Raw genomic sequence first — 265,476 nt, 5'->3', positions numbered from 1 at the left:
ATGAAATAAACCTCACACAACTTGAGATCCAGCATCCTGTGGAATGCTCATTTATTATTTATACTTATTTAAATTGCAACAGGAAGCACCCGCCCTCAGAACGATGGGACCAATCAAAGATTTTTTGATGATGCTGACTGGGAGATGTTCCGGTCCGCCTCTGAGGATGACATTAAGGTCTACGCTTATACCGAAATGTGTTTCATCAGTAAGTGCATAGATGATGTAGTGCCGACCAAAACATTACAGAACTACCCTAAACAGAAACAATTGATTAATAGCAATGTTTGTGCGGCACTTAATGTGCGGACCTCCGCTTTTAATTCCAGGAACAAGGAGGAGCATAAACAAACCAGTCAGAACTATCAGAGCAGCCAAATGCCAGTACAGGGACAAGATTGAAGGACAGTTCAACACCACCAACTCTAGAAGCATGTGGCAAGAAATGAACAGTGGAGTGAACACCGCTGCCTCTCTCCCGGATGAGCTAAATAATTTTTATGTTCGTTTTGAGGAAAAAAAACACGCCCTCACGGAGAGAGCTCTCATGGCCGAAGGTACAGAGATTAGTTCACTCTCCACCTCTGTAGAGGATTTCTGGGTGAATGTCTGTTAAGCCGTGGGAACAGATGGCATTCCGAACCAACTGGCTGGTGCTTTTATGGACATTTTCAACCTTTAGCTCTCATTGTCTGTGGTCCCCACATGATTAAAACATCCACCATTGTGCCTGTACCAAAACAATCCAAAATCACTTGCTTACATGACTGGCTTCCTGTTGCTCTGACCCCCATCATCAGCAAATGCTTTGAGAGACTAATCAGAGATTACATCTGCTCTGTGCTGCCTGCCGCACTGGTCTCACTTCAGTTTGCATTCCGCAACAACTGCTCCACTGATGATGCCATTGCATCTACACTACACACTGCTCTCTCCCACCTGGTTAAAAAGAACACATATGTGAGAATGCTTTTTGTAGACTACAGCTCAGCATTCAAAACCATAGTGCACTCCAAGCTTGATGAGAAACTCTGGGCTCTGGGCTTAAACAGCTCAATGTGCAGCTGGATCCCGGACTTCCTATCAAGCAGATGCCAGGTGGTCATCACTGACCCTCAACACTGGAGCTCCGCAGGGCTGTGTTCTCAGCCCACTCCTGTATTCCTGTTCACACATGACTGCGTGGCAACACATAGCTCCAATGCCGTCATTAAGTTCGCTGATGATACGATGCTGGTATATCTGATAACTGGCAATGATGAAACGGCCTACAGAGAGGAGGTGCACACTCTGATAAGCTGGTGTCAAAAGCACAATCTCTCCCTCAATGACATGAATATAATAATTTCTAATTTTTCGGTATGTCCCCTGTTGCTTTAATGGCAGCAGGCTGTCATGGACTCCACAAGTTTGTGCAAATACTGATGATTTATGTTATTCAGCATGATTTTCCAGCAATCACTGTACTACTTCAATGGAAATCTTTTGTTAAAAAACTTAACAAGATCAATGTCACATATTTGCTCATTAGATTAGTGACCTAGAAAAAGTGCATAAAATTTAATAAATCTTTTTCATTTTAACAAAATAATGCTTTTGTCTTTTAAACTTTTTAAATTTCTTAAACTTTCTGTTAATTTGTATAATGGTCAGTCATGTCAATTTCAAATAAATTTTCATTAATATGTTAATGAAATTTAACAGGGTGTAGGGCGGGGCCGGGTGGTGATTCTGCACACCTGGTCCCTTATCAGGCTAATTAAGCCTCCGAGAGGGATAAAAGCCAACTGCGGATGGTGGTGCAACAGAGAGAGATCGTTTACAGGCAGATGACCGTCATGTGTATGTTTGTGTCTTTTGTTTAAGTTTATCATTAAAACTATTATTTATATTGTCATGCCGGTTCTCGCTTCCTCCTTTCCATTGATCTGCGTTACACTAGACATAAACACATGCATGACGGTCAGCTGCCCATAAACGATCTCTCTCTGTCGCACCACCATCCGCAGTCGGCCTTTATCCCTCTCAGAGGCTTAATTAGCCTGATAAGGGACCGGGTGTGCAGAATCTCCATTTGGCCCCGCCCTCTGCCCTGTCACATTAAGCTTAATTGCTAACCCACATGCTGCTATGCTTGCTTTATGAATATTACTAGTCACAGGGTTTCATATGATGAATGATGACTCCGATGTGGACCAGTCATACCTTGACCACAGCTTCTTATGTTGTCGTAAACCAGCCTAGGCTGGCAGATGGAAACAAACAAGCTGCCATGATGTTCTTGACATGTACTGTCTCCGATGCAAGGAACTGAAAAATAAGGACCTTGACAATGAATAAACAGAAATGGTTATTCTAAGAGGACACTTCTAACCTAAAAACTATGGAACCACAGTATCTTCTTCAGGAGTATTTTTAGGTTCTAAAATTATAGTTCAAATATGGTCAAATTTAGAAATGGAAAAGAAAATAAGAGAAAACCATTGGAAATAAAATGTGGCAAATAATCCGATATACAGCTGAAGTCAGAAGTTCACATACACCTTAGCCAAATACATTTAAATTAAATTGTTTTTCACAATTCCAGACATTTATCATAGAAAACATTCCCTGTCTTAGGTCAGTTATGATCACTACTTTATTTTAAGCATGTGAAATTTCAGAATAATAGAAGAGAGAATTTATTTATTTAAGATTTTATTTATTTCATCACATTCCCAGTGGGTCAAAAGTTTACATACACTTTGTTAGTATTTGGAAGCATTGCCTTTAAATTGTTTAACTTGGGTCAAACGTTTTCGGTAGCCTTTCACAAGCTTCTCACATTAAGCGGTTGAATTTTGGCCCATTCCTCTAGACAGAACTGGTGTAACTGAGTCAGGTTTTAGTCATACTTGCTCGCACACGCTTTTTCAGTTCTGCCCACAAATTGGATTGAGGTCAGGGCTTTGTGATGGCCACTCCAATACCTTGACTTTGTTGTTTTAAGCCATATTGCCACAACTTTGGAGGTATGCTTGGGGTCATTGTCCATTTGGAAAACCCATTTAAGACTGAGCTTTAACTTCCTGGCTGATGTCTTGAGATGTTGCTTCAATATATCCACATAATATTTCTTCCTTGTGATGCCATCTAATTTGAGAAGTTCACCAGTCCCTCCTTTGGCATGCAAGCCTTTAAAAGGTGCTTAAGTGGGAAGTTCATAATCATATTTTCAAATAGAATTTCGATTCATTTTAAAAGCATCAATACAATACGTCTGATAAAAAAAGATGAGGCTGTAAATAAAAAATAAAAAAAGATCTCCAGGTGAGTTGTGGCTTTGCCCTCTATGGAGTTATCAGAGGCTGTTTTAGGTAGTTTAAACATGGTGTGGTAACAATTATTGATGCAGGTTTGTCAAGCTGGCAAAGAAATGCCTCCAAGGGTGAAGCAGGTGAGCTACAGTAAAATTTTGAAGGAATATTTCCTTATTGCCCTCAGTCTAGATTCTAAAAAGAGATATGCAAGACGTAACGAAGTGAGCAAGCGTAACATCGATTACACATTTATGTCTAGAGGTTAACCCTTAAATTCATACATTGGGTCTTTAGAGACCTGGGACCTTATTTAACACCCTATACCTCATCCATTTTTTGGAGTTGTGCCCACACCTCTTTAGTATTCCTCGATTAATCTCTTATAAATAAAAAAATCAAAAAAGAAAGAAAAGTACAGTGGTGCAATGCTGCCTCATACTTATTTTTTTCACTCAGTTATGTCATAAAAACGTCTCTTCTTGTAATAATGAGATATTACGTTGTAAAAGTGACATCTTTTCTTGTAACAATGAGATATAATATTATAAAAACTCATATTTTATTGTAATTACGACACAGTTATTGCATAAAAACAACATCTTCTCTCATAATAATAGGTCCTACAGTAATTTTCCACTTTGTCCAATTGTCAACAGTATATTTGTCACAATTCCCTTGTTGTCTGCCCTGGGTTTCACTTGTCATTGTTAAATATACTACACTTCCCAGAATCCACCTGCCATCACCACTGCCATTTTGTTCATTGTTCTCACCTGTGTCTAATTCAGTCATCACTCCCTGGTTATTTAAGCCCTGCTTTTTGTTCACTCCTTGTCGTTTGTTGAATGTTGTCAAGCCTGATCTGTGTTTCCCTGCCTGAGTTCTTAGTTTGTTTGTTTCCCCATTGAGGGTTTTTCCTTTGTGTTTGTTTTGATTTTGCTAAATAAAGAAACCTGCATTTAGATCCTCTCTCCTCGCTGCCTCATTCGTAACAGAACGAATGACCAACTATGGATCTAGCAGGGTTCCTCATGGAGCTGACACAGGCGGACTTGACTGTCCGGGAGTTCTCCTACTTTTTCACCAACGTGGCCAGTTGCACCGGCTGGGATGACCACACTCTGAAGGTGGCGTACCGGTTCGGTGTTCCCAAACACCGGTGGTGGGAACTCCCGGAGACTGCACCTGGCGGGAGTACGTGGGACTCATCTTGGAGGAGTTCGCTGCCGGGGAACCACCTCTCCAGATCCCAGCTCCCGCCTCAGGGCTTTCCTCTCCAGCCACGGTGAGTGAGCCAACCCCCACGCCTGCCGTGGTCAACGAACCAGCGCTGCTAACTTCATCTGCCCGGAGGAGGAGAAGAAAGGCCTCTGCTCTCCAGCCTCCGCTAACCACGGCCAACCAGCCAATGCCTGCAACCCCGAAGGTCAGTGAGCTAGCGCCTGTAGCCTCCGATGTCAGTGAGCCAGCGCCTGTAGCCTCCGATGTCAGTGAGCCAGCGCCTGTAGCCTCCGATGTCAGTGAGCCAGCGCCTGTAGCCTCCGATGTCAGTGAGCCAGCGCCTGTAGCCTCCGATGTCAGTGAGCCAGCGCCTGTAGCCTCGACCGTCCAAGAACCAGTACCTCCCGAGCTTTCTAGAGCTCCGCCTCCCGAGCTTTCTAGAGCTCCGCCTCCCGAGCTTTCCAGAGCTCCGCCTCCCGAGCTTTCCAGAGCTCCGCCTCCCGAGCTTTCTACGGCTCCTCTCCCAGAGCCTCCCGACCCTCCTGCGGCTCCGCCTCCTGTGGCTCCGCCTCTCGAGCCTTCCAGGGCTTCGCTTCTGGAGCGTCCTACGGTGCCACCTCCGTTGGCTCCGCTTCCAGAGCCTTCCTGGTCTCTGCCTCTAGAGCCTCCTATGGCGCCTACTTCCACGCCTCCGCCTGCAACGGCTCCACCTCCCACGGTTCGGCCTCCTGAACCTGTCCTTGCCCGGTGGCCAGCTCCCAGACCACCTGAACCTGTCCTTACCCCCTGTGCCCCCTTGGACTGCCTGTCTGCTCCCTGTGCCCCCTTGGACTGCCTGTCTGCTCCCTGTGCCCCCTTGGACTGCCTGTCTGCTCCCTGTGCCCCCTTGGACTGCCTGTCTGCTCCCTGTGCCTCCTTGGACTGCCTGTTTTCCCCTTGTACTCCCTTGGTCTGTCTGTTTGCCCCTTGTGCTCTGGTCTGTCTGTTTGCCCCCCCTCACTCCTTGGACGATTTTTTTTTTTTTTTTCTCTGAGGAGCGTCTGGAAGCCGCTCCTTTGAGGGGGGGGGGCTATGTCACGATTCCCTTGTTGTCTGCCCTGGGTTTCACTTGTCATTGTTAAATGTACTACACTTCCCAGAATCCACCTGCCATCACCACTGCCATTTTGTTCATTGTTCTCACCTGTGTCTAATTCAGTCATCACTCCCTGGTTATTTAAGCCCTGCTTTTTGTTCACTCCTTGTCGTTCGTTGAATGTTGTCAAGCCTGATCTGTGTTTCCCTGCCCGAGTTCTTAGTTTATGTTTGTTTCCCTATTGAGGGTTTTTCCTTTTGTGTTTGTTTTGATTTTGCTAAATAAGGAAACCTGCATTTAGATCCTCTCCTTGCTGCCTCATTCGTAACAATATTGATACAGCTTTGCTCTGTAAATAACAGTAAATCAATTCAACATATGGTAGGCCTAACCATGGTAGAGTTATTTGAAATGATTTATCTTTATTTTCTTATTAAGCCATAAAGACATTTTACAAGCTTTAAGCCATCTTGACAGGATCGTCATTAGTATACAGACACTACGTTGGCATCTTTAACATCCGAGATTGTATAGACGAAAGAATCAAACAAATCTATTGGTAGTGGAACTTTTCCTTGTGGATGAACCAAACTGTTATGGGAATCTTCATGGATACAAACGGCAACATCTAAAGTGTATAGAAGCGGGGTTTGCTGTGAGTCCAAGTGTAGTTTGAGATCTCTGTGGACCCACCGGGTGTGCTATATCGTAAAAAACGTTTACATTTAAATGTTAAAGTCTATGTATACATAAGTCAGGCAAATGAGATCATTTGAAAGCTTAGAATCTGACCTTTTCTTGACTTCAACCATCACTTCACTGCATTTATGTTACTTAAAATAACAAGATAAGGCATCAAATCAATAGTGAGCGTAAATGGAGTAGAAATATATATATATATATATATATATATATATATATATAAAAATAAAAGTTCTTCACATGGCCCATAAATGGACACATCATATATCACATGAAAGCTCTCATTTTTAGGAAAGTGACTGTACAGTTAATTGTGTTGCCCTAATACCATAGTTTGAAAGATTTTCAAAAGAATCACAAAGTGAAATATGATTTCATGAAGTCAAACGTCTCATTTATTCTCAGACAACTGCTGCTGTAAGCCCCAAACAGCCAACAAATTAATATCTGCTTTAACCTTAAGTAGGGTGACCATACGTCCTCTTTGTTGGACCTTAAAAAAGCATCCGGCCGGGATTTCTAAATTTGCCAAAATGTCCAGCTTTAGTTGCATTATGTCTAATACTTCATTGTGTGTGTGTGCATATTTGCATTGTTTTAACACCTTTTTTGTAAGTCCTGCATTCTCGCACACCAATTGGTTATTATAAGAGGCTTGCAGCAACTATTGGCCAAATTCCTGCCTGTCAATCTCTCCGCAAAGCGCTGTTGTGTTTGGCATCAAACAGTTGCTTGACAGTAGCAGCAAATTACAGCTGAGTGGAAACAAAGTGCTAATTTACAGAAGATTTGCACAAAAAATTCCCATGATTTCGTCCAGGTCGAGATCCGTGGGAAGCAGAATGTATGACATGTAAAGATGGCACTTATGTGTCAGTTGCTAATAAAGGTGCAAGTGATTTAGAAGCACACATTAGCTCTGCGATGCATAAAAGGCTAAAAAATTTGAAAGTTCATCAGGTAAATGAATGGACTACTTTTTGCAACCAAGTAAAATTGGAGCTTATCTGTATTTGCTTGATTCCATGCTCATGAGAGTGCTGTAACTCTAGTCCTGCCCTGATAGAGAAATGAAGCGTGATTTGTTGAAGATAGAACGTGCCGCTATCTGACTGGCTTGAGCAGACAATGGGAGGAGTCCATCTATTTGTGGACTTCCTACAGCTCTTATGCAAGAAATGTTTCAGAATTCACACATGAGCTGCCATCCACAAATGCACAGCAAGCGATCCACAAATAAATGCATGCAATTCACAAATGAATGCTGAATGAGTTGTGTTTGTGAGTTTTTTTTTATTTTCTAATCTCATTTTATTTATTTGTGAATTCACTTTATTTTTGTGAAAGTCCTAACATATATTTGTGGATCTTATCCAATGTATTTATGAACCACCTTTCTATTTGTGAATCTCTTTCCATTTGTCTCTGAATAAGGAACAATTCTATCTCCATACAATATGCTTGTCTCTGTGTATGTACTCGATTGCTGTCTGTTCCCTCAGCATGCATATACATGCCTACAAAATGAAAGGAGTAAGACCATTAAAATCATGTTTACACCACAAGTAGCGACAGAGCAGAAACTATAAATGGCATTACTGAAAAATTAAGACTCGCTTATACTCATTTTAAAACTGTAGAAGTAATATGTCAGATCCAACAACACTTCTCAGCACTAGATCTGTGCGTGCCGACACTGAGTGGACTTGATAGAGAAAATAAAAATCACTCCAAGGCAGGAAAAGTAACAGAAGCTCTTTGTTTTTACATAAAAATGGCTAAAATAGATACAGTATCTGTTTACTAAAGTATATGATTACATTATCACTTACCTAATAAATTAGACTTTGAATAAAAACACTTAGAACAACTTTTAATGATGTCTTGATGATCAACTAGTGTCCTGTATTTTATGTTAATGATAGTGAAGTTCTTGAAAATATTAAATATTTTAACCTCAAATCATCCCACTGTACTCAGGGTTGGGGAATAATGGAACACATGTAACGGGATTACATATTTAAAATACAAAATACAACTAAATGTATTCCACTAGAGTTACAATTTAAATAATTGGTCATTAGAATTGAGTTACATTCTAAAAGTATTTTGATTACTGAAGAGATTACTTTGCATTTTATTGTCATTTGTTTCATTTAATATTTAGTCCTTTCAGATGGAAAACATTTATACCTATAAATGATGTGATCTAAAGTGCATTTGAACAGCAGTGAAACACTTTCTTATGATATGTTACATTCATACGAGCGGACAGAGAAGTACGTTTGAAGTAAGTTTGGAGCAGAAGAAATAGAAATAAACCCTGTGTAAATTGTCAGCTTTATGCTAAGCTAAAATATTATTTCTAACCATTTTACATGCACATTTTACCAGACACGATCATATTTTTTTATCAAGAAAATACATATTAGATCATAATTTATTTTCTTTCTAGTAAGTTCTTTGATCTTAGGATGGATTCTTGATAATAATTTTTGTATTGTTTTCCAATAAAAATATCTAAAAATCTGGTTTTAGAAACAACACTGCATAAGATATTAAGGTTTTTCAGAGAATGTATTTTTAACATGTGTAATTTGTCTTACTGCACTGGCAGTTTTGATTGTTTTTATCAAGTGTGCTGCACAAGCCCTCAAAAGTGAAGCCAAAACGTCTCGATCGCCCCCCGGTGACTGGTCCTAGTATAGGTCATAAACCCCGCCTCCCCATGTTATTCAACGGGAGGTGAGACCAACTAAACAATTAAATTACACTTCACATATATTTTTTACTAAGATAGTTTCTGTCATTTATTGTAGTTTCTATCACGTTAATGTAATTTCAAGTGTTTGTTTTCAAAAATTTTAGTTAGTTATTTGATGCTATACAAACGGTGCTGTGACATCATGATTGACAGCTGTGATTGACAGGTTCTCTGAGCGAAGTAGTCACTGAAGCACCAACAGACTTTTTTTCGGGATCTTCGGAGGACTGAGGAGATTGGAGCTTTAAATTTAATATCTACATTTCTATAATTAATTATTTCACACCGTCACAAGTCAAAAGTCAAAAGTGCAGGGGCGTGTTGCGATTGATTCAGCGAGAGTGAGGGCGGGGCCTTGATTTCACGGCTTCACTTCCTGCTGGAAAAGAGCGAAGGGGCGTCGTACATCTTTTTTTACAGTCTATGGTTTTTATAGTCAAAAGTGAAAAAAATCTACCATTGCTGAAGAAGTAATCCAAAGTATTTAGAATACGTTACTGACCTTGAGTAATCTAATGGAATACATTACAAATGACATTTTACAGCTTGTATTCTGTAATCTGTAGTGGAATACATTTCAAAAGTAACACTCCCAACCCCACTGTAATGTACTGGAAAATTACAACATTACTAAAAATAGGTATCGGTGAGTACCAAACAGAAAGCATTGTTACTCATACTCAGTCTCAAAAAATACTTTATTGGTGCATTTCTAGTATGACTTATATTTGAATGAAATGTTTGAATGAAATATTGAATATTTTTCTTTATCCATTTTATATTCAACCAAAGGTGAATGTCTGTTTAGGTGTTTGACATTGACAGATATTTTCATGAGGGATCTGGTAGGGAGACTGGCTCGATAATGTAATTTAAAACAGCAGCCATTTTCACTTCCATGTAGGGCTGGGAGATATGGCCAAAATTGTTATCAAGATAATCTTTTTTATATTGTTCGATATCGATATTTATCGTGATATACATATTGCACTTTCTTATTTTTTATTTCAAAGTTGACTGAAGAGAAGAAGAAAAAAATAATTCTAAACAGTCAAAATAGTCTCTACACAACTGCACAGGGGGTCCAGAGGCGGCCAAAGCAGTGGGGTCTGCAGGATCTTTTACCAATTTTACAGTCTTTTACCATTTATCAATTGAAAATGAATGTTAAAAGATCATCTGTTTGTCCTGAAGCATAGTGACAGCAGTCCAGTATTTGTTGGAATATTTTTACATTAGAATGAAATATTTTTTATATTTCTTTAGATTCAGATACCAAAGTATGGGGCATAGAGATACCAAAGTATGGGGCATAGAAGCCCTTGTGACTGTGGAATGATGTTGAATGTGGGTTCAGGGGTGTTTCCGATATCGGACATTTCAGTATTGGCCGATACCGATCCCGATCCGATACCAGTGTTGTTTTTTGCATAATCAGTTTAGAATATCTTTACATTATTGTGTGGATTGGTGTACTCTTTAATATGTAAAGAAATACAAACCTCTATACACATTATTTCAATATAAATGTATATCTTAATAAGAAAAACTTTGTTAACAGTACAGCGGATTTAACAGTAATTCTACAAGTCATCAGTAGAATTTTTATTTGTATCTGGACTTTAAAGGATTCAGATCTCTTTTTTTGTTCAATTTAGTTGTAAGATATCAGCTCACTTTTCATTCACACTTTTCATTCACTTGTTGGAACCCATTCAACTTAAATATTATTGTAATTTGTAAACAAACGATAATAATAATAGTAATATATTATAATAGTAATATATCTCAATCGTGCACTGCAGTCACAGCACTCCCTGAGTTCTGATTACACGCACCTGCATATCATTAGTGGCTAATCAAAGACTGCATATATACCTGCTTTCACACACACACACACACTCTTTGCCTGTTCTTATTGCTAGTATTTCTGAGACGTCAGAGCTTTCTACTAAGTCAAACATACATGTGTCTTCATTATTGCCTGCATGAGATCTCTTTCATCGTGTCTATACGCTGTCTGGATATTACTCACTTGCTGTTGGCACTCTGCTCAACTGGATTTACTAACAATGTTTACATCACTGTTTCAATCATCTGTTCAATAAACCCTGCTACAGAGTTCACATCTCCGCCTCCGTGAGTCTCTCCGTGACAGCTTTAACATTTTAAACCCTCACGCTTTTTATTCACTATTTCAATTCTGGTAAAAACGCACCTCCGGTGCCATTCTAAGTCCATATAAGTGAACCGAACTGCTGAGCATCTACATCTGAGATGTTGTTCGTTTGTAGCACTCCAATATTGTGCACGCGTTTTAGCTTGACAGTAACGAACATGAATAACACTGTATCGGATTTGGGTCGGGCTCGTCAGTAACGAAGCCGATACAGATCCAGGTATCAGATCGGGACATCCCTACTTTATTTCCAAAGGTTTCATACACTGAACCCGTGATCTGCATGTCTGTTTACTATACAATGCTAAGAAAGAGAGAATGCTCTGATAAAAACAGAAAAATACATTTATTAATTTGCCAAGATGAAACAAGATGGAGTTTTGGTGCAAAGAAAGCTGTAGCAGCATTTGCCCAGCAGCGCTTTATCCTCTCTGCTGGTTGTGTAAAGTTTGTGGAGCCGTGTCAGAAGGTGCAGAGAACTGTCCATGTATTCTGCTTGAGAAACAGTGTGATAAAACGATGTCAAAATGCTATAAATGGAAAAATTACAACTATATGCATCATTAAGTACATTCAGGCAGATAGTTAATATTATTGCTGCATAACGTTGCTGAGTCTAGACCTGACCAACTGAACCCCAGATCATAACACTACCTCCAGAGGCTTGTACAGTGGGCACTATGCATGACGGATGCATTGCTTCATGCACTTCACTTCTTACCCTGACGTGCCAATCACATTGGAATGGGGTAAATCTGAACTCTTCAGATCACATGATCTTTTTCCATTGCTCCACAGTCCAATTTTTATGCTCCCTAGCAAATTGAAGTATTTTTTTCCCCAGTTAGCCTCACTAACAAGTTGTTTTCTTGTGACCACACAGCTGTTTAGTCCCAAACCTGTAAGATCCTATTGCATTGTACATGTGAAAATTATTACTTTCTCTATTAAACAGCCGTGAGTTCTACTGTCGATTTTGTATTATGTGACTTCATCAATCATTTTAGTGATCTCCGATCACGATCATTCAAGATTTTTTTCTGGCTACATTTTTTCCAAGAAGCTGATGGTTTACTACTGTCCTTCCAGGTTTTAATAATGTGTTGGAAAGTTCTTCACCCAATTCCAGTGATTTCAGCAATCTCCTTTTGTTTTCTTTGCTTGATGCAGGCCAGTAACTACTTCTTCTTCTTCTTTTGTTTTTTTATGGCGGTTGGCAAACCAACTTAACGGTGCATTACCGCCACCGACTGGGCTGGAGTGTGAATCAAGAGATATTGGAACTTAGCTAAAAAAAAAAAAAAAAAAAAAAAAATTTAAATCCTTTTGTCTAAGTCTATGTCTCTCAGATACTTAATAACAAAGTGATAAATGTTACTAGATGTTTTCCCTAATAAACCTTGCATTGTGAAATTATTCTGATTGATCATTCTGAGAGACTGAAAAAGCTGGTTTCTTTCTTGACTGTATTTTGTGCACTGAAATAAAATATGCTCCACAGTTTCTGAATGAGTACAATGTTGGCATTTCCCTGTTGGATGTTTCCCTATTAATTTCAATGAAGAATTGAGCCCTGTGTGTCCTATTCTTAACTGTGTAATTATACTTTCCTCTCTTCTACTCCTACACTCTATCCTTCCTATACCCACTTCTGGTTGTATATTATATAAATGTCTCCCTTTATCCTGATCCACCCAATACTCCTGCCATTTTGATCTTGCATATGCTTTAATTAATATTTTAGCTTCAGTTTTGCTATATGGAACTTGTAATATTCTATTATGTTTTAGTGTTTGTTTTGCAAGTTTATCAACCTCCTCATTCCCTTACACTCCAACATGTGCAGGTACCCAAAGAAACCTAATTTTTAAATCCTTTACATTTAACTTATGTAAAACCATACATATTTTATGAATTATATCATTTCTTATAGATTTCCCAGATTTCATGCTTTCTAAAGCTGAATAACTATCAGATATAATCACGGAGTTATTTAAATCATTTCCCTCTACCCATTCCAGGGCCAACAAAATTGCAACCAGCTCTGTTGTGTATACTGATAAATCATCTGTTATTCTTTCCTGACATATTACCCCATTCTTTGGAATATATACTGCTGACCCAGCATGTCCTGTCTTTGGATCCTTGGAACCATCTGTAAATATAAATGTATATTCAGAAAAATGCATATCCAGATAACATTTAACAATATCCTTCACTGCTACTTCCTTTGATTTATTTTTGATTTCCTTATGAATGCCTAAATCTACATCTGGTATAGGGAAAAACCATGGAGGAATAGGAGGGACTGAAACCGTTGAACAGTACTGTAATGCAGGCCAGTAACATCTCACGTGTTTGTTTAAAAATGAAAAACTACACTGTAGTTAAACTATCAGTTAGGGTTAAAAGAATTGTTGCCAGCTGAAACATATTAATCACTGCAATAATTATCCAATCATAGGCTCTTAAGTATCTACTTATTTCAATCCAAATTAAATCCAATCTTATATATATATATATATATATATATATATATATATATATATATATATATATATATATATATTTTTTATTATTATTATTATTATTTTTTTTATAATTTTTTTTTTTACCATGCAATTAGTAGCCTAGCTGTTTCTATGGACCGCGATACGTCAGCACGTCCACTATATTGGTTAGGCCTACGTCAAGAGTCGTCCATCAATACATGCATATTGCCAGATTGGTCTGCAAAAGTATTTTGTCTTTTCTAGCCAACTTTCAGATTTTCCATAAACACTGGCAAATATGTTAGATTATATTAAAAATGGGTTGGGTTTTATGTTAGGCAATGGAGTGACTGACTTGTCGTGTAGGTCAGAATTAATAACCTTAGAATGCACTTTGCCCCTTGTCATAGCAAACTGCAAAAAAAAAAAAAAAAAAAAAAAAAGTCCTCTACAAATGAATATATCATGGCAAACATGCTGAAAATTAGCACCCAGTCAGTCAATGAATTACATGATGAGCGTAGCCGTTTACACACAAAAGCAGTTTATGCAAGGGTCTGAGGCTGAAGATGGCGACTGCCGAATGAGGCATCTATGTATGTATATCTTCTATTCAAATTTGAATGGCCAATGAATCACCTTCAAGATCACAAACCGATTGGAATTCGCCCTTACACCTGCAGAGGTTCAGCTACTGTGCATGCGTGTGATAAATGATGACTTAAGTCCAGTGACCAATATCCTCAAACAAAACTGTTAATTATTAGCCTTTTTGTTTTTGCTTTTTCTTTATTTACTTCCTTATCATTAATAATTTAACTTTAACTCTGCGTGCTGTTTTCTTTAAAGTGAATCCCCGTAATAACCATAAATAAGCCAATAAGTAAATACTATTATAATTAATTGTAAATTATATATATATATATATATATATATATATATATATATATATATATATATATATATATATATATATATATAATTATTTATAATTTACAATTAATTATAATTATATATAATTATATTTCACTAATGAATAACGTTGATAACTGTAAGAACCTTTAGCTCCCCATCCTGGCCACCTGAGGGAGCCCTCACCTGAGTGCTGAGAGCTACTGTAGCATGTCACATCCTGTGTTAACCTTATAAAGAGAGCCTTATTGTGTGATTACACTTGTGAAGTCTTGCCAGCTTTCTAGTTTGCAATTCTAAACCCTTCTATTAATACATATTTTTTAATGGTTTTGTACAGGTGACTCCTATGCAGAGGGGATTCTACCCCAAAGAGAGAGCAGAGAAAATAAGCAAAAAGGGTAAATTATACACACAACCCTAATTACATCAATTAAACAAATGACTCCCCCAGCCATCCATCAACTGTTCCCTCTGGGACAGAGAAAATGACCAGGGTTGTAATACTGTTTAACTCAAGTTTTATATTCAACCTCACATTATGGATTTGTTTGTATGTTTCAGACTGCCCTTGTGATCGTGGAATCTAGCCTGACCTTACTCTGCCTTTGCCTCATACTTTAAATTTGGATATTAATCAGATGTGCCCTGTGTTTTTTTTTATTTATTTTTTTTATCTCTGTCTGTTTTTAATTCCTGCCTTTTGTATTACGCCTTTTTTGACTGCCTATTTTTTTGCCAATAAACCTCCAGTAAATGGATCCTGCTTCTGTGAGTGCCTCTGATTCATTATAGAAGACTTTGCCTGACTCTGATCCAGAGGAGGTGCAGTATTACATGCTACAGTAACATTCCAGGCTGAGGTCCTTCGAGAACACGAACAGCAGATGCACATGCCACTTGAGTCCAACTAAAATATGCTAAACTAAGTTTATCCAGTTGCTGCTGTCCCACCAAAAGCCACCATCTTCTTCCTCTTTGGTAATCCCCGTCCTCTCTCATCAGACATGGCTGGCTTTACCGGAAAAGTTTGATAGCTCTCCCTACAAATGTAAGGGTTTTTTGAGACAGTGGTCCATTTAACTTTCCCAGCAACAAAGTGTATATTCTGATGAGGAATCTAAGGTTTCATTTCTTGTGTCGCTCCTCACCGGTGATGCAATATACTGGGGCACGGTGGTGTGGAATAATGACTTGAAGATTTGACAATCGCATTCAAAAGTTTCCAGCAGCTCAAAGTAGTTTTTGAATATCCAGTGAGAGGCCACGATGTGGGTGTGCAGCTATTACATCTACTACAAGCGATCAGTAGCTGATCATGCTTTAAAGTTTTGCACAATGGCTGCACAGAGTGACTAGGATGAGACTACTCTCAAGACCGTATATAGAGAGGGACTAACCCTCCAACTTCAGGCAGAGCTTGCCTGCAGAGATCAGTCATTGTGGCTAAGAAAATTTATTCAGTTGTCCATCCGTATGGACAATCTGTAATAGCCCACAAAATCAGTTGTACTTCAAAGGTGTTGAGGAAACTAAAACCTCTGCCTCAGTAGCTTGCTCAGAAGAGCTCATGCAATTTGGAGCAACAAAACACACATCGGTGGAGAGATCTCAAAGGCTTCATGAGGAGTTAAGTTTTTATTGTGGTGAGTCAGGACACTGTTGTGCTGGGTCCCCAAGGAGACCATCTTCCTCATCTGAAAGTTTAAGATGGTGAGTAAACATTTATTCTTTCACTATTCAACTGAAACCTGATTGTAAATGTTACTGTCACTTATGAGCATATGGAGCAGCTGCTAATTTTATCGACTTTTACACTTCTGTAACATCTGAGCATGCAGCTCTCCCTCACCTGAGTACTGCGATCTAGCACGTCACATCCTGTTTTCACCATATAAATAGAGCCTCATTGTGTGATTGCATTTGCTAAGTTTTGCCAGCATTTTTTTTTTTTTCAATTCTGAGCATTTCTATTTATGTTTTATGGTTTTGGCCCTTGCCTGTTTAACTCAAGTTTTGTATTCAGCCTAAAATTTTTGGATTTGTTTTTTTAATGTTTCGGACTACCCTTGTGATCTTGGAATCTATCTGTGGCAGGGCGGAGGGCGGGGCCGGGTCGTGATCCTACACACCCGGTCCCGTATTAGGCTAATTATGCCTCCTTGAGGGCTAAAGTTCGACTGCAGGAGATCGTGCGGGAGAGAGAGATCGTTTACGGACATGTCCGTCGTGTGTGTTTGTGTCTTCTTTTAAGTTTATCTTTAAACCATTATTTATATCGTCAAGCCAGTTCTCGCCTCCTCCTTTCCATTGATCACTTTACACTATCTTAACATTACTCTGCTTTTGCCTCGCACTTTGCACTTAGATAATTAAAGAATTTGCCCTGCGTTTTTATCTCTGCCTGTTTTTGATTCCTGCCTTTCATATTATTTCTTTTTTGACTGCTTATTTTTATCAATAAATCTCCAGCAAGTGGATCCCTCTATTGTGAGTGCCTCTGAATCGTTCCTCCCAGGGGGCCACCATGAGGTCTGCGCTAATTTCATTGAACAAAAATGTTAACTTAATATTTATAATTTATTGTGGCTTTAGTAAAATTGTTAATGAATTAATGAGTTAATGAATTAACCTTGTCTTTATAATAGCATGGTTGCTATTTTTTACTTACACAGTGTAAATGGGTCTTTGTACATGAAAATATACTGTTTAAGTGCCTTTATACTTGAAGAGGGGGGTTGCCAAATTGAGCCAATATTCTATTTGGATAGAGGACACTGACACTGAATGCACACAAAGTAAATAAAAGTGTAAAAGACCTTCTCATTTCCTGTAAAGACACATGGTTATGTTGTTCTCAAATAAAGCCAGATGACAGTGGAAGGGCAGATTGAATCATAAAAAAATTGTATTTGCACTAAGTAGTTTATTCATCTAGTGCGTCTTCGAAGAGGGGCAAAGTGCATTCTAAGGTTATTAATTCTGACCTACATGACAAGTCACTCACTCCGTTGCCTAACGTAAAACCCAACCCATTTCCTTACAAATAAGGAATAAGAAAGTTGCACCTGGTCTGTTTTGATTCAGATCCACAGACAACCTTGATATTTAATAAGTTAAAGCCTTAAGTCTAATATTTAGTTTCACTGAATAAATGTTCACAGAAATACATAATAAAAATAATTGATTTGGATAAATTATGTCCAATCAGGAAACTTCAAAGTATCATTCTTTGTTTCATGGCAACATAAAAAAATAAAATAAAAAAAAACATATTGGCGCATTAAACAAAACAAAACCCATTGCACTGTAATTTATGTTAGATGTACAATGTTGCTATGCTACTATGTCTACACTGGGAACTACAGAAAATGTGTCATCATGGAAATATGAACAGGTCACAATAATTAGTCACAGATTAGGTAGTATGTTCATAACACCAGCTGAGAGCATGAGCTGCTGTAAATTTCATGTCAATAATGCCAGATCAGATTAATATACAATTCAGGTTAGAATCTCAGGACATCTTAAATTAAATAATCTGACCCAAACTCTGATATAAATGCCAAGTCAAATAAAATGTATTCAATAATTACGGTCATTTTAAAACCTTGCGAAGAGGCATGTTTAGCCATTTAATATATTCATCATTGCTTGACATTACTGCCTATAAAGAATGCAGAACGTGGTTGTCCTTGTTAGATAAGTGAATGGTGCTTCATTTGTATAGGCTTGATGTTGTCTAATATCATGTCCATTTTTTATGTTAAAACAAAGATTTTGAGCTTTTACATAACCCTGATGGTATTTTTCGCCAACTAGTGGTAACGAACAGTTAAAGGTTTTCTAGCAGTTCACAAATAAAATGCAAATGAAAAACAAACAAACAAACAAATGGAATGTTATTATGTATGTGAAGTACATTTTAATAACTTACATAAAGGCAATTATTGATTTGAATTTGTCGTGACCCTGTTATTATCCCAATTTCTTATTTTTGAGATCTCATTATTGGAAGTCATCTCTGATTCTGAGGAAAAAGTCTGGTTAATATTTATAATAGCATATGTACTCTTAATGCCCTTTCCACTCAATAACACGTATTGTTAATTTCCCCTGCTGTGGCTTTCCTATCTTAATACTCAACTCAAAAACACTAAATGTTTCAAAATATCATTAATTTTAATGTTGTCAGATTCTTTCTTTGATTGGTCACTGAGTTCCCTTTCAAAGGCACTTTTATGTTGTGTAATGACGCAATGGGGAAGGCATCCGTGGTCACGTGGTCTGAAGCCATATACAATCACACCAATTCATTGGCTGATGGCGCTGAACCAACATCTATAAGGAGTGTCCTTATAGGTGCCTACTTCCGCGTCATTTCCTCAGATTTTCTTAACTTCAGTGCATAAATGTTGTTTCCGTGTTGTTTCTGGTGACTCATCAAAGCGAGAATGAACTTTTCTCCCTTTTTGAGTAGCAACACATAAGGACGTCATTAAAAACAGCATCAATTTCAGAGCAATTTTCCTATGCGGCTTAAGAAAACTCACATTGCAAAGGACCAACTAGGATGCTTCATCGAGACCTGCATTTTCTCACCTTGAGGCACTATCCTCAGTTGTTCTAGTTCTACGGCCTCAGAATATGGAGCTCCATGAGCTTGGAGTTGTTTAGGATTTCGGCTCTGAAAGCGTCACTCTCGCCCATCGGACATGCTCTTGATGGCTGCCGTTCAGCCAGGTCGGCAGCCATTTTCTGGTGAATCTGCATACAAAAGCCATGCACTTCGCGAGCCACCTGCACTAAGCAGTGTTGAAAATAAAACAAAATAAGCCACATTGCTCCTTTTTGTTTTTTTATTTATAAAGTCATCTGGCATGTACAGCCCTGTCACAGAAATGAAACTGAATTCTGGGAGACATATGCTACAAACATTTGGTGCAATGTTGATGATAAGAGGAAAGCCATAACAAAAGTCATGCATATCAGAAACAAAAAAAAAAACACTTTTTTTTTTTTTTGTAAACATACAATTATTGTAAAAAAAAAAAGTCTTTCTAGAAATCATATGAAAACACATGGCAAGTGGATAAAGGGAGACAAAATCATAACATTCTAGGGATTATTCTTCATTGAAATGCGCATCATACATTGCATTGTAAAGGAAACACCTTGTCTAATTTTTTTTTAGTAATCAGCATCATTCTTAATATAATGCTCAATCAAACACAAAAGACACACACACACACATAGATTCTATCCCATAAACCTAACCCTCACAAAAAACTTTCTGAATTTTTACATTTTCAGTAAAACACATTTTATATGTTTTTTAAGCTATTTAAATTATGGGGACACTAGAAATGTCGTCATAAACCAAATTTATAGCATAATACCCTTGTAATTACCAGTTTGTAACCTAAAAAATGGTCCTCGAAAACATGCCCCCCACTAGAAATATCCTCATAAACCCCATTTATAGCATAATACACAATTGTAAACCCAAAGCCGCCCACACACACAGGAACTACTTGTATAAGACATTGGGACCAGAGAGCCAGTTCAATGAATGTTTAGCTAGCATTAGTATTAATAGACTGTTGGTACTTGCTAAAAAAATACTATTTTGCTTTTGCAAATACAGGTATTTGTTTAAATTAAGTAATTGAAACTCCCTATAAAATGCAGTTTATATATTCTTAACTGAACTAAACACTTTTTGAGTCCTGGCTTTGTGAGTGCCGCAGCATTGTTCTCTATTGTGATCAGCTAACGTTAATAGAAAGCTGCTTAATCTTGTTGATATGACTTCATATTTTCATACCTGTAGCTCTGCGATTTTAAGCAAACCTATGTAGCTACATACAAAAATCTCGTTCTACTAACACAAGATAGCAACTAAAAACAACTAATACACACAAGCAAAGCAAAGTGTTTTATTGAACTGAGAGATTAATGGGGCTAACCTTAACATTTAACAACATTAAAACCATTTTATGTCATGAATATACATTAAAATATTTGACTTTACAACAACTGCTGAATTATAAGCATGAATATGTTATGATTGTTGCTGGAAAAACAAAACAAATAATCAATAAATGTGAAGGACATAACTTACATTCAAGCTTATTTTATCCAAATACTTTAAAACAAAAAGCATATATACAATTAAAAAAAAAAAACATTTATGTAATACCACAAAATGTAAAAATAGAGAAATTCTGTTTTTAAGATTAAGGCATGTATATAATACTCAAATGTCTGTTTGTTATAGCTGTATTTAATTATTCTCTGACTTGAAACTGATTTTGATCTTTGAATTTTTGGCCATAAAGAATAAATAAATGCAGTCCAAGTGAAGAAGAGACAAAATCAAATCAATTGCAGGGATTTGTCCTAATCATGCGATGCTAATATCTGCGCATTCTGTCATCATCTTGCCGAGAGGATGAGTTTTGCAATCCCCTTGAGCCATTTTCCACTCCCTTCACACCATAGCCAGAGTATGCTGGAGGAACTTGACTCTTGTAGCTCACCTCGTCATAGTCATCATAATCAGTGTAACGCTAAAAAACACAGAGTTAATTAACTAGCAGATACTTTTATCAATCAATTAGATTACATTTACAATGTATTTGAAATATTTGATAGTTTGCAAAAATTATTAACACTAATACACTTAAAAGATTCAGAATTTTGAGAAAGCAACCACTCAAACTCCTCAAACTATTACTAAAAAAGTAATAAAGGCATACTCCAACATTCAGCGGCAAATTCACCAAACAGTTCCATCATTGCACAATTTACACCTGCAATTGATCTGTTACTTTCTAACCCTTAAAATGACTTTTGTTGGTGTAACCTAATGTATTCAGGTTGATTCAGGGATGTTCAATTATAGATTTGACTTGAATAAAACCAGTTAATTTAGATGATAACACATGAAGCACATTTTTGACATTGTACATTTTTCCTTATTCACAAAAGTCGGCACTATTTGCCTGTTGCAATGAATAGTGCGCTGTGACTGCCCAAAGAATGCTACGGAACCCCAGAGAGGACAGTATGGGAATTGTTTGTCTGAAATAGTATTGCTTGACCTTGCAAAAAGCTTTACGTCCCCTTGCAATAAGTTTTGCATGCCTTCGCAATAGTGCTTGCCACATGCTTGCCCTGAATCAATGGCAAAAGCCTTTTTAGTTAGTTAAACTATGGTTAACCATAGTTAAACTATGGTTTTACTATAGTAATATTGTGGTAACACATAAAAATGAGGTTCCTTTTGTTAACATTAGTGAACAACATTAGTTAACATGAACTAACAATGAATAATACTTTTAATTTCAACAAATGATTTTTAAAATTAAAAGTTGTATATGTTAACAATAGTTATTGTACCGTGAACTAACATTAACAATGACATTGTTTTATTACCTAACATGAACAAAGATTAATAAATACAATAAAAAATACATCTTTAGTTAATGATACCTAATGCGTTTGCCAATGTTAACAAATGTAACCGTATAATAAAGTGCTACCAGTACTGTAGACTGTAGTAACCATAGTTTTTTGTGGAAAACATGTTTATTCTATAGTAATATTGTAGTAACCATGATTGTTTTATTTATTTTTATTTATATATTGTATTTTTTGATGACAACCATGATTTTACTTTTGTAATAACTATGAAAAGTAAGTTAAGTAACCATGTTTTCTTTTGGCAGAAACCATGCTTTTAATACAGTATACAGTATCCACATTACTATATATTACCCAAGGTTAATCTTGTGGTTACTATAGATTTACTACAAATAACTACAAATACCATGGTATCTGTAGTCAAATCAAAATAACCACAACATTATGATTTGTATAACTATTGCAAGGGCATGAAAAACGTTTTGCGAGGGAATGCATAACTATTTTAGAGAAAAAAAAATCCTGCCCTGTCCTCTTAGGGGCTTCGAGACTGTTAACTAAATGTTGTTTAAAATATACATTTGTGCTTACTGCTTTGTTCTCTGAGCGATTTTTGGTCACCAGTGCCTGAGTGCTCCCACTTTTGGTTATCTCCAGATTGGCAGGCTGCCAGCCGGCATTAGGGTTTGCCCGGGGGATCCTGGGAACTCCCGCAGGTTTTTCCATTTCTATATCCTTGTATGGACTTAATTCTTCTTTGGATGAGGATTTTACCTTTGGATTTCTGCAGTGGTAAATGCAAACACATACAAAAACGTATGTTTCATGTATCCCACAGTGTGTTTGTGTAGATGGGTCTCAATTGACCTGAATAAGCTGTCATTGAAACATTACCTGCAGCTTACAACTATCAGGGACACCATAAAGATGATCAGCAATCCACCCAACACACAGGACACCACGACCACAGCCAGAAGATATGCTGTAATGACAGTGAATATGAATTACTGTATACACATACCGTACTGTAAATGTTCCCGGCCACTCTCACCTCAAAGAAAATTATGATGGAAACTATACGCATGTTATCAGCATTGACTTACAATCATTGCAGTTCAATCCAGAGAAGCCAAATGGACACCTTAAATAAACAAATCCCCTGTTAGTGATGCTGTGCTAAAACCATCAAAGTACAATGAAAAAATCCTGAAATATTTAATGTAAGACATTTATTTCACATATTGATGCAAGTGCCTACGTTTCACAGCGTTCTGAATCAATCGCCTGTTTCCCACTGGGACAAGCTGTACAGAGACAGGAGCAAAATAATACAATTATGACAACCTGAATGATTTGAACTAATGCTTACAAAACAGTGAGATGCAACCAAAGGAAACAAAGATACATGCTTAAAGACACTCACAAATGCAGGCCTGAGAAGTGGATTGGGATCTGATGTACCCTTCTTTACAACTGCACGTCGCAATACCATCACCCATACAGTCTGTGGTGGTAGTGTCACAGTATCCAATAGAACACACAGTTTTAACTGTAAAATTAACATGATCAAATTTACAATAGTGAGTTATAATGCTTCTTTCTTAAGCTTGAAATGGTTCAATTGTTTAATATTCTTGCAGTAAAACAGGTTAAAAAAAAAGCTTTGGGTACATACCATCAAATGAAATGCCATTTGTAATGATATGATTGTCAATTGCTTCACTAATCTTGCCTGTTACTGAAATTGTTGTGGCACTGGATGAAAGTTCATAGAAATTTTGCACTTCTGCAATTATACTACCAGAACTGTATTGGTGGGTACAAGGAAATTATCATGAAAAACACATACATTGTACAATTTATATGAAATAATAACTGTGAGAAGACACTGTTAACTGTAGCAAGTCATAGGTTAACAGTAAATAGAAAAATATTACTTGCAACAATATTCAAAGGCATAAAAGACACATGAATCATGCCTCTACTGCTTAATGTTACTTACAGAAAAAAAAGTCTTGTATTTATAAAAAGTGGTACTCACTTTAGACTCAAAACTGTGGAATTAATGTAGCCATCACCATTAAGAGCTTGTGCCAGCTGTATTTGGGTTAAGAATATAGAAAGAAAAACTATTTGAGATCAACTTATTCCTATTTTCAAAAAAATACTTAAATCACCTTTTTTTTTTTTGCAAAGCATGAAAATGTGATTATCTCTACATTGACCCATACATTGACTACATTGAATCCTTCAACAGATAAAAAATTAATTCAGTCTCTGACCTCTTTTTGAATTCGTTCAGCTGTCACTCTAAACATTTCTGACATTTTGTTATTCATATCCTCTTTAAATTCTTCATCCAAAGTTAAAATAGCAGGGAATACTTTTGCTGCAATTGAAAAACAAACAAAAATGAATTTTATATATATATATATATATATATATATATATATATATATATATATATATTGATATATATATATATATATATAATTGCAAGGTATAGTGGGATCCAAAAGTCTGAGACCAATAGTAAAATGCTTCTAGTATGAATTTTCTAATTTAATTCAATTGTCTTAGTTACATAGTATAATATCAGAATAAAAATTTGAGTGAGATGTTTAATTAAAAAATGTAAATGAATATCAGAATTTATTAGTATTCAATATGTCCCCTTTTGCTTTAATGGCAGCAGGCACTGGATCTGTCATGGACTCCACACATTTGTGCAAATATTGATGATTCATGTTATTCAGCATGATTTGAAAATGTTACAAAGAGCAATTTCTGTACAGCTTCAATGGAAATCTTTTGTTCAAAGGACTTAACATGGTCAAAGTCATATTCTCATTTGATTAGTTACATAGAAATTATATGTCATAATTTTTTAATTTAAAATTTTTGTCACTTTTCAATGTTTTAAAACTTTCTGTTTAATATGTTTAATAAACTGTTAATATGTATAATAGTCAATCATGTCCCTGGAAGTTACATTTTCTATTATATTTTCAGGTCACATTATAGCAGATGAAGTCTGATTAATTTATTCAAATAGGGCCTCATTTCTAAAATGTAATAATGATCAGGTTTGATCCTACATCAAAAGTGAAGAACCAATCAGGACGTATAAAAGCAGAAACGGAAGTGAAATGTTCTTATACATACATAAACTGACAAGCATGAGCATGAAAGTTTTTTTGTGCTTATGTTCTGGTGGCCAGTGCACACTGACTTGATTTATGCTTTTATTTGTAGTGATGCATGAATGTAGTGAAATGAGTGAACACGTGTACGTGTACAAGAATATTCCAATATCAGTTAGGATATGGTCTTATTTAGATCATGCTTAATTTAAATGTTTTATTTTGGATATCCGCGGTCACAGAAAATGTATTTATCCCCATCTGTAGGATTTCAGAATAAATCAATTTTGAGACCTACGAGATAACAGGCAAGTGTAAAATATAGAACAACTGTATGTAATATGTCAAGCCCATTTTTGGAGCGAGGAGGATAGATGTATTTAAACATAGCTAAATCAATATACAGATGGTTATAAAGCACCACAACCATCTCATATTTAAAACTCTCCTACCTTTTTTTATCAATTCATCCTTCAGACTCTTAGACGAGAGTTGTTGTTGAGGACATAAAAACGAATGATTTGATTAAAAGCGTAATCAATAGCAAAAGCGAGAAGAGTACAGCGGGGAAAGAAAGCTCATGCAGTTTATACAAAACACGATTGCCATGTAGACCAACATTTACCAACCTTTTTTCAGTCACTGCACCCTACGAGAAGTTACAAAATCTTGTGGCACCCAGCTCCTCCCTTAGATGACGGATTCTGTCATGATTACTCAACCATATGTTGTTCCAAGCACATTTAAATTTCTCTCATCTTTGGAACACAAAAGGACATGTTAGGCTGAAAGTTAGTCTCAGTCACCATTCACTTTCAATCATTTTCTTTCCATACAATATAAGTGAATGGTGACTGAGACTAACACTTTGCTTAACATATCATTTTGAGTTCCACAGATGACAAAGTCATATGGGTTTGTAAAAACATGAAGGTGAGTTCATGACAGAATTTTTTATTTTTTATCTGAGGTCAACTATTTACCGTATTTAAGCCCGCCTTAACACGTTGGGTAAATTAATTGAGAAGATGGCCAGAGCTTTAGTGCAGAGATATTTTAATGTCTGTGTTGTATCTTGGATTTTCATGAGCACCACGATGTGATGAGGCAAAACTAGACCGCTCCAATGTCGCGCGTTTGCGGTGTAGACAGTTTCATTGATTATAAACATTAGTTGTTTTATCGCATCACATCGGTATAGCAACTCACTTCTTTGGCTTACTATGTGCTCGTCGAGAGTCCACTGAGCTGCGGAATGCTGTGCATGTGAGAGATAAACATTTTTAGAATGTTTTTATGCATTTTTAAATTTTAGAAAGGATTTTTACACAGCACCCCTGATCTTGCAAGATGACACTCCGGTTATGAAATGCTGATGTAGACTATGCATATTTAATTATAGGCTGCGTAAAAGAGCACGTAAGCCTCTTTTTGGAACTAGTTTAGCAAGAATATGGACATTGGTTGAAGAATTGTGTACATATACAGTAAACATGATTAATAAATGTATTTATTTTTGATAATGAAAATGAATTGCTGATGATGAGTTGTTGAATATGCTGCATTATATGAGCAGACACCAGTAGCTGCAGAAGAACATTATTTATGAATTAATTAATTAATTAATTAATTATTAATGAAGAAATGAATACTTGCTCATATGTATTCTTTGTCATCAAATTAGGATATTTGTGGGCGTACTGTAGATTATGCACTCCTTCATGTGTGCATGTTTTTTTAATTAATTGCAATTTATAAAGTGGGATGCATTTAGAAGTTTAGAAATCGTTCATTGGAACATTTATGAAATTGTTGTATGTTCACATTTAAGATAATTTTACAAACGTCTTAAATGAGGCCCCAATTTCTTGAATAACTAAGCTTAATTGCTATCCCACCACACTGTTTTATGCTTTCTTTAGGCATATTACTGTAGTCACAGGGTTTCATACATCTGCACTGATGAATGATGACTCAGATGTTGACCAGTCATACCTTGAGAACAGCCTCTTACGTTGTCGTAAAACAGCCCAGGCCGGCAGATGCAAACAAAGCCTTCATGACGTTCTTGACAGAAACTGTCTCCGATACAAGGATTTGGGACACATTGACCTTGTTAATAAATAAATAAATAAATATGGTTATTATATGAGGATTACTTCTAATCTGATTACTGAGAGGCCAAGTACAGGATCTTTGTCAAAGGTTAAAAAATAAAAATAATATTTTTAGATTATAATTCAATTAGAGTCAAATTCAGAAATGAACAAATAAGTAAAACAGAGAAAGTTTCAAAGTTTAAACAATATTACAAAATAAAAAGTGGGAAAAGCTAGGGAAAAGCTTTTCTTTTCTACAGTGTTTGTGCAGGCCTGCATCTAGATGCTATAATCCTGATCTTAACTCCTTAAGTGTAAAATAGTTCTTCACTACTTTTTCTGTCAATTATTATTACAAATTACTATGTAGCCTTTGGCCTGCTGCAGAGGTTTTTGACCATGGAGGTGGGATTACCTTGTGTGGCAGTGATTGTGGTGGCCACAGTTGTGGTGGAGACTGTGCCAGGTGTAGTACCAGATGGAGCGACAGTCGTGGTAGAACCAGGTGGAGCGACAGTCGTGGTAGAACCAGGTGGAGCGGCAGTCGTGGTAGAACCAGGTGGAGCGGCAGTCGTGGTAGAACCAGGTGGAGCGGCAGTCGTGGTAGAAGCAGGTGGAGCGGCAGTCGTGGTAGAAGCAGGTGGAGCGACAGTCGTGGTGGGAGCAGGTGGAGCGGCAGTCGTGGTAGAAGCAGGTGGAGCGGCAGTCGTGGTAGAAGCAGGTGGAGCGACAGTCGTGGTGGGAGCAGGTGGAGCGGCAGTCGTGGTAGAAGCAGGTGGAGCGACAGTCGTGGTGGGAGCAGGTGGAGCGCCAGTCGTGGTAGAAGCAGGTGGAGCGACAGTCGTGGTAGAAGCAGGTGGAGCGGCAGTCGTGGTAGAAGCAGGTGGAGCGACAGTCGTGGTGGGAGCAGGTGGAGCGGCAGTCGTGGTAGAAGCAGGTGGAGCGACAGTCGTGGTGGGAGCAGGTGGAGCGGCAGTCATGGTAGAAGCAGGTGGAGCGACAGTCGTGGTGGGAGCAGGTGGAGCGGCAGTCGTGGTAGAAGCAGGTGGAGCGACAGTCGTGGTAGATGCAGGTGGAGCGGCAGTCGTGGTAGAAGCAGGTGGAGCGACAGTCGTGGTGGGAGCAGGTGGAGCGGCAGTCGTGGTAGAAGCAGGTGGAGCGACAGTCGTGGTGGGAGCAGGTGGAGCGGCAGTCGTGGTAGAAGCAGGTGGAGCGACAGTCGTGGTGGGAGCAGGTGGAGCGGCAGTCGTGGTAGAAGCAGGTGGAGCGACAGTCGTGGTGGGAGCAGGTGGAGCGGCAGTCGTGGTAGAAGCAGGTGGAGCGACAGTCGTGGTGGGAGCAGGTGGAGCGGCAGTCATGGTGGGAGCAGGTGGAGCGGCAGTCGTGGTAGAAGCAGGTGGAGCGACAGTCGTGGTGGGAGCAGGTGGAGCGGCAGTCGTGGTGGGAGCAGGTGGAGCGGCAGTCGTGGTAGAAGCAGGTGGAGCGACAGTCGTGGTGGGAGCAGGTGGAGCGGCAGTCGTGGTAGAAGCAGGTGGAGCGACAGTCGTGGTGGGAGCAGGTGGAGCGGCAGTCGTGGTGGGAGCAGGTGGAGCGGCAGTCGTGGTAGAAGCAGGTGGAGCGACAGTCGTGGTGGGAGCAGGTGGAGCGGCAGTCGTGGTAGAAGCAGGTGGAGCGACAGTCGTGGTGGGAGCAGGTGGAGCGGCAGTCGTGGTAGAAGCAGGTGGAGCGACAGTCGTGGTGGGAGCAGGTGGAGCGGCAGTCGTGGTAGAAGCAGGTGGAGCGACAGTCGTGGTGGGAGCAGTCATACCAAGTGCTGTCCAAACAATAGATCAAACAATACATAAGTACCTTAATTCAGTCCAAAACTATTGTCAAAAAGAAAACTATTGCAATTAGAAGAATATGTGGCACAAGACATTTGAAGGTGAGCTGCAAGTATGTCACCTGGGTTGCAACACATATGTCTCAAATAAGCATTCAACTGCTGGTAAAATTCCCACTGTACCCACTGCCAAATCCAGACAAAATGATCAAACAACACATCTTTGTTTTTATTTTTCTCCACAGTACACATTTTGTATTTTGTTTAGGCACATTCTAAATTTCTCACCATCTTAATCTTTCCATTGAAAAACAGAGATTACCGAAAAGTAGTGCAACCCTCAAGAACAAGATCAGCTATTGACAGAAACAATAGGGATGCTGTAGCTGATTTAACAACTATATAAGGCAGCCAGCCCAAGATTGCTTTAGGAGTCTTGCCGCGAATTACGCTATTACTGTCAGTTGCTTGGGATACAAATGGGTGATTCTCACGAAATTAGACATGAGGTGTCATGAAACATTTTGATGATAAAAGTAAATGCTATCAAAATAAGAAGGATACAGTTATAAACATCTCTTCATGTACTATTTTGCACATGAATTCAAATGACATCATAAATACCAATTTAGTTGTTTTTTCCACATTTAAGGGGAAATGTTTCATTACTGCAACGTGTCCATGACTGGATTTGTGTTCTTTGAGATGGAAATATTTATAATTAAAAAATATACAAAATAAAAAGCTTCAGAGCATGTTATGTTATAAACATTTACAGTAAAGAAACATGTGGTATTTGGTGATCATTGGTAAATGTAGTGACAATAATAAGGAATATAAATGTGTCCAAGACCAATTTTCTCATCCTCCGCAACACCATTATCATTCGCCGCAACAATTGAAGGCCTGTTGCGGTGGAGATACTCAATGTTTCGGTGATGAGAAACAGACTTATGAAGGAGGGACGTGCACTATAACTCTTGCTCATTTCAATATAACTTGATATTTGCCTTAAACACTTCTTGAACAGATTGCGTATAATAAAATAGCTATTACAACCCCCCCAGCAGGGGTCACTAATTTTTCATTTTTATGAAGTGCTTCCACAAAAAGCAGTATGAATGCAGTATAGGCCACCTACTATAAATTTAATATTATTTAATATTTTTACTGTGAAACAGTAACTCAAGTGGATGTTTGTTATTAGACTTCTGTGCTAGTCATGGATTATCTATAACAAACACCATGTTCGAACATAAGGATGCTCATAAGTGTACATGGTACCAGAGCGCCGAAGGTCGATGATCTATTTTGTAATCGTGTCATCGGATCTGAGGCCATATGTTTTGGACACTCGGGTGAAGAGAGGGGCAGAGCTGTCAACCGATCACCATCTGGTGGCGAGTTGGGTCAGGGGGTGGGGAAAGACTCTGGACAGACCTGGGAAGCCCAAGCGAGTAGTGCGGGTGAACTGGGAACGTTTGGAGGAGGTCCCTGTCCGTGAAATCTTCAACTCACACCTCCGGCGGAGCTTTTCAGGCATCCCTGCGGAGGTTGGGGACATTGAACCGGAGTGGGCAATGTTCAAAGCTTCCATTGCCGAAGCCGCGGTGGAGAGCTGTGGCCTCAATGTTTTAGGTGCTGCAAGGGGTGGTAACCCTCGAACACCGTGGTGGACACTGGTGGTCAGGGAAGCCGTCCAACTGAAGAAAGAGGCCTTCCGGGATTTGTTGTCCCGGAGGTCTCCGGAGGCAGTTGCAAGGTACCGACAGGCCCGAAGGGCTGCGGCCTCGGCCGTGAGGGAGGCAAAGCAGTGGGTGTGGGAAAAGTTCGGAGAAGCCATGGAGAAGGACTTTCGGTCCGCACCAAAGTGCTTCTGGAAAACCGTCCGCCACCTTAGGAGGGGGAAACTGGGAACCATCCAAGCTGTATACAGCAAAGATTGGACGCTGTTGACCTCAACCGAGGAGGTTATTGGGCGGTGGAAGGAACACTTTGAAGAACTTCTAAATCCCAACACGCACTCTATGCTAGAGGCAGAGATGGAGGCTGATGGGGGATCCGATTCTATTTCCCTGGGCGAGGTCACTGAGGTAGTCAAACAACTCCGCAGTTGCAAAGCCCCGGGGATTGATGAGATCCGACCAGAAATGCTGAAAGCTTTGGATGTGGAGGGGGTGTCATGGATGACACGCCTCTTCAACATTGCGTGGAAATCTGGGACAGTGCCTAAGGAGTGGCAGAACGGGGTGGTGGTTCCCCTCTTCAAAAAGGGGGATCAGAGAGTGAATGCCAACTACAGGGGTATCACACTTCTCAGCCTCCCTGGTAAAGTTTACTCCAAGGTGCTGGAGAGGAGGGTTCGGCCAATTGTCGAACCTCGGATTGAAGAGGAACAATGCGGTTTTCGTCCTGGCCGTGGAACGACGGACCAGATCTTTACTCTCGCAAGGATCCTGGAGGGATGTGTTTTGTGGATCTGGAGAAGGCGTATGACCGGGTCCCCCGGGAGAGACTGTGGGAGGTGCTGCGGGAGTACGGGGTGGGGAGGTCCCTTCTTAGGGCGATCCAATCCCTGTATGTCCAAAGCGAGAGCTGTGTCCGGGTCCTCGGCACGAAGTCAAGTTCATTCCATGTGGGGGTTGGTCTCTACCAAGGCTGTGCTTTGTCACCAATCCTGTTTGTGATATTCATGGACAGGATATTGAGGCGTAGTCGGGGTGGGGAAGGTGTGCGGTTTAGTGGGTTGGGGATCTCATCGCTGCTTTTTGCAGATGATGTTGTCTTCATGTCATCATCGGTCCGTGACCTTCAGCTCTCACTGGATCGCTTGGCAGTCGAGTGTGAAGTGGCTGGGATGAGGATTAGCACCTCTAAATCTGAGGCCATGGTTCTCAGCAGGAAACCGATTGAGTGCGTACTCCAGGTAGGGAAGGCGGTATTTCCCCAAATGAAGGAGTTCAAGTACCTCGGGGTCTTGCTCACGAGTGAGGGGACAATGGCGCGGGAGGTTGGCCGGAGAATCGGGGCAGCGGGGCGGTATTGCACTCGCTCTATCGCACTGTTGTCACGAAAAGAGAGCTGAGCCGGAAGGCAAAGCTCTCGATCTACCGGTCAATTTTTGTTCCTACCCTCACCTATGGTCATGAAGGCTGTGTCATGACCGAAAGAACTAGGTCGCAAGTACAAGCGGCCGAAATGGGCTTCCTCAGAAGGGTGGTGGGCTTCTCCCTTAGAGATAGGGTGAGGAGCTCAGTCATCCGTGAGGAGCTCGGAGTAGAGCCGCTGCTCCTTTGCATCGAAAGGAGTGGCCGCCTCCCTAGGGAGGTGTTTCAGGCACGTCCAGTTGTGTTTAATTTTGGAGGGAAGGGGACTGTTCCCATAAGGTATAATACATTTACAGTATTTACTGTAACCAATTTGCTCGAGTGTATATTTTTCTCGCGTGTCTATGGTCATAATTATTAACATCCTAATGTTATGATACATTCACATAAACCTGCACAATGCCATTAAATATATATATATATATATATATATATATATATATATATATATATATATATATATACACACACGCACACATAGGCCTATATATATATATATATACACACACACACGCACACACACACACACACACACACACACACATAGAATATATATATATATATATATAAAATAATATATATATATATATAATATATATAAAATATATATACACACACACATGCACTACACACACACACACATAGATATATATATATATATATATATATATATATATATATATATATATATATATATATATATATATATATATATATATTCTATGTTATGGGAGCAGCCAATTTCCTCCAAAATTAAACACAAAAACGTATTAATGCAGTGTTTCTGCTACTCCCCAGAAAAAAAATGCTATTATATGCAAGTCATTTTAGTGTCAACATAATAAGCAATGTACATTATGCGTCAATATTTACCAATAATTGCTGCAATAATAGCTGCTGCTCTCTGCCCCGCTTAAAATCATTGGCAACGCAATTTACTTGGAACTATTGAGAGCTACACGAATCACGTGACCGCGCGGCGGCGAGATCACTGTCGCAACCGTCTATGTTCGCAACTCTCATATTTAACGGCTCTGGGGTGCGTTTCCCGTACAACGACGTAACTTGCTGCTCCACTACCGTAGTACGATGCACTGTTGAAGAAATCAACTTGCTAGTCACGACTGTTTCCCGAAACCGTATTGTCGCAAATTGGTTGTTCAACCACGTTGGTTAATGATGTCACACATGTGGTGGAGTAAAAAGTACTTTTAATGAATCTGTTTGCGATCGAATTAATGCTAGATGTTTTGCTATAAATTACGGACATGTCATCTGAGGACTATCTCAGATTTTTCTCAGTTATTTGCTTTATTTCCAGATTCAATTATAGGCTCGTTCTTACGCACTAGAGCACGTTCACACATGCGCACTCTTCAAAAACGGTGCTTTAAATCTATTGACAAACTAAAAGACATAAAGGACATTTGTATGTCTTCTAAATAAAAGATACTGATTGTACTGAATGTCATCTTGCTTATTTGGCGCAAGATAATAATTTATTAAGCCCACATGTTATAATAACAAGAAACTCTGCTTCTAACCACAGGTCGAGAGCTGTCGTTCCAACCACACAACTCTGCGATGCTGTTTGCGAATGTTCGTTGGAACGATGCTTTCGGGAAACACCGACTCGTTGAACTATGATGATAATGACGGAACTTGCGACCATAGTTGGCTAATGATGCTTTTGGGAAACGCACCCCTGGTTCGCGCTTAGTAGATGCCGCCAAGGCAAGTTCAAAACAAAGCGTGCGCGCGCTGTACTGTGATTGGTGGCTCGTTTGACCAGTTACGTTTTTATCCACTCATAAATAAAAAGGAACGACTGATTTTGAAAATGTAGTAGAGTAAAAAGTAAGATATTTGACTTTGAAATGTAGTGGAGTTAAAGTAAAAGTCTCCCCAAATTTAAATACTTCAGTAAAGTACGGATACGCAAAAAAGCTACTTAAGTACAGTAACGAATTACATTTACTTCGTTACTGTCCACCACTGGTATGCAATAATAATTGAAAAGTCCATAAAGCAAAAGAAGAAAAATGTTAAAATGTTAAGGACTTTGAAAGCAATAAAAATTACTCAAGCACTGCGTGATGAAGATAACAGTTCAAGGTTAACTACCGCACTCAGTTATTCAAGAATAGAATATAACTTGCCAAAATAACACAATCCAAAAATATATCTGCAACACTAATAAATGTTTTTACACACCTTTAAATTTATAAATAGCTACAACACAATAAACAATTTTTTTTTTTTTTTTTTAATAAATGCAAAGTATCATCATCATTTACTGTATTCAAAATATACAAATAAAAAGCACTTAATGCAGACTCTTGATGGCTTCCTGCAAGCTGTATTGGCTTAAAAACTTATTTTAATGAATTGAAAAATTTCACTAGCGAAGATGTGTATATGAAAGTTTACCACCATACAAATAGGATGTTTAATATATTACTTTGTTTTTTATATGTTAAGAAAAAGTGGTGGTAGCACAAACAAATGATTCTCAAAGTGTCAGCACACTGAGAACTTAATGGTTGAGGTTAATGTTTAATCAATTAAAGCTTATCACTGAAGTGTTCTTCTAAATCCCTTGACTGATATTCATTGTTAACATAGAAAATACATCTGCAGCAGATTGTTTTTTTTAAGCAAAACTCCATCCCTTTTTATCACCATAGACACTACTGCAAAGTTGGCTTTAAGTAAATAGTGTGTTTCCTGGTGGCTTTCTTCACCGTTTTCTTAATTGTTACACCCCTTACTATTATCTCCCTCTCACCAAATATGATTTAGAGGTATGAAATGGCATGCCATGATTTTTCTCGTATAGCCTTAAAAGATGTCAAAGCAGCATTATAAAAAAAATAGAGGGCAAATTCAAGGTTCTATACCTTGCCTGGCTTTGAATTTTTTTTCAAAATGAAATCACATTTGATAATCCATCAGAAGCACAGGCATTCTATGAACGACAAATTATGAATGTGCCAGGACCCTCTGAATCTACCGAGTGAGCAGATTAAGTGTCTCCTATATCAGCAGAATTCCGAGTGAATATAAGAACAAACATGCAATTTTCCTTACTCGTATTAATATCTATTTTTTTCTCTCTCATTATATACTTTTTTTCTTATGAAATATAATTGCATCGGACAGTATGAGGGAGATGAATACTCGCCGTCTTGACAGCCACATGGACATTATAGGTCTGAGTATATGAAAATAAGCTATTATAAACTGAGTTTGCAACTTAAGAGTGAGACAGTACAAGAACTACTGGTTTGAGTTAAACATTCAAATTTCTCCATGTATTAATGATAGGATGTACAAACGGGAGATATGTGTCAGAATTAATATTCTGCTGCATGTCCTGGTTGAGGAGGCAAATAAATAAGAAACTGTAAATCAAAATATGGCATTCTTTATTGGGAAATTGGAAATGTAAAGAGTTTAATAGTACTTGATATGGTTCATGCTACTTTTTATGTGTTTTTGTTATTTGTTACTTTCTATATAACAATGCTTAATGGGAAGCTGTCATTTTATATGTTAAAGAGCAGTATTTATATTGATTAACAGTGTACTTATGCATTAAATAAAACTTCAATTGAATATGTATAGTATACAAGATAATATAACAAACAGTATTGAATATACCATATGATTAATCTCCTGGAATTTAAAAGAAGTTAACGGACCAGTGAAAATGGCTAAAATATTTTCACACCTTAAATGTCTCAACACAGATATTGCTCTTTTGCAAGAGACACACTTAACTATTACAGATCATTTCGGACATAAGAAACCCTGTGTAAGACACTCAAATTCAGTGCAAAAACTAAAAGAACTGCAATTTTAATTCACAAAGCATACAATTTACTGCTGCTGATATTATTCCAGATCCATTTTCTCATTTTCTCATCGTTTCTGGCACTCATTATCATACGCATGTTGTAATCACAAGTATATAGACTCCAAACAAATAAGATCCACATTTTGAACAAAAGCTTAATGTATCTATACCTATTATAAACTAATATTATCTAATACTTTCAGGGGATTTTAACTGTGCTATTAATCCAAACCTTGATCGTTCTAATAATCCATCTAAAATGGCTACAGCTCTAGCTGTTTTTATTATCATGTGGGCTTTGTAGACCATTGGCACTTTCTCTGTCCTACCTCTAAACAATACAACAAACAAAACGATTTCTCATCATACATATTCCAGAACAGATTATTTTTATAGACAAATCCCTTATCCCTTCGGTCAGAGAACTTGAATATTCTACAATAGTAGAATCTGACCATGCACCTGTATTACTGTTCCTCTATTTTGCCACTACATATAATGGACTTTGCTGCTTGTAGATTATTATATTTTTGTTTTCAAATTTAGAAAAGGCAATTGACACTTTTTTTAAATAAATACAACTTCCTTGGTATCCCAATATTTGGTATGGGAAGCATTAAAATCTGTTATAAGAGGGATATTTATATCCTACTCATCGCAGTTAGAAAACTTAAGAAAAGAAGAAAGAGTGAACATTTATAGCAGCTATAAAACAAGTTAGATCAGAAGAACTCTATTCATACACGTGCCATGGTTTATGAACATTGGAAAAAGGAGATGTAGATCTTCATCATGGCTAATGTAGATCTTCATCATGGCTAATATCTAAATTTTAAAATGTAAAATAGTTTTCAGGAGTTTATCAATGATTTTTTGCAAATTAATGACATTTGTTTTTCATTTTTATTCAGAATTAGATACATCAGAGTCACCCAATGACTTAACCCCTATGTTTGAATTGTTTCAAAAATCCAAATTTTCTAAAATCTTGATTACTGAACACAATCGAGTCCAGGCTGATAACACCCTTCAGTTAGTAGAGATTATTTACTCAATTATGTCAATGGAACAGTAAAACCGCCGTACCAGATGGTTACCTAATTTTTATACTTTTTATAAAAACATTCTCATCTAACTTAGCTCTACCTGAAATGTAAAAGGAATCACGAGACCTTGGAACCCTAACAAGGACCCTAACTGAGGCCACCCCTAACTGAGGCCACCATTAGTTTAAAACCTAAACCAGTGAAGGATATAAAAGAATTTGGCTCTAACCACCCAATATCTCTTTTAAATGCTGATGCGAAAATACTAGCTAAAGTACTTTCATCTCAGCTGGAGAGTATTATAATGGATTTAATATCCCCTGACCAAACAGGATTCATGCAGGGTCGCCACTCTTTCTCTAATATCCATCTCCTTCTTGGAGTGATCTAATGATGTTCCTGAGGTTGTTATTTCCTTGGACGCTGAGAAGACTTTGACAATATTGAGTGGTACTTTTTGTTTTAAACAATGAATATATAATTGTGGACCTACTTCAAAGATTTGGTGCATTCTCTGGTTATAGGTTAAACTTGGTTAAAATGTATTGTTTTGGATTAAACATATCAGCTTTCCCACTTCCTCTAAAATTATTTCCATTTAGGATAAACAATTCTGGTTAAATACCTGAGAACAGTGGCAGACAGGGACGATCTCTCTTCCCAGTCCGCCCCTGCCTGGGAATTTTATTAACTGGCAAAAACTGAAACTCACTAAATGTAAACACTTTTATTTAGAGTGTTTGTATCATTTTCTGATCTCTCCAGAAAAATGTAATTTACCTAGCTCTACTTTATTTAGTTATTTTCAAGTTCACCAATTCACTTGTAATAGGTGTTCAAACTTCCCCAATATGCCACCATGCTCAGGAGTAGATATTATTTTATGAATAGCTCCTGTATTGTAGTGGCTTATATCGTGGATTATGTAAACCATAAAAATTGGGAAAAGCAGTTGAGGGAGAGTATAACAGACCATGTATGGGAAGATGCTGTGAACCGGGTAAATGCTAGCTCATCTTGTGCTTGTTTGGGAGTGGTGCAACTTAAGTACTGAACCGTGTTCATCCATCTAAAGTCAGACTTTCCCAAATGTATTCTGATGTAAACGAGACCTGCAGTAGATGTCACAGAGCTGCTGCTTACCTTACTCATATGTTTTGGGCATGTCCTGTACTCAAATATTATTGGACCACAATATTTACCACACTTTAAGAAATAGTTCACCCGACCTTACTCAGAAATCAAACAGAAACATAGAGGAGGAAACAGGCAGCCATAGTCACACCTTGTCCTAACCTGATGGCAAATGACATGCAATAAAATTTATCTTTTCTATGTTAATCAGAGTTTTTGTCCTAACCAGCACTGACAAGAGACAGAACATTCTATTGATCGCTTCATTTCTATTTTCAGCACTGTCCACTGTGAACTGGTACCGTTTACAAAGAAATAAGGCTGGACATAGAAATTAAGCAATTTTTCAGACATGTTTAGTAAGTTTTGTGTGCAGCTGTGTTGTGTTCTGTTGTCACTATCACTGTGGCAGAGCTGTTTTTAGATAAACAATACAAGTTTTCGCTTGAATTGCCCAATGTCATGAGGAGCCTGAATGAACTGTTGTTTTCGTGCCCTATCATGAATGCGCACAGGATCAAAGTTCAGACAACGGTTTCACTAAATAATACATTCGATTTCGGATTGTTCCTCACAAAATTTTTATTGTATGCTCTCATATCAGTCATGAGTCTCTTGGAATAATTTATTAGACTTCTGAATTATACTTTTGTGTTATTTTGAAGCTTGAAGAGGTGGTCACCATAAACTGCCATTTTAGGACATTACTGAGCACAACATTATTTCACAATTTCTCCCTTTATGATAAGAAAAAGATAGAAAGTCATATAGGGCTATAACAACACAGGAGTGAGTAAACAAAGACTACATTTAAATTTTTAGGTGAACTATTCCTTTAAGCATTTAGTATTGTTTTAACATCCCATGCATTAACAGCTATTTTTGGAGTTGTTGAATGCACTGCAGCAAATAAGTAAATATAAAGATTAAATTGTCTTTGCTTCCCTATTAGCTAGACGAAGAAATTTATTGGACTGAAAATCTTCTTAATACCCACCTAAAACATCCTTATGGCTCAATGAACTTATGGTGTTTTTGAGATTGAAGAAAGTAAAATACACAATTAGAAGCTTCTGATTTGGATCAAATGGAGCCGTGCTATCTCATATGTAGATGGTCTTAAAAGTCTTCCTAATTATATATTAAGCAGTGGCCATTTCTGTCTGTTATCTCAAGGAATGAAAGTGCATAGCATTTGAGCATGTTTTGTTATGATTACTATTATTGTTAACTTATTTATTTATTTATTGTTATCTTATTATAGAAAGCTTTATTTTATTCGAAGTTGTATTTATTTATTTTAGTAATTTGTTATGATCAATTTATGATCAATTTGTGCATAGGGATGGATAGTGGGCTGGGATGTAGTGGGAATACAGTGTCTGAGAATTTTTGGATATGCACTGGTACTTGATTATTGAATACAAATAAAATATAAAAAGATTATACAATTGCTGTAGTAAAGGAAAATACAAATGTAATCAACGCTCAAATATTTCTCTCCAGAGGAAACATCAAAATGCTTTTATGGACTATCTCTGTTCAAGCAAGCTTCAATTAAAACCAAGAGAATGAAACCTCCATTTACACATTTAGTCAGACTATTTAGAAAGAATGAGGGAAAGCTCACCCTGCTTAGTTTTGTAAGAGTAAATTTAAGCTTTAGATTTTAAGGCCCACCCTCATGGAAAACTCAAATAAATGGTTTACCAAGGTGTGATGCCTATATGCAGATAAATAACAGAAACCCCCAGTGTTCTTCTTTATACATAATACAAAGGAAAATGCCAAGAAAGGAAAGTCCTAAATTGATTCAGAAATATAAAGCTAATATATTTCTGAGTATTCTTTAAAAATACATAAATTAAGATTTTTTTTTTTTTTTTTTCCAAAGATATCAAAAAAGAAACTCAGTGGTGGAAACACACACAACAGATTTTCTAAGTGTCAGCACACTGAGAACTGTTTAGAGGTTAATGTTTCATAAACTAAAGCTTATCACTGAAATGTCCTTCTAAATCCTTTAACAGGTATTCAATGTGAACAGAAAATAATTAATAATTCTAATAATAACGTTTTAATAATCTTGACAAATTATGTCCATAGAAAAGAGTCTAAACGAGTTATTGAATGGCTATTGGGTATAATACAACATTCCTTCCAATATTCTATTCTAGCATTGATAATAGAAGAAAGAAACACTCACGTTGTTCAGCAGAAAATGCTGCCACTAAACAAAAAATCAAAAGCCTCATGAGTAGTAAATTCATCTTCAGATGTTCAAATAGTTCTTCAATTATTTTGAAAGTCAATACAGTACGTATGAAAAAACGATGATCTAGATCTCCAAGTGAGAGGTGGCTTTGCTCTGCCCTCTTAAATCAAGTGTTTTAGGTTGTTTAAATGGGGCGATAACAATTTTTAATGACGTAGGTTAAAAATTAACCTACCCCCCTTGACTTATAGGGAATAGTTCCTTATTTCCTTTTATCTATAGATTCCAAAAAAGAGATATGGAAGAGGTATGTCCAGAGGTTGATTCTTGCGCTGATCTGTCCTTTGTCATGCACTTCGGAGGCGCATAAGTTTCCTTTATCTGTTAGAACTGAGTTCCATTTATTCTATTTATAAACTGTTGGGGGGTGACCAGGTACTAGAAACATCACGAGAAGGCTTGAATGTATAGCAGCCATAAATTATTTAAATATCTAACTAACAAAATTAATGGCGAATAGATTCAAACGTATTATATTTGTTAAGTACAATAATTTTTTTATCAGACGGACGGTGATAAATTGGCAGGAGTATATCTGCAGGGCGCTAGCAAAAGAACGGGGTGTCCGTTTGCTCCTCAGTGGACTGTTTCATTGATTATAATGGGATCTATTTTGCTTTTGACATGCTGCGATGTGACGGACTGATAAATTGAGGGCGCCTACACGCTAGAGTTAAAGCAGCGAATGCACTGATTGTGCGTTGTATGGACGAGAGGAAAACGCAAGGGTTTCCAAAAGTGAAGCTCTGTTATGTGACCAACGCACTCCGCTGTAGTCATCCGTTGACCAATGAGAATCTCGGAGAGGGACTAGTTGCGTGGTGAAATCGAAAAACATGGCGGACAAATTCAAACATACAGCGTATTCATTCCCTGTCTTCTATAAGCTTTCTCTGGCAGGCTAAAAATATAGTAATTGAGAGACTGGTATGAAATGCTTAATAATAACAATAAGATTAAAAGTCAAAATGTTGAGATAAAAAAAAATCATAATTATGAGATAAAAAGTCAAAATTAGGAAATAAACAAATTTGAATAAGGAGATGAAAAGTCAATTATGAGATTAAATGTAATAATTATTCAAAAAGTAGGAATTGTGAGATAAAAAAGCCATATTTATGAGATAAGTAATAATAATGAGATAAAAAAATAAACATTTTAAGATAAATTCAAAATGACGAGATTAAATGTCATAATTGCGATAAAAAAGTATCTTATAATTATGATTTATTATCTCATAATTATGACCCTCTCATAATTATAACTTTTTTCTCACATTATTATGACTTATTATCTCAAAGTGATGACTTTGTATCGCATAATTTTGATTTATCAAAGCCCAGTTTTCTTTTCTATGCCTGAAATTATTTACACTAATTAGTGGGCCCAAAAGGTGACGACACTCATAATTGAGCTATTGCTATCACAAAGAAGTGCAAGAAGTAATCGTTGGTGAACAACAACAGTGGATGTGCACGTCAAGGGCGCGTTTGTTATGAGGTCAGGAGATATCTGCATAACTCGAGTCTGAAGGAATATTAAGACATTATTGAGTTGGACTTTACAGTGCTTAGGCAAAAACCAACTCTTAACTGGTGCTTTTTAATTTGATAACAAAAAAAGATTATTTACTCTACACTACTTTAAAACATATGGTGAAAACATAGTATAGATTGGATGGTTCGCGAGTAGAATACAACACATATTGTTTCAGTCACACGCCAAATATAGCCTATATCCAGTAAAAGTGCATGTCAGGCTACACCATGACCACCGTAGGATACACGTAGAATATATCAGCCTTAAGCTTACAGATGGAGCCTTAGAGCCAGAACAATCAGTGGTTTTAACTACATTTTTAAGATTGTAACACTCTTCTTAATCTTCATAATGTGAATTTTGCTTTTAATGTTTGCATTCTAATGTTAAAACTTTATTTAGTCAACAAGATCTTTTTTCACACCCACAGAGTCAGACATTTGATACAAAACTCTTCCTGTTAAGAGTTTGAAATGATCAAATATTGTACATGATATATCATTAATTCATTAATTTAATGTTTAATGAATCATTGTCAAGACCACATATACAACACACCTGATGACGTAACTTAACTTTGGTCAAACATCTTTTGCACCATATGGGGAACAATGGCACCATTAATATGAAATGTGGAGTCTCAGTAAGCACCGAAAAATGTCATTTAATTTTTGACCATTGATAATATTACAATCCAAATTGAGCCAGTAATCTATATGGATAGAAGACACTGACAATGAATGCACACAAAGCAGATAAACAAACCCGTTAATGTCCATCTCATTTCCTGTAAAGACACATGGTTATGTTGTACTTAAATAGAACCAGATGACATTGGGAGCCTCTGACACAAATTGAAGGGCAATCATAAAAAAAATTGTGTTTGTCAAGTAGTTGTTTATTCAAGGGCATCTTAATGCACTTTGACACTCCTCTGAGGGGTAAAAGTGCATTCTGAGCTCATTTATTCTGACGTACATGTCATCAACAGTATTTTAATGACCTTATTATCTTGCTTTTAAAGATCAGACCCTTCCACAGTCTGTACACGTAGTATGCAAGTCAAGTATTTGAATAGCGTTTTCACAACACACATCGTTTCAAAGCTGCTTTACAGAAAATTTTGCTATAACAGAAAATGAAGCTGTTATGTCTGTATATCTTAGAGTGATCATAGTTTGGGCATTTAAAAAAAAAAGTAAATAATATTTGTATTTAGACCCCCAGTGAGCAAGCTAAAGGCGACTGTGGCAAGGAACACAAAATTCCATAAGATGTCAGTTAATGTAGAAAAATAAACTTGAGAGAAACCAGGCTCACTGTGGGGGCCAGTTACCATCTGGCTAAACAGCATGACAATACTAGTTATTTATGTGTAGTAAAAGTCATGGTTTAAATTAGTAAACTAAGTAAATGTTAGAGGCCAATGTTTAAACAAAATTATTTTGCATGAACTGTAAGATTAATCACTAAGGGTCCTATTTTAAGAGAGCTAAGCGCAGCACCATGCCTTAATTCATAAGCGCAAAGTCACAGGGCATGGCTATGAAGTTTTGGTATTTTCATGCAAGAATTCTCTAAGTCTTGGCACAAGTGGTATTAGCAAAATCACACATGCAAGGCACTAATAAGTTCAAAAGCAATTTTATTTGGGGGTTCTCCTCTGGCACCGTCGGCATCATTTTATATAGTCCATTCCCTGTCAAGCACCAGTAATATAAACAAAGACAGCACATTCATAAGAAGTCGGTAGTGTAAATGGACTCTCTGTATGCAACTAATTATTATGCAATGATATGGACTTAATTATTTTGTGCATTAACTGTATGGGACACGCTCCTTTTATATGCTTGGGAAATGTGGTTCAGGATATGGATGTAGGCCCCAATAAATTATAGATAATGTAAGGATTATTAATAATTTTCATCTGCTAAAACACAAAGTATGGCTAGTATTAACAGTGTTTGTATTGGACCACACTTCACTTCTACAGGTTGATTTTGAAATTGTATTAATTTATTTGAATATGAACAAATTGAACCAAAAATATTTCTAAATTCAAATTACACTTCAAACTAAACAAAAATAATAATTAAAAAATCATACAAAATTCAAACATTTACTCAACTTCTTCCACTGGCCCTGTGGCAGTGACTTAAAAATCACTCTGCAACAACAGGGGGAAAATACCAATACAAATTAGACTATAAATTTAATTGTCACAAAAGTAATAATAATAATAACTGAAAAACAAACCATGACCTATAGATAGTTTAACACAAATCGAATACATTTTTGTTTCATAAAAGGCTTTGTCAAGGACATCATTTGATGTTCCACCATATTTTCAGAGTTTGGGAATCTCCAGACTGCAAATGCAGGAATGGAATTTGGACATTGCACTGAAAACAGATTTGTATTTGGTATTAAAACATCTTAGAGCAACTACCTTTTTCTCAGGAAAATAGCAAATTGCGCTTTGCACCACTTAATTACTAGGGATGTAATAAAATATCGATTATTGATCTGTATGTTATTTTATCGATAATTTTTTGAGACATCAATATTTTAAAATTAGCTGAGATTTAATTTAGAAGCCCAGTTAGCGTGCTTTCCAATTGTCTCAGTTGGCCTCTGATTAATAGTCTGGCATAATAGCATTAGGAGTCCACAAGAGGGTGATATAACATGTATCTCACACACACACACAGGATGAGCTGAAGTTTCGCAGGAGATGGTAGTCCTAAGTTATGAAGGTTTTTGTACTTCAAGAATGAACAGTGACGATGATGAGTTTATTGCAGGTTAGTGAAACTGGTGAAACTGCACAAACTGAACTATTAGAAATGGTGACGTTTATTATTTCATTTCTCTGTATGTACAGTAGCCTTTAATAGGTCTTTCATTCAAGCTGTCAAACCACAAAACAACATATTTGCAACTGAAAATAGGCTCTATGAAAGATACATGTCCACAATAGATTATCCAGAGATTGCATAAGTAAATAATATATGTCCTTTGATAATGATTTGGGTAAAATTTAATGGAAAACTATGCGAGTTATGCTCCATGGCACTTCAGAAAGTTGACGCTGAGCGATGGCGGTGTGTTTGTAACTTTATAGTAAATAAATAATTATTTACAATTTTAGAAAGTGCCATGTTGTCCGCCAGACTTGTCCGGTATGTGACCCACTTTAATTTATCTTGCCCCTCACACTTTAATAAAATTGTGTTGAGAAATATGTCTGAAGAGACAAATAATATTGTGCATTGAGCAGCCCTGTTTATATAAAAAAAAAATCACTATATATTTCGATATTATCAGGAAAATCTTTCGATTATCGATGCGTGAAAAAGGCATTGATACTAAGCCTATACACACATTCAATACACACCCAGTTTGCATGCATACACACACAGAAAGCTCAAACACTTCAACCCACAGTCACTTGCGCTTTGCGCTGGCACGATAATTGCACTTAGAATTAGTGCTCTCAAAAAATTTGGATTGGAAGCTCTGCGTTTTGAGCGCTTACGAAAATAGTGCCCTAAAAGTCTTTGAAGTTCATCCTGAATTAACTGCGGAAGTGGACACAGATGAATTGTCCTTTATTATTTAGCTGATGAAGGCTTTAGTTGGCAATTAATTTATTATCTATGTATTCCATTTTAAGAGTGTTGTCCATCCTTTGACCAAGGTGATGCAGGAAGTGGTCAGTGAGGTGAATCGCAGTTCGATTTTAAGCTTGTGGCAGTTCATTTAGGTTAGGTCCATACTAAGTCCAAGGTTCGGGCAGTGGCAAGTTAAGTATTCCATGTCTTAAGGTTGGAGTTATCACCAGTTTATCCTCTGTGAAGTACATCATAGTAGACCGAAGTAATGTCTGGCTGGCACAGGCTGCAGTTAGTAGTCATCACTCAGGGATACTGTACATAGCGATTGTAGTGGGACATTGGGCAGGACAGGAGTTGGGTCTGGCAGGCTCTGGTACCCTCAGGATGTGTATCCAGAGGTTAAACAGGGGAACAAATAGAAAAATATTAGCATAGATGCCATTCACTTTAAAGCAGAGTTATAAAATATGAGAAGTGTTTCTGGTTCAGGCAGACCTGACTAATGCATCACTATGAGTTGATGGATAAATTAGGTGTATGCCTGGCTGAATAGATGATAGTCTTTTGTCTAGACTTAAACTGAGAGTGTGTGTCTGAGTCCTGAACAATGTTAGGAAGACTATTCCATAAATTAGGAGCCAAATTGGAAAAAGATTTCCCTCCATTTGTGGATTTTAAAATTCTAGGTATCGTTAACAGGCCAGAATTTTGCGATCATAATGAAAGTAATGGATTATAGCTTGATAGAAGGTAGCTTAAGTACTATGGAGCTAAACCATTCAAAGCTTTGTAAGTAATTAACAGAATTTTTAAATAAATACAAAATTGAACAGGTAACCCGATGTAGTGACGATAAAATGGGGCTGATATGATCATTTTTCTTTAAGTCAGCAATCTAGCTGCTGCATTTTGAACAAACTTATGTTTATTTATTGAAACTGCTGGACATCCTCCCAGTAATTAATTACAGTAATCTAGTTTTGAGGTCATGCATTGTCCTCTTATTTATAGTTTTTTCTTTATAAGGTTATAACCATACAATTTTAATCTGAAAGAGCTGAGAACATTATATATTATTATATTAAATAGCTTTAAAGTGCACTGTAACTAAAAACTAGTTATTTAACATAACATTATTCTTGTGTGGTTATGTGTGCTGGATCAGAGAGGCATTATGAATGAATTTTGTGTTTTCTAAGAGGCAGTTTTTATATTTTGAATTAAAAATACAGTCAGAAAGATTAAGTTTAATATTAAATGTTTTGTGGCAGAGGTCTTCCTGGTTTACTGGAAATTAACAGTGTCCTGTTAAGTAACAAAAGTACTCACTTCATTTACATGACATAAAACCCAACCCAGATGACTGATAAGTAAAAAGTTGAACCATGCACCTGGTCTGTTTTGATCCAAATACATGGATAACCGTAATACTCCAATAAGCCTTTAATATTTACAAAAATCAAGACAATTAACTAAAACAATTGATTTGGATAAATTATTCTAAGTTCAATCAGGATGCTTCAAAGTATCATTCTCCATTTCCAGGCAAGATAAAACCTAGCCCACTTGCTCATAAATCAAAACAAAGCTCTTTGTACTGTAATTCATGGTAGATGTTGAAACTTTTTTTACTCTGAATACAGTAAATGATGTGTCATAGTGTTTTTTTGAACAGGTCACAATAAACAGTCACAGAGTATGTTCATAACAGCAGTTAAGAGTAAAATATAGTTTAGTCAGTATTTATGGAATCTTTAAAACCTTGTCCAGAGGCTTGTTTAATCATTAAAGATATGTATCAATACTTGACATTACTGCCTATAAAGAATGTGGAACACGGATGTCCTTGTATGAATGGTGCTTCATTTGTTTAGACATGTTCTTGTTTCATAACTTGTCGATTTTGTTTATATTGAAACAAAGAATTTGAGCTTTTAAATCAAACCTGACAGTATTTTTCGCCACCTAGTGGTACAGAACAGACAAAGGTTTTCTAGAGTTAATCCTCATCATCTAGGATAAACCACATATACAGGTGAAACTCGAAAAATTAGAATATCGTGCAAGAGTTCATTAATTTCAGTAATTCAACTTAAAAGGTGAAACTAATATATTATATAGACTCATTACAAGCAAAGTAAGATATTTCAAGCCTTTATTTGATATAATTTTGATGATTATGGCTTACAGCTTATGAAAACCCCAAATTCAGAATCTCAGAAAATTAGAATATTGTGAAAAGGTTCAGTATTGTAGTCTCAAAGTGTCACACTCTAATCAGCTAAACACCTGCAAAGGGTTCCTGAGCCTTTAAATGGTCTCTCAGTCTGGTTCAGTTGAATTCACAATCATGGGGAAGACTGCTGACCTGACAGTTGTGCAGAAAACCATCATTGACACCCTCCACAAGGAGGGAAAGCCTCAAAAGGTAATTGCAAAAGAAGTTGGATGTTCTCAAAGTGCTGTATCAAAGCACATTAATAGAAAGTTAAGTGGAAGGGAAAAGTGTGGAAGAAAAAGGTGCACAAGCAGCAGGGATGACCGTAGCCTGGAGAGGATTGTCAGGAAAAGGCCATTCAAATGTGTGGGGAGCTTCACAAGGAGTGGACTGAGGCTGGAGTTACTGCATCAAGAGCCACCACACACAGACGGGTCCTGGACATGGGCTTCAAATGTCAAACATCTTACCTGGGCTAAAGAAAAAAGAACTGGTCTGTTGCTCAGTGGTCCAAAGTCCTCTTTTCTGATGAGAGCAAATTTTGCATCTCATTTGGAAACCAAGGTCCCAGAGTCTGGAGGAAGAATGGAGAGGCACACAATCCAAGATGCTTGAAGTCCAGTGTGAAGTTTCCACAGTCTGTGTTGGTTTGGGGAGCCATGTCATCGGCTGGTGCTGGTCCACTGTGCTTTATTAAGTCCAGAGTCAATGCAGCCGTCTACCGGGACATTTTAGAGCACTTCATGCTTCCTTCAGCAGACAAGCTTTATGGAGATGCTGACTTCATTTTCCAGCAGGACTTGGCACCTGCCCACACTGCCAAAAGTACCAAAACCTGGTTCAATGACCATGGTATTACTGTGCTTGATTGGCCAGCAAACTCGCCTGACCTGAACCCCAAAGAGAATCTATGGGGCATTGCCAAGAGAAAGATGAGAGACATGAGACCAAACAATGCAGAAGAGCTGAAGGCCGCTATTGAAGCATCTTGGTCTTCCATAACACCTCAGCAGTGCCACAGGCTGATAGCATCCATGCCACGCCGCATTGAGGCAGTAATTAATGCAAAAGGGGCCCAAACCAAGTACTGAGTACATATGCATGATTATACTTTTCAGAGGGCCGACATTTCTGTATTTAAAATCCTTTTTTTATTGATTTCATGTAATATTCTAATTTTCTGAGATTCTGAATTTGGGGTTTTCATAAGCTGTAAGCCATAATCATCAAAATTATATCAAATAAAGGCTTGAAATATCTTACTTTGCTTGTAATGAGTCTATATAATATATTAGTTTCACCTTTTAAGTTGAATTACTGAAATTAATGAACTTTTGCACGATATTCTAATTTTTCGAGTTTCACCTGTAAATGTTCTCTGCTGATAGCGTCAGTATGAAAAATATACATAGATCTACATCCCTCATTTCGATTACCTTTCAGCATCCTTTAATGCTAAGATATTACTGGGACACTAAATACAACTTATTATTTATAGGGTACAACGTGGCAAAAGGCACACCTTTAGTAAAATCCGCTTTTTTTCTGGTCACAAAATGTATCAAGATTGAAAAATAATATATTTATTTTTATTCAATATTGATGGAGAAACATAATTTGTGTAAAAAGAAATAATAACGGAAGTTAGTTTAAAAAAAAAGTGTGTAGTGAGCTTTTAACCCCACACTTGGGATAAAAGTCCACTAGAGGGGTTTGTAATGATATCATGTAAATATAGGTACAATAGTTATAGGACAAAATGTGTCAACTAATGCAAATAATTTTGAGTAAAAATGTAAGCTTATTCAAAATAACTACTTCAGAAAAGGTTTAACCAAGATGATTTCGAGCGCATTTGGCTTTTCATATCATCTCAGTTATTCTATAAACAAGTCAATATGAGCCCACTTTGAAAAAGTATCATTATTATCTTTCATATAAAAAAAGTATTTTATGGGGGCCTTCAGCCACTTCAACTTACCCTAAATACTGTCCTTTCACTTATTGGGCAGCTATTAAAAAACTTTTGATTCAATGATTTCTTAATTTAATGATTTTAATTCTGTCTCAAAATAAATGTTAAATTCAGGGATTCTCATTAGCTACATAAATTTGCAACATTTAAATTTTTTTTTAACAATTTGATAAAATTGGCTCAAAATCAACCTTTAGACTTGCACCACACGCAAAGATCTCATGGACAAGGAAAATTTTGCAGTGTATAATGACAAACAGGTATTTAGGAAAGTAGTGGTAGTTTTTGTTGCTATTTAGTGTTTTAAGGGAGAAAATAAAATCAAATGTGCCTTTTACACCAAGGAGCATTTAGCCCCGTTGTTCTCTATACCTTATTTTAGTTTTCAAGAATTAAGGGAAAGCCTTTTTAATCATCTTTCAATGTACTTATGGAGAAAAAAAAAACAAAACGTGTGAGCAGAGGTGGAGAGCTTGAGTGGTTCCCCTCAAAAGTTTCTTTCTCATCTATTTGTAACATCTTTGGGAATTTTGCATTGCTGATGATTGTCTTACTCAGTGGGGTTTTAGGGTACTATTTTTCTATTTTCTGTAAAGTTTCTTTGGAAAAAAATGCATTATAGAAAGCAGTACACAAATAAAATGCAACTGAAAAAATACGTTATTATGCATGTGGAGTACATTTTAGTAACTTCCATAGAACTTCTGACAAGGCCATTATTGTTTTTGACTTGTCATCCCCTTTCTTATTCTCCCATTGTTGGAGGCTATCTCTGATTCAGTGGAAAACGTCTTATTAAAATACATAATGGTATATAACTCTTAATGCCCTTCACTATCAATTCCCAATAATTACTTGTATAATTAATTTCTCCTGCTGTGGCATTCCTATCTCAACTCAAAAACACTAAATATTAAAAATATGTAATTAATTTTGATGTCATATTCTATCTTTGATTGGTCACTATGAGTTCAATGAATTAAATAATTCTAAGTGCTGCTATTCTTTCCATTTAAAAGCTCAAATTGACAGCTTCCCCTAAAAACTTGCAACTGAGCACATTGCAATTGAACATTTTTAACAAAATGTCTTTATTGGCTTACCTAATCATTTATAAAGTCATCTGACATGTACAGCCCTGTCACAGAAATGAGACTGAATTCGGGGACGCATATGCTACAAACATTTGGTGCAATGGTGATGACCACAGGAAAGCCATCCAAAAAAAAAAAAAAAAACCTTCATATCATGCACATCAGAAACAAAAACATTCTTAGTGTTTTTGTATCTTATTGTAAACAGTCATATCAAAACACATGGCAAGTAATTAAAACAAGGGGATAAAGGGAGACAAAATCATAAAATTCTAGGTATTATTCTTCAATGAAACACTGCTTAGCAACACTGTTTAAAACAACAACAAAAATGTACATTTGTATTCCAAAAAAAAAAATCAGCTTGAACTTAAAACACAGGCGGCATTATATGATATACAATAAGCTGATGCATACTACAATATTTCCACTACATGAAACACATGTCCCTGGTTTTCTCATTTTTACAATGATATGAGGTATATTAAGGTCAATCCTATTCTCCTATTTTTGTCTTTCTATAAAAGCATGGAACAAGTTTGGAGTGCAGTATTCAGACTTTGTTAATCACAGCTATGGCATTTCTTCATGACAGGACACTGTAAAGGCAGGAAAGAAACAGGGCAGGACCACTGAGGGGCCTCAAACAGGACAGAGCAAAGTCTTGCTGCATGGGCCAAAAACCATAAATAGTGGAAGACAAAGTAGCCCACCAATCTTTCCAAGGGCATCACATATTGCATTTGGAAGGAAACACTTTGTCTCCAAAGTTTTTTCTCTCTCCCAGTAATCAGTTTCATTCCTAATGTAGTGCTCAATCAAAAACAAACAAACAAATATATATATATATATATATATATATATATATATATATATATATATATATATATATATATATATATACACATACACACACACACCACAAGTTTAGGTCCTTTCCATTGATTCGTACAACTCAAATAGTAATTTAGTTCTTCCTGCAACAATTAAAAGGGACAATTGCAATTTTGTCAGGCAATCAATTTATTACACGTTAAGAGGTAGAACTCCAATTGCTGCTACTCATCCAAATTCAAATAGTTGTGATAGTGGAACACTTGCAAAACCTGTTTTTAGCCAGATGACTCACAACAATAAAAAGTGGCATTTATGTTCAATAACAGCATTTTGAATTAGAGGAACAAAATAATATTACCAATACAGGAAATTACTCTCTTAAAAACTTTAATGCCCTTTGTTATGGTAAAGCTGCCATTCCCTCCCCCACTTTTAAAATCACAGCTTTCTTCATCAAAAAATAATTGGTTTATGAGTTCTGAATCTGAATTCTTGCTTTCAATGGTTTCTAAAAGTGCTTATTTGATTCCTTGAGAGATAAAAGTGTTGTCAGCTGACAAAAAGTAACATTTAAAGAAGGGATAAGAATTACTGCTCACCCTGAGACAATAGTACTGAAGTTCCATGTAGCTACAAATAAATATCTACATATGCTTGAATCTTTCTCTGTCTACTTACATACATGTATGTTTTGTGTGTATGTGTAACTTCATGTGTTTAACATGGCCCTTAGTGATGAAAGTATGCAAGGTTTTCACATTGAGATTAGAAGTACCATAAAGTAGTGAAAAGAGTCACCAGTGTTATAAGCCGATCAATCAGATTCCAAATAAGCTCGTCTTTCTCAAGGAATTTAGAAATAAAAGCTTCACTGTCATTTCAAAGTACACCTGTAAAAAAGGGTGCCAGTGCACCTCATTAAAAAAAGTTCATGCATTTTCCTGAGTAATACTTTAGATTATTGTAACAGACAATACATTTTTTGCCGTTGAATACTGGGCCACTCCCTGACATCTGTTATTATTGTAAATCATCTTCCATTATTAACTTAATCTTACACTTGGACTATGATTGCTAAGACATCCACGGTTTTTGAAAAATCAAACAAGTCTACCCTCTAATTTAGATGAAAATTCATTTAAATCTATTCTTACATCCACTACACCAGTGTTTCCCAATCCTGGTCCTGTAGTACCCCCAACACTGCACATTTTAGGTCTCACACTTATTTGACAACCAATTCTGCTCATGGAGCCTCTACTAATGAGCTAATGAGTTAATCAAGTGTGTTAAATAAGAGAGACAAGCTAAATGAGCAGTGTTGAGGGTACTCCAGGACCAGGATTGGGAAACACTGCACTACACTAATTAAACAAATGACTATAACACATTAAAAAGAAGAACAAGAAAAATTGCATCTGAGGTCTTGTAGACCTTCCCTGGTAAAGTCTTCAGTTGACATTTAATGGCAGTGTAATAATTAAAGTTTTACTCGGTGAGAAGAGGGAAGCATTGGAGAAAGTCCTCATCTCACACAACAGGGTTAGGTGAGCAACCTCAACCCTTACCTGTAGCTTTGGCTTGTGGAGGTTTTGGATCCTGAGCTAGCTGGCTCATTGACATCTGCTAACAGACTAGTAAACCCTGAGAATTCTGACACGGGAGTCCGCTGTATTCTGTGGTCGACTTCCCCTACCCGCGGGTCACTGCCATAACCTAGCGGGGTCCGGCAACCAGACTTGAACTGAGATCCGAAGGCTTGGGCAAAGTTCTCTATCTGGTAGGTGGAACGCATGTCCACCCCTTCCTTGGAGGATTCCAGTGTAGCAAGGTCAGGAGGTGGGGCCAAAGGGTAGACGGAGCCATTAGATGAGCTGCCATTGGTGCCTCTGTTGTTGCCATTGGCCGAAGAACTGCCATTCTTTGTCTGCTGGTCTTTCTGGCTGCTACTGTTGGTCAGCTCCCGGTTTGTAAGACGGTACGATGGAGAGTGCTGCTTGTCCAGCTGATCGGTGAGCTCTTGAGATGGGGTAAGCTGCTGGTGTGTGGCTGGCTCCAGGCCACCAAGATGAAAGCCCAGTTGGGAGGATGGTGAGGCATTGGAGGGTGATGGAGACCCAACCAGCATTCCAAAATGGGACTTGGTTAGAGAAGATGAGGAGGGAGCAAGAGGGGAGGAAACAGACTGTCCGAATCCACACTCCATAGGGGAGGTGGCGTAGATGTTCTTGTCTGAGAAGAGTGTGCTAGCAGGGCTGCTACTAGATGACAGGAGGCCTGCGAAAGGACCACATGGGCCCAAAGCGAAGCTGCTGCTGTGGCTGGTTCTCTCCAGGGTCTGGAGCAAGAACTTGGAGTACTCGTTCATCACCCCACTCTTGTCTCCAGAGCCACTAGGGGATCCCTCATCATGGCCAAGATCAGAGGTGGCTGAGGCCTGCTGCAATTCCACATGGTACAGATCAAATGTCACATCATGATGAGAGCCATCAGATTTGTGGCTGTAGTGATCCAGCAGGCTCTGTAGCACCTCATCTGGGATCCCTGACTTGTCATGCTTGTCAACGCTAACCAGAGGTGAGGTGTCGAGCAAGGCCAGTGTGGGTTCTCCTATGCCACCCTGGATGACTGTTGGCTGAGGAAGGTGAACTGAGCTGAAGTCATTGCTGTTTGCAGCATGCAGGTATCGTCTCTTTTTCAAAAATTGCATTGCATCATCATAGTTGCTGCTGGTACCTCCCTGTTTGGGGCCACTGGAGGTTTGGAGGAGACCAAGACTGTCCATACTTGAGGCTCCAGACATGTCCAGAGTGCCTTGCTTCTGTGTCAGCAGCTTTTGTTCATGAAGACCCTCGTTGGCACCCTCCATAGAAACTGGACCCTTATCCATTCCCTTGCGACCGCCTTTCTTAAAGACAAGCTTGGGTGTGTGCCCATGCTGGTTGTCCATGCTTGTCTCAGCAAGACCCCCTGAGGAAGACGTCCCTGATCCACTGGGGATGTTCATGGTATAATCCTGTGGGCGGAGTCCTCTTCCCACAGCTGCTCCTTTCTTTCTCCGTCGCTCTCCACCCTCGTTGCCACTTTTGGACTTGCCCTTCTTGCGAGGTGGGGCGCTGGTGTTTCCCTGAGTCAGTTGGTAGCTACCTTGTCCCATGTCCTTGTCTCCAAGGTCCAGCATTTCTGGGTCCAGACCTTTCTTCATAGCTTCTCCACACGTTCTCTTGTGCTTCAGTAATCGATCTGTCCGTGAGAAATACTGCCGGGCAAGAAAGAAAGGTTTCAATTCAGATTCCGGAGTAAAACAAAATCTGTTTAAAGCATTTCTTTCACTTCCGGCTTCACTTTAATTTAACGATCATGTAACGGCAATTGTTATTTGTCATTGTGACTTCATGCATGCAGTGTTAATGACATGCAGTGACACATGCCCGATTACTAACTTTCTAAGGAGATGATAGAATAAAGGAACACAGAATCTCAAAGATCTTTCTTCATGCGAAATGAAGGCTCGTGGGTTTAAACAGAGCCTTAATGTAACGTGTGAAAGGGAATAATTATGGATAAAGATATTTAACTATTACATTATTATATATGATATTATTAGGGATGCTCAAATCAAGATTTTTACAGCCGATACCGATCACCAATCTTCTTGTTACCTGAACGGCCGATACTGATCCCAATACCGATCATTTCACCTTGTATCAGGATCTCTGTCATAAATGGCTACATGCAAGCTTTCTGCACACTATCAATTTTAATTGAATTTTCCTTTTCCCAGTAATATCAAAAACCATTTAAAATGTTTAAGAGGCTTATTAAAAAAAGCATGTAAGTATTGGTTAATAAAATATACTCTATATTAAAACGAAGCTTAGTGTCAAACTGAAGACAAACTGACAACCCATAGGTGCAATTAAACTTAATGTGACATTTTTTGTTATTGATTCCATGTCATTATTTCATGTAATACTTATTATTCCATATTTTATTTAGATTTAAATTGTGCACTATATTTAATACATTATCATATGGTATCTTAATATTGTATAAAGAATTCAACAATTTATATATTCCTTCCTTGCATTTTCATTTTGTTGGACGAGTATTAATAGTTAATTTTTCATTTGTTGTTTCTTGAACTTTAAAGGAGGGAACACGTGCACTCTCATTAGGGCATGAGATGAAAGGAAAGCGGAGAAAGAGCACGTTTCTGGACTCTACAGGTGCTACTATTGTTAATGCCGTTTTATCTGGGGATATTTAATAAAGATGTTTGAATTATACCATATCTTGTAACTCACGTTATTACTGAGATGCCTATGCCTGGTGGAGACTGAGAAGCTGCTGCCATGAATGATAATAAGGACAATAATCACAGCTTGTACTGTTTTCTCTTTGCCTTGTCACATGTGAAACGCCACATTAACACTACACAAGCTTTTCATATTCACCATACCTCTCCCACTGCTTCATTCTTAACTTCTGAATCAAGTTTGTAGTCTTACAACACCATACCAGTATTCCCCACACTCCGTGACGTCATGACAGTACTGCTCAAATATTAAAAGGAGTCATGCATCTTTTGTGGCACGAGTGATTGGTTTATGCGATCGGCCATAGGACGTGAATATCGGCCGATACCGATCGGTGGCCGATTGATCGGAGCATCCCTAAATATAATACAATATAATGTAATTTAATATAATAGTTATTCAGGTTGGCTGGGTTCCAACAACAGTAAATGCAAAATGGATCAAGACTAAAGTTGACCAAAAAGTATTTTGAAATTTATAAAATATAATTTTTTTGTCAGTCATACATTTTTAAAGCCTTAAAGGAAATAATGTAGAAGTTAAATATGAATAAATTACTTCTTAATTTTTATGAAGCACACCAATGACAAAAGCATGACAATTTGTATGACAATTAATCGTCCTAATCATGAAAGCCCTTAGACATTGAATCATCATAATAGTAATGATTGTGAAAGCCAAAAACAGACAATTAATCATCATCATCTCAATTATTCATTTAGTCAGCCAAATGTCATAATCGTGACAACCCAAAGTGTCTTGAGATGCATTTTTAAGTCTGAACTCAACATTTTTAAAAAGGGAGAGCTCCTGCGCAAAAACCAGCAAGACGCAGTGTAACAAAGACATCTGTCCGCAAAAAAACAGGTTCAGTGTGACCGGCTCAAGTGTAGACAAAATAATCTGATCGGACTTACCTGTAGACAGGTGTCACATTTATATGGCTTTTCTCCACTGTGTGTCCTTTTGTGTCTCTCCATATGGTACTTCTGAATAAAACGCATGTTGCACTGGTCACAGCTGAATGGTTTCTCCCCTGTTAAGCAAACAATCTCAGCACCATCTTTATATTTGAAGCCTATGATAAGAACAGCTTTGCCTCTGCTACAAGAGGTGTATGTTTACGACAAAAGCAAACTCCGACTCACCACTGTGGATTTTCTCATGCCGCTGCAGCAGATACTTCTGTATGAAGCTCATATTACACTGACTGCACCTGAAAGGCCTCTCACCTATGATCAAAAATAAATACCCATGTAACTATTTGTCCCAGAAACATCCCATGTATACGGAGTCTGAATTTGACCTCTGTAGAGTAGTTGGTTAGAGAAAGCTTTTCACCTGTGTGAATAAGCACATGTCTGCGTAGGTGATAGGAACTGCGAAAGGCTGCATTGCAGTGCTCACATATGTGCGGTTTAGAGTTGGGAGAGAGGGGCCCAGCATCCCCATCTAGCATGAGTGACTAAAACAACAAAGCACAGAGACACATTAAAACATCTATACGGATTAACTTTTGTCGAATTAACTGTTTAAATAATGTGTAAAAATCTTGATTCCATTTATAGAGGGCAATAAGTTGCCTCAATATTTTAAGCTTTTTGACAATATTCAAATGTTTTATGCATTTGCTCTGAAACGGACAATGGAAAGAACTGCTTTTGAGAAATCAACACAACATCTCAAATCTATGTCCATTTTAATGAAGTTTACCACTGCTAATGTATTTAGGAAACTTAATGGCCAAATTAAAAAAACTATTAAAATCACTGATATTTGCAATTTTATATCAGCAAACAAATAATACATAAAAATGTTGTCAATATTTAATATATTACCTAGTAATATCCAATTTTGAAAGGTCACAATATTGCTGTGTGTTTGAGATATGCCCGGTGGAAAGAAAATTAATGCATCAATATTCATATACAAAAGAATTTGATGATAAATAAACCTTTTTTTTTTTCACTGTCCATTTAATTTGTGCTTCAGGCAGACACCGTCATACTAAAGAGCCAAAGCGGAAATTATGAGAATGATGCAAATGATAGTGACTTAAAATATGCATGAACCTTTGCAGAGTCCCCTTGTTTCCTTCTAGCTTTGCCCTCTGGTCCTTCTCCATTTGCCCTCCTCCCTCTTCTAGGGCCAGATTCTTTTGGGTCTTTCCCCAGTCTGTCAGAGAACTGCTAACGAAGCATACAAATGGCTTCACAATAAATATAGGAAGACAGACTGCAGGCTGAATAATCTAAAACCATTTAATAATGTAATGATATCTCAAGAGCCATTATATGCTGTAGGAATTAATTTTACATTGACATTATAGCCATGTTAAAACATTGTAATCTGGGAACTAACAAATGAAACGAATAGCATAGTATAATATAATATATATTACATATAACCCATAAGACAAAACATCCCTCAATCCACTAGACTTACGTTGCTATGGCTTAGGTCATGCAGAAGCATATTCTGGTGGTTGTTGAGAGACATGTCCAACATATCAGTGCTTTTTCCTCCTATGGATCCTGTTTCATACATTGGGAGGCGGTAATCCAACTCATTGAGCTTCTCCTGTTTGATACCCATACTATGGAGAAAGCAACCACCATGGTCAGGAGAGTCACGCTCTTTCTTTAGGATCATCTCCTGAGGCATATCCACCATGCTGGTTTGCGAAGTCAGCCGCGTGAAACTGGTGACTGGAGGTAAATGGCTAAACATGATCATGCTGGGGGAGAAGTTGGGGTCCGTGCCTCCGTTCCGTAAAAACTCATTGCCAAGCTTGTCCTGGATAATACTCATGTTTGGGTCTTCAACTGGCCAAAGTTCATTCAGCTCAGATGATGAAATATGCTATGAAGACACAAGAAAATTGATCCTGAATATTCTGGATGATTAAAGCCAAGTAAATAATAAAACACCAAGTAAATAATTAGCAATTAATAGAAAAAAAAATCTATTTTACTAGATAGTAGGGATGTGCTACTGTGGTCGACTAATCGTTCAACAATTGACTAGTCGATTAGTGGGGTCGACTACTAACAATAACATTTTGTAGTCGTTTTGGTTTTAATGGGAGACGTTATTCTCTCCAAAGCACATCCAACAGGGGACGCGGTGCATGCTGGCATGTTCAAGTGAAGGCAAAACCAATATAGTTTGTGAACAGCGTTATCTTTTAAACAAATCGTGCAGCATTTCCAGTTGCATCACGTCAGTTCTCGCGTGAAAATGCCAATGCGCTCACATCATGCGAGAGGTCCCTCGTGGACACGCATCGGTGAATGCCTGGAAGAATGCTATTATAATAAAAAGAGCTTAAATATTGATCACGTGTCTCACCCAAAGCGATTGTTTAACTTTAGAAGGCATTAATTTAACCACTGGAGTCCATATGGATTATGTTTATAATATTGTCTGTTCTTTTTGGAGCATTGAAGTGCTAATCACCATCCACTTGCATTGTATGGACCTACAGAGCTGACATATTCTTCTAATAATCTTTGTGTTCTGCTGAAGAAAGTCATACACATCAGGGATGACACGAGGGTGAGTAAATGAGGGAATTTTTATTTTAAATCTGATTCTGTCTGACGCTGCTTAAAAAAAATAGTTGCAGTTAAAAAGGTTAAACTGCTCGATGTTGTGAATTGGATGTGTTCATGCAATATTATCTTGCAGTTCTGCACTTTTGAATGCGCAGTGAGGATCACCCTGACGCACTCTGGTTATATTGAAGCGTGTCATTCTGCATTCAGGATGCACATAAGCAGTTTTGTGCGTTTCTTTATTGGAGCCTTTCTTAATTATTACTTTGATAGTTTTGTGCAAAGAGATGTTAGTTATTTAGCCTTTTTATTTGTTGAATATCTGTTAGTTACCATGTTGAAGTGCTATGCTCAGAGGCCATATATCTCTCTTAAACGCATCTGATCGGGGTCACGTGACCATAACGGAGCCTAATTATATATATATTATTATCCTAAACACTGACTAGTCATTCAAACCGATTAGCTAGTTTATTATGAAAAGTGTTAGTTTTGCACATCCCTAATAAATAGTGCGCAATGCTTAATTATCTTAATTAGGCCCAAGTGATTCATTATTATAACTGATTTCTGTAACAAGATTACTATACTGGCTAACCAGAAATGGCTGATGATTTAGGGAATTTTGCACATTGTTTAGGCTCTATGACATACCGTCATATGATAAGGCTTAAACTAAACTATGCACATTTTAATTACAATGCTGCTTTCATTGACAAGGCAAAAAAATAAGAGACCTCTAAGGATTTTACTTTTTTGTAACCGGACCACAACCAGTTCTAATGCATTGGTTTTCCACCCAAGATGTAAGGTGTTCATACCACCAGAGGTTATCAGATATCTTTAAAAATCAAGGCAATATATGCTGTGCAGGTCATTAGAGATTCAAGAGACCAAAGCTTAACCTTATGACTGTCAGCACCTGATAATATAACAGAAATCCTGACAAAAGCACCAATTATATCTATAACTTCAAATAACAATCATTGAGCCAGCCATTTTAAAATCACAAGCAATTGCAGAAATCTAAAAATGTGATCATGACAATTAAGGTACCATGAATAACACAACTACATTATGGCATGAACTACAAAGGAATAAAGGTTTAATAATCAGTCATAATAAATGTTTTTTCATATAATCAGTCTCTTGAAGGTTGTGTAAAATAAAGCAGAATTAAAAATCAATCGATGGTGACTCCTCAGTCTGAAATTCCTTGGAGATGGAGAACAATTCAACCTAATTCTGATCAAAGAGAGAAAAAAAGATCACAACTAGTAGTTTTATTATGAAACAAAGTTAGCATAATTAAAAGGAACTACATATATAAAACATTAGGACCAGAAAGCAGACCATTTCAATGAATGGTTAGCTAACCTTAGCATCAATTGATTGTTGACACTTTCTAAAAACAAAAAGAGACAAATTTGCTTTTGCAAATACATTTAATTGTTTACATCAAGTAGTTTAAACTCCCTTTAAAATGTACTTTATATTCTCTTCGTTGAAAAAACGAGTCCTGGCTTTGTGAGTGCCGCAGCATTGTTCTCTATTGTGATCAGCTAACGTTAATGGAAAGCTGCTTAATCTTGTTGATATGACTTCATCTTTTCATACCTGTTTTTGTTTATTAAAATCAAGTTTGGGCACACTGGTCCTTCGGCTTCACGTGGGTTGGTACGTTTGCCCCTTTTTCGGAGCTAAACTCGGTAAAATGTAACCCGTTTTATCAAATCGGGCTAATCTATCACAATTACCAAACACATCTCAGTCTAAATGACTCCATTAGCAGCTAACGGCTAACTAACATGAATGAGTGGGGCAGGGAAACTTTAGTGCGATTTTAAGCAAACCTATGTAGGTAAATACGAAAATCTCGTTCTGCTAACGCATAAACAAGATAGAACTAAAACGCACAAGCAAAGTATATTGTTTAATTGAACTTGGTGATGAAGGGGGCTAACCCGCAGAAGCATGCAGCTGAAAGAGCTACAGCTAACAACAGCTCGTCTACACCGCACGCGACAAGCCTGGACCAAACGCGCGTGCAGTGAACACTTTCTTTGATTTGGAAGCCAGTGTTCTGGTTTTGTCGCGTCTATGCTTGGGCACTGTACATGGGGCTGAAATATTGTGATCGTTCTCAGCGCACACCATCACTAATAATAGCCCGCACAGAGTAATGCAATCCGCCGAGATTGTGATATATATCTCTCTCTATATATCAATCTATCTATCTATCTATCTATCTATATATATACGACGATAAACGCGATGTAAAGAGCACGCGGAGGCTGCTTTAACTGTAAGGGCACAGCAAGAAAGATGCATTGTTTTAATAAAAGCGACTCTTGTGGCCTCAGTGTAATGCAATGGTACGTACGGCAGAAACAATGATGCTCGCCGCTGAATCTTTCGCTTTAGCGGCTGTGATTTTATTTGGATCTTTCATTCGTGCGCAATCCCTCTTCTTCGCATCCGCAGGCAAATACAAGGTAAAAATGCAGACGCACTTACTTATACATGACCACGGCCGACTCGTAGCGTTCAAATGAATCCCAGCGCTCGATCCTTTGAGTTATTTCACAGCCAAAACATTGTTCTCTTGCAGCTGTTGGCCTCTTCCATGTTGTGTCGTCGCTGGGAATTATGGGTTAAGCGGACGGGACGGGTCGTGTGAGGAGACAGACGGATACAGGCAGGACTAGTCAAGCAGGGGGCCACTATGCACATTGTACCTGAGCATCTGTGATTTTGTCCTGCGTGCAAATTGGGTCTTGAATTAATTGCTGGTATATATATATATATGTGTGTGTGTGTGTGTTTATAAATATGATAAAAGGTATAGTTCACACAAAAAATGTAATTATTTCCTCACCCTCATGACATCTCAGATGTGTATAACTTTCTTTTCTCTGCTGAATACAAAAAGAATAAAAAGAATAATTCAGCTCTGTAGATCAATACAATGCAATTGAATGTTGGCCAGAACTTTGAAGCTCCAAAAATCACATAAAGGACACATAAAATTAATCCATATGACTCCAGTGGTTAAATCAATTTCTTTCTATCTATCTATCTATCTATCTATCTATCTATCTATCTATCTATCTATCTATCTATCTATCTATCTATCTGTCTGTCTGTCTGTCTGTCTGTCTGTCTGTCTGTCTTATCCATGGGTGTCACTTATTATAAAAAGTGGAGGGGAAATTTGGGGAGGGTGACTTCACAAATAGTGGCAAAACTCATGAATATTAATACGTTATGTGCAGATAATGTCAAATAATCTTTAACTGTTTTGATAAATAGTCGATCGCAATGACCGATTTAAGAGCTCGAATCATTTTTTCACACAATTAATTTGATAACTTGATCTGTACAGCTAGCACTGTAATAAAACGTTGTATTTTAATAAACGAAGAGTGCATCTGTACGTTAGTGGATGTACGTCAGCACAACTGTTCGCATTATGCTTTGCAATTTAACTGGAAAAGAGCGCGAGCCGCTGCGCGAGTTGTGCGCGCGTCTGGATGCACAAGAGAACATCGCCGCCCACTGTCACTCAACGCCACTGATAACAGCCGCAATGAGCATTTATTATAACATTAAATTTGACAAAGTCCAGCGCTGTTATAACATGCACGAACGAAATAGAAACTCCTGCTCAAGGACTGGAGATCTTCTGCATTAGACACTGATTTCAAAAAGTGGGGGAGACACTATCTATCTGTCTGTCTGTCTGTCTATAATGTAACATGATTAGGCTATCCCTTAATGGCCTTTCAATAATTTGGGAAACAACAACATTTTAGGTCAATTTATTTATACATTTACGTTACACATTTTTTCTTGTTTAGTTTGCATGCATATTTACTCGCTTATATTCCAGCAGCTATGTTGTTCAGTGTATAAGACAATATAAGAGACAATATATCATATTTGATCATGCAGCCATGTATATGGACTTATTTGCCTGAAACCTACAAAATGTTAAGGAATAAAAAATATTTATTCACACTCATGATCCCTTTGTTTGTAAATGTATTCACTTATAGGCTAACTTTCATTGGTGTGCTCGATTTGTCAGTCTAGGCAATGCACCTATCTTTCTTAGGATTTTGCGTATCACCTAATATAAGGTAGGCTATGGCCACCATTACAACGAGTAGTCTTTTGACCCGGAACTTTTTCAATCTAATAATGTGATGCAAGCACCGTTGAGTGCAGTAAGTGTATGAGTGAGTGAGTGAGTGAGTGTGTGTGTGTGTGTGTGTGTGTGTGTGTGTGTGTGTGTGTGTGTGTGTGTGTGTGTGTGTGTGTGTGTGTGTGTGTGTGTGTGTGTGTCTTTTTTGTCTTTGTCTTTGTGCCGGATTTAGGCATGATCGAATCACCCCCACACAATGTGTCCCCTGACTTGATTTACTTGCTTGATTTGTCTCCACTGCGCTTGAGACTTGACTCGAGACTTGAGCATAGGTGAATTGCTCCCACCTCTGATAGTTCGTACTGTTTAATCATTATGTCTATGGAGAGTCCTCATAATGATAGCTGCACCAACATGCACAACAACGTGTGTGTGTGTGTGTGTGTGTGTGTGTGTGTGTGTGTGTGTGTGTGTGTGTGTGTGTGTGTGTGTGTGTGTGTGTGTGTGGAGAGCGTGTATTTATCACTTTGTGGGGACCAAATGTCCCCATAAGGAAAGTAAAACCCGACATTTTTGACCTTGTGGGGACATTTTGTCGGTCCCCATGAGAAAAATAACTAAATTATATTTTTTGAAAATGTAAAAATGCAGAAAGTTTTCTGTGAGTGTTAGGTTTAGGGTGTGTGTGTGTGTGTGTGTGTGTGTGTGTTATAATTTTTTTTTTTTTTTTTTTTTACAGAGATTCTCTCTAAACGCGCACGGAGCAGTGGGAGCTCAACTGATGGCACAGACAGACAATCCGACAAATCTAATCCACCAATATGAACGGTCCTTCACTACACAACTGGTCAAGATCATTAAGTGTGTCCTGTTCTCAGCCAATATTAGATCACCTCGAGCTGAAGTTATGATCAATAAACCTTCAGCAGATGGCACTCTAATGCTATAGTATTTCACACCAGACAAAAGCGCTCGAGAGATACGAGCCCTTTTCCCACACTGCTGCTGCTGGATTTGGACACACACCACGCACACACATGAACATTTGCCCAACCTCTGTCTCTCACAGCGTACAGGCAGCACAAGTAGCCTACAGAGGCATAACAGTGCCGCAGTTATCTAAACTAGAGTCTACAGTGCTCAATAGAGATCTTACCACATACATGGAGAGGCGGACGCACAGCACAAAGAAGTTGCGGAAAAGGCATCGAAGCACTTAATACAATACGATTTATGTTTGTTTGATTTTGTACGTAAACTACATATTGTGCACGTATAAATAAATTGGGAAAGGCAACTACAGAAACAATATTCACACAAAGGCTGCAAATTAAGTTACTGATCAAGGAGGTACCCTTCATTTTACCCGGAGAAGATCTATGGACCAACACTTTAAATGTGTGGATCCTTCAGTGCCGCGCGTAAATAGACTCGCGTGAAACTTGGCGTGACCCAAATTGTTACTCTACCGATTGTGGCTCTCGCAGCCATCATGTCTGCAATCCGAAGAAAATTCGGGGAAGACTATCAGGTGGTGAACACCAACCGGGGCATGTCCTTTTCTGCCCCGGCCAAAAGAAAGCGCCAGCGGTTCGTGGATAAAAACGGCCGCTGCAACGTCCAGCACGGTAACCTTGGCGGAGAGACGGGCAGGTACATCTCCGACCTCTTCACCACGCTCGTGGACTTAAAGTGGCGCTGGAACCTGCTAATTTTTCTCCTGACGTACACTGTCGCGTGGCTCATAATGGCATTTATGTGGTGGATCATCGCCTACATCCGCGGAGATCTTGGGAACGGCCACGACGAGTCGTACACCCCGTGCGTCGCCAACGTTTACAACTTTCCCTCCGCTTTCCTGTTCTTCATTGAGACCGAGGCGACTATAGGTTACGGGTTCCGATACATCACGGAGAAGTGCCCAGAGGGCATCATACTTTTCCTCTTCCAGTCCCTCTTGGGCTCGATTGTGGACGCGTTTCTCATCGGCTGTATGTTCATTAAGATGTCTCAGCCAAAGAAACGCGCAGAGACGCTCATGTTCAGCCAGGACGCGGTCATCTCACAACGGGACGGGAAGCTTTGCCTTATGTTTAGGGTCGGGAATCTCAGGAATAGCCATATGGTTTCTGCGCAGATCAGGTGCAAGCTTATCAAGGTAGAAAATAACACAATAACATATAATTCCAATAGAGAGCCAATATGGATGCTATTGTGTGTGTATTTGCGCACGTTTAAACGGTTTGTGTGTGTGAGAGAGCACATGAGAACACAAATGTACATTTACACCTCATAACAAGGAAGGAAATTGGGAGGCTGTTGGAAAAATATCCTGCATACATTGTGTTGGCTGTGTTTAAAATCTGAATAACTGATCCTCTTCTCTGGGAACAAATCTTGAAATAGTTTAAAACAGACAATTGGCCAATGCATGTTTTCACTCCTAATGTAATACAGTGTCTCCTCAGCAGTCTCTGATTTGCATATAGATATTGTCTGCTCTTAGATCAAAGGAATTGCATAAATAAATTAAACACATTCCCATTATGATTAAGTAAATGCTTCTTGTTTTTGGTTTTTAAAAGTAGTGGAATGTTATACTTTTGTAATGTAGCTTGGAGAGAATAGAATTCGAGTGTATGAGAGTTATGTAGCACTTTCCAAGGTCCAAGGTCACCATTCAAAAGGCAAAGATTTCCATATGTAACATTCATATGTGAATATGTCATGCAAAATCTCATAGTAGCTGAAAGAATCACGTACAAGCTGCATTTATTTGTATTTTAATCTGAAATAGGCCTTATTACAGTGATAGTTCACCCAAAAATGAAAATTCTTTCATTCACCTTAATGCCATCCCAGATGTGTATGACTTTCTTCTGCTGAACACAAATTAAGATTTGTTTTAGAAAAATGTTGAATGGTGGCCAGAACTGCATCCAAAAAAGCACATTAAGGCAGCATATAAGTAATCCATATGACTTCAGTGGTTTAATCCATGTCTTCTGAAGCTATATGATGGGTGTGTGTGTGAGAAACAGATCAATATTAAGTCCTTTTTACAATAAATCTCCAATTTCACTTTCACTTTCTGCTTCTTTTGTTTTTGGGGATTCGCATTCTTCGTGCATATCGACATTTACAGGGCAAGGATAATTTATAGTAAAAAAAGGGATTTAAATATTGATCCATTTCTCACCCAAACCTATCATATCGCTTCTAAAGACAGGGATTTAACAACTGGAGTCTTATGGATTTTAAGCTTCCTTTATGTGTGTAAAGAAGTCAATGGAAAGGAGGAGGCAAGAACCGGCTTGTCAATATAAACAATAGTTTAAATGAAAAACTCAAAAAGACACAAACACACACATGACAGACATGTCCATAAACTATCTCTCTCTCTCTCTCGCACAATCCTCCGCAGTCAGCCTTTATCCCTCTCGGAGGCTTGATTAGCCTGATAAGGGGAGACCTTGCATAGCACCTGTGCAAGAAGGCTCACTGGGGGAAATGCGTACTTGCGCAGCCCCGTGGGCCAGCTGTGTGCCAGTTTGTCTGCCCTGAGGGGAGCCTCTGTTCGGGCATACCAGAGCGGGCAGTGGGAGATCTCTCGCGAGGCAAACAGGTCTACCTGAGCCTTGCCGATGCACTCCCAAATCAGCTGGACCGACTGGGGGTGAAGCCTCCACTCTCCACTGGGCAAGCGTTGTCGTGACAGCGTGTCCGCTACCCCGTTGAGGTTGCCGGGGATGTTAGTGGCATGCGGCGACTTGAGTCGCTGCTGGCTCCAAAGGAGAAGACGACGGGAGAGTTGTGACATGTGGCGGGAGCGTACGAAACTTTGGCGATTTATGTACGCTACCGCGGTGGTGCTGTCTGATTTGATCAAGACGTGTTTGCCCTGAACTAGTGGGAGAAACTTCCGCAGGGTAAAGAAAACAGTCAGCAACTCCAGGAAGTTGATGTGCCAGCACAGCTGCGTGCCCGTTGCACACGGTGCCCCAACCCAATCTGGAGGCGTCGGTCGTGACCAGGACGTGTCAGGACATCTGCTGCAAGGGGACTCCTGCCCGCAGAAAGCAGAGGTCTGTCCAGGTTTGAATGTTTGGCGGCAGGCAGGGGTGACCATCACACGGTGCGTGCCGCGGTGCCATGCTCGACTCTGGACACGAGTCTGTAGCCAGTGCTGAAGCGGTCTCATATGCATCATCCCCAGTGGAGCTTCTGGAAAAGTTTTAAAGGGACCGTTGTGCCTGGCCTGAAGGTGGTGAGGCATTTCAGCACTGACTGCGCACGTTTGTTGGTGAGGCGCGCTGACATTGAGACTGAGTCTAAGTCCATGCTCTTTTCCCAGTTGACCTGAAGCCCTAAATGGATGAAGTGCCTGAGCACCTGGTCCCTGTGGGCACATAGTAACTCTCGGGAGTGGGTCAGGATGAGCCAGTCGTCGAGGTAGTTGAGTATGCAAATTCTCGGAGCGGGGCAAGGGCTGCCTCTGCGACCTTCGTAAAGACACGAGGGGACAGGGACATGCCGAAGAGAAGGACCTTGTACTGATACGTCAGGCCATCGTACGCGAACCGTAGAAAGGGTCGATGTCGAGGCAGTATTGAGACGTGGAATATGCGTCCTTCAGGTCTACCGCTGCGAACCAATCTAGATGCCGGACGGAAGTTAAAATCTGTTTTTGTGTGAGCATTTTGAATGGGAGTTTGTGTAAGGCCCGGTTGAAAACTCACAAGTCCAAGATTGGTCGTAAGCCACCGCCTTTCTTGGGTACGATGAAGTAAGGTCTGTAGAGACCCTTCTTCATCTCGGTTGGAGGGACAGGCTCTATCGGTTGCAATAGTGAAAGTGAAAGCCACGCATCCAACCTCTGTGCTAGGGGCAATAAAGGGCCGATTATTTTTGTCGTACCCGGCGGGGCTTCACGTTTTCTAGCTGCAGGAGGACGCCTTTGGCGAGCAGATGGGTCTTGGCCTGTGGCGACAGGGTTGTGGCGGGGCAGGATGAGTGAGATGGTTTCCGTCTGCTTTTTCACCGCGGAGAATAGCTGGGTAAAATCCGAAGAGGCCGAACTGGGTACAGGGGCATCGAGGAAGCGTGTCTTGTCCGTCTTGCACATCTCGACCAAGTTCAGCCACAGATGACATTCCTGAACCACAAGTGTGGCCATAGCCTGCCGAGTGACTGCGCTGTGCCCTTCGTGGCAATGAGGGCAAGGTCGGTCGCTGAGTGCAGTTCCTGCAGCACGTCGGGATCAGAACTACCCTCGTGCAGCTCTTGGTGCCTTGGCCTGGTTGAAGGAAAGCCGCGACCGCAACAGTGCCATGGTCATGTTCTCGCAATGAGAACATGAACCATCCACAAACGCTGCCTCGGTGTGATCGCAGCCCAGACACACGAGACAGCGCCTGTGGCCGTCTGAAGCGGAGAGTACTCTACCACATCCAGGAAATATACAGGGGTGGAAAGGCATCTTTACAAAGACGCGTCCTGAAAAGGATGTTCAACGCCGCTGTGTATTGCTCTTTTAAGAAGAAAATACTCTTTTAGAGAAAATCACTCTTTTATAAACTCTTTTAAGTTTGCGCTGTCGAAGCGCCCAGGGGCAAACTGCACTGCCGTGGAGAGAAGGAGAAAGCCGCTGAAGTGCGCTGTTGATCCAACAGCAGTAATCGCTCAGAGGTAAGAGGAACAGGTGTGTGACTCACAGCTCACTGCATACAAGACCATCAGCTCCAAAAAAAAAAATTCTGAATGAAACAGACTTATTTCCCCGCATTTATTCCTGTATGTCCGGGGGTGAGACATGCAAATTCTGTCTGCCAACTTCTCATTGGCCTTTTTTCATAGATCAGATGTATATTTGGCTCTCAAGAGAGACCCCTAGTGTCGCTTCTTCGACACAACGTTGAAGTGAGTGACAGACGGGTAAACTTAGTTACATATTACAAAAACAGATAAATCTGTACTGGGACAATCTTTATATGATAGAATTTGCCAGCACTTGAGAGTAGGAGCTCAGATTAAACTGTAGGGAAATAACATGGAATTGTTACAAGAAATGCTGGTAGATATTGGGCTAATCTGACTGTAAAAGGGGGTCACAAGCATAGAAGAGGGCCTTTGGGGTTGGCGTGATTCACACATTTTTCTCACCGCACACTGCTGTCAGCAGTAAATCTCAGCAAGCGCAATGCAGCGAGCGCAGGATGATGGATGGTTAACTTCAGAAGCGCCTTCCTCCCCTCTGCTCTGCCCTTCATCTGTTACTGTACACAGAGCGATAGAGATAAAGCATTGAAGAAACAGCAGCCAATCTATCGCTTTCAGAGAGGTCTGCAGAGTAGGCACTCTGTCCCGCCTCTGAAATTTACAGTCTCTGTTCCTATCTTTTGTTGTTAATGTGTGAGAAAAGCAGTTAAAGATGAACCGGACAGTGTTTAGATTAGCCCAGACTGTCTCAAAAGCATCTGCTCACATCAAGATTATTATGGAAACTAATGTAAATTGGTGTCAAATGTTGAAAGCTCTCCCTTAGGTTGTACAGTATGCTAAAAAAAAGATTTGAAAGACATGCAAAGGACAAGCCTTAGGATAAACACAAAAACATCACTCATCCAGATGCCTCATCAGCATGTCTTAAATGGTAGCAGCATGCTGTGCACTGTGAGTTTGATATGTTTATTTCTACACAGATATTTGAGGTAAAATCCTGTAATTTTTTGCATGTGTAGAAGACCTAAAGAACTAAATTTGCATCCCTGGAATTTTGTGAATAGAACGGCTGGGCTTTCTACAGCATCTCGCTCAGACTCCTTTTGGGAACAGCCATGTTAAAAGTGTCATGCTTTAACCTTTGAGCTATTTTTTTCTTTTTTTTCCTGCTAGATTTGACAGGCTTTTTTTCAGTAGCTCTAGTGTAGCCCATGGACAGAGTTGCATTTGATTGCATTGTAGGATCTTTGAGCCAGGTGCATTTTGAATGAAACTTTCAGTTGCCTTTTTTCATGGTTTATTTAAAAAAAAAAATCACATATTTGGGGTGCACCTACCCATTTTTGGCAGTGCATGTCACATTAACATTTGCGCACCCCCACGAATGTGGTGCCGGTTGGGCCCTCGGACGTTACGCCATCCGAAGGGCTGATGAGGGTTGGGTGGGTGTGGTGGTCCCCCTTGGTTTTTCCATCCGGCCACTACCCTTTGGGGTTGATGCACAGCATATGTTGCTTACCCCATTTTTGGGCCACTGTTTGGATAGGATTTTATCCCTGGTCCCCTTGCATGCTAAACAAGAACTATAATAATAATAATAATAATAATAATACATTTTATTTAACAGCGCCTTTCTAAACACTCAAGGTCGCTTTACAGATAATAAAACAGGAACAAGGAACATAAAAGTATAAACAAACAATGATTAAATTATAAAAAAAAAAAAAAAAAGGACAAGAACAGTGCATTTACAAATAAGCAAGCTGGAACAGGTGGGTTTTGAGTCTGGTTTTAAACAGGGGGAGAGAGTCGATACTCTATTACTACCGTTGCATTTATGATGTGTGCATGATATTCTTCCAAACCTAAAGCCTTAAACTAAAACTAAAGCAAACCTTTTCTCCTTTACTAGGACAGGATGTCTCTCTCAATAATTCGATTTTATTTTCTCATATACAGTATGTAGTTGTATTTGTTAATGGGATAGTTTAATCAAAACTAAAATAAATTACTCACTTTAATGTTGTTCTAAACCTGTATTATTTTTTTCTTTCTATATTTTCTTTCAATATGACTCAGACTAACATACTGCCTAACATTATTATTTTTTATTAAAATCATTTAATAAATGAGCCTTTTAAAATCACCTATTAAAGAATAAATTAAGAGAAAATGTACATTAAAAACTTGATGACATTCTGATTTGTTTTGTGCTTTGTGATTCACACTTAGTTACAGCAACAGTAGCTTTCAGCAGAGGATTTGCACTTTTGTATTTTACAATTCCTTTAACATAAGAACATTTGTGTGTATGTGTGTGATGGTGTTACTGTGTGAGTCCCTCTTTTACTGGGAACACTACTGTGACATGAGCTCTCAGTCTGTTCACCATCTGTGGCCTTCGGGACAAGCAGCCAAACCCACTGACTTACCTTACAATACTCTAATGTAAATATAGAAACAGGCTGCTAGATTAACAAAATTGTGGTTAGTAATTAAAGACATTCTCTTATAGATTTTGGCAAAGATTCTACCAGTTGAGCATTTTGTGTAATTTTGCACATGTGACTCTGCCTCTGTGTGTGGGTGGGTAGTTGGCATGACATATAACATGTCAAGGAGTCACAGCAGTGTTCTTGCAGTGCGACATATGCTACTCTATCCAAATGTATTTTTAAATAGATTTAGTCTCATTCTAATTTTCTTAAACATTGTACATGGATTTTTAATGACCTATTTTTTTTTTAAAACTAAAAAAAATAACATGGAATATTGTGAAATATTTTAAATTAATTTCAAAAACCACATGACTTTTTAAAAGGATAGTTAATCCAAAAATGAATATTCTCTCCTAATTTCTTCACCCTCATGCCATCCCAGATGTGTATGACTTTCTTTCTTCTGCTGAACACAAACAAATATATTTAGAAGAATATCTCAGTTCTGTAGGTCCATACAATGCAAATGAATAGTAACCAAAACTTTGAAGCTCCAAAAGCAAATAAAGGGAGCATACAAATAATACATACAACTCCAGAGGTTAAATCCATGTCTTCTGAAGCTATATGATAGGTGATGGTGAGAAACAGATCAATATTAAGTACATTTATAAATCTCCACTTTCACTTTTACATTCTGCTTCTTTTGTTTTTGGCAATTCGCATTCTTCATGTATATTGCAACCTTCTGGGCAGGGAGGAGAATTTATAATACAAAATTACTTACATATTGATCTGTTTCTCACCCACACCTATCATATTGCTTCTGTAGATATGGATTTAACCATTGGAGTTATATAGACAGGGTTGGGAGGGTTACTTTTGAAATGTACTCCACCACAGATTACAGAATACATGCTGGAAAAAAGATTACTCAAGGTCAGTAACATATTCTAAATACTTTGGATTATTTCTTCTGCACTGGTAGACTTTTTTCACTTGTTTTGACTAAAAAATCTCTGCCTTTACAGTAAGACAAAATACACATGTTAAAAATACATTCTCTGAAAACCCTAAATATCTAATGCAGTGTTGTTTATTAAACAAGATCAATTTTGATCTTGTTTTAAGGAATTTTTTATATTTTTACAGGAAAGCAATACAAAAATTCTATCAAGAATATGATATAAAAAAGAAATTATGATCCAACGTGAATTTTCTTGATAAAAAAATATGATCGGGACTGGTAACATGTGCATGTAAAATGGCAAGAAATACAATTTTAGCTTAGCATAAAGCTGATAATTTACACAAGCTTTATTTCTCTTTCTTCTGCTCCAAACTTACTTCAAACTTACTTCTCTGTCTGCTCGTATGAATGTAACACATCATAAGAAAGTGTTTCAGTGCTGTTCAAATGCACTTTGGATCGCTTCATTTATATATATAAATATTTTCCATCTGAAAGGACTAAATATTAAATGAAACAAATGGCAATAAAATGAAAAGTAATCTCTTAAGTAATCAAAATATTTTTTGAATGTAACTGTATTCTAAATACCAATGATTTAAATTGTATCTGTAGTGGAACACAGTTACTTATATTTTGTATTTTAAATACGTATTCCAGCTACATGTATGCATATGCATATGGATTACATTTATGCTGCCTTTATGTGCTTTTTGGATCTTAAAAGTTCTAGTCACCATTCACTTGCATTGAAAGGACCTACAGAGCTGAAATATTCTTCTAAAAATCTTTGTTTGTGTTCAGCAGAAAAAGTCATACACATCTGAGATGGCATGAGGGTGAATAAATGATGAGAGAATTTTCATTTTTGTGTGAACCTATATGTTAACTGCAAAACATGGTTTAAAATGGTGTAAAACTGGTCAGTAATTTTCTTCATGTCTCATTTCTCAACCTAATATGCATAGACAACTATAATTAAGCAATTTGTAAGTTGCTTTCTACGAAAAAGTGTAAACACTGTGACGCTATCAAAACATTGCTTTGTTTGTTTAAGCATCCCATCCAGCTCGACACAGTAATAATGGCTTAACTAATGGCATGAGTTTGAAGTGGGACTTTTTGTTCCCCTTCTGTCACTCACTCGACGTTGTGTCGAATTAAGTGACACAAGGGGTCTTCCTTGGGAGCCTCACGTACCTCTGAACTTGAGAAAAGGCAGACAGAATTTGCATGTCCCGCCCCCGGACATACGGGTATAAAGGGAAGCGGGCGTGTGTCTGTCAGTCCGATTTTTTCTTCGGAGCTGAGCGGTTTTGCAGCAGCAAGCAGAAGTTTCACCACTTTTCCACTCACCTCTGTTGGCAAGAAGCACTGCTGTTGGATCCTACGGCGCGTTTCCAGCGGCGTTCTCTCTCTGCACGCTGTGCAGTTCACGCGCCTGGGCGCTTCAACAGCACTTTCTCTCTCTAAAAGAGTTTTTTCCCCTCCTAAAAGAGTTTGATTTCTCTAAAAGAGTTTATTTTCACTCATAAAAGAGCAATACACGAGCAGGCATTGAACATCCTTTTCAGGACGCATCTTTTATAGATGCCTTTACGCCTCTGTGTAGTTCCTAGATGCGGTCGATATCTCTCCATGACCGACGGTCACAGACGCTGCCTCGTGTGTCACACTGAGGCAGCGTTTGTGGATGGCTCATGTACTCATTGCGAGGACATGACCATGGCAGCGTTGCGGTCACGGCTCTCCTTTCTTAAGGTGACGGCACTTCAGCCGCATTGCTCCTCCTTTCCATGGGATTAAGGACGACCCGGCTGGCGATGAAGGCGACTTGGGGATGACAAAGGGCTCGGTTTTGCCGGGTAAATCCCCACGAACTACCTGCCCCCCCGGCACTCTCGCTTGCTTCCGTCCGGGCTCGGGCTACCGGCCAGCCGGCATTCTCCCTTGAGCCCTGACGCAGAGCCCGCCCAGTCTGAGGCTGACGCACAGATGGCCGACAAGCTTACCCAGGCTGCGTGAGCATGGGCTTGGACTGGAACCCTCCATCCTCCCCAAAGCCCTCATTGCTTGACGATTGGTACATCGGATCAGGGCGCCACTCCCAGGTAATATAATAAACTGCCCCCCGGTACCTTTCTTCCTGGAGGTGCACGAAGAGTTCGTGGAGGGCACCTTTTACTGCCCGGAACCGAACGCCTCACACATCCGCTCTCACTACCCTTGACGTTGGGGCGGCCCAAGGGTATACGGATGTCCCCCAGATGGATAAGAGCGGTTGCGATCCATATGTGTCCCGAAAAACGCCGCTACCTGGCGGGATCGCCCAGTACTCCCCTCCAAGGCCTGTAGAATGACGTCCTCGCTGACTTCAAAAGCCCACAGCGCCACCGGACCGTGGTTCAGGAACGCCAAATCTGGCTGAACGTGGTCAAGATGCGCGACGTTGACAAAGCACGCTTTCTCGACCCCCCATCTTCCAGCTTGGCCTCTTCGGTGACATCGTCGTCAATTTTGGCCAGCAATTTTTGCCTAAACAACAGGCAGCTCTGCCTCAATCCGGGCCCAGCTCTCAGCCCCAGCGTTGAGCGCCTCACAGGCAGCGTTTCCTTATTTTTTTTCGTCGTACTCTCTTCAGGCTGCGGTACCCACATTTTTAATAAAAGAGCAATTTCCTCACTCCGCGCCATTCTCACAGTGCCCCGTTAGTGCCCCTCGCGCGGAGTCTGGATGCATGGCTTTCACTGTGCAACCCATCGAGGTGGTTGGACAGGACCATCCGACTCTGCGACGAAAAAGCCAGCGCATTACGGGCAGTGATCATACCGTGTTAATCACCCCCTCCTGCCATCAGACTTTCAACCCTTGGACAGACCTCTGTTTTCTGCGGACCAGAGTCCCCCTACAGCAGGTGTCCATACGTGTCGTGGTCACCACAGACGCTTCTCAACTGGGTTGGGGCACCATGTGCAACGGGCACGCTGCCGCTGGGTCCTGGACAGGGTTGCTGGCTGTATTCCGTGGCCTGCGGAGGTTTCTCCCGCTGATTCGGGGCAAGCATGTCTTGATCCGTTCAGACAGCACCACGACATTAGCGTACATATATCGCCAAGGCGGCGTGCGCTCTCGTCATATGTCACAACTCGCCTGCAATCTCCACCTTTGGAGTCAGCAGCGACTCATATCACAGGCAACCGCAACACGATGGCGGATGCGCTGTCATGACAGGTTTCGCCCAGTGGAGAGTGGAGGCTCCAGATTTGGGTCTGATTCGGCATGGCACAGGTAGATCACTTTGCCTCCCAGGACAACACTCACTGCACGCTCTGGTACTCCCTGACAGAAGCCCCTCTCGGGACAGACGCATTGGCACACAGCTGGCCCCGGGGGCTGCGCAAGTTCCCCCAGTGAGCCTTCTTGCACTGGTGCTGTGCAAGATCAGGGAGGAAGAGGAACAAGTCATCTTAGTGGCTCCTTATTGGCCCACTCAATCTTTGTTCTCGGATCTCATGCTCCTCGTGACAGCACCTCCCTGGCAAATTCCCCTGAGGAAGGACCTCCTTTCTCAAGGACGGGAAACCCTCTGGCACCCACGCCCGGACCTCTGGAACCTCCACATCTGACCCCTGGATGGGATGCAGAAGATCTGTGTGACCTACCACTTGCGGTCGTAAAAACGATCAACCAAGCCATAGCTCCCTCCACCAGACAACTTTACGCCTTGAAGTGGCGCTTGTTCGTGAATTGGTGTTCTTCCCGATCCAAAGACCCGCAGAGATGTGCAGTTCGGTCAGTGCTCTTTTTCCTGCAAGAGTGGCTGGAGGGGAAGCTGTCCCTCTCCACCTTGAAGGTGTATGTAGCCACTATCGTGGCCCACCACGACGCAGTGGACGGCAAGTCCGGTACGTGCTTTGAGTATCTATGTGGACCGCACGCAGAGCTTTAGATGTTCTGAGAAGCTCATTGTCGTCTTTGGTGGATGGTGGAAAGGGACTTCCATCTCCAAACAGAGGTTAGCCATCTCTCTGGCCTAACAGACCCAGGCCGTGCGCGGGCACCCCTTGCGGTTTCGAGTACACTCGACGAGAAGTGTGGTATTCTCCTGGGCACTGGCCAATGGCAACTTCCTAGCAGTCATCTGCAGAGCAGCAGGCTGAGCAACACCCAACACATTTGTGAGATTCTACAATCTCAGGGTTGAGTCGGTTTCATCCCATGTTTTGTCAGGTCTGAACTGGTAGAACTCGGTAATATGGGACAGCCGACCGGGTGTTACACTTGCACCTTGCGCCCTTCACCAAAGTGATCCAAGCTTTCGCTTCCTGGATGATTCTTCTTCCCTAGCCTTCTTGCCTGCGAATTCAGTGGAGGAATTTGCAACCAGACCCACTACGAGTCAAAAGTGGTCTGTACTGGGGTAGGGCTCCACAGGCTTAATTCCCTCTTCAGGAAACACCCTGTGATGTATTTTCCTCGGTACGGTCCCCCTGCCTTGCGGACCTGCGACTCCCTTGGGCAGTCCCACTGCTCCTGGTCGTTGTGTTTGTAGATCTCCTCCCTCTTCAGGTAGGACCTGCCGCCGCTCCCACGTGTGGCCTGACAAACCACGTGGTGTACTGGCCACATATCTCCTCGCCCTAGTCTGGGCAGGATATGGCCTCCGCAGGGTCTTTTCCCCCTGAAAGAATAGGATCGGGAAAGACCGTCTTCCCGGCGCATTTCATAGCGTTAAGATTGCCCCAGCCGCTTTACACTATATGCAAGAGACATATAGAGAGAAAAGGCAACGGCTGCCGGGCTTGCTCCCATGCTGGTCATGTAGCACCTGTTCCCGCCTCAGGGATGCTGGGAACCTAAGGTCTGTATACCACTGCAAATGGCAGTACCTTATTCTTGGCTCCTCAGTGCAAAAACCTGACTGACAGACACACGCCTGCTTCCCTTTATACACATATGTCCGGGGGCGGGATTTGTCATTGGCCTTTTCTCAAGTTCAGAGGTGTGCGAGGCTCCCAAGGAAGACCCCTTGTGTCACTTCATTCGACACAACGTCTCATTCCCTCCCTCTGGGAACAGAGGTTACAACAGCAATGGTGATGTTTATTCTGACCAATGGCTGATGGGGGGAGTGTTTGAGGAACCTGTTTAAAGGCAGTCATTATTTTTGGAATTCCATTTTGTGACACTTGTGGCACAGAAATTACAGACTTTATCACTCCACCTTTTACACACTCGCACATCTAATTTATACATTAATTTTAACCTTAATTCTTGATGTCTAAAAAGTTAATGTGTATGTTATTTGTCAAATACCTGAGTGTTGTAAATGACAAGATACTAATATCACTGACTGATTTGTTATTTGTAATTGCTAAACTGAAACAGTATAAATTTTATTAGATTCCAGAAACAGAAATTCTGACAGTGACATTGTCTTAAAAGCCTCTCTCACCCTGTTTGCTTTAGTCTCGTCAAACCCCTGAGGGCGAGTTTCTCCCACTGGATCAGCGAGAATTGGATGTGGGATTCGGAACGGGTGCTGACCAGCTCTTCCTTGTCTCACCCCTCACGATATGCCATGAGATCAATTCCAAGAGCCCCTTTTTTGACCTGTCCCAGCGCTCCCTCATGAATGAGCAGTTTGAGATTGTTGTTATCTTGGAAGGCATTGTGGAAACCACAGGTCAGTAACATAGAGTTTACGGCATGTTTGTTCCCATCAAGGATGGGAAATCAGTAGAATCCTCACCCTTTCCTTTCAATGCCCTCTCTTTAATATCTTTAATATCTTTCCCTCTGTTTATATCTAACCTGCACTGAATAAAAAGTTTTGTCAGTTCAACAAGTTCATGTGGTAACATTTAAATTAACTGGTTTTGTTGAAATGAAAAAAAGGGTTTAAGATATTAAATATATCTGTATTTCACCAACCTGAAATACTATTGGTAACTTTTTCATATCACATTTTAACTTTGATGTATAACCTGATATGTCTTCTAAGCTTGAATCACATTTTCACTTGTGTTCATTGCTTTATTCAGGTCTAATCACATTCTCACTTGAATGTAAGTTCATTGCTTTTATTCAGGTCAAATCACATTTTCATTTTAATGTAAGTTCATTACTTTATTCAGGTCAAATATCATTTTCACTGTGATGTAAGTTAATTGCTTTATTCAGGTCTAATCACGTTCTCACTTTAATGTAAGTTCATTACTTTATTCAGGTCAAATCACATTTTCACTTTAATTTAAGTTAATTACTTAATTCAGGTTGAATCAAATTTTCACTGTGATGTAAGTTCATTACTTTATTCAGGTCAAATATCATTTTCACTGTGATGTAATTTCATTGCTTTATTCAGGTCTAATCACATTCTCACTTTAATGTAAGTTCAATACTTTATTCAGGTCAAATCACATTTTCACTTTAATTTAAGTTCATTACTTAATTCAGGTTGAATCAAATTTTCACTGTGATGTAAGTTCATTGCTATATTCAGGTCAAATCACATTTTCAGTTTTATGTGAGTTAATGCACCCATTGGATACTTTTCTTCTATAGGGGCAAAAGGAAGTTTGAAAACAAGCTCTCCCCATTCATTTTTATTATATCTGCAAATGGGACAAAAGCACCTACACACTAGAGTTAACGCTGCAGCAGAGAAAGCTGAGAATGCATTGATTTCACAGAGGGTAGAAACAGACCCCTTCCAAACAGACCTTTCGCAATCCCATGCGTCCAACGCTCCATCAGATCTTTCATTAGTGTGTGAGTGCCCTTACTGCCATGTAGTAATGGCTGCTTTTAAAACATGCTTCATGAAGCTTTGAAACCTTTACAGATCATTTGTTTCAAATCAATGCTTTGGAATGCGTATCAAACTGGTGGAGTGATTTCAGCAAACGTGGCATTGTTACTTCATATTGTTTCGAAACGTTTCACGGTTATGCTAGGGGGCATTGATCCTACTGTGTAAGCCTGAATTAGAGTTAAATGCTGGCTGTAACTGATCTCGAGCCATAAAATCAAGACTAGTTGTTCCTGGAGAAAAAAAATAATATTTTCTCATCTCCTCAAATGCCGCCACCCTCCCCATCTCCGCACACCACTCCGGAAATGGTGGGCGCTCCGTCTGACTTCCAACTCCTTAAAATAATTTGTTTGCCAATCATCATGCTAGTCAGAACCAAATTTTTTATATAATCTTAACACATTCCCAAAAGACATGGGTTGTGTCTCCAACTACTGATTGGCATCGCCAGCAGGTGGGTGTGTCTTTAAGACCAGCCTTATTTAATCTAGAGTGGGTCCAATAAAATCTATGTAAACCCTGCCGAGTGCCCCTATTCAGAGTACAATAATCTGAAATTAATCAATTTGTTTGTACCACTGCTACAGGGTCTCTATAAAGTAACTTAATCCAACCAATAAATGTACTCCAAAACCCATACATTTCCAAAGTCTTAAAAAGATAATCCCATTCTATCCCATTCTAAGAGAGATGGCAGTGACCGGAGTCTGATCATTTGCTACTGAACACATGATATTGATGAAAAAAAACCCACCTGATCTGTATGTATAAAAGATGTCATAACTTTACTTGACAGGTTAGCAAAAATGTTTGCATTTTTTTTTTACATCTAGCTGGATCAGGGTAATTGGATGGTAACATTCACACTCGCTTGGATCTCTGTCCTTTTTAAGAATCAGACTGATCTGGGCTTAGTCATGGTTGGGGGAAGCTTTCCATTCTTTAATGATTCCATATAAACTTCTAGCAAAAGTGGAGCCAGTTCTGTAGCATAAGATCTAAAAACATTCAGCGGCAAAACCATCTGGCCCCGGAGCCTTGACTGTAGGCCTTAATTACCTCGTTAAGCTCCCCCAAGGTTAGCTCAGAATCCAGAGAATTATTTTGCTCAGTCGTCAGTTTAGGGAGTTCTAATGGTTCCACAGATTTTTGGATATCTTCATCAGTAGACGAAGACATGGAACTATAAAGATCAAGATAGAATTCTTTAAAGGCATTATTAATATCAGTGGCCGAGCTAAACATTTCAGCACCAGAAGATTTCACTAAGGGAATGATTGAAAAAAAAACTCTCTGCTTTATATATCTAGCCAAAAGCTTCCCTGCTTTGTCCCCCGCCTCAAAATATGACTTTCTTGCCCTGAATAACCAAAACTCCACTTTCTGTGACAAAATAGTATTATATCTGTATTTCAATCGGGTCAATTCTCTGAGATCATCAGACGACATTTGGCGCTTCAGCTCTGCCTCAGCTTTTTTAATATTCCCTTCCAACTCGACAAGTTCTTGTGCTTTGTATTTTTTGGTAAATGAGGCATATTGCATGATCCAACCCCTAAGAACCACCTTAAGTGCCTCCCAAGCTATGCCAACAGAAGATACTGATGATCAGTTGGTCTCCATATAAACACTGATTTCAGTCTTTAACATTTGTTGGAAATAAAGATTTTGCAACAGGGATATATCAAAGCACCAACTATATGATTTATTTTTCTCCATATGTGGCAACATCTCTAATCTCACTAGGGTGTGATCTGAGACTAAGATGTTTCCAACTGATCAACCACAGATGAAATGAGTGACTTAGATATATATAAAAAAATCTATTCTAGAATAAATGTTATGGACTGATGAAAAAAATGTATAGTCCCTACCAGATGGGTTCAAAAGTCACCAAAGATCTACAAGACCCAGATTTTTACACATCCTGTGAAGTGTCAATGTTTCTCTAGGGGGCTTACATACTTCATATTAAAGTGTCCTCCCAATATTATATCATGCAATTTGCAACATTCCTTCAAGATAAATAAAAAAAGCCCTAATCATCAACGTTATGCTATGTTAGCTAAAACCAAACTTTGCACCTGAATTTCTGCTAATACAATAGTGATTCTCCCTAATTTATCTTTAATCTGTTTGAGAGATTTTAATTTTTAGATGTTTACTAATCAATGTAATGACTCCCCTGCTTATACTTGAGCCAGCACTAAAGAAAACATGCCCACACCGTAACCTCCCAGTTTTTTCCCATGTGCTTCTTGAAGAAAAATTATATCACATTTCTTACTCTAAAGAAAATAAATAACCCTCCTTTGTTTTATTGGGTGCCCCAACCCATTCACATTCCACATGGAGAAAGATAATCCACTCATATTAACATTTGACCTGTTGATATAATAGAAAAAATAAATTGTGTGTCAAAAACTAAATTATACAAACCACATTCCCTATTAGTGCAACAATCAAACCCCAAACTCCCCCGAACCAACCAAACAGAAAAAAGAAAAATGTGCGCATTAACCCCACGCATGACATCGCCAACCATCGTCAATCCCTCTAAACTCAAAAGGTTCATGTATGCCTACGAGAGTCCCCACAACAACTTTGCCACTGGATTGCTCACAAATTCCAACCGATATAAAGCCGTTCAGTTTCCTTGGACAGACAAACAAGTGTTCAGTGAGCCAGCTGTTTATGAGTGCAGCAGATGAAATAATCATTCCAATGTCCTGCAAAAATACTCCACAAAACAAACTCCAGCCAACAGGAGGGATATGTGCAAAGAATGAACAGATTCATCCACAACTGTCCCGAAGCAGTGTTATTCAACAAAACAAGCTCCGGCCTCTAGGCGGAACCAACACAAGAAACAAAACAGGCGTCCCTGTTCCTTGGATGGTCAAGAGTCAAATTCACTAGTGGTTTACTCACCCATTGTTTCTATGAAGGACATTGCTTGTTTTGGGCATAAAAATACTTTACGGCCATTCTTGGTGTCTATTCTCAGTTGGCCGGAAATATTAGTGCAAAAGCGATTTTCTTTTGATTTAAGAGTTTCTTACATTCATTAAACCAATCACGTTTATTTCTTGTCGCATACGCAAAGTCCGGGAACAAGAAAATATTGTGATTCTTCCAAGAAAGCTTTCCTTTGCTCCTTGCCTGGCGCAACACAAGATCTTTATCAGTTGATCTCAGAAATTTGTCCAGAATTGATCAGGGCCTGTCTCTCTCAGTGGATCTGTAAGCCGGGACTCTGTGAGTTCGTTCGATTTACAGCTTATGGCCTGTTATGTCAAGCAGACTCGGGAAGAACTCATCCAGGAATTTCAACATATCTCTGCCTTCTTCATGCTCAGGAATTCCAACAATCCGTATGTTGTTCCTTCGGCTCCTATTTTCGAAATCTTCTAGTTTTTCAAAATGCCTTCCAGGTCTATTTTGGTTGTGAGTGGATTAGAGGATAATTCCCTTTCTGATGACTCCAGATAATTGATCCATTTCTCAACATCTGCCACTCTTTTTACCAACTCAGAGAATTTTGTTTCCATCACCGTAATCAACGTATTACAGCGAGATCCTCCGAGTCAGCATCACCAACATGTTGGACAGTTGATGCTAAATTTCCTTGGCTGCGCCATCCAAATTGAGTCCCCAGTCCCCAGGCCCATCAGAGGTTTCGGCTTGACACGTAAGTGTCTTTTAATGTCTAATCTCACTGGATTATAACATGAAAATAATAAAAAAAACTCGCAAAGTGCGCAGAGCTCGTCATTTACTCGTCTGCTCCTCACGTGTCGTCACGTGACCCTCCATACTTTGTGATATTTGAAGAGATTTATTTGTTTTACAAAAGGTGAATCTGGAATTTTGACTATTGTACATAATAATGCGCCTTCATTTTCTTATTTTTTATTTAGTACACCTAAAATTAGCAAGTATAAAATTGCTACATATAGTAATAGTGTTGATGCATGCAGTATTTTTAGCGCTTCGAAACAACAAATCATTTTCCTATTCAGCTGACTCAAAGTTTCTGAAAGCTTTGTTTCTGCCATCACTGTTGTGACACGCTAGTTGACGTTATGCTCTCTCCTATGTTTAAAATGTGAAGTTGTTATCCCAGCATGACTTCCATCACAAAATGTTTTCTTCATATGTACATAAGCTCTATTGAGCTGTATTGGAAATTGTATTTTGGTTCAAAGTAACTCTATAAAGTTATGCAAAATTCCTTGTTTTAGATTACATAAACCTGACTACATTAGGTTACAACAACGAAATTTGTTTTTATAGTGGCACACCTGGCTCAAAGATGCGACATTAAAGGGAGACGACATGGCAATTTCAACCCAAAATAATTTATTACAACAAAAATAAGATAAACCAAAACAAAGGTTCCCCAAGCCGGAGCGCGGCTCTGGCAAACTGCCTAAGCAACAGCTTAGAAGCCACCAATTCACGTCTGCACATTGTTTAAATGAGGTGCCATGAAGAGTCTCAGGTGCACGTAAGTCACGCCCCAGTCACCAATCAGACCTACAGTGAGGAAAATAAGTATTTGAACACCCTGCTATTTTGCAAGTTCTCCCACTTGGAAATCATGGAGGGGTCTGAAATTGTCATTGTAGGTGCATGTCCACTGTGAGAGACATAATCTAAAAAAAAAAATCCAGAAATCACAATATATGATTTTTTAACTATTTTTTTGTATGATACAGGTGCAAATAAGTATTTGAACACCTGTCTATCAGCTAGAATTCTGACCCTCAAAGAACTGTTAGTCTGCCTTTAAAATGTCCACCTCCACTCCATTTATTATCCTAAATTAGATGCACCTGTTTGAGGTTGTTAGCTGCATAAAGACACCTGTCCACCCCATACAATCAGTAAGAATCCAACTACTAACATGGCCAGGACCAAAGAGCTGTCCAAAGACACTAGAGACAAAATTGTACACCTCCACAAGGCTGGAAAGGGCTACGGGGAAATTGCCAAGCAGCTTGGTGAAAAAAGGTCCACTGTTGGAGCAATCATTAGAAAATGGAAGAAGCTAAACATGACTGTCAATCTCCCTCGGACTGGGGCTCCATGCAAGATCTCACCTCGTGGGGTCTCAATGATCCTAAGAAAGGTGAGAAATCAGCCCAGAACTACACGGGAGGAGCTGGTCAATGACCTGAAAAGAGCTGGGACCACCGTTTCCAAGGTTACTGTTGGTAATACACTAAGACGTCATGGTTTGAAATCATGTATGGCACGGAAGGTTCCCCTGCTTAAACCAGCACATGTCAAGGCCCGTCTTAAGTTTGCCAATGACCATTTGGATGATCCAGAGGAGTCATGGGAGAAAGTCATGTGGTCAGATGAGACCAAAATAGAACTTTTTGGTCATAATTCCACTAACCGTGTTTGGAGGAAGAAGAATGTTGAGTACCATCCCAAGAACACCATCCCTACTGTGACGCATGGGGGCGGTAGCATCATGCTTTGGGGGTGTTTTTCTGCACATGGGACAGGGCGACTGCACTGCATTAAGGAGAGGATGACCGGGGCCATGTATTGCGAGATTTTGGGGAACAACCTCCTTCCCTCAGTTAGAGCATTGAAGATGGGTCGAGGCTGGGTCTTCCAACATGACAATGACCCGAAGCACACAGCCAGGATAACCAAGGAGTGGCTCTGTAAGAAGCATATGAAGGTTCTGGCGTGGCCTAGCCAGTCTCCAGACCTTTGGAATCTTTGGAGGGTGCTCAAACTCCGTGTTTCTCAGTGACAGCCCAGAAACCTGACTGATCTAGAGAAGATCTGTGTGGAGGAGTGGGCCAAAATCCCTCCTGCAGTGTGTGCAAACCTGGTGAAAAACTACAGGAAACGTTTGACCTCTGTAATTGCAAACAAAGGCTACTGTACCAAATATTAACATTGATTTTCTCAGGTGTTCAAATACTTATTTGCAGCTGTATCATACAAATAATAGTTAAAAAATCATACATTGTGATTTCTGGATTTTTTTTTTTAGATTATGTCTCTCACAGTGGACATGCACCTACGATGACAGTTTCAGACCCCTCCATGATTTCTAAGTGGGAGAACTTGTAAAATAGCAGGGTGTTCAAATACTTATTTTCCTCACTGTACAAAAAACAAAGAAACAACCAAACCACAACACCTGGGTCATAACAATAGTTTACATCAGGTAGAAATAGCTCCTTCAAGCAACAATTCATATGTTCATTGCACTGTATGTATAGTATAATTGTAGTGCTCAATAAATGTAAAATCAATAATAACTTGCAATGATGCACAATCTATTCACAGAGTGGGGTGACATGAGCCCTCTCTTGGTTGATTAAAGACCAGATGCACTGCTGTGATCCCGACAATCTGATATGGCTTGCTGGGAGGCTAACAGAACATTGCTGTAGTCCAGTCTTGATATGACAATAGCTTGGACCAGGACCTGCACAGCATATTCAGGGAAGAAATGTCTGATTTTCTTGATGTTTTAAAGTGCGAACCTGCAAGACTGGGTGGTTAATGAGATGTGAGCTTTGAAGTTAAATTGGTCATCTACCACCACTCCCAGATTCAGGGCTGTCCTGATTGGCTTTAGTGTAGTTGAACCAAGATGAATAGTGAGGTTGTGGTCAGAAGATGGGTTGGCAGTGATTACCAGAAGTTCTGCCTTGGCAAGGTTGAGCTGAAGGTGGCATTCCTTCATCCAGGCCGAGATCTCCGAGAGGCAGGCTTAGACTGTGGGGTCATCAGGATGAAATGACAGGTAAAGCTGTGTGCGTATCATCTGCGTAGCAGTGATAGGAAAAGCCATGTGCTTTAATGATCGTCTGAGTGGTGAAGTGTAGATCGAGAAGAGGAGGGGTCCAAGCACTGATTCTTGAGGAATACCAGTGGTTAGCTAAATGCAACCAAGCATACATTTTCTGGAACTGTTGGTAAAAACGTTGGTAACACTTTACAGTAAGATTTCTATCTTGTACAAAATGGTTTGTTAGTGTTAACTAATACAACCTACAACCTGTTAACAAAAAGTAAAAATTATCCCTGGTCTTCCCTGCTCTGAATCTGAATCTTCCCTTTCAGGCATGACATGTCAGGCACGAACATCTTACACAGAGGATGAGGTGCTGTGGGGTCACCGCTTCCTACCTGTCATGTCGCTGGAGGAGGGATTCTTCAGGGTCGACTACTCACAGTTTCACAATACGTTTGAGGTGCCCACTCCTCCATACAGTGTGAAGGAACAGGATGAGAAGTCCTCCCTGCCCTCCCCTAGTCCTCTTCTCTCCCCTACGGTGCTTGATGGACGCAGTCGCAGAGAACGGATCTTCTCCTTAGATGGGGTTCCCCAAGCTATCGAACCAATGTCCAAATTACCCAGCAAGCTCCAGCGTATAAGCTCCAAGAATGGTAAAGAGGTCCTCAAAACTGGAAGCTCTCAGGTAACAGAAAAGGCCTCCAGCACGGGTGACCTGCCATTCAGAGTGCAGAGGCTGGGATCGCTGTTGGGTCAGGGGGAGGCCGAAAATCAGCTTCAGCTCAAAGCTATAAAGATGGGTCCAGAAGCCCATACCCGGTCAGCCGGGGAACTGGAACATCACAGACTGCTTCCAGTGCCTGTTCCAGTTCCAGGGCACAACCTCAACCCATTGCCTGAGTCCATTGGACGGCCAGAGGACAACCTTCCCCCTAAATTACGTAGAATGAATGCAGACCACTAAAATACTGTCCAGTTTATTGAGTATTATTTAAACTCTTTCTTACATAGATATGAACAATGAGGAATAGGAGGTAGATATGGCTCTAAAAATAATTTAATTATTTGAATAATATTTATTTAAAGGCACTTTACTGTGATTCTTTCTCTCAAAGTGTATGAAAAAAAAGTGTATGTCTCTTTGTTCAGTCAAACTCATTGCCTTTTGCAGACTTTGCCCTCAGTTGCACTACCAGTCAAGTTTGGACACATTTTACATAATTTATTTAAGTCATTATCTTAAAAATCTTTTGATTTAAAGGCTTATGCTCAATTAATTGAAATTGTTTTGTAGACAAACAAAATTTGTGCAAATTTCTTTACTTTTTTAAAAAACATTTATTTTGGGGGAACTCCTTCAATACTGTTTAAAAAGCATCCTAGGTGGATACCTCATAAAGATGGTTAAGGAAATGCCATAATCTAGTGTGCATAGTTGAAATAAGGTAAAAAGTGACTACAATTAAGAAGCCAAAATTTTAGATCATTTTTATTTGTTTAACATTTCTTGGTCAATGCATAAGCATAATTCAGTTTGTGTTATACTATAGTTTAATAATGATAGAGTGAGTGACCACAATTTGACTGGTAGTGTACATGAGAATTGTTGATGTTCTGAATTCAATTTGAATTCCAATAAATATATAATGTAGATATTTAAATATTTTATATAAATTAAGCACCTTTATGGAATTATAAACACAAAATATTCACATATATATTTGCTTATTTATACTTAATTAAGATAATTAAGTTATTTATTAAGAATTTATGTAGAGGAATGTTTACTGGTATGTACAGGCTTTTAATGTTCAATGTTTTTTTTTTTTTATATATAATTTCTCTGGTATTGTTACAGAACCTTACAATGTGGGCACAAGATAACAATTACTGCAGTTCATCAACACAAGACAATTTTGATAATCTTAATAATTTCATTATTAATTTCTAAACTACAATACAATAAAATAATTTAGAAAACATTACTTTGGTGTTCCTGGTTGGCATCTAAGGAAAGTTAAATGAATAGTTCACCCAAAAATTAAGATTTCCTCTCATGGAACACAAAATTGGACGTTAGGGACTGACCGTCACAGTCACCATTTACTTTCATTGTAAGGAAAAACAATGGAATTAAAAAGAATGGTGATTGAGGCTGTTAGTCCCTGACAGCTCCTTTTGAGTTCCGTGCACATTAGTCATACTTGTTAAGGAATAAACGGTTCCATAACCAAGGCATATTACATTTAGCATGTAAGTGATCTCGCAGTCAGGTTATTTGCATTAGGTCCCATCTGCATTTAGGGCCCAGAGACCTGTGCATGCACAACAGCTACCACTAATCATCATCTCCATGGAAACCTCCTGGCCTGTACCTCAGGCTGTGTGCGGAAGTGAAAATAATTCAAATTGCCTACACGAAGAAATAACTAACACTCAGTGCACGGACATGCCGTAAAAACGTCATTACTCTTAATTGTGAATGCACAGAAGTTCTGTCACATTGTTCATTAGCAATGCAATTCATATTTGAGGAAAACAAAAGCAGTGACCAGAGGGAATGTGAAATATTAGAACAGCTTATACTGGGGGGCACGCAGCGAGGTGTGCATTTAATTCCCATTAATACACACAATAAGCATTTACACAGAGAAAAATAAAACAAGATGACCAATGCAAAGATCTAATAATTAAGTGTCCCCATAAATAAGTATATATGCTACAAGAAATATATCTACATTGAACAGAAAAATGATAGTTCAAGGCACTTCTTCTGATACAAACATTTTAAAAAGTGTTATTTTAATTTGGCTCATCTCACACATGGACATTAAGAAAAGTGGAATAAAAAAAAAAGCTGCTGAGTTCAGAATGACATAGTTCTCTTACTATTTCAATTATATAAATATATGGCAGAACTAGTATTAGTATTATGAGCAGCCATTTTTAAACTGCATGGTTCTTTATTTTTTTATTCTACTTTTTTAATGTCCTTGTGTAAAGTCTTCAGAGTGTGTCAGGGCATGTGATGTGAATTCTGAAAATGTATTTTTTTGTTTGTTTGTTTGTTTTTTTATGCCTGGTAGCAGATTACTGAATGTTGGCAGTATAATTAATTAAACTGGGAAAGAAAATAAAAAGTTGTCTCAACTTAATGATTAAGTTGACACAATGCAAAAAAAAAGTGAAATCTTAATTTCAAATCGAAAGGAAGCAGGGTAATTTATGTTAATGTTACCCTGTTACACAACTCATCCCAAGTTAAAACAAAAAATTTTTTTGTCAAGTTTTGCTTGTCACAGCAAAACATTTGTTGACTAGACTAGGAAATATTAGTTAAGTCAACTAATAAGTAAATCCACCATTAAACATTTTTTAAACGTTGACTCCAATGTATGATAAAGTTATTTAATCAAGAATTTTACTGTTAAGTTAAAATAAATAAAACATTATTTTTTTTATTCAAGTTGATTCAACAAATGTGTAGGGATGAAGATGAAATTTTAAAGGGGACATATTAATTTAAGTAAAAAATTACAACACGCAAAAGAAAAAAACAACAATTGTAAGAAAACTACAATGTAAAAATGTTTCGTCTGGTAACCTACAAATGTGCTTTAATTAACTGGTTTATAAAATTCGAACATTTTATTTAATCAAAATTAACTTCCCTGAAAAAATAGATTACTACAACAAAAGTAATTTATTAATTTATGGATTAGATCAAGTAGAAATATATCCTTGAGGTAACAAGCGCAGGTTAAATGTATAAAATAATTTTCTGTGTATATACTTCATATGAGTGTAGACTTATATTTCAGTGTTACAGATAAAGTATGGTTATAATTGAAAAGAAATACACAATTTTACAAAAAAAAAAAAAAAAAAAACCCTTCTCAACTCTTCATTTAAACCAGTAAAGGTTGTGGCCTTTAAATGAAAAAGTGCATCTCTATCAGGTTTACCTTGGAGTCAAATTGTGATAAAATAAATATTTTATAATCACAAAATCACTGTAATATCCATTATTTGATTTTCTGCTTGTCCTGTTTTGTAAATTTATTTCATAATAAAAATGCTTTTCTTATTGCATTTTTATTCAACAAATCTAATTCATAAATTGAACAAAACAGAGGTTGGTTGTAAACCCTTAAATCGCTTGAACAGGGTCGTGGAGCAGGAGTCGAGGCAGAGAAAGTGTTTTTCCATCATGGATTGCAGCTGACACTCTCTTACAGGTAAAGCTTATTTTCCTCCTTTTGACCGGGTGCCAAGAGACACTGCAGCCCTGACTAAGACGGCACATCGATCTTCAGCCTGGACAAATGTTACATCTGAATAATCTCTTCTCCAGAGATCAAGCAACACAGAATCATGGAAATGTGCTCAGAAAATAATGATTCGGAGGCAGAGAGGGATCAAGATCGCAGAAGTTTGATTACCTGAGTCTGGACAGTAGTTGGTATTGATGGAAACCTTTCAATCAATTTCTTTGTCTTTAGTACATGCCTTTCAGTGTACAATCAAGATGTTCATTCAATTGAACCTATTTTGCGTTGACTTTACACAAAATCTGTGCAGCTGTTGCCTTAAAGGAATAGTACACCCAAAAATGAATATTATGTAATCAATTACTCATACTATGTTGTTCCAAACCCGTTTGACTTTCTTTTGTGAAATGCGAAATGAGATGTTAAGCAGTATGCTAGTCTCAGTCACCATGCACTATAATTGCATCTGTTTTCATACAGTGAAAAAGTGATGGTGACTGAGGCTTTTGTGTTCGATGAAAGAAAGAAAGTGCTATGTGATTAACATTAGGGTGAGTGAATATTGACAGTAGGTTCATATCTGGGTGAGCTTTATCTTTAAGGAGCTACTTCTAGCATTTTTTTCTTTTTTTTGCTTTACCAGTTTTTTTTTATCTGACCATTATAAATTACTTTTTTATTTAACCTTATATTGTCATGACAGTCACATTCAGTCACATTTCAGCTATTTTACATGAGTGCTGCTGTACTGAATATCAGCATGGCTTTGATTCAGTCATTTATCAGCTATGCTTATACTGAGTACAACATGTGTCTCAGTATTATATGAGTGTAAAAACATACTGGAATCATCTTTTCATTGACGTTGGTATGCCAAGAACAGTAGTATTGGTCACAGCCAACCTTGTTCTCATTTCTAATGCAAGAACAGTGTTTTTTTTATTGAGGCATAATGTACACAGTCACGCTTACCATGCTTTCTAGCACAAAATTCAAGATGCTCATTAATACCAAATGAGCACAGAAAATTCTGTGTCAAATCCTACCACAATAACAGGGCATTAGTGACTCAGCTTGTGAATTAGCAATGGCAAGAGGCAGAGGAAGGAATGGAGAGGGAGAGGAGTTTTCATATTTACCTGCACACTCTTTGCCACTCCTCAAGGCGTGACAGATGTTCAGTGGAAGGATTAATGAAAGGCAATTTTTTTTTCTTATTAATTTCATTTCAATGTCAATAGCCTCTGAGCACCAACATCTGTTCTTATCCTTCTATATATATATATATATATAGAAGGATAAGAACTGTATATATATATATATAAAAACTCAGTTAAAAAAACTTCTCTTTTTCAGGATAAATTGGTAAAAATCAAAATAACTTTACGTATATTTATTGTAAAGGGTTTAAACAATGTTTTTCATGCTTGTTCAATGAACCATAAACAATTAATGAACATGCACCTGTGGAACGGTGATTAAGACACTTACAGCTTACAGATGGTATACAATTAAGGTCACAGTTATAAAAACTTGTGGGCTTTTCCACTGCACGGTACAGCTCGACTGGACTCCGCTTGATTTTTGGGGGTTTTCCACTGTGGATAGTACCTGGTACTTTTTTTAGTACCACCTCGGTCAAGGTTCCAAGCGAGCCGAGCTGATACTAAATGTGATGTCAAAACCCTGCAGATAACTGATTGGTCAGAGAGTATCGTCGTTACTGCCGTCACTGAATTTACGACATGTGACATCAACCTGCTAGTTTAGCTACAGCGATAGCAGTATCATTCGAATTGTAAAAAGAAATGACTGTGCGCAAAACCACACCGTGTTCAATAAACGAGGTGCAGACAGTCCACTCGTTAGTGACGAACGAAACAACGCAAAACAAAAAAGTCTATCAGGAAGTATCTCAGCTGTTTGCCGCACACGGATACCAAGGACCTACCAACAGAGTAGGGAAAAGTAAAAATATACTTAAAAGTGACTACAGAATATGACAGGGCGGAGGGCGCGGCTGGGTCGTGATACTGCACACAAGGTCCCTTATCGGGCTAATTAAGCCTCCGAGAGGGATAAAGGCCGACTACGGACAGTGGGGCGAGAGAGAGAATTTTTACAGGCAGCTGTCCATCCTATGTGTGTCTTTGTGTCTTTCGATTTAGTTCTTTATTAAACTATTAATTATATTGTCAAGCCGGTTCTCGCCTCCTCCTTTCCATTGTCACTTTACACAGAACCATCAAAGAAATGTGGAAGTGGTTCATCCAAATGGACGCTATCTTGACTGGCGAGCAATGGGAGTGAGAGTGCCCTGGACTGAGGATGGTACATTTTGTTACGTTAACTCTATTCTCTGCTTGAAAGCTTCACTTTATTTAGTTGACCAGCTACTGGAAAGCTTGCTTCTAAAAAAAACAGGCCAATTTAACTGTTACACTTGTGTAAAATCAACATACAACAACTGCTTAATGCAGCACAATGAGCTGGTAGCTAACAGCTAGTGGTCGTGTTATTGTTTATTGTTTTGTGTCGTATTTAAGATGATGTCACAGCAGTAAAGGTGGTGCAACTATGATGATCATCCTATAATCCCAACCATGATGAGGTGGCATTAAACAGCAGTGGAAAAGCAAGCTCAGAAAAATAAAGTGAGTAGAGTTGAGTCAAACCGTAATGTGCAGTGGAATAGTTCTATTAGAACACTAAAGATACCTTTCTATTGACTGTAAAAAACACCAAAAGATAAATGCCCAGGGTCCCTGCTCATCTGCGTGAATGTGCTTTAGGCATGCTGCATGGAGGCATGAGTAATGCAGATGTGGCCAGGGCAATAAATTGCAATGTTTGTACTGTGAGACGCCTAAGACAGCGCTACAGGGAGACAGGAAGGACAGCTGATCGTTCTTGCAGTGGCAGACCATGTGTAACATGTGTAACATCTGAATATCATACCTGCAGGAAAGGTACAGGATGGCAACAACAAATGCCTGAGTTACACAGGAACACACAATCCCTCCATCAGTGCTCAGACTGTCTGCAATAGGCTGAGAGAGGCTGGACTGGGGGATTGTAGGCCTATTGTAAGGCAGGTCCTTTCCAGACATCACTGGCAACATCGTCGCATATGGGCACAAACTACCTTTGCAGGACCAGAAAGGACTGGCAAAAAGTGCTCTTCACTGACGAGTCACGATTTTGTCACACCAGGGGTGATGGGTCGGAGGAATGAGCATTACACCTAGGCCTGTAATCTGGAGCAGGATCAATTTGGAGGTGGAAGGTCCATCATGGTCTGGGGGCTCAACTTTGTCTTTGTTTGTTTTTGAGTTGCCACAGTATGCAATAAGCAGTGTTGGGAGGGTTACTTTTGAAATGTATTCCACCACATATTACAGAATACATGCTGTAAAATGTCATTTGTAACGTTTTCTGTTAGATTACTCAAGGTCAGTAACTTATTCTAAACACTTTGGATTACTTCTTCAGCAATGGTAGATTTTTTTCACTTGTTTTGGCTATAAAACTTTGCCAGAACAGTTAGACAAAATAACATCCATCCATCCATCCATCCATCTTCAACTGTTTATCCGAAGTTGGGTCAAGGGGGCAGCAGCTCTACTCCGAGTTCCTCACGGATGACTGAGCTCCTCACCCTATCACTAAGGGAGAAGCCTGCCACCCTTCTGACGAAACCCATTTTGACCGCTTGTACTTGTGACCTAGTTCTTTCGGTCATAACCCAGCCTTCATGACCATAAGTGAGGTTAGGAACGAAAATTGACTGGTAGATCGAGAGCTTTGCCTTCCGGCTCAACTCTCTTTTCGTGACAACAGTGTGATAGAGCGAGTGCAATACCGCCCCCGCTGCCCTGATTCTCCAGCCAACCTCCCGCTCCATTGTCCCCTCACTTGTGAATAAGACCCCAAGGTACTTGAACTCCTTCACATGGGGCAATACCTCCTTCCCTACCCAGATTGCGCACTCCATCGGTTTCCCGCTGAAAACCATGGCCTCAGATTTAGAGGTGCTAATCCTCATCCCAGCCGATTCACACTCGATTGCCAAGCGATTTAGTGAGAGTTAAAGGTCAAGGACCGATGATGACATGAAGACCACATCATCTGCAAAATGCAGCGAGGAGATCTCCAGCCCACCGATCTGCACCCCTTCCCCACCCCGACTACACCTCAATATTCTGTCCATGAATATAACAAACGGGATTGGTGACAAAGCGCAGCCCTGGTGGAGACCAACCCCCACATGGAACGAACTCGACTTCATGCCGAGGACCTGGACACAGCTCTCGCTTTGGACATACAGGGATTGGATCGTCCTAAGAATTGACCCCCCCCACACACCCCGTACTCCCACAGCACCTCCCACAGCATCACCCGTGGGACCTGGTCATAAGCCTTCTCCAGATCCACAAAACACATGTAGACTAGATGGGCATACTCCCAGGCCCCCTCCAGGATCCTTGCAAGAGTAAAGATCTGGTCCGTCATTCCACAGCAAGGACGGAACCTGCATTGTTCCTCTTCAATCCGAGGTTCGACAATCAGCCAAACCCTCCTCTACAGCACCTTGGTGTAAGCTTTGCCAGGGAGGCTGAGAAGTGTGATACCCCTGTAGTTGGCACACACTCTCTGGTCCCCCTTTTTGAAGAGGGGAACCACCACCCCGTTCTGCCACTTCTTGGACACCCCCTCCACATCCAGAGCTTTCAGCATTTCTTGTCGGATCTCATCAATCAAGTTTGACTACCTCAGTGACCTCCCCCAGGGAAATTTAATCTGATCCCCCATTAGCCTCCGGCTCTGCCTCTAGCATAGTGGGCCTGTTGGGATTTAGGAGTTCTTCAAAGTGTTCCTTCCACCGCCCAATAACCTCCTTGGTTGAGGTCAACAGCGTCCCATCATTGCTGTATACAGCTTGGATGGTTCCCCATTTCTCCCTCCTCAGGTGGCAGACGGTTTTCCAGAAGCACTTTGGTGTGGACCGAAAGTCCTTCTCCATAGCTTCTCCAAACCTTTCACACACCCACTGCTTTGCCTCCCTCACGGCAGAGGTCGCAGCCCTTCAGGCCTGTCGGTACCTTGAAACTGCCTCTGGAGACCTCCGGGACAACATATCCCGGAAGGCTTTTGTCTTCAGTCGGACGGCTTCCCTGACCACCAGTGTCCACCATGGTGTTTGAGGGTTACTGCCCCTTGGGGCACCTAAGACCTTGAGGCCGCAGCTCTCCACCGTGACTTCAGCAATGGCAGCTTTGGACATTTCCCACTCCGGTTAAAATTTCCCAAACCTCCGCAGGGATACATGAAAAACTCTGCCGGAGGTGTGAGTTGAAGATCTCGCAAACAGGGACCTCCTCCAAACGAAAATTATTTATTTAAGTACCACATTGTCCTCCTTTTGAGATACAATGTTCCACATTGATTTAATTATTGTATATTTTAAGACCAGCAATAGTTGTGTTCTCATTCTAATGCATGTTCTGCTGAAGTATTGCTTTTGTTTAATTGATTACTAGAACTAGCTGTGTTACTAGCAATAGTGTACCCAAACATTTATTCTATATTATCTTTTAACAATATGTCTAATTTGTCAAATCTAACACAACAGTTTGCCAGCTTTCTGCCACAATTTACTGTGCATGCTCAGGCATCTGGCATCCAGTCATACCCCACACTAAATCATCTAGAAAAAAATGTGATTAAGCTCAAATTTGAAAAAAATATATAAAATAAAATTAAGATAAACATCATATAACAGTATTAAACATTAGGGTTCTTTCAACCAAAGCACTAATTGTAAATGAAATGATTACAGATCATAAATTGGATGCACTCTTTTTGACTGAAAACTGTCTTAAACAGGATGATTATATTAGTTTAAATTAATCTACTCATCTACTAAATCTACTAAAAAACATGAGCCTTGTCTGAAGAGTCAAGGAAGAGGTGTTGATACAATTTACAGTGAAGTTTTTGGTGTTACTCAGAGGACAGGATATAAGTTTAAGTCTTTTGAACTAATAATGCTTAATGTGACACCATCAGATATAAATAAAAAAAAACTCTGTCGTCTTTTACCCTTGCTACAGTGTATAGATCACCCGGGCCTAACTTTGATTTCCTTGGTTAATTTGTAAATTTAATATCAGATCTTGTAGTTACTGTAAATAGAGCTTTAATTGTTGGTGACTTCAACATTCACATATATAATCGAAATGACACATTGGGATTAGCATTCATCAATATTCTCAACTCTCTTGGAGTCAAAATGTGACAGGACCAACTCAATGCCATAATCATATGCTAGATTTAATTCTGTCAAATGGTGTTGATGTTGATACTTCTCAGATAATTACCTTGTCTCTTGTATGCTGTGATCAGCTACTGTTGCTCAATCTACACCATGTTATCGTTCAGGTAGAACAATTTTTCGACCACTAAAGATATTGATACTGTAAAATTGAAATTATGCAATCATCTGTCACAGTACCTCAGAAAACAGTATCTCATAATTTTCCTCACGTGCAACTTCAATCCTTCGCTGTCATAGGTCATGAAAAGCTAACAAAACTTATTGAAACATCAAAAGCCACAACATGTATGTTAGATCCAATACCAACCAAGCTCTTAAAAGAGGTATTCCCTCTAGGTAGTGGGTAGTGTCCTCCCAAATGTGTTCATTTCTACAGAGAAATATTATATATGAACAATTTCAGTCAGGATTTAGGCCCCATTACAGTACAGAGACTTCACTTATCAGAGTTACAAATGACTAGCTCCTATCATCTGATCGCAGCTGCATTTTTCTTCTACCCCATAGGGGAAAACAGTAATCCAGGCTGGGGCAGAGGGAAAACAGACCGACCGGACCAGGAACCAGTTTGGGGATCACGATCAACAGGAACATGAGAGAACACACTGGACAGCACACACACAAGGAGAGAAATCAAGAGGGTCAATACAGGGAGGGTGTTAACAATTAAACAATAAAGAGCAAACAAGGAGGCGTAAGACCGAGAAGCATGCTGTGCTACAGAAACAATAACAAAGTCGCATGCTCTCACGAGCAGGCAAAACATCTAATCGGCATGAGTGCACATTGCCCAAACAATGAGATGATATCTTCTCATGCCAATTGACAAAAATGATGAGAGAAGACACTTGTGTGGAGTTCGGCAACATGCACACAAACACCTTACTGAAGTGACAAACTTCAGCACAAACATTGAGACAGCTTGCAACCTGTATGCGTGGCGCAGAGCTAGTGCAACACACGTCTGGGGACTCGAGAGACAGACACAAAGAGCTACAAATATTTTTGTTGCGAGAGCATGCAGCCACCCACGTCAATAACAGACAGACAAGGAGTATTAATATCCGGATCCCGACACAGACCGGAACCGAACTAGACAGGAAGTCAGGACCCAGACATCAAACTCCAGACAAGAAATACAACAGACAGAAGAGTGTGCGGTAGGGAATATAACAAAAGCTGCACACTCACACAAGGACAGACATGAGCAGATAATACCACAGCCCATCAGACCAAAACCCAGACTGATAGAGAGACGGGACCGTGACAGACTTGCATATTCACACGGTAACTTGCAATGTTTAATGCTAAAAACAACTCACGGTCATCAAAATTTTCACTGATAAATGGCTTCCATGTTGTTTCTCACCAAAACCAATCAGATGCATTCAGTAGACTTGGAAAACGAAGCAGAAGTCACATGGAATACTTTTATGATACTTTTGGATCCTTGTATTTAATTTTTTTTCCAAGTGATTTTTGCCATTGTATTGCGAAGATGCGGGGGTTCTCCATTAAAACATCTCCTTTTGTGTTCTGTATAAGAAAGTCATATGAGTTTGGAACATCATGAGGGTGAGTAAATGATGATAGAATTCTTATTTTATGTGAACTAGTCCTTTGAGCTCTCTCAAAGTACCCCTCCGAAAAGGAAAGAAATAGCCCTGAGCTGTCTATGGAATATATATGCTCAGAGACGGACTGTTACTTAAACGTGGCTCTGGGCTTTCTGGCGGCCAGAGCGGCCCATCAATCCCCACACGCAACACACCACACCATAACACACCGGCTCAATTTCAAAATTTTGTGTTGAAAAAAAATTACATTTCTATTGACTGCTAGTCATGACAACAGGCCCAACCAGTGCAAAAATTGTCATAATTTTAAAACACATAAAAGCACTGTAAATATGATGAGTGGATTTTTTTTTTTTAGAGAAAGCATAATAAATAAGTACTTTATAGATCAGACAAATAACATGTAACTTTTTCCCAACATATAGATGCTAGTTTAAACTGTACATCAATGTACAAGGGAAAGTGTGCATTTTAGGTGCTGTGAGAAGTCAGCATTTCTTCAAAGATTTTAAAGATCTTAATCACTTTTCAACTTTTTTCTAGAAGAATGAAAATTCTGTCATAATTTACTCATCACAGTGTTGTTCAAAACTTTCAATGTATTGGTAAAATATAAAAAAATATTCTGCCTAGCATCTCGTGTGTTTCATGGAAGGAAAAAAGTCAGAGTGAGTAAATGATTGACTCTCTTTAATGCTTAGTAACGGCAAACAGCCTGTTAGGTTAATTAACTATATTAATTGTCATGTTAATTCACAGTCACAGTGCTGTTGTCACCATTTTATAAAGCAATATGCCACTCGAGTGGTTACAATTATTGTACCATGGGTAAGGGGGTAAATAAAAAACTCTCCTAAAATTTCTATAATGGCCTATTAAAGAGAAAATTGTTATTAAAACAAAATACTTGTTGTGCTTTATAAAATCATCTTTAAGATTTACAACAACATTGTTGTTTTATGGATGAAAATACATCTGCATTGAGTACATTGTCAGACAAATTAATTTTAGCTGATCATATTTCATTGAATTAATGAACCATACAGAAAAAGTGTCAGGCAACTATAAAGGAACATTGGTTAAGAATTATGGGTGTGAAAAATACCTCTTAGTTACTTCACATGACTGGTTTGTTGGAGGAGCCCAGTGGAGAAGCATTACAGTGAAGGGTTCTTGTGCCAAAGTCATTAAAACCCACTTTATCAGCCTTGTTATTATTCTTCAGTCATAATTAGTTTTCCTAGTCTGCCAATATTTTTCTAGAACACACTTTACAACCAGCTATTTTCCGCATGCTGGGTCAGGAACTGACATATGAAGTGATATCCAGAGAGCTTATGCTGTAAGATGTTTCATGTCTGATTGACCAACGTGAATTCAGTGCCTCTAGTGTTGCGTTCAGAAAGGACAAGTGTACGTAAACTAGACATTCAATACAGGTTGTCATTTATGTGTACAGCCATTACATAACAGATCAAAATTAATTTTATTGCCTGTACATTATATTAAGAGCCTCTCCTGGATATAGCAATATATTTGGCAGCTTTCTACCATTTTCATTGCACATTTGCTGGTATCTAATAATATGTTGATGTATAATTAAAAGGCAATGCATTGTTCAAGGGAAGAGCACCTGAAATGCTTCAATACTTGTTTGTTTATTTATGTATTATTTTTCATTATTTATGGTGTGCTAAAGAATACACTTGACACATAATATTGTGATGCTTTCTCTAAGTCCTTTTTCCTATCTATGGATGCTCCTGTAAATTGTGTCCATTCAACGCAGCACACACTTAATAAAGGTAATAACGAGGCTTTTGATATGCAAAACAAACTGGCATGCCAGTACCTTGACCCACTAATGTGCAGAATACACACAAAGCTGTCATCTTCAGCATTTAAGTGCATAAAGTGCCTCTCAAAAGCAGCTCTTTCAGTGGAAGAGTCTATTATAAATCTTCAATATTATTACAATTATTGAAATCTCCATCTCCAGCAAACAGAAAAACTAAGGACGGATGTTTCATCATATTTTAGAAAGACAACAGCTGTTCAGGAACTCTGCTTGAAAGACATATTGACCTTATATTGTCCTATTCCAGAATGGCCAATGTGACAGGGGAAAAGGTATAAATAGCCATTAGGATTTTAACCAAGCTGTATCAACACAACCACACTTGGCTGTCTGTGCCAACTCTTGGCTAGTAGAACAGCTTGGCCCAGGGCATCCCGCCGGCCTGAGGAATGACAGGAGAGCAGGCTGGTCCTCTGGAAAGTTTTCAGCAATCTTCACAATCTTTCTAATGTCCAGCCAGCCACCACACTGGATATGAAAGACAATCTGGCCAGAGACAACGAAAACAGCCATGTCACGAAGAAGCCTGGCACAAATTCCGCTTTTAGATGGTCTACATTATGGAGGTGTGTAATTATCAGGCATAAACTCAACAACTGTAGGTCGAAAGTTTTGCCACAGAAATCAGTCTGTGCTTACCGAAATTCTAATAATTGCCCCCCGTTGCCGAAGCTTGAAGTGTTGTTGAACGTTTGGGCATGCGTGCGCTCCAATTTACGTGTGAAATTCCCACAGAGTGGCTCCAAAAGTGTTTTATACACCTTACTCCCTGATATTTAATGTAACAGCACTGGGATACTTTTACTTTTACCATGCTACTGATGGTAAATCAGTAGCATGGTAAATCTAATTGCCTGTGGCCACATATCTATAGCTATGATGATATTCAGTACAACAGCACTCTTGCTTGTGTGATATTGCTTAAATATCACTCAGTCCCACAAGAAACCTGGCTACATCCTTCCTTCTTTGTCTAGAATTCTGATAATTGTAATAAACTACACAAGAAATGGTGTAAATTAAAGCAATTATCTGAATTGCCATTTAATCTCCAACCTGAGCCAGAAGCTCTGTGCATAATCACAAACTATTACCTGCCTTTAATTCAAAGTCTATCAGACCACCATCAAAGCCAATCAAGTCTCTGAGAGACACTGGCTGTGATGTAAATAGTACCAGTGCTTCAGTATCAAGTTGATACTAAAATATTAATTCAGCGCTTGCGATCACAGTCTTTTATTATTACTGGGAGAGGAGTTTTAAAAATGGTTTTATAGATAATGCTGAGGCAGGTTTCCATTCACAGGGATGGATCCTTGAAATTATCAGTTTTTATTAAAGATAACTATCCATGGTAAAAATGTCTGCAATAAGATAAAATGTTCTGAGATTTAAATGCGGATGCATGGAGGATTCGGTTTTAAGAGTGTCAAGAACCACCTAAAGAAATAAAACTTTGTGTCTCATAAAACACAGTCAGTGGCTGACAACATGTGCAATTTTAGTCTGTAGGCCTGTTACCCACACAAAACTTTTGTATAAATGAGAAAACATGAAATATATCACATGAGTCATATGTGGAGTCAGTGAAGATGTTAAAGGAGTCCATAGAAATGATCAGTTGTTTTTTTCAGGGTGAAGAAAGTAGACTTTTCAGATGAGCTGGTAAGAATTGTGATTTTCAGAAAGGGTTCATGTTTTTCTTAAACATTAATCCTAATGGTTTTTCTAAATGTTTGAATATGCAATAAATATAATTTATTTATCTGTGCATTAATTTGAACTGTTATTATGCACTGTGTAATGTGTTGTAATGATTTCCAAACCAAATATATGCCATTAAACTATGGAAAGCTGAAAGGAACTAAAAAAAAAATTTTTTTTAAAATCATGTTTTAAAGTTCATAGTGTTAAAAGCATGCAGCTTCTGAGGCTAAGACAGTTAGTTAGTGAGACATTTTAGTTTTAGCCATATTTTAAGATTTACTACATAAATGAAACCCCACAGGTGTAACATTTAAACTTGTATTATAAACTGTATTATATCCTGTGCATTTTATCAGTGGATGGCCCCACATGTATCCACAGAGAACTGGAATAAGACCCATATATCCACTGACCTATAACCGCCCCTGACTGGCTCCATGCATTGTGATAGAGCACGATGATCTCAATGCCAAGATCATGGGTTTAATTTCCTTATATAAACATACTAATAAAATTAAACTAAGTTGCTCTGAATAAAAGCATCTGCCAAATGTATAAATGTAAAAGTAAAAGTCACATTTTCCCTCCAAACTTATTCTGTTTCCACATTACTTACACAAGCTTACTGCCATATTAACTGATTATTCAAAAAACTTGAGATGCAGGAACAATTGCAACATACAGCAGGCCCACTGAAGAAATTGCATGTAAGGGCAGCGACATCAGCATCTGTTCTGGACTCAGAATCCAATCAGTGAGCGAAAGGCTAAAGTTAGTTCTGAACTATGTGCTTGTCACAGGAGAGAAAGATAGCAGAAGAGAGTATGGGAGGAATGAGGACAAATGCCAGTTCCTCCTTTCGCTCTTCTGTATTCATAGAGGACAGCATAGAGCTTTGTGTTGCTTATGGATGAGAAGAGCACTGCAATCATTCCCATCAAGCTACAGCTGGGATATTTGTGTCACATGTTGCATTTTAATAAATGTGAATATTCAAATTCAGCATAATGCCTTAATCAAGAAGCAGATAACATTCCTTGCTGAAAGAAAATAGCTTAATCTAGCGTAAACCAGCTAAGACCAGCAGACCATCTTAGGCTGGTTTCAACAGGGTTTTCAGTGAATGTTTCAAAATTATCCCTTGGATCCTGAATCCCAAAGATCGGATGTTACTGACAATTATGCAAAGACAAAGGAAAGAACAAATTAGAAAAGCTTAGTGTTAGATAAAAGAAAAAGTGCCAAAAGCCCTAACTCTACAGACGTCCCAATTATAAAATCTGTCTACCCCAGTTCATATGAAATCCTAATTAGGTCTTGAATTATCTTTTAACTATTGCTCATAGTCCTGTCCCTTTTTTTGTTTTTAATAAAAGTTTCTATCAAGGACATGCCTTTTCTGATATGATGTAAGTTTAAAGAATGTTCTAACAGCTGATTAGAAAGCCCTTATTACAGACAGAGAGAATTAAGTCAAGAATGTACTATATACATCTATTAGCAAAAAAATATTCGTACATCCATTTCCTATCTCCACAGAAGCCGAATTCATGCCCTCATTCAAATGACATAGGCCATTTTGAGAAAATGAAATTATGATTTGCCCAATCTCAGTAATCAACATAATAGCAATGCATGTTCCAAAAGCCAGGCATATCACACAGACACAGTTTGATAAGAGGATTACATATAACATATTGTGTTAACATGTTGCTGGCTTGCGGCGTCAGTGTGGCTGTAAGATATTTGCACATTGTAAGATACAGCATAGTTGAAGGGATAGTTCCCCAAAAATGAGAATTATGATGATTTTCTTGTGTTTTTCCAAACCCTTTTGACATTCTTTCTTCCAAGGAACACAAAATTAGATACCAGGCAGAATGTTAAGGTCAGACAGCCTCAGTCACCATTCACTTTCATTGTTTGGAAAAAAGTGAAAGTGGTGCCTGAGGCTAACATAACATGTTCCAAGGAAGAAAGTCCCTTTGATCTTGTTGATCTAAAACAGGGCACGCTCTATAAATCTATAAAGTTGTAAGGAACTCACTGTGTCTTTTAAGAAATCTAAAACAGATTATAGGTGTATACACAATAAACATTGGGGTAACCTGTGAATGAAATGTTTGCTATCCTGCAATGAAATGTAAACATATTTCGCATATAGGGGTGTAATGTAAGTCATCTTTTTAAGCAATAATAGTGTGCAGGCTTTTTATTTTATACATTTTATATAAATCTCTAAACATAAATCTATGAATCTTACATACATTTTGTATTTCTCTTAAATAATTCTTACTGTCTCTCTCTTTCTCTTTGTATGCATGTGTTGGGTGATTTAGGGCATTGTTGTGAACTGAACCGCAGGAGAAAAGGTTGCAGATGGATAAGACTGGGCAATATTTCATCCTCACTGATCTACCTGGCCCAATAATACGCCACTTTTCCTTTCTTTCTGACAAAGCAAGAAATCACAGCTGAGACAGCTGATGTCCTGCCTGTGGCAACTGTTGTGTGACAGCTTACAGACTACTAAAAAAGGTCAAACTTGCTCAGGTCACCCTGTGCCCTTGTGAATGGTCAGAGGGTCTGTGTGATTCTTATTGACATTCCTCAAACATGCTAGTTAGCTTGTTCTAAACCCTTTACCTAATCTAACCTAATTTTACTTAACCGAAACCAAACCTATAAATGTAAGCGCAGCATAGTTCTAGTAGGAAGACCAGCAGGTGTATATCATTACACCATTAGTTAGGTAACCCCTAGCCAATCACATGTAAGCCATTGCTTTATAAGTCTGCTCACAATCTATCACATTGCTGTTTCAGTGTGCTAACGCGGCAACCTCCTCCACCCCACCACCACAGGTTGTGTCCCATCCTGTATGGGGGTAGGCTCCTCGCCCCTTCCTCCTATCTCCGGCAGGATATGACAGAACTTCAGACCACCAGTTAATTATGCCAAAGAGAGACATTAAATTCCTGTTTTATATTCATCAATTAAATGTCATCTAGTTTCACTCAGTCTGCGGGTCTTCCTGCTAGAAATGAAACCTGCAGTTCATTCAGAATTGATTAACATACAGACTCCATTCAAGCTTTGTTTAGCAGAACGTTTCAGCCTCATGTGTGCTACATGTTTTTGTAAACATTATACTTAATTTTTTTTTTTTTTTGTGGCACTGGTGGCTATCAAGCATTTTTGTGGTGGCTCCTTCAATGTATGGCAGTTTCAAAGTGGAACGTCCCCTGTGATGAGTGTCATGACAAAGGCAAATCTGGTTTGATGCATGTTTTCATTTACATTGAACCAAAGCATAAAAGCTATGCTCACCAAATAGTTTAAAACTGTTCCTTTGCCGCCCTACAATTACTGCTATTTCCTTCAGGAAATGCTAATCTAATTCAAATTGCATTGACATTTAGGAACAAAACCAAACTGTCTTGGTTATTCAACTGACATTGCTGATTAGTAGCCTGGCATTAACAATGTTTTCAATGTAAATAACAGAAGGAGTCTGTTTATTGACAAATCAATAAACATAACTGTGACTTAACAATAAATTAACTGATTTTAATATCAAATTGTTCACTGATGAGCATTCTGACATTATCCTTTTAGCCAATAGTGTATCAAATCTTAAAAACTCTCAGTTATATTAGTAACCTTGTGAGACCTCATCGAGCCACATGCTGGTGGCCCATCTTGATCAACCAATAATGCATTTTTATTTTTTCAGTACATTTACTCTAATACAGATGGGAGAATGTTAATTAAAGTGACCAGGTTTCCATGCCTGTTTTGAATCAGCTAAAGAGGACAAGATCATTAATCATGTAGTCCCATGGGGGAAGGTTCATGCATCTAAACATAAGGCTTGTAAATGAAGTGCAGACAGAAAGGTTTCAACTGAAATTTTTTTTTTTTTTTTGAAGAGGCACTTTTCCATTTAAGAATTTTTTTTTTAATATATATTTTTCTGCAGTTTTATCGCATATACTGTGTATAATATGCTGACAATGCCTTTACATCCCATTTTATAAAGTTATTTCCCAAATTTGGAACTGAGTCAAGATGTTTAAATGGCTCTGAAAGATACACAAATCTGTAAACACTCATCTATGTCCCAGTCCTAATTAAGACTTAATTGATCTCGAGTTGAGTTTCACCCAGTCCACATTTTGGGTCTCAAGTTAAGGATCACTGACCTCTTGTTCTATAATGAATAGCAAGCACAGCAACCACAGTCAAACACCATCTGCTCAGGATCAGCCTGAATGAATAAAAATCCACACAGTATGCAAGACCTGAAAGGTCAGCATAGAACAACTCACACAAGGCAGGATGTCTATTCAATTTTGTTTTTACTTTATGTTTCCTATAGTATTCAATGCACAATATGAAAATATATATTCTTATAGTGCAAAACTGGAACACTATAAGCAATATCTTGGGCAAATACATTTAAGTATACATATAAAAAGAGAGAAATCTGCCTGGATAAAATCACATTTTAAACTTTCATCACAAAAGTGACAAGTTGAAGGTTGCAGTGGAGTGACCTTAGGATAAAGTGGAGCACAATAGTGAAAGTGGGCATTCAATTCATACCAAGTGCATCAAATCTGAGTTATTTGTACTAGTCCAAAAAACCCTTACCATCCAGAAAACAAGCAGGAAAAAGACTAAAATAACACTAATTGCTTATTTATAGCCAAAGCTATCATTTATTTTAAGGAAATGTGTAATGTTATGTGGTTTTAAAGTAAATTTCACTTAACCCACTTTTTCTCATACACAGTGAAGTACATTTTGCTGTTTTCCATGATTTTTCAGAGTGATAGGGTATTTACAGTGCATAGTACATGGTGTTACAGCATCCAATTGTGCATTGAGAATTGATAAAGTGGCCCCAAAAAGTATTTAGTCTCTGAAGCAACACTTAAAAATGTCTGAATGCCATTGCATTAGATAACAAAAAATGAAACCAAGTGCCATCTGCAAACAAAAGACGTTAAACCCTTTTCTTAGAAACAAACTTCTTAGCTTTGTTGCAATTACTTTTCAGCACCTGGTCTCAAGGTGATATTTAGTGGATGTATGAAGTCAGTTCTCCTCAAGTTATTATAGTTCGGCACATTAACTATGGACATGTTCTAAGTTTGACAACCAGAACTTGCTCTAATATGTTTTATCTTTTTATTTTCAAATCTATATCTATTGTTTTATCATTTAGAACTTTTCAAACTTCTTCAAAATCTTTCTCTAAAATAAACATCACTTTGTTTTATATTTTGTTCACTAATGCAAAGTAATCCATTTCATTTTTAGTAGCATAGATGTCCAAAAACATTTTGGGGCCATTGTACATTATGTAACTAAGATGTTTGAACGCTCATGAACACAAATTAGGCTTCTCCAGGTATCATCAAAAGATGACTTACAAATTACAAATACAAACTGAAGATAATTAAATGCATATTATTTGTGATTGTCTTCATCAACATGCATGACAAAGATTATGTTTTGGAATGATACAAGATAAGACCAACTGTTCTCAATTGCGAAAATAGACAGTGAGAACCAAACATCTCAATAGTGAATCAGTATTCCAAAACCGTTCTCTCGATTGCTCCCCTTCTCCTCCTGTTAGCCTTTGGACAAAATAGCACTCTAGTGCATGAATGATCAAATCAATGATAATGACACTTTTTGCTCAAGTGTTATTAGACAGGCTAGAGCAGAGAGACTGCTCATAGGAGACACAAATGTCATGCAGGAAATTGAATGGGACATGGAGGACAAATGCATAAAGTAATTCAATTTGCCATGCAAACTTGACCTTTGCTATAACTGATGTAAAACTATTGAATGTGAAACAGAGACCGGAAAATGACCCTCCACTATGTCCTGCAATTTTGCATAACTGCATGATTGATTGGTTTGCCGTAGTGACTCTGAATTTCACCTTAGTCTAAAACATGTGGTGAACATTAAGATTGAAGTTTATAACCTATACAACCTGACTTTAAATTAAGATTAGAATAAGGACTGATGTCTGGCTCATTCTCAGTCTCTCTCTGATCTCTATCATGCTCCTAAATTTTGCAATTGCCATGATTGTTTTACACATAATATTTCTAAAGCATCAAGATAAATAATAAGTACACTGACAAAAAAACTGTCATAGTAACAAAGCAAAATACAAATAAATAAATAAACAAAAAACAAAAATAAAGGGAAACACACACACACACACACACACACACACACACACACACACACACACACACACACACACACACACAACAAAGCTAAGAAAAACAAAAATATTCAGCAAATAATAAAATAAAATATTCAGGCATTCTATGAATTATCCAGGGTGAGAATGATTATCGTTTTCTAATTCAAACAGACATTTTGCTGTAACAGATGCACTGTATAAAAAAGAATCCTGTTGTTTCCCAAAAAAAATTAATAATAATGGCAGCTGTAGTTACCAGAATAATTATTAAAATTAAAAATACAGTAAAAATTTAAACAACATTACAGAACAACATCTACATTTTACAGTTTAAAACTGTTGTTTTTACGGTATATTTTACGGTGCAGTACCGTCGTTTATATTATTAAATGACAAACTTAATTTATTCACCTTCTGAAACTGTACAAATCTGCTTTTCACTTTAGAATGTATTATTAATCACCATAGTAATTACAGAAGGGCACATTATGACATAACACTCATCATTAGTGGACCTTCCAGGAACAATGACCAATAAACAGTCAGAGATAGTGCTCGGTGTCACTCACACAAACACTATCAGGGTAACACATGTGAAATTCAAATAATGCATTAAACATTAACTAAACTACATCAGTATAACACAGATCACCCAGAACTATATAACTGATATTAACAATAAGAAGAAACAACTATTCCCATAAAATATAATGGGATAAATGGAATTCCTGAGTCACGCAAGGAATTCTGGGAACGCCCGATTTTTTACGTTTTTTACTGTAATTTTAACAATAATTTACTGTAAAAAGTACATGTACTGTCTTGTTAAACATAATATACATTTTTACAATTAATTATATGGGAAAATCATACTTTACATATAAAAAAATACAATTTTACAACAATTTACTGTAAAACTACAGTATTGTCTTTTTAAATAAAATTGTTTAACATTTATTTTAAGGTAACTACTCATTAACCAATTTATGCTTTTTTTACTGTAGCATTTTTACAGTATTTTACAGTTATAATTACAGACATTTTTGACAGAGTGCCAAACTGGCATCCCCCAGTGTGCATAACTGCCGGTTACATTCATTGAAATCTGGGCATATGTTGTTAAATTTGTGGTGGTTTTTGTTTCAAATCGATTGGTATTTTGGGCATTCTGTGAGGAAGTGCAGCTCTGTCTCAATCACTCCCAGGTTTGGACTGTGCTCACTGAGTCTGTACATCGTCAGTGCTTTTCTTAATTTTCTGTCAGTCACAGTAGTCAGATAGTTTGCCTTGGTGAACTCTCGATTTAGTCCCAAATAACATTCCATATAATCACTTTCTCTCCCAGTTCTTGCATTTAGTCCACCACATATGAGGACATTTCCTCTGGACTGAAAGTGTAAGATGTCAGTCTGCAGCATCATTCTTCTTGGTAACATAGAGAGTCCTGTTGGAACATGTACAATACAGAGAACTTCAGGGATTAACACAATGTCTTTGCCAAAATCCACAGAACACTCAATAACCAATGCTTGCACCATCATTAAAAACTGTAACATATTGCAAGCATATGTATACAGTATTTCAATAATTTCTTGACTGATAGTGCATGTCTTCAAGGTGAAACAAAATGCAAAGAGTATTTAGAGTTCACTACAGAAGCCATGATGGTTGGATTGCATGCTGAAATAAACTCTGAGACAAAGAGAAAATATTAAGCGATGTAACTTTGGCAGAAACAATTATCCTTGCAACAAAGTCAAGGATTTTAGCCTTTTCAGCCACAGTTAGATAAACTCAAGATGCCATAGATCAGTGACACAAAAATGTTTTCAACAATATATAAAGTAAAGATCCAAAAAAGATCTGTTGCTCCCACTGGGAATAATGCCAAATCAATTATACCAGCTGAGTACCAATGCTAAACCTCTGGGAACCTGGAGGTGACCCTGACTGGTGGCTCATGCTGTGACCTTAGAGGAATTCATAAACATTATATACACACTCAATCAGGCACACACTTGAGAGATCTAAAGTAATCCGAGTCTTTCTTGAGAAAGTGTTCGCACTGAGAAATGCCTTTAAAAATACCTCGGATCAATGTGTAAGATGATAACCTCAGAGCAGAAAGAGCTATGCTCACATCCAATAACATATCAAGGGCTCAGGAACAAAGACATAACATTAATGGGATAGCTCACCCACAAATAACAATTCTGTCATCATTTACTTACCCTCATGTATTTCGGATCCCACATTCCTTTTTCTGTGAAACATGAAAGGACATGGCATCAGACACTATTCACTTTCATTGTATAAAAAAGATGACTGAGACTATTTTGCTTAACATCTTTTGTGTTCATAGACGAATGAAAGACATCAGAATCAGAATCAGAATCAGAAAAAGCTTTATTGCCAAGTACGTTTTTTACGCATACAAGGAATTTGTTGTGGTGTTGTAGGCGCGTTCACACAGTCTCTAAATATATGAACAAGAATAAAAATAAAGCAATATAAATATAAATATAAATATGTCCATGCTGTATCAATTAAAAGTAAGTATAAAATAAAAGAGAGCAGAGTAGTGCAGTTAAATGTAGAGCTAGAGGTGGACAGTGGAGAGTGTCAGGGTGGGTACCGGGCATTGTTGATAAGGCAAGTGGCGGATGGGAAGAAACTGTTCTTGTGGCGTGAGGTTTTTGTCCTGATGGACCTCAGCCTTCTGCCAGAGGGGAGTGATTCAAAGAGATTGTGGCCAGGGTGGGAGAGATCAGCCACAATCTTTCCAGCACGCTTCAGGGTCCTGGAGTCGTACAGGTCCTGGAGCGGCGGCAGATTGCAGCCAATCACCTTCTCTGCAGACCGGATGACACGCTGCAGTCTTCCCTTGTCCTTGGCAGTAGTAGCAGCGTACCAGATAGTGATGGAGGATGTGAGGATGGACTCGATGATGGCTGTGTAGGAGTGCACCATCATTGACTTTGGCAGGTTGAATTTCTTCAGCTGCCGCAGGAAGTACATTCTCTGTTGTGCTTTCTTGATGAGGGCGCTGATGTTCAGCTCCCACATGAGGTCCTGGGAGATGATAGTTCCCAGGAAGCGGAAAGAATCCACAGTGTCAAGTGTGGAGTCGCAGAGGGTGATGGGGGCAGGTGCAGGTGAGGCTGAGTTCTTCCTGAAGTCCACAACCATCTCCACTGTTTTTAGAGCGTTGAGCTCTAGGTTGTTTTGGTTGCACCAGGTCACCAGGTGGTCGACCTCCCACCTGTAAGCGGACTCATCACCATCAGAGATGAGTCCGATGAGGGAGGGGGTCGTCCGCAAACTTCAGAAGCTTGACGGACTGGTGACTGGAGGTGCAACTGTTAGTGTACAGGGAGAAGAGCAGAGGAGAAAGAACGCAGCCCTGGGGGGATCCAGTGCTAATGGACAGTGAGTCAGAGACGTGTTTCCCCAGCCTCACATGCTGCTTCCTGTCAGACAGGAAGTCAGTGATCCACCTGCAGGTGGAGTCAGGCACACTTAGCTGGGAGGGCTTCTCCTGGAGCAGAGCCGGGATGATGGTGTTAAAGGCAGAGCTGAAATCAACAAACAGAATCCTGGCGTAGGTTCCTGCGGAGTCCAGGTGCTGGAGGATGTAGTGGAGGGCCAAGTTGACTGCATACTGTATGTGTTTGGAATTAAATGAGGGTGAGTAAACTATGACAGAATTTACATTTTTGGCTGAAATATCTCATTAAAAGTGACAATTGTAGCATTTATCACCCTGTTTCAGTCTCTCCCAATGCTGTAAATAGTGAGAGGAATACAACGCTGCATCATTGATTCTTGCCCAAATAAACTCTTGTAGGCCCAGATCGAATTATTTCAACTAACTGGAGGTTTTTATATTTTTAATGCAGTTATCTTGGGATGCACAGCACGAGTAAGTGTTTTTTTCTTTAGATTTAATGTAATGTGATTCAAAACATTAAAATATGGTTATCATTTACTCACTCATTTTTCAACAGCTACAGCTGCTTCGTAAGCAAAGATCATGATGTGCTTGTGCGTTTATGTTGTTAATCTGATAATAATTGCATTGAGACTGCTGCTCAATTTCACCACCAATTTTCTCTTCTCTTTTATATTAATCATTTGTATTCTTAATTTATTTGAGTTTAGTGATTGCTGTTATTGTATTCATTGCGATTCTGTTTCACTATATATACTTATGCTTTGCATTACTTTTTCTGTCCTTTAGAAAACCAAACACATACCCACATAAACGTATATGCATAATCAAGCAAACTAAGCTCCATTACTTTATTGTATTGAGTGTGGTGACAATAAACGGGTTATTCCCGAATGCCATCAGTTCTACATTGAAGTCTCTTATCAGACACCCCATAGTGGGTCTGTAATCCAACAGCATATAAAATATAAATGTTGCACTGCTGTCTCCGGTTGCCTTAATCCCTCTCGGGCTTCATCATCCTAATTAGAGAATCACGACTCTCCACCCTGCCACATACCTACCTCGTTCTCTCCGGCCGGGGAGCCCCCAGCATGACAGCATTTCCCTCCACTTCTTTCTGGCAGGTCATCCCCGTCTAGTAGGGAGGGAGACATGGGGAGGGAAACAATAATAATAACAAACATTTTTTCACCTACACACTGTAACAGTGACCGTACCAATTCAAAACACAATAATATTTAAAAGAGAGGGAAAGGCCAACGTGGAGCGGCAGCAGGAGAGAGAGAGGAGAGAGAGAGAGAGAGAGAGAGAAAAAAAAAATATATTTTTACTTGCTGGTTCTCCGATATGCCGCAGCCTGGTCCTCGGCCACTCCTCCACCCTCTAGCGGACGACAGCCACGCCTCCACGAGCGGATCGGAGGCAGTCCTCTGGCAGACGGAATGTCCCGCCGTGTTCCGGTGGACTGAAGGGGTCTCCCCCGCCCCTGGCAGTGGTCCTCCCGCTCCAGGCGGTCAGCCAGGAGCCCCTCCCCGCTTGTGGTCGGCGGTATAAGACCCTACCGCATTTCAGTGGCTTGTAGGGGTTTCCTCTGCCCCTGGCAGCGGCCCTGACTGCACCAGGCTGTCGGTTAGGAGACCCTCCTCCCCTTGCGGTCGGGAGTCATTCCTCTGCTCTCAGGCAGTCGGGCTCCTCCATCCCCTGGTGGATGGCCACGGCTGCTCTGTTGGGTTGGATGGTAGTGGCGAGGACTCTACTAAGGCGCATCCCTCCTGCTTACTGGATTTCGGCACCAGTGTAACACAGTTCAATGGAAAGGAGGAGGCGAGAACCGGCTTGACAATATAAATAATAGTTTAATCAAGAACTGAACCAACAAGACACACACAGGTGTCGGGCAGCTGCCTGTAACTCTCTCTCTCTCTCTCTGTTGCACTGCCATCTCCGGTCGCCTTTATCACTCTCGGGATTCATCAGCCTAATTAGGGGCTGGGTGTGCGGAATCATGACCCGGCCCCACCCTCCGGCCTGCCACAATGTCACAATATGGAAGTAAAGTCGGTCGCAACTTCCATTTCATACTGACTTTAAACACCATAATGGAGGGTTTAATCATGTATGATGCTCCATTTAAAAAATAAATGTTGTAATACAGAGCTTATTCAAGCCCTGGTGGCTGAACATGGGCCAGATAAAGAGTGGAAGGGAGGAAAAAGAGGTAGAAGTGAATTATCCAAATAATTACAGTGATCAGTTGCTGTTGTTGTTTTTTTCAGTTCTCTGAAGTGAGCAGAATTTTTACCTTTCTCCAAAATAGCTTAACTTTTCTCAACAAAAATGTAATAGATCATTCCAAGTTATCCCTACCCAGTAAACACAGAAATACCCATCAATATTTCCACTGATCTTAGACAGGCACATTCTGCACAGGCATAAAGAAATATGATAACCTAAATCCAATATCATTTTTTTATCACTTAGTAACTTAAAGGAATATTTCGTGTTCAATACAAGTTAAGCTCAATCGACAGCATTTGTGGCAAAATATTGATTACCAATAAAACGTATTTCATCTAACCATCATTTTCTTAAAAAAAAAGAAAAAAATCAAGGTTACAATGAGGCACTTACAATGGAAGCGAATGGGTCCAATTTGAAGAGGGTTTCAAGGCAGAAATTTGAAGCTTATAATTTTATTATTGTTTACATCTTGTGGCTGTACTTTTGAAACAGTGAGTATTTTAACATTTATGGATTGGCCTCATTCACCTCCATTGTAAGTGCCTTACAATAATCTCGATATTTGCTTCTTTTTTTAAAAGAAGGTCAAAATAAATATTATGGCACAAATTCTGTCAATTGAGTTTAACTTGTATTGTACCTGGAATATTCCTTTAACAGCCTCCTTAAATTACTGTCTGCCTGAATCCAAAACAATATCACATATAGTTTCTTTCCAAAGGTTCCAAACTGCACTGAACAATCCCCTCTAGTGCAAAATACATTAACAATAACACTATATGAAGGAACAGCTGACAGTGGCAGATGTTTTAAAGAAGTTTACATTTCGACACACACATAAAGCTGCTTTGACCTGCATACAGATGTTCATTGAAATGGTTTCACCATCATTCTCACATTTTATAAATATATAACTTCATTTTATGTCTGGCTGAGCAGCAATCCACCAGGACTCAGGCATAAAATCGCTCACTGTCAAAAATTTAATTTGACACTGGGGTGTTAATAAATCTTGCAGTAAAGTTTCACTTCACATGCATCAAGCATTTCATATTAATAAAACAAATTTGCCTGACAAATGAGAAACACCAAAATTTGCCTGATAGACTTTCAGGTTATATCCATCAAAAAAGGCATAGTGGCATATAGCAACGATCATCAATTATCCTTCTACTTCCAAATACACCCTCCTGGCAAACAATTCCAATCAAACAAGAGCAAAGCTACTCCCTAAGTGTTTGTCCCATGTTATGGCCCTCTGTTCAAATCCATCCAATTAATCATGATGCCATTTTTCAGCTCTCTAACAATTTAGAGGTGCACTAGTAATATTTGTGTTTATGCTGCGCTTACAACTAGCAGCGTAAATGCAGCATCCTGCAAAAATTATAGGTTAACTATTCTGAAACCCCAGTTTCTTAAACATAAGGTTGAGAGATCCACCTATGGGAAGGGCATACACACTTGACCCCTGCAGAAACATCTGAGCACCAAGTCTGGCTTGACATACAGGAGCACGTGTCCATCATTGCCGTAATGCCCCGCCCTTACCTGAGGCCTAACACATCCTATATAATAGTAGTAGGCTCTATAATCCATACGTATAACAAAGAAGGGAGAAGAGGCCATGCATTGTGCTTGGTGTGAAACCTATGGGGTGACACGTACACAGTGAGAAATGGTCATTGATGAACCCATTATGTAGAACCCACACCCAAAACCGAATGCGCTACTGGGGTTCTGGTGATATCATGTTGGTAGTACCTGACAAAAGGTTACACATCTGGCTGATACCAGCGCCAGGAGTATAGCTGTTTTGTAAGACAACAACTCTCGAAAATGTTCTCTAAGTGCTCAAAAGGCTGCTGTGACAGAGTTTCCAGCACCATGGAGAGGTCCCACAAAGGAACAAGCTTTCTATTAACTGGAACAGAATGGAGAGCACCCTTCATGTATTTAGGAATGAGAGTGTGCTGCCCAACTGCTACGTCATTGAAGCCAATGTGGCAAGCATACATGGCTGCCAGGTAAACCTTGATGGTAGAAAAGGATTTACTTTTGTCCAAACGTTTTGTAGAAAACATAGTATGTCAGTGACTGAACACTGATATGACACCAGATTATATGTATTACACCATTTCTCAAACACCTGCCACTTACAGTCATACAAAGACCTCTTGGACGAGGCCCTGGCATTTTTGTATGGTGGCGACCACCTTGGGGGAAGCCCCAATGTGTTCAGGTTGGACCTCTCATGGCCTAGGCTCATAGTGCCACCTTGTCTGGGTGAGGGTGTTATATTTCTCTGTTCAGCAGAGACAAAAGGTCCGTTTGCAACAGGAGCGGGCACTGTAGGGCATAAAGTAGAGGAATTATCTCTGCCAGCCTTTGGGCCATCTGGGTGCAATGAGAATTAGTGTCAAGATCTGCTCCCTCACACTGGCTAGAGTGGGAAAAATTATCTGAGTGGGGGAAAGGCATAAAGCAGCACATTGGGCCATGTGTGTGCCAGTGCATCACAGAGTATAGTGTCCTTGTACTTTAGTAAGAAGAACGTAAGACAATGGGCATTTTCACACAAGACAAAGAGATCATCGGAAGCCTGACCGAACCTCTCCCATAACCTGCACAAGTCAACACTCTCAATAGAGAGGGTATGCGCAATACACCACTTCTCACTTTGAGGGGGTCACCCATACTGAGCGCAGCCATATCCTTCACCTCCAAGCTGGCAAATCCATGCTTAATGTCAATCTGATCTCTCCATTAGTGCTTCATGTGCTTAACGCACGCAGGACTGACATGCAGACACTGTTTTCTCGGGCTGGGCGGTGGCCCCAACAGTTCCCTATCTGTCACTCACTTTAAGTTGTTTTGACGTAGTGACACTAGGGGTCATCCTTGGGAGCCCCAAACACCTCTGATCTTTGAGAAAAGGCCAATGGGAATTGACGATCGGAATTTGCATGCCACTCCCCCGGGCATATGGGTATAAAAGGAGCTGGCTCGCAACCACTCATTCAGATCTTTTCTTCGGAGCCGAGCAGTTGTGTTTCAGTGAGCTGCCGGTCCATTCACCTCTGCATGCTGTTGGATTTATGGTGCATTACAGTGGTTTCTCCACCTTGTGCACCGGTTGAGTGCAGAGAATGCCCCTGGGTGCTTTGACAGCTTAAAAGAGTATATATTCTTGCAAATAAAAGAGTGTTTTTCTCTAAAAGAGTGGCACTGACAGAGAGCATCTTTTTTAAGATGCCTTTTCATCTGTGTGTAATTCTTGGTTGCGGTCATTAACTCTCTGCTTCCGATGGCCACAATCGCTGTCTCACATGCTTAGGCGCTGTCCCCATCGGAGAGCGGGCTGGTTCAGTCTGACGCTGAGGACTCAACTGGGCTCCTACGTTCGGATGTGGTTGCCAAGTCGCAGGCCGACACAGACCTGGTGGCCATGCTTGCCCAGGTGGCTGTGCGCGTCGGGCTGTAGTGGACCACTCCACCCCTGCCTAAACCCTCGCTTGATGATTGGTTGCTGGGCTCGGAGTACCACTCACAGCCATGCCCCGCCCCAGTCCCTTCCTTCCCAGAGGTGCATGACGAGCTCAGGCACGATCTCTGAGCTCCTCCGCTCTCACTACCCTCGATGGTTGTGCTTCAATGGGTACTCAGCGATTCTCCTGGTGGTTAAGGCGGTTGCGGTGCACCTGTGCCCGCAAATCATCGCAACCTGGTGGAACCGTCCAAGACTCCCATCCAGTGCCTGTAGGTTTATGTCATCACTGGTAACTAAGGCTTACAGTGCTGCTGGACAGGCCACCTCCGCCCTGCATGCCATGGCTCTCCTGCAGGTGCACCAAGCAAAGGAGAGAACTGCTCAAGGTTATTTCTGACCCGGGATTGAAACAGGAGCTGCACTATGTGAACGATCTTGCCCTCCGAGCGAAGGTCATGGCACGGACTCTCGGGCAGGCAATGTCCACCCTAGTGGTCCAGGAGCGCCACCTATGGCTCAACTTGGTCGAGATGAGGGAGGCTGACAAGGTATGGTTCCTTGACACCCCCTTCTCCCAGGTTGGCCTATTCAGCAACACCATTGAGGACTTTGCCCAGCAGTTCTCAGCAGTTAAAAAGCAGATGGATACTATTCAGCATATCCTGCCCCAGTTTAGCCCGGGCCAGCGGCCCGGCATTGAGCCACCCACAGGAAGCAGACTCCCCCCGTCTCGCGGCTCGCAGCCAAGTACCCGAGGAAGGTTTCTGAGCATGACGTCAGACAATGCAGGGATGTGGAGACCTGCTGCAGACTTGGAGCTGGTAAGAAGACCACTCCATCCCCCGGTGGAGGACCGGGTGGAGAATTTTGTTGTTCCCTTATCTTCTAATTTCACCACATCATTCCCTGGGTCAGGGAAAGAACATAAATTGTATTCTCTTTCAACAACACACTGGCAACTGACTATTAACTGACATCCTGAATGTCAATACAGCACAATACAACATACTGTATAATTTATATATACAATTTGTATTGTATACCGTGGATTCTATATTGTGTGTATGCATATTCTGTATTGTGTGTACTGTATACTGTACATTGTATATTATTATTTGTATATTGTGTTGTGTGTAATTATATGTATATTAGATATGTAAATTGTGTTGTGTAAATCTGATGTTTATTGTAAATTTATATATCTCTTATGTTGCTCGGAACTGCACACAAGACTTGTGTATATGCACTTGTGTATATGGTTGAGTGACAATAAATGGATTTGATAGATTTTTTTATGTTTGTGCAAGCAGCCTATGTGGAACAGGTTCTGGTCCCATCAATACCAGGAAGTAATCGCATAATATATCAAACACAATTCTGAGATTGGATTTCAGCTGAAGAATTTTCAACCTACTGTCGCTGAAGTCACAGTAATATAATTCTGCTTCCAAACTAAATTTTATTATAAAATTTTTTTAAAACATTCTCCATGTCTTCCAATTAGTCCTGCCTCAAATTTTCACTACTGGCTGAGCCAGATGTTGACATGATGGACCACTGCAACAAACAGAAATGTTTGTAATGGGCCACAGAAATCAGCATTTACATTCTTCAGGAAGTCAACTTAGAAATAATTTACTTGTAGTAGCAGTCTCTGCACATTAAACAAGGATTGGAGAAAGTAGTTTAACATAAAATTACACTTCAGCTTTAAAGATGTTGCAAATGAAAGATGTTGTTTCTGGCTCATCATAATACCAAGCATCACTCATTGTGACAATATACTTAGTCAAACACTATGTTCAATAAATAATCAGGTACTTGGTCTATTATTATACTGTATAAATGTCACCACTGCTTTCGACTCATCTGCCCCTAAACTTTCTTCTTCCCTTCTTTTCTAAGTTTTACTTATGCTCTGTTTTTGCTTAGTACTGAATGTACTGTACATCAGAGAGAGACTTTGATGTACATTCAATATTGTAGATAAAGTGTTTATTGTACACACACAGTAATTCTGTTAATATGTCAAACCAAACCTTGTGTACACACACATAGAGTATGTGTTGGAGCAAAAGGAACTAAACTTGTACAATTGAAAGGAAATATGTCACGAACCCCTCTCCTCTGCCCCATCTCCGCTTCCTCGAGCACGCACCCATACACTCCGCGTGCGTGCTCGCTTCCCGCTACACTTCCCGCTCCCTCGCTCCGCCCCCTTGAGCTCGTACGCTCTTTTTTCCTCCCTCGAGCACTCACGCTCTTTATGCAATTACGAGCTCTCGCTCGTAACTCTCTCCCCCCTCTGACTCATGTTCGCATGCACGCTCCGGTGGCCAGAACATTATGACCACCGGCACTTTCTCAATCACCCCTACATTATGACCACCTACACTCACGCGCATCCTATCCCCACACATTAGATTCACCTGCACTCGTCTCGTCACCTTCATTGTTCACACCTGCACCTTCCCCTATATATATCACAACCCTTTCGTTTCACTCGGGTTGGTTATTGTATGTATTTAGATTCCCGTGTTTATGCCCCGCTAGTCTCGTCTAGTTTTGCCCCTGCTAGTCTCGTCTAGTTTTGACCTCCCCACTGTTTGATTACCTGTTTAGCTTGCCAACTCTCTCGTTCCCCTGTCTTTGTTCCCGCTAGTCTCGTCTTGTCCTTCGCCCTAGTTGTTAACTGTTTTCCCCGCTTATCGTTCACCTCCCTCATTAGATCTGCCCCCTTGTTTATATCGTTGTTTCCCCGGCTTCCGACCTTACGCTCCCCCTCGACTACTCTCACTGGATTTCCCTTGTTTTGTACTTTTGCCTGCACTGCTTTTAATAAACATTAAAAGCAGTTTCATCCAACATTGTGACTGTCTCATCTTGTGTGTGTGTGACCGGGTTACAAAATAAAAGACTAAGGAATTCAGTTTGGTTGGCTTGCAACATTTGTTTCCAAGAACTCCATGTGTGCTAGCTGTTAATGGGAAAAGGTAATATTTGTGTTGCCATTACATGAGCAGACAGCTGTTCAGAGCGAATGAGCAATTATGACTACTAGCCAATGAGCCGCATCTGCAGGTAAGCTGTGCCACGAAACCACAAACATGATGATGATTTGCTCAATAGTTCAGCAATGAGTCTACAAACATTTTTGACCTTTGCGTGGAACTAAATATTAGAATGTGTTACATGATGTTAGTTTAAAAGAAAGAAAAAAATTATTATGAGAATAAAATGCACACATGTTCTATTTATATGTACACATTGGACACATTTAAAATGTTCCTTAATGGGGGTAAAATGAAGATTAAAAAGAAACCTCAACACATTCATGCATTATTATTTAGAAGAAGCTATTAACAGGAAATTGTATCTGTTCATTCATTCAAGCAAAAGTCTTCTCTCTGCTTGTATGAATGATTTATTCACTTGTAGTAAGTGGTGGAGAAGAAGCAGTGTGGTTGATTATTCTCTTCCTCAGGACAAAAACTACAAACCAGAGCAACAAAACCCTTATTGTAACCCCGGAAAAGCAATCAAGGTCATTTTATGCACATATTTCTAGTCAGCGTATGGGAAACTACTTTGAAAGTGTAGCTTGTAAAGCTACAAGCGACTCAAAAGGAGCAGGCAGTCATTTATTTTATGTTGTACTGGTGAATATGGCAGTTGTCTTGTATTTACACTGCATCACACAAACGCATACTCACTGAGTACTTCATTAGGAACACTATGGTTGTAATAAAGTGCCCGCCGTATCTTCTGCTGTTGTAACCCATCCACCTCAAGATTCAACGTCTAGTGCATTCTGAGATTCTATTATGTTCACTACAATTGTACAGAGTGGTTATCTGAGTTATCGTAGCCTTTTTGTCAGCTTTATGGACTGTGAAATACTCAAACCAGCCCATCTGGCACCAACAATCATGCCTCGGTCGAAATCACTGATATAAAAATGTTCATCATTCTGATGGTTGATGTGAACATTAACTGAATCTCCTGACCTATATCTTCATTATTTTATGCAATGCACTGCTGCCACATGATTACAGGTGTTCCTAATACCTCATTGAGTGTAGTTTTTTGGTTACCAATGCCATTATAGAAATTAGCTGCTTACAGTCAGTGGCTGATCTTGGAATAGATCTTTCATTTTACAAGACCATTCCAGATTCTTTTCACTCCTCTTTCCCATGTTCGGCTAAATTTATTTTCCATATCCACCTCCTCCCCTTCAAAAAGTACTCTTCAATTCAAGTGTAAACAGCTCTTGGCCACCTTTTAATAATTTAAAATGGAGTGTATGTTCTATACATTCCCATCTGTCATCGAGAATCAAATAATGAGGGCAAATGCAGGGGGGAAATACATTCTCACATGTTGGTGTGGCTATGCTTATGAGGACTCTCCATAGTCATAATGATTCTTATACTGTACGAACTATTGATTCTATCCCCTAACCCTAACGCTAAACCTAACCCTCACAAAAAAAAACATACTTTCTGCATTTTTACATTTTCAAATAAACATTGTTTAGTATGTTTAAGCGATATAAATTATGGGAGACACTAGAAATGCCCTCATAAACCAAATTTATAGCATGATACCCTTGTAATTACCAGTTTTTAACCTAAAAAAATGTCCTTGTAAACCACCCAAACCCACCCCCACACACACACCAGCACATTTCCTCTCACATCCTCCTCCAAGACAGTATCACCAGGATCTATCAGCTGAATATGTTGACTGAGACACTTGAGTAAGTAACACACACACACACACACACACACACACTGAGGAGTCCAAGGAGCCATGGCAATCACGGCATTGTATAATACACTGTCCCCAGAGAAAACATTCATACAGTAGGATCCTTCAATAGCGTGAATGAAGACAATTCTTCGACGTGTATACAGCTGATCTTGTTTGATATCTTAAAAGAACGTGTTCAAATACAATACAAGAAACTAAACTTTTTAGTCAGAGAAAATATTAGCCACCTGAAATTGATTTTCAGGAGAATCCTTTTTTGTTTTTCTAATGCATTTAAAAACAACAACAACAATGACAATCTGTGTATTGTCCATTTATGAAAATGTATACTTTTACTAGAGCATATGCGCACGTGTCAGGAGGCATGAACAGTTGCGTTAATTACATTTTTTTTTTATTAACATGCATATTACCTACAGATATAATAACACTTTCCTCTAAAACAATGAATACGATCATAGGCACTAAACCAGTAGGCTAATAAATAGGCTTCAATCATAAGTTAACAGATAAGAAAGGTACTGGGACACTACAGAGACACATTTTTGTCCCACGTTGAATTTTTTCCCATTTTTGCCCCACGCTTTGGTTAATTTATTTTGGTTCATTCTTTGGTTCATATACATATGGACTGTCACAAACACAGCACCCTGTACTGGGCTGTACTCTCGAGCAATACAGACTGGCATCTCTTCCGATGAGTGTGTAAATGCGGGTAAATGTGTCACATCTGTCATCATTAGCTATCTAAACACTGAATGCACTTGTCACCCACTCAATTCAGGCAAAGCAGCTCATCTAAAATACAGGATGAGTGGCATTACAGTTAGGCTAATGACTCTCAGTGAAATGAATCAGCCAGCTTCCTCTCTCTGCCCACCACACAAATCTCTAGCACAGAATTTAATAGCGGGGCAGGTTGCAGGACATGCTGGGTTGCCATGGAGCTCTAATGATATGATATTGAGGGGTGAAAACACAGCAGCGTGGTCTCATGAGCAATGGGATTAGCCCATTGATTGTCGGATAGTAGCTTACACCCTTCTCAATGGGTCACTCAGACATATGTGGATGTTTGCATGTGAGATTTTTGATGAATGCATGTGAATAATCAAGTTAATAAGTCAGGCCACTGTACATGATACAGTCTGCATATAAATACATTATTCTGGGAATGGTTTGGAGGTTATTTTATCTTCAAGGGCACCTTGTGTGTCGGTGGCTCTCTCCAGGCTGACAGAGTCATTTTTCAGGCAGTGGAAAATTAATTTAGTGACCGGTATCCCCCCTAGTGTAATGCACCTGTTTAACCTGCACGGTCCCGGTGAGCTCTTGCACTTTCAGGCTTGATTGTAAAATTAACCTGCTGGGACAGCAGAGGAATAGAGTGTTAGATGAAGCAACATCTATATACAATGTACAGTTGTTGGCTATCTTTGTGGCACTGGAGGCCCTTCAACATGTAGAACAAACGCTAATGAATTTTTAAATACGCCGTCAGTCACAGAGGATCACAAGATCGATGGAGAACAACGGTGGAATTCGGGGAAAACACAGCTCTTTATATCGCCAGTGGCACATGTCATGGTTTGAGGCATTTCTCTTTTTGATTTGTTTATGCCCCGCTGGAGCTCAAGGCTCGCAACTGATATGTGGGTATCATAATTTGAGCTGTGCTTGATGAAATCTAATGCTGAGCATATGCTCAAAACAAACACCATTAAACATCTGTTCTTATTCAAGCAAGAATAGGTGAATCACAGAGATGGTTGACACCACTTGTTTTCTTCTCAATCTGGAATCTGGAAAACAGATACTATCATGGCCAATATCACAGATTGGTATAAAAACAAAAATGACTATTAACTGAAATGTTTTAGTAGTTTCTAACAGATAAATATTCTATTTGAAAATGTATCTATTTCTAGATAAAATTTATCATTTCTAGATAAAATGGGTAATTATTGTCATGAATGAAAGCTATCTTTATTAACATTAAGAGTACAATCAGTCATTTTTATAATTTTAAAATGTTTTGTCTCATATTAAAAGTATGCTTGAAATAACAAAAACTCACATTGGCACGTTTCCAATATCGGGAAAAACGAGGGCATGGTAGTGTGTGCCCAGGCCAGTTGCATTCCCACTGTCACTTCCGGGGCTTCATCATGCCTCCTCTGGTCTTTCTCGCCAATTACCCTTGGGCCAAACAAGTCCAGCCGGGGCCTGAGGTGGGTTCAAAGTCAAAAGTTTCGCCGAACTTCCCATGTTGTGTATCCAGTGCACAACGATACAGGTAAAAAATGCGGACACAGTACAAATCTGTGAAAACAGCCAATGGACAAAGCATTGCCCAAAGAAATTACTTTCTATGGTTCGGTGAACTTTCATAGATAGTGTGCTGGGACATTGTCCCACTGTTAGTGTAGAGACCACTCGGGACACCATTGAAGTTACAGTCGGTGAGTTGTCAATGCTAACTTATCTTGCTGTTTACATAAAATATTTGTAACACAGATTGATTTAGGTCTTGTGGCTCAAGGTCCAAGGCTATTGGCCTCAGCTGGCCAGTTTATAGCCCTGATTCTCACACACAATTATCTAACACTTTCACTCACAAAATGAATTATCATGGCCGACTGTGAATAGCACATTTCTCAGCCTGATATCATTGAAATTATGTGACTGTGGTGACACAGTGGTTCTGTTCCAAACATTCTTTCGGAATTCTTCTCACTATGGGAAACTTCTCTGTACGAAGGGCAGACCAATTACAGCTTGTTATAAGAGCCCGCCTCCTCCCTAAAATACCTGCTGTAATGCTCTGAAAAGACACTTTTCCTCAGCACCAGAACTTCACTATTTAAATCTTTGCAGGCGTCACCCAGCATAGTCACAGTATTACTCTGCTATTTATTAAGCTGCTTGTCTGCTTTTCACTAAGCAGTGTTTTGTAACTGAAAATTTGTTTTGAGGTTAACTTGCGGTGTTCCCCATGGCTTCGACAAAAGTTATCATGGACAAGAATAAAGATGCCTCGTCTCACCTGTGTCTGGCTGCCTGTGGATTTATGATCTTGGGACAGATTCCTCATCTGATGTGCATTGCGTTCATGGGTGTTAAACATGCCCAGGCAGCCATAGCTGGTGTGGAGATTTGTGCCCACTGCAACTCCAGTTAAGATTCTGGAGAGGCGCCATTGCGTTGTGGTATCTTCCAGTTATGATCCGTGTCTATCTGTTAGACCACTGACAGAGGATGTTAAGTCCTCTTTAGCTTGGTATTCCATCAGTAAGGGGGATATAATATGGTTACTGGATACCTCAATGTACCTCTGAGTGATCCTTCCCTTGCCTTAGATCTCCAAGCTGGCAAGCAGGCAGAGTGGCGGTCTGCAAATGAGCTGCAGCAAAGCTCAGTATTGATTGGCCATCATCTCCAGTAGATTCCGGAATCCAGTAAGAATTTTACGATGGTAAGAGACTCCCACCTGCAAAGCAATTGCTGTCAACACTGCCTGTTTCGTCAGTGCAATGAAACACTTTTGGGATAAGTGGTTTTCCCATCGTGTGCCTGTCTAGGGATATTCGTTGCATGACATGAGCGGTATGTATGAGCTTGGGCTCCCTAGTTCCCAACCATTGAGCTTTTGGTGGCCCACCACCAGCATCCAAACAGGAAAACCACTCTCTCCTGTGCCGTTGCTGGTGAGAGATCACTCTGGCTTAATCTGTCAGACCTCAGTGACAGAGATAAACTGGACTGTGGCGAAATGACACGCCCTTCCCTCTTGTCATCGTTGCCCCGCCTTTTAAGGGTCATCCTTCAGCCAGGCCCATGACAGGAGTTGGGCAGCACAAGAGAAGAGGCTCATAATTAATAAGCCTCATTTGGGCAGCGGACGGGCACACCTGAATTGGATGGAGCCTCATCAACACTGCCATAAAATTGCAGAGCGCACCTCTTCTCGGGGAGCCGGCTTCTATTTTCCATGAGTGTACACGCTGATATTTTCGCAGGCCCAGGATCAGATCAGTGAGGGTACCGGCCGAGTAAGATGCGTTGTCAGACCCCCGACTCAAGTTAGATGCGTCAGCAAAGGATGCGGCCAATGGACTAGGAGGCCAGGCCGCTTTCCCCTAACACCTGCCGTGGACTTGGGAAGACACGCCGCCAATGATGCCAGATGTCGGATCTCACTCACACCCTGTAACATCCTTGGACAATGCACCCGATTTTCACTGAGCCACGTTACACTGAGAGGATGCCAGATTTCCCTTTATTTTTTACACTTTCCCCCCATAGACACTTTATATTCAACATTATTTAACATTTTATATTTTTTACTATTTCCAATAAATGCCTTTTTGAGGCATGATGCCACACACACTGTGTGTATCTCTTGAATGGACCTTCTTGTATGGACCTTCTCATCAAGCCGAGGGCACATGGAAGAACATAAATTGATATTAAACAAAGAGGAAACCTAGTTCTGAGTCAGTCAGAGACAAGTAATTCCTCTCTCAAAGTCCACAATGTGGCACCAATGCTCAAACTGTGGATTTGTATCATCAAATCCCTCTCAAATTTCAAGCGGATACCTGGCTTTATTTTGTTTATCTCTGGGTTTTATTGATGGTAATCAGGGGCTACAGACTTTAATTTGATGTAGCTTCAGTGGCAAATGGTGAGTCAGCTCAAGTGTTACAAAACTTACAAAGATATAAGTCCTTTCCGTTGAGCAATGGGGCCATACAGTGAGTTCCAGTGGTAAAAATCAAAAGGGTATTTACTCCCATTACTTTCTGATTCCCAAGAAAGATGAGAGGATGACCCCATATGTGTACTCTAAAAACGCACTTCAGAAAACACAAATTCAGAATGCTAAAGCACATAGCACTATCAAGTTCTATCTATCCAGGAGACTGGTTCTCATCAGTCAATCTCCAGGTTGCATATTTTTTACATAAGCATTTATCCTGCTCACAGAAAGTATCTCAAGTTTCCTTATCAGAGCATAGTGTACATATTTGTTTTTCTTCCTTTCGGGCTCAGTCTGGTACCCAGAGTGTTCAGCAGGTGTGTGTGAAGCAGACACAGATGTCTCAGTATATCTGCTTACAAAGACAATTTTCTGGTCTGTTCTTTGTCACTTGATCGTGCAGAAAAGGAGACAGATATTCTGATATACTCACCTTTCACACCAAGAGCTGTTTATTGCTCTCTTAAGAAATAAACAGCATTCACATTGCCTGTGACATACAGCGACAAAGCGACAGGATGACATTACTTCTCAATGAGAGCAGAGCAACTTCCGGTGACCTGAGCGAGAGACCGCTGGCGACAAGATGTGAACAGCGACACAACCAAGTTGAGAAAAGTTTAGCTTTATGCAAATGACAAGTCCAACAATAAGGTTAGAGCGACAGCAGTGGAAATGTCCACTAGTGACTTCACAGTACAGGGGCTAGCAAGCAAAAATGTTGCTGGTTGTGTGAACAGGGCTTTAGAGTACCTGGGTCTGCAGATACACTCTGTTTTGCATAGTGCCATGCTGTCAAAGAGACGAATAGCGACATTTCTCCAGTGTCTCTCTCTGTTAGCTTAGGGAATTGGGTGCAATTCAGGACCCTCCTTTGTCTGGTAGACATGATGGCTTTGTCCTTGACAGAATTTTTGCTGGGTCTATTGAAAATTTGAAACTTTCAGCGCTGGGTGGCCACACTGTGCTTATGTCCCTGCTGTCATCTTGCTAGCATGATAACCACATCAGCAGAGTGTGTGAATGCTCTCCTTCAGTGGAGAAACCCCACGCTGTTCATTACCAAATCCTCTTTGGGGGTTGTGTCTTTGTGGTGACGACAGATACATCTCTGTATGGTTGCAGGACGGTTTACCTGGGCAGGTCAGTCAATGCCCTCAGGAGAGTGTTCAAATTAAGCCCCTACAGTAGACTGGTGGCCAAAAGTTTGGAATAATGTACAGATTTTGCTTTTATGGAAAGAAATTGGTACTTTTATTCAAGTGGCATTAAACTGATCACAATGTATAGTCAGGACATTAATAATGTGAAAAATTACTATTGCAATTTGAAAAAATATTCAGAACTGAAACTAAATTTATTCAAAGTGCTCTAATCCAAAAAAATCCTCCACGTGTAGCAATGATCCTTGGCATTCTAGCTGTCAGTTTGTCCAGATACTCAGGTGACATTTCACCCCAGAGTCTTCTCTTTACTGTTGTACATGAAACTGGTGATGAGCGGGTAGAATTCAATGAAGCTGTCAGCTGAGGACATGTGAGGCGTCTATTTCTCAAACTAGAGACGCTGATGTGCTTATCCTCTTGTTTAGTTGTACATCTGGACTTCCACATCTCTTTCTGTCCTTGTTAGAGCCAGTTGTCCTTTGACTTTGAAGACTGTAGTGTACACCTTTGCATGAAATCTTCAGTTTTTTGGGGCAATTTCAAGCATTTCATAGCCTTCATTCCTCAAAACATTGATTGACTGATGAGTTTTTAGAGAAAGCAGTTTCTTTTTTTGCCATTTTGACCTAATATTGACCTTAAGACAGGCCAGTCTATTGAATAATGTGGCAACTCAAAAACAAACACAAAGGCAATGTTAAGCTTCATTTAACAAACCTTTTTGTTAAATGAATAGCTTTCAATTGTGTTTGATATAATGGCAAGTGATTTTCTAGTAACAAATTAGCAGTTTAGCATGATTACTCAAGGATAAGGTGTTGGAGTGATAGCTGCTGGAATTGGGACCTGTCTAGATTTGATCAAAAATTACTTATTTCAAAAAGTAATGTCCTGACTATACTCTGTGATCTGTTGAATGCCACTTCCTTTTGACACATCAAAATCTGTACATTATTCCAAACTTTTGGCCACCAGTGTAACTAAAGACAGTTTTGCTTCTTACTTTTGTTGTCAGTGAAGTGAGTAAGTGAGCTTTATGCACTGTAGGTTCATCCATTTGTTTATATATTAACAAGGGGCATTTCTAGATTTGGCGCTACAGAACCACAAGAATTCTGAAAGTTTCACCTTATTTTCTAGGGGGGTCCACTGGCATACTCCCTCTGAATATTATTTTATTTTCAAAAACAGTACTAAAGCATTCAATACTGTTGACTTTGTGAGCAGCATCTTTCTGTTTTCTTAATACTGTTGTGTAGCATTATTGTAAATATGGGCTACAATTTTTTTTTTTTACAGCTGAATTACAGTAAAGGGGAAAAATTGATACAGTTTGGTTCATGGCATTAATAATTCCAGCATATACTGTATTATATGGGTGGGTTGTCAGCCCTGCGTGTGTCTTAAGATAAGCAGAATGAGATAAACCAATCCTACACAATCCTAGCTATTTGCTAACAAAGTCCATTTTAATTATCTTCAAAGATATGATACACATTCAGTTTCATGCTAAACAAATAATAAAATCCCTTTTAAAAAAAAAGAAAACACTTAAAATCAATAACAAAGATCAATCCTTTCTATAAAACATCAGTAGACTATCGACAGTATCAATACTTCATGATTGCTCTGCCCATCCCTAGTAAATCATTTCCACTGTAACAACTAATGGCTTGATATATTCAGGTCTTCAGCAGATGGTGCATACATGGTACAGCAAAAATTGCTACACAATCATTAGGCGTGACTGAATTAAAGATAATAATGGGAGTAATTACAACAGTACCTCGTACGCAACCTCACCTAGCTGTCCTCAACATATTACAAGCCCTCTCGCTTTCTATAATTTATCTGCTTTTTAGCAGCTGAGCATGAGTGGGTTGAGTGATGAGTGAGGAGGGGGGAGAAGGGTGAGAGCAGCCAGGTAAGGACTGAAAACACTCACATTATCAGCGGGAGAGATGATCAACAACACTTTATGAACCACTGTTTCCAGAGTGCTCAGTGTGTTTATTATTCATGTGGAGTAAACACAGTGAAGGGTTCACGCAGTGCCTTTCACACCACACACCCCCCACCTAACTAATTCTCCCCTCCATCCTTCACCATCAATGTCTCACTGTGATGGATCACACGCATGGTGTTTTGGATGCATATATTGAATTGCAACCCCTGGCAGTGCATTGTACTTATTATTGAGCACAAACCACAGTCATCCACAGATGTGTGCCAGGGCTGCTGCGCTACAGTCGTCAGCCACAGGTTTCAATTTGGGTTTGAAAGACAATTTGGTGCATGTCGACCACTGTAGTTCCCAGCTATTACCAATATACATGTAAAGACCTGTTAAAGAATAATGTATGTACTACATAGGGATTTTTTTCAAAGGGTGCCCCTTTCTTAGTTAAACGAGATCAGTTAATGGATTTTCTTTAGAGTGAGAGTAATAAGCAACACTGTTTCTGTCTTAAAAGGACGGGGCACCCAGTGACTCTGGCATCATTTACTTACCCTTATGTTGTTCCAACTCATATAATGCAGAACACAAAGATGTTAGGGACAATATTAATCTTACCATTCATTTGTATTGAATCTTTGCGTTACAATGAGCTGTATGGCTGCATGGTGACTGAGGCTGTCATTCTGCCTAAAATTAAATTTTGTGTTCCACACAAGACAGAAAGTCATATGAGTTTGGAATGACATGAGAGTGAGTAAATAAGCAAATACATTTTCATTTTTGGGTGAACTTTCCCTTTAAAGGGAGAAAAAGTGGAACACTGAACAATTTCCATTGAAAGAATGTATGTGTATCAGTGTGTGAATGCACATGGGAATTGTTAATTGAGTGGACTGTTTGACTTAATTATCTGCTGGTCCCAGACGATTAGAAAAGTTGGTTTGCTCTTAAGTGGGAAAAAACTCAATTAGCTCTTACGGTGCGAGTCATTGGAAACATACTTTTTAACCACTGTGCACTGTAGCCCATAAAAAAAAACCACATCTTTAAAATGTTCACATTATTAGCTTGGCCCAGCTTGTCCTCAGCTTTTTTAATATGGGATGCCATCTGAAAAGTACCCAAACCCCCTCTAAAACCAGTTTTAGTGTGAAAATTATAAAGTATCAAAAGGTCAAGAAACTTGAACTCTGCTACATGTGATGCATATCAGAACACTCACATTAGTAACTTTAAATGTACCAAAACTGATCCCAAATGACGAAGTGTTTAAAATAAAAGGCCTTTCTTAGGCAGGGATGACTGTTAAAAATATTGCTTGTGTTGCTCAGCTTTTACAGCATAGCACTAGCAATCTTAAGGATATTGGTTCAACTCCCAGGGAACGCATGGACCGACAAAATGTACTGAATACCCCAAATGCACTCATTTCAGGACTCCTCGTTGCATTAAATAAACTCCAGAAGAATTAACCCTTGTGAGACATGACAAATGACAAATGCTTAAATGTAAATGTTTTTCGTTGCTCAAGTGGTTTGCCTTTATGTGTATATTGTTCTGATATTATGAAGAGTCTTTTTCTTTTGTCACCACATGGCCAAACACTCATTTTTCAAATTAACATGGTCAAAAGAATTCTTAGAAATAAACAAAATCTTCTATCTTCTTTCTTCTAAAATACCTCATAGTTATATCATAGAACACATCAGCAGGGTTGCCAACTCTCACGCATCTGGCGTGACACTCACGCATTCAGCCTCAATCTCACGGTGAGGCTGAATGCATGAGTGTCACGCCAGATGCGTGAGAGTTGGCAACCCTGCATCAGTGAAGATAGATCCACCCACATGGTCATTGGAAAGCTTTGAATTACACCTTATTTTATTCTTCATTGGGAGAAATTTTAAGATAAGCGGCCATTCACACAGAACATGTTCTTGCTTTGGAAAACAGTGTGTGGAATGTTGGCCACTTCATGCACTCAGCAGCCATGTTGGTGTAATCCAATTACAAAGTAATTATTCAATGTAATCAAATTACTTTAGTCAAAGAAGTAGTGTAATTAATTACATTTTAAATACTTGTAATCAGAATACAGTTACTGACTTTCAATTAATTTAATTACTTTTAAGTACATTATAGGGTTATGCTTATTTCTAATATATTATATATGTAGAATACATGAATTATGGCCCATAACGAGTCATTGTAAAGGAGAAATGTGTGTATGACTTGTGTGTAACAATGAACAAGAAAGAAATATAGTCATTATTTTGAATTTATTGAGCAGATGTGTTTTAGAAAGTAACTTCAAATTAAAGTAATTAGTAATGTGATTACTTTTCAATGAAGTAATAAGTAATAAGTTACGTAATCTGTTTAAATTTTTGAAGAAATAATTAGTAAAATGCAGTGGATTACTATTTTAAAGTAATTTACCCAACACTGCTCAGCAGTCACTGCTTGCCCTTCGAAGCTACATGGCCACAACGCTAGCCTGATAAAACACTTATAATTAATAGTGAATATCGCAACTACCGAAACTTCTGTGAAGACAGCACCTTACAAATAGGAATTAAATGCTTTATCATCACCCCAAGCTGTGTATGTAATTTGAGATACAAGTGGTGGACTGAGGTTGGCCCATGTGCTAAAGCTAGCAGCAACACAGAAAATGGAAATCTTTTCCATGACAGTCAGGCTTAACGATTGTCCTTATGCTTGCCATATGTAATAAACGGAATGCAAACAACCTCATTGAACATAGTGTCTCTGGCAGATGTAGTCAAACTAATGGGATTCATTCATTAAACTGGGAACTCCTCTTTGTGTGACTGCTTCAAGCCAGCTGAGCTGTCTCCCCCTCTCTTCCCTTTGCATGCAGAACATTAACAGACACTCTGGTTATTGGTTATCTCTGCATATTCACACTCCATTGCACGTACGTGCTATACTACATCTGCTGCCAATGTAAGGAATCCGCACTGTACTTGCGGGACTCAATAAGGCGCACGAGATGTCTTTCCTGATTTGTCCCTGTGGACAAAGACCAACTTAGGCCACCTTGAATGTATATGGTGGTCCAAGCTGATAACTGCTTAATTCTGTGACTAGGTTTGGAAAATGGCTGCAGTTCAAGTGAACCTGCCAAGAATTGAATATAAATGGTGCAAGAGAAAGAAAAAGTTATAGAAGCTGTCGATGGATACAAATGTTTAGCAGCAATAGAAATAAATTCAATTGTATACCACAGCTTTACACTATGTCTCAAATTTTATGTGCAGCAACAAATTCAGTCTACCCAACAGTAGCACTGGCCAAAATGAAAAGTTCAATAGAAAGACCAACGAACACAATCGTTACTAGAGCAGATTAACCCTCTCACAACCCCTTGTTGTGCCGTTAACCATTATAACAAAAGGCTCTGCATTGCGCTCCAAGAGCCACCATTCTAATCATGCATTTAACAGCTTGAGCTGTGTGTTAAAGTGCAGAGGAAAAGGAAAAGTAGAATTGGACACATTTACTATGACTCGGTCAATTTACTCCAAATATAACGCAGGCAACATCAAACATTGAGGATAGGAGAAAAGCTGAAGATTGCAGCCTCAGCATGCAAGGCTAAGAGTCGTGCCACGCTTAATGTACCAGGCAGGAAAAACAACAGACGCATGCAGAAAAAAAGCATAGAAGAAGGACAACAGATATATCTTCTAGCAAGAAACGACAACCTTTAAATTTGTAATGGTGAATGATCCATTACACAGCATATAACAGGGGTGATTCTGCAAGATCATGCACTGTGACTAGTGATGCATCCAAGAGCCAAACAAAGGGGAGATACAAGGATACATATTAATTATTGTCTTTTTTCCCAGTAAAAAAATCCATAAAACTGGATAAATGTTCTTGTATATTTTTTTACAGAAAATATATCTTGAATTAAGCAAATTGCATTAAGAAATTGTTGTTGTTTTCTTGTTTTAAGAATAAACCTTAAAAAAGTTTAAAGAATAATAAGACATTAGTAAAGGAATATTTCTGGTTCAATAAAGTTTAAAGGGATAGTTCACTCAAACATTAACATTTTCTCATCATTTATTCACCCTCATGTCATCCCAGATGTGTATGCCTTTCTTTCTTCTGCTGAACACAAATTAAGATTTTTAAAAAGAATGTCTCAGCTCTGTAGGCCCATACAATGCATGTGGATGTTTATTAGTGTTTTTGTAGGCAAGACTTCAGTGTACACTCACTGAGCACTTTATTAGGAACACCTGTACAGCTACTTATTCATGCGATTATCTAATCAGCCAATCAGGTGGTAGCACTGCAGTGCATAACATCATTCAGATATGGGTCAGGAGCTTCAGTTAATGTTGAATGGGGCAAATTTTGATTGCTGTGATTTCGACCAATGCATGATTGTTGGTCCCAGATGGGCTGGTTTGAGTATTTCTGTAAGTGCTGATCTCCTGGGATTTTAGACTTTACTCATCCAGTGAGCAGCAGTTTTGCGACAGAAACACCTTGTTGATGAGAGAGGTCAAAAGAGAATGGCTAGACTGGTTTGAGCTGACAGAAAAGCTACGGTAACTCAGATAACCACTCTTAACAATTGTAGTGAACAGAATAGCATCTCAGAATGCACAAAAAATGTCAAACCTTGGAATGGAACATCTTGGAAACCGTCCTAACGACAAAGTAAATGACTTCTCATCAGGCATCATATAAGACCTGTTAATTGAGGAATGTTGTTTACAAATCCATTTAGTGTGACTTAAAAATGGAGAAGATGGCTTAAAGATTCTTCAAAGATGAGTTTGCTTTCAGTTTGCTTAATCCCTTTTCTTTTGTGCACCTGCCTTAGTAAACAAAGATGGCAGAAAATCCTGGGGCGCAAAGGCACAGCAGGTGGAAGACAGGTAAAGAAAACCAGGCTGAGAGAGGAAGAGGAACAGATCTTTTTAAACAAAAAAAGTGGGGTGGGGTGTGAGCCCATCTGTGTGCCTAGTGTATCAAATCCATAATTTGGTGTCCCTGTCAAAATCAGTCACCATCGATGCAGCTGTTTTTTTGTTATGTTTGTTTTGTTTTGTTTTGAACCCTGACACCGGCTGAGAGTGTGAAAGCACTTCAGCCTAATGGTCACTGCAAGGACTGAGTCTCAATTTGCAGGTGGCCCTCAAACACAGCTGTGGCTTAGCTATTATTGTATGTAAAATAGCCATGCTGTGATGGGAGAACCTGATGAGCAGTATCCCATTATTGTTTTATTTATCTTTTCATTGAGGTTTGCTGTTGATTTCCTGTTTTAAGTGAGTGAGGATAACCATTAGGAAAGCACGCACCTAATGTGGAACCATTTATTTTTGCAATTTTAGGAAGTCTTAACTGTTTTAACTTAATCATATTTTATGCTCATATAATTTAATATAAGAATAAGGCAAGAGTTCATTTTATATAATGGATAGTTCCAATAGAGTCTATTTAGCCTCAGCCAGCACTTCTATTAAAATGAATGGGAGAAATTGGAATGCCCAAATGGTGGATGTAGAAAGGGAAGTCACGTACTACAGGTTAAACCTTTAGATACGCAAATCTGCATAAGCTGGACCAGACTGAAAAGTAGCATTTACTAGCATAATCTAAGCCATAGAAACAATTTATGATACCACTGTTCACCCAAAAAGGCAAATTCTATCATCGTTAACTTACCCTCATGCCATTCCAGATGTGTATGACTTCTGTTCTTCTGCTGAACACAAATGAAGATATTTAAAAGAATATGTCAGCCCTGTAGGTCCATAAAATGCAAATGAGGTCAGAACTTTGAAGGTCCAAAAAGTATTTAAAGGCAGCATAAAGGTAATCCATACAAATCCAGTGGTTAAATCCATGTCTTCAGAAGTGATATGATAGGTGTGGGTGAGAAATAGATTAATATTGAAGTCCTTTTTTAACTATAAATCTCCACTTCCACATTCTTCTTTTGTTTTTTGGCAATTCACATTTTCCATGCATATCACCACTTACTGGGCAGGGAAGATAATTTCCATATTGATGTTTCTCACCCACACCTATCATATCACTCCTGTAAATATGAATTTAACTAATGGAGTCATATGGATTACTTTTATGCTGCCTTTATGTGATTTTTGTTTTTTAACCTTGAGATATTCTCCTAAAATCTTTGTGTTCAGCAGAAGAAAGAAATTCATGCAGATCTGGGTTGGCATGATGGTGAGTAAATTATGATTGAATTTTCTATCCCTTTAGCTGCTGATTTGAAATATGTTATTTGATTGCAATCTTGATCAACCGTTTTGGAGATTTTGGTCTTTCATCATTTAAGTATAAAAGAGCTGTAATTGTATGCCACTTGTTTCCATAGAAAATAGCTGCCCGGGAGCGTTCCAAAGATGGCCACCGAGTGGACTGACTTGCCTTAAGTATTGTCGGCAAAATTGTGTATTGATGCCGTCCGTCACTAGAGGGTGGAAGACAACGCTAGTTGACCGATTGATTTTGGAGCAACAACAAAAAAAAAAAATCTTAACATTTCTAAAGAGCACGTTTCATATTCTGATATGAACTAATATTGGAAAACCATGCCTGAGGATTAGAAAAATCATGTTTTGTGTGTGTGTGTCTACACACTGTCACAAACTGTTTCAAGAGCTTCGGTGATGGACATTTGATCACTTGCATACAACAAGAGTGTCTCAAGAGGTTTAATTGAGTCTGCACGTGGTTCTCGAGGACGTCCGATAATCATGGCTTATAATCAATTCTGGATAAAAGTCCTGAGTTTAGAGAACATATTGATTAGACATTAAATTGTAGTCAGCTTTCTGGTCTCACATGTTCTCTCTTTTTCTCAAGCATACACAAGGACATTGAATGAGGCAATGGCCCCAAGGACTCACTTTAATACAGAACCCAGAGTTTTCCCTTGAGTTTTTTTTTTCCCTTGTCCATCTAAAATGTCTACAATAATTATTCTTATTCAATAAGCACTTCAAGGAGAGGACTGTATTTTTTAGTTGAGGCTGTATAGAATTGTCCTTCACCATTTGTCATATCAATCACTCAACAGTAATATACAGCGTTAAGTACAAAGAATGGAAGAAATTAAATCTGTCATGATTATTTGTATTCAAAGCGCTTGACATGGCTTGGCAAAGAGAGTGCTTTTGCTATTGTTAGTGTAGCTTTTGCGACCATTGTGAATATAAACACAGAGAAATTCTTTCAGTCACATTTCTTGTTTTATACTCAGAGGGCCCCTTTTTCAACAACTGCATCTGTTTGTCACAAAGATCACGTGCGGCTCATGTCACAAAGATCCACAGCACTCTTGTAATTTTCCCTGTGAAGATGTGCTTGTATAAAACTCTGAATGAAATAATTAAACTAAGAAGGTAATCTTGTAAACTGCCTCTCTGAGAGACAGACTCTACCATCTGTGGTCGTGATTAATTCACCTGTGTGCGTGATTGTGTGAAAGGCTGAGAAGCTAATCAAGGTGCTATGGAGTGTAAAAGCAGGGCCTTTGCCTCATGACACATTTTATAAGGGGAGGAGGTGGCAAGGCAGTGCTGTTTTTAACATACATTTTTTTTTCTTGGGCACATAACTTCAATAACCCTTTATATTCTTAACCCTCACATTCTGTTGAGATAGACTTTACTGTTTTACGGGGTCCCAGAGAACCCAATGCTATTCATATAGAAATAATAACTATACTTTTGCATTTAACTTCTTTTCCATCTGAACCTTTTAACCTTATTTGTCCCTCTGTTTTATCACAACATAGAAATGGACTTCTCAAAAATGTGACTGGCATCCATTCTAGTAACATTATTTCTTTGAGGTTCATTTGCTTGAGTAAAACATTGTAGAAAAAAACAATAAATCAAAATGGCAGGAGTGTACTGATACAGTGTACACCAGCCACAAAATTAATTGCATTTATTATAGATTTTTTTATCTAGTGTCTGAGACCCCAAACATATGTAACATTTGTCATGGTGGACATTTGAAATTTTGTTATAATCATTTCACAAAAGATTAAGAAATGTCAAGTATTTACTGGATACTAAAATGTTATGTACATTTTTCAATCTATTATAATAGCCTTTGGGTCTCTCAGATGCCAAACTGAACAATTGTTAACATATCAACAACATATATTAGCTATTTACAGGATGTAATATTCTTGCATTATATCACCACAGAATGGACAAAAAGAGGATGACACCTAGTGGGTTAAGACTGTATTGCATGATTTTACTGAGTTTCTAATGTTCTGGCCGCATATTTCTGGTATGGAACAAACAAAACACATACATACATACATTTCAGAATCCACACGCATACATACATATTAATTAGTTTTTTGGGACCCACTTTATATTAGGATTCTTTAACTACTATGTACTAACGTAAAAATACATACAATACAATGTACTTATTCTGTAACTATATTTTGTGGTACTAAATTCTCTTAAGATTCACATTTGCTGCTACTGAGTTTGAGGTATGGTAGGATTATGATTAGGGGTTAAGGTTAACAGTGTAACTACAGATGTAATTAAATGCAGGTACTTTAAATGGAAGTACAATGCAACAACATGTACGCACACAGTGAGTGCATACATGCTGCAGCTGCCACTGCAGTCCATACAGTTGGGCTACATGCAAGAAAAGACCAGGTTGGTTCTCGAGCTGAGGGAGTCCACAGACGAGTCAGTAAGGAACGCAAATGCCAAGGTTCCTACTGGCCGCAAGTGGAATGCCCAAACCGAGGTCGATCAAGCTGTCGGTCGGCTACAACACAGGGAGATCATGGGCAGAGTGCAGGTAGGAAGAGCAGGTCTAGGATGGGGAGAGACGCCATGCTTTTGGTCCAAGGCCAATCGCAAGCAAAGGAAGGAGATGGTGGTAGCAGAGGTGACGAGGATGGAGGAAGATCGCTATAAAATCAAGGCCGTGGCGCAGGGTCGACAAGGAAGCTGGACAACCTGGGAGGGAATCATGAACCGGAACATCAGTTGGTCAGACGTGTGGAAAATCCCACAGGCAAGACTTAGTTTCCTTATTCGTTCAACCTACGACACGCTTCCCTGCCCTCGGAACCTTCACCAGTGGTTTGGAAATGAAGAATCCTGCGTACTCTGCAATGCTCCCAACGCAAGTCTCCAGCACATCTTGGCAGGCTGTAAGATCGCTCTCTCACAGGGACGCTACAGATGGCGCCACGATCAGGTCCTGAGAAAGCTAGCCGAAGTACTTGAGGAGTGTCGACAGGGTAGTAAACAACCACCATCAGTAGAGGACCCCACCATCTTCGTGTCGGAAGGAGGGGTAAGGAGAAGCACCAGATCAAGAGAAACAGCAAGGCCCTTCTCCCCCAACCAGGAGTGGGACATGAGGGTGGACCTGGATAGGCAGCTCCGGTTCCCCACGGAGATAACCACCACATCTCTCCGGCCAGACATAGTGGTGTGGTCAACCAAGGCGAGATCGATGCACCTCATCGAGCTCACTGTACCACTGGAGGAGGGGATCTAGGCCGCCTTTGAACGGAAGAAGGCCAAGTACTCAGAGCTCGCTGCCGAGTGCCGGAAAGCTGGCTGGAAGACGACCATCCACCCAGTGGAGGTCGGATGCCGAGGTTTCCTTGGGGTATCAACCATACGCCTCTTGAGGGAAGCAGGAGTGACTGGAGGGAGGCTAAGGAGGGCAACAAAGGATCTGGCAGAGGAGGCAGAGAAAGGTAGCTTTTGGCTCTGGCTGAGGAGGAAAGATAGGAGTTGGGGGAAGAACATCTAACCCCAGATTACAGCAGCAGGGAGAACAGCTATCAGCTGCAGGGGGTGACAGGGAGACGTCCCTGTCACTGCTCCGCCACCAGGAGACGTTCCAGAATTAAAGGAGCGAAACGTCGGTGAACGGTGGTTTCTGGCTGATGACCCTGCAGCTGACCCATGGGCACTGGAGGAGGTGCGACAGGCAGCAATGCCCAGCAGGTGATTACATCTTCCTGTGCAATTACGCATAGTAGTAAAAGACACCTAATAAGTGGGTCTGTTATTTGTAATATTTTTGACAGATTATACCTTATAGTCACATTAAAGAGATTGGATAACACTGTATATTATTCATATGAACATGCCAGTGGCAGTAGTGCACTTAATATGTACACACGTTATGGCTTGATTAAAGAGCATTTCACTTTCAGCGGTGAATCTTGAACAAACATAGCGCTATGACTTATAAAAAGGCCTCCATTTGTTTTTCGACTGATTACATGAAGTTTCACAATTAGTGTTTAATGCATTTTAAAGTCACAGTTCGACAGCAAAAGGGTTAAAACAATAAAATATAATACATATTTATAATTCGAGCTTGTACTTATTGAGACATAATGTAGATTATTTGTGTGTGTGTGTGTGTGTGTGTGGATATTGTTCATGTCATTTCCTAAAACGTACACGTTTTCATGTTTAAGACATGTAGAAAAGTTGTTTAACCAAAGGCTACTAAAGTATAAAGCATGAAATTGCTATCACCAGCAAGGTGATGTATGGGTTCATCTTTTTAAGAAATTTCAGACTGTACATATTAGTGCTATACATATAAAAAAGGTTTGCTTAAAATTACAGAGAAAATACACAATTTCTTAGTAGACAATACTTGTAAGTGAATATACAGATTGCAGACACAGAGTTTTTTTGGTTTAGAAGAGGCCTTTGCTCTTTTTCAGATTAAGCTGTTTCCAGTTTGGGAGGGCATGAAATTCATCCCGTGGCATCTCCAAAACAATCTGCAAAAACAAATAAATCTGTCAGCTTAAATTATTTTAGCATTATATTAACATAGAACTATGCCAGTTTGCATGAAGTGGGGATTGGTTAATTTGGCTGGCTGACAATGAAAAGACACATTGGAAAACCATTAAACCAAATTGAGAGTTTGCTGGCCTTTACTGACAAACCGCAAGGTTTTATAGATTGAGCTCATGCAAGAGGAATCAGTTTCCATGATGACCATTTCAGTCTGAACTAGTGACCCCTCGAGTGGGTGACATGCATAAGGGATAATTACTGTCAGCCAGTCATTATGGCAAAATAAATCATGACAGGGTGATCAGGACTCTTATTAAAAGCTTCTTATTTCTTATTAGCTTGTGAGAAGAAAGCTGTCGTGAACTTATGTGAGAGACATAAACTAGCACAGATAAGGAAAACATACAGTTTAGCAATCATTGTACAAAAATATTTGGCATCACAATGCAGTGATTGAGAGCTGTGTATTATGTTTGTTTAGTAAAGGCCATGTGTGAGCATAATTAGGTGATGTAGATACCTGGAAGTCATTATCAGACAGGTAGTATTCGAGGTGCAGAGGATCCACTCCCTCTGGCAGGGGTTTGGCGGTGAGTTCCTCCGGGGTGTACTGTTGTCTGCTGAGTTTAGACAGAGCATCTTTTACCAGGATCACTTTATTATGGGGTCCCTCTACCTATTTAAACATATACAAGGGACAGGTCAATCATCTATAGGCTTAGATAATAAAGAATGTCATCTTGACTCATCTTTAATTTATTATGTGCTCGTTGTTGAAACGGATTAACTGTGTATTCATGATAATTTACTTTAATATTTGGGTCTTTCTCCCAATAAGGGAAGATGTTGGTAAAGGTGAGTGGTTCTGCTCCAGCCAGGATCAAATATGCCTGAGGGGGCCGCTTGGAGTTCTTCCCTAAAGCACAAACACAAAATCTCATTATTATTCAGCAAAGCATTAAATACGCACTCAAATAAAAACTCTGCTTGGACGAAGCTGACCGAAACATAGATTTGACAGACTCGAATCAGCGTATTAAATTTGTATCTGTTTTGCTTCAAACCTGAGGAAAACTCAAATAATTTCAAAATGTCATGAAATTTGAACTGTTGCTATGTTGGTTAAAACTGAGGTGCACTCAGTGTTGCAAAGAACAACCGCAGTCAATGCATGAAGAAGACAATTTCTGACCTTGGCAATACTGTAGCACTGTCTCCATGGCACACTTCCTCTCAATGTCCCAGCGGATCTTGGCTGAGCCAGTGCATTCTGTATCTTCTGGCTGCTGTCCTTGCCACAGGTAAACTTCCATCCTGTTATCCACCAAGAACAGAGCTACAGAGAAAGAGAAAGACACCAAAAGCTGTAAAGAAAATTCAAACCCTGATTTCACCTTGAACTAAGATGCATTTCAGGTGATCCGATCAGCAGTGGACAACGCTAAATTAAGATGTAATCAAGGTCCCAAATGTTTTGTGATTACATCACAACACATACGGAGGCAGTCAAAAACGCATGCGAGGTGTAAATGCTAATCCATCCTGATGCGCCAAAGCACTACACACAAAAACATCTGAAGCTCAATTAATGCAGATAATCCACTAAATTAACCAAGAATTCTGACAGAAATGTCAATACATGTACATGTGTGCATGTAATATCATTTGAATTCACATTATGAGTATATGTGGTTAGTGCATATCCGTAAAAATATTATTTACCAGGCTGAGGGGCCAAATATAAGTTCTCCAGCAAAAACGGCATTGCCATGACAGATCCTGTCACTTGGGCAGGGTCGAACTGCTCCTCTCCCAGAAATGTCCCACCGCTGGCACTCAGACGGAAAAGTCGTGGGGTGAAATTATACTTCCCTGGATCTACAAGCACACACAATGTCTGTAATCACCTTACAAAGCAAGTTGCAGATGAAGCAGTATTTTAAGGTAGCTCCTAACGCAAATGCTATTTTAAAAAGGTTGGCAGCAAGAGTTGCTGCTCATGTAGAGTGTTCCCTACTGGAACAGAGACATGGGGTCACTAGGAAATATTATGCATGCATTTATTACCATGACATACCTAAGTTGCAACATTATAACAAGAAAATAGCGTAATAAATAGCCTATTTGTACCTTGCAGCATGCAGTCATAGACTTTCCTGTCTTGCTTGCCAAGAGCAGTCCAGAAATCATTTGGCTCAGTTCCCTCTTCTATCTCAAGCACCTTCAAACTGCTGTTACTGTTCAAACCCAACTCACGAGGACACCTGTAACACATATATACAATCACCAAGCCACATTCCCTGTATACAGGAAGTTAATACAAAAACATGTCCACAATTTTTTTTTTTATCAACAAAGATTTTAGATTCAATTATTTGACTGTACTGTATTTTAGCTACAGTGACTAGTCACCTTTTTTTTTCTCAATATTTTTAATCATCTTCTTAAAACTTGCCTTCACTACTGCATTTAAATGGCTCTGCAATATGACAATTATTATGAGGTCATATAACTGTATCCTCGTACGACCGCACGATCCACATACGTGGACGTTGTATTATGGCTTCACTATACGCAATGCATCATTTAAATGAATAGAATCTGACTGAATACTGTTCACAAGACCATAGACCATATTTAAAACGTTAACTTTTGCCAAACCGAGACACGTGACACAACAGCATTCCATTGACTTCCTTGAAGCACTCCTATGGATGCAGCACCAACGAAAGTGCCTCTGGTAAGAAATATCTTTAAGATTTTTCATTGAAACCTGTGTGGTTGTAAAGAGTATCATCTCTAGTTTAGTTTGATATGTCGCTTTAAAAAATCTGTTCATGTTTTGCGCGTCAGCAGGCTGATAAACACGATGTCTACATATGTGGACACTGGCACTGCATTTCCTAAAAGTGGAAAAAACATGTTAATTATTTTGAAATGTTTCAACTAACACATCAGTGGGTCATTTAGCTTCATTTTAATATACATTTTGTTATCTTTAATTTTGTTATCTCTGTGCAATACGATTCTATTTATTAACATTAGTAAATGCATTCCTATATATTAACTGTGCATTTTCACATTGAGAGTCAATGGGTTTATCCAAAAGCTGAAAGATGTTGCTTTCAGATACTTTATATGGAGTTAGGATAAAAATAGGGAGTATTTTTTGCAGATGCACAGCACACTGGAGGATAAGTCATTCACTAAATAGTGAGCAAGGGAGAATCCTATAATTTTCTATGCAGCTAAGTGCATTAAATCCTAAAATCCAACCAAAAGTTCAGTTTCAGGCTGCAGATTATGTTTGGACCATACAACATGGTTGGCATGATCGGATGATGCTGGACATTACTTTGAATCAGAATGAATTACTTGATATGAAAATCGGCTGTAATGTCTGTAACGTCTCAACATGAATAACTGGAAACATAATAACCGATTTGATGAAAAAAGTCAAACTTTCTATAGCTAAGAGTTATTTAACATTTCACAAGGTAGTCTCGCTGTCCACATTTGTTGATATTCATTATTAGGAAAACTATTTGCTCTATTTACTTTTTGCTTGTTTATTAGGTGCTACTAGTTACAAATCATAAAGGGAAATGGAAAATGCACACAGCAGTCAAGCTCGGGTCTCAGGAGGGTATGCATAATAATTATACATGAATTACTCAAATTGATTTAGATGGAGTATTGAAAATTGGAGATGGTGTATGGATTCAAAATTATTCCATGCGAACTACACATACAGTACATAAAAAAAATGGTTAGTCTATATGGGTAAAAAGCTCACGTTTGAGTAAGGCGCTCCACAGTCCTCTTTCCAACCTGTCGGGCACTGGGGTGAGACTTACAGCCATGCCACAGGTACAGCTGCCCCGCCTGTACCCCCAGCAGCACCAAACTGGCACGAGAACGCAGACTGGCACAACAGCACTCCACTTGTACCAGGGAGCCCTCCTCCTCTACCTCTCCACGCACACAAAACAAATGCCAGTCTCCTGATGCACACAACCAATGAAACAAATCACACACACACTTATGGAATAACTAATTACAAATATGTTTATGACTTTGCCAAGTTACAGATGAATTTGTGCCAAAATAGCATAGAGTTTGATTGGATGCAGAGCATTTGATGCCAATAAGAAAATATTTATTTTCCTTTAATAAATGTACGATTATATGGTTAGCTGCATTTTATCATTTAGCATTGTTTTATGCAAACCAAAATTTTGCTAACTAAAGTATGTGTGTGAGTGTGTTTGTTACCTGTGTTGCTGGAGCTATCCTCCCTTGAGCCACGATGGATGATTAGCCCTCCCTGGAAGAGTTGGAGGAAGCAGGGAGGCTCTTTTCCTTGTGTGACCAGCACTTGCGCCCCCCTGTGGTTGCCCAGCTCTACCGTCATCAAGGCAGATGTGCCCCGCCCACTGACACTAGAGTGACGTCCCTGCCAGAAGAAGCATGCTGTGCGCTCCCTGCCTGGGCCAGCTGTCCTCACTTCACCAGGCTTTAGCCTCTTACCAACTGCACAAACACAAAGCACCTCCGTACTCAGTTTCTGACTACACCCGAATGTGGTTTGACTGATCAGATCACAAAATGATTTGGACTCTGTTTACACCTGTACTTAACACCATCTCTCTGTGATTGGATCACCATACAGGTTTAAACAGGACTGTAGTGTGAACAAAGTTACAAGCCTCACTCACCGACATTAGTGACAGAGAATTTCCAACGGATGACGTAAGTGTCCCCCTCGTGCAGTTGACCCACACTCTCCTGCGGGATCTCAAAGTCATCAAACTCACGGATATGCCATGCATCAACAGCTATTGTGGCCAGCTCAGCTTGACGCCCATCCTCTGAACGGACTAATCCGTGACCCCTCTGCACATCCACACCCTCCAACACCATCTTCACAGGACCCGCCTTGCCCGCCAGCATCTCACTCACATCACAGGGCTTCAGGTCAGAGTCATAGGTGGGAAGGTGCTGACATACTGGACTCTGGAGGAGAAAGAAAGAGCCAAGAATGTTAGCCAACACATTACTGTATTAGTTTACCCAAAATGTACTTACCCTCACGTTGTTCCAAACCCCTATGATTTTCTTTCTATCTTTAGATTTGACATGTCAGGTTTGACGTCAGTGACGTTGGGTTTATGAGACACGCGAGAACGAATGAAGATTGATGTTATTGATGCCAAAACTGATTTGACACATCTACAGACACTATATTTGATTTGAGGGCAACAGCAGAAGGTAAGATTTTCAGTGAATAACGACTTCAATTTTGGTTTGTTCCTCATACAAAGCTATGGTACGGCGTTAAAAGATTTGGAAAACACAGCACATGTCATATAAACTACTGTTATGATACTTTTGTAGTGTTTTTGTTACTTTAGAGCTTAAAAGACCCAGTTCCAGACAATTTAATTATATGGAAAATAGCGACCAGGATGTTCTTCAAAAATGCACCTTTTTGAGCTCCACAGAACCGAGAACAGCATACGGGTTTGGAGCAACATGAGGCTGTGTAACTGACATTTTTGTTCTTTTTTATGTACTATCCCTTTAAGATAAAAAGCAGGATGCAAAGCTTTGAGACAAAAGGCCTCTTTCTGTGAGTTACCTTCACCTCTTCCACCACCGACTCCTCTTTGATGGTTTTCCTCTCTGCCCAGTCTAGAAACTTCTCTCTGAACAGAGCAGTCTCATTGTGTTCTGACAGCCGTCCAAACAGAGCCCAACTCGGTCTGCCCTCACCTTGTCTACTCATACACACACACACACAAACACAAAGAGAAAGAGAGGTGGGGCAAAAGGATTAGTCATCAAAGAGTGACTTTTTCTAAATAGTTGAAAAAAATTATTTTTGCTGTTTTACTGTTTACAAAGCCTCGGACTGTGAAAAAGACAGTAGTAGGGACATTTTAAGTGTTGTATTTCAAATATATATATTAATCTGATAGATTGATAGTACGATAGATTGTACAATTGATATTTCAATGGACAAACAGACATAATCAAATCAAATGCAAACACTGGGGGGCAGTATTGTGGAGGTACAATACAATAAGTGGTTGAAAATATCAGAGTTTGTGAGAAAATGGCATGTGCCTTAGTTTAAATGGCTGTTCTGCTCATTATTTTGAGCTCAATGCCTTTAGAGATGTAAATAAAACTCTATCCAGGCTAATCATTATCTAGATAATCAGCAATGGCGGGAATTGAAAGATCTGTCTAGCTTTTGTTCCTAGAACCAACAGACAGCATGACAGGTTAGCATGAATGTCAGTAGAGTGGTAACTCACTTAGGGGTGTCTTTATTGGCTGAGGAGGGGTCCAGGGGGTTGACTCTGCAAGTGCTGTAGTCATACACTCCACTCCAGAGCTGTTTGCCCAGCTGCACTGCCACCTTCCTTTCACTCAGAGAAACATCCTTGCCTGTCCACACGTACACCTCACTGCCAAAATCAAACACCAGCACCTGCACAAACACATTGATAAGTAAAGTTAACTAGCATGGAGTCAAGCACAGTTTACAAATACACAAACACTGAACAGCACAGAACAATGTAATAGAGGCTGTGAATGTCTGAACCTCATTAGAGTTGAGCAGAGAAACGCTGGGGATAGATGCCCAGGCCTCCTCATAAGGAACCAGCTTATCCTCCACCAGCCTGTAGACACAGTTTGACTCCACTATACCACTCTCATAAAGTTCATCTTCCTCCGGCTCTCCTGCGCCTGTAAATCAACACGCACCCAGAAATAGATGTAAAACAAACAGAATAAATACTTGTAACACACTCAATATATTTACATGCACTTTAAAAGTTTGATTTCAATCAGACTAAAACAATAATTCATCTATTTAAAATGTAATGTTAACCGCTTTTGCAACAACCTCTTCCTGGTTATTATATTTTGATGAAAGATTAAGAAGACTATTTTTTTAAAACAGAATAATATGCACTGATGAATGATTCATAATTTTCATTTTTGGGATGAACTATTCCTTTAAATAATTGTGTACAGTATGTACCTCTGTACTCAGTCTTTCCACCTAGCAGACTCCAGAACTCTTTGGCTGAACGGTTTTCTGTGTTGATACCCTCCTCCAGTACTGTGATCTGTGGAGCCTTGCAGCCCAGATCTCTCTTAGTCTGGACATACTGGGCCATCTCTGATCCCTGTCACACACATAAACATAAATACACATGTTGTTGATACTAATGGATCATCACCAGATGTAAAAAGTGAAATATTTATTTACATTTTATTATGAGATATGTTATATTTTGTATATTAGGACGGCATACACAAAACCATTCACAGTTTGTCTTGTACGCATCTTGCACACAAAAATGGTAAGAGCATTCTCAAAATTGCAAGCTCCAACCTGATTGGCTGACTTTACACAATTTCCGGAAGTCGGAGGTATGTTATGCTATGAAACGTTACAAGGTATTTAGTTGCTACAATGAGCACTTTAAAGAAGACCTATTTATTGGATTTAATGTTTGTGAGGTTACATTGCATCAAATCTTTAAAAAGATACTGAGAGGGGGCCTGGGTAGCTCGGCACATAAAGATGCTGACAACCACACCTGGAGTCACAAGTTCAAATCCAGGGTGTGCTGAGTGACTCCAGTCAGGCTTCCTAAGCAACCAAATGGCACGGTTGCTAGGGAGGGTAGAGTCGCATGGGGTAACCTCCTTGTGGTCGCTATAATGTGCGGTTCTCGATCTCGGTGGGGTGCGTGGCGAGTTGTGTGTATTTATTTTTTGTTATTTTTGCTTTTGTGTGTGTACCTTGGCTTTTTCAATAACATTGGCAAACTCTCCACTCCAGAAGAAGCAGTGTTTGGGTGTTATGAGCAGATAACAGTCTCCACTGTTCAGAGAGCGGGCTGTGGGTTCAACCAGACGAACTTGAATATGCCTGCGTCCTGTAAATACAATGAAAAAATGAAATTGTTACAAACTCATTCAATCAATTGATCCAAACCAGTATGACTTTTTTTCCACATGGAACACTAAAGGAGATGCAAGGCAGAATGACAACTTTAGTCACCATTCACTTTTATTGCATGGAAAAAGATACGATGAAAGCGAATGGTGACTAAGACTAAAATACTACTCATCCTTGTGTGTTTTATGCCAGAAAAAAAAGTCATAAGGTTCAGAGCAATGTGAGGGTGAATAAATGATGACAGAATTTTTGGGGAACTACCCCTTTAACCATCAAACAAAAGCATTAATTTATGTCTCAGATACTAGTCACAATCTTCTGTATGACTCGACTACACCTTTGATGAGGATGAGCATGAGCTTGTGGAAAGGCACAGCACTGTTGTTGGTCACCACCTCTGTAGACTTCACACTCCGTAGGTTGACTTTCCTAAAGTTCTCTTTGCTGGCCAGACCAGCCAAGGCCGCGTCTGCCAGATTAGAGTGCTTGGCCACTGAATAGAAGAGAAGAAATGTGCACTAAATTAGGCTATTAATTACAACATTACCTCATTACATGAAGTAATGTCTACATCTATGGAAAGTAATATACTTCTCAAGAGCATTGTCATTTCGGTTTGACCATTTTCTTTTAAAAGGTGTTAAAATACTGTCTCCTATAGCAGCTTAATTTAGTAGATTTAGTAGAAGTATTACATTCATAAATCGAATTTCCAGAATAGTGTAAATGCTGTCGTTCTGTGACGCTTTCAAAACATTGCTCTGTTTGTTACAGCATCCCAAACCAGCAACCGATAATGTGACTGCTGGGCGGGACTATCTGTTTTTTGACCAATGGAGGACAGTGGGCGCATTCAGGAATAATTATTTAATCCTCTTTGGTGCCGCTAGTGGCACAGAAATTATACACCATACACCTTTAAAACACAAATCAAAAAATGTTTCACTTCAAAAATCTCTACAAACTTACTTCTCTCCATTTGTATCCTTTTGGTTTCCACGGAGGCCACATTGAGTCTCTGCTCAGTGTAAGTCTGTCTAAGGTCGTCTCGAGCAGCCAGGGCACGGAGAGGGTTCTTTGAGCCCTTAGTTTTCCGGGAGGGCCGCACTGCACGCTTGTGTTCCTCAACTGTTGATTTTAGTCTGGAATTTAGCAGGAATCCATTAATGAGTGCAAGAACCAAGACCATAGAGAATATATCCTCATAATTCATATTTTGACATGCGATTTTACTTCCACAACACAGATATGTCCAACAGATGCCTGCTTAGCTGAACATGTTATTGCAAGAGACAATTATGGTTTCTGTTTCCATGTATTTTGATATCAGGTATACTGAAGAAATTTCATGAAGTTATTGTGCATGTAATTGTATGAGGTTTTGCAATTTTTTAAAACCGGCAAAGGTTAACTGCTCTTTAGTAATTGATTGACAGGTGAATGGAGGGTGCTAAACTGCTAATCGAAGGAGCTTTTTGTTAGTTTCAGAACTAACAAACAGACTTGTGTTCAAGCACAACAAATGGAACAGAATGCAGATGTCTCAAGATGCATTTTTAAAATAAAAACTTCATATGCTGTGTTAAAAATGCACAATCAATTCACAAGACACTGAAGGTGCAATGGTCAAAGACATGTGTCTAGCATCCATTTACATTGAAAAATAATTAGACAAACAGCACAGATGGATGCAAAAACGTATCTGGCGTGAAAGGCCCCAAACACATTCCAATGCATAAGCGTTTACACATGTAATCGACCACCTCTGGTTAAAGTGGACCAATCTCAAAACGTATTTGACCCCATTTACACCCATCTTTAGTGTCATCCCATTTCAAATAGATTGACCAAAATGCATCTTAATATCAGGTGTAAACAGGGCCTTAATACCACAGAAAATATAACGGTGTCTCACTTTGGCGTGTCTGACTGGATAGTGCTGAAGTCCTCCTCCTCGTCCAGCAAGAGACTGGAGCTCAGGGTGGTTGGTGAAATGCAACTGTAGAACCGGCCAAATGTCTCCTCATCGTCCAGGGTCATCACCTCTTTCTCTTTCTCCTCCGTCACTTCAATGGTGGAGTTTTTAGTTCCCGAAATGCCTGCATGTTAAGTGGATTAAAGAAATATTAGAAACATGTCTCACTCAACTATATTATGTATCTATGCATATTTGATTAATATCTAGAGAACTTTAATCATACAAATCACCTTTATTATGAAGTCTATCCAAGAAGGACTCCAATTTGTCAAGTCTTTTGTCTCCCTCAGCATCAGGACAGGTGGAGATTTCTGTCAGAGAGAGACATTTCAACATGAAACATGGACACACTCAACTGAACTGACAAAACATCAATGACCATTTTTATGTGTACATCATTTTCTGATTAAGGTCCATTTTCTGTTCAATTTTTTATTTTGAAAAAGATGTTTTCATGCTTCAAATCTATTTGAGTATTCCTATATCCATGTAAACCACATATTCAGATAAAATCTAAGACATTCTTTTCCAGCAATTCTTTTGTGGAAATACTGAAGATGCTCTCGCTATTTTATAATGCTGCATTTCATTATAGTTTTAGTTTGCACGGTAAATTAGCCACCCCATTAATTCTCCTTCATGTTCTTAACAATAACACAACAGCACACAATGAATTGTAAAATGTACACTCCTGGGCAAAAATAAATAGATAAATGGGTCAAGCCCAAAATGGCAAAGCCATTTAAAAAAGATTTTAATGGTCTTCAAAAATTAATTGGTCATGAAATTAGCATGATTAAACAAATGCACTCCTGGTGCACTTCAGTGCCACCATTTGCTCATTAACTTATTCTGCAGTGAACTGGGAAAAGCTGGAAACAGGGAAATTCACTTAAATAGTCACCGTTAAATTGCACACTTCTTGTATGCAAAGGTAAAATCATGATAATGATTAAAATGTTTGATTTAAAATGAAAACTAACACATGTCTGGGTGTACAAAATCGTCCACAAATATTTCTGGAATGTTTTTTTTTCCATAAAAGATTAGTAATTAGTTGGTGATTTGCCATACCTGATGCCCATCAAAGTCCTGCTAACAAGCTAATAAATGGAACCAGGAGTGATAGAGCAGGGAGAGATCTACAATATGCAGTGTTGTGAGTCCCACGGTAAAGGAGTGAGTTAATTTGCTCCAAAAAAAGCAAAATATCATGCAGGGGCTGCTGTCAGAAACCTCATAGCTGGTCTCCATCAGGTCAACTGTAGATATTCTGAAGTTTACAAGACCATAAAGGCAGAGAAGATCCCTATTTCTCAATCAAATATTAAAAGGATATGTCAATGCTTTGAAACAACAGGAGACGTTGCCAGAAAGAAAGGATATGGAAGGCCCAAAGCCTCTTCATGCAGGGATGACCACATGCTGAAATGTATGGTTCTCAAAGACAGGAAAAAAAGGCTACAAAAACGGTCTGTCTCAGTAGAATATGGAAATTTTTATTCAGAGTGGTTCAGCTGAGTTGTGTGGAGTAATGAATCACGATTTGCATGGTAATGCTCCAGAGAGGTATTTTCGAAGATCTGGTGAGAAATATAATAGTGAATGCATCTCTACCACAGTGAAGCATGGAGGACAAGGTGTCATGGTGTGGGGAGCCTTTTCAGCTGCTGGTACTGGTGAGCTGCTTCACTGTGAAAAGTCAATTTATGCTTTGGATTTCAGGAGAATATTGCAGAAATGCTTTCTTCCCACAACTGAAAAGATGTTTTCTAAAGAGGAATGTTGAGATGTTTTTTTTTTTTTTTTTTACAAGACAATACACACACTGTAAAGACCACCAAGAAGTGGCTTGAGAACAAGACCATCAGGCTCATGTTCTGGCCTGGTCAGAGTCCAAATTTTAATGGGGAACATTTTTGAACTACTCATCAACTGTTTGAAGCCATCAACATTGAGTGAAACATTGACTCTTCTTTCTGTAAAAAGCTGTCTGCTGGTTTACCCACAAGGCTTAAACATTTAAAGAAATCAAAGGGGAAAACTACCCCATATTAGATACTTTATCTCTTTATTCAATTATTGCTAATTTCCTGACCAATGACTTGTGGATAAGAGCATTAAAAGCTTAATGTTTTGCCATTTTGGGATTGGCCCATTTTGTTTTGCCCAGGAGTTCAGGTCATAAAACTGTTACAGAGACAGGCCATTACATTTCTTTTTATGTCTGTAAAATCATCTTCCTTGTTCCAAAACTGTGTTTCTTTAATAGCTCACATTTTCAAAACTGTCTGTATCTAATATCACCAAGAATGATCTTTGTTCAGACATGCACAGATTTAAATTAATATTCGGTTACGCTGGATATTCTGATTTAGGTGTTTACTTTTGCAGAATTCTGATTAATACAGAAATGCTGCAGTGTTGGGTGTAATCCAACTTCAAAGTAATTACTTACTGTAATATAATTACTTTTTGTATAAAAAAAAAACAAATAGTGTAATGCATTACATTTTTGTAATCAGATTACAGTTACTGACTTTCATTTAATTTAAATAATTGTAAGTACATTATAGGGTTATGCTTATTTCTAATATACTATTTATGTAGAATACATGAACTATGGCCCTGTAATGAGTCACTGTGAAGGAGAAATGTGAGGTGCTGAATGTATGACTTGTGTGTACAAGAAATGAACAATGAACAAGAAATATAGACACTATTTTGAATTTGAAGTGTGGAAAAGTGTTTTAGAAAGTAACTTATAACAATAAACAAGTAATGTGATTAATTTTCCATTGAAGTAATTAGTAAAGTAATCTGATTACATTTTTTGAGAAATAATTTGTCATTCTTATTTTTTTCTTATTTTTAATTAACTTACCCAACACTGGGCATATGTCTGCAGTTTTTTCAGAATTGAAGAAACCAGATTATTGGTGTAATCTGGTTACGGCAATCAAGTTAAATTCTAATTAATATCCTAAATTTCTTGTGCAATTTCTCGTACATGTCAATGTGACATGTAAAAGGGCATTTACACTGACACTGATTAAATTGCAGGGGGTTGCATAGTTGCTCTACTACTATGCTGTGAGTAGACCTCTTACTAAACTACCGTATCTGTCCAACCGATCACATGAGCTCCACTGTCTGCACTCCTACTGGTTGTTATTACATTGTGTCACTACTTATTTGCATAAACTGAACTAATCTGAACTCAAATGAAAACTCAACTGTGTTGCTTTGCCAATGTTATCTGTTGCTCATATTGCCTCATATTACCAACCCGTTTTGTCACTGCAAATTACTCTCAGAGTTAACACCCCATGAGTATTCAAACAGGATTACAGAAGATGGGTACCTTCTAATGGTTTGACTGGTGTGCTGATAATGGCCTTCTTGCTGAGGATGATGGGGGCATCCTCTCTGTTAGGTGACACTAAGCCTAATGGGAAACATATGTCAACAAAAAAACATTCCACAGAAGCTTTATCACTGCCAACAACCACATGATGGACACTAAAACCCAATAGTCTGCTTAAAACATATGCAAACATTTATTTTAGATAGCTACACCCACTTCCATTGTCCAGTGAAATGGTTCACCTCTCTGTACGAGGCAAAAATCACTTAATGCATTAGCATATTAACTCTAGCACACTTAAAATACAAAACAGTCATACAGTGAAAAAAGTAACGACAACTAAATTAAACTGGAATGACAACTAGAAAATCAACTAAAATAAAAGCTCAACTGAAAATTCAAAACTAAAATAACCCAGAATCCAGGCAAATAATTTCTGGTCCCACCTCTCTTAGCCATTCGTCCAGCCACAGAGAACTGTGTGGAGTCATTAGAAGCTCCTTTGCCTCTAGACTTCCATTGTTCCTCTTTCTCCTGCAAAATCTTCATCCGCTCAGCTAGCGACATCTTTGGTTCTACATCTGCAGAAGACTTCTAAAGAGAAAAGATTAAAAAAAAACATGAATTGTTTGGTATTAAGCCATTCCACTCTGAAAGAGATATTGACAACAAGTTCAGATCATGCTGTATGAGTTTGTGCCTTACAAGAGGGAACTCTCTCCTCTGCTCTATTGGACATTAGCATTGAGTTCGCATTTGACATTTCTATCAAACTCGACTACAATTTTAGCAGATTATACAGGCTTGAAACAAACTTTTAATTCAAACAACAGAGGTTAGCAGCATCCAGCTGAGCTTTCAACTGTGAGAAACCAATATAGCACACTTATCAAAGTCAAACACTGAAAGCTCTGCATGTCGACAGGTTTAAGATTTATGGAAATCTTGCTCTTGCAACTACATTCTGCCACTGAAATAAATGACCATGGATGTATAATATAAAAAAGAATCTGTTCCCTGATTGATTCAGCAGAGACATGTTACATTAATAATTAATAATAATTCTTCGTATGAACACTGGTCCATTTTACAGCCTTGGCTAAATGGTCTGCAGTCCACTTGGCAAACGCAGATACATTTATCTTTGTCTTGCTTATGCGGTCCCATTCAGTTCATTGTAAATTTCATGGTGTTGACACACATTTACAAATACCTTTCCAGGGAATTTACAGGCCCAAAAATGCCTGGATATATTCAACAGGAAAACAGTTATTCGATTTAGCTGACATGTTCTGGGGGGAATTTTAATGAGAAAGACTGGAGTCTGCATGTGGATAAATTGCAATAGACATTTAAATCGTCGCTGTCTGATGAAAAACACGTATCTCCAAAAACACGATTTTCAAGAGCATGGAAAAACTCTCTCATAAACAATCTTGCAAGATACTTGTTAAACAGACAGCCTGATTAAACATCTTTTCATTGGTCATTTTGATGCACGATCCAAACAGTAGGAAGTGGTCATTTTGCGCATTACATCTATGGTAAAAAATGCCAAAAGTGGAGATGCAGGTTTTTCATCGCACAGCTTCGAAATGTAGGTTAGACACAACTTAAGTGCAATATGAAGTTGTATCTTCAGATTACATGGTGCATAGTGCAGTTGTGCAGTGTTTTGTGTGCAAAAAAACAGAACAGAATACCAAAAGGTATTGCAAAAACAATGATTGTTTAAACCTCCTACATGACTAGATTAAGGACAGGATAAGATGGGAAGAAGGGGGAAACAGGAATGTGAAATATTGAGAGACAGAATCAAACACGTGTTGTTGCACGGTCACCACAGCTCAACATTTCAACACCAACCACCATGCCATGTCTAAAAATTATCTGCAAAAAGCATTCTAAGAATTAAAATATAATCTGATCACCCTCAAGAAAATCAGCACTATGAAGTGTTGAAGTGAAATCAGTTGTCAGTCATCACCACTCTCACATTATGAATCTAGACACTTCATAAATATGGAGTATAAAAACACAGCTAATCAGTTATTGGAGCCTGTCACTCAGTGTGACTGAGAATGGACCCTCAAGACTGAGTTACTAAACTGAAGGCTTAAGGGCAACACTGCTTACCCTCTCCCCACATCTAGAACATGTGGTCATCGCAGGTGTCCCTTTCTATGCCAGAGTAGAAAAAAAGGCCCTTTAAATTCCAGGATTTAATATTCTGAGCCATGTTGATAAATAATATCTGACAAGCTCCCAGTCCCTTCGACAGGAATTTGAACGTGCACACATATGCACACACACACTTGTGCGCATACAAATGTGCCAGAAGCCATAAAGCTAAAGCAAATCATTACAGGGAAATTCCTGGTGCTTCGGGAGGAAGGAGGTACAATACTTGCCCAAAAGCCTCACAGGAAAAACATATTTCCTAGGAACTCTGTGTATGGCACAGCTAAAAAAACATTGTCTTATTCAGAACCCTGATTTTTTGTTATATCTATCAAGTCGATACAAAAAAATTTATCACATTAAAATACATTTACATTGCATTGCAAATCATATTTATTTTTGGTGAGAAAGACCCTCAAATAAAATTCAAAGACATTATTCTGGCAGACGAATAAAGCATTGAATAGATATTACAAATATTAGATTATAAATCAATAATCTAATAAATATAAGACAATATCTACATAGTTTGATCTATTTCCATGTCATTAAACATACGTCTATCACTGGCCTACAGTCCACAGCAAACTATTTTGCAATCAAGTTTGTCAAAGGTATGCAGCTTTTTTTATTGTTTATCTATGTACATAAGTCAGACATGCTGTTTTTCATCATTTTAAAACCCTGTGTCAAGTTAGAAATAGTTTGACTTTCTAAACAGCACTTCAAGACTATCGCAATCTGCTCCCTTCAGTTATGTTCCATCCAGCTGTTTTGAATGCAAGAACATGTCCAGTGTTAATGGCAAATGCATTTGCATTTAGGTGGTATTTCTTTCTTGAATGGACTTATTGAACTTATTGTTTAATTACTTGTACAAAATGTACTAATTAAATTGACAGCCCTAATAATATACTGACAGTCTTGGAGATCTGCCAATTTACCTTGGAACAATAAATCTCATACCATAGCCCAGCATTAATGCATTAATTATTTCAAACAAAACTAAAGGCTGCTCTTATGGGAAATACAAACAGTCAGTAACAGCAGATATAAGGAGCAATAGAGACAATAAATACCTATAATGCATAAAAAATAGAAAAACACAACCACAGAAATAAAGTGCAGTGTTACTCACCTGGGATTGGAAGACTACAAACTATGGTGAGGCAGAGAGGGAAAGCAGAGGAGATAGGGCAAGTGCCTGAAGTGAAGAAGGGAGGAAACAGAGGGTAAAGACAGAGGTTGAAAGGTCATTTTAAGCAAGGTTGGGTGAATTTCACGAAGAAAAATTATATTTTGCATAAATAAAATAAAGGCATTTTGTTATTTTGCATTGTGACATTATTTTCATGAAAATTAATGGAATTTCCCCCCAAATTCCCAATGTTTTCTTAGGCCATACAATTTTGTTTGAAAATTGCTATGTTTTGGCCTTCCATCCAAAATGCTCTTCCAAGTGGATACATTTGAAAATGCTGTCTTCGCATTGTAGTGTCAACAGTAGGGTTGCAGCGGTATACCGGATTCACGGTATACCACGGTTTGAAAATTGACGGTTATCATACCATGTACATTAGCTTATCTACAGTATCGTAAAAAAAAAAAATGCAACTGGACGGAGAATCTCACATGCGCATGCGCATCTCCTTTCCTCCTTGTCTGCCTGTCAGACTCGTCAACTTGCGTCTCACACACACACGCAGCGAAGAAAATGTCAGAGAGAAGCGAGGCGATGGGGTCTGACATGAGTGTGTGTGTGTGAGTTAAAGCAGTGTTTCTCAACTGATTTATTCGGACTGGGTCGCAGACAGCAGGGAAAGAGCAATGCCATGGTTGTCCCATTGAAGATATTTCGGCGGCCACCCAAGTGATAAGACTATTTAGGACTGCCAAGGCAGATTTAATGATAATCTCGCAAACAGCTAAAGCAGACATGGGGCAATTTACTGCCTCATTTATCAGGCTCATTTATCGTAAAAGCATTTTATTTTTCATTGGATATTTCAGTTAACTTGCATTGGGACATAACGGGTCTCCACAAGCATTTAACATGCTCATGGTTGCAGATAAGAGACGCATCACACCCAGTTTGAGATTTATACTTTTATACTAAATTGGAAATATTCCGCTTAATGTTATACTTATTTTGTGCAATCTGGCAACCATGCACGCGAGTGCGCTATTTCTATCTGGCTTTCCGCTTTGAACAATAGTTCAGTGCAATATTCTGCTCAAGGAAAAGTGTTATACGGCTACTCTGTGTCCATTCTTGAGGCTGATTGTGATGTTTGGTGCTACTAATTTTGCAGGTAAATCTTCTCGGCAATTAAATTAAATAAAAAAGTAGATCTCGGCATCATTGACACACGGAGGAGTAATCATTGACATGCGAGCAAAAGCAAGCCAGAGACAAATATGTATATGTATTTATTATTTGTGCAATTTAGAAATGTTGAAGTCCCTTCGTGCCTGTATGTCAATCTAACTCTTGCAGTAATCATTTATCATAGTCATGCAGTCTGTGTTATTCAGTTGTGTTCTGAAAGTCAAACGTTGACATCAACAACAAAAATAATGTCACTTGATGCATGTCCTTGTACTGGAAAACCATGAACAAAATATGCAACATAAAAGGAAATGCAAACCAAGATACATTAAATACAGGTTACGTTTAATCTATGGCAGGTCGCCACTTGATGTCCAATGTAAAATCTGTCCTGAAGCAAAACCAGTTGAGAAGCACGGAGTTAAAAGTTACAGACAGGAGCAGTCTGGCCTCACTGTCGCACACCTACAGTATATGTTAACTGTTAATAATCATAGGACATTACTTTAAAAGCTCACACAGCTGATGTTATTTTTCATTTAGTAGTTCATTTAACATGTAAACTAACATGCTTTAGTTATATAACATATTATAGATACATGCTATTTTTTATTTATAAAACGGTGACGTATTTTTTGTCATGTAACAAAGTCATGTGATCCATTCAACACAAAACAATCAAGATGGCACCCCATGTTGTATCAGAGCTATTATGCCTGGTATTCAGAGGACATTGCCACAAATCATGTGAATTAAAATATCGAAATGATTAAATAATGACATGTTCCTTTAATTGTCATAAAATTAATGTCACAATACAAAATATTGTAATAGTCTTAAAATTGGCCCAATTTTCTATGGGAAAAAAACATTTCTAATTTCTTGCTTTTGATTTTGGGGAGAATCATGCCCCCGACATTTCTTGACCGTTTTCGTGAGATTCAACCGGGATATATATCAGGGCAGAAAAAGAGAAATTGGAATAGACAGTGCAAGATAGCATCTCAAAACCAATGTCTCAAAAAAAAAACTGAACTCAAATAAAAATCACCTAGCCAACACAGCTTGCGCTCCCCAAACAAACCGTTCATCATGCGAGTCAATGACGGTTCAGCAGTGAGGCACAGAGGTTCAGAGGAATGATTAAATGGTCTCAGTGGATGACAGACTCATGAGTGAGGAGGTGCAAAGCTATGAGCCCCTCCAGGGGAATAGAACAGAGAAAGAGAGATTGAGAGAGAGTGAAAAAGAAAGACTGGGCTGATGTCATTGTTATGATTCGTAAGCAGGTTTCCAATAAAATGTAATTACATCTTGTGTTTTTATAGGGCTCTGTTTTAGCTGAGCTGACACTTACCAAATGCCCCTCCAGTAAGTAAAGTGTGAGAAATAAAAAAGATCAAAAGCAAAAGAGAGCAACAGACAGAGGGAAAGATAGAGGGAAATAGATGATCTGTTCCAAAACCTAGTGAGCTGCCTATGGAGGCAGCATTTTAAAGACCCCATGAAATTGCTTGAAAAGTACAGTATTCTGGTCTCAACAGGAAGTTAGAGTGGAACATATCAAAGAGCTAATCCTTTTTTTCTTTTTTTTTCTTTTTTTTAAATAGCCAGTAGGGGAGGGACATTCTCATTCTGGAGCATTTGATGTTCCAAAAGGAGGGCAACTTAATGAAGGTAAGATAAATTATTTTTGCCAAATCTTTAGACAGCATTGAATGTGTCCTTCACCAAGAAATCAATTACAGAATGCACATCAACAAACTCATTAACAAACAAACGTCAAGATGGAAATGTTGATTTTAAATGAACATAATTCATTCAATAATAAATAAAAATATTTCAGTCTAATTGACATTTTACCCACTAATTGTGTGCGTGCTTTGTATTTTTATGCTTATTAGAGTATCACTTTGTAAGCTTGGCAACATGCTAAAATCAAACACAAATAAAATCAACTGTGAGTCAATTCTCCCAACTGGAGCACTTTTTGTGTGGCATAGGAATCTGTTTTTGAGGCCATTTAGACCGAACATCATCTTGCAATAAAAAAAAAAGCTAGGTGCAGTGCAATAAATAGAATACATGTGTCACATAATGCATTTCCAAAGTTTACTTTTTACCTTGACACAGCATTTCTAAACCGGTGGGCTCATGCTTGAGATGCTGAAAACAGCACGACACAACAGTCAAAGATGTTCATCTAGCGCATTTTAAACAATTGAAAAACACTGCAGATGGACACAAAAATTTATTCAGAACTGCACATTCTTGTGCAAATTTTTTTAAAATAAGTTGCAATCTAACAAATAAAACAGCACAGGTGCCTCATAATGATTTTTAAATGTTTAATTTCTTACTTGACAAGGCATCTAAAAACATGACATTCTTGAGCGAGACACATCGTGGAATGTGAGGAAATGTGTTTCAAATCTTCTGTGTCTAGGTTATTGTCTCTGTCATTTTATTTATCTGAAAAGGAGCAACACGGTAATCCTAGAGACAATCCTCCACAGTGGTGATGCATCATTAGGCCTCATCATCTGACAAAATGAACAAACTATTTAGTCTTATTGAGCATGCAAAGCATTGTTCAGTGGGAGAGCTCAAGACTCCAGAAGACTGTAGCTTTCATCTCTGTGCTCCATTTGGTGTAAAGGGAATTATTGGAAAAATCTTTCAGGCGGTAGTATTGACTAATGCTGAACGAGACAAGGGTCTGTATCTTAGCACTGGTACTTATCACAGGTTGTGGCTTAGTGTGGCTTGGCTAACAAGAAGCAGTTATAAGTGGGATAGGGTGTTTTAAACAAGCACCCCTTACAACCGAAGGACTGCATTTTTTCTTTTCAATTCTTTCTTTTTAGGCCCACAGCGGGACAACATCTGCTCTGGTTTATGTTGAGTATTGAGAAACAGAATCTAAAGCAGATCTCATTACCCGTCTTCTCACAACTATAAAGATATTTCTTCTCTGTTGAGCAGTATTTCTGGTCACATTACACGATTACCGTGCAAGCTGCCCATGACGCCCATGCCTAAATCTGCCAATGCTCACGTTTGTTATTGGCTCTTAACTCTACATTCTGTGGTTTAACCATACCAGAGCATTTTTACAACTGTCAACATGTCACAATAATCGATAGATCCAACAGATGTCCCATAAGAAACTTCATTTGGGATATGTTAGCATCATGATGACAAAAACATGTGTTGTCTCCTGAATTTTCTAAAGTTGAGGAATTGGGAAGGAGTCAGGTCAGTCCTAACCTCACTGACCAATCATACTGCTCAGTTCCTGATCTTCAGCCAGACAGACAGTGATTGCCTCAGCATGAAGCCCAGACCAATGGAAGATTATTCAGAGAAATTTGGGATAAGTATGTTTTTCTGCAACACTGATTAATGGGGGTGGAGTGGGGGTATTTGCTTCTCAAAATGGGACTAGATTTGGGATTAATTCCTTTTAATACGAGACACACTAATTCTTATTTAGTAGTGCTAAGTAGCAGGAAAAACCTTGTCTTGTTTTCAGGAATACTGTAGACTGAGGTGTATTAATTTATTAAAAGTGTTAAGATGATCTTAAAGGGATAGTTCACCCAAAAATGTATTCTCTCATAATTTACTCACCCTCATGCCATCCCAGATGTCTGGCTTTCTTTCTTTTGCTGAACACAAAGATTTCTAGAAGAATATTTCAGCTCTGTCGGCCCATACAATGCAAGTGAATGGTGACCAGACCTTTGAAGCTCCAAAAATCAGCCAAGACCTATCCAAGACTCCAGTGGTTAAATCCATGTCTTCAGAAGCAATATGATCTCCACTTTCAGGTTCACATTTTAAAAGTAAAAGTAGAGATATATCGTAAAAAAGGATGTAAATATTGATCTTCTCGCCCACACTTATCATACCGCTTCTGAAGACATAGATTTAACCACTGGAGTCAAATTGATTACATTTATGTGGCCTTTATGTGTTTTTTGGAGCTTCAAAGGTCTGGTCACCATTCACTTGCATTGTATGGAGCTACAGAGCTGAGATATTCTTCTAAAAATCTTAATTTGTGTTCTGCAAAAGAAAGGCATACACATCTGGGATTACGTAAATACATTTAAATTTTGGGGTGAACTATCCAGTTAATGCGAGTGGTATTGAAATAAACAGTTGACACAAAAATGAAAATTCTGTTATTATATACCCTTATACTGTTCCAAATTTGTATGCTGATACTTTTCTCTATGGAGCACAAAAATAGAATTTTTGAAGAATCTTAACACAGCTTTTTACATACAGAGATGGTTCATAGTGACAACTATGAGTAAATAAAGTCAGAATTTTCATTTTTGCTGAACTATTTAAGAGACCGTTTCAGTTTTATCTGTAAAGCACTTCTTAAAAAGATTTTGTTCCAAAGCAGATTACCAGGAAATATATAGAAAAAAAAAGGAAAATAAGTGCCCAGTGTGCAAGACAATGGCAACAGTGGCAAGGAAAAACTCTCTAATAAGCCATATAGATGAAAAAGAATCCTTGAGAGGGACCAAGACTCTGGCTAACACCAGAGGCTGCGTTACCTGCAAGATCTTTGCCATTTTCAGAATTTTAATAACATAGATGAAACAAACTTAATTTATACTTATTTATAATAACAAATATATAGTTATTTATTTAAAGCAGGCTGAAAGAGGGATGTGGGTGAGGATTTGTGGAAAGAAACAAGAGATTACAAGAGTGTGTGTCTAATGAAATTATTCATAGGACATTGTTCATTAAATTGGGAGACCAGATCACAGAACAGCTGTGTGTTTTCTTTTGCCTCTTATGTATGAAAGTGAATGAGAATTTGAAAATCAATAGCTCAAGTTAAAAGCCAGAGAGAGAGCACAGCTGACCATATTTTTGTTTGGGTGTGACTATGCAGGCATGTAACTGGAAATGCTGATTGGGTTTCAAGAATCAGTAAAGCTTATGTAAATCCTCTATCCTTGCCCAAACCCCTCTCTCGGCAGGAGGGCCCAGCAGGGTAACTTGCCGATTCAGCACTGGAAACAAACTCTTCCAACCCCACCCGCCCAGTGGAATCTCCATCCCATGAACAGCTCCTCTCCTCAGGAGAGCTTCTACCACAAGACCATTGTTTCATACAGTCTCCACCCTACAGTCAAACAAGGCTGACACTACATTAACCCCAAACCGGTTCCTTTTTACACACAAAGAACAAAAGTGTACCGTGACATTTTTAATGAGAGTTCCAATTTAGCCCATTGTTGATATGAATGTATTTTGGTGTGCATGTATGTGGGTACCTTCTTCTTCCAGGTATTCTCACTTTCCTGCAGCTTGGAGTAGCGGTCAGCCAGGGGCGTCTGGACCACATTGGTGGCTTTATTCTTCTTCTGCCAGTCATCATCACCACCCTTAAACTCTGCCAGCCTGCCAAACAGAGAGGGAAAGTGCTATAGAGACAGACAGATACAGTGCACTTTACACTTAAGGCATTTCTGTGTTTAGATTGTGTCAGCATTATTACAAATATTCCTCTAATGCTCTGGATTCATTCACTGCTGGGATAGCATTCTGAATGAAGGTTAAAAGCTTAAGCAGAACTATGGCCTAGCGGTTAGCGCATATACTCCATACATGCAGAGCCTTGGTGCTCATGTTGGAGATACAGGTTCAAATCTGGTCTGTGTTGTTTCCTGATCCCATTCCCAGCCTCTTCTCCACCCACCCAACTAAAAATATTGAAGCATCCACCAACAACCACCATTCAAAATTACATTTCAATAACTAGACTATATAGATCTTAAAAGATAATAATTTTGTAAAGTAAATGTCTCCCATCATACCTTTCTTTTAGAGAGGAGCTCATGCTCCAATCCAAGCTGTCCAACTCCTCCCCCTCTTCAGATTGGGAGACGGAGGGAGTTTTGTCCACAGAATCTGGGGATGGTGTGCGAGGAGTCTCACTTGAGCTGCTTTCCTCTCTCAGCAGCCTCCTCCCCTCTGTATCCTCCTCCTCCTCCTCATTTCCATCAAAAACACTAAAATCCTCATTGGTTTTGGTGGTAGGAGTCATGTTCCTCTCCGGTTCATCGGGTTCTGTGTCCAGGCTGGTGGAGCGGCTCATCTTCAGAATGCCTTTGATGCTGCGCTGAGCTGAGTCTTGTCTCTGTAGGCCTGGTGTGGTGGCCTTCGCCTCTTCTTCCATCTTCAGAGCTTCAGAGGGAGCATTTGACTCTTGGGAGCTCGCAGAATGCTGTCTCTCTCTCAGTCTTGGTTCACTCTGTTTTGCCTAGAAAATAAACGTAAAGCAAAAGCATATAAGTTAGAGGCAGTTTGGTCCGAGCTGGATCGAGTCTGACATTATGGTCTCATCTAAACCCCCTCGGAGCTCTGACAAATCTCGTTTTTTCATTTCTTTTTCTATCTCTCTCCCTCTCCCATTGCATGTCTGCAGGTTAGGGCTTGGCGATATATTGAATATATACAATGTTATTTCAATTAACCGATTCAAAAATCTGTTGTATCTGGCATGACAACATTAGCAGCAGATCTTTGGGATCAAAATCCCGTCAAAAGTATTGCGGTCACGGATCCAAAAATAATAAGCGTGAATCAAAAAATATTGAGCGCATATAAAATAATAAGTGCAAAAATAAATAAAAAGCACAGATCACAGAGCATGAATCAAAAATATATAAACACGTTTAAAATATACTGCAAAAAAATAAACAACAGAAAAATTTAAGCAGTCATCAGAATTGCAAACAAAATCATGTTTTCCTTGGTTATATTACTGTTTTTTGTGCTCTGACAATTTTGCTCATGTTTTCATTTTTTGGAATGCTTACGCTGTATTTTTCTTTGCTTATGTTACCAAGTTCTGCACTTGATTTTCAAAAACGTGTGAGTAGAGTTTCATGTACTGTAAATCAGGGGGCATTTTTCATCCCTATTGGTCAACTGGTTCTTGATCGACAGCTCCTCCTCTAGTCAATCATTCGAAGAGGAGAGGTGACGTCACTTCAATGCAACTCCAACGGCTGCTGCTGCTCAATATTATATTATTTGTGGTTGATAGATACACTGCTTGTGTCTGTTTTGAGTATTTTCTGCCAGCTCTAGGAAACAATGTGTTGTCCGAGTAGGACATTATCATAGTCCGTTAACACATGTATCGAGTCAGCTGAATTTAATTAGCAGAGTCTTTAGTTTAGGCACATACCGCAGATCCTTGTTATTCTAGCTGTAAGTTTGTCCAGATACTCAGGTGACATTTTACCCCACATTTCCTGAAGCACTTGCCATAGATGTGGCTGTCTTTTCGGGCACTTCTCGCGCACCTTAAAGTCTAACTGATCCCACAAAAGATCTATGGGGTTAAGATCCATAACACTCTTTTCCAATTATCTGTTGTCCAATCTCTGTATTTCTTTGCCCACTCTAACCTTTTCTTTTTGTTTTTCCTGTTTCAAAAGTGTTTTTCAAAAGAGTCTTCTCTCTACTGCTGTATATGAAACTGGTGTTGAGCGGGTAGAATTCAATGAAGCTGTCAGCTGAGGACATGAGAGGGTCTATTTCTCAAACTAGAGACGCTGATGTACTTAACCTCTTGTTTAGTTGTACATCTGGCCTTCCACATCTCTTTCTGTCCTTGTTAGAGCCAGTTGTCCTTTGACTTTGAAGACTGTAGTGTACACCTTTGTATGAAATCTTCAGTTTTTTGGAAATTTCAAGCATTGTAGCCTTCATTCCTCAAAACAATGATTGACTGACGAGTTTCTAGAGAACGCGGTTTCGTTTTTTGCCATTTTTGACCTAATATTGACCTTAAGACATGCCAGTCTATTGAATACTGTGGCAACTCAAAAAGATCATGTTAAGCTTCATTTAACGAATCAGATATCTTTTGTCTGTGTTTGATATAATGGCAAGTGATTTTCTAGTACTAAATTAGCAATTTAGCATGATTACTCAAGGATGAGTTGTTGGAGTGATGGCTGTTGGAAATGAAGCTTGTCTAGATTTGATCAAAAATGACTTTTTTCAAATAGTGATGGTGCTGTTTTTTACATCAGTAATGTCCGGACTATACTTTGTGATCATTTAAATGCCACATTGGTAAATTAAAGTACCAATTTCCTTCCAAAACAGCAAAATCTGTACATTATTCCAAACTTTTGGCCGCCAGTGTGTATATATATTTATAAAGCTCATTCTGATCTGTTCTGAGATATCCATCACTGCTTAAGAAAGTTTTTGTCAGCAATTACAAGAAAAATGCAAATAACAGACTGCAGCTCTCCTTTTGGGGTAAAAGACCTTGCAAAACGTCACAAGTGCTGACCTAGAGACCCTTAATTTCCTTCTTCTGAATACAGGCACCCAAACTCTCTTCCCAGAAAGAGAAAGAAAGAGAGAGAGCGAGACAGAAACAGAGTGTGAGTGAAGGAGTAAAAAGCATGGCTGGTGGTCTGCTTTACTGCAACACAACCAAACACACTCTCAGAGAAGGGAGGAATGCAGAGGCACAGTGACTCATAGAGAGAGAGAGAGAGAGAGAGAGAGAGAGAGAATGAGGGAGGAGGGTTTATCTGAGCGTCTGTTTTGTTGCAGAAACAGTATGGTGTCATGAGGGAATTGAGAGGATGTCTGGAGCCACTGTACATCCACATTAATGAAAACACTACAGTAACGCAGAGATAAATGAGGAGTGTTATGAGAAGACATAACTGTCAGAGAAGCACAGTTCAAGCTCTGTTCCAAAACATAGCAAGCTGCCTATCAAGACAGCATTTTAATTTATGCTACAATTATGCTACTTTCTTTTTGTGACATTTTTACAGGCATCTCATGTACTGTATCTTTCATGAAGGCAATCCAATAATGTATTTTGACAGTCTCAGTAAAAACATTCATTCAAAATAGCAGCGGATTCAAGAGAAATGTTGATAAATAAACAAAGTACACTCACCTAAAGGATTATTAGGAACACCTGTTAAATTTCTCATTAATGCAATCATCTAATCAACCAATCACATGGCAGTTGCTTCAATGCATTTAGGGGTGTGGTCCTGGTCAAGACAATCTCCTGAACTCCAAACTGAATGTCAGAATGGGAAAGAAAGGTGATTTAAGCAATTTTGAGCGTGGCATGGTTGTTGGTGCCAGACGGGCCGGTCTGAGTATTTCATAATCTGCTCAGTTACTGGGACTTTCACGCACAAACATTTCTAGGGTTTACAAAGAATGGTGTGAAAAGGAAAAACATCCAGTATGCGGCAGTCCTGTGGGCTGAAAATGCCTTGTTGTTGCTAGAGGTCAGAGGAGAATGGGCCGACTGATTCAAGCTGATAGAAGAGCAACTTTGCCTGAAATAACCACTCGTTACAACCGAGGTATGCAGCAAAGCATTTGTGAAGCCACAACACGCACAACCTTGAGGTGGATGGGCTACAACAGCAGAAGACCCCACCGGTACCACTCATCTCCACTACAAATAGGAAAAAGAGGCTACAATTTGCAAGAGCTCACCAAAATTGGACAGTTGAAGACTGGAAAAATGTTGCCTGGTCTGATGAGTCTCGATTTCTGTTGAGACATTCAGATGGTAGAGTCAGAATTTGGCGTAAACAGAATGAGAACATGGATCCATCATGCCTTGTTACCACTGTGCAGGCTGGTGGTGGTGGTGTAATGGTGTGGGGGATGTTTTCTTGGCACACTTTAGGGCCCCTTAGTGCCAATTGGGCATCGTTTAAATGCCATGGCCTACCTGAGCATTGTTTCTGACCATGACCATCCCTTTATGGCCACCATGTACCCATCCTCTGATGGCTACTTCCAGCAGGATAAAGCTCAAATCATTTAAAATTGGTTTCTTGAACATGACAATGAGTTCACTGTACTAAAATGGCCCCCACAGTCACCAGATCTCAACCCAATAGAGCATCTTTGGGATGTGGTGGAAAGGGAGCTTCATGCCCTAGATGTGCATCCCACAAATCTCCATCAACTGCAAGATGCTATCCTATGAATATGGGCCAACATTTCTAAAGAATGCTTTCAGCACCTTGTTGAATCAATGCCACGTAGAATTAAGGCAGTTCTGAAGGCGAAAGGGGGTCAAACACAGTATTAGTATGGTGTTCCTAATAATCCTTTAGGTGAGTGTATATTTAAATAAATACGAAAAAGTATCAATTAAATAAATAATATCTAAAAAAATATTTTGCAGATTAATTAATCAGATTCATATATATACATATTTGCTGAGAAAGCGCAACAGCAATGTGCCAATTTAATAATATTTGTAGCTAATAGAAAGCAAGAAGTACTCTAGACTCTGTTGAATCGATTTTATACCATGTTTAAATCCATTAAACAAAATTCTGCAGATTTTCCCACAAATTCTGGGTCCGCTGATGCCTCACCATGACAGAACACAACATTAGCACAGCACTGATCAGCAAAGCTTTGGTTAATGTGGTTTCTCTGGAACACTCAAACACTTTATCTGATGATCTGGAATACTGAACCAGTGTGGAGCAGACAGATATATCATGAAATCATCCTCAGTCTCGGCTGTTGCACAGTACTAACTGCTTTACCTTCTCATCTTCCATCCCTTCCTCCTCATCCTCATCTCCTGCAGTGAAGGCCTGAGAGCAGGAGATTTTCTCCTCATCCTGTCTTTCTTCAGAACTTTTCTCACCCTCATCTGATGAGGAAAACTGGGAGTGACTGTCACTGCAGACATAGACAGAGACAAGAGATACACTTTTTGAAAAACTTTTGCTAGTAATATACTAGGAGATTTTTAAACAAAACACATCATACCAAAAATTCCCAAGCAGGAGGTACTTAAACAGAGTCCAAATGGGGGAATTAAAGATTTCAATTTTTCTTTTGTTAAGCCTGTAATTCATTGTTACCTTTAAGTTGTAACATAAACTGTGTACAAATGTCTTACTTGTTGAGCTTCTATTGTACAGTATTTAAATTTCACTATAAAAAGAGTGCAAATGACTTTCCTTCTGTTAAACATCCCATTTGGAATAAATGTATACACAAATTTGCCCTCAGGTCTTTCTTAGAGGAAGTTTCTTTATGTTTGCACCAAGAAATCTCAAAACCTGAGACAAAAAAGCTCAGGTGTTATTTTAAAGAGAGAGAAAGCTACTAGCCAAGTTTGTTCTTCATCCAGGTCTGATGGTTTTAGTTTAAATGTGAATCATTGTAACAATGGGCACTTTATTAAAGTTAATAGTTGATAGTGCTAAATGGTATCCACTTTGAGCCTAAAGGAACACATTTCTGGTTTTGTGTCGATTAAGGTTGTGAGCATTACCATTAATTAGCCTAACTGATCCTTTGGGTCAAATAAACAAATGAAAACAGCTGCTATAATAATGTTCTGTAATGTTTTTTCATAAAAATCAGGCAGCTTTCCAAATGTAATCATTGTGAATGTTTACACATATTAAAGTGAGTCATAGTGATGTTTGCAGCCAATGAACAAAAGTGAGGAAGAGCATTTGGTTCAAACTCCACCAAAGGGAAGACACACACTCAACGCAAAAACCCAAAGAACACACAATAGACTTAAGTAATATCACACGAGGAAGAGTGCTGTAGTTGGCCACAGTTAGTCACAGCCGTGCTGATTTAGGACCATATAGCACAATTGCGAGTTTGATATTGCTTAAGTACAACAGTTAAATGAACAAGTAAACAAAAATGAGGAAAAAACTTTCAAAGTTGATCAGAATCTGCCATTGCTAGTTCAAAAGATGCATACAAGCCTCCGCAAGTATCATTCATTATAGAAACCGTTCTCACCGCTACCATGTTCAGAAACTTCGGTAAAATGTAAGCACCTTGAGTTTGTGTGTTTAATCAGTCTATTGTGATAAGTCTTAATGCTGAAGCTGTAGTGTAGTAGTAATCTGAGCGATCATGGAGTGAGGCAATGCCGATGACTTCAAAGAAACTGCACATTGACTGTCAGCGCTGACTCAGTGCACGTCAACTTAACTGGCTCATAACACAAAAATTGTCAAAAACATCCTATTTTCTCTGTGTAAAAATACATGTCTCATCGGGGGTCCCCCCAAGTATTTCACAGTAGCCGGTGAGCAAGAGTCATTCACTACAGAAACGGTTCTCTCCTTCGCCATGTTGATTAGATCTCCTCACACCGTGGAAACTCCGGTATTAGCCAAAAAACCTGGAGTATGTGTTTGATTATTACGTCTGTTGTGTCTCTCAGCTGTGTAGTAGTAATCAGAACGATCATGGAGTGAGTAACAATGCAGATCATTTCAAAGAAACCATTTGCTGACTGATGTGTGCTGACTCAATGCACATCAAACTTTTCTGGCTCATAACAATAAGAAGATACACATCTAGCTCTTTTACATATCTGCGCTGCTCTTACACTTTAGTTTGGAATGCCACAAGCGAAATGAAGCGTCTGAGGGTTGATGATGTGAGATATCTCATGGCACGTCTCTCGTCCAATCAGATTTGAGGACCGGAGCTAACTGTTGTATATAATATACAGTATAATATTGCTTCTTAACTGCTTTTGCTTCAGGGCCCAAATTTTACATTGTACATTAATTGGACAATGCAGTACCAAAATTCATTGTACAAAAGCAAACAAAAATCTAAAATGTAAATGTATTAACATTACAAATAAATAAAAAGGCCCAAACATATGCAAAATAATTATCATGACCTAGGCTAAATTGTAAAATTGGCAATTCTGGTTTCTATTAAATACATATTTTTTATACCTGGCCTAGTGTTGTTCTTAGTTTTTGAGGACGAGGATATGTCAGACAGCTTTTCCATATGGCATCTACCTAATTTTGCTAGCTTCAAACATGTGACAGATGAATTTGCATCACATTTGATTGGACTGCGTTTGATTGGACAACCTTTGATATTAAGATATAGGAACTGTTTTTTCCCTCTCTTTAAAGGTTGATGAGTCTGTTTACAATATGCTGCCACCCTACACATACTCACATGGCAAGGTGCTTTTTATTATTTGCATTAGTATTCCATTAGTAGTATTGTCCATGACATCAGAGCAGATCTATGACCCATTTTGGGGTTGTGACACCATGATCCACAATATTAACTCACACTAGCTGATAAGTGAATACGCAAACATCATACTGTCATTCATAACACACAAACCTAAAACCACACATGCAAACAATCACCCTTATGTTTTACACCCTCACTTCAAAGCAATCTGTGTGAGTCCAAACCTCTGAACTAGGACTGTAAAGCTACACCCAGAAGATAAAAGCACTATAAACTTAAGATCTGAAAACTGCCGCTCAAAGTGAATTGTATGCCAATGAACCAGAAACACACACACACACTTATATGTGTATGTTGAGTGTAGAGGACCTGGATATTGTAGTCTTGCACCAAATCAGACTTAATAAAAATAACTAGAAGACCCCTGCTAAGAGAATGGAGCCAGATCAGATTGGATCCAGAACTCAGAGTATAAAGTTCCTACAAAAAGCTAAATTTATAGCAGATCTCAGTCTTTAAAACAGTAACACTATCAAAACCCTACAACCATCCTGCCTGCACTTCAGAACAGCAGTTGTTGGTGAAATCCCAGAACCCCTCCGTTTGTGACTGCTTGAGAGAGTCCAGACAGTGCTGAGAAAGATCGGTAATGTGGAGCACTTGGGCATGATGCAACCAACCAGTGAAGGGTAGCAGAGGTCTGTTCTTTAGTGTAATAAGAACCAGATCTACAATCGCCAATAAATCAGACTCCCTACGTTCTAGAAACATGTGTGCAAGCCACCTACACAAACACACACGTTTACTTTACTATCTAAATAGGGAAATACCATAGACCTCTATTGTATAAACCAATTATAATTACTACAGTATAGACTAACCTTCAACCAAACCCTATGATTATAGGTATATTAAAATGTCTGCATTTAAAAAAAAAAAAAAAAAAACAATTGTATTTGCTAAACTTATTAATAATTTTTCCTATTGAGGACATCTTCAAATGGATCCAAAGGAAGGTTTTGTCAGATTAGCTAATTTTTGGAGACCAGTTTTTCCCCAGACTATATCAACATGGTTTTGGTGATGACGTTCAATTGACCACTACTGTCTAAGCTACTGATATTTTGTACCCCCTAATCATACCCATACCCCTAAATTTTATAGCAATCCTTTTTGATTTTTTTACATTTTAATTAAAACTCTTAATTATGTCTATCAAATTGTTTTCCCTGAGTGTCCCAAAAAGCAGATTTTTCTCACTTTTGGGGAACATTTTGTCCTGATATTACAGTATAGTTAAGCACGTACCCAAACACACACACACACACACGCACACACACACACACACACAAAGTGTATTTCAACACAGAGGGAATATTAAAGGTTTTATTGAAAAAACAACCCGCTTTTAGCTTTAAACAACACGAGTTCTCACATGAAAATGCGAGCCACTGTGAACGAGCGTCGTTTATAGTGCTCATGAACTGGAAAATTAATTACATTTCTTTTCATTTCTTTTTCACCAAAACCAATTGCTTCCCTTCAGAAGAATTGGAATATGATAAGTTGCATGTAAACTTTTATGATACTTTGGGTAATTTTTTAAGCTTTAAAGTGATTTACTAGCCACTGCCATTGTATTAAAAATATTCCTTTGCAAAGAGAGAAAGCCGTAAAGGTTTGTAATGACATAAGGGTAATTATGACTATGATTATATTTTTTGGGTGAACTATTCCTTTATTAACCTCAGACACATAACATGGTTGAGCTACTGGGATAATTTCTGGAAAGCTTATTATAAAAGAATAAACACAGCCATACACTCAAAATAAACACACACACACACACACACACACACACACACATGTTGGTCTACCTATCATTATGAGGACTTTCCATAGACATAATGACTTTTATACTGTACAAACTATAGATTCTATCCTCTAAACCTAACACAACCCCTAAACCCAACCCTCACAGAAAACCTTCTGCATTTTTACATTTTCAATAAAACATTGTGTAGTATGATTTTTAAGCGATTTGAATTATGGGGACACTAGAAATGTCCTCATAAATCACATATATAGCATAATACCCTTGTAATTACTAATTTGTAACTTACAAAATTGTCCTTGTAAATCACAAAAACACGCACACACACACACACACACACACACACACACACACACACACACACACACACACACACACAAACAAACAGCAGGCTTCAGAGAGATGCTTATCTCACAGACAGGCATTTTGCATTCATCTGATGTGACTCACTGCCCTTCTGGCAGAAAACAAAACAAAACTCAACTAGCACTGAGGATAATAAACTCAAAGAACAAAGCTTGTATGAATCCCCTCAGAGGTACTGTATACAAATTAACTCCAAACTAGATAAAGGCTAAAGAAACTAGCTGGCAATCCATTTTTACCTACAATTACCTGGTGGAAACTTTCCTCTTCTCGTTGTTGATTTGGTCTCTTTGTTGCTTGGCACTGTGGGTAATGTCTTCTTCCTGGTTCTTTGGGGTAGGTGAGGCGTCAGTCTTCTCCAGCCCCTGGTGTCCAAAGGAAAAAGAAGAAAAAAAACAGTAAGAATCCCAGCACATTAAATTGCGGAAAGCGAGGAGCCATGGGTACTTTCCACATTAAACTAATCCTCCAAGGATGGTCCATTCTGCTCTCACAGTTACCCATTCAGAGCCAGGAAGTTTTGTGAAGTCCTTTACAAAGCTATGCTGGGCAAAGCAAGAGGTGCTATGCAGTGCTGCAGGGGTCCTGACACACACACATAGACACACAGAGCCTGAGAAAAGATGTTGTATTAAGATTTAATGAGGCCGGTTTGAGAGAGGGACTTAACAAAGGGCACAGAGGTCAGAGTGGTTTTGGCTGCTCTTGATTCACTCACTATGAGGGGGAGAGAGAGAGAAAAATGTCAGAGGGGAGACTCATTCAATAACTATTAAAGAAATTCTCTGGGTTATACACAAGTTCAGCTCTAATGACTGTATCTGTTTGGAAAAAAAAAATGTGTACATGAATGCCTTTAAAATGGAAGCAAGTAGGACAAGCCTCGGTATCAGGTGCAAATGCTAAAATAAATAAATAAATACACACAGTTTTGAAATCAGTGTTAATATGGGTATACAGTATGTGCTAACATGGAACTAGTGTGTTAAAACCGCTTACTCTGCACAGTTAGGCCTTCATTCCATTTATCAACTCCTGTCATGACCATGCAAAGGTGGTAATCCCAGTTACTTTTGCAAGATACGTGCAAAGATACATAAAAAGGGACTAGGGCTGTCAACTGAGCTGAGAAACTAACTTAAATATTACCAACATTTTAAGTAAATGAGAATTTTTAAGTCACCAGATTTTGAAATTGACGTTCTTTCCGTAGTCCACAAGAGGGCGCAACAAATATATATAAATTAAAGTATAGTGTTATATAATTGCAAAGAACATTCCTGGCTGCCCTGGCTGTTTTCCATTTTAAAACGAAAGTGCATGAATAAAAAATAAAGGTTTAGCCAGTTCATATTCTCAAATGTTTCGTAAAAAGTTAAATGAGGGGGGGGAAAAGCAACAACAGACAATTCTATGTTAACATGGTGTTGCACTGGTGCTACAGTACTACCACAGACACAATCGACATAATAACAACAAAACCAGTGTTTATCATTCATTACAGTTGTAATTACGGTAGTAATATTCCCAGATAGTAATGGTATTTGGCTGATCTGAGAACAGACAAGGGCTGTTTAAACAGACGGAGTACAACAGAATGGAACAGAACGCGAAGATCTTGAGATGCACATTTTTAAATTGAACTCCTTTCCCTCACAAAGTGTTTTAAAACCCATTGCTTTATCTAAAAAAACAAAACACTTACAAGAGAGCAAAATGTAACTGCCAAAGACCTCACCTAATGGGTCAACACTTTTGCATTCATCCACACAGTTTTCCAATTGTTTTTTCTATGTAAACCAGCTCTAGACGGACAACTTTGACCATTTCACCATGTTTTTTTGTTAATTCAGCGTCTCGTGTAGGAGTGCTGTGTTTTGTAGATGTAGTGTCAAGTTAAAAAGAACTTCAACCATTAAAAACGCATCACCAGTCACCTGCGTTATGTTATACTGTACTTGTGGCACTGCATCTAACCTTTTTAGTGCAAGAAAGTGACATTTTCACTTAGGGGTGTACTCACTTTTGTTGCCAGCGGTTTAGACATTAATGGCCGTGTGTTGAGTTATTTTGAGGGAACAGCAAATTTACACTTTTATGCAAGCTGCACACTCACTACTTTACATTGTAGCAAAGCGTCATTTCTTCAGTGTTGTCACATGAAAAGATATAATCAAATATTTACAAAAATGTGAGGGGTGTACTCACTTTTGTGAGATACTGTATAACGTGCGAGTGGATTTTATGGTGCCCTCCAAGGGTAAGATGGTGACCCCCTAGGGAGTTGGTGCCCTACGCAGACTGCGTAGTATGTGTGTAGGGAGCACCGGTACTGTCTGCAACAAACAGAGCCCTCGATGCACATGACGGTGATTTCCCAGTATGAGCCAAGGAGGAGCTTTAAAAGGCATGTGCAATGTGAATTGGGCATTCCATATTGGGGAGAAAAAAATAAATAAAAAGTATGTACAGAGCAGCCAGTGTCGGCACAACACTTTCTCCAGACATTCACAAGTGCTCTGCTCACATTTGAAGCATGAAGCATATGCAAAGTATCTCATTAAATTGCAGATTGTGTGGTTAAATAATCTCACTAGGACATAACGTAGAATTTGTGTGCTGACTGTTTACATAATGACATTCGTACATCAGATGGTATTGTTTTTTTGTATCTAAGCATTTTTACGAGCACAAGTATGAGTACATGATAACAGTATCGGTATCGCTACATCCCTAATAAGTGCAAGTTGCACATTTCTGTTTTGGAATGCCTTTCCCCATGCATAGACTTCCATTGTAAGTGTATTATTGTATATATGATTTTTGTTTGCTTTTACAAAATGAGGAACAAGTCAAAATGATTGTCTGTGGCAATTGACTGCATGTCACAGATGCTGTTGCGTCAGCTTGACTTGTTTTGAACTGGAAACATTCCTTTTTCAGACATCTGTATTTTCATCTGACATGCAGCTAGTAAAACTCTAGATCATTCCCTTCTTCAAACAAGATTTTAACTGAAAAATGTGATCTGATAATGTATTACATGTATTATTTAGTGCTAAAGGAGACATCTGAAGGGCTGTGAATTCACTCCTACAGTCTCTTGACAGAGCCAAAAAGATATATTGAGCCTTGCGTGTGGAGCCAAAATATTCTGGGTACAAAAACGATGGTGTGTTCTCTCAAGTGTTCTTGAGGACACCTGGACATCTTCAAGTCCAACTTTCAGACATTCTCATAATAGCACACAGCTGAAAGGCATTACAGAGAGCTCCATTCAGAACAACTGCAGAGCTCGTCTGACAGCAATCCATTTAATTCAGTGTAAAGATCCTCAAAAATAATTTCCTGTCATGAAATTAGATGACCAGATGTCTACATAATAACGTGATGCATACATCTTAATCATAACTTGAAAGGGAAGACATGACTTTGTCTTTGGGCTGTAAAGTTGTGGTTGTTAAAGAGTTGTTATATTGTATCAGACTACTGATATTTTCAATATGAACTGCTTTTCAGGCCAGCAATTAAATGTAAATCATCAAATTTTTGGTTAAAATTATTTAGATTTTCGCAGTGTAATGTGCAGAAACAATTACTGTACTGTACAACCAAGTCATTCATAGGTTGACTTACGAAGAATGTATGCTCTGTGGTGCTTTTGTTTGAGCTGTCTGGTAAGTCAGTGTCTTGTGTTGATGGTGTAAATTTGTTTGTGAGAGAGAGAGAGAAAGAGGAGAGGTGATGCATGGTGACGGCCGAATCAGATGTCTATTACAGCGTTTAAGGACAAAGAGCACATACTTTTGAAAGAGACATCTTGGCAGGCACACCGGTTTTGGCATCATCAGCTGATTTCCAGTTGTCTGTCAACACACGGAAACACACAGGAATGTCAGTGCATGCACAAACACAAATGTATACATGCAGGCCATCAGTTCATTTGAAGTCATTACCCATCTGTTTCTGTTTAGTTGTTTCAACGTACAATAAACTGTAATCTTACTGCATAAAATATCAAATGCACTGAATGAAGTCACTCTCCCATGAGGTTAGTTCAACAGTTTGTTTTGCTTTTGTAATTTTGAGAAAAATAGCCCTCTTACAGACACACACACACACACACACACACACACACACACACACACACACACACACACACACACACACATACACTATGCTCTTCTAGAAACACTTATCGTTAAGTACTTCTCTTGACACCAGCACACTGTTTGGTCCACAAAGAAATGGACATACGAAAACCACCTGTTCAGTGAAAGGGTGATAAGACCATTTCTCTGGGTAAAAGCAAATGTGTGAAAATGAGCACTCATGCACTCTTAATGCCTGAACTATTGCAACACAACCAGTCGAAAAAGGTTGTTTATGATCAGAGCGGCAGAGTTGCATGTACAGTATAATACTTAACTTAACATTACATTGGGAGGCATATGTTTCATCACAACTGCAAATGTAAAAATGCTATAAATATATTGCTAACTAGGAACAAACAATGGAAACCTAACACAGCCACAACTTGCACACTTTTCCTTGCTTTGCCTCTCTTCCAACTCACTTAAATGGTTCACATCATCAAAAGGGTTGGTGATGTTAAAGGTGAAGTGTGTCATTTTTTTCGACCTTAAAATGCTTTCTATCCCAGCTTAATTTGAGAAATATAAGAAGGTCCTTGGTAGGTTGGTTCTCCCGAAAAGTGTAAACACTGTGGTGCCATAAAAACATTTGCTCTGAGTATCCAGACCAGCCCAACACACCAACACTGGCTCTCCTAATGGCATGAGTTTGAGGCTGGACTATCTGTTTGGTTGACCAATGGAAGATTGGGAGTGTTTGGGAGTTTTGTTTGAAAACAACCATTGTTTTTTGCAATTCCATTTGTTGCCACTAGAGACACATAAATTACACACTATACCTTTAAGCAAATGGAAGCAGGAAATGGGCCTGTTGTTTAGCAATTGCTGCCATTTGTCAACCATGATCTGCAACACTGCAGATAGGCATCAAACACAATTGAGAAAACTACTTTTTTCTCGGTGAGTGAAAATGTGTGTACTGAATTCGCCTTTCTCTAGCTGATATATGTCATAATTCTGTGGTAAAACATAACGTGCCGCTGTAGTGGAACAGATGATCTATTCAACGGTCTTGGATGAGCTTCTGATGACTGTATCGGCTCTAAATGTGAAGCTCTGAACCCACATAAACCCTCCCACCCCTGCAAAAGAACATGGTCCTCAATACCCTTGAAAACTCAAGCATCAATTTCACCTGTCAATTTACAGTTCCTGTTGTTTTCACTCTCAGGCTGTTTTTATAAGAACCAGTTTTCACCAATATTTATGCCCTAGAATTGCTCTCTGCACAGTGTTTTAAGTGTCTGTGTGTCCTGTACAGTGGTAATGCATTTTCTGTTTCTGTTTTAATAATGCAGTAAAACAATTTGTGGTCCATGAGTCAACACTTTTGAAACCGATGACAGTATCAGCCTTGGACAGTTTGACCTTCATATTTTTTTTACAGTATTGTCAATCAGGTTGGTTTTGATCCTCAAATGGTGGGTTGACTTTCCTGAGAAATGCAAGCTGACTTCACAAAAATGCTCAACTCCTCCAGAGCTTTTAGTGATGTGGACAAATAAAACAATTTGCTGAGTTCACACATTCAAACAAATGACCTCACCGCATTGTACTCTCTATGGAACATGTCATAAAGGAGAGAAATATACTACATCACAGAAACTCCAATAATCCCTTAAAACAAGAATACTCAAATGACTTTGCTTGGAGGCCACTTAAAAAAAAGAACTTGGTGACCAAGGGACAAATAATAAAATGACCAGTTAAGAGCAATCATAAATAACTAATAATTATCTTTTAATTAAAATTTTAAATGCAGTAACCAACAACCTAAGGACTAGGGATGGGCATTTAGAGTAATTTTGTAGTCAACACATAAACACATAAAAAAAAGCAAGTAATCGATTACTTGAAATTTAGACTAAGTTCAACCTAAGTTCAATTTTGAACCCAATTTTCTATTGAAAAAATTAGCACTACATTAAAAACATTTGCACTCACACAGAAACATACATTCCAAGTCTTCTGAAGAGATACAAATCCTTTAAATAATGGCAGAGTTTTCTTTTTGAGAGAACAAATGGCAACATTTAGGTGAGAAAAGCAGTTTTAATATTGCTCACGGCATGCAAAGGCACAACATTGTTTTTAATTTCAATATTCTAATATTTAAAGTTGAATGAGTACTCGATTAATCGATTACTTGTGCACATGCTCACAAACAGCTACATTTTTATCACCTCATTCTTCAAAAACCATCATAAGTGCTGATTAAAATATCAAAGTCTTTAAAAGACATGATATTTTCCAGAAAAAATAGACATCTGAATTTTAATATTTAAACCTTAATTGCACATTGTCTTCATCCATTTATCGAAGTATACATGACACAATACATAACTGGAAATGAAGGACATCAGCCGACATTTAGAATACATACAGCATATTCACCTTTGTGTGCAAGGCATGCTCTGAAATGTGGAGAAAAAAATGTGTCAAACTGTGGTTGGATTAGGGTGTATGCATGCTGGACGAAACCAAGATATAATCGCATCATCTACATATATAAGTCCGACTGAGCAAAGAACAGATTGGTATGATTTCAGTCGAACTACAGAATTTACAGTACATGACATTTTAAAAATATTCAATTATTGTATTATTATTACTAAAATATAACTTTTAAAGTGCAAGTAAATTAAGATTGAATCGAATTCAGCAAAATTCAGTTAAATATTCAGTTCTTTATGTATTTAAAGTACATGTTTTATTGTATCTAACAGTCCATCTACACCGCAAGCAAACAACGCAACAAAACTACAATTCTCCCATTATAATCAACAAGGCTGTGGTGGTGGTGTAGTGGGCTAAAGTACATAATTGTTAATCAGAAGGTCGCTGGTTCGATCCCCACAGCCACCACCATTGTTTCCTTGAGCAAGACACTTAAGTCCAGGTTGCTCCGGGGGGATTGTCCCTGTAATAAGTGCACTGTAAGTCGCTTTGGATAAAAGCATCTGCCAAATGCATAAATGTAAATTAAAATGTTCACACTGAAAGTGAACATGCAGCGGTTTGCAATTGGAATCATTGTAGTTTGTTCCGTCGCATCACTGCAATGTAGACAAGGTGCTAACGCAGCAATACCCTGCCAGGTCCACATCTGGCCTGGGGGCCTGACATTTGAGTATCACTGCCCTCAAGAAATATATATATATATACACACACACACACATCCCAATAACAGCACATCTGTGTTGTGAGCCTGTTTGTGTGTTTCACAAGATTATATCCAGCTGTATGTGTGTACAGTACTGTCTCTCCGCTCTTTTAAAAAGGAGAGTGAGTCACAATGGAGCCAAGAGAAAGGAACTGTGTTTCACAAAGAGGTTCATTGAAACGAATGAAAGGGACAAGACTTACCCTTTGGTTTCTGGGCTTCCTCTGCTTCTAACGGACTGTAAGAGAGAGAGAGAGAGAGAGAGAGAGAGAGAGAGAGAGAGAGAGAGTGAGAGTAAGGAAAAGACTAATGAGCTCATAGATTAATATATGGAAACCACAAAAAAGATGACAAAACTTCATCCGAAACCCTTATCCCTGCACTTCTATTGTCCTCCTTAAGTCAGATAAGGACAGTATACACTGGTAGTTAAACACATGAGAAACCATACACTAAACATGACAAGTGCAGCCCATCAGAAAAACATTGCAATGAGGTATGAGGTTTCTGAGGAAGTGTAACAACAGGCCAATCTAGAACTGGTGAAGTCACGCTTGATACCTTTATCCTCGTGCAGGCTCCAGGACTTCTAGCCGACTGTCTGATCAGCCTCTAGGGACTTTCTTACGCTTTGAAAAATAAACTATAATGGAGAATGGTGGTCTGAAGCATAATTCAAATGTTTTTTGTCCATAACACTGCCAAATTTAACCAATAAAAGCAGTGAAAACATTTAAATCAGGGAAAATCGTATTGCTCTGTTTGAAAACTTAGTGAGCTGCCTACAGAGGAAGCATTTAAAGATAACACAGACATGGTCTTGATTCAAAACTTTGTTCCACAAATTAGGAATCTTAATTATGTTGCCTCCTAAGATACCTCTTTTTTATGAAGGTAAAATAGTGCCTAAATGATCTGCACGTGAGGGTGAGGTTTTGTAAAAGTTACAAGCGTGATAGTAAAATGTATATGCGCAGAATAAGATTTGTGAAAGCGTAAATTAAATTCCAAGCGTAAAAATAAATTGCATGCACACAGAAGGTTTTGTAAAGGTGTAAATCAAGTTGCAAGCATAAGAACAAAATATTAGCAACACTTTAATGCTTTCTTAAGCGCAAGTCATTTGTTGTGAATTTGCAATTTCATATTAACACAAAGTAACTGTGGTCTGTATTCTTCTGACTTTTTTTTCTTTTCATGCTTACATTTTGGACTGCTTATGCGCCTAAACATGGGCAAAAACGTTGCAAACTTATAATCAGCAATATGCAACCAGTGAAAGGGTGTAATAAACGGCAAAACTGATTGACATAGAATCAGTCTATATGTGTAAAATAAACTACTGCAAACGTGTAAATGACTTGTGTTTGTGGCATAAACATTTCCAGAAATAATCCGATATACACTGTTCCGTCTTCCCTTTTGTTGTGCTCACACTTTTGGCACAAATCTTTCACTGAAAAGAGTTTTGCAAGCACAGGAGAAAGGCAGGTCTACCTGCTTCTAGTATCCAATCAAATGAGGTTTTCCTTGACCAGTTTAATCTGATCTGATTGGTTTAACAACGTGACAGACAGCTTCTTCATATAGCTAAGGATCGTTCCTCTGGGTATCACTTCTCTCTTAAATATTAAACTGAAATATTAATACATACACATGCTTTTATTGTGAGAGTATAGTTGAGCCGACACCATTTATTGATATAAATATAATTCTCTATCTGGTGTTCAAATGTTTCTTCAATTATCATTGGCAAGCATTTTGATGAATTAGCTTGTATCATAGAACTCATTCAAGAAAACAAATGAATAAAGTAAGTCATATAAAACGAAACTCTCTGAACAGAGAATTAATTTTATGATAGCAGCCAGTTTCATCTATCACCCATGTGCCATGCCAATGATAATTGAAAGTAATTAAAATATAATTAAAATAATGAACAGCAACAAGAAGAAACATTTGAACATCAGATTGAGAATCATAATTATATCAATAAAATGTAAGATCAACTTTACTCTCACAATAAAAGAACGTGTATGTATTCATATTTAAGTATAATAAAAACAGTGCCAAAAGCGTAAGTGCGAAAAAAGTCAGAAGAATACGGACCACATTTTGTGTTAATATTAACACATGAATTTGTGTTAATACACAACACATGAATTACACTTATGCAAAGCATTAGAATATTGATAATATTTTTTTTCTGCTTGCAACTTGATTTTCACCTTTACATAACGTTCTGTGGCACACAAAACATTTCACTTGCAATCTGACTTACGCTTTCACAAACATTACTCTGCACAGGCAAATCATTTAGGCACTATTTTACCTACATACTTTTTGCACAAATACTAACACATCATCACATCCATTGGTATACATTGCAATATGATAATAGTGAAAAAATTCATCCAAGATAGCAGATGAGAATAGATATTTGCTTGTGCTATTTTTTTTATTATTATTTTTTATTTTTTTGCATATTAAGAGAATCACGACATTAGCTTAGCAACATGTAAATGTATTGAGAGTCCTGCCTCCTGTGTGGCGCGCCAGTGGGATGGAGTTATTGTCTTATGTAGAGTATTCCATATCGGACACGCCAAATGCGTTTTTGCGCATGTTGCTTTTCAAAGATGTATTTTACTGTTGTGTTTTTACTGTTTACTGTTCTTTTTTTAAGAAACAGTAAACAGACATATTTTTAAGACACTATGTAAAGTTAAAGGTGGCTTTTTTGTTTGTCTTGTAGGACTTCCAGTGACACATTGCGAAGATTCCTGTTAAAATTACTATTTATTTCGTAAAAGTAAAACTTTATAAATGAGGAAAAAAGTACTGGATGCACCTTTAAATACAAATTAAACTTTTAAAAAATGCATTTGCATTCTGTTCCATTTGTTGCGGAGTCTAGCTTTTGCAACGCATAGACATTTCTATTTAAACGACCCCTTAGAAAGTAGCTGCCTATGTAGGCAGTAGGCACACTAGGTTTTGGAGCAGATCTTGTTCACAGCTCAGGAAAATAACAACACAAGGATGTTCAAAATTATTTAAAAAATAAAGTAAAACGATGTTGAGGACTCTTTACCAGACAGCACATATGGCTGAAAGCTTATCTACACCCAATCAGCAGTCCAATAGACATTCATTTTAGCATCTTATTTAGATTTTTGCTGTGAATGAAAAAGAGTCTGTGACAGATAGATTTAAAGTCTCTTCAATGGCATGCACAGTATAGCTGTATAAAGCTCCTATAGATCTAAATTTCCACAAATCACGTTTTCTATAGTTTTCTCTTTTATCTTCTAAACATTTTAGAAAGATTATTTTTTTAGCAATGTTTCAGCAGTGGAACGATTCAGACACTTTAAACAACAGTACAACCCATTGAAGAGGCTGTTAGTCTATCCCTCAAAGCCTATTGTCCTGTAAAATGTTGGTAATACCATGAATAAGAGCTTATACAGTTTCATTTTCCCAGGAAGACCAGACTGAGTGTTGTGTTACAATGAGTCTACAGAAGATAATTTCTGAGAAACAGACAAAAAGCCTTCTGTTTTTAGAGTGTAGAGATTAATGGTAGAAAAGCATGGCATTAATGTTTAAGAGATGCTCCACTAGGGGAAACACTTCTAAATACCATGACTAGCTAATGCAATAGTCAAACTTTCAGTTCACCCAAAAATGAAAATTCTCTCATCATTTACTCCAGTGTTTCCCAACCTTTTTTCTGCCACGGCACACTTCTTAAGACAAAAACATTCTACGGCACACCACTATCCCATAGGCTAACCATCGTCAATATTTTTACTTTTCAAGAACTTGTCCATGTTTTCTGTCCGTCTAATTAGCGTGTTTACTTGTAATGTTTGAAATTCGGCTATGAAAATTAAGTATATATATATATACACACACATACACACACATACAGTGCTTGCATTAGACTTTCTCATCATCTGTCATTTTGACAAAGAAGGTTGTAAAAATTCCGTCATAATCTATTATTACCAGTCATTTTAATTTTCATATTTTAATGATAATAAAATTTGTGTCTTCGCCTCGGACAGATGACTTCTCGTGGCAGTTGTAATTTGGTTCTGGAGGCTGAACCCAGCGTCAAGCGACATCGCCCTCCACATGACAAGAGTTGCAGAAAGCATCACAGAAATAATTTCCAGTGCATTAATAGACACTATACATATAGATAAAAATGATATTGAAAGCTCAATTTTAATTTAATTTTAATTCAATTTTTAAAAATCTCAAAACAATTATTTTCTCTAGATGCCAATCAGTCTTTATCGTGCACATGCTGGGTCTATCTCACACGGTTTTGCTTTTGACACTGGTTCAGTTGACAGTGAGCGAGCGTTTCCGGGTGATGCCAAGAGATGCGGGTGAAGTCTTCATTTTCCATACAGTAAATCCGCTTCTGTAACCCATTCATTCATAAAGAACAGTGCTGACAGCACAGGCAGCCTGCAGATGAGCCCTATTAGCCATGCTGGATATGTTTACAGAGGGCAGAATTACATAGGTACATATAATTCTCAGTCATGCTGCTTCCATCTCCTCAAATATATGTTTTACTATACCTAGGGGGATTAGTGGCATGACCACAACATGGGTGCATTTGTTGTATATATGGCAAACAGATGAGAAGTAAACAAAAACTCCCCTATGAATTTCATTGTTTACACTATCTGTTAACTTGCGTAGTGCTGCCATGCATCCGTTGGAAGATTTCCACAGCATAGCAAATTACGGGTGTTTACTGCAAACGCTGTAGGAGAGCTAAAAGAAAGAAAACACCTCTTTGACAGAGTCTAAGATAACCACTCGCTCTTTAACAACTCTCCTCTGTTGTATTTCTCTTTATTTTGATTCTCTCTTTGTCAGACACATGCGGTATATGATGGCAGTAGCATTTAGTTAGGGTTAGGGCTAGCGGTCATCGTGTTAAATATAAGGGATAACTACAATCCCATCAACTATTGAAACTATTTGAAAACTTTTCAAAATCATTGATTATATGTATAGAAACATATTTTAACATTACGACAAAATATTTAGATATTTAGACAAATATACAAGTAGTTCAAAAGTGCAGGAAGAGCAACTCAATTGTGTCATTCACAATGTGTCATGGGAGTGGGCGATTGCTGCAAAGCTCTTTTGGTGTGCTTTGTTGGCAGTTATTCTGATTAGTGGACCTTTATCTTCAGGATTCACGGGAAGTAGTTTTTCACTAGAAATTCCATTACTAAACATGTTTTTTATTTTATGAAGTTGAAATAACACTGACCGATAACATAAGCAGAACCATAAAACATTGATTTACAGCATCTGGAATCATGATGTGTCTGTCTTTAATTGATTTTTAATGTTAACTTGTAAACCTTAATCTATGGAGAAAATGTATAGAATTTATACTTACAGAACCAGACTGTTGCATTCCATTTGGTGATACTAGTGGCACGACAATTACACTCTTCAGCTTCAAGGCGTACTATCACATTGTAACATCAACCATACCACCATTGTGTCCAGCTGACCAAAGAACATACCTGAGCAAATAGCCAAGTACTTCCTGGCGTCACAATTCACACAGACATACTTTTTGGCCCGTGTCAACAATTTAAAAATTCTGTCCAGACTTACTTTCACTTTGACACATTGTCTGCCTACATGGTCCAGATAAACCTATACAACATAGAACGATTAAACAGTGACATGCCGGGGCAGGACTGACTGGTTTGACATGTCATAGTTGAGTCTGAGAATGAATAACATGCCACGTTCATGTTTATGCTTTCAATATTAATCTTTGTGAAAGTAATGAGCGACTCGGGCAAAAGCCATAGATTTGACACCTTTGTTTGCCTTGGTAATCAAGCAACTTCATCTTAGAGCTTTAATAAGACATCAATCAAGTCAATCAGATAAGGGAAAAGGATGTGGCAATACAAAGCATTCCTTGAACATCCAGACTTACGTGGGTGAGAAATACTTACATTTCCACTAAGCACAATTAGCGCCAAACAAGGAAGAGAAATTCTGCTCTGTTCTCCATAAAAGAACATTCCCAAGTGGCGGATTTATGTTGCCCATCCACACTTTCTCCTCTGGATCCCCCACACATTCGCTTATAAAATCCATGTCTGTAATTTCCCCAATAAATATGAAACACGCAATGTTGACTAAATTCAACAAAACAAAAAGCGCAGATGACGAAACTGCTGGATGTGTCCTGGTGTTGACCCTCTGTAAAGCTTTATCTCCTTGACCCTGATGTTCTCAAACATCCAAGGCTGATTCCACACTTGGTTTAATTGCTTGATACAAAATAAGAATTTTCCTGATTACTTTCATAGCAATTGTGAACTGTAAATGAGTTTAGATGTAACATGTACCCGTTAACGTCCACAAAAAGCCAGCATGGTTCTGTGCTTTAGAAGATTTAATGAAAATAAAATGTATAAACTATATTTAATAGAATTATGTTTATGTTTTTTTAAACCAAAAATATTTTTTGTAATCAAGAGTATAAGCATTTTGTTTAATTAATAAATTTAACTAAAGAATTTTTAAATGTAATTCCAAAGGAAGACGTTATTAAGTGAATCCAAATTAATCCAATTAAGTTGTTTTAAATGTAAAAGCATTTCCTGTCCAAATGTCTGATGATCAATATGGTTCAATTCAGTTTTTCCCGCTTTGGACCTTTGCAACAGACAATGAATATCTGACTGGGATACTCTGGGATAAAGGTAAGGAAGCCTTTTATATTTATATCTTGACAAGTGTTTTTTTGCTTAAGATGTCTAAAAGAGTTGTTTACAAGATCTGTAATTGAATTCAGCGTGTGTTTTAACGGTATAAGTTAATGGTTAAAATCTCGAATTGATCTAAATTAATATATATATATATATATATATATATATATATATATATATATATATATATATATATATATATATATGTATTATTTTTATCTATGTGTATTCTATATATATATATATATATATATATATATATATATATATATATACACACACTTTTTTTTCTATCCAATTTTAATTTTAATATTTTTTCTTATTATCTCTGTCTTGTTGCTGTATTGTATTGTTGAGCACTGGAGGTTCCTGTCACCAAGACAAATTCCTTGTATGTGTAACCATACCTGGCAATTAAGATGATTCTGATAATCTCTCACATTATACTGGGAACTAATCACTTTCATGTGATGACAAGTGTCAGAGTCAGATGCCAGTTAATTTACTGAACTCTAATTGAAACTTCACAATGCGTTTCAGATGTTTGCATATTTTATTATTTTTATATTTTGTATATTTCAACTTTCCTTTTAAATAAAGATCTTTTAATCCAATTATTGTCTCAGCATATATGTCGAGTCAACATTGATTAAAGGCCTGTAATAAGAGGCATAAGCTAAATGCTTTTTGGGATTGGGTGAGTTAAATGTAAAGTTTAACCAATAAATTTAAAGCTAATGCATGCAGTAGCCCAATAGGTGTCAAGATTTAGGGATATGCTAAATAAATTGTAACCAATAAAATTAACGCTACTGTATGCTGTATGCAGTGACCCAATGGTTGTCAAGACTTTAGGGTAAGTTAAGTGTAAGGGCAGCCAATCCAGTTAAAATGACCAATAGGAGTGACCATTTTATCTTGAAGTTGAGAAATGCAAATGTGACTCAGGTGTGAAAAAGTCTCCTGACAGACAATTTAAAGGGATTACTTAACATGGCAACAAATGGCCATAACACAGAAGGAATCATCAGTCACTATACATCCGAAATGGCATATAATCGGATGTATACGGGCCTGTGGAATTTGAGACTCCAGGACAGTAAATTTCAGAATACTTCTGAAATCCAGCAGTTTATACAGGAGTCTACTGGTCCAAATACAGCTCTTTTCATGGAGTGGATAGGGCTGGGTGATATGAGCAAAAATATTATCACAGTTTTCTTTTTCATTTTGTTTGATATCGCTATTTATAACAAAATACATTCACATTTGCATATTGCACATTTTTCTGAATTTTCAAGTTCCAAGATTATTAAAAAAAATCCTAAACAGTCAAAATAGTCTATACAAAACTGCTTTGGGAGCCCAGAGAGAGTAAAAGCAGTGGTTCTTGAGGGATCTTCTACCAAAATATTAAAATATTTTATAGAGTTTATCAATCGCATTTAGTTGGATATGAATGTTATAAGATCATGTTAGTTTTAAAGCATTATGACAGCATTTCATGTTACATTTAAATTATTTTTATATTCCTTAGATTCAGATACCCAAGTATGGGGTAGCAGAAGCCCTTGTGACTTTTATTATATAGATGCCTCAAAAAATATATCAATAAAATAACATGTTGATCAATAATCGATATATCGATATTTTATGACATCCCTAACAGGAACCATTAACATTTAGTTTTGTTACTGGTCCCTGAATGCAAATCCTTCCTTTGAAGTGGAGAAAATGGAGTTCGAAAATACTAGTATTTAGTATAGTAGATAGTATTTCTTGCAGCTCTACTCAGCTGTGTGACCAGTGTAGTCCATTTCTGACACTTATGAAAGGGTTATTTTTAGTGGATAAAACAAATACAGTATGAACAGTGTAGTTCGATTCCCGACAATTATTAAACGTTCCGTTTTAGTATATCAAAAACCAGTATACACTGCATGCACAATTATTAGGCAAATTGTATTCCTCTGGATTGATTTGTTAAACAAATTATTGTTAAACAAACACAATGCTCTCAGTCAATCCAAAATTGTATTGAAACTCAAACCTGAATGTTTAACATAGAAAAAGTGAGTTTTGTCTTTCTCAGGGGAATAAGTGTGCACAATTATTAGGCAACTATTAGTGTGCACAATTATTAGGCAACTATATTACAAAAATAATTTCTCCCAACTCAATTGTTTATTCTCAATTTTTAGAGTAGGTGCAACAGATAAGTATCACAAAATGACAATTAAACTTAATTTTTGGCCTTTCAAAAATATTGTGACCAATATAGCCACCCTTCTTTTCAATAACTGCCATGAGCCTTCCATCCTTGGATTCTGTCAGTTTCTTGATCTGTTCATGATCAACTTTCGTTGAAGCAGCAACCACAGCCTCCCAAATGCTGTTCAAAGAGATGTATTGTCTTCCCTCAATGTAAATCTCATGTTTGAGAAGGGCCCACAAGTTCTCAGAAGGATTTAAGTCAGGTGAGGAAGGGGGCCAAGTCATTATTTGGGCATCTTTGAGTCGCTTGCTGGATAGCCAAGCAGTGGAGTATTTGGATGCATGTGATGGAGCATTGTCCTGCATAAAGACTATTCGCAACAAAACGTTTGATTGTCCGGTGGTTTTGCATCCGTCTGAAAGGCATTTTACAATATTTGACTTTTCAGTGTCAGTTAAATCTCTTTTTTGGCCCTTTTTACCTGAGGTAATGAAGCTGCCTAATAATTATGCACACCTTGATATAAGTGTTAGTCACTTTCTTAACACCCTCCCTCATTACACAAATACATACCACCTGAAAATGATTGAATCCAATAAGCATTCAAGTTTATATGGTTTGATGTTTGAAAATGTGCATGAAATAATGATAAGATCAGAATACTCACTTGCCTAATAATTGGGCACACAGTGTAGTTCGATTTCCGAAAGAATTAAGAGAAGTCGGAACAAAACTGTTAAAATTATTTTCAGTTCCCATCCCTGCATAAAAAGCTTTAGCACTAGAGCTAGACCAATATCTGTAATTGGATATACCGATCAGTTTTACCAATTAATCAGTGCCAATAGTTGCTTTTTGCTTTTTTGATCTGCAAAAATCAACGCCTATAGTTGCTGATTGTTTTTACATCATTAATCATTATTCATTTTGGACTCTTATTCTTTGCCCTGCATAGAAAAGAAAGAATACGATTATTGTTTTTCTTTAATTCTATAAACTGATTTTAAAAACGATCTGCTGATTAATCGGTTATCTGCCTTTCCCACCACCTTAGTTATCGGTATCTGCGAAATCCACTATCGATAAACCTCTAGAAAGCACCTTAAACTTTTGCCTCAATCTGAACTTAAAGAACTGTGAAATGGGAGACCTGTGTTACTTTTCTAAAAAGGTCAAATTTTAAGGATGTTATGGTATTGCCTTGAGACTCAAATTCACCTGTGCTGTTGGCGTGATCGTAATCCTTCCTTGTTCTCCTCACTGTGATCAATGGAGATAATTCTGGAATCCATTTCAGACTTTCCCTCATATTTTTTCCCTTCTCCTTGCTCACTCAGAGCATTGGTATCTTTACTGGACTTAATGCTCAGTTCAGAGGAAACATCTGTGTTCTGCTCAAAGCTGGGCACTGCATTTGATGTGTCTGTTGTTTCCCGATGTCTCTTAGTGCACTTGGATGAACTTTCCTCTAGGTTGGCATACCGCTCTGCCAGCTCACGCCTTCTCTCTGCCTTGTAGCGGGCGATACGTTCAGCTTTGGATTCCAGAGAAGAGGATCCTTGCAATGAGTCCAGAGCATCCATCATCTCTTACTCCGGAAAAGCAATTATACTTCCTTTGTGTGTGTAATAAACTACAAAACGGAAAAGTCCACTGCTCCAATTGCTGACGGTGACAGTGTGAGTTCTTGTTTACTTCTCAGTGGACAATGAGCTTGCCAGTACCATTGCACTGTTGAGAGAGACAAACTGAGTCATTGCTACGGAGTTGCTTGAATTTAAATAATCTTTGTATAATTAATTAATGAAATTGAATACAATACAAAAAGAGAACAGGATGTTTCTTAGCAAATAGAATATAAAACATTGGCGCGATCTCAAATAAAACTATACTCTAATACTTACTATTGCAAGTTTTTTTGTCAGCCAAGTTCTTTGAAAGAAAGCCTACAAAGAAGTGCAGTGATCAAAATGAAAGAAAACACATAAACAGTGCCCATATTTCTCTGATTCTCATATTACACTAAATAGCCCCAGAGAAAGATGGGGAGAGAGAGAAAATGGGGAGAGAGAGAGAGAGAGAGAGAGATAGAAGAGTGAGAGAGAGATTAGCACAAGAGTGCACTCAACACACGTGATCTGTGAAATCCATTCTTACGGAACACTACCATGACCAAATTGCTTGTATTGCAAAAGAAGTCTTTCGCCATAGATATGTTTGCACATTTGTTTTCATTCTATGTGCATCCAAATGCACCCTCTACAAGTCTGACCATGTCTGCATCAATGCTCTACTTCAGCGAGTTGAGCATTAAGCATCATAAGAATAAGTGTGAGAGTGTGTGTGTAAAGAATATTATCTCTCAACATTTTTTAGCCTTTTCTGTCAATATTTGATATAGACACTTACAGATCACTTTATTAGAAACACCTGTACACCTAATTATTTGTGCGATTATCTGATCAGCCAATAGTTTGCCAGCAGTGCAATGCAAAAAATCACACAGATTCTGGTCAGGACCTTCAGTTAATGTTCACATCAACCATCAAAATGGGGAAAAAGTGTGATCTCAGTGATTTCGGCCATGGCATGATTGTTGGTGCCAGACAGGCTGGATTGAGTATTTCTGTAACTGCTGATCTCCTGGGATTTTCATGCACAAGTTTACTCAGAATGGTTGCAAAAACAAAAAACATCTAGTGAGTGGCAGTTCTGCGGATTGAAACACCTTGTTGATGGGAGAGGTCAACGAAAAATGGTCAGACTGGTCTGAGCTGAAAGAAAGGCTGCAGTTACTCACATAACCACTCTGCACAAATGTAGTGAACAGAATAGCATCTTAGAATGCACAACACATCGAAGGTCGTCAATTAATTTGATGTGAAATTCAAATAAATTTATTTAAATGTATTCTTTATTTTAATGGTCAGCAACTGACTAATACTAAACATACAGTAGTGATGTTTTGTTAAGCTATTATTATTTATTCTTTATTTTATCAGTGTTCATTTCAATAATTTGTTGACAATGTATAATAATAAATATCAAATATTCTTTGATACAAATATTTGTTTAAGAAAGCAGCTCTCTGAGTACCTTTGCATAGTCATATCGGTGCAAAATCGGTGAACAGTCCACATAAAAAAAGGCCTGTTTTCATTCCAGCTCAAAAATTAACTATATAAGATAAGATTAAACTTTATTGTCATTGTGCAGAATACAGGTACAGAGCCAATGAAATGCAGTTGTTTTCACATATCCCAACTAAGCTGGGGTCAGAGCGCAGGGTCAGCCATGAAACAGCGCCCCTGGAGCAGATTGGCCTTGTTCAAGGGTCCAACAGTGGTATCTTGGCAGTGATGGGGCTTGAACCCCCAACCTTTCGGTCAGTAACCCAAAGCCTTAACCGCTGAGCCACCACTGGCCCCTCGGCCACCATATCTGTATTTTCCCCCTCTAAAATCGGCATCGGTCTCAAAAATTCCATATCGGTTGGGCTGTAATATATTCCCATAATATTTTATTCAATTACATTATTCGCAATGCTTCATGGGATTGTAGTTCATGCCCTCATGAAAGACGGTGAGTGCACAGTCTTGTACCTTTGTCTTTATGTCTGATTTTCAAACACTTTTTTGCTTTAAAACAAAAGTTTGTGATGTTGTGATTCTACTCGGAGCTGGTTGGTATGGTTCATGGCTTACAACTCTTTTATGAAGGACTTTATAAACAGTCTATGGAAGAAAGTATTGGGGTAAATACTTCCGGAACCCAGACGGCTGAAAAAGTGGATGGACACAGTTGCGCTCTATTATTATACTGTGATGTATCGAGATATATTGAATCATGACATATGTATCGAATATGTACTGTATCGTATCGTGAGCTGGCTGGCAATACCCTGTCCTCTTAGCAAACTTAAGGTCAAATGAAAAGCGCATTAAAATCATGATATTCACAATGTTACTTCATGATATTTGCCAACCAAATCAACGCAGATATATAGAAAATATTCAAAATATCGCCCAAGCCAAGTCTGTAAACACTACAGTATGTGGCTAAGGTTAGACGATGCTAAGAAACAGAAAGACTTATGAGCTGGTGTGGGAATGTTTGTATTAGTTGGGGTTTGGGGGCAATCGGGGAAGTTAGCATGGCTGTTCTGGATTTCTGCTGCGGGGTGCAGGGGTTAATGGGCCACATCTGGGACCTCACATTTAATAGCTTACACACTGGGAGAAACAGAGAGAGAGGACGACGAGAGGGAGAATGACAGGGAAACGCAAATTGATTGAAACAAGGCAAAGGTAATTGGAAGGGAAAGAATTTATGAACATAAAGAGTTTATGATGGGGAGATTACTGATGTGGATTGAGTACTGCTGATGCAAATGACATGTTCATGGGAAGAAGGGATGACAGATGGGAGGAAGATGTGGAATTTTGAGGATGAGGAATGAGTCACAGATGAGGTGATATCACCCTCTGAGGAAAATCATCCCTGGTGTGCCCATAGACTGCCCTACTGCTTAGCAGAAAGAAGTTAAAAGAGCACCACTGGTGAGATAGAGGGCATCACCACAGGGGCATTGAGCTCAAGTCAGTGTGTATTTGAATGGACATACATCAAGGTCTGGTTACAGATATCCTTCAAATCACCTTTTTTTTTGTGTGTGTGTGTGTGTGTGTGTGTGTGTGTGTGTGTGTGTGTGTGTGTGTGTGTGTGTGTGTGTGTGTGTGTGTGTGTGTGTGTGTTAAACTAGTACAGCAGGTAAAATGGAAACTTGAACATGTGATTGTATAAAGTGCTCTAGCAGTAACAGGACCCAGGAGACATAATAAAATCATGGTATTTTGAAGAAAAGCAAAAAATGCCTAAATCAACCAAAACTATAACACACAATGCTCCTTCTAAGGGAGTAAATCCTAAAAGAGGCAAAACTGCACACTTTGACTCTATGATTAGAAGCGTACGTAATTCTACAAGCCATACTAGGGTTATCTGTGTGCTATTTGCCATTTCCTATAAAGGAGTGTTAAAACCAAGCAGCTCCATCTAAAAAAAAAATAAAAATAATAATCCTATGTTGGAAACTAAATCAAGGGGAGAACACTTTGAGATATGTAAATACAGGAGTAATTTGCAAAGACATTGGCCATATCAGCAGAGCAGAGAATTAAATGGGCCACACAATTAGAAATACATTACATTTCTTTTGAAATAAGAGTTAAACGTACTATAACTTTCAGAACTAAAAATGTCCTCCCCAGCAAAAAAAATAAGAAAATAGTAATAAATAAAAAAGACATGTATTGAAACTTTTATTGATTATTGAAGTTGCAAAAACATCTTGTTCTAAACGTCTGCAACTTTCTGACAGACAGATGAATATATTCACATATAACTGCAAACATTTGCATGTAAACTACACCTCCTCAATCTATAAGCCAATAAGATGATATACTGCAGGCTAAAATTATGAAAAAAAAATATCATATGACCCCTTTAACAGCAATAAGCCTCTTAATAACAGCAAGCTCCTTTTTCTTTTGTTACGCAACCAAGCAATCACTGCTTGTACAGACAAGTGATGCCAAAAGGCATTTTAAAAAAAAAAGTCTTTCAAAAGACTGCAAAGATTACAAAAATTATAATTTTAACTTTGGGTTTTTCAAAGAACTTAGTTTAATATCATGACATCAACTTAGAAACCTATTTATCTAAATGTCCGAAGCCTTATTTATATATCACAATTTGACACTTTATGTTTGAAACCTTGCCAAAACTCTAATAATAAAAATCCTTAAAGGAATAGTTCACCCAAAATTTTATATTTCCTTTTCATTTACTCAAACTCATGCAATCCCAGATGTGTATGACTTTCTTTCTTCTGCAGAAAACAAATGTAAACAGCATAAAATGAATACACAAGAATGTAGTGGTTAAATCTATATCTTCAGGAGTGATATGATGGGTGTGGGTGAGAAACAGGTCAATATTTAAGTGCATTTTTGCTATAAAATTCTTCTCCCTGTCCAGTTGAGGGCGTATGCATGAAGAATATGAATCACCAAAAACACAAGAAGAACGTGAAAGTTAAAGTAGACTGAGCAGGGAGGAGAATTTATAGTGACTAAATATGGATCTGTTTCTCACCCACACCTATCTTCTTAGGTGTGAAGACATGGATTTAACCACTGGAGTCATATGGATTACTTTTATGCTGACCTATGGGATTTTTGGAGCTTCAAAATTTTGGCACCCATTCACTTGCATTGTAAATCTGAGAAATGTTTCTAAAAATCTTTTAATGATGAGATAATTTTCATATCTGGGTAAACTATCGCTTTAAGGATTGTCTGGATGTTCTTGACCTTTGATCTCTGAAGTCACAATGGGAGAGAGAGGAAGTGCTGTCTAAAAAGCAGCATCCTTGTAATATCCTGAAATCACACTGTAATCCACATCCTTCCTAAGTGAAGTCATCAGGCCTGCATGTCACAAATAGTATTTGGGAATATATAGCATTTATAGCTTTGCATAATCAGCTATATGACAGAAAACTTACAGTTAAGCCTTGCTCAGCATTTTCCAGAGGATAAGGGGGAAGAGAAGAGCTTTGGACCGCTTTCAACACCAGATTTCTTGATACTGAATCCACAGGCCCAGGAAATGTTTTACCTTCCGCTCTACAAAGGAACATTTTTTCGTTTTGTATATATCTCTGGACCACCAGCAAAGATTAATATCTACCCAATATCCATCCACACTTGACCAGTGCAGTTCTCTTTCTTATGTTGATGTATTTCCAGTGGAAACAGGAAGTTTGGGTGGGGCTTAAGGAAGGGCAATTTTTTTTTAATAGCTAAAATTAGGGCACAATGATTTCCGCATTGTGGAAAACACGGACTGAATTGTGGAATCTAGTCATAAAAACGTAACTATAAAACACGAAATGTCACAGAATTTGACATTTTGGGGATTCAATGAATGTATAAATGCACAATTAATACAATTTAAATCGTGATATGTCCTAGTGTGATTGAACAACAAAAGGCTGAGATTTAATTAAACAAATAGCCTATTGGGTCTGCATGAGCTGTGCTTCAACAGTAAGTTGAATGCGAGAAGCCACTGCTTATACACTAACCGCATCATTAACATCATGTGTATGTGTATTAATGACAAAGAGCAGAGCATTTTATTCACTGTAAAGTACATAGCACATGCAGACTCTATATTTATATAATTAAATAATAGCCATTTGCAGCTTAATAAGCACATTAGCCCACATAGAGCACAACAGTCTTGTTCTGGATGTAAAAAACTATAACTCCTAACCTTTAAAGACCTTGAGCTCTGAGGTTGTTCATCAATGGTATTTGCTTCTGTTGAAGCCATCCATCTGTGTTATTTTAACTTCATTGTTTAAAATATTTTTGTTGATAGCGGAATTCATGGTGAACAACTACATTATCCATAGTTTTATATTGTAAAATGTTTTATTAGATAATGTCATTCGCAGTGCTTCATGGGACTGTAGTCTGTGTCCTCATGAAAGACGGTAAGTACTTTGTACCTTTGACTTTTTATCCGATTTTCAAATACATTTTTGCTTCAAATCAAAGTTCGTAGTGTTGTGATTCACCCTTGAGCTCGTTGGATTGGGTCATGGTTTAGAACAATTTTATGAAGGATTTTTTGAAAAGTCAATGGGAAAAATATTTGGGAAAACTACTTCTGAAACAGACACAGCAAAAACAATTGAGCAGGCACTGTTGCACTCTATTGCAAACTGCTTTTATGGAGGTGAGAAGTGAAACCGTCAAATTAACAATATGTGTGAAATTGAATAAATGCAAGAAAAATATTAATTCTGTATAGTAAAATGTAATATTCAATGTAGTAGTAATAATAATGTGTAAAGCTGTTCGATGGAAAGGAGGAGGCGAGAACCGGCCTGACCTGTAATTTGTAATCGACCTGACCTGTAGCCTGTAATTCAATATAAATAATAGTTTTAATGATAAAATATAAGACACAAAACACACACATGATGGACATGTCCGTAAATGATCTCTCTCTCGTCGCACCACCGTCTGCCATCGGCCTTTATCCCTCTCAGAGGCTTAATTAGCCTGATAAGGGACCGTGTGTGTATAATCACAACCCTGCCCTGCCCTCCGCCCTGCCACATAATGATAACAATAACATATCAATAATAATGACATTATATATAAGCAATATCTCAAGCAAGAGTTTCATCACTGCTTTCATTAGTTGCAGTAGGTTTCATCTGCACTGCAAAGGACCCCACTGTCAAGCTCCTGAAGTTTGCAGATGACACCACGGTCATCGGCTTCATCTGTGACGGTGAGGAGTCTGCATACAGACAGGAGGTTGAACAGCTGGCTGTCTGGTGTGGTTACAACAACCTTGAGCTGAACATGCTCAAAACAGTGGAGATGATAGTGGACTTCAGGAGAAATCCCCTCACACTCCCCCTCCTCACCATCCTGAACAGCACTGTGGCAGCAGTGGAGTCATTCAGGTTCCTGGGCTCTACCATCTCTAAGGTCCTGAAGTGGGACACCCACATAGACTCCATTGTAAAGAAGGCACAGCAGAGGTTGTAATACCTTCGCCATCTGAGGAAGTTCAACCTGCCACAGGAGCTGCTGACACAGTTCTACTTCGACCATCATTGAGTCTGTACTGTGTACATCTATAACTGTCTGGTTTGGTTCAGCCACCAAATCAGAAAGAAGGAAAATGCAACGTACATTCAGCACTGCTGAGAGAATTATTTGTGCCTCTCTGCCCACCCTCCAAGACCTGTATGTGTCAAGAGTGAGGAAATGTGAAGATAAAATCACTCTGGACCCCACACACCCTGCCCATTCCTTCTTTGAACTGTTGCCCTCTGGCTGGCGCTACAGAGCACTGAGGCCCAGGACATCCAATAACAGTTTTTACCCTCAGGCCATTTTCCACATGAACAATTAAACTGCCTCAAGACTCCCCCTTAGTGCAATCATGTAAATGAATATCTCATTTATATATGCAAATTCACATATTTAATTCAATAACTGTACATACCCCTACCACGCACATAGATTTCTACTTGCACATGTACATACATATGCCATTCTGTTACATGTCCTATTATTTGTATGTCTATTTACACTCTTACCATGTTTTATATTCTGTGTCACACTGTAATGTTCTGTGTGCACTTGTTTCTCATATCACCAAAAATAATTCCTTGCGTACATGAGAACACTTGGCAATAAAACTCACTCTGATTAATACTGTGATGCTCTACTGTGCAGCAATATTTTAAGAACAAAAAGATAGTAATAAAAATTATAATAAATTCTGAGGGTTTGGATTGTGCTGTCAGTATCAGTAAAGACCTCTTTATTTAATAAAAAAATTATGCAATGGTATGTTGAAATGTAATTGTTTTGTGAAAACCATGAATTAATTTGATTAGATAGTTTAATTAATGATAAAATTGAATTAAACCTGGAATTCAGAGAAAATATAACAGAAAACACAAAATTTGGGAAAAAATAAAATGGAATTCATAGGGCCTTACAATAGGCTTTAACTACATCACATCCATGAACCGTGATTTGTTACTTGCTAGTAACTAGTCTCTTGATATTCTCGATGAGGAGAAAAATAGATGGGACAAAAATCTGTATAAAGCAAGATGAGTCAACAATTTTTTTTGTCCATTCTTTTAATGCATATATATCTGGTCAAAATCAACGTTTAGTTGTACACTAACAGCATATAGGTGGCCTAAAAGCACATGGAATGAAAGCCATAAAACTCTTAAGTCGACGATAAAAAATTATTCTTTAAAAATTAAAGTCACTATACCACTGAAGTGTTGCCTAAATAAGACCAGCAGAGCTCAAAATTCCTGTTACCAGTGCCCCTGATATCACCTTATTAGTGTCAGTCGGGACTAATCGATTTGATCCGAGGGCTAAATCCACTGTCTGACCTGCTCAGCTGGAGGTGCCTTTGGGTGTGATTTGCTTGGAACAGTGAGAGCACCTTAGTGATTCATGCTGATTCATGTTTATATGCATATGAAGGCAACAAGACATTTGCCTGAATTGTGTTGAAGATTAGCCAACTCCACACAAGCCCATTGGTTGTACATGAATGATAAATAGCTATCATTAGCATACACCACAAAGGCCAAAAAGGAGTGTCAGTTAACATGCTGACAGAATAATATTGCTTTCAAAGCTCAACGCTGTGGGTGTGAATTTATGTGCTAATGTATTCTGCAACAACTTGAAAACTTTTTTCAAATCTGATTGAATTATCTGAACGCCATTGCTGCAATCATTGTTTGTTGTTGAAATTCTGTTAACAAAAACATTAACGTTTTTGGCAAAAAAGTAAAGCATTAAAAACCTTTAGGATAAGATGTCAAGAAGGACTGGGCACTGAGCCTATGACTATCATCATTCTCAACCAAATATTCCAACGGTAAATGCTCGACAGCAGTCTTTCACCATAGACCACATGGCACAAAGGAAATCCAACATCTCCACTGATAGTTTATTAAGAGTGAAAGTGTGGCTATGGGGTGAGTGTGTGATAGTGTGTAATAGTGTGTAATCGCTTTGAGTCAGGTGAAAGGAGGCTCAGCGTGCATCATCAGCCTGTAATCCAATAACATTATCTGACAACTATATATGCTAAGCTGTGTCTTAGGCCCAAACAATTCCCAATGAAAGTCAGCATCAGCACTGTGCCTCACCTTGTACTCATTACACTGAATAAATTTGGGAGTGCTGGAATAATACACACCAGCCACTCGATGGGGGAGAAGAAATATGGCTCTCATTAAAAACAAGCCTTCTGATAGAAGGTCTGCACAAGCCCTGTACTTCAAGAAAATAACCTGCAGTTAAATAAACACATTAGGGATGGGAGATGGCTTACAACATTACATACGTAGATACCTGGGTCACGATATGACAGTGGTAAATACTCAGGGCCAGCAAAGCCTTCTCTGCTATATTTTAAATTTTTTCATTCTCAATCATCTTTTTCATGTATTTTTAATCCCTTTCCACTCTTAATTAATCTACAAACAAATAGAGAAAAACTAAAAGCTTATCCAGTCAAAAAGTATTCCTTGATGCTTACAAGCAAAGTTTGACAACTGTTTCACAAAATCACATGCCGAAGCAGAGCGTAAGTTTGAGCTCCACCACGTCAGGCCTTCAGAATTTCCACAGAATCCTTTAACAGTGCAAATGAATGATCAACTAAAGTCAGATTGTCAGATTCATCAGCCAATCAGATTGATTTATTTGTTCTTGGTGGGTGTGATCTTTAGTATATGTCCCAGTTGAGGCCTTCTAGCTGGCCTTGAGTGACGTAATCATGCTTTAAGTGATGTACGTAATTCTAGAGCGAAATGTGGAAGATCAAGCTGTCTGATGAGTCGGCTGTCATCACTGCTGGTATTGCCATTGAGAAAGAGATTCTTATGGATTTAAAAACACTGTGTGATTGCTTAATTTATTAAACAGGAAAGGGGGGCTGATTTTCACTTCAAGCATTGTTATAGCAACATCAGGAGTTTTCCAAGTGTAAATTAGGCTGCTTGAGCATTCAGTGTCAGATCAAGTTTTGAAAAGTAGTGCTGCACTCCAATCAACTCGGAACAAATTCCTACTAGGAAAAGTGCAATGGAATGCATCTTGAAGTCAGAGTTACAACTTGTAGGCTTGTGCAGAAATTCTCCCCTCCGATTTAGCAGAGATACAGGGGCATGATGTCACACAAAGATGTCGACACTCAGGGAGATAAACAAAGTAAGTGATAAACATTCACTTTATTAAGTAATATCGATAAATGAGTTTGTTTCCACATTACATGATATTAAAGCTTGTTCTCCTTCAGAAACAGGTGTATAAAACATTATAATCTCTTTTGATAATCATACACTTGTAGCACAAATGCTAATGCTGCAGCATTGTTTACCAGTTGGGTTGTTAGGAGACATCTCTAATGAGAGTCAAACCCCTGCTAAGCTAATAGGAGCATTGCTGTTTTGTTTCATTAAACGTCATCTTCCGATTATCGGAGAATGGAATGCAATTATGGTCTGAGATATCAAGTAGGAATATCCCACATCAAACTTGATTGGAATGCAGCATAACTGTGTACCCTGACGAAACTAAATATATTGCAACATTTAACGATTATTAGATAGATATTTCCAGGTATTAAAGACCTCCTTGTTAGATTCATATGAAAAATTATGATTTTTGAATGTCTGTTCGGGAGACGTTCATTTCACAAAACAGTCATGCTGTAGTTAAAAGGTTTACTCGAGCATTAAGTGTTGTTTCAAGTTCTGGCTTTAGTGCATGGATGTGTTTTTAAAATGTCAATTGTTATTACTATTTAGCTGCACTAGTGGCCACCAGAGATCGCCAGGTGTTTGAGACTTTTAGTATGAAGTTTTGTTTACATTCTTGTAGGGCTGGGCGATATGGCAAAAAAATATTATCACGATATTCTTTTTCATATTATTCAATATCGATATTTATCACGATATTCAATCACATTTGCACATTGCACATTTTTTTGAATTTCCAAAAAAAGAAGAGAAAAACAAAATCCTAAACAGTCTAAATAGACTTTACAAAACTGCGTTGGGGGCCCAGACACCGCCAATGCAGTGGTGTCTGAGGGATCTTCTATAAAAATATTACAATATTTTATAGTTTAGCAATTAAGTGCAGTCGGATATGAATGTTATAAGATGATCTGTTCATTTTGAATCATAATGAAGGTGTATATATATATATATATATATATATATATATATATATATATATAAAAAATTTTCATATTTCTTTACATACAGATATCCAAGTATGGGGGCATAGAAGCCCTTGTGACAGACGAATGATACTGTATGGGGGTTCAGGGGTATCTCCAGAGAGACTACAAACTAGTAATTGTTGTGTCTTTCATCTTTGTCAGAGATGATGAAATCTGAATAATTTCACAAAATTAGAACAGAAATCTATTTGTTTATTATTAAAGGCTTGGAACATGCTGATTAATAAAACTAAAAAAGCTCTGGAAACACGCACCTCATGTTTACTCGCATGTGGGGAAAAGAGGAATCAGGTGTGGACCGGGACAGGGCATCAGTGAAGCGTGTTTCAGTGCTAGAGAAAAATATTAAAGAATACAGCGCTGAAAGGTCAGATATGTTGTAACCGGCACTGTTGTTTTGTCACGCTGCTCACTAGAGAAGATGAGAGGGTGTAACTGTCGTCATGATGTCTTGCAGTCAAGATGGAATCAATCTGGGATCCGGAACACGGTGACCAGCATAGCGGGGGCAATAGCAACTCCATACAGTCTGAGGCTGCGTTTCCACTGACGCGGAAGAAATTCGCACAAAACCACACCAACGCTAGGGAGCCACTTGCCCCGCGCTGCTGTCAATTTTACAATCCACCTCGCGAGCTTGACACTGGGCTTCCAAAGGAAGGAATTGAAAGCGTTTACTCACATTCGCTCACTACACGCCAGTGGAAACATACGATACGAAAGCCAAACTGCTAGCGTTTTTAGCAACACACATGCCTAGATGTAGAACACAGGCTAAATATCGAAAATAATTCAAAAGCTTATCATTGATATCATGGAGTTTTTTTTATCGCGATAAATATTGATATCGTTTTATCGCCCACACCTTCTTGTGTCTCTGTTCCTGGTTCATGCCCTGTCCTTGTTCCCAGCTGCTTCTCATTTACCTTGTTAGCCCCAATGTATTTAATGTCCTTGTGTTTGCTTGTGTCTTTTTCAGTTGTTGTTTCCGGTTTCCCCAGGGAGGTGACGTTTGTTCTGTTCCCTAGTTCTGTTCCTGTGCTTTCCAAGTTTTGTATCTGGACTCATTTTCTTATTAAATTAAAGCTTCACTTACATCCTACTCTATTGTCTCTTCCTGTATTCGTTATATCTAGGCGGTTTGAGAACACTGGTCTATGGGTGGAGAGAGCTTTACAGACAATCTGACTGGGGGGGTGTTCCAGCAACTGTAATGTGAGCAGGGGTTTAAAACAGGAGACAGTCAGAGATAAATCCCACACACCAATTTAAGTATCTGACCTAAAGTGTCATATTCCATTATTCCCTTCACCCATTTCATGCTAGAGTTGGCCTGTTTTTCAAAAACTCCTAACTTTAAGTCTTAAACCTTGCACGCGTCCTGCACCAAACAGCATCATGTCTGTGCTTCAGACATGAATGATACCTAAAACCAAGCAGTTTGTTGAGGATAGATCTGCTATTACCTCTCTATGTGATAGGACCACAATACAGGTGAAAAATAAAACCCAAAAACCCATGCCATATCTTGGGACCAGAATATCATATAGAATTGGAGGCTGGGAGCCTTTGACTTGGGACAGTAATCAACCATTTAGACCACTTATAACACACTTACAACCACACAGCAACATGTTTAAACCATTGAGACCTCAGGAACTGCATGGCAATGCTTAGGCCCACACCCCAATATCATGTGAAAGCACTCCTCACGTCTTCTTCAGAATGTAAAAATCTAGTTTGAGAATTTCTTTACATTTGCAGTTTTTCTAAGAAAAGCCTGGGGCATGATTAAGCATTGTCCCTTGGGACCAATGTCAACACGGCAGAATGAAAGTATAATGCTTTTCTGAACGGAATCTGCTGTTCATTCGGTCTTTTGTCTTCACTTTCCTGCACTGTTTTTCTGCCAAACAGGATTTACTCTCAGTAAGGGGAAGAGCAAACTCACACAGCACAAACAGGGCTAATCTGCCAGATTTCCCTTTCAGAGAGTACATTTACATGCACTAACTTTAAAAGGTCATAAAAGTCTTAAGCAAAACTCAATCGGCACAACTAGATATTTCCACATGAGCCCAATTTGTGGGTACATAGTATGTGTTATTCTTTTATTGTAATTTTTTTAATGAGCTGATTTCTAATAATTATCAGCATTTTGACGTACATGAACAAACTGCTGCCGAAAAAGTCTGTAAAAGTTTGCAAATATGCAAATGAACAGTGAGTATTGAACACTGAACTCCAAAAGAGAAGTTAAATAAATACATTAACAAGTCACACATTTTCCCATCAAGCTAGGGATAAACAACATGCATGTCCACACATGACACACCCTTTGCACCCCCGAGGGGCTGCGATCACGTAATACAGAGGAAGGGTGGGGCAGAGGAGCCTTTATCAGGCCTGCTCATTAGACACTAGCTGACCAGACTGTCCTGTCCTTGTAGGGTACTGTCCTGTCCTCTACAAACCCTTAGGCTTCCTGGGCTGACAAGTCAGCAATGGAAAAGAATCTCCTTTTTTATGCCAAATTCAACTTCGACTTTACATCATTAGAGCAAATCGCCTTGGTGCTCTAGCTAATTTCTCAGAGCAAACGCAAACATATCCCTGTCAGAGCATTTTCCAGTGGGTAAGTGCACAGAAAAAGCCATAATGAATCATGGCAGGCCACAAGAGCAGGCAGAAAGATAACAGGCCAAGTTTTAATGTGAGGGCTCAGCTGATACAACACAGGGCTGATCAGAGCTGTTTCACCCCTGCCTAAGCTAAACTGATTCATCCAGGCATTCCAGCTTATTAGTTTTACTGATGGAGATCCCAGCTGACTCAGCAAAGACTTGATTTTTCCAAGGCTGAAAACTGGGGACTCTTCAAAAACAGTCCGTAACGGAAAACACACAGAGAGAGGAGAATGTATGTTGGAAAGAGAAACAGCAGCAGTGGAGAAAGAAATGTAATGCTTTGGAAGACTTTTGTTCTCTTTGCAATTAAGGAGTGTCCCAATACCCCAGACCATCTGGAAGACTGGAGCCTGATGGACTGCTGAGAGAGAGAGCTGTAAAACTGATGCATTTCTAAAATGGGAATTCCATAAGCAAGTGTAGCAGCTGTGGTACAATGTCATTTTGTAATCATGCACAAGTAAACACTCTCAGGCATTTAGTGTTTTATAGGGGTGGGTGGTGAGACCCACATCTTATATTATGTTATGAGACATTTTACAACATGGAATATATCATGATATAGTTATTTGTGTTGGCAATGCAATGAAAAAATGGGTTTATATTGTAATAACCATATGGTAATGACTATGTCAATGAAAATACTTTACAAATGAAATGGACTTAATCTCATTTCATTATTCATACATCATGAATCACAACAACAAATTCATAAACAACTAGGCTAAACTCTGCTTTGCATTACAACCCTTAATAAATTCATCCTCATCTTATTTGTGACAAATTCTGATTAATATTTTCGCAATTAGTCCATGATTCTTGCCTACTGCTGTGCAAATTTATTCGGCTCAATGGAATACTCAATGCTAATTGGTCAGTCACGCCTTCCAGTGGTCTGATATTTATGGTCAATGCCTGTTTCTGGGAATAAAGTGATATTAGACTAGTCATCCGGGTACTGATAGCCATCTTTCAAACTTCAAATAAGCTAATAAAATAAATCAAACTCAAATCAATATTTTGTGTGTATTTATTTATCACGTGAAGCCCTGGCCACTGATAGATAAGGCCACGCAACGGAGAGGGAAACTTGCATATCACGATATACACACCATATATCAAAATCTCTATCGATTGACAATTGATATTGACACCACAAAATATATCATCTATGAAATCCTTTATCAAATTCATTACATGGTGTGCTGATTAATTAATTGAATCAATCGCAATGAATCGAATATATAAATATTTGCTAAGAATGCCCCATAAATAACAATTCAACATATAATAACAATTCAGATAAAATAATTATAAATAGTTAGATTTAAATAATTACAAATACACAAAAAAATTACAGATAATTAAAATGCATTACATTATTGTGGTAGAGGGGTAAAGCATTGATAAGACAATACAAAAAGTGGCTTTAGAATCCAATTTGTATTGTTTATTAAGACTGCTAAATGCCATTGTATGCAACACTGAGCATTGTTACTCATGTCTGAATGCTGTTGTAATCGCATCTGATGTTGTTAAAATCACCGCTGAGTTTTGCGCAGACCACACAGTGTTTTAGGCTGCAATGCGATTCTATCAAAATCATACTCATCATAGGGTGAGATGAAGATGATCGGCAGGCCAGATTTGGCCCCCAGGCCACCAGTTGACCAGCCCTGGTATAAGCTTAATGCCATCACACCACCCAGCTCTAGTGGGTCTACAAATTACAGAGCTGAAAACTCTTTCAGTTTAAATGTGCATGCCCAAAACATGAGATCTATTCGTCACAGTTCTCCATTTAACACAACCACTGACATAGCTGAAAAAGTCCTGGGTAGATTTGCATACAGCTTTAAACCACAAAACGCAAATGATGTTTCATATACAGTAAAGGGGAACAAATTAATCTTCTGTGTGTTGCAATTCTATTACAAATTATTGTGGAAACCTGTGGGACTTCTCATATTTTTACTACCATGAACAAAAAAAGGACACTGCGATAAGGAAGTATATTTGTGTCATGAGAAACTACAGTACAAATATTATAACATACCCTGCATTTCATAATATCACCCTTATCAAAGTGACCCAGTTGTTCATTGGCTGAGAAACGTCTAGAGTGCTGTGACACTCAACAAGACCCACAACCACCTTTGTGATCAAGTCCACTCCACAGACATCCCATTCTTAACACTCAAAGTGTTTAAATATTAGTAAAACCGCTCTGCTCAATGCAGCCCAGGCTCTATATACAAAATCTCCCAATCCTAAACAGTGTCAAACCCCGCTTCAGTCCATGTAAATATTTAAGTTTGGGGACTGTCCAGCCAAACACCCATTACTGTCACTGGCTAGGAAATGGAGAGGTGGGACGTGGTGGAGGAGCAGACAGACAGAGATGTAAGGTCACAGTTGAACGGCATTCCCCATTGCATGCCTGGAAAAACTGACCTTTAACCTCTCAATACAATTCTGTGAAGTCTGTGTGGTTTATTAGGAGTGATGTCTTGAGATTTCAGGACTATAGCTGACTAATAGCCTTGCTGAACCTGAAGTATTTATCATGCCAACACTGTGTATTTTGGAGTACATGCATGCCCTGCGTTGTGTAAATATTCTAGATGAAATCTAAGAAAGTGTCTAAGCACCTGCAATGAGATGAGTGTCTTTGGTTGAACACAGATTGAAGGCATTAGCCTATGTTAAGCCTTCTCAGCTCAAGTGCTTGGAACTAAAGGCTAAAGTATACTTCGGTTTTCCACTTGCCCGTACGTCTAGCAGTATGCCCAGTATGGAATGGGGGGCATGGTCATGTGTCTGTCTGTGGGAGAGAGAAAGTGGTAAGGCTCGTCACCTGGGTTGTAATTACTCTAAAACCTATCTCTCATTATAGTGATGGCGGAGGGAGACCTGATAAGGTATGCCAGAGCATCAGAGGGGGAGAGAGAGCAGATGAAGGAAGTGGTGTGTACGTGTCTGGCAGCACCATATTAAGAGACTGCATTTATATTTGAGTCAGCTACTAAGAGCCTATTTTTGTTTGTGTGTGTGTGTGTGTGTGTGTGTGTGTGTGTGTGTGTGTGTGTGTGTGTGTGTGTGTGTGTGTGTGTGTGTGTCAATAAAGATGCACCTCAATTGTTTGCTGTCTCCTGACTCCTCCATCGCCCACGAACTTAGACGGATCACACCCACGTATACTTTGCTTTTCTGCGTTCTGGATTGGATCGTGAATGGTCAACTGCCTTTCAAAGTACTGTAAACTCTTGACTTCAAGCAAAAACTATGACTACTTTGTGATACTCTTCAAATTCAGTTAACAGCAGTGATGCGCATAGATGAGGACTGTCCATATGTCGAGAAAATCTGGGCCGAACACCAACAAACCATGCAGACTGTGCGCATTCCGATCAACAATACGGACAACCGAAGTATACTTTGGCCTTAATGTTTGCTTGAATTTGTGTGTGCGCATGTATTATTTTGTGAGTAATCAAAAAGTACCATTAAGGTACCAATGTACAATAATGGTATCAAATGGTAATGTTATTCCAAAGTATACCCTCACTGAGCGCTTTATGAGGAACACTATGGTCCTAATAAAGTGCCAGATATGGTCTTCTGATGTTGTAGCCCATCTACCTCAATGTTCAACGTGTTGTACATTCTGAGATGCTATTCTGCTTACTATAATTGTATAGAGTGGTTATTGTAGTTAGAGTAGCCTTCTCCGTTAACCTCTCTCATCAACAAGGAGTTTCTGTTGCAGATCTGCCACACACTAGATGTTTTTTGTTTTTGGCACCATTCTGATAAAACCTAAGACCGTTGTGCATGAAAATCCCAGGAGATCAGCAGTTACAAAATTACTCAAACCAGCCCATCTGGCACCAACAATCAAGCCAAGGTCCAAATCACTGAAATCACTTTTTCCCATTCTGATGGTTGATGTGAAAATGAACTGAAGTTCCTGACCTGTATCTGATTGATTTTACATGATTTCTGGCTGATTAAATAATTGCATGAATAAGTAGGTGCAGATGTTCCTAATAAAGTGCTCAGTGAGTGTATGAGTCATGACACTGCATTTTTTTTTTTTTGTTTTGTTAGTAATAGAATAGAATAGAGTAGACACAAGATTCACACTTGCACACTTGCTTCTGTGCTCCATTCACTTCCATTGATATGCATAGAAACCCAGAAGAGCAGAAATGTAAGCACAAAGTTGCGTTCCAGAGTTCAAGTATGGTAAACTCTGACCTGAGATTTTGTATAGTGAAATAAGAAATGTGTCCCAAGACCCCAGACCATCTGGAAGACTGGAGCCTGATGGACTGCTGAGAGAGAGAGAGCTGTAAAACTGATGTATTTCTAAAATGGGAATTCTATAAGCAAGTGTAGCAGCTGTGGTACCATTTTATTTCGTAACCGTGCACAAGTAAACACTCTCAGGCATTTAGTGGTTTATAGGGGTGGGTGGTGAGACCCACATCTTATATTATGATACGAGTAATTTTACACCACGGTAATGGAATATATCAAGCTATATAGTTACTTTTGCTGGCAATGTAATGAACAATTTTGTTTGAAAGGATTTTTAGATGTATATATATATATATATATATATATATATATATATATATATATATATATATATATATATATTAATAGCCATATGGTAATGACTATGTCTAGATAATCTAGAGCAGTGGTTCCCAACCCTGTTCCTGAGGCCCCCAACATTGCACATTTTGCATATCCCCCTTTTCTAGGCTAAACAAATAGGCTAAACTCTGCTTCACATTACAATCCTTAATACATTCTTCCTCATCTTATTTGACAAATTCCGATTAAAATTTTCACATTTTTATATTTTTTGCAGCCCTGCCTACTGCTGTGCAAATGTATTATTTGGCCCAATGGAATACTCAATGCTGATTGGTCTGTTGTGCCTTCCAGTGGTCTGATATTTATGAATAATGCCTGTATTAGCAAAAAAAACATTGGTAATTCTTTACAAAACGTTTGTATTTGTTGAAATTTGTAAATGCATTACGTATCATAACTAACGATGAAAAATATTATTTAGAGCACTTATTAATCTTGGTTAATGTTAAAATTAAATTGTTCATTTCATTCAAGTAAGTTTGTTATGCATTAACAAAATATCAACATTAATTTTATAAAATGTAAATGTTGTCATTCATGATTAATAAATGCTGTAAAATGATTGTTCTTTGTTAGTTCATGTTAACTAATGTAGTTAACTAATGTTAATGAATACAACCTTATTGTGAAGTGTTATCAAGACGTTTGACTAGTTTATCTAAACTTCACAGATGGTTTCATGGATTGTAGTGAGAAAAGTGGAGCTAACGGCATATGTTATCATTTTGAATGTATTATTTGTGATTAATCATTTCTTAAAAACAGAAGCCCTAGTGCGGCATTAAATCCTATTTCCAATATTCATTTCAGGGTCCAATGTAATTTGCATGCTGAATGTAGTTTGACTGCATCTAGTGTTTTGGTAGTGGATGTGCTAATCTTACACCATTTCTATCAACCCGTATTCTTCTGGTCAGTCAAACCTGCAGATGAAACCTGACCTCTCCCAAGTCACACATTGCGTTGCGAGACAACACTTCAACTGGCCCGTGACACAAGACTTCACCACCTTGCAACAATAAGGCTTCTGTCCATCTTGGTTTCACATGGATCAAAATAAACAAGCCCTGAGAGAAGAATTATGAGCACTCTGAGGTTATGCTGGAACTTGTTCGGGCTTCACTTTTCTCCTCAGGCATTTAAAACCGTAAATTACCTCACAGGCAACAGATCTTTACCCTGGTATGTGAGAGAGAGTGTGTGTGCATGTTTTTGTGTTATTTATTATTTCTCTCTCTCTCTATCTCACTGAGCTGCATGTCCTAAGCTTCATGTAGCAAGCTTTGTGTCCATTGTAATACGTTTTGTCCTGATGTCTTGATAAGGCTTAGTCTAGTCTGGGCAAGAGGCCATGTGAGGCCTGATTGGTTGATGTTGCCCTGAACTCGGGGACAAATATTTGAGTGACAAACAAAATGACAATCCGACTAGGGCTGAGCGTTATATTACATTTTCAAAAGATATCCATGATGATTTCATGCTTGTATTTTGCCATTAGGTTCGCTAAAGGCTCTGTCATTCGACTATACGCTGTAAAAATGTATTTGGCCTTTAGTTGTGTCATGGTGCTTGTTTGAGTTGACTCACCAAACCTTAACAAGTTAAGTTGTGATTCTATCAACTTGTACTTAAGTTGAATTAACATGCATTTTTATTATCTCAACTCGACAATTAAAGTAACAAAGATTTGCCAGCTCCCAGCATGTCTTGTTGTTTTTATCATAATTGATAGTTATTAATTATATTTGTTGAGTGTCACGATTACTGAGGTTTGTGTGTCAAGTGACATCTACGTGCCTCCTAACCAAACTATTGCGTGTGCAGCCGTGTCTCTCAAGAAGAGAGACATCCTGCAATGCAAAGAATGCAGGACTAACATGACATGAAAGTAGCATCACTGAATACTAACAATAGAGTGGCAGGCCTTAGTTCAGTGAACTAAAGTGAAGTTTTCATAACTACATCCAACATAAGTTGAGCTAACTGAACTGAAGATTTCACAACTAAATTCAATCAGTTCAGACAACTTAATTTGTGAGATCATCTTTTCCAATGAAGTCAGTAAAACTCAAAAAAGCTTGTGCAAAATTTCACTAAATATAATGAGTTGAATCAACAACAAAAACATTTGCAGTGTAGTTTGCAATCTTATATTGTCTGCAAGTATGAGAGCGTTAAGAAAGATGTTTTAACAGCATCTCTGATTTAAACTTCAGTAGTAAAAACAGAGTTGGTAATTTTGATTCATTTCCCTAATTCAGTTCAAACTGCCCGCTTCAATGCATTGATTCAAAACCGTGAACTACTTATGCGATTCTTCTTTGGATCTTTTTGTGATCCTTTCTTGTCTCGCAAGTACGAGAGATAAAATAGAGATGTTTTAACAGTGTCTCCGATTTAAACGTTAGTGAAATAAGAGTTGTTAAGAAAATAATTGACTTATTTGTGTTCACAAATAACTTATGTTGACTAATGTTCGCCACCACCAAAAGTGTTCAGTTAATTTAGGCATAAGTCTAGATGACTGCCTTATCAATTAAAAATCAAGCCTGAGCTCTATCTAACGCTCTATCAGCATTACTGTTCTTAATTGCTCAATTTAATCTCCCCTCAGGGATCAATATCTACCCATCTCAGAATGCAATCCAGTCGAGTCTTGTCAGTATTTTTGACAATTATTCAACTTCATCAAGGCAGATGTAAATGTGTTAACCATGCAGTAATAACGATTGTTTTAGTGATTCGTGTTTAAGGGACCTTTTGTGTGGGTCTTTCTGTCCAGTTTTGTATATTTTTTTTTCATGAACACCGTTAAAACAGGAAGGGAAAGATCAGTGGTGGAGCTTGCCTTTTTGGTATGTGTGTGAAAGTGATAAAGTCTGTTAGGTCAGTGCAAGCTCCAAAAACTGGATGAATCGTTTATCCAAAAGCTGCAAAGAGGAATTAAGTGGGAAATGGCCTAAATCGTTCACAACATATTTAATTAGCCATTTGATCCAAATAATATAACTCCGTATCGCAAAGCACACCCACATCACCAATTGAAGCTTTGCTATAGAGAAAAGCTCTGGGGGCCACTTGAAAAATGCTGTTACACTATATATTGCAACTCAAAGATGAGTGTACACACTCAAACATGACTCAAACGAAAGGTATCAGACACTGCATGCAAGCATTGAAATTGTTCTTTGCTGTATAGCTTTCAAGTGCTCTGATTTTAAACAATACTTTGAAACAATATTATTAACATTATTGTTATTTGCATTGTCTGTGAAAAAGTGAAATCATTCTTCTAGTTCTTTTTGCCTCAATTGCAATGCATTTTTTTTGCAGATTTTTAATGGTGTGCTCTCCCAAAACAGCACAATGGAGGATCATTGTTTAAAAGAATAGGTCACCCAAAAATGAAAATTCTCTCATTCTTTGCCATCTCAGATGTGTGTGTCTTTATTTTGCTGAACACAAAAGAAGATTTTTGGAGAAAATTTCAGTTCTGTACATCCATACAATGCAAGTGAAGGGTGACAAGAACTGTAAAAGCTCCAAAAAGGAGATTAAGTCAACATAAAAGTAATCCATATACCTCCATGTCTTCTAAAGGGATACAATTGGATTTGGGTGAGAACAAACAAAAATAGAACTCCCCTTTCTCTGTATATCTTGTAATTGCAGTCTCTAGGCAGAGTCATGATTTTAAGCTTGATTACACTTCCTAGCGCTTGGCGCATGCGCATAGCACTAGATGGCGCAATCGGAAGTGTAATCAAACTTTAAATCATGACTGCTAGGGAGACTGCTGATGTCGAGATTTACAGTAGAGTGAAAAAGAAGTTACATTTTGGTCTGTTCTCACCTAAACCCAACTGGACCGCTTAAGAAGAAATTGATTAAACCACTGGAGGTATATGGATTAATTTTATGCTGACTTAATCTCCTTTTTGGAGCTTTTGAAGTTCTGGTCACCATTCACTTGCTTTGTATGGGCCTACAGAGCTTAAATATTCTTCTAAAAAGCTTTGTTTTTGTTCTGCAGAAGACAGTAAGACACATCTGGGATGGCATGAATGTAAGTAAATGATGAGATAATTTTCACATTTGAGTGAACTATCCCTTTAAGACTTAGACCCCTAAACTCTGTGAGAACTGTTTGTTTCTCATGTTATAAATGTTGAATTGCATCCAGATGTATATTGTTCAGAGCTAAATACAAAAAGGAAATTGCACACGGTCACAGGAAATCATCCACAATGACATGGCCAATTGATGACTCTGATCTCTTAAAAAAATAAAATAAAAAAACTGACATACAGATCATATAAAAAAAAATAAAGTAACCATTGAGTTTAAAAAACGAAAGCAACACACATTTCACCCAGAACTCAGAATCTACATGGACTTTCATCAGAGACGTTTGATATTACAGTTGAATTATTAAGCAACCCACTCCAAACATTACAACTCACTCAATCACAAACAAACACACACATACACACACACACACACACACACACACACACACACACACACACACACACGTATCGCAGAGCAGCTCTGACATCTCCACATCTTCAAGAACAAACACTGAAACACTGAAAGCCAGTTCTAGATAGCATAGGTACAAGAAAACAATATGCATGGATATTTAACTTGGTAGAGTAACATCAGAGTGAGATTCATCAATAAGAGAGAAATGTAACACACTTCAGATGAGATCCTGAAACCTACTCACCTACTTTTTCAAAAATGTGTTGAATCGTGACAACTGATACAGGACCATCCAAAGAGCAGAAGCTCTCTCTTCCAAAAGCTCAGATACGGACTGTTGTACTATGTCTGTTCCAATCATAAACAATGCATGAATTATTAAATAAAAGAAAAGATACAAAAGCGCCTGAAACCTCACAGCAGTCTTTGTGTTTTGGACTGCGTCAGCGGGAGAGAGTGAGCTATGTGTGGGGATTAAACCACCGCATGTCCCTCCGAGCAGAGGAAGGAAGACTCAAACAGAATTTCACACTGCTCCTGAAGAACTCATAAACACGCACGGGACAACACACAGTGCGAAGACTGCTGAAGGCATAAACGAGAGCGTGTTTACCAACCGTGTTTGAAAGTTCAAATCCCGCCCCTGTCCACGCTAGTCCGCGTGCAGTATCTGTCTGTTCCGTGTTGGCCAGTGCGCCGTGCAGAACACTGTACATTTGAATACTTATGACTATATATCACACAGTTTGAATGAAGTTAATTCCCTAAGGAATAACCGTAAGAAAATATATAGTAATGTGTGACATTTATCTTGTTACAAAAATGTATTCAATAAAAGAGACACCAAAATGATTTGGTTTCTACAAGAGAGCTAAAGTATTTTTAAAGTTACCTAGAGAATACACTGAACAATATGAATAATTGCTCTGTATGTTTTATTTTGTATGTTATTACGCCAATTACTGTTGAAGTATTTATTAGTTGTGTTCAATCTTTGCCAGGTATCACTGTTATGGCGCCACCTGGTGTTGTCATGGGATTATTGCACTGAACATAACCGCACGTTGTGCAGTCGATCGAATCGTAATTCCATGACGCAAATAATGCTCGTGTGTAATCTATCTTCTTAAATGTCTGGACTGTGAAACGCAGAATAATCCAGACATCTAGTTCACGAATAGCATTGAGCGAGGGGAAGATTATTTGGCTTTCCCAGCGATTGTTGGGACGTATTACTAATACAGCAGTACGATAAAAAATGTGGGATGGTCGCTATAAAGATTGGATAGATTAGAGAAAGGTTAAAAGAGCAGTTTGGGAAATTTGTATTTTGATTAATTAGATTACAATTACAGTACACTTGGAGTTAAGAATAACAGTGAAGTCTACATATACAATGAAAACGCATTCAAATATAATTTGTAGGCTAGACTTACCTTTTTTTTATGGCACTTCACAGTAACACAAATTGTGGACAACAAGCAGCCAAGAACTATCTCCACTGTCATGTTAACATGAAAAAATTAGTGGTGCAACGATCATATATATATTGTTCATTGTTTGTTCATGATACCTAATGCATTAACTATTGGTAACGAATGGAATCTTTTTATAAAGTTACCAAAATTGCATTCAAATTACATTAATTCTGAATTGCTAACATTTATTTATTTTGAAACAGTTTTGAATAGTTCTGTTGTCTATATCAAAAGGTCATTGTGGAACACTGGCAACCAGTAAAAACCATGAGAGCATCACACACAGCAGAGATACAGTCAAAAATAAGAAACATATATTCATTACAAGTTCTAAAACTTATAGTGAGAAATCATTAATATCTATGATTTGTCTACTGTCTTTGGCGTTGTGCTGTAACACAAATCGCTATATTAAGGAAATGCATGAAGACCCGGTGCCGTAATGGTTCAAATGTAACTGCTGTGATTAGTGGTATTGTGACCAACATTAATCTGATTTAAATTGGAATCCTCACAGAATAGCGCTGAGATGAGTGACTGATGATGAAATATCGAGAGCACCTGGAGAGCCGCAAGTTTGATTGTCACCGGGAATGAGCATATTGAAGGGAGTGAAGCTGAAAGTGCCCATGATCGCTCAACACAACGTCTGAAAGATGATCTGGGGGTGCTTCCGCAAGGCTAGAATCGGGCAGATTCATCTTTGTGAAGGACACATGAATCAAGCCACTTACAAGCTTATCCATGAAGAATATTTACTTCCTTCTGCTCTGACAATGTTCCCCAACTCTCTGGATTGGGTTTTCCAGCAGGTAGGTACGGATTATGACTTGCAAATGCCCTGGGCCAAATATCTCCAAGGGCCCCCCTCCACCCAAAAGTTGTTGAGCTTGTGGTGTTCGTTGTTCATGCCCAAAAGGATTTTCGCGCAGGGGATCACCAAGCTAGATCATGCAACCTTAAAGCCCTGGGCCCCGCAGGGCAGTCATGGGCCCCCTGGTAGACAGACGGTCGGTAATCCATCCCTGCCAGCAGTGAAATGCTCCATGCCACACAGCCAAGTCAATCAACGGTTGGCTGGAGGAGCATCAGATCAAGACCCTGTCATGGCCAGCCCAATCTCTAGACCTGAACCCCATTGAAAACCTCTGGAATATGACCAAGAGGAAGATGGATGATCACAAGCCATCAAACAAAGCTGAGCTGCTTGAATTTTTGTGCCAGAAGTGGCATAAATTCACCCAACAGCAATGTGAAAGACTGGTAAAGAGCATGCCAAGACGCATGAAAGCTGTGATTGAAAATCAGGTATATTCCACCAAATATTGATTTCTGAACTCTTCCTAAGTTAAAAAATTAGTATTGTGTTGTTTAAAATTAGTATTGTGTTGTTTCTTTGCATTATTCGAGGTCTGAAAATACTACATCTTTTTAATTATTTTTGGGCCAGTTGTAATTTTCTGCAAATAAATGCTCTAAATGAGAATTTGTGAGAAATGTTGTCAGCACTTTAAAGAATAAAACGAATATGTTTAATTTACTCAAACACATACCTATAAATAGTAAATCCAGATAAACTGATAATTTTGCAGTGGTTTTTCCAGAGCTGTAGTTGTTTCGTGTGATTTCACTATTAGGGTGATCTGTGTCACCTTCAGTCAAGTTGGACCCTGTTAATCTCAGATCTCCTTGTGCATGTGCAACTGAAGTACATGCATATATGCATTTCTGTGTTGAATTAAGTTTATTTTATGATTCACCTAGATCCAGTTTTATTTGATCTGTTATTGTATAATCTAAATTTGAGTCCATTTAATTATTATTAAGCAGAACAATAATAAATTGCAATTCTTTGAGTTGAGTTTAGTCTTCTTGCATCTAGTTACCTTAACTTAAATAGTTAAGTTAATTCTATATAAACACCAAGTTAAGTTAATTACACAAGTTTTGAAGATGCCATTACTCACTTAACTGAGGGAACAGGTTTACTCAATCAATTGAGTAAAGTCAACTAATTTGTGTTTTCGGTGTAATACCAGTTGCAATTCGAAAAAATGTTGTCCTTAAAAGCCCTAAAAAGTAACATGCTACATTGTATCAGGGTCATGTATCACACTTGACACTCCAGGAACTACTTCATTACTATTAACTTTGTACTAACACCATCTACCCTTCTGAAAAATCTCTTCTTGTTTGTTTTACTTGACTGGTTATAGATTACACAAAAATACATGTCCTGACTTCAAAAGTGTACTCAAAATACTGGGGCAATTAAAATGTAAGTATACTAATACCCCATTAGTGTTATGAATGTGTTTGAATCACAAAAAGTCACAAATGCAAAGATAAAATGATATTTGTTTTGAATGAGTAGAACTGTTGACATTTAATGACATCTGCTTTGTCACCTGTTTCTTCGCCAGGTGAAGCTCCCAGCAATGGCTCGTTAATTAACGGAGTCAATATATCTATAAAAATAAAAAAATAAACCAATGTGCAGACAGATTCCATAATTGTCAATAAAGTTTTATTTATTATTAGATGAGATTCTCCTCTGAACACTTGTGTATTCATGTGGCACAAAAAGGGCATTACTTCAGCACAATGCCCACCTGAAATATGGAATAACATCAGTTTTTAACCATTTAATTTGCCTTTTTTCCATTCTGCCATCAAAACCTGTATGTTTAAACAATGTTTGATCACCTTGTCTGATGCTATGTCAGGGCATCTCCAGTTGTAGAGGTAATATTGCTTGCATCCATCTGAACTTAAGTGGCTCCAAAAATGCTTTATAATCCATTACATCCAGTGTAGTGAACACATCAAACCCTGTCTGAACAGATTGAGAGAAAAAGAGAGACAGCGAGTAAGAGGATTCAAGAGACAAATAAACACATCTAAAAGAAGGCTCAATAAAGTCAGGGTAATAAAGATGTGACAGATGAGAAGTAGATGTCATGCGAGCAATTTTGGTTAGATCGCCTTTGAAATGTAACCTGGTTCCGATTGCACATTTCATAAAAATTGTAATTAGAAACATAATATTTTAGATGACACTTTTTAGGTAATCTAACCTAAAAAATCTGATAAATAATTATGGATTATTTTTGATCTAACTCTTATTTATTTGGTGTCACATGGACTTGTATAGAATAATCTTTGTTAACAACACAGAGAGCCTTCGTGGTTTAAGGAAAAACTAACCATTGTGTTGTGTTTGTTTTGTACTAATTTACTCCTTTAATTAAACGTTATTTATTATATACACTCACCGATTAAAACAAAGGTGATGATCTGATATTTTTCCCATGATGGAAGACAATGATTCATTATATATATATATATAAACTGTGTATTGCATCTTGATACAGTACATTCATATGAATGAGACCTTTCTAGTGACATAATAGGATACAAGGCTATAGATGATATATAGAATGGTTATCAAAATATTAATACATTTTATATACATTTTTTATAAAAACATATACATTTCTTGTTGTTGTTGTTGGGTTTTGGTAAGATAACATGCTTTTAAATAAACAAACATAACTTCAAGTGACAGGTAATCAATATGATAATGTAATAAATATGTAATCATGTAATCCATAAAAAGTAACTGTAATCTGATTATGTATATATTTAAACTGTAATGCAGTCTAATCACAATTACTTGACTTTTATAATCTGATTATGTTATCCATATTACATGTAGTCCCTTACTATCCAACACTGCAAATGAGGCAGTTCATCATTGTAGTGCTACAGTCAGCAGTATTGTGACGATACACAATGTCCTTTGACTTACTGCTTTACAGATGATAAGGATGTCGTCCATTAACTGCAGCAGTGGGGTGGCCGTGCTTATGCAGTAGAGAGCACAGGCTGCCTTCAGGCTCTTATGCACAGGGTGGTTCAGAACCGTAGAAGAAAGTGTGTAGAAACTCACCATGTCAGTAACAGTACTATCCATTCTCTGCTAAAACACATGGAAAGCGTTAATGGAAAATATGGAATCTGTATAATACAGATGTGTCCTCTCTAGCAAAGTGTAAGCAGCCCATCTACACTACCTGTTTCATTCACTTTTAGAAAATGTCTATGCCATGTACAGTGGACCACATGTCACAATGTCACAGTTGGAAATGTATGAATCAGTGGTGTAGTAGTGTCTGAAGAGGTGGGAATACTATGAATTTATGAAAGAAAAGAAAGAAATTCTTTCATTGTTATGAGTGAAGTAAGTGTCTAAATGTGTGCGATTACTTTGTGGGCCACTGTAGTTATAGTTGCATTAACATTTGGTGAAAGTGGTCCAATCAGATTCAGACATACATATGGGAAGGGGTTTACTTCTTGTCCATCAGTTTGGTTTGCTGGATTGAGTTATGTCATCATACTGACCTCCACCACATATGTGTTTATTACACCATCTTGTGGCAAAAGCCAGTGTTGGACATCCTCCTGGGTCAGAACAGGAGAGAGATGAAAAGTCTGTAAATGTTCTCTCAAAAGATAGCAAACCACGGGCACATCCTCCACAGTCATGGGGCGAAGGCCTACGATTTTTGTTGTCTGTTGTTATATAGCAAATAGAAAAGAGATGACATTAGGAGAAGTAAAAAAAAAAGTCCTAGGAGCTCGTTATCAGAATGAGTCATGCCACATTTGGCCCATGGGAGGGCGTTCTGATCTGAGGAAGCTTGTTTAGCTTGAGGGCCCGTTGGAAGGTCATGTTAGGAGCGAGCGAGGAGAAATTCAGCTCAATCAACTTGCGTGGGTTCAGAGATCTGTGCCAGTACCTTAAAACAACCATAGAGAGACAGATGTAATTTAGTTTGAATAAAGCAATAGAAAAGGAAAGCTTGTCAAGACAAAAGACTTAGTTTAGGCTGAGTTTAAAGAAGCTTAAAAAGTAAAGGCCTTTAAAGGACTTTAAATATTTTAAGGTCTATGCAGCATTAAAAGTTGGATTAGGATTAGGTGCGTCAGTAGAGAGGTACAGGATGGATGGATGGATGGATGGATGGATGGATGGATGGATGGATGGATGGATGGATGGATGGATGGATGGACAGAATGATGTGGGTGTTTGGCAGAATGAGAAAGAATACCATATGTGCCATCATACCTACAGCTAGCGATGGGTTTTGGTAAGACTGTACTGGCACTGTAGACTGCTTGAAATACACCCTGTTGGTGGACGCATCTGGTGATCTCTTTGATCAGGACTGGTGCCATTCTCTTAAAGCGTAGTTTTTTGTGCACACACAGGAAGTTCACCTCCATCATCTTTATCTCTCTGTGAGAACACAAATTTGTTATTTGCATCATCCAAAAATGTATTTAAATCATAATAACCAATTGAGAAAAATGTTTGCTCTTACGTGTCAAATATTTTAATTGTTGCAGGAATGGCACTTATGAATCCAACTAGCTTTTGACTGGCATTTACCCGGACTCCACAATGCCATTGTGATTGCCAACCAGGGGGGCACAGAGCCCTGCATTTAGTGTATGAAAGATAAAGAGGAATGATAGGGGTCACATTTATGGTTGATTGTGCCATAATTGGCTGTCACTGTAATAATATAGAGCTGCACAGTATTTTCTTATGGATACTATACACACCAGAGCAAGAACTGTGGAGAGTAGTGCAAGCGAAGTGTGTTGTCATCTTCCTCTGTATAATTTTTGTTTAGAAATTCACACAGTTCCCTCAGCTACAAATACACAGAAGAGACAGATAAGGAGGAAGTTAGAGGATTGAAGATAAAGACAAGACAGTCTTTTAATATATAAACCTTCCTTGAATGGTCAGTTTGAGAGAGCTGTTATTAAAAAAAACATAAATGGAGAATTCCTCATCATCTAATTACCCTCATGTTTTTCCAAACCCGTTTGAATTTCTGTCTTCCTTGCAACACAAAAGGAGGTGTAGAATGACAGCCTCAGTCACCATTCACTTTCATTGTATCTTTTTTCCAAACAATACAAGTGAATGGTGACTGAGACTGAACATTATGTCTAACATCTCCTTTTGTGTTGCACTTAAGAAAGAAGGTCATACGGGGTGTTTGGCACAACATGAGGGTGAGTAAATGTTGACTATGTACTCTCTTTGATACGTTGTCCCACTCACCTGCTCCTGGTTGTCCAGGTCGAGTTTGTCCCAGATGAATCCCTTTGGAAGAGAGTATGGCTCCTCTCGAATACTGGGCCTCTCCGATTCTATGGCTCCTTGCGATGTCACTTTCTCATCTTAAAAAGATTGAATGCTGTTTATAAAGAAAGCCCTGAGCCATCTGAACTGAACTGAATCTGAATGCGGAGATTGTCAATAAATTTACCAAGTAAAATCCAAAGATACATAAATACAATAAATATGTAAATATTGAAAATTAATAGCTTAATGGACCATAGTCCAGCTTAATAGACTGTCGCTTTATGGCATTATAATAGTATGAAATGTTGTGAAGGAATGCATATCATGCGAGAGCGCGAATCTCTCTGAACGCGCACTTTCAAATGTATGCTGTTCTATTAAATCTCGCTTCTCACACTCATAGATTGCGTGTGCAAGCTCAAAACGTGTCCTGTGCTTTCGCGAATCTATTACATAGCCAAACAATACAGCTCTGTCTCTGTTCAGCCGTCACGACGTGTCCATTGTTACGAGTTTAAAATGATATTGGGTCGATGTGTCTTCATGTGTTTGTGACAAGTGCAGTTTCACATGGAGACGGGCACTTGCTCATGTGATGCGAGTTTATCACAAACATATGCTATGTAATTCCATTGTCATTATGGCAAGCATGTATTTTTAATAAGCAGTCTTGTAATATTTGTTAGTGGGAGGGCTTACTGTTTAAGGCTTTAAAATCCTCTGCTCTAAAGCATGAATTTTGCTACATTCGAAGTGCCCTGTAAAGGCGTCATCAGTGGAGGTTAGCAGGACACAGACAGCCAGGCACACTATACAGATGAAAGGAGAGAGTGTGTTATTGTTCTAAAAAGCATTTGACTGGACAAACTGTCTCAGCAACGTTGTGACATCAAGAATTTTACTGGGTCTTTTTACCCGGAAGAGAGACCAATAGATGTATGACAATAGTTCTTGTTGCAATTGTGGAGTTCTTGGTTTTTGTTCCTGCTTTGTTCCTGCTTTCTCTCTCCCTCTTGAAGGCTAATCAACACCAGGTGTCTGTAAGAATCAGTCCTTTGCTGGGATTGGTTGGTGGGGAGAGGGAAGCAGGATAAATCCCGGACGAGCCCCCAATTGTTAATAGGATAAAGCCCTGCCGATCTCACTGCAAGGGAGCTTCCCTTCCCTTGTTCCAGATAGTTGTTGCTGCATATTGTTTTAGCTGATAACACTTGTAGTTGTAGGTCATTGTTGTAAGTAACCATTTTTCTTGTGGATTGAGGGGGATCTCAATCACTTAAATTGATAAACAGTTCCTTATTCTTTTTGTAAATATTGTAAATCGTAAATTAATGTAGGGAATTAGTAGGGAGGTGGGTGCCATTTTGTTGAATCTTTTGTCTATTTCTCCTGTTTTTATCTAGTGAGAGCTAGGATAAAATGATGTTTATTTGCATTTTTTTTTTAGTAGTTAAGTTAGCTTTTACTCTCTGCTAGTATTTAACTTTTGTTGGTTGTTTTGACTTTTCCCCCTCCTGAAGCCTTTTGGGATTTCCATTTTCTGTTTCTTTAATAAAATTATTCTTTGTTTGTCTGAAGTTGATTGATTTTTAAGAGTTTGGATGAGAGAAGGGAACCCCAACCTTTTATCCCTGGACTGGGGCAAGATGTAGTACTGCTGAAAGTGATTTTTGTCAATGTTTAGAAATACACTATCATATAGATGACCTGAAATCTACTAGACATGGGTTAAAAGTACCTAAACCTTAATTTTGATTTCATGGGACTTTTAAGTCAAGATCTGAACTCTCTGAATCAATACTCACAGTTTGCTTTGTTTCTGGTAATGCTATATGTGGTATACTGTACCTATTTTAGGGACTGGCTGGGTATCCCAAAAGCGGTATGTGTATCTATGAGCCTCCTGGAGGTTCTTTGGAGGTCCCTGGCCCAGAGAAAAGAGGTGCAGGGCTTTCTGTATCTCTTGTTGCTTCTCCTCTGAAAGTGAGTCCAGCTAGGAACCAGGGGGATCAGAAGACAGGCACGCTCAACTGATATGAAACGGATTGTTGTAATTGTATGTAGCTAATATTTTTCTGACATAATATTGCATATATATACTGTATAAAATAATTGGACAACAAAATGTACAGTATTCGTTACCATTTCAAAAGTGTCCCTCAGCCCCTCTTTAGCCCATGGTTGGCCTTTGTTTTTCTTTGCTTTCTTCTTGGTTTCAGCTCCTCTGTATTCCTTTAAGCTCTTTTCACTATATGAAAACAACAAAAAGATATAAAATCCAACAAAAACACAAATGGAAAAAAAAGTGAGAATGAATAGATGGATCACTTACAGACTTTTCTCCTCAGCCATATTATGTGTTTTTGGGTATTGGAGCAGCCAGTGATGCAACCCTTCAGCTTTGCAATTTCGGGTGTTTGTGGTGAGCTTATCTTAGTGTGCAGTGAGGGCAGGAGGGAGACACCCACCCACCATCATCAGCATCCACCAATCCCCTGCCCTCCACACCCTAAAAAATGATCTTTTATCTTTTTTAATTTGAAGTGGAATGACAGGAAGATGAATTTACTGAATTGCAATTCCAAGAAAATCAACAAATGGAATCCAGTGAAGTGTCCATTTCATAATTTGCAATAAAACAGCATAAATAATACTATAAAAAGCTAAAATATCTATGAATTCTTAACAACATCTATTTACATGCCCCAATATGTTCACATACAATCTCAAATCTATGGATTTTTAAGACACTTCAAGTCAAGTTTAATTAAGACAACTTGTTTTTTCCTGCAATGACAACATTAGGGTGAACAGTGTTTAATTTAAGTGGTTGAATTTAATTTCTAATTAATTTGTTAGTTTGTGTTATCTATTGTATTTAACTAATGTTAATGAATAGAACCTTATTGTGAAGTGTTAACACTATAAAAAAGCTTTTTAAGTTTCAGCCCTTCTGGCCCCACAATCATGCCACGGTCAAAAATATTTTTTCCTTATCGTTTCTACATTCTTATGGTTGATGTGAACATTAACTGAAGCCCCTGACCTGTATCTGAATGATTTTATGCATTGCACTGCTGCCACACATATGGCTAATTAGATAATCGAATGAATAAGTAGGTGTGCGTGTTCCTAATAAAGTGGTCGGTGGGTGTATATACTGAAATAGGCCTCAGGGCCTTGGCAAGTGATTCTTGGCTTCCTGATTGTATATTGCACTTGGACCCTTTCATATGAAAAATAGTTTAAAATTTGTTGTGGACCACCCTGGAATAGTGGGCCCCTAGAATCGTTACCACCTTTCACCCCATTAGCTATGGCCCTGACAGATACAAGTCTTAAGGGACTTCAGCCTTAAAGGGATAGTTCATTCAAATATTACAATTCTTTAACCTTTTACTCACCTTAATGTTGATTTAAACCCAAATGACAAAATTTCTTCTGTGGAATTCAAAGGGGTTGTTAGGCAGAATTTTAGCCTCAGTCACTTTCATTGTATGGAAGAACAATGTAATGAATGTGAATTGTGACCTAGGCTGTCATTTTGCTCAATATCTTCTTTTGTGTTCCATGGAAATAAATTAGTCAAGCGGGATTGAAACAACATGATGGTGAGTAAATGATGGTGACAGAATCATCCTTTTGGGGTGAACTTAATACAGACAAGCATTTCAACTACATGTTGAATGAAGTGAGTTAACAAATTTTGTAAATTAAAATTCTTTAATCATTAATCACATAGACAGATGATTAGCAATATTAAATTTTCATACAGCATCCGGTTGTATGATATGTAATGCACACAATGTGTTTATGAGCAAAAATAATGACTACTAGCACCAAAACCTTGCGCAGTATTTGCTTCTTCATTACACTTGCCATGGCTTAAATACATCAGAATACTGAGATTAATTTACCCTTTAATTGGCTGTGTAAAAGGGCACCTGGCAATTCCCTTCATGGGTGTTCATCAGATTAGGCAACATATAAACATCCCAAAGTAAACAGATCACGACATTAAGTATTTCTAATTAGACAAAACTGTAGCTAAAAATACAACTAGAGATTGAGAAAAATCCTAAGAAATCCACTGTTCTACATATAAATGACAAATATTGAAATCTGAATATGAAAATCTGACTAAATAACTGTTACTTGTGTAAATGTTTCAACATGAATAATATATTAAAGGGTTTTTACAGCTTTTAACATGACAACATGATCTAAAAAATTTTTTTAATATTAAATGAAATGAAGATAAAATATACCACTAAATATAAAGATAAAAATACTCAATTTCTTTTCTGTTCTTTGCATTTCTTTCTGTTGATGTCTAAGTGCAGTAGTTTTAGTGAGCTCTGTTCTTCCAGCACTATGAGAAGTGGACTCACTCATCGATTGTAAACACCTTTTGACATCCTTAATATCTGAGTCACTTCTCCTTTTAGCTGCATAGCAAATGAGGCCTACAATACAGTTATAGAATATAAACTAGAAACATGCTACATAACATGGGCTGGTGCAAAGACCATTGCATACCAAACTTATTGCTTTATCGTTTTAAAAACACATTACTTAACAGCATAGAGATCTTAACCTCTTTGTTTTTTGCTACCTTTGTGTCATGCCTATATCAGAAATGGCTTCTGCATTATATATATATATATATATATATATATATATATATACATACACACACACACACACACACACACACACACACACACACGGTATCTCACAAAAGTGAGTACACCCCTCACATTTTTGAAAATATTTGATTATATCTTTTCATGTGACAACACTGAAGAAATGACACTTTTCTACAATGTAAAGTAGTGAGTGCACAGCTTGTATAACAGTGTAAATTTACTGTCCCCTCAAAATAATTCAACACGCAGCCATTAATGTCTAAAACGCTGGCAACAAAAGAGAGTACACCCCTAAGTGAAAATGTCCAAATTGGGCCCAAAGTGTCAATTGTTTGTGTGGTCACCATTATTTTCCAGCACTGCTTTAACCCTCTTGGGCATGGAGTTCACCAGAGCTTCACAGGTTGCCACTGGAGTCCTCTTCCACTCCTCATGATGACATCAGCTGGTGGATGTTAGAGACCTTGTGCTCCTCCACCTTCCGTTTGAGGATGCCCCACAGGTGCTCAATAGGGTTTAGGTCTGGAGACATGCTTGGCCAGTCAATCACCTTCACCCTCAGCTTCTTTAGCAAGGCAGTAGTCATCTTGGAGGTGTGTTTGGGGTTGTTATCATGCTGGAATACTACCCTGCAGCCCAGTCTCCGAAGGGAGGGGATCATGCTCTGCTTCAGTATGTCACAGTACATGTTGGCATTCATGGTTCCCTCAATGAACTGTAGCTCCCCAGTGCCGGCAGCACTCATGCAGCCCCAGACCATGACACTCCCACCACCATGCTTGAGTGTAGGCAAGACACACTTGTCTTTGTACTCCTCACCTGGTTTCCGCCACACACGCTTGACACAATCTGAACCAAATAAGTTAATCTTGGTCTCATCAGACCACAGGACATGGTTCCAGTAATCCATGTCCTTAGTCTGCTTGTCTTCAGAAAACAGTTTGCGGGCTTTCTTGTGCATCATCTTTAGAAAAAGCTTCCTTCTGGGACAACAGCCATGCAGACCAATTTGATGCAGTGTGCAGCGTATGGTCTGAGCACTGACAGGCTGACCCCCCACCCCTTCAACCTCTGCAGCAATGCTAGCAGCACTCATACATCTATTTCCCAAAGACAACCTCTGGATATGACGCTGAGCACGTGTACTCAACTTCTTTGGTCGACTATGGCGAGGCCTGTTTTGAGTGGAACCTGTCCTGTTAAACCGCTGTATGGTCTTGGCCACCATGCTGCAGCTCAGTGTCAGGGTCTTGGCAATCTTCTTATAGCCTAGGCTATCTTTTTGTAGAGCAACAATTCTTTTTTTCAGATCCTCAGAGAGTTCTTTGCCATGAGGTGCCATGTTGAACTTCCAGTGATGAGGGAGTGTGAGAGTGATGACACCAAATTTAACACCATTTACACCTTGTAACACTAACGAGTCACTTGACACCAGGGAGGGAAAATGGCTAATTGGGCCAAATTTGGACATTTTCACTTAGGGGTGTACTCACTTTTGTTGCCAGCGGTTTAGACATTAATGGCTGTGTGTTGAAAATTTTGAGGGGACAGCAAATTTACACTGTTATACAAGCTGTACACTCACTACTTTACATTGTAGAAAAGTGTCATTTCTTCAGTGTTGTCACATGAAAAGTTATAATCAAATATTTACAAAAATGTGAGGGGTGTACTCACTTATGTGAGATACTGTGTGTGTATATATATAACTATTTTGGAAAAGTCACCAACTCTATAGAGTTCACACACCTTTTGACCAATGCATTTCTGTGACTTTTCCATGATTTTTCTGGTTGTTTGTGATTAATGCATAATGTACTGCATAAGGTTTTTTTAAAACCATTTTAAACATATTGCATTGACAAAAGGTGATGTCTTTCTAATGAAATGAGCATAACAAGAAACATCTGCAGAATATTCATTATATAAATTTTCATGACTTTTGCATGACATTTAGTTAATTTACATAATTTGTCCAGGTCTTAAAAGTTAATTTGTTGAATTCTCTTGATATTTCCATGACTGTGGGAACTCTGTGTGAATTACAGGTTCATAAGGCAGTCATCAATGCATTTGATAATATTTGTCACTGCACATGCAGGCAGTGTAATGGTATAAGAAATCGACTCTGTTACTAACGTAACCTCGGTTCTCTGAGAGGAGGGAACGACTATTGCTTAAGTAGCTTACGCTATGGGAAAACTCAGTTTCTCGAGAAATATTGAAGTCTTTATGTAAAACGCATTGCAGCTGCACAGCAGACAGTGATGAGCGAGGCAGCTCGGTCATTGGCTGTGCTGCGGCAACTGCTCGAACCAGTGACGGGGCGACTTAGAACGCGCGACCAATGGGGGCGCGTCCCACATTCGCGCACTCAGAGCCTGCTGAAATTAGCATATGAGGGCTATATAATGAACATCCCGTCATGCCAGTTCTTTTAGGTTCAATCGACTGAAGCGAACTGACCAAGCACAGACACGGCAGCTTACGCAATAGTCGTTCCCTCCTTTCAGGGAACCGAGGTTACATTAGTAACCGAGTCGTTCCCTATCGAGAGGTCTCTCCTATTGCGTAAGTAGCTTACGCTATGGAAACACCATGTAAAACGCCGTGCGTGCTGACTTCGCTCTATAAAGCCAGAGGCAGGTGCCTGAGCCTTAAAGCAAAGTGATATTCCACGAGCCGCCAGCGGCGAGCTATATAGTGGGGTATGACAGGGTGCCCTTGCCTTCAAGGTGGGGCGCTCCTTGTACAAACACAAGCACATATCTCATGTACTGAGCTTTTGTGTACTGGTACGCATAATAAACCCTCTAAGTCGGTCAGAGACGGACCTTATAAGGGAGGAGATGATGCCCAGCATGTACATACTCCAGTTCATTCCACAGTCAGACTGATAGAATGTTGGAATGCAGTGAGGGGACCTGTAGGTTATAAAACCTGATAAATGTCGAAGGTGAGGCCCAGCCTGCCGCCGCACAAATATCTTCAATGGGTATCCCACTCGACCATGCCCACGAGGAGGCCATGCTCCTCGTAGAGTGAGCTCTGACGCCTAAGGGGCATTGAAGGCCCTTGGCTCCATAAGCTAGCGCTATAGCATCCACTATCCAGCGCGATATTCGTTGCTTTGAGACAGCGAGACCCTTAGTTCGGCCGCCAAAGCATACGAATAATTGTTCCGTCTGTCTGAACAGGGCAGAACGTTCCAAATATACTCTTAGCGCCCTGACCGGGCAGAGTAAATTTGCATCACCTTCGTCTGCTGAGGACGATAGCGCTGCCAGATATATCACCTGTGCTCTGAAGGGTGTAGAGAGCACCTTAGGAATATACCCGTGCTTTGGCCTAAGGACAACTCTGCAGTCGTTAGGTCCAAATTCCAGGCAAGCAGCTTGATGACAGCGCGTGCAGGTCAGCCCACTCTTTTAACTGAAGCGAGTGCCAGCAAGAGCGTGGTTTTGAGCGAGCTGCTTGAGGTGCACGGTTCGGAGAGGTTCGAACGGGGCACCTTTGAGTGCGTCCAGGACCGTGGCCAGGTCCCAGATCGGCACCGAAGGTGGGCGAGGAGGGTTCATCCTCCTAAGCCTCTTAGGAAGCGAGCGATCAGATCGTTTTTCCTAATGAATGTCCTTTATCAGGATTGTGTGACGCGCTATGGCAGCCACATAGACTTTGAGCGTGGAGGGTGTGCGGCCCGCCTCCAGCAGCTCCTGCAAAAGGCGAGTACACTTGGTATCTCGCGCGTTTTGGGGTTCAAGCTCTTGGTATCACACCAGTCACTGAACACTTTCCACTTTTGGGCATACAAGCGCCTCGTAGAGGGGGCTCGTGCCTCAGTAATGGTTTTCAGAACTCCACTGGGGAGGTTCTCGGAAACCTGTTGAGGGGCCATGCATGGAGGGCCCACAGATCGGGGCGGGGATGAAGAATCATCCCGCTGGCCTGTCCGAGGAGGTCTTGCCTCAGCGGAATCGGCCATGGGGCAGATTGCATCATCTGTACCAGCTCTGGAAACCACGTCTGGTTTTTCCAGAGTGGGGCTACCAGGAGCACTGCACATTTCACCTCCCTGATCCGACTGATGACCTGAGGCAGCATCGCGATCGGGGAAAAGCATACAAAGGCTTCGGCCAAACTTGGGCGAGCGTCCGTGCTTTTTGAGAAGAGAGGGCAGTGCTGGCGTTTTCCTTGGAGGCGAAGAGGTCGACCTCTGCCTCGCCAAAGGTTCGCCATAACCACTGAACCGTCAGAGGGTGGAGAGACCATTCTCCTGGGAGAACTTTGTCTCTGGATAGCATGTCCGCTCCTTGGTTCAGGACGCCTGGCACGTGCGCTGCCCTTAGCGAGCGCAGGTGGTGTTGTGACCATAGGATGAGCTCCCTGGCCATAGAGTGCACCTTGGTGATTTATATACAGAACTACCGTCATGTTGTCCGTTCGGACCAGGACGTGTTCGTTTCGCAGGTACGGAAGCAGGGCTCTGAGAGCCAAGGCGACCGCTTTCATTTCCAGACAGTTTATGTGTAGGCGCTTTTCCGGGTTTGACCAAAAGCCGGAAACAGGCCTGCCCTCGTAAAGGGCCCCCCATCCTATTTTGGAGGCATCTGTCGTGATAATTTTTCTCCACGTATTGACGCCCAGACTCATGCCGGTTTGATACCAGTTTATGGCTTTCCAGGGCGTCAGGGCTTTTATACAGCCGTGATTCGCTCTGATCAAAAAGTGGCCCGAGTGCCACGCGTGAGTGGGGACACGGCTCTTGAGCCAGTGCTGGCGAGGACGCATGTGCAACAATCCTAGCTGGAGTACAGCTGATCCCGAGGCCATGAGACCGAGCATTCTCTGAAATCGTTTGACGGGGCGTGCGCGCCCGTTCTGAACGATGTTGCAAGGCGTCGAATAGAGAGTGCGCGCTCTGATGAGAGGTGCGCTGTCATCTGCACTGAGTCTAGCACTATTCCCAGAAAAGAAATATTCTGGCTGGGGGATAGCACGCTCTTTGCAAAATTTATTCTCAGACCCAGGCATTGTAAATGGCTGATAGTCCAAGATCTGTGTGTCATTAACTGAACCTCTGATTGTGCTGATTAGCCAATCATCGAGGTAATTCAGTATCCGCACTCCCCGCTCTCTCAGGGGGGAAAGTGCCACGTCCATACATTTCGAGAATGTACGGGGGGCCAATGATAGGCCGAATGGTAGTACTGTATACTGGTATGACTGTCCCTCGAAAGCGAATCTCAGAAAGGACCTGTGGTGAGGCGCTATCAGGATGTGAAAGTAAGCGTCTTTCAAATCCACTGATAGAAACCAATCCCTGGGGCGAACTTGCGCGAGGATATGTTTGGTTGTTAACATTCTGAACGAGCGAATCATTAACACTTTGTTCAGATGTCTGAGATCCCGGATTGGACGAAGGCCACCGTCCTTTTTCGGGACGAGAAAATAGCGGCTGTAAAAACCCGCCTCGCTCAAAGAGGGAGGAACAGTTTCTATAGCGCTCTTCTCTATCAGCCCCCATTGGTCGCACGTTCTAAGTCGCCCCGTCACTGGTTCGAGCAGTTGCCGCAGCACAGCCAATGACCGAGCTGCCACGCTCATCACTGTCTGCTGTGCAGCTGCAATGTGTTTTACATAAAGACTTCAATATTTCTCAAGAAACGGAGTTTTCCCATAGCGTAAGCTACTTACGCAATAGGAGAGACCTCTCGATAGGGAACCCATAATAAGTGGGGAATATTTTTATTCTGAAATTTGCCAAAAACTGTGCTGCCTTCCCAGACAGGCCACTAGACAAGTGCTTAAACTGCATGCTTTATTCTTTATGTGTGGCTTTTTGTCTGGCCGGGCTGCTGTAGCCGGGGGTAATTTTAACATGAATGAAGAGACTGGAGGGAGACATGCTTGACCCATCGGCCTTCAGCAGACGTACATGTCTATAACCTGCAGGACAGATATTACAAAGTGAGCTTGTGCATATAAACAGAAACATTTGTGTAAACAGCAACAAAAATAGTAATAGTATTCATTCACAAAAAGCTGCATACCTGTACGCATACTTGTGAAAGGAAGAGTAAACTGGCCCAGGAAGTCATTTTTTGTGGTGTAGTCATGGTCCTCGACCTTAAAACGCACTAAAACCAGCTCTGGGACATGTAGTATGAACTTGAAGGTGCAGTCCCATCTGGGGTTAAAGCCTGATGGATGGTGGGAGAAATTTTTTTCATTATATTGCTCCCTAGTGTAAAGAATGTGAGGAATATATACAAAGGGTTTAAAGATCTGTCCGGCTCTCCCAGGACACATCATAACTGATGTACCATTATTGTCGATGCGGTGTGTCTTTTTTTTATTGGTGTCTATGGGAGCCCCATAAGTCTCAACCCATACAATGGGGTCCACAATGGAGCTGAGCTTCTCTTTGTCAGGTTTAGGCAGCTGCTGGGCAGATATCACCTAAGAGGAGAGACAGAGATGTGAGTGAATGAAGTTCACTTAAGTAAATGTTACTGTAAGTCTAAATGTGCTTACACTTCTGAAGTACAAGTATGTATCAATGTAATTTTAAAAGGAATAGTTCCCTACAAATTACAATTATTAACTCATGTCGTTCCAAACCAGTATGATTTTCTTTCTTACATAGAAAACAAAAGGAAATAAATTCTAAAAATATTCACACATGTTTTTGCTACAAAATGAAAGTAAATAGTGACTCCAGGCCTTCAAACTCCATAAAAGGACAAAAATCACCATAAAACCACATCCAATGTTTGGTCATGAGATGCACAATAACCAATGAGGTTTGATGTTACTGACGTGTACTATATACAGGAGTTGATCAATGTCTTGAGAGTGAAAAGCAACTTAAATGTTGTCCATATCATCATATAAAGTGATCAGATAGCTTCAGAAGACTTAGAAATAATAATCGGATTGACTACTTTTACTGTGGTTTTTATGTTCTATATGGACCTTGACAGCCTGGAGTCAGCATTCAATTTCATTATAGGGCATTATGACATGTGAAGACTAAAATATATATATTTTGTGTTTCCCAGAAGGGGGGAAAAAAAAAAGTCATACGGTTTGGAGCAACATTATGGTGAGTAATATTCATTAATGAACTTTTCCTTTGAAGTCTGCTGGAAGATGAAATAGATTGTATATAAAAACATTGAAAATGCATATGGAAACAGAATATTCAATACAAATATACTGTAGTAGATACAGTATATGTGAAACACTGTAACACATAAGAGATAAAGGGATAGTTCATACAAAATTTAAAATTCTCACAATTTACTTTCCCACATGACATCCCAGATGCCAATGACTTTCTTTCTTATGCAGAACACAAACATAGATTTTTAGAAAAATATCTCAGCTCTGTAGGTCCAAAATTTTGAAAGTCCAAAAAGCACATAAAGGCATGAATGTAATCTATATGAAGCCAGTGGTTAAATCCATATGTTAGGTAGCGATATGATAGGTGTGGGTTAGAAACAGATCAATATTTAAATCCTTTTTTACTATAAATTCTCCTCCCTGTCCAGTAGGTGGCAATATTCACAAAGCATGCAAATTGAAACAAAAGAAGAAAGTGGGGATTGATTGTAAAAAAAACATAAATATTGATCTGTTTCTTACCCAGACCTATAATATCACTTCTGAAGGCATGAATTTAGCCACTGGAGTATTCCAGATTATTTGAATGCTGCCTTTATGTGCTGTTGGACCTTAAACATTTTGGGACCCCTTCTCTTGCATTGTGAGGATCTACAGACCTGAGATTTTCTTCCAAAAAAGAAAGTAATAAACATCTCGGCATGAGGGTGAGTAGATGAGAGAATTTTCATTTTTGGTTGAACTATCCCTTTAAGCAACAAAAGCTTTCTAACAGAATTCAGAGAATCAAAATCCTTCTCAATAATTTTGGGGGTTGGTTGTCATAAAGAGCCCTGCGTCGTTTGCTTTACCTTGATGATGAGCAGGGTTGGGTTGTGGCCAGGCCCTCCACCAGTGTTCTCAGGGTTAAACTCTGAATTTGGCTGGCACATAAAGCTTGGTTTTAGCACGTAGCCACAACGTCCGTTTGGTAAAAAACGACCTCCGTTTAGATCCATCTCTTCGCAGTGAGTTTGAAAGTTCAATGCCACTGCAAAATAATTGTTCTGTTAGTCATAAATGTGTATTATGGGACTTGCATGATTACTTATTTTACAAGTCGACTGGTAAAAGTAACTGACAAATCAGCGGGCCACACTCGCTTAGTTTCTTTCAGCCTCTAGGCGACACTTGATTATTTTCAGGACGCTTCACAAGAAAAAGTACCTGAATGTGAACACTTTAAATGGCCACTTTAACATGCTTTGTGATCATAAAGTTGACCTAATGTTCACTTTCACGTATTTCCTTCTGCTGTCACCAGTGCTTATCCTCCCTATATGCAAACTACACAAGTTGTGTAAGGCCTCTGAACCGCCAATAGAAGTGAATGGTGACCAGAGCTTTGAAGCAACTAAAATCTCATAGAGACCACATAAAATTAATCCATTAGTTGAACCCATGTCTTCTGAAGTGATATGATAGGTGTGTTGAGATCAATGTTTAAGTCCTTTTTTTTACCATAAATCTCCACTTTCACATCCAAAATGTGGAAAGAGTGTGAAAGTGGAGATGTATAGTAAAATAGGACTTAAACATTTATCTGTGTCACACCCACAACAATGTATAGCGTCAAAGAAATATATTAAACCACTGGAGTTGTATGGATAACATTTATGTTGCCTTTATGTGATTTTTGGAGCTTCAAATGTCTGGTCACCATTCACTTGCATAGTAAAGACCATCAGAGATATTCTTCTAAAAATCTTTCTTTGTGTCCAGCAGAAGAAAGTCATACACATCTCAGATGGCATGAGGGTGAGTAAAAGCTGAGAGAAGAATATTAATGTTTGGGTGAACTATCCCTTTAAGAACAGGGGCCAAAATATACACAATATACATTAATTCTTCATTTAACATATTTAATAATCAACACAACCAAAACTGAAGTCAACTTTAAATTAGATCTTGAGATTTTAAGAAATTATATCAACATTGTTCAAATGAAGATCGCTTTTATTTGTAAAATCTATATTTTTACCCATCCCTAAATAATGTATGTGTCATGAGTGTACTTCAAGGCATGCAATATCAAAGTTTTGCTTAGGACCGGGACTGTCTGCCACCATATAGAACAAGTGCTACTACTGAAGTCATATGACCCACGACTCTCAGCGTGTCGACTTATCAAATAGCGATGGACATACAGTAATCTGTATGATTTTTTTCCTTTTCTTTATTTCAATGATGTTTACCCAGCTGACAGCCAGCGTTCCACATGTCTTGAGGGTTGTAGTTGGAGGATTGCACCCGCTGACCAGATGGGTAGATTCTGCTCAACTGCATGCTGTTGTGACGCACAAAGAACTTCCCTATAAATGAGAGAGAAATTTAACAGACCCACTCAAACAAACACTCAATTCAGTTATTTATTATTTGATACACTGAATCAAGCTGAGTACTGTACACAGAGTACAGTAATGACTATTACTATAATTGTGCTATAAAATAATGTACAGACACCAGATTTGAGGTCTGTATTTAAAGGTGAAATGTGTAATTTTTTGTTGCAATACTTTCACCTTTGTGTTTATAAAAAACACACGCACACCAAAGAAAAGTTTTGAAATTGCTGAGTTCAAAAAGTAGTCTAAATTCAGAAAACAGCTTGCACACATACTTCTTGCTCCAAAAATATCTTTAATAAATAACTGTGGTTTATATTTTGACCCACACAAGAAAGACTCTTAAAGGTGCACTCAGTAATATTGTTTCTTATTTAAAAAGTTTTACTTCTAAGGAAATGAATAGTAATTTTGCAACATATCTGTATGTATAAAATCATGAGAAGAGAGATGAAGAGTTCAGTCATATCAGTAACCTTATAAATGCTCTTAGATTCTACATGGTACAGGGGTGCCTTATGGGAGCAGCAATGTTAGAATCACATGACCAATTTAATCTCAGTAACTGTCCTTTTATTGGACACTTTCATGGATTCAATTAATCCTGGCTTACTGTACATAATGAATTACAATAATGGCCTTATTTACTGAAAACTATGGTGGTGTTTGAATAATGCATCCAGGCCAGTAGTGTCAGTGTAAGCTATACTTCGACATACTTCAAAATATTGCTGAGTGCACCATCAATGTGGATGAAATAAGTATGCCATTTGTAGGTTGACTTGCCAGAAATGTTTTAACAGAGTGGCTATGTTGCACTTTCAAAACATTGCTTTGTGTGTTTGAGCACCCGGCCAGCCCAACACAACAAGACTGGCTCTACTCAACTGGCTTTAGTTTGAGGCGAGACTATCTGTTTGACTGACCAAAGGAGGAAATGGGAAATGTTCAGGGAACCGGTCTGAAAACATTAATATTTAAAACGTCATTATTTTTTGTGATTCCATTTGATGCCAGTAGTGGTGCATAAATTACACACTTTAAGAAAAAACGCATTTACAGTTAGACAAACACAACCAAACGTGCACTTGCAAACAATACCTGACTCTTTGATAAGTTTCAATGCATCACTCTCAGAGAAAGAGGACATCTCATTGGGAGGTTTCTTGGCAAATTGATCAAATCCTTTGAAGGAAACACTGCAGGTGTACACCACCAGATCAGACAGCTCTGGACTCAACTTAGAAACCTTTTTAGGAAAAGTACAAAGACACTGGAGAGCAATACAAACCAGAGATATACACCAACACATGCATGCAAACACACAGAGACAGACACACAGAAAAACACAAAACGCATTGAGACACAATGGACATGCACAAAAACGGTGAAAACAAACACTAATGTATCTACTGATGGATAGATACTTTTGAAATCATCTTATACACCGATAAGCCACAACATTAAAACCACTTGCCTAATATTGTGTAGGTTCCCCGCGTGCCCCCAAAACAGCGCCAACCCACATCTCAGAATAGCATTCTGAGATGCTGTTCTTCTCACCGCAATTGTACAGACGGTTATCTGAGTTACCATAGACTTTGTCAGTTTGAACCAGTCTGGCCATTCTCCATTGACCTCTCTCATCAACAAGACATTTCTATCCACAGAACTGCCACTCACTGGAGTCTGATGTGTGTGAAAATCCCAGGAGATCAGCAGTTACAGAAATACTCAAGCCAGCCCATCTGGCAACAAAAATCATGCCACGGTCGAAATAACTGAGATCAAATTTTGTATCCATTCTGATGGTTGATGTGAACTTTAACTGAAGATAAGCATGGTTTTAATCACATGGATGATTGTTGGTGCCAGGCGGGCTAGGTTGAGTATTTCTATAACTGCTGATCTCCTGGGATTCTCACTCACACACACACACCTCTAGAATTTACTCAGAATGGTGCCAATACCAAAAATCATCCAGTGAGCAGCAGTTCTGTGAATGGAAACACCTTGTTGATGAGAGAGGTCAACAGAGAATGACCAGACTGTTTCGAAATGACAAAAGTCTATGGTAGCTCAGATAACCACTCAGGACAATTGTGGTGAGAAGATTAGGAGTTGGAGCCGTTTTGACGGCAAGAGGGGGACCAACACAATATAAGGCAGGTGGTTTTAATGTTGTGGCTGATCGTTGTATGTAAGTAGTTGACATGACATGTCAAGCATTGACAGTCCTGCAGTGTGGCGATACTTAATAAAAACTACATTAAAACAACATTTTCTAACTTGTATAATACATTCAGACCTCATATTATTGGAATGTTCTGGGTTCAAAAGTTCCACGTAAACACTGGAACATCCATAAATCGCTGATTTTATGACAGTGTTGTTAACGCGTATATAGTTACATGATGCGGTTAAATACAGTTACATACTGTAACCTTAATTTCTGTTTTTGTTTTTATAAGAGGGATGAGACTAAATACTTTTTGTGGTAATCACCATTATGCCACAAATGCTGTCAGTTGAGATTAACTTACATTGGACCTAGAACATTCCTTTAAAAAAAAAAAAAGTACAAATATTCCACATAGGTGTCCAATTAAACTCATTTGTCACACTGCAGGTCTATTGTATACCTGCACAAATTTACTAACAAATTTCAAACTACTTAGACAATAAATGGAACTGGACAGAACAGTAAAAAGCACAGGACAGAAATTGCATGCTAAAAATGGTTTCTGTATGTCCATGAAGGTTTGGATCAGGGATACTCAAATTACTGTAGTTGGAAGGCTCTTTTTTAGAAAATGCTCAATGAGTCCAGTGAAAAATATGACCGGGAAATAAATTTAACACACATTTGAATATGCTGCAAACAGCTGTGACTACGCACCAATCAGTGATTGAAACTAACTTTTACACCCTGTCTACAATGCAAGCGAGCAACATGACAAAACTAGAAAACATCAATTTTAAGTACTTGAAATGTAGTCAGCTTTATTGATTGTAGATGTGGTGGTGTTAAAATCAACACGCTTGCTTAAAGGGTTCATGAAATGGAGAATCAAATTTTTCTTGATATTAAGACAAATAAGAAGCAACTGTATTATAAAAACATAAATGTAAATTTCAGAACTCAAAACTTCCTCCCCAGTCTAAAAAAGCATGTATCGTTGCCACCCTGCTGAAACGTCTCGTTTTGAAATCTGTTGGTTTTTGACATCATGAAACATTACTCATTTGTATTTACACATCCCACAACATGCGTCATCGCACCCTTGGCCCCGCCCACTGGTGCGCAGTTTGAGAGAGGAGGCCTTGTATGGCTAACTTTTCCTAACATAACACCTAAGGGGATTTCAAATTTTTGGTGTATGTAAACATAGGACGTTTTTGAAGAAGGACGATGGATGTGTTTGACTGTTTACAGGATGTGTCGGAGTGTTTACGGCAATGTGCACCTCAGTGGGCCTTCAGAATGTGTGTGTGTAATTTGACCGTTCTTTGTACTTTGATGTGTTCATCTGTTTTCTGCTCATGTCAGCATGGATTGCTTGTGAACAGTCAAAATACAATTCAAGCTTTGCAAAGGAACTGTAATTGAACAGTTAAACGGGGCAGTTAAATACACTTCAAAAAGGTAAGTAAACCGTTTCATTAATGTCATGACTTTTTTATAATTTATGGTGCACTGTGTTAACAGTTGTGCTTGAGATGAACTGTTTCATATATTCACATGCAATGTGTTGGATGCACATGTATAAACCCTGCAATTTTGTTTTAGAATGACAAGGTTCATTCTCTTTCGATTGAGTTTGCTAAATTTGAGGGGCTGCATTATGTTAGCCAATCATAACAGTGGGCGTTTGCATTGAAGTTTTAAGGAGGCACTTAGGCCAAAACCGAGTGTTTCAGAAAGAGGGTCAAACAGGGTGGAAAATTATAATATATTACTAAATTGTGACAAAAACACTTTTGTAACATTATCAATTGACCTCAGGGAAGATAATAAAATTATTTTAAAAAGCACTTCATGACCCCCTTTAAACCCGGATTGTTGATGGCAGGCCAATGAGTGATAATCTTGTGGGAGGGGCCAGGACTTTGCATATCCCTGCTTTAGAACAAACATTGGCATGGCGTACAGACAAAGACAACACACACACATATACCTTACGAGCTTTAGGTTTACTTTCAGCTTTAGATTCATCTTCTGAGGAGCTTGAGTCAGAGCTAGAGGTGTCCTGCTCTACTTTATTTTTCTTTCCTTTTAGCAAGATCTTTCCTTTTAGGTCCTACCACAAAATGAACAACACAATTTCAGTGTTATACTGCCATATCCATTGGTAAATGCTCAAAGTTTGTTTCAACAAATAATGATCATAGTGATTGTAATTAACAATCAAAGGTGTGCATTATTTTCTACAGAAAAACAACAAATCAAACTAATCTCAAAACATCTTAAGCCTTTAAAAGGACATTATAATGCATACTAGCACACAATGGTACCACAGTACCTTGAAGCATGATATCAATATCATGACATTACACATATTGTATATTAAACAAAGGGCTCTATTTTAATGAGTGTGCGAAGCGCACTACATCTTATCCAATTTCCGTGAGAGCTCAAATTCTAAGTACAATATTGGTGCCAGCACAAAGCGCTGGTGGGCGCGAGTGGGAGTATGTGCTATCTGTGGGTGTATGCAGTGTTGCCTCTAGCTGTACGGCCGTATGCACTGTGCATACCAGAAGCGCTCCGACTGACCCGAGAAACATTTTCTCACAGAATCACAAATCATGAAACGTGTCCAGTATTTCTGATGGCTGTTTAAAAAACTACCAATGCTCAATTTGCCAATGAATAATTCTTTTGAGTCAGATCTTTTAAGTGAATTGGTCAAACGGGCTCTCAAAATGTAGGTATAGCTGCAGGCCGGAGACCTCCAAAAGGGGCGGAATCTCCCAAAGAGGGTGGGGTTACTCTAAAATGGGGCATGGTTACTCCAAAAGGGGGAGTCACTTCCACTCAAGGTTAAGGTTAGGGAAAGGGTTAGGTTTAGGGCTCCCCATCCACAACATTCCTGAGTCCCATGATGCTTTGCGGGCAGAAATTCCACCTAAGCGTAAAATCATTATGTTATGTCCAAACGACCAAAGGATGACAGAAACTTGAGAACAAATGATCACAGAATTGTAGCGAGGCGATATTGTTCTTCCTCACCAATCTGTTAATGATTATGTGTTTGAGGATGATGGCCAAATATCGCAAATGGAAGCATTCAAGTTATTTTGTTGAGTCTTTATTCATCGATGGAAGAACCAATATAGAATATTGAGTCTAGTCAGAACCTGAAGAGTTTGTTGTACCGAGATTATTGCAGATACAGGAGAGGTCCAGACAGCAGGTTGCTCATGTATTACAGACCTCAGAGATGAGACTGGCATGCTGCCGTTTTTCAGATAAAATACAATTATTCTGCAGGAAATTAATGTGTAGAAAGCTCAATCTAGCTTTATAATTGTTAATCTCTGTATCTAAATGCTATAACCTACATTAAATGTTTTTAAGTGTTGACTAAACAACTGATCCTTTTGATAGATTTAATTTATTGTTCTTGTGTGAAATAATGATGTATTAGAATCCACACAATGAACTGTACCGTACCAAAAGAACTACATGAAATACAAATAAACATTTATTTGTACATACATTCTAAAAACAACGTTTTTAGAAATATAAAACACTATGTATTATTAAAAGCACTGTACAAATACATTTATTTGATACTGAATTAATGTCCACACTGTTTTCCAAATCACCATTTCCCCTTGTTGGAAGACATGCACATTCTGAAAAGACACTCAAAAGAAAGTGAATTGCAGGCAGGAAAAATGCAGGTAAGTGGAAAATCAGAATACAGTTAATTTCAAACGTGATAAAACATCTCACCATTGTACATGTCTCATCTAATAATTATGGTCTTTCACTGTAAAATTTATCCATTTAGTATCACAGCATGAAAACGGTTGAAAACATTTTCACTACTCACAGTTCAGAAAAAACACTGTCTCTTTTTATACTCCATAATGCCATTTCAAAACATGTGAAGCATTCACAAAAAAGATGCTAAACAGAAATGGACAAACTCTCAAAATGTCTAATGAACTTTCAGCACATGTACACACGCCTGTTAGCACAATAATGCTATCGTTTATGTTATTCACTACACTCCATTTCTGGACGTCTATCCAAGCCGGACCGTAATGGTGGATAATAGAAGTAACCCCCGCAGTTGACTCCTTGCCAATAAAGTGAAAAGAGCGCTAAAACAAATTATTCAAAGCTTTTTCAAATATTTGTTCCAAAGTCAATCCTTCTGTAGGCAGCTGATGGAAGCAGCATCATCTGGGACTGGAGCAATGTGCTTTGAGAGTGGTTTCTGAACATAACATTGCTGTTTTAGACAAAACTTTAGTTTCGCTTGATTATTAGGATAACTAATATCTGCTCACATTGTCTGGAAAATTGAGACATTTAGAATCTAACCACATGACACGCAAAGCAAGCAGTGACCGGCTTCCCACAAAACACCAACCAATCGCACTTCCACTTCCGAAATACAGTGGACTCGCTGAGAATATTGTGGTCCCTTATGACTCAATACACTTGACATTGCATGCTAATGCATATGGGGGAGATGTCCTTCCACACGATCTAGTTGAAACCTCTCTACAATAACAGCAATATTTGAATATTGGCTATTATGTTTGAGCCCCGCCCTTTTAGGCATGAAGCTGTCCACTATAAAGCAGGTGCACAAACACCATCGCTGTCTTGCATCAAGTCAGCGGGTGGAATCTTCACGGCAACGAGAAGACACTTACTTGTTTGCGTCTTTTTTTAAAGATGTTTGGCGGCTCTGATGCTGGGGATGATAACAATGTCATGTCTCTCGCTGCATCAGGCGAGTGGTCAGTGGATGATGTGACCACCCCTCCCCTCAACGAGGGCGAGGAGTGTGTACGCACCACTGACAAGAAGATGCTTCCCGTCCTTTCAAGGGTGGTCAAAGAGCTCGATACCAAGTGGTCTCCTCCAGAGGACGACCTTGCAGATCTGCTCGTACTTCCCTGAAGTTTATAACGAGCTGTCAAAAATGCCCTATTCAGCTCGCCCATGCAGTGATTACATCCTCTCCAATTTGCACCTACCAACTATGTCCAACTACCCCCCCACCCCCAAATAGGCAGTAGCGGCACATTTCCGAACTCATTCATCTTGCTAAGCCATGTCAGCTAATGTCCACACTGACAGGAAGAGCTACTCAGCTGTGGGCCAAACTGGTTCAGCACTCCATGCGATGAAGGTGCTGCAAGTTTTCCAAGCTAAGCTACTCAAACAAATGGACAAGCAATAATATGATCCAGAGACGTTCAAAGAGCTGTGTCATGTGGACAAGGGGCTATTCAAACCAGACGTCTTTTTGCATCAGCTAACGCTGATTTTGGGTGTATGCGCGCAAACTGGGGGGTGAATTCGTATCAATCATATCAATAAACAAATTTAATTTTTAAAAATCTAAATTGACCGGTAGAAATTAAGAGCATGCCAATACAATCACTGTTGATACTAGCCATGATTTGTGCATCAGTAGATATTCAACAGTGCAGATAATGCACAAAAGAATGTGAATCCATTTGTCTATTCTTCTAATTCACTGCATACAGTCTATTTACACTAACAATTTCTTATGAATGTGCTGTCTTTGTTTATATTGCTGGTGCTTGACAGGAAATGGACTATATAGCATGATGCAGATGGTTAATAGCACTTGACCCAGCCCATTAGTGCTTTGCACACATAATTCCGCTAACCCACTTACACATGCTTGCACGAAAATACCCAAACCTTCTGCCCATGTCAACTGACTTTGTACTGCATGTATGAATTATAGCATAGCGCTGCACTTAACGCTACCGCTCATAAAATAGGGCCCAGTATATTTAAAGTATTACATAAATATAAGCTTTTGGTACATGCATAAATGATTGAGACAATTAAATAGCAATAGATTATCCACAATGTATTCAAAAGCTATCTTTACATCTGGTGTTTATGAGAAGTATCTTTATACAGGTAGAGTTATAAGGAATGCCTCTGCAAGGAATATGCAATTCTCAGATATTCTCACAGAAAAATATGAACTGTTGGGAATTCCTCTGCAGGGCATATGGAGTTTTTGCATAAAATTCAAAACAGGCAACAAAGAGAGACTGATCTACCAAACTGATTTTAGAGTACATTTTATGAAAACTGTCAAGGTAAAATAGCAGAACTCCATTCCTCATTACCTCTGGTGATGGTAGGCATTCAAGTGGCTTGTCATTGAGAGGTTTGGTAAGCAGTTTGTCCCCTAGAATGGAGCACAGCTGCCGGGCCAGGATTGTCTGTTGCTCCACAGAGCAGTGGTTCTCCAGAGACAAAATAAGAGGATATGGAGAAGCCTACAAAACAATAATTTGTCCATTAATGCATTTTATTTTCATTAATTTTAACCAGGCAGAACTTATTTTTAAGGACTGTAAAGAGATAGTTATTTGGCATATAGAATAGCAATAAATGTACTTATTTCTTTCCTTTAAAGAGGAAATTTTGTTGCAAAAATAACATGCAAAGAGATTAGCCATAGGTAATTTACATATGGAAGTCGAAAAGGTGCTGCAGCAAAAGAGCCTGCATAATTCTAAAAGGTTAAAGAGACGGTACATTTTCATATAAATCTATGTGCAAAAAACCATTGTTGAAAATTTTATACAACAATTGTTTTTTAAATTTTATTTTAAGAGTGCTGATATTTAGTATAAAAACACTGGGGCGCTTCACTGTTTCGATCACTCCACTTGTTCGGTGATCCTGCTTTGGATTTGTCTAGAACCATTTTCATTACCACAGCAATGTTTGGACTTTCCTGTGCTCACCCTGAAGGCATATTCAGCAATGGCCTCCAACACTTCCTTTAATGGCACCTTGGTTGTGAGAGTGTGTCCATGGTAAATAATTGGCTCCTTATCCCCATCCCAGCAGTCCAGTTCCACACAGCGGCAGCCGTGGCAAAGGGCCCTGCACCCCAAACAAACATCACTTTTACAATCCTAACGAAGTATAAAAAAATACTAGGGCTGTCAATCGATTAACATTTTTAATAAAATTAATTCCATGGTTTCCTGATTAATTAATCACATATACAAATATTTGCTGAGAAAGCCCCTCATATAACAATAATTCAATATATAATGATTATACATATTTATATCAATATATAATTATACACAGTTATCTTTAAATATTAATATATATATATATATATATATATATATATATATATATATATATATATATATATATATATATATATATATATATATAAAACTATTCAGATAATTACATTGCATTGCATTCTTGTGGCAGAAGAGTTAATCATTAAGACATTACAAAACGCTGCTTTAGAATACAATGTATTGTTTACTACCATATTATTGATCATAAGTCAATCATTGGAACACAGTTCACAGCAATCCATTACACAAGTGAATTTGTCAATCAGTTGGAGATTTATTATGAGGGCTTGGTTAAGAGCCCATCAATTTACACCTGCGTCAGACATGCTTGTGTAGAGTCTCGGGTGTGTTGCGTCATAAACATAAAATGTTTAGGTCACTGTGTCAAGTTAAATATAGTTTAATACTCAATCTTTAAACATATCTTGAGATCCCTTAGTTCGGATTTGCGCTCCATCAAGTGTTTTGAACACAAGAATGTAACGCATGTCTGTGCTGCTGATGGTTTTCTTCACTGTATAAACTGTGCGTTGCTCATACAGCTGAAATTTCACCTACTGCCCTCTGGAGTAAACAGGTGGTACTACAAGCTTGCATTTCTCTGGAATCTTCCTTATGGTCTGGGGGAATGCGATTAATTGCGTAAATTTTTTTAACGCGTTATTTTTTTTTAAATTAAATCGCACTGAATTAACGCGTTAAATCGACAGCCCTAAAAAATACATTTATTTGTTTGTTTGTTTTTTTCAAAGTTTTTTCTACAATACAGAATGCAAATAAGTAAGATACTGATCAGAGTGTGTGCATAATAAATTTCGTCCCTACGTTAAAAAAAATAAATAAATAAATAAAAAAAATAGCAGTTACCTATGTGTTTTAGGGTTTAAGAGATAGTTCACCCAAAAATGACTTATTGGTTTAAAATAATATGAGGGTGAGTAAATAATAATAAAAAAAAAAATTTTCAGAACACAAAGGGAGGAATTCTGAAAAATATTGTGCTTGCTGATGTCATACAATGGCAGTGGATGGTGACCAATTCTTCAAGTATCAAAAGGACACAAAAGTATAATTCAGAAGTCTAACAACTATTCCATGTAATTCATGCCTTGTTCTGAATGTATACGATAAGGTTTGGTGAGAAACAAACAAATTTAATTTCTTAGAGAAAATCTTGACCGATCGTTGCTCTCATGTTCGCTTTAATAAGAGTGTACAGGAGTAGCACTTCACGTAGCCCACGCTCGTAAGATGGGATGGTCAAGTGATAACTCGCTTAGTTGAAGTATAATCGGTTCACTTCGGAGATATTAACAACATAAAAAAACAACACAGCTGTACCCTAACTTACAAAACATGTCTGAAGAGTTCGAAGTCAAAAAAAAAAGATACATTTCTATGCCCAGCCCTATTTTTTGGAATCTGAGTAACCGGCGTAATTCAGTCTCACAGAGCGTGGGCTGCGCGAACAGCTGCTCTTGTGAACTCTCATGAACGAGCAGAGGAAAGCAACAATCGGTCAAGATTTAAGCTAATACATTAGATTTCAGTTTGCTTCTCACCAAACCTTATCATATGCCTTCAGAACAAGTCACATAGAATCATTTGTTGGACTTCTGAATTATATTTTTGCATCCTTCCGAAGTTTAAAGAGGTGGTCACCCTCCATTGTATGACAATGTCAAACAGAATAATTGTTCAAAATCTCTCCCTTTGTGTACTGAAAAAAAAGTTATATGGATAAAGAACACAAGGGTGAGTAAATAATGACTGAATTTAAATGTTTTGGGGTGAACTATCTCCTTTAACTACAAGAACATTAATATTAATCAAAATAAGGAAATATGTGCATGCATGTACAGCATGTTGCTTAGATCTTCAGAGATGACAATTAACTCAATGCTGAAAAACAAAACATAAGATGGCACATTGGTGGTGACTAGGTGGTGCTTGGATGTTCTGATTTGATCAAAATTGGTACTGATGTAGAGAAAGCTTGTCTGGGTGAAAGGTCATTTAGTCAAATATGCTTGTAAATGTGTATTTGTTATCTGCTTAAATGGCCAGTGCCACCTTTTGAGATGTATTTGTGACCACTGTACCTGATATAAGGCTCTGCGCTGCTCTCACTCATGAGCTGGTCTTTAGTGAGGTAGGTGTTGTGTGAGGAGGAGATAAAGTAGTGACTGAGTGGCTGGCTCATGTCCTGGTAAACTCTGCCGTGATCCGGGTTATACACATTATTCTCCTTAGACAGCATGTACATAGTGAAGCCATTGGGGGTCATGAACTGGTTCTTTTGGGCTGCAGGGGACAGAACACAGACACATCTGTAGGCTTAGTGCTACAAGCTTGACAAACACATCCACCTCCAAAAATCTTCTTTTGGAGAGATGTAATAGTGGATTTTGGAGCAAATGGGAATGCAAAAATATCAAATTCTATAGTCCCCCATGTTTAAATCAAACCCTAAAATCTGAAAAGGGTTCATTGTCCAATCTACTGTTTATTCATCACAAATATTTCTAGATGTTTTCTTGCAGGAATTGTGTCATTAAGAATACCAAAACAACAGCACAAATACCCCATTCATTGAGCTCATAGGTGAAGATGAGGCTCTGTGCATGTACGAGTGTGTTATCCTCGCCCTGGTCTTTCAGGAATTGCCGTAAATCCACGGTGGACAGGACGCAACCGTTTGCTGAATACTGATGGAACATAGCGTCCAGCTCAGGCCGACGCAGCAGCTCACGACAGAACAGCTCAATCTCCTCACTATCGAGTCGTCCATCTGCTGACTTGTCACTCTTCTGTTACAAAAAGATAAACATAAATCTAATCAAACTGAGATTTGACTGAGGAGAAATTCTTACAGGCCGTACACAGGACACGTTATTGCAAATCCAGATGAAGCATAATAGAATGGACAAGAATACAGTTGTCTCAAGACATTTTCAAAATGTTAACTCTAAACTTGACATGCAGTGAAAAAAAAAAAAAAAAAAAAAAAAAAAGAGCAAGACGTGCAAGCAAGAAAAAGCAAGAGCATTATGGTCAACAAGGTTTATCGACAGGATGCATTCTTGGGTCCAAATAATTAATAATTAAATAAGCCATTGTTTTTCCATGTAAACATCCCATAGAGACTAGATGAGCACCTGCATGTAGCTGATTTTAAACTCAAGCACAACTCAGTGAACAGCCCCTTTGAATGTCTGTATTAAGATCGCAAAAGTGACCTTGAATGATTCACCAATAATTACACTATGTAAGAAACTATGCCTGCACACTGTTACTTCATGTTCTTAAATTCCATTTGGCCTTTTGTGTTCATTATTGCCTGTTGTTTATTCAGCTACACAAGCAGATCTGTTCTGTGATTAAAGTCACTCAAGTGTTTGCATTTGAAACATCTCAAAACAGGTCAAGTGCTGCTTGGGTAGAAAAGCACACCTTGAAGAGGCTGGAAGCATACTCCTCATTCAAGTCTATGTTGATCATCTGTAGAAGCGTCTGCACCTCTTCATAAGACATCTTCCCGTCTTGGTTAATGTCAGCTTGTTTCAGGTAAGCATTGATCCAGGTGCGAAGGGTCAAGGGCCAATAGGTTAAATGTTTTTTGTGGCCCAAAGGGTAACAATAAATAAGACAATGACATCTCCTTGAATAAGATGCAGACCCCAGTGTTATTTTCATTAACAAAAACTAAAAGATAAGTTCACGAACTGAAATAAAAATGTACATAAACATTGTTTTGGAACCAAAACTGTACAAACCAAACATTTCCACAAATAAAATGTAAATTTATTCATAGAGTATTAAAAATATATGAAACCCTTTAAGCTCTGAAGGTGCTTTTAAAGATTCCCTAAAATTAAGACAATTTTGTCAAGAGATATATATTAGGATACATAGAGAATCTCAGCCTAACAAAATGCTGGGAAAAAAAAAATAAACAAAAAGACTTGAGCCCAAAGTTTACTTTTAAAATGTAAAAAAAAATTATTTGACATTATATATATATATATATATCTGTGTGTAAATAAGGTACAGTTAAAGTCAGAAGTTAACATACACTTAGGTTGAAGTCATTAAAACAATTTTTATTAACCACGCCACAGATTACATATTAGCAAACTGTAGTTTTGGCAAGTCATTTAAGGGGGCTTTCACACTAGCACTTTTGGTGCGCACCCCGGTTCAAATGACGTCAGAGTTCGGTTCGTTTGGATGATGTGAACGCTGTCTTCCGAACTCGGGTGCGCACCCGCGAACCGTACTCGGGTCCGCATAAAAAGGTGGTCTGGGGTACGGTTCATGTGAACTCCATTACGGTTCGCTGCTGATATGAACGCAATCGAACCAAACCGCGGAAGTGAACCGCTATTGATGACGTATAATGTGGTCGTCAGTCTCACACGCGTCACTTTCAAAATGAGCAGAAAGAGCTTACTTTCGTGCGTGCGTGCGTGTGTGTGTGTATACACTTACCTTGACGAAAAGCGGGATTGACGCACACGCACTGCAAGCAGAGAGATGATTTCTGCTTGCCTTCGCAAAAATTGTCTTCAGCCGACAGCCCGCTGTCTTTTGAACGATTTCAGTATTTTTGCGGCAGACAGACGCAACTGTGTTTCTGTATCTTGATGTTGAAAACAAAACCAAAGGTTAAATAAAAGAAGAACAAATGTGAACCGAGCAAGTCTATTCATTGAATTTTGACGCCTTTTCATTTCGCGGTTATCAAGCAACACGATTACGCACCAGCTGCAGCTTGATGACGCAAGCGTACCGCGGTTCGGATACAAATATATAATGCGAACACAGTCCATCGGGGGCAGGGGGGAGAAATCGAACTCGGGTTCGGAACAGGCAATCGAACCAAGTGTGAAAGCCCCCTAAGAGATCTACTTGGTGGAAAAATTACTCATGTCTTGCACAAATTGTTTGCAGACAGATTGATTCACTTTTAATTGACTATCACAATTTCAGTGGGTCAGAAGTTTGTATACACCAAGTTAACTGTGCCTTTAAGCAGCTTGGAAAATTCCAGAAAATGATGTCAAGCCTTTAGACAATTAGATTCTGTTAGGAGGTGTACCTGTGGATCTATTTTATGGCCTACCTTCAAACTCAGTGTCTCTTTGCTTGACATCATGGGAAAATCAAAAGAAATCAGCCAAGAACTCAGAAAAAAAAAAAATTGTGGACCCCCACAAGTCTGGTTCATCCTTGGGAGCAATTTCCAAACACCTGAAGGTGCCACTTTCATCTGTACAAACAATAGTACACAAGTATATACGCACTATGGGACCATGCAGACATCATACCGCTCAGGAAGGAGATGCATTCGGTCTCTATAAATTAACGCAGATTAGTGCGAAAATTACAAATTAATCCCAGAACAACAGCAAAGGACCTTGTGAAGATGCTGGAGGAAACAAGTAGACATGTATCTGTAGCCACAGTAAAACAAGTCCTATCAACATAACCTGAAAGGCTGCTCAGCAAGGAAGAAGCCACTGATCCAAAACCACCATAAAAAAGCCAGACTATAGTTTGCAAGTGCACATGGGAACAAAGATCTTACTTTTTGGCAAAATTTCCTCTGGTCTGATGAAACAAATGTGTTACTTTTTGGCCATAATGACCATCGTTATGTTTGGAGGAAAAAGGGTGAGGCTTCCAAGCCAAAGAACACCATCCCAACTGTGAAGCATGGGGGTAGCAGCATCATGTTGTGGGGGTGCTTTGCTGCATGAGGGACTGGTGCACTTCACAAAATTGATGGCATCATGAAGGAAAATTATGTGGATATACTGTGTTGAAGCAACATCAAGACATCAGCTAGGAAGTCGCAATCTTGGTCGCAAATGGGTCTTCCAAATGGACAATGACCCCAAGAATACCTCCAAAGTTGTAGCAAATTGGATTAAGCACAACAAAGTCAAGGTATTTGAATGGCCATCACAAAGCCCTGTTCTCAATCTGATAGAAAGTTTGTGGGCAGAACTGAAAAAGAGTGTGCAAGTAAGAAGGCCTTCAAATCTGACTCAGTTACACCAGTTCTGTCTGGAGGAATGGGCCAAAATTCCAGCAACGTATTGTGAGAAGATTGTGGAAGGCTACCAGAAACATTTGACACAAGTTAAACAATTTAAATGCAATGCTACCAAATACGAACAAAGTGTATGTAAACTTCTGACCCACTGGGAATGTGATGAAAGAAATAAAACCTGAAATATATAATTCTCTCTTCTATTATCCTGACATTTTACATTCTTGGAAAAATTTAGTGATCCTAACTGGCCTAAGGCAGGGAATATTTTCTCCGATTAAATGTCAGGAATTGTGAAAAACTGACTTTAAATGTATTTGGCTAAGATGTATCTAAACCTCTGACATCAAGTGTAGCGCCAAAAAAATGTAACTTTTTTTTCCCATTCAGGTCACCTGTAAGGGAGTATAATTGTGTGTTGATATGACAAAGCAATCAAAATATATAGCATTACAAATATCTTCAGTTCCATTCGGTGTCATTTGAGCCATCATTGAGTCAGTGTCATGTACTTTGTGCCATCTACTGGTGTCCATATGTAATTAGAGTGAACGATCCTCTCTGCCCATTTTTGGATGACTTCCACCTCTGGTTTCAGCGATCTGAATCGTAATGTGACTGGTTTAGCATTTTCATGACGCTGGATAACATACTACATAATTTATGATGAAGATCAAGGAAAGCTAACATGTTTTTAGCCAGATGTTCACATTGTGCTTTGTGTGGATTATCTAAAGATCTATGCATACAACTGCATTGTGTGTTGGCTTGTTTTAAAGATCAACTCAATGGTATGTAATATTTTATGCTCCATTTATTTTTCGTGAAGTTATAAGCAAAAATGTGGCATAGACATATACTTAGCTATTACTCGCTATATTTGTCTGTGAGTAAAACAAATAGGCTGGTTGTATTTTACTCTGAGAGCATTCCAATGACATATTTCACATGGCCATTTGATCATCTTGATGTTTTACAGATTACAATAAAATGTGCAGTGCATAATTGTTAATGAATTATCAAAATGGAACACTTCTGATTTGTCAGCAAATTTTAAAGCACTTGTTCAGTTTTTATCATAATGCCTACCTGCATTGTAAAGTACAGCTTCTAAGCTTTAAAAAGACACCTATTTTGTATTGGTCTGTCAAGACTGTAGTCATTAATATGCTGATTTCTACATTTTCTCATGTCCATCTGAGCTTGAAGGGTTAATCAATAAATTTATGGATATCAGTTAATGCAATATCTTTGGCAGCCCTAAAATACAAACTAAACTTAAACTAGGAAACACTGAAAAACTAAACTATCACCCATAGAGTGGAAATCAACACAAACTAAATTGAATGATAAATTATTTAAAATCACACACACACGTTGTGTTTCCATGTTTTATGGGGACTTTCCATAGACATAAATGGTTTTTATATTGTACAAACTTTATATTCTATCCCCTAAACCTAACCCTACCCCTAAACCTAACCCTCACAGAAAACTTTCTGCATTTTTACGTTTAAAAAAAAAACATAATTTAGTATGATTTATAAGCTGTTTTCTTCATGGGGACCGACAAAATGTCCCCACAAGGTCAAAAATTTCGGGTTTTACTATCCTTATGGGGACATTTGGTCCCCACAAAGTGACACACACACACACACACACACACACACACACACACACACACACACACACACACACACACATAAATAATCTTGGCAGACAATTGCTCTCCATTGAAATAAAGAAATTCTAGAAGAACCAACAACTCTAATTCATTAGCCTGATGGAAAAGAGATGACTAACTTAATCAGTACCAAGTAACGTTGAGGATTTGCCACTTCTGATTTGATTATGACCTGGGTTGATGGGCAGGGATTCAAGAGCACAATTGACTTTGATTAGATTTGCTGCAGAAGGATATTGGTCGAGTTTCTCTTTCTGGGTCATGTTGTTGACTCTACCCTGCAGAGTGCGAATACCACGGACCCAGCGCTGTGCTTCCTCTTTAGTGGCACACTGGAGATCCAAGCTCTTCCTCCCTCCCTTGAACACAATGGTGAGACATTGCTCTTCTCGGAGGGAGCCGGCCAGGTTTCTCAATGTCTCAGATTGACAGCCTTCCCGCACACACTCCACGTCTGTCACAGTAACTGAAAGCAAAAAGGAAGAAATGTGCCAAATTAGGTACGGTAAAAAGGCTGAATGTATCTTTAATCTGACATGACTGTAACGTTGCTGACAAAACAGGCAGAGACGATGAAAAAGTTAAACTGCACTTGGGTTCATCTTATTTCTTCAAACATGAAACCAGAATCCCAAACTATAAATGTGAAAAAGGAAACAAAAACAAGAAACCATGGAGCCAACTAAACTTGACAAAACTAGACTTCATATAACATGACATAACTTGACTATGGCTACGACTAAGACTAAAGAAAAACCACGAGGTTACAAGTACATTGACTAGACTAGACTAGACTAGACTAGACTAGACTAGACTAGACTAGACTAGACTAGACTAGACTAGACTAGACCAGACCAACACGGTACACGAACACTGACTGGACTAAACTTTGGCAGAACAACAGGGTTACACGTACAATACCTGACAAACATGAGGGTTTAAATACACAAGACATGGATAACAAAGGCCAATGAACAAACAGAACAAGACAATTAACTAAGACCAATAACAAACTAGAACAGAATCAAAGTAATATAACAATGAACCAATGAAAACCAGACACATGAACAAGAAGGGAAAACAGGATATGACAAGACTAGGTAACAGGAACTTAACAGGAATTTCAAAATAAAAGTACACAAACTAAAGTCAACTGAGAATATCACAATAACCAAGTTTAGATCAATCAAACATTGTAATCCAATATTTTGGGTTAAAATGTATATATTACATACATTTAAAACGTTTTAAATAAAGTATATACTGTAGCATGTCATGCCACCTGGCATCAACTTTCCAAAAGTATTTCATGTCAACTATCCTAATATTGTTAATATTGACAGGGATACAAAAATAAGAAAACAAACATTGAATGAGCAAACACACAGACATCTTTGCTTTTCCAGTCTCTGTGTATAGGTTTATACACCAAATAGGCCAAAACAGCCTCTAAAATTAGAAAATGCCTGTGCCAGTGTGCATGAGGTAGACAGCAGTGCCCTAAATCATTGCAGCATATAAACTGGACTTTGTGATCTTTGTGCTCTCAGTGGTCCACCAGATACACAGTCTCTATATTTGTGTTCTGTCAACTGTTTAAATCGTTCACTTTTAATACAGAATATTTGTTTTATACTAAACCCAAATGTTAGCCATGTTAACAGTCATTTTAATACTGATTCATAAAGAGCAACCCATAAACAGCCTGTGTTTGCATATCCTTATATATTACTGCAATGCAAACAGAAAAAACTCACAGACTGTGATGATGCATTTCCGCCTTATTTAGCAGCGTAAATCTCGCAATCTCGCCTATTCATATTTTACATTTTTTAAATATTGAGTGTAAATTTATAGCATTATGCTTATTGTTATATTACCCTTAAACATTAATTACTACATCTGCAAGATGGTTTCTATTACAGCTGCTGAGAGAGTGACAGAAAATTTGGCATCTTCTCCCATCTGTCTTAATCCACCGCTCTCTATTTTGTTTTCTTCTTCTGGAAAGTCATTCAAATGTAATTGTGGGGATGTTATTTTATCTTGGAGCAAATAGTTAAGTGAAAATAATATGTGGTGTGATCTCCCATTCACTCCCATTCACCACTGTCGAAATTTACCCTGCAATCGTTTACTTGCGCATTCCAAAACCCAGAGTGTGAAAAAGGTCTATAATCTCTCTGTGTATCTCTACATTGTGCTGCCAAAACAAAAAATTGTACATTTGAATATGTGCCGTTTTCCACATTCAGCTGGGAAGTATCACATTATTAAATAGCACAAGATGAAGACATTAAAGTAAGAGCTGAGCTGATAAATACACACTGTAAGGGCTTTATGAATAAAGTCACCAGCAGCACACACATCCAGAGGAAAATTGTATTGCCCAGAAGTTGCTCATTATAGCTCAAAAAACTTAATGGAGTTCTCAGACATGTTTAGTATACTAATTATAAACTTTGACTCTAAACTTCTCCTAAAATACCTTCGGAAATGTAAAAATAAACACAAACTGTTGAATTGAAGAGTTATACATTTACATTTATGCATTTGGCAGATGCTTTTATCCAAAGTGACTTACAGTGCCCTTACTACAGGGACAATCCCCCCGGAGCAACCTGGAGTTAAGTGCCTTGCTCAAGGACACAATGGTGGTGGCTGTGGGGATCGAACCAACAACCATCTGCTTAGCAGTGCAGTGCTTTAGCCCACTACACCACCACCACATACATAGCTATAAACAGGGCAGTAGCAATGTAATCTGGGCCCCCTGACTGTATCTTGCGCTGGCCGCTTACCTATAAAAAATACCGTTTAGAATTAGTTGAGGGGCCCCCTGGACCTTTGGGCCCCTAGAATTGTTACCACCTTTCACCTCACTAGCTACGGCCCTGGCTGTAAAATTAATGTGGATAGCTTAGCATGATCATTTAGTCCAATATTTGAGTTCAAATTGAAATCTCTGACTTTAGATTGCAGACTTCGGTATCTTCTGAGCACAGTGTGATACATTAAAGGAATATTCTGAGTTAAGCTCAATCAACAGCATTTGTAGCATAATGTTGATTAGCACAAACAAATATTTTGACTTATCCCTTCTTTTCTTTAAAAAAAGAAGCAAAAAACAAGGTCACTGCAAGGCACTTACGGGAGGGGGTGGGGTGGTAAAGGCAGAAATGTGAAGCTTATAAGTTTATAAAAGCACTTACATTAATTCATCTTTTAAAACTTGTGTATTTCAGCTGTAAATTTGTTTAAATCATATTAATTATGGTCGTTATAGGACATTTTGCAAAATTGGCTATAACTTTACATGGAAAAGGTTAGTAAGTGATTTTATCACACTAAAATCATGTTAACATGAATATTGTTTTTGTCTTTTTGCTATACTTTTTTTTTCACTTCCATTGTAAGTCCTCACTGGAACCCAGATCTTATATTTTTTTAAAGAAAAGGAGACACGAGTAGAAATACTTTTTGTGGTAATCAACATTATGCCACAAATGCTGTCAATTGAGCTTAACTTGTATTGAACCTGGAATATTCATTTAAGTTCTTTCCTGAAACTCTACTGGAGACACATTTGAGGTAACAGGGGTCAATTTCTACACACACACACACACACACACACACACACACACACACAAAACCTCAAAGAATGCAGAGACTTGAGCAGAAGTCTCCATTTGCTCTCTATTTAATCTTTTTGCTGTCTAGAATTCAAAGAAAAAAATCGATACATTAAAAAGATCACATTTTTACACACACATACAACGTTTGCATACAAGTGGGTGTTCACATACATGCCTCAGCCACATCACACAAAACATAATCTTTCTAACTAGAAGCAATTATAGCCCATATTTCTAATTTAAGCCGTGTGGCACAGTTGCCAGAGCAATGATTATTATTCATGTGAACTATATGGAGCAAACCATAAAGTGAAGGGCTGCTCTCTCCCCACCCAGCTAGACAGTAATTAGAGTGTACAGTGAAGCTTAGAGAACTCTAAACTCTAGACCCCCTCTAAACTGCAAACAGACCTGCCCTGTAATGACAGTCATTGCTCTGGCCTGTTTATACAGCCATAATTAGTAGGTATATTTACAGGGAGGGTCTCTTACAGTGCCACAGCACATAGTCCAGAACATCACTTTTCATCTATTCACCTACAGATGTATAAAAGAGTTATAACATTTGCTTTAGTGCATAAACACACATAAATGCTGAGTTTGGCAACTCACAGGACTGCTGAGACTTGGCTTTGCTGGAGCTCTTGTTGGATTCACACCAGACAGTGATTCCGTCATCCTGCAACTTTAGCATGCGCTTCCTCTGCCAGCGTGGAGATCGCACCTTCATCATGGAAGAGCCCTGCAGCATCATCTTCACATCCTCATCAGCCTGGACCCCTGCATGGGGTCATTTTTAGAAAGGACTGATGATTGCGATGCTCTTAAATTGATACTGTAGTTTATGCAAAAATCATATATTTTTTCATGTCGTTTTAAACCTGTGTGACTTTTTTCCTCTTAGAACACAAAAAGAGATGTTCAGCAGAATGTATCGGGACTGAAAGTCTCAGTCACCACTCACTCTCATTATATAGAAAAAAACCAGCATTAACATTCTTTGAAAATTCTCCTTTGTTTTTTATAAGGTTTGGAGTGATGTGAGGGTAAGTAAATAATGATAGAATTTTCCTTGTTTGCTGTGCTAATTCTTTTAAGGTGTTATTAAGCAAAATTATACAGATAATATGAAATAAAGCACAATATGAGTTTAAAGGGAATGTTCACCAAACATTCTCTAATAATTTACTCACCCTCATGCCATCCCAGAGGAGTATGACTTTCTTTCTTCTGCAGAACACAAACAAAGATGTTTAGAAGAATATTTCAGCTCTGTATATTCATACAATGTAAGTGAATGGCGACAAGAAATTTGAAACTCAAAAAGCACATAAAGGAAGCATAAAAGTAATCCACACAACTCCAGTGGTTGAATCTAAATCTAAGTCTTCTGAAGTGATATGATAGGTGTGGGAGAGAAACAGATTAATATTTAAGTCCTTTTTTACCTCAAATTCTGTTTCCTGCCAGCAGGTGGCGATACGCACGAAAAATGCGAATAGCCAAAAACAAAAATAGAAGAATGTGAAAGTGAAAGTGGAGTTTTATAGTAAAAAAACAAAATATTGATCTGTTTCTCACCAAAACCAGCTGGATCACTTCAGAAGAAATTGATTAAACCGCTGGAGTCGATTGGTAACTTTTATACTGCCTTTACGTGCTTTTTGGACCTTCAAAGTTATAGTCACCATTAACTTGCATTGTATGGACATACAGAGCAGATATATATATATATATATATATATATATATATATTATCTTTGTGTTCAGCAGAAGAATGTAAGCCATACCCATAAGAGTGAGTAAATGATGAGAAAATTTTAATTTTTGGGTGAACTATCACTTTAAGTTCTTAATGAAGTTCAAACTTGAAAACATTGCACAAACCACTAGGCCATGGCTCTAACTACTGTATGTCTTTGTACTTTCCAAAGTTGCAAATGAAGAAAGACCTTATGATGTCCAAGAATTCTTCTCTTTTCCGCATATTAAAACAAAGGCTGTTACATCACCTATTCAAAATTAGAGTGTAACTGTAATAACATATCTAATGTGAGTCAAGGGTAAAATCATTTTTATTTCCTATCCAACCATTTGCTGAAACTGTTCTTTTATCGACGAGCCTCACATTCCCTTTGGGCTCTCCACTGATCAGAAATAATCCATTTTAAACTCTTTTAAAAACAGCTCAACTGAACTACATTTCTGTTAACAAAGCATCCACTGTAACAAGACAAGTCATGGGTCACAATCTGGTAATAATCAATGATATGATGCAGATGATACATTATGGTATTTTTTTAGGTCAAATGACTAACAGTAAAGCACAACATGCTAAACTGGAAGCATATGTTTTAGAAACAACATACACTCTAAACAATGCTAGGTTAAAAGTAACCCAAATTGGATTGTTTTTAGCCCAGACACTGTTTAAATATGGGACAGAACACATGCTAAGCAAAAATGACCCAGCAAGTTGGGTTGTTCTTTTTAACCCAGCAAATGGGTTATTTATTCAACCCAAACGCAGGTTCATTTTTACAGGAATGATGGGTTAATTTGATCTCATATGTTGGTTAATATTTTCTGAATGTTTTATCCTTAAAACACATTGTAAAATAAACCACACCATAAACAAATGTGTTAACATGGTAGCTCCTTTATTTTTAGATGAATAAAAATACATTCAATGAGTACATTTAAAATATTTTACAAATGTTTTAATAAACAGCATGTAGAACAATAGAGTAACATTTATAATGAATGTTAAATACACTAGGCATTAAAAATATTAAACTCCCATTGTACAGTATTATTAAAAGGAATGTTAACCCAAAAATAAAAAACAGCTAATTATTTTGACTTATCCCTTCTTCCCAGATGTGTATGTCTTTCTTATGCTTCTAAAATTATTTGTTTTTGTTCCAAATATCTCAGCTCTGTTGGTCCATTACATGCAAGTGAATAGTGGCCAGAACTTTGAAGCTCTAAAAAGTACATAAGGGCAGCATGTGTTATGAGTATGGACGAAGACAGAGGCAGACGAGGAGGTTGGATCTACGTGTGATTTATTAAACAAGGGTGAGAATAAACAGACAGGAACAAAGGAAATAACCACGATGGGTAAAACGAAACTAGAACATGAAAACACTGGAGGAACACGGAACTGGGAACACACAGCTGGAATGAACATGGGAAGACAGGCAAGGTAGGCAAGACAACTACATCCAGACACATTGAAACAGTAGAAACAACGAACGACAAGGGAATGGAGGAACAAACAGGGTTTAAATACAGACACAGGATGATCACAAATGACAAACAGGTGCGAACAATGACATAGTGATGAAGACCGGGAAACGTGGTGACGGTGACATGGAAAACACGGGGCATAAGACTCCAGTTGTTAAATCCATGTCTTCAAATGTCATATGATAGATGTGGGTGAGAAACAGATCCCTATTTAAGTCCTTTCTTACTCTAAATTTCCACTTTCACTTTTTTTGAAAGTGAAGATTTATAGTGGGGGGAAGGACTTAAATTATGTGGTTCTCACTTTCAGTCATTTAACCACTGGAACCATATGGATTACTTTTATGCATTTATGTGCAAATTTGTATGACCATTCAGCTGCATTGTATGGACCAACAGAGTTGAGATATTCTTCTAAAAATCTGAATTCTTGCAGAAGATTAGAGGGAGTAAATTATGTGAGTATTTACATTTTTGGGTGAAATATCCCTTTAAATGTCTATTACTAGAACACTTATATAAGGATTTAATAAAATCCTTAAAATGAATTCAATAAAATAAGAATTCAAATTTTCAATGTGCAGGCCTGTTTTGCTAAGTGTAGGATTTAGAAGAATAAGGCCTTGACATCGCAGCCTGCTGGAGATACTCCACCATATTTGTTCCAACCTACAAAAAGACAATAAGAAAGAAAAGAAAAAAGGTTAAAGAGAGATATCAACCCATAATGTTCGCTATCTAACAGACAGTCATCAGAATACTGGAAGGATGCTTAATAATTGTAAATGTTTCTGTGCAATGACAGGTTGATGTTTGCACCAGTATGTGATTTTTCACACAAGTGTTTGCCTTACTGGTGATGGGTTTAATGTAAAAAGACAAACTCAGACTTAGATTGTAATATTCGATGGCTCATAATTTATTTATTATTTAATAGCTACATTATTTTTGTCCCTGACTTTTTTATACTCTAAACTCATACGTTTTCAATGCTTACCATGCACACAACACTTTTCATGTGTTGGACAATCCTCCGCATGACGCTTAAAAATGCACATTTTTGATAAAGTAAAAAAACCTATTCAGTGTCCAGTGGGCAATACAGACTAGCAAAGCCAAAGCTCATGAAACTAGTGTGACATCTATTAACAGTTGATGTCATAGGAGCTGTCCAGTTCTGATTATGGAACAGTATCTTTGCATTTTTTGGTGTACAGTAATGACATTATAAATAAAAACACTGACACAAACCTTATTTCGTGAAATAAATCCTCCAATTTGTCCGCATTCACTCCTGAAGATGATCCAAAAAGCCAGTGTCAGGTAACTCATCAGCTGGACTGTTCTGATGCCACCTGGATTGTTGAATTGGGGTGTGGGTAGGGGTGTATAGTTCCAACTGTCAGTGAAAATGACCCAGCCACTAACCCAGCGGCTGTGCTACACAAAAACAACCTAACAGGCTCAACCCAGCATTTGAGTTGAAAAAATACCCCAGCATATATTAGAGTCCTTAAGAGTACCCTACTAAGTCCCTATTCAATTAGCTTGCACTTTAGTCTGAGGAGTGATCAATGAACTGCCTGAAATGGATCCCAAAGGAGTATTTCCTTTAATTCTACAGCCAAGGCTATTTTCTGAGGATTCAATAATTACAGCACAGGGAGTAAGGCATAGCAAGTTATATACAGTACATGGCTGGAGTCGAGGAGGGATGTTATTTAATATCTGATCAGTTCTGAAATTTTGAAATTAGGGACTGTATCTATAACACAGACCCTACATCACACATAAGGAGAGAGACAACAATTTGACTATATATAACATGAAATATTATACAACAATCTATATTTATTGCTACATGTAACAACGTAAGACGCAATGCCAAATTCATTAAAAGACGCATTTTCATTGGCCAGGCTAATAAACACCTATTTATTGTTTTTAAATTAGGGTGGCTTTTTTGGTTTACATTTTTCAATATTAATATCACAGCCACTTTACCGTGTAGCCTACCAGAGCAATTTCTGAATATATTATTACACAAAATGGAAACTTTAACAATAAATAAAAATAAAAAAAATGACAATAAATAACCAATAAATAACTATACAAATGAACAATTAATTACTATAAACAACAATAAAAAACAAAAAAAAATATAATTTTTTTTTAAACTGATCTTGCTTGAGGGGCCCCCTGGTGGCTCGGGGGCCCTAAGCGTCCGCTAACACCGTTATAGCTAGAAAGGCTCTGTAGCCTACATATCTTATGGATGTATGTGCATTAACTTTGCATAGTGCTTGTCTTAGTGACTCATCGACTAGTTCTAGCCATGCTAATTTCTAGGGTAGCGAGTATAGTATTGATTAAAGTTAAAATAATATATAACCAGGGTTGGGAGTGTTACTTTTGAAATGTATTCCACTACAGATTACAGAATACATGCTTTAAAATGTAATTTGTAACATATTCCATCAGATTACTCAAAGCCAGTAACGTATTCTAAATACTTTGGATTACTTCAGCACTGGTAGATTTGTTCACTTGTTTTGACTATAAAAACTCTACCAGTACAGTAAGACAAATTACACATGTTAAAAATACATTCTCTGAAAAACCTAAATATCTAATGCATTGTTGTTTCTAAAACAAGATCAATCAAATTGATCTTTTGGATTTTGTTATATTTTTACAGGAAAACAATATAAAAATGATTATCAAGAATACGATTTTTTCCTAATATCAAAGGTCTTACCAAAAAAAGAAATTATGATCTAACGTGAATTTTCTTGATAAAGAAATTTGATCGTGTCTGGTAACATGTGCATGTAACATAGTTAGAAATAGCATTTTAGCTTAGCTTACAGCTGACACTTTACACAAGGTTTATTTCTATTTCTTCTGCTCCAAACTTACTTCAAACGTACTTCTCTGTCCGCTCATATGAATGTATAAGAAAGTGTTTCACCGCTGTTCAAATGCACTTTAGATCACATCATTTATAAGTATAAATGTTTTCCATCTGAAAGGACTAAATATTAAATGAAACAAATGACAATAAAATGCAAAGTAATCTCTTCAGTAATCAAAATACCTAGAATGTAACTGTATTCTAAATACCAATTATTTAAATTGTAATGGAATACAGTTACTTATATTTTGTATTTTAAATACGTAATCCTGTTACACATACTTCGTAAATCCCAACCCTGACTAAAAGTATATACTATATCTAAAGTTAGCCAATTCCAATTAGGTTTCCCTAATTCCCTCAATTCTGTCTTAAGAAACCTAAGCATTTTGTGACTAAATGATCACAAACCTGTTGAGGAATTGAGATGCAATAACCACACACAGCTTTACAGCACAAAACTGGCTGGGCTATTTGTAGACCGCATTTAAAAAATATTTGAAGTCATTTTTGTTTGTATATTAATGTCTAAGTGGCAGTGGAAGTAATTGGTTGCACATGCTCTAGAATGAGCATCCTGACAATAAATTCTGAGGTGTGGTGTAAAAAGCTATAAAACATTTCTGATGGATTCTGAGGAAAAGCAGTTTTTGACAATTCAATTTAAATATATTTTTTAGAGATACTACTACTACTAATAATAATAATAATACAATCCCAGATATTGCAGTCCATCTTACCCAGATTTGTCAAGGGGTCTTCTGATTTCGGTTGGGACGTCCCAGCTTCATTCCTCCATTTACCGTTCTTCAACATGACGCAGTTTTGGTCCTCTTGTGCCTTATAGCTGGAGGGTTTATGTAGATAAAAAACACAGTTGTCTCTTCAGTCACTGTGCAGTTCTGACTCAGTTTTTCTAACTGTAGGTTATATGTTTCATGAAACAGCATAGACACTGCCCCTATCTGATGAGGTCATGAATGTTGATGAAGCTGAAATTGAAATGAGCACCGTTAGAAAACATTAAACTTCACTGGATCGGTTTGCTTTACATCGTACGGTTGCTGAAAAAACAAAATCTAGACCAATCACATTCTGACCTACGCAAATATAACGGTGCCTCATAAAAGCGTTTAAAGCGCAAATTTAGGTTTCGAATGACGATGATCTACTCTATCTACAATAATGCACTAAAAACCCCAAGGAATTATCGGATCCATCGATGTATGTTCAGAGCACATCCAAAGAGATTAGACACAGACATAAAATACATGGAAAAATAAATACGACGACTGTAAGCTCAATTTAAAAATAAAAATAAAATCACACCATTATAAACGCA

At 38.6% G+C, this 265,476-nt stretch overlaps 6 protein-coding genes across 15 annotated transcripts; 1 reads left to right on the top strand and 5 right to left on the bottom strand.

Annotated features, from left to right (window-relative positions):
• Window positions 1-20,115: 20,115 nt before the first annotated feature.
• On the bottom strand, window positions 20,116-28,800 carry muc13b (mucin 13b, cell surface associated). The gene is made up of 11 exons (XM_052102304.1): window positions 27,730-28,800; window positions 27,211-27,327; window positions 24,355-24,461; window positions 24,114-24,169; window positions 23,748-23,878; window positions 23,496-23,621; window positions 23,331-23,376; window positions 23,176-23,213; window positions 22,967-23,054; window positions 22,664-22,856; window positions 20,116-21,216 (listed from the first exon to the last, which is right to left on the bottom strand). Exons 1-11 carry the CDS (start codon window positions 28,670-28,672, stop codon window positions 21,061-21,063), a joined length of 2,001 nt encoding a protein of 666 aa, XP_051958264.1. The 5' UTR covers window positions 28,673-28,800; the 3' UTR covers window positions 20,116-21,060.
• Window positions 28,801-51,915: 23,115 nt separating this feature from the next.
• LOC127626864 (zinc finger protein 281-like) lies at window positions 51,916-65,455 on the bottom strand. Of its 4 annotated transcripts, none has more exons than XM_052102959.1 (7): window positions 65,330-65,455; window positions 58,602-59,018; window positions 58,229-58,345; window positions 57,498-57,621; window positions 57,305-57,388; window positions 57,074-57,192; window positions 51,916-55,096 (listed from the first exon to the last, which is right to left on the bottom strand). In XM_052102959.1, exons 2-7 carry the CDS (start codon window positions 58,965-58,967, stop codon window positions 53,402-53,404), a joined length of 2,505 nt encoding a protein of 834 aa, XP_051958919.1. In that variant the 5' UTR covers window positions 58,968-59,018; window positions 65,330-65,455; the 3' UTR covers window positions 51,916-53,401. The 4 variants fall into 4 exon arrangements, with proteins under 4 accessions (XP_051958919.1, XP_051958918.1, XP_051958916.1 ...); XM_052102958.1 differs by lacking the exon at window positions 65,330-65,455 and adding an exon at window positions 62,231-62,636; XM_052102956.1 differs by lacking the exon at window positions 65,330-65,455 and adding an exon at window positions 62,097-62,225.
• On the top strand, window positions 64,620-88,531 carry LOC127626865 (G protein-activated inward rectifier potassium channel 1-like). Its single transcript, XM_052102960.1, has 3 exons — window positions 64,620-66,018; window positions 78,459-78,675; window positions 86,911-88,531. The coding sequence occupies exons 1-3, from the start codon at window positions 65,353-65,355 to the stop codon at window positions 87,546-87,548; spliced, it is 1,521 nt and encodes a 506-aa protein (XP_051958920.1). The 5' UTR covers window positions 64,620-65,352; the 3' UTR covers window positions 87,549-88,531.
• A 50,164-nt stretch (window positions 88,532-138,695) lies between these two features.
• LOC127626654 (supervillin-like) lies at window positions 138,696-216,041 on the bottom strand. 4 transcript variants are annotated; one of them, XM_052102636.1, is made up of 28 exons: window positions 215,677-216,041; window positions 191,917-192,429; window positions 181,905-181,939; window positions 178,189-178,250; window positions 174,634-174,749; window positions 169,736-169,874; window positions 164,972-165,417; window positions 164,429-164,555; window positions 155,056-155,203; window positions 154,607-154,690; window positions 151,473-151,553; window positions 151,180-151,363; window positions 150,234-150,406; window positions 149,602-149,757; window positions 149,105-149,241; window positions 148,335-148,482; window positions 147,891-148,036; window positions 147,601-147,776; window positions 146,925-147,057; window positions 145,996-146,293; window positions 145,553-145,810; window positions 145,074-145,281; window positions 143,408-143,541; window positions 143,000-143,155; window positions 142,470-142,613; window positions 142,087-142,193; window positions 141,798-141,953; window positions 138,696-141,255 (listed from the first exon to the last, which is right to left on the bottom strand). In XM_052102636.1, the coding sequence occupies exons 2-28, from the start codon at window positions 192,282-192,284 to the stop codon at window positions 141,169-141,171; spliced, it is 4,407 nt and encodes a 1,468-aa protein (XP_051958596.1). In that variant the 5' UTR covers window positions 192,285-192,429; window positions 215,677-216,041; the 3' UTR covers window positions 138,696-141,168. The 4 variants fall into 4 exon arrangements, with proteins under 4 accessions (XP_051958596.1, XP_051958593.1, XP_051958594.1 ...); XM_052102633.1 differs by having other exon boundaries at window positions 146,919-147,057; window positions 215,677-216,040; XM_052102634.1 differs by having other exon boundaries at window positions 146,919-147,057; window positions 215,681-216,040.
• A 3,383-nt stretch (window positions 216,042-219,424) lies between these two features.
• Window positions 219,425-225,789, bottom strand: LOC127627093 (glycylpeptide N-tetradecanoyltransferase 1-like). Of its 4 annotated transcripts, XR_007968519.1 has the most exons (11): window positions 225,412-225,789; window positions 225,222-225,327; window positions 224,928-225,072; window positions 223,056-223,174; window positions 222,545-222,636; window positions 222,301-222,417; window positions 222,045-222,215; window positions 221,249-221,715; window positions 220,722-220,889; window positions 219,617-219,746; window positions 219,425-219,522 (listed from the first exon to the last, which is right to left on the bottom strand). XR_007968519.1 is itself a non-coding variant. In XM_052103335.1 (8 exons), the coding sequence occupies exons 1-8, from the start codon at window positions 225,429-225,431 to the stop codon at window positions 221,571-221,573; spliced, it is 915 nt and encodes a 304-aa protein (XP_051959295.1). In that variant the 5' UTR covers window positions 225,432-225,789; the 3' UTR covers window positions 220,579-221,570. The 4 variants fall into 4 exon arrangements, 2 of the variants coding, with proteins under 2 accessions (XP_051959295.1, XP_051959297.1); XR_007968518.1 differs by having other exon boundaries at window positions 220,722-221,715; XM_052103335.1 differs by lacking the exons at window positions 219,425-219,522; window positions 219,617-219,746 and having other exon boundaries at window positions 220,579-221,715.
• Window positions 225,790-233,475: 7,686 nt separating this feature from the next.
• Window positions 233,476-265,013, bottom strand: plcd3b (phospholipase C, delta 3b). The gene is made up of 15 exons (XM_052103187.1): window positions 264,875-265,013; window positions 258,581-258,748; window positions 254,571-254,799; window positions 250,045-250,174; window positions 249,176-249,401; window positions 248,694-248,895; window positions 246,232-246,373; window positions 245,605-245,757; window positions 241,419-241,541; window positions 238,342-238,489; window positions 237,091-237,207; window positions 235,708-235,886; window positions 234,052-234,187; window positions 233,779-233,928; window positions 233,476-233,674 (listed from the first exon to the last, which is right to left on the bottom strand). Exons 1-15 carry the CDS (start codon window positions 264,948-264,950, stop codon window positions 233,547-233,549), a joined length of 2,307 nt encoding a protein of 768 aa, XP_051959147.1. The 5' UTR covers window positions 264,951-265,013; the 3' UTR covers window positions 233,476-233,546.
• Window positions 265,014-265,476: the final 463 nt, after the last annotated feature.

The sequence above is a fragment of the Xyrauchen texanus genome, chromosome 33 (assembly GCF_025860055.1).
Source record: "Xyrauchen texanus isolate HMW12.3.18 chromosome 33, RBS_HiC_50CHRs, whole genome shotgun sequence".
In the NCBI taxonomy this organism is placed as follows: Eukaryota; Metazoa; Chordata; class Actinopteri; order Cypriniformes; family Catostomidae; genus Xyrauchen; species Xyrauchen texanus.
This window is presented reverse-complemented; position numbering and strand designations above follow the sequence as displayed.

What these genes read in the sequence shown, in the direction of transcription:
- muc13b (XM_052102304.1), bottom strand. Translation starts at nt 28,672, where the DNA reads ATGACTGCCGCTCCACCTGCTCCCACCACGACTGTCGCTCCACCTGCT. An exon ending in CACAATCACTGCCACACAAG is followed by an intron (nt 27,328 to 27,729) that starts GTAATCCCACCT and finishes TTTATTAACAAG; the next exon opens with GTCAATGTGTCCCAAATCCT. An exon ending in ATCGCTCAGAGAACAAAGCA is followed by an intron (nt 21,217 to 22,663) that starts GTAAGCACAAAT and finishes TGTGTTTTTTAG; the next exon opens with CGTTACACTGATTATGATGA.
- LOC127626864 (XM_052102956.1), bottom strand. Translation starts at nt 62,165, where the DNA reads ATGAAAGATCCAAATAAAATCACAGCCGCTAAAGCGAAAGATTCAGCG. An exon ending in ATGACCTAAGCCATAGCAAC is followed by an intron (nt 58,346 to 58,601) that starts GTAAGTCTAGTG and finishes ATGCTTCGTTAG; the next exon opens with CAGTTCTCTGACAGACTGGG. An exon ending in GCATGAGAAAATCCACAGTG is followed by an intron (nt 57,193 to 57,304) that starts GTGAGTCGGAGT and finishes TTTGCTTAACAG; the next exon opens with GGGAGAAACCATTCAGCTGT.
- LOC127626865 (XM_052102960.1), top strand. Translation starts at nt 65,353, where the DNA reads ATGTCTGCAATCCGAAGAAAATTCGGGGAAGACTATCAGGTGGTGAAC. An exon ending in TCAGGTGCAAGCTTATCAAG is followed by an intron (nt 66,019 to 78,458) that starts GTAGAAAATAAC and finishes TGTTTGCTTTAG; the next exon opens with TCTCGTCAAACCCCTGAGGG. An exon ending in AGGCATTGTGGAAACCACAG is followed by an intron (nt 78,676 to 86,910) that starts GTCAGTAACATA and finishes CTTCCCTTTCAG; the next exon opens with GCATGACATGTCAGGCACGA.
- LOC127626654 (XM_052102633.1), bottom strand. Translation starts at nt 192,284, where the DNA reads ATGATGGATGCTCTGGACTCATTGCAAGGATCCTCTTCTCTGGAATCC. An exon ending in AGCTCCTCTCTAAAAGAAAG is followed by an intron (nt 164,556 to 164,971) that starts GTATGATGGGAG and finishes TCTGTTTGGCAG; the next exon opens with GCTGGCAGAGTTTAAGGGTG. An exon ending in ACCAGTCAAACCATTAGAAG is followed by an intron (nt 151,554 to 154,606) that starts GTACCCATCTTC and finishes TCTCTCTGACAG; the next exon opens with AAATCTCCACCTGTCCTGAT.
- LOC127627093 (XM_052103335.1), bottom strand. Translation starts at nt 225,431, where the DNA reads ATGGCTGAGGAGAAAAGTCT. An exon ending in ACCTGGACAACCAGGAGCAG is followed by an intron (nt 222,637 to 223,055) that starts GTGAGTGGGACA and finishes GTGTATTTGTAG; the next exon opens with CTGAGGGAACTGTGTGAATT. An exon ending in AAACCCATCGCTAGCTGTAG is followed by an intron (nt 221,716 to 222,044) that starts GTATGATGGCAC and finishes GGTTGTTTTAAG; the next exon opens with GTACTGGCACAGATCTCTGA.
- plcd3b (XM_052103187.1), bottom strand. Translation starts at nt 264,950, where the DNA reads ATGTTGAAGAACGGTAAATGGAGGAATGAAGCTGGGACGTCCCAACCG. An exon ending in ACACCGCATCGACAATAATG is followed by an intron (nt 233,929 to 234,051) that starts GTACATCAGTTA and finishes ACCATCCATCAG; the next exon opens with GCTTTAACCCCAGATGGGAC. An exon ending in TTTCACAAGTATGCGTACAG is followed by an intron (nt 233,675 to 233,778) that starts GTATGCAGCTTT and finishes TCTGTCCTGCAG; the next exon opens with GTTATAGACATGTACGTCTG.